Raw genomic sequence first — 288,358 nt, forward strand, 5'->3', positions numbered from 1 at the left:
TGAACTAAGAAACGTTTCAAGATTCTCTTTTCAAAACACTGAAGTCATGATTTTTTAAAAGTTGAATTATGGACACAGAGTCAATACAGTTTTGCATGTAGATTCAGAAACTCTTTGAGCCCATATAAAATACCTAGATGAACACAATGCTTTGTGCGTAATAGGTATTCACTCAGCATTAATCAATTAAACACATCTATTGCTCCATTCCCTCTTATTCTGCTGTGTGTTTCTGAAGTCAAATGCGACCATTACCAAGAACTGTTACAGCCTCAGCTTTCCCAGAGACACAGTCCCCACAAGAATCAACTCAAACTAAAGAAGAACAGAAAAGAGTATGTAAACCTCTAGTATTTTTGGGTTTTGATCTCTATTCTGACCCCTGCCTGACTTCCTTTGTGACCAAGTCTGATTTATTCAAGGGCTTGGAACTATGTCCACTTTTTAAAGAAATGGGGATGAAATGAAATCAATTAACTCTGTCTAAAAAGACTAAAATTCCTGAAGCACTTACTTGTTCTAAAGACAAAACTAAGTTTCAAATAACTTTTTGAAGAATCAAGATGCTTTGAAGAGTAAATCTGACACTGAGCCCCACTCAAGTTAACAAAGAAAATGTCTTCTCCCTCTGCCTTCCCTGGAAACACAGCTCTGTCCCCTGCCTTGATCCAGTATTGCAAGGAAAAGGCTGACACCAGGATAAGAGACTAGAGGGAAAAAAGAAAAGAGAAAGTGGATGGACTAGTACATAACATTGCATACCTGAACATCATGGGGCCATATGTAACTTTCTATTTCTGGGAATTTGATCTCAGAACTCACTGGGGACCCCTATCCTCAACACCCTCATCTCGGGATTGGGAGGGAAGTTGCTTCACTTCCAAGTAGATCCCTAACAACTTGTCCTGATAAGTTTGGCAAAGCACAACTCCTTTCTTGACTATAAAGAACTGGTTGTAAATGTTAATATCTTGGTACAAAGCAGAGCTGTTTAAACCAAGTTTTGATAAAGGTAAAGTAGGATTCCATCCCCATTTAGGCCAGGAGTCACCAAACTTGTTCTGGAAAGGACCAGTCCATCTCCACTAATAAACTCTGCCTTTGTAGTGTGAAAACAGCCATAGACAATACATAAATAAGTGGGTATGGCCATGTCCCAGTAAAACTCTATTTACAAAGATTATAAAGATGGAAGGCCTAGGTTTGGCCTACAGGTCATATTTTGCTGACCCTTGATTTAGGCTATAATAATAATGATAAATATAATAATAATAAATATAATAAGGATGAGTGCTTACCTAATTTCCTTATCACAATGACTCCCATAAGGTAAATAATTTTATCTAAGGATGATATTGAAAATAATTAACAACTGATATGGCCAACCAATCAGAACAGACAGAGCATTGGTGTATAGTAGATGAAAACCCACCTGCTATGATCACCCTTACGTTAGAGATTTGGGAACTGGGGCTTAGAATAGGGTAGTAAATTGTCCTAGATTATACAAACAGTACACATAGTAGAGCTAGGGTTTTCTTACATGTGATCTGACTCCAGAAGCCACACTTGATATATGCTTCTAGAGGCCAGAGGGACTTCCAGTGAAACTGAAAGTTGCAATCTTGTTCCAATTTCTTAGTCACAGCATGTCTGGCAAGGGCAATCCATTCATACCGTTTCCAAAAATATTCAAAACACAGGTGAGCATAGTTCTTTAGAAATATTTCAGTATGTTACTTGTTACATTGAAAATAACTTAAATCAAAAGGAAATGTGAATTCCTTTGGCTTCCCTGTAACTTGAAACTTTCCCTTTTTCTATCCCTATGGCTTATTCCCACACTTCCTTCTCCCTTCAGGTCTCTGCGCAATTGTTGCTTTATTGTGAAGCCTTCCTGACCACCAATAGATTAATGAAATAGCAATACCTGCCCAGCATTTCCTATGTCTCTTGCCTTGCTTTATTTTTCTCCACTGCATTTAACACCATCTTACATACTGTATGTTGAATGTATTTATTTTTTATCTCCCCCAGTTAGAATGTAAGTGCCACAAAGTTAGGTGCTTTGTTGTGTTCGGTATTCTATCCTCAGCACCTAGAAAAGCACTTGTTGAATGGCTGAATGAATACTGTTGGCAGTAGAAAGGCCACATGGTACAATAGTAAGAACATTAGATTTAGAGCCAGAGGTGGGTTGGAATCCCAGCTCAGCTACTTACTAGCTGTGTGACCTTGGACAAGCTAACCACTTGAAGACTCAGGGGCTGCAGGAAGAGCAAAGGTCCTGAGATTGGAGCATGCTAGTCAAGGCAGGGTGGCCAGGGTAGTGCAGCACAGAGAGAAGGCAGAACATGGTAAGGAATGAGACAGATAAAAGTTGACGGGCAGATTGTGTAGGCTTGGTGAGATATTTTAAGGACTGAGTTTTGTTCTGAATGAGAAGTCAATCAGAGGGTATGATATAAAGGAATAACATCTGTTTTAAGTTTTACAAAGACTGCTTAAGGGCAAAGACAGAGGCAGAGAGACCAGTTAGGAGGCTGCTGAAGTAATCCAGGTGGGAGATGATGGTGGCTTAGACCAGATTAGTAATAACAGAGGTGGTAAAAGGTTGTCAGATTCTGAATATGTTTTGAAGACACAGCCAACAAGATTTGCTGATGTTTGGGTGGGGAATGTGAGGGGAAGAGAAGAGTCAATGATGACTCCAAGGATTGGGAGGAGGACTGTGGGAGGAGCAGGTATAGGATGCGGGAATCACAAATTTGCTTTTGGTCCAGTTAAATTTGAGAAGCCTATTTGACATCCAAGGAGAGATGTCAAGCTGTAAGTGGGATAGACAATTCTAGCATTCATGGGAGAGGTACAGGCTAGAGATATAAATTTGAATATTGTCAACAGATAAGTCAGAAGTTTCTGTCCAGGCTGCTAATAAGAATCACCCAAGGATAGCTAGTGGGAAGCAGCCACATAGCGCAGGGAGATCAGCTCGGTGCTTTGTGACCACCTAGAGGGGTGGGATAGGGAGGATGGGAGGGAGATGCAAAAGGGAGGGGATATAGGGATATATGTATACGTATAGCTGATTCACTTTGTTATACAGCAGAAACTAACACAACATTGTAAAGCAATTATACTCCAATAAAGATGTTAAAAAAAAATCACCCAAGGAGCTTTTTTTTTTAAATTGTTTTAATTGTGGTAAAATGCATGTAACATAAAATTCATCATATTAACCATCTTTCAAAAAAAATACCTAGACTCCAACCCAGATCAATGGAATGAGAATTTCTTGGGGAAAGGGCTGGATACCATAGTTTTAACAAGTATACCAAGTGTTTAGACTTGGGAAAATAAGAAGAAACCATAAAGGAAATGGAAAAGGAACAACCTATGAAATAGGAGGAAACCAGGCAAGTGGATATGTCCTCAAAGTCAAGTACAAAACGTATTTCAAGAAGATGGTAATGAGGAACTTCCCTGGTTGTGCAGTGGTTAAGAATCCGCCTGCCAATGCAGGAGACACGGGTTCGAGCCCTAGTCTAGGAAGATCCCACGTGCCACGGAGCAACTAAGCCCGTGCACCACAACTACTGAGGCTGCGCTCTAGAGCCCACAAGCCACAACTACTGAGCCCACGTGCCACAACTACTGAAGCCTACACGCCTATAGAGCTCGTGCTCCGCAGCAAGAAAAGCCACCGCAATGAGAAGCCCACACACCGCAACGAAGAGTAGACCCCTCTCACCGCAACTAGAGAAAGCCCGCGCACAGCAATGAAGATCCAACGCAGCCAAAAATTAATTAATTAATTGATTTTTTTAAAAAAGAAGAAGATGGTAATGATAAACTGTGCCAGGCACTACTGATAGGTCAAATAATATGAGGACTGAAGAAAAATCTTTAAACTTAGCAAAATGTAGATAACCATTTTCCTTGACGACTCCTCTTGGGGTGAGTTAAAGAGAGATTTTATATTGATAGGCACCATCATATCATATTTATTTATATTAAAAATAATGTCTGGTAGTTGAAAATAGCACCTTTTGACATTAGAAGTTTTCGACCCTGATATGTCTTGCTCATGCTTCACCCATGACTTAATAGTCAGGACAGGTCAGTTGGTAATTTGGTCCCAGTCTGAGTCTCCTGCAGATGATATGGACCAGCATATTCTTCTCCGAGCTAGAATGAAAAGAGAATCCTTCAACTTGATTACCAAAGAGATGGGATAATAAACTCACCCAGCCACTCCTAGGAGCCAAGCCAAAATAAGGCAAAAGGGGACTAAATATAAATAGGACAAACCAAAACAGCCACTAAGAAAACAGAGCACTTCCTCTTTTTTTATTTGAGAAAATTCCCTCATCTCTTCTCTCAACAACACCAAACAAATGCTTAACTTACATAATGCTTTAAAAGTTAACTAATTTGAGCTATGCCAAACTCTCAAACAAAAAGAATTCAAAGACTTGAGCTGTCCATTGAGAAATATCTGCTGCTCAAGCTCAAGTCCATGTCTTCCAGATGTTTCCTCCTGTCCTCCAGAGTCACTTCCTTCTTGCTGACCCTGAATCTGCCCTCAATTTATTCATGAATCTGGTTGGAGGCATCCACCAATTATCAAGAGCCTTTCTCCAACCCATGCTAAGGAGCTAATGCTTTTTCCCACCTTACTTCCATTCCCAAGGGACAGAAGCTCTGATGAGGAACAGGGATGAAATCAAGGATACATGTAGAACATAATGTGGGGACCATAGAAGGAGGTGATGTCAAAATTCTTATCCTCTGTGTTATTCACTCACTTCTTCCTCTTTACCTCATCTGCATGCTGTATATCAAACAGGCACCTAGGGGTGCTTCCCGCTTCTGGAATAGGATTCAGGAGGAGACATATAGACTTCTCTATAGGGCCAAGAGTCTTCAACAGTGATTCTGTCCCACCCAGTTCATCAGAACAGGAGATAAGATTGGGACCTGGGGGACTTCCCTGGTGGTGCAGTGGTTAAGAATCTGCCTGCCAATGCAGCGGACATGGGTTCGATCCCTGGTCCAGGAAGATCCCACATGCCACGGAGTAACTAAGCCCGTGCACTACAACTACTGAGCCTGCACTCTAGAGTCTGCGAGCCACAACTACTAAGCCCGTGTGCCACAAATACTGAAGCCCGCGCACCTAGAGTCCATGCTCCGCAACAAGAGAAGCAACTGCAATAAGAAGCCTGCGCACCACAACGAAGAGTAGCCCCTGCTCGACGCAACTAGAGAAAGTTCATACACAGCAACAAAGACCCAATGCAACCAAAAATAAATAAATACAATAAATAAAAATAAAAAAGATTTGGACCTGGGGCTGAAACTCTAGTGGGTAATAAAGAGGGGGATTTTCCTAGAGCAGATATTCTCAATCTGGGGACTATCTCTGTGGTATGGACTAAATGTTTGTGTCCTTCCAAAATTCATATGTTGCAGCTTTAATCCCTAGTGGGATGGTATTTGGAGATGGAGACTTTGGGAGGTGCAGTAGTTAGAATTAGATTATGTCATGGTAGTGGAGCCCTCATGATTGGATTAGTGACCTTATAAGAAGAGACACAAGAGTGCTTTCTCCTCCCAATATGCAGACATAGAAAGACGGTGGCCACCTGCAAAATAGGAAGAAGGCCTTTATCAGACACCAAATCTGCTGCACCTTGACCTTGGACTTTCCAGCCTCCAGAACAATGAGAAATAAATATTTGTTGTTTAAGCCACCCAGTCTGAGGTATTTTGTGATAGTATCCTGAGCTGACCAAGACACTGAATACCTTGGATGGTTCAAGGGACTCACACACCTTTAGAAATTATAAGTAACAGTTTTCAGAAAAGGGTCTACCCCATTTCTCCAAAGAAGACATACAGATGGCCAAGAAGCACATGAAAAGCTGCTTAACATCACTAATTATTAGAGAAATGCAAATCAAAACTACAATGAGGTATCACCTCACACCAGTTAGAATGGGCATCATCAGAAAATCTACAAACAACAAATGCTGGAGAGGGTGTGGAGAAAAGGGAACACTCTTGCACTGTTGGTGTGAATGTAAATTGATACAGCCTCAGTATGGAGGTTCCTTAAAAAACTAAAAATAGAATTACCATACAACCCAGCAATCCCACTACTGGGCATATACCCAGAGAAAAACATAATTCATAAAGACACAGGCGGGCTTCCCTGGTGGTGCAGTGGTTGAGAGTCCGCCTGCCGATGCAGGGGACACAGGTTCATGCCCCGGTCTGGGAAGATCCCACATGCCACGGAGCAGCTAGGCCTGTGAGCCATGGCCAATGAGCCTGCGTGTCCGGAGCCTGTGCTCCGCAACGGGAGAGGCCACAACAGTGAGAGGCCCGCGTACCACAAAAACAAAAAAAAAGAAAAAGACACAGTCACCCCAATGTTCACTGCAGCACTATTTACAATAGCTGGGACATGGAAGCAACCTAAATGCCCATCGACAGACGAATGGATAAAGAAGATGTGGTACATATATACAATGGAATATTACTCAGCCATAAAAGGAAAGAAATTGGGTCATTTGTTGAGACTTGGATGGATCTAGAGACTGTCATACAGAGTGAAGTAAGTCAGAAGTTAAGTCAGAAAGAGAAAAACAAATATCATATATTAACGCATATATGTGGAACCTAGAAAAATGGTACAGTGAACCGGTTTGCAGGGAAGAAATAGAGACACAGTTGTAGAGAAACAAACGTATGGACACCAAGGGGGGAAAGTGGTGGGGGGGTGGGTGGAGGTGGTGGTGGGATGAATTGGGAGATTGGGATTGACATATATACACTAATATGTATAAAATAGATAACTAATAACCTGCTGTATGAAAAATAAATAAAAGAAAATTCAAAAAGAAAAAAAAAAGAACAAGGTCTACCTTTTACCAGAGATTCAAAGGACTAAATCTGTGAGCCCCAAAAGATTAAAGTCTACTGACTTAGAGTGTCCCTTGTTTTGATCCTGTACAATTTTGGGAAACTTCAGGATTGGGTTCTCAGTCTTGGCCTTCATTCCAACTTGAAGGCATGACCAGTACTCAGGAGTACTAACAAATATGGTAAAATGAGAAAGCTCAAGGGAATGCACAGACACACACACACACACACACACACACACACACACTTTCTTTATCCAATGTTGTTAATGTCCACCTGAGAAAGTTTATTATTCCCAATAAAACATAGAGTCAAATCTGTTTGCAATCATTAACATATACTTGGGCTACTTTTTCTTTTTATTAATAAATTTATTTATGTATTTATGGCTGTGTTGGGTCTTCTTTGCTGCACGTGGGCTTTCTTTAGTTGTGGCAAGAGGGGGCTACTCTTCATTGCCATGCGCAGGCTTCTCATTGCGGTGGCTTCTCTTGTTGCGGAGCACAGGCTCTAGGCACACGGGCTTCAGTAGTTGTGGCACACGGGCTCAGTAGTTGTGGCTCACGGGCTTAGTTGCTCCACGGCATGTGGGATCTTCCTGGACCAGGGTTTGAACCCCCGTCCTCTGCATTGGCAGGCAGATTCTTAACCACTGAGCCACCAGGGAAGGCCCTGGGCTACTTTTTCTATAAGCTTTTAATAATATTACCTTAGATTCCAAGGAAAAGTGAGCCTAACCCTATCCCTGCTTCCCCCTCCCCAACCGCCATTCCACTCCCATATTAAAATGTATTCCAAAGTCAAATATAATTTTTTGGTGGTTAACTGTGATCAATTTTTCTACACCACTGAATCTATCCATAAAGTAGGTAATGCAACTTTGGAACAAAAGGTAGTCTGACTTTTTTGCATTGTATGGACTGTACAGCAAGAGTTGAGGGACCAGTATGAGTATCATTGCAACACTGAGGGAAAAATTTTTCAGAAAAGGAGACCAAGAAAAATATGACTCAACATGGGTGAACATTGAAAACATTATGCTAAGTGAAAGAAACCAAACACAAAAGGCCACATTTTGTATGGTTCTATTTACGTGAAATGTTGAGAATAGGCAAATCCACAGAAACAGAAAATAGATCAGTGGTTTCCAGGGGCTGAGGGAAGGGGGAATGGGGAATGACTGCTAATGGGTATGGAGGTTCTTTCAGGGGTGATAAAAATGTTTTTGGAATTAGATAATTGTGATGGTTGCACAACTTTGTGAATATACTAAAACCACTAAGTTGCACACGTTAGAAGAGTGGATTTTATGGTATATAAATTATATCCCAATTTAAAAAAGAAGAAAAAAGAAAAGATGTGACTCAGTAAAGATTCATCACAATTATGACTAAATCACTTATTTGACAATTAATTTGGGGGGATAGTCTTGAGATATTTATTATATGTATAGTTCTGTGCTGTTTAACCTCTCCCCCATCCCAATGGAAATCTTTTTATTGGCTTTTCTGTTTACAAAAACAATACATATGCACTATTTAAAATTCTGAAAATACAAGAGGACATAAAGAATAAGATAACTTGAAAAACCATCACCCAGGCCTTCCCTGGTGGCACAGTGGTTGAGAGTCCGCCTGCCAGTGCCGGGGACACGGGCTCGTGCCCCGATCTGGGAAGATCCTACATGCCGCGGAGCGGCTGGGCCCGTGAGCCATGGCCGCTGAGCCTGCGCGTCCGGAGCCTGTGCTCCGCAGCGGGAGAGGCCACAACAGTGAGGCCTGCGTACCGCAAAAAAAAAAAAGAAAAAAAAAAAAGAAAAGAAAAACCACCACCCAAAGTGTGTCACTATTAACATTTTGGTGTATATTTTTCCATGCATATGTAACAGGATTTTAGAAGTATATCAATGTGTTTTTCTCTTTTACACTTCCTTGTATGTCACCACCCCTCATTCTGTGCAAAGCATCCTTTTCTCTAAATCATTAGGATTCTTACAGCAGGAATGCAAAAAGTGGAAAAAGAGTCAATGTTCAGTTTTTTTATCTGTAAAATAAGATTTCTGATCAGACATGAAGAGTTTTGTGGGGTTTTTTAATTAATTTATTTTATTTATTTTCAGTTTTGGCTGCGTTCGGTCTTCGTTGCTGCACGCGGGCTTTCTCTAGTTGCGGCAAGAGGAGGCTACTCTTTGTTGCGGTGCGCAGGCTTCTCACTGCGGTGCCTTCTCTTGTTGCCCAGCACGGGCTCTAGGTGCGCGGGCTTCAGTACTTGTGGCGCGTGGGCTTCAGTAGCTGTGGCTCGCGGGCTCAGTAGTTGTGGCTCGCGGGTTCTAGAGCGCAGGCTCAGTAGTTGTGGCACATGGGCTTAGCTGCTCCGCGGCATGTGGGATCTTCCCGGACCAGGGCTGGAACCCGTGTCCCCTGCATCGGCAGGCGGATTCTTAACCACTGCACCACCAGGGAAGCCCCAACATTAAGAGTTTTGAAAGCTGAACTTTGACAACAGAGAAAAAGATTTTTAAAATGATTGTATTTCTCACTAACACAAGAAGAGACAGAGCCAATCAACTAAATCATAGAGTTTTACTAAAAGCCAGGAATAGAGAAATCTCAGAATGAGGGAAGTGTACCTATGGGGGCAGGGGGAGGGAAGTGGGAGGGGAACTTTAGCTCAGAGGATTACAGAGGAAAAAAGAGAAACTAGGGGAAGGGGAAGTAGGCAGTGAGACAGGTGTATTCTGACTGCTACTTTCTGGACTGAATCCCTGGAGGGGAAAGCTTGTTGGACAGATTGAGTGGTAAGTGAAAGGCAAAGGAGACTTTGCCCTGCCCCCAGCAAAAAAACCTAGGAGGAGATTGCAGCTCAGGGATACCCCACACTAGTATTGGTCAGGGGGTAAGCAATAGCAGAACAACAGTGACTAGCTGCAGAATGGCAAACTCAAACGATCTTGGCTCCACTGTGATGCGGAAGGGACCTCCCCCAGGGGGAATCCAAAAATTAGCAGGACATTAGTTGAGGAGCAGGTAGTGTACAACGACCAGACCAGCTGTCCTGAAGTGGAAACCAAACCCCATCCAATGCCATAAGGATGGGTGAGTATCCCCATGCATAGATGCCGTCTTGGCCAGGGGGAGGGTAGGAGAGAAACAACCAGCCTTGTTAGGGAATTGAACTTTGAATTAATGAATATTTACCTGATAGAGAGCATTTTACATCAAAATAGACTGTTAAACCACTAGAGACTATTTAATCTGGAGGAGGCTGAGATAACTTTAATTGGAAGGGTGGGAGTGTGTGAGATTAGATTTGTTAAGAAAAGTAAAGAAGCCACATGCCTCTGAGTAGAGCAGTGTTCCCACTCTAGATCTTATGTTAGGCAAAATGGAATGATTGAAAATGAATAAAAGTCTATAAGTATGTTTAGCATACATGCTTTTGTAACCTGATGTTTTTCACTTTACAATATTAGGGGTTTTTGTTGTTTATTACATTTTCTTTCCCCCAGGTAGCTATAAATAGCTTGAGGACAGAATGTTGTTTTTTACTTCTTTGTATCTACCTCAGTGCTGAGCACAAAGCAGACACTCCATGTCACTGCCAACCTAAAACACTTCTAGTTCTGTCCCTACAGGCATGCAATTTAAAAAAAAAAATCTTGAAGCAAGAGATAGTTTAGAAGAAAGGGCCAGTAGGAAGAGCGTTGAACGACTATCTGAGATCCTGTCCTGATCAGTCACTGACTAGGCAAGTCACTTTACTTCTTGCCCTCATTTTCTCCACCTTTAAACCCTAAATGGGAGATAATGCCTTCACTACTTTACATGCATGTATGAGACTCAAATAAAGAAATGTACACTTAACATCTAGGAAGAGAAGGCAAAATGATAAAATACAATGTTTAATCCAAATCTAATTTTACTAGTGACCACGGACTAGAATACCAAAGTGCCTGAGATAAGGCTTTCTTTGCTGGCTTCTCTCCTCCCACTACCTGCCTCCAAATCCATTACTGCGGTGGCGTTCCCCCCTCCCCGCACCCCCCCCCCCATGGATGTTCTCTGACTGCAGGAGCCAGACTGGAGTCAATGATCTCCCGGTAAATACCTGTTTTTAAAGAACAACTGAAAGATTTTTACTTAGCTGACTTGTGAGTGTTTCCTGGACACAGATGGAAAAAGTTATTTAGAGACAGGAAAGTGATAAGGGCATTTTTTATTCTAACAGTGATTAAAGATCATTAATCCTTTCCACTTCACCAATTAGCAGGTCCTACAGGTCTTGACTGAAAACAAACAAATAAGAGTAAGGATTTTCTCCACACACCAATAGTCTTTTTTTCTTTTAATACCATGCATTTTCTTTTTCTAAATTTATTTTATTTTATTTATTTTTGGCTGCGTTGGATCTTCGTTGCTGTGGCTTTCTTTAGTTGTGGCGAGCGGGGGCTACTCTTCATTGTGGTACGCAGGCTTCTCATTGAGGTGGCTTCTCTTGTTGCAGAGCACAGGCTCTAGGCATGTGGGCTTCAGTAGTTGCAGCACGCAGGCTCAGTAGTTGTAGCACACAGGCTTTGTTGCTCCATGGCATGTGGGATCTTCCCGGACCAGGGCTCGAACCCATGTCCCCTGCATTGGCAGGCAGATTCTTAACCACTGCACCATCAGGGAAGCCGACCAATAGTCTTAACTAATAACCTAAGTAGGCTGTGTAGCCAGGACTTCACCAGGCAAGCCACTGCACCTTGATTCCTGACCAGGAGGCCTCTGGTGTCATGCCCTGTGTTATGTGGTATATGGCTCTGGATCCTCAAGAAACCCCCAGCTTCGCCTGCCTCCAGTGGTTTTAGAATCTAAAGCAAGCATGATCCTGAATAATTCTTTGTTGTTGTTTTTTTAAATCAAATTCCCATTTAAGTACCATTCACTATTTAAACAGATCTCTAAGAAGTATCTTCTTGAAAAGTAAGGAATATTTTTAAATGTTGAACAATTATCCTTTCAGTTAGGAAACATTAATGAGTATTTGTTATGTGCCAGGAGCTGTGCTAGGTCCTGGGATACAAAAATGAATCAAGCTCAGTTTAGTAGGGGAAACAGATGTGTCAAACAATTGTTCTACACTGTAAGTAAGTAAATCATAGATCCTCACTGGCCAATGGGAAGGAGGACCTAGAGCACTCAAGATGGGTGCTGCAGGTAAGATTTCATGGAAGCGGCCCTTGAGCTGGAAGTTTTCATTCATGCACTCATGTCACAGATACTTACTGCACTCTCTATGTGTCAGGCATTGTTCTAGGTACTGGGAATACAGTACTGAACAAAACAGATGAAAATCCCTACCCTCATGAACTTACATTCTTGTGTAGACAATAATGAAGACAAGTAAATACATGACTCCTTTATCTAACTAGTGAAAAGTGCTAAGGAAGAAAAATTAAACCACAAATGCAAATTTGAAATTGTAGATGAGAGCGCCATGGAAGGTCTCACTGAGAAGGCAACTCTTCCTATCTAAAAAAGGGGAAGAACAAGCCCTAGGGATACCATGGGATGATAAGGCAGAGGGAACAGTAAGCACAAAGGCCCTGAAGTAGCCAAGTCTCTGGATCATTTGAGGAAGAGCAAGGCCAGTGTCTCTAGAGTAGAGTGAGTGAGTGGAAGAGCAGTGGGAAATGAGATTTGAGAGACAACCGGTGAGAAAGAGGGCCAACTTTGAACAGGAAGTGATTGGAAAGTTCTGAACAAGGAACTGAGAAGGTGACACTGCATGACAATGATCACAGGGGCAAGAGCAGACAAGATCAACTGGAGGTCATTCCAGTAGTCCAGATGAAAGATGGTAGTTTGGACCAGCATGGTGACAAGGAGGGAGGCGAGAAATAGTCAAATTCTGGATATATTTTGAAGGTAGAGCCAACATGATTTGTTGATACATTGGATGTGAAATGCGAGACAAACAAAGAAATCAGAAAAGCACCAAAGTTTTTGGCCTGACCAACTCCAAAGATGGAGTTGCCATCAACTGAAATGGGGCAGACTAGAAGGAGTTGGTTTAGGAGAATAGATCTAGAATTCAACTTTGAACATGTTTGGTTTGAGACGTTTATGCTATCTAACTAGAGATATCAAACAGTTGTATATTTGGGTCTGGAGTTCAGGACAGAGGTTGGGTATGGAGACATAAATTTGGGCACTGTCAACATATAGATCGAATTTAACACCATGGGTTTGGATAAAATCACCCAGAGAGAATGAGGATATAAAAGGGACTAAAGAGGAATAAAGAAATAAAAGAAAACATTCCAGATGGAGGGAAAAACATACATGAGGACAAGAAGGTAAGGACAGAAAGTAGTTTGGTTAAGTTAGACAGGAGTTGACAAACTTTTCTGTAAAGAGCCAGATAAATATTTTAAACATTTAGACATATATTTAGATAAATATTTTGTGGGTCATATGGTCTCTGTCACAGCTACTCAACTCTGCCATCATAGCACAAAAGCAGCCATAGACAACACCTAAATGAATGAGAGTGGCTGGGTTCAAGTGAAAATTTATTTATGGACACTAGAAGTTGAATTTAACATAATTTTCATGCGTCACAAAGTATTACTCATCTTTTGATTCTTTTCACCCATTTAAATACGTAAAAAAACATTCTTAGCTCACAGGCCATACAAAAACAGGTAGCAGGCCAGATTTAGTCCTCGGACTATAGTTTATCGACTTCTGAGTTACAATATAGGGTGCAATCAGGGAACAGTTGACAATGAAATTGCAGAAGTAGTCAGAATTTATGTCATGGATGAGAAATATTAGGTATAAAGTGACTGGTACATGGTATGAACTCAATAAAGGGTAGATATCGTTATTGATCTGATGTGTCATGTAAAGGGAACTAGCAGCCAACTTTAAGGAAGTGAGAGTTACAATCAAAACTAAGACCTACAATCACAGGATTTAGCAATAACTAAACCAAGAGAAGGAAGAGGCTAAATGAGGCCATAACTGAAATGCGATTGGAGATGAGTGGAGGGGTCCCAAATGTACCAGTAAGACATCCTTGGTGATAGGTACTGTGAAAACACACACGTAGGTGATAAGATGTAATGATACTTTAATTTTACAAAATGCGTGTGGAAACTCATTGTGGTTGCAGCCATGATTCATTTGCAGTCCATGAATTAAGACCTTAAATCATTAATCCAAAAGATGCTTCAGAGTCAATGAACTGTATGTCTGTGATATAGGAGTTTCTTTAATTACAAGCAAGCTTATCAAACCATAGATAAATACAGTGTACCAGTATATCAGAATCACCAGGCAGAATGTAGGCTGTGTAGAACTACCAATCCTCTCCACTAAACCACCTCCTTACTAGCAGGGCAGTTCAGGTTTACTTGTTGTTCTGTTCCTGGCCAGTTGGGTGAACTTAAACCCAAGCCCTTAACTCTATTGGGCCTCACTCTTCTCTTCTAATATTATATTTTTCCCTTTGAAAGCCAGGGAACACATTGTTTAACTTTTGATTCCTTTCAGTTAATTTTAATCAAAAAGACAACTGCCCAGTGACCTGGCCTGCAAGATTACCATTATTTTAAAATAAATTTTATTTTACTCCACTATAGATATAAGACATGTTCATAGTAGACAATATGGAAAATACTGAAAAGGAGTAGTATGGTCACATGGGAATGGAGAATCACCCCTATATTCCATGGAAATCACTATTAAAATTTTGAATTTTTGGGGGGGGTGTCTTTCTGTAATTATTATTATATTTTAAATTTCCAAACTTTTTTGCCACCACAAAATTTCAGCTGTCATCCTGCCATAAAAACAACCTGAAAACACTAGAATATATTAATATTATGAGACATTTTTCTTCTCCAGTACACAAAACAAAACTTCATAGTCCACCAACAATATATGATTAAGATTCTTTTTTTCTTTAAATAATTTTTAAGTGTACAGTTCAGTGGCATTAAGAACATTCACATTGTTTTGTTTTGTTTTATTTATTTTAATTAATTTAATTTTTGGCTGCAGTTGGGTCTTCATTGCTGTGCGCGGGCTTTCTCTAGTTGCAGCGAGCGGGGGCTACTCTTCATTGCGTTGCACGAGCTTCTCATTGTGCTGGCTTCTCTTCTTGTGGAGCACGGGCTCTAGGTGCCTGGGCTTCAGTAGTTGTGGCACACGGGCTCAGTAGTTGTGGCTCGCAGGCTCTAAAGTGCAGGCTCAGTAGTTGTGGCGCATGGGCTTAGTTGCTCCGCGGTATGTGGGATCTACCCAGACCAGGGCTTGAACCCTTGTCCCCAGCATTGGCAGGTGGATTCTTAATCATTGCACCACCAGGAAAGTCCCTATGATTAAGATTCTTGAGGATGTGCTTCAGGACTGTTTGTTGAATACTTAAAAATAAAAGTCAGCATTCCATTTTTAAAGAACAGCTGGCTGTGACTCCTCTGCAGTTTTTGCTTTTTCGGTCCCTTCTGATTCTTAGCAGTAATTAATTTACTGGAAAGATTGAATGGGACTGAATTAACAATGCAAACACACAGTTGTTTAATAAAAGTCTGTTATTCTTCACGTCTGTATTTTTTTTAATCATTACTATTTTTCAAAGAGGCTATCAGATACAGGTCAAATTATATTACGTGGCAACTATAAAACTCCTTTTAACCACACTAAAAACATTCTCAAGCATTATCTTACAGCCTACAAATGAACTTTAAAGAATATTTGACAAAATAAAAATCCCAGTCTAACAAGGCATTGCCCCTTAAGAATTGTTTAGGGGGCTTCCCTGGTGGCGCAGTGGTTGAGAGTCCGCCTGCCGATGCAGGGGACACGGGTTCGTGCCCCTGTCCGGGAAGATCCCACATGACACGGAGCGGCTGGGCCCGTGAGCCATGGCTGCTGAGCCTGCGCGTCCGGGGCCTGTGCTCCGCAACGGGAGAGGCCACAACAGTGAGAGGCCCGCATACCGCAAAAAAAAAAAAAAAAAAGAATTGTTTAGAAAGAAACCAGAGCTGTGATAACAAATTAACAATTGAGCATTTCCTGACTGTTGCTTCAGTTCTCATATTTCTGTCTTTCCCTTCACAATATTATTGTTGTGATGGGGGAAAGGTACATGTTGTTAATGATTTCTGTGCCTGTTGTTTTGCCCACATTCTCCAGAAAGCCCTTTCAAGACTGTTCTTTGGAATCAGGCTTTATATGTGCATTCCAAGTGAAAGTTGGGCCTTTGCCAGTGAATTCAATGTCAGTGTCAATTATCAGGGTTCAAGAACACTTCTGTGAAAGGCAGTTTGGTATAGAAGAAAGAGCAAGGGACTGGGGTTCCGGGTCCTAATTCTGACTCTGACACCTATTAGTTTTGTGTCCCTTAGCTATTTACTTAAACCAAATAAGGTTTACTTCCTTATCTGTAAAATGAGAATAATAACTGCCCTGCCTATCAAGGTTGTTGTGAGGTTACTGCAAGTGAAAGTGCTTTTTAAAAAATGCTAAGTAAATGTCAAGTTTTTTTGTGTGTTGTTATATATATAAATATATATTATGCATAAAAATATATAATAATTTACCATTTCAACCAATTTAGGTATACAGTTCAGTGGCATTAAGTACATTCACAATGTTGTGCAGCCATCAACATAATCCTTCTCCAGAATTTTTTCATCTTCTCAAAATTTAAACTCTACCCATTAAACAATAACTCCCCATACCTCCCTCTTCTCCACCCCTGGCAACCACCAGTCTATTTTCTGTCTCTATGAATTTGTCTACTTTAAATAGTGATACAAGTGAATCACACAATATTTGTCCTTTTGTGTCTGGCTTATTTTACTTAGCATGACATTTTCAAGGTTCATCCATGTTGTAGCATGTATTGGAATCTCCTTCCTTTTTAAGACTGAATAATATTTCATTGTATATATAAACCATATTTTGTTTATCCATTCATCTGTTAGTGGACATTTGGGTTGTTTCCCCCTTTGGGCTATTGTAAATAATGCTGCTATGAACATTGGTGTACAAAAATCTGTTCAAGTCCCCCCCTTTCAATTCTTCTGTGTATACACCAAGTAGTGGAATTCTTGGATCATATGATAATTCCATGTTTAATTTTTTGAGGGATTTCCATACTTTTTTCCACAGAGGCTGCACCATTTTACATTCCTACCAACAGTGCAAAAACGTTCTAATTTCTCTTACATCCTCACCAACACTTGTTATTTTCTTATATACTATACGTATATAAGAACCATTCTAATGGTTGTAAAGTGGTATCTCATTGTGGTTTTGATTCGTATTTTCCTGCTATTAGTGATATTGAGCATTTTTTATGTACCTATTGGCCATCTGTTTTATCCTCTTGAGAAAAATGTCTATTCAAGTCCTTTGCCCATTTTTTAATTGGATTGTCTGAGTTTTTGATAGTATTGAGCTGTATGTGTTCTTTATATATTCTGGAAGTAAATCCCTTGTCAAAGATATGATTTGCATGTTTTCTCCCACTGCATGAGTTGCCAAATATTTTTATTTTTATTCATGTACCAAATTTTATTAAAAAAAAAGCTCAGTCCTTCATTACTGAGCTTTAGGAACTGAGAACATTCTCCGAAATAGACTTCCTCCATATAAACATGATACCATAATTTAGAAACCAGATGAGAAATTTTCATTGGTAAATTTTTTTCTTCTGATTTAAGTAATAAGAAAAAATATTTTAAACTTCCCCTACTCACAACCTGTCTCAGTAAGATATTTAATTTAGTATCAAGTTGGAAAGTAATTTTCTTTACCTGCTTACACAAGAATTAGGTAGATTAACAAATTTGATAACAGAAAGCTAAAGCTGTATATGCCTGAGGAGAGAATACAGAGACACTTTTAAAAAACAACACTTCCTGCATTCACCAGCCACAAAGGAAAAAAGAACAAGTCATATCCTAGCAGAGAATCATTACCATCTCCAGAGGTAAACTGTTAAATTGTGTAGGTGGAAATAACACTCAAAAAAAATATTGAGTACGTACAGGTCTTTCATTCAATCATTTGTTTTACTAACTTGATAGTCTCGGCTCTGTGTTAGGCGCTAGAGACACAAAAATGAATGGACACTGTTCTTGCCCTCAAGGAGCTCTCACCCGGGTGGAAAAAATGACCAAGAAACAGACAATTACAATACAATATGGTGGGCTTCCCTGGTGGCGCAGTGGTTGAGAGTCTGCTTGCCGATGTAGGGGACGTGGGTTCGTGCCCCGGTCTGGGAGGATCCCACATGCCGCGGAGCGGCTGGGCCCGTGAGCCATGGCCGCTGAGCCTGCACGTCCGGAGCCTGTGCTCCGCAACGGGAGAGGCCACAACAGTGAGAGGCCCGCGTACCATAAAAAAAAAAAAAAAAACAATACAACATGGTGAGTACCAGGGAGCTCTAAGAAGTGTTTCCATCGTGGATAATTCACAGTTGACTGCTGTGAGGAATATCTCAGACGTATCAAGCCTACTGCTCACATGTAAGGGCTTACAAAATCCATTATGAATATAAAACCTTAGAAATGTTAATTACTGTTATTACATCCTTGGTATTCTTCAAGTATTAGAGATAGGGTGTATAAACCACATAGGATTTGGGGTCTAAAATTTTTTTAAATTTGTTTTCATTATAAAAATTATACATTCTTATTGTAGAGAGTGCAAGCAATACAGAACTCACCAGAGGTAACCATCATTAACAGCTCACTATGTTCTATTTCATCAAAGATGCTATTGACCGTAAGATGCATCCTAAATTCAAAAGTGCTAAGAATTGGAGAGAAAAAAAGGATTTCAAGGACTTCCCTGGTGGCACAGTGGTTAAGAATTCGCCTGCCAATGCAGGGAACACAGGTTTGAGCCCTGGTCCGGGAAGATCCCACATGCTACGGAACAACTAAACCAGTGCACCACAACTACTGAGTCTGTGCTCTAGTGTCTGCGAGCCACAACTACTGAGCCCACGTGCTGCAACTACTGAAGCCTGCGCGCCTAGAGCCCGTGCTCCGCAACAAGAGAAGCCACCACAATGAGAAGCCCAGGCACCGCCACAAAGAATAGCCCCCGCCTGCCACAACTAGAGAAAGCCCACACACAGCAATGAAAACCCAAAGCAGCCAAAATTAAATAAATAAATAAATTTATTTTTTTTTTTTAAGTATTTCATCAAGCACTTGAAGTCTTGGGTCTATATGAGCAGAGGGCAGAGGCACCAAGGCAGTCCTGAGCAAACTGTACAGGAAAATCAGCAGGAAATCTGGCTTGCATGATTAAAAGAGGATTACATTCACTTTTGTACTAATGTTTTGTACCTCTAGGTGCTGTATATTGCATTAAGAAGTAGCATTCCAAAAATCCCTGGCTCTTAGAAGATGTTCCCAAAGTTTATGTTCTCAGAGCTGTCCTTAGTACCTTATGTGTAGGTTAAGGAATATGATCCTCACCCTTCCAAAGATTTAGTCTGTATTACTCAAGTGAACCTTTGCCTGGAAGGAGAGAAATCTCTAGTTTCTGAAACATTGGTCAATAAATATATATTGATCCCACATGGACTTATCAGATATGAAAGAGCACATGGCTTTTTTTTCATTTATCGTCCTATATTTGTTTTCTCTTCTAAAATCCAAAGGGTTTTAAGGAATGAAAAGTGTTGCAATGTAACTTGTCCAACTGCCAGGTCTCTTTGTTTTAGAAACATTAAGGAGGCAACATGGTATAACATAGTGCAACAGAAAGACCTGTGCATGGAGACCTAGGTGCTACTCTTAGCTCTACCACTAATTAGATGTGTAATTTTAGGTAAATCACTTAACCTCTCTAGACTTCTGTTTCTCATCTCTAATTGCTCTATCTAGTCCACAGGTTATTGTGCAGGTCAAAAGACATCATAAATGTGAAAGCACTTCAAAAAATCTAGCACATTCATATTATAACGTATTAATACATACATTTATTATTAGTCTGCAATGCCAATATTAGACTCAAGCAAGAGGAGCCCTTGCTTCAGAGGGCCCTGCATATCATAAACACAAACGCATACAAGTTTATTAAATATCTATCAACATGTTCCTAGAAGATATGGCCGCATCTCTGACAATAGCAACAACATTGTTTGGAGTGATTCAGAGATTATATACAATATTTTCTGGATCTGAGCCAAAATGGATCATCCTGATTAAACACATCAAATTTGACCTTACAGCCGCTCTGAGTTAAAAATGGAGATGCCATTTAAATACTGTTAGAGCAGTTAGATTTAATTTAGACAAGAGAGTGAGCTGTACTAGGATAGCTAAGTGAAACAACAGAAGATCCTCTCAGATAAATAAGGAATTATGGTCTATGGCGGAAAATATTTTTTATTTTGTGCTAACCACAGTTATTTGGTATTGACTGTTGCTTGCTATTAATGATGTTAGCAAACATTTACAAAAGATACAAACAGATCTAAGTTTGCCTACTTCACTTTTTGAATAATTTAAAATACTTAAAAACTTTTTAGGGAAAATGATTTTCCTAAATAGAAAGATACTAAATGTGACACATACAACAAAAGTGATAATCCAGTAAAATAAAAGAAAATTGCAACACGGAAATAAAAATGTTTGCATGATTATGAAGACATTCAAATTCAAATATATATCTATATAATAATCACATGTATAAATATATATAAATTTATATGTGTGTGTATATACACGCATATATATACTACTTCCTAAACATTCTAAGTGAGGTATAGTCTCCTATGAAGAGAGATTTGAACAAATTGAACCACATATTTTTCTTTCTGTTTTTTTAATTATATCCCAACATTTAAAAATTTGGAAGAGGAACTTAGCACTTTATGGATATAGATATTGCTTAAAGGCTGGTGAAAAAAATCATGTGATAGGATTTATATGATAAAATTAAAAATTTCTATTATCTTCTGTAATAATGATTATCATTGCAACCGCATTGAAATGTTTGAACGTAATATGTAAAATTCATGGTTCATTTCCAAATATAAATATTGATTTAGAAATTTTATTGACAACTTCAGTTGCTACTGCCTCAGCAGAATAAAATTTCTCCAATTCTACTGAACCAAATATTAAAAACATCTATTAAGGAACTATTTTTCACATGAAAATAGTATTAAGGTTAATTTTTAAGATGTCTTCTTTTCTTTTTTTTTTTTTTTTTGCGGTACGCGGGCCTCTCACTGCAGTGGCTTCTCCCGTTGCGGAGCTCCGGACGCGCAGGCCCAGCAGCCATGGCTCACGGGCCCAGCCGCTTCGCGGCATGTGGGATCCTCGCGGACCGGGGCACGAACCCGTGTCCCCTGCATCGGCAGGCGGACTCCCAACCACTGCGCCACCAGGGAAGCCCAAGATGTCCTCTTTTCTAAAGATACATATTGATGCATTCATGAATAAAGTGATATGTCTAGGATTTGCTTCAATATAATTGGATAGAGTTGGGGAGTATAGATAAACCAACAGTGACCAAGAGTTAATACTTGTTGAAGCTGGATGATAGGTACATGGAATTCTTTATATTTGCATTTGTAAACATTTGGGTTTTTCCATGATAAAAATTTAAACAAAAAACTAAATACATTGATTCAAGAGAAGTTGTCTATTTTGCTATTAGTGTCAACAGAATACAAATTAAATATATTATAACATTATAATTAATGATTTTCCTGAAAAAAAATAAAATATATAGAATAAGTGTATGATAATTTATACTTATGTACATCTTTATCTTATACCTCATCCAAACATCACCAGTCCATCAATAGAACATGCAAATACACAATATTAAGTCCAGTCATTTTTGCTGTTTAACTTTCAGTCATATAAAACGCATTGCTTTATACATTAAAAAAAATTTTTGTCAAGGAAAGTGGATAGAACACATTTATTAAATTATTTAATTAATTTATTTTTAGCTTGATTTATAATTTTTAATGATTTAGACCTATTGTATGTAGCCCTCTACTTGTACTCCTGGGTACTAGAAATGTTAGGGACAAGAATGTTCTCAAAATTTCCATTTTATTCTTAATTTTAACAACTAAGTGTTTAGATGGGGATAACTGGAATACTGCTTTGATTCAACTTGTAATTGTCTTTCCCCATATATTTTAGGAAAACATTGTATAATTATGCTGGACATCACAAATGGAGCTCAAATATCTCAGAACATTTTACCCAAATCAGGAACCACGTGCATTCATGATTGTATTGACACTCTTCCCCTCTCCACAGACCAGTGACCAAAACAGCCATCATCTCTTTAGCAAGAATAGACGAGATCAAGTTACAATCTTTTCAGGGAAAACCTTAGGGGTGGTTGGAGATAACTGGTCATCCATATCAAGTTTATTCTGTATAGAGTTCTGTTTATAATCCTAGTTATTTGTTCAATACAAATATTAGGCTTTAGGACAACTTGTGTAGAAAGAAAGTTTAAGATCCTCTATCTTTTATATGATGGAGACATTTAGCTTCCTATTTCCTTTACATCCAATCCCCAAACTAGAAAATATAAAAAGGTGAGGGGATAACTATCTGGTCGAGAGTTAGTCCATATAACCAACTAACAATTAGTTTGTTTTGTCTAAACTATTCATATATTCCTACCCCAAAGCCCTTCGTCTGTTTGAATTAACTGTGTGATAGCTCAAATCTCCACATGTAGCAATATTTTCAGACTCTTGAAAAAACTTCTTTCCAGTAAGGTACATTCATACTACATCTCTCCAATTCTAAGACATTTTTGATTTAGGATCGACCAAAAATGTAGTAAGCACTTTTTTAGGAGAAAAAGAAAAAAGACTGTAAAATTAATTCAAATTTCAGAAACATTGAAATGGGTGTGTGGGGGGGGTTGGTGAGGAGTATGTCTTGGAATTGAGAAAACACTTAACTAGGATTTTCTGAAAGAGCACTTTAGAATTAAGCAAGTTATTACAATTCTCATGGGAGGCTGTGGGGGGTGACAGGAGCCAGAGAAAGGTGTACATGTAGGTCATTATGTAGAAACAGCATGGTGGCCCCAGCTCCGGTCATAAAGGCATAGCATGAGAGGATGAGGACCTAACAGGAAGGACACCAAGAGTGGGGAGAAAGGGGCTTGAGAGCAGTCATCAAGGGTCAGGCAGGGGTTGGCCTTAAAGACACATTACATCAGGAAATTTACGGCTGGCTCTGCTTCCAAATAATCATAAAAAAACAGAAAACTATAGAAAGTGATTAAGGTGAGTGATTTTAAAGTGATTAAAGTCACTTCTGTAACTTCCTTCCCTTAGCTTATTATCAAAACCTAACCACCAGGTAATGCAGGGCCTTTCAGTTAGCCTTCTTGAGAAACAGTGCTGAGCATTCTATCTCCTAGAACATTAAAATTATATTTAATCTCATTTTAGTGGAATATTAAAATATTGTTAATTCTATGTGCTAAGAAATGCAAAATGTTTTGAGACTAAATACCAGCGGGTATAGTCATTAGGTGTTATTGCATTTACCCAGTAATTGGCTCCTTTCCTATAATAGATGAATCTCTGTTTCAGAATGAAAAAATAAACAGAAAACAAATTCCCTACATAAAGGTCATATGAGCTCTTTGTAACCAGGAATGAGGTATTACAGTACATTTACTGAGCACCTGGTATTTAGTCCAGGTGGATTGCTTCACTCTGTAAATGCCAATAACTAGTGTTTGTAAGTCTGAACTAATATAATGGTCACTTTCATGTAATAATCGCATCCTGATTCTCTAACTGGAAAAACCAACATAAAAATCATGAATGCTCTGTGACTAAATAGGGAAAATAAATATTCTTTAACAGTTTGGGAATAGGAACAGTGTTTGAAAATGGAGACTAGAAAAGGAAAAGAGGCATTCTGGACCTTCTTGGCAGTTTTGAATCTGTCTTCAGCACTTCCAAAATCTAAGAGGGACAGACTGCTACAAAACATCTTTAACGTCTGTCTTCCTCATTCCCACCTCCTTTCTAGGTAGAGAACATTTTGGTTTTTATGTGTTGTTCTATTTCTTAAGCCCTGGGTAGGAGGATGTCAGATGGTAAACAAAGGAATTGCCCCCTTCATTCATTGAGCTCCTACTATGTGTCAGGCACTGTTCTGGGTGTCATGGAACCAAAGGGAACTAAGGTAAAGTTCCTGCTCTTCAGAAGCTTTCATGTGATGGGGAGACAGCAATTAGGGATTGAGACCAGACAAGGAAACAAATCAGTAGGCTACTTGGTATTGATTATGGGTATTGTTGGATACCAAACAGGATTATTTAAATCAGCCTGTGGTGTGTGTCTTGGGGGTGGGAGGTAGGACAGCAGTGGTGTACTAGAATGTAAAGTCTCGACCAAAGAGCAGGAATTAGCCAGATGAAGTGCAGCAAAGGAATACGGAAGAACCTTCTTGGCAGAAGGCACAGAAATAAAATTGGCAGAAATTGGCAAGTCATTAGATGGGGACTGGATCAAAAAGAGAAAGAAGAATCTCATAGATGGGCAGGTAGAAGCCGCAAAGGTGTAGGCAGAGCAGTCAAAATCAAGTTTCCATCAGATTTTTCTTCTGTCAACTCTGCTTTGGGTAATGCCCCCCCCCTTGTTAATTGGTCCCCTTTGTCCTGACCCAGGTCATGGCTTCTAACCTGGTTCCAATAATTAACCTCGCCCTTCTGGGTTTGACACTTTGGCAAGTCACCATCTTTTTAGCTCCCTCCTGCTTTCTTTCCCTGACGTTCATTCCTGTTAAACCCTTTCATTCAGTGCATTTTGCTGCTTGTTTGCTAGTGTTCCAGATGCCTAACACCCAGTTAAATTAAACTTAGTTTTATATGTATTGATTTTCCTTTGCTAGAAAGAATACACTTACTCAAAATAAGAGCTCTCTTAGTTTTTGTTTTTGTAATGATTTTTAAAGAAATAGCCAAGAGCCAAGGGCTATGAGCCAAGAAAGCCAATAATAATAATAGCTACGAAAGTGGACTTTTGTTGGTTGCCTGCTCAGTGTCTTACCCCTGCTTTTTTTCCTCCACAGTACCTTGATCTTCATTTGAGGAATCCACCCCTCCTCATGCAGCCCAGGTGCTTCCAGAGAAGCTGACCTACTTCCTGGTTAGTTCAAGCCAACCACCACATTCCATCTTCCCACGCACATCTTTCAGATTTAAACAAGTGAATATCAGGATACTTGCTGGACTGATGGAAATCATTCTCTCTAGATGTGGATGAGGGAACATGTACGTTGGGGGTCTGTTTGCAGCCATCTTGTGATCATGAGAGTTGCTGGCTTTAGGATAAAGCTGTCACTATGGAAGACAGAGAAAGATGGAAAGATGGAAAGAATCTGAGCCCTTAGTGATACAGCTGAGCCTGTAGTGACTGAAGACCTAGAGAAATGGTCCTGAATGACAAACTAACCCAAAAGCCTGCCTTACCTCTGGACTTTCAATTTCATGAATCAGTACATTCCTTTATTGTTTAAAACAGTTTGAGTTGTGCTTTTTTGTTACTTGCAACGTAAAATATCCTATGCTGTACAGCTGTTACTGGTTGAGAGCCCACTATGTGCCAGGCATTGTAATGGAGGTTCCACAGAGACTAATACTCACAACCATGTTTTTTTCTTTTTTAAAAATTGTGGTAAAATATACATAACATGAAATATCACATTTTAACCATTTTTAACTGCGCAATTCAGTGACATAATGTTGTGCAACCATCTCCACTATCTACTTCCAATCACAACCATAGTTTAAGGTGGGCATTGATATCCTCATTTTACCAAAAAGGAAACTGATCCTCAGAGAGGTGCATTACCCAAAGCAGACCACCAGTTACTGGTATAGTCAGGATTTAAATCCACGTCTGCTGGACTGCAAAGTTCATGTTTTTTTCTACTTCATTACAGTGCCAAAATAAATTATCAAGCAAGGAAACAGGAAATCTTGGTCAAATTTCCGGCCCAGGGTCCACAACATAGAGATTAGGACCTTGGGAGAAGCAGATCCAGCAAACAGGAAACAAGGTAAGGAACAAAAAGAGATCAGAATCCAAGTCATCAAAGGTATGACACTAGAGGTTGGAGTCAAAGGGAATAGGGGAAAACATTTAGGTTCAAGAAGTAGCATTTGAAAAGGGGCTTATCAGTGGAGACTTCAAGAATATCTGGTTGTATTTGTTCACCCTAACCTGGTTTGTAGGTGAGCAATCGTTGCCCTGCCTACTTCCCAAAAGGATTCTGACCTTTAATGAATATAACGAGCTATATTTTAAAACAGAAATACCCTCAATTTTATGTTAAGCATTCGTTAAAATAAGTCACATAATAAAGATGATCTGTGTCACAAGCCTGGCCCTTTAAATGAGTTCTGAAATGACTGGAGAGCTCTATTACCTTCTTGTTAGGACAAGATGGATTGCAAGTAGTGTTCCCCAGCCCCCCACACCCCCAAATTACAAACTTCTATGCTAAAAGCTATCCACCTTTGATGAGTATCTCTTAATTGTTCACTTTTTAACTAAGGGTTTTTAACTAGGGCTATTAGAACTCTAGAGGGTGTTTAATCTGTTGATCTGTTTGTTTTCAAGTCTGACTCCTTTCATTTGTGATCCTAGGTAAGTAGTAGCTTGGAGGGTTTTACTTATACAAAAAGATCAGTTCACTAATTTTCAATTTCCGTAAGTGTAAATTTCTAGTGTCAGAGGCTGTCTTGAAATGGGGGAGGGGAAGTTATGAGAATGGATTGGGTTAAGACTCCCCAGTGTTTTCATATCCCCAAACCTTGACCTCCACACCAACGCCCCTTCTCCAGCTGTGTAGTAAACAAAAACACTAACATTTTCTCAACAGTTATTTTATAAATAAATCTAAGTGCTGACCTTAATTATTCACTAAATAGAAATGACAGTGGCAGGAGCCCCATAGAGCCAATGTCATTTGACATTGTTGACACATGTATGAGGCTTATCACCCTTTTCTCTCTAGAGCAAAATTTGGAGAGTGAATGTCCATCATCTGTGTGGATAATCTGTTTGGCAATATAGCTTTTTTGGAAAATAAAACAGAAAACTGAATTCTTTTTTCTCCTTTAGAAGAAAAGTTTGCTTTTTGCGTTTTTTTCTAGTACTTTACTTCTTTAGAGCACTTTTGGATTCACAGCAAAATTGAACAAAAAGTATAGATAGTTCCCATTACCCCCTGTCACCACACGTGCATAGCCTCCCCCATTATTAACATTCCCCATCAGAGTGATACATTTGTTACAAGTGATGAACCTACATTGACACATCATTATCACCCAAAGTCCATAGTTTACATTAGGGTTCACTCTTGGTATTGCACATTCTATGTGTTTGGACAAATATATAATGACGTGAATCCACCATCATAGTATCATACAGAGTAGTTTCACTGCCCTAAAAATCATGTGTGCTCTGCCCATTCATCCCTCCCTCCACCCTAACTCCTGGCAACCATTAATCTTCTTGCCATCTCCATAGTTTTAACTTTTTCAGAATGTCATAAAGTTGGAATCACACAGTATGTAGTCTTTTCATATTGGCTTTTTTTTTTCTTTTTGGCTGCACCGCACAGCATGTGGGATCTTAGTTCTCTGACGAGGGATTGAACCCATGCCCCCTGCATTGGAAGCACGGAGTCTTAACCACTGGACCACCAGGGAAGTCCCCATATTGCTTCTTTCACTTACTAATGTACATTTAAAGTTCTTCTATGTCTTTTCACAGCTTGATAGATCATTTCTTTTTAGTGCTGAATCATATTCCATTACCTGGATATACCACGTATTTATGCATTCACCTACCGAAGGATATCTTGATTGCTTCCAAGTTTTGTCAATTATGGGTAAAGCTGCTATAAACATCTGTGTGCAGGTTTTTGTGTGGACATAAGTTTTAAATTCCCTTGGGTTAATACCAAGGAGTGTGATTGCTGGATCATATATATGGTAAGAGTATAGTTAGTTTCGTAAAAAACTGCGAAACTGTCTTTCAAAGAAGCTGTACCATTTTGCGTTCCCACCAGCAATGAATAAAAATTCCTTTTGCTCCACATCCTCACCAGCATTTGGTGCTGACAGTGTTCTGCATTTTGGCCATTCTCATAGGTATGTAGTGGGTCTACTTACCTTTGCAGTTTTTACCCTTGTCCACCTCTCCACCCTCATCATTCCTTACAATAGCTTATCTTTTTCAGAAAGACCCATGGAATTTGAGAGCTGGGCTGTAGGTGGCACAAACTAAGCAACACTAGACACATGATAGAGGGAAAGACTGAGAAAGGACTGGCTCAAGTCATGTGGGAGACCTGGGAAAAGGAACAAGCTGGCACCCCCTCAAGCTAATATTCTTTAAATAGCTGAGGGCAGAAAAAAATTCATTTTCTATTAATATAAAATGTATAGCTCGTTATGGTTAAAATAAAGAATTTATTACATGCATTGAATATAACAATATTTCCACTTATTTGGAATTGTCTTTCATTTTACATCACCTGGAACTTGAATAGCAATATTACTACTCATCAAGCATAGAGGTAAATTACAGCCACAAAGTCTTACTCAAAATTTACTGAATATTACAAGTTCTTTTGTTTTTGTTTTTCCTAGTTCATATATCACAAAAACAGTTCTAACTTTTCTGAAGTTCTTATTCTTTCTTCATTTTTCTTTTGGGAATTTCTGAGCTAGACAACCTCTTGTAAGACACGTCCATGGCTTTAAAATGTAGAAAATAACCATCTGTCCCCAAAAATTGTGTTCGAAATTTGGAGTAGAATACCAAACTCAAATCCTACCCCCACCTCTTCTTCTGGCTGGCTTACCTGAGGGAGTATGCACACCTGTACTATGTCCCAATGAGAACCCCAGAACCATTTTATTAGTAAGCAGGAAGTATACAACTCAAAGTGAAGCTTGAGTCAAGGCTGGGTGGAGGCCAAGACATCTAAGTGAGGCCTCTTGCTTTTCCAATCCCAAATCTAAGTCCTGTGACCTCCTCAAGTGTGCCAGAAGAGTAAGAGTAAGGATAAGAATAAGACTCAGGTTCTTAGGTATTAATAGCTGAGCTTAAGTCCACCTACCCGACCGGGTGCCAGGATGAGATTGGACTGCCAGACCCATGAACTTAGGAATCAAGAGGGAAAAGGAGGAAGTTTAAGCCTCCTTAGCAGAGTAGTCCACCCTCACTCCTTTACCCCCACCCTGCCTCTTGATTTGCTTACTACATGGAGAAAATATATGCAAAACAGCCTGCTGCTCCTGGAGTAGGAAATGAAATAGCAGGCATTAGGATCCATACGAAAGGAAAGTGTCTTTCAGTGTCACGATCCCTCCCTCTAGGGAAGTGTCCCCAGAGTCTCTGACCAGACTAGTCACTTCTTCCATATGGAACATCTAATAAGAGGGTAGATAGAGGCAGAAGCTTAGATGGAAGTTTCCTCCTTCATGAGCTCTGGCAGAAATGCAATGAGAGATGCTACACAACACCCCGCATAACCCATTATTTATTCTCTCCTTAACAAAGGGCCTTAATAATCAAACCGCAGTTCAGCCAGGATTGTCCAACTAGGAGAGATTAGCAGCTCCTTCATTTACTACCACTGCTCCTCACTGTAACTTCCTGGGACCAATGAGATGCACAGCTAAGTTAGTTCTCCAAAGAGTTTCTGTAATGGGTCATAACAGGTCATTAATCAATTTAGCTTCAGGGCTGTCCTGTACCCTAGGCTAAATATTCACTCCCAGCCTTTCTCACCTTCTGAGATGGCCCACACTCTCTGTAGAGTGTTTCTCTCTAAATAAATCCACTTCTTACCTATCAAAAAAAAATTCACTCCCTAGTTTATTTCCCATCTGAAATTATGCCTAATAATATTGTCCAAAACTGCTCAACAGAGAAGATACTTTTAAACGTCCAAATAAAACAACAAAGAATGGTTGAAAATGGAATAATGTGAAGCCCTCCCCATTATTAAATTACCACAGAAAGTCAAGCCCAAAATGAATTCTTCTTCCTAGTGTAAATTAAACTCCAAAGACCGTAAAGTGCAATTACTCTTCTCCCTAGTTTCCTGATCTTTTCAGTCTCTGTCAGAAGATTCTCCCTCAAATGCCTTGGGGTTTGGACTCCCTCAGCAGCCACTGCGCTCTGAGCCTTCTTCCATTACCATGGGTGTAGCACCTTCAGTACCATCAAAATTGAAGTAATCCACCCGAATATCTTGTGTCCCATAAATGTAAACGCAAATGTGACTCCTGCAGTAACAGCATTTTGCAAACAAAATGATATTCCTAGAACCCAGTGTACGGACCCTCGTTGCTGTTGCTTGTTAGAGATTGCAGCAGACTTAGTGTTATCTGGGAGAAGGGGAGTAACACACAGGGAACAAAAAATGGAGAACATCATTTTGGTTTTCGCCACGCCAAGATGCCTATTAGAACACGTCAGTTTTCCAACTACTATATGTGAATTTAAATTCAGATGGGATAAATTTCCCATCAAGAGGTTAACTGTGACATAGGACATAGCTGCTTTTAATAAGGACAGGGTTGACTTTCTACATAACATCTTCCTCCTTCTCCCAAAAAGGGACCCACATCTCCTCTGTCCAGCTGACCACATCTGAAGCTTCAGGGGCAATTCTTATTGGCCTAAGAGTAATCCCCTCATGCTTGCCAGAGATTAACTCAAGAATGGGCATAAGGGCCCAACTGGGTACAGAGACATGGGGAGGTTTACAGTGGTAGCATCTTCAGTGTCTACTAGATCACACCCAAATCTTCTTTCTTTCTCTTGATATCCTTCCCATGTTTTGAACACTTTTGTTTCCATTTCCCTTTTGAATCTGGTGTTTCTGGCCTGGAAGCCCAGTGTTAAATTGAGCCTGGTCTCTGTTGAGTGACACCACTTCCTTTTCCATAGTGAATGCAGCATGGCACATTTGATAATAGGCATCCCTGCAGTCCATGCTTATCTGATCTTCTCAGGGTATTTGTCCATCTCCAGTAGGACCCCAAGTCTTTTTAAACTTTATGACACAGCTGCTGCCACTGTATCCTGTTCTAGAACCCCTTAGGTGTATTAACCTTGCTTCCAAGATCCTCTTTCCTGAAATGTATCTTAGCTGGATTATCATTCAACAAATTCCTGAATCTGAAGCTTCTATTGATGCCTGCATAGGCCATAATCTCAGGATCATAGAGGGTCTAATATATCCTCTGACATGTGCTCCTCTAAAGCCCTCTTCCTTTACCTTTCAAATTCTCTAGTCCTTGAGTGACTTGTGCCATTTCATGTATTACTTTCTGCCATTTCTTTTTCCACTTCTGTTCCATTTCTTTCTATAATTCCTACTCCTTTCATGGAGGCCTGAGTTGCTGGGTTTGTTCTTTTTTTTTTAATATTTATTTGTTTATTTGGCTGCGTTGGGTCTTAGTTGCGGCACTTAGTTGCGGCACTTAGTTGCGGATCTTCATTGCAGCACGCGGGATCTTTCATTGCCTCGTGCAGGCTTCTCTCTAGTTGTGGCGTGGGGGCTCCAGGGATCGAACCCGTGTCCCCTGTATTGGAAGATGGATTCTTAACCACTGCACCACCAGAGAAGTCCTGAGGCCTGAGTTTTTAAATTTTAACATACTACTTAAATGGGCCCAGTTCTTTCAATAACACAGATAAACCTCCAGCTGCATTCTTTTATCTTCGCTTCCTTCCCTCCTCCCTCCCTCCCTCCCTTCCTTCCTTTCTTTCTCTTTCTAGGCCCATGCATTTGCTTCCTGACATACTCCATAGACTCTCTCTTGAGAGGCTCCCATAGTGAAAAAATGTCAGAATATTCTGCATCTACCACAAGATCCTCAGTTCAAATATTGCTTGAGTGGAGACAATCCTGCATAGGTCTTCTCCCATCAGTTTCCACCCATGCCTGATCTCTACCTATTGTTGCTCTGCCTGACTCTTTCTTTTTGGTGTTGTCTTCCCTGTACCTTTAAAATATTTTTCTAATATCATTCATTTTCTAGACATACTTCCTTATAACAAGAGCCATACCTACTTCCCTACATATAATGTCTGTGTAATCTTGAAAATCATCAAGTAGGGCCTGAAATAACATCAATACCAACAGCAATGACAATAACAGCTAATAGTTTACTGAGCTCCTACTACACACCAAGCACTGTTCTAAGCATCTTATAATCCTCACAATTCCATGAAATGACGACTATTACCACACCCATTTTACAGATGTAGAAACTGAAGCACAGAGAGGTTAAGTAATTTGCCCAAGATCACACAGCCAGTAAGTGGCAGAGCCCCGTCACGGTCTTTCACTCATATCTGCCCACCCTTCAGTCACTTACCAGTCCTTTCATAATACAACACCCTTTTATTGTTTGGCCTAGTCATCTCTCAATGCTTCGAAATTGGGTTCTCCTTTTAAAAAGCAAAAATAAAGATTTACAACAGTCTATCACAGCCCATCCTAAATCTTGAACATAATTAATTTCTTTTAATAGGGCTACGTCTCTATTATTCCACAGGGAAAGGTATTAAAGTTAGATTCTATAATTTTTTTTAAAGATAACCTCTATAATGAGGATCATTTGATTGCATGCTTACCAGGTTTTCCCACATATACATTACATTTAAATCCTTAGTTCCAAGTTAATTTTCACTTCCTGATAAAATATTATCTGAGCATGTACTAAAGAATGAATTTTTGCAGCTTAGTGAGATAAGTCATTCATACTCTAACAAGGATATTTTAAACAGCTGGTTATTCCTCCAGGAAAACGGTATTCAGATCAGACTAATTTCCTAAATGACATAAAAGGAGTGAGCAGTTTTCAGGTGTCTTATGTAACTGAGTGCTGATGGCTTAGGACTAGATGACGGAATGATAGAGAAAGAGGAAGCTGAATCTTTGAAATGGTAAAAATTATCATTTAAAAATCACAGTAAATATCACCTGCCAGGTATTAAAATGATGAAAGGGCTTATTTTTTCCACACTCCTATTGTGATAGGTTTTATAAACAAATAATTTTAAGTACACTAACCTGTTAGGCAACAGTAATTAGTTGAGAAAAAACAAACACAAATATTCTTGAAGAGAGAGCAAACCCTGAGGGAGTTTAGTCCTCTGAAATTATGCTAAGTGTATATTGAAATCATTCTGGAAGCCTCCTACCCCAAATAAAAATCCCCTTTTTCTCTCTCACACATAACTTCTGTGGCAGCTGACTGACAGGATTATCTGCTAACACAGGTGGACCTGGCGATGGCTAAAACCATCCGGAATATTTTAGGTTTTCACTGGAAGAATTAAGAGTCTATAATATCTGTGAATGGAAAGGGCACTAAGTCTAGTGCAGATATTAACTTTGCCACCAAGTAGTTATGGGATTTTGTTCTGTCACCTCATTTCTTTGAATTTGTTTCCCAATCTATCAAATACAAAAATGAGAATTAAATGATCTCCAAGGCCCGTTCTAACAACTCCCAAGTTCCACAATTTTAAGATGGTTTTGAACACTTCTTCACAAAGAAGTCTCTAACATTTAATCCTGTAAGATAAACTAAAAATATGCAGGAACCAGTGATATGGGGATAGGATATTTAATATCTCCCAATAGATACTCCACTATTGTTAAACTACCTTCTCTGTTGCACTCCATCAGCTATCACAGCTCTGAAAAAGGGAGCAGAGCAGATGCCATCACAAGAATGAAGAGGATATGGTACATAAGGAAAGCTCTTGTCATACAAGAAGAATAAAAATCCACCTCTTTTTTAAAACGTTTTTATTGAAATATAGTTGATTTACAATGTTGGGTTAGAAAAATCCATCTCTTGCAGCCCTAAAAAATGATGGAAAAAAGGACAGAAAAAGGTAATCAGATCCGGTGTGCTTACTTCCTGTCCCTTCTCAGCATGAAAACTAGAATTGGAGGTATATAGTTGAAGTATTCACATATTATAGACATAGGGTAATTCAAGAAAAATGGGGATAGTGGTTTGCTTCTCTGGGCATGCCTGTGAGAGGCTGAGTCTTCCAGGAACTCTGCTTTCAGCTTATGGGATGTTCAACATGACATAGGGAGAATAATGCAACATTGGTGGAGGGAGGTGGCTCAACAGATGAGCCTGAAGCAAAGCTCCTGGCTCACCAAGGCCTACGTGGGATATTCTGGGAATTCAGAAGTTCCCATATGTCTCAGTGAGAAGATGGAATACCATCATGAGGATCAATGGACCTGCAGAGGCCTGGGGTCAGTACAGAGGTTGCAGTGTATAAGGCAGTGTGGACTTCAGTAAAGAAAGCAGCACAACTTCTCAAAAGGACAAAATGAGCAGTTTTATCTCTGAGGCTAACAGTTCTGCTTTCAGAGTATACCAGACACTCCATACCAAAGGAAAACACAAGGACTGGCATGCATGGCCCAGGGCCTTTCCCTGAGGTCATGTCAGCTTTCCCATCGCTCAGGCTTCTACCAGCCCACTAGTTACTGTGTGAATTAGAAAAAGGCACTCCCTTTATCCTGACACTTTACTTCCACCTATCAGAAAATTATCATAATATACTGGTTTTGTTAAAATAAGGCATCCTACTGCCACATGCCTGAGAACTGTCGTAATAAACTTAGAAATCCAGGATGCCGAAGACGTGAAAGACACTCCATCTATGTATACCTTATACAGCATCCCTCGACTCCCATATATATCTTGGAATGGGAGGGAGGTGGGGAAATAAAATCTGTAAGATTCAGCATCTACCTATAAAAGAAAACAGATAATGTGGGGACTCAAGACGGATAAAAATTACAGAAAATAAGCTATGTTTTCTTTGTACATCTGAATTAACTAAATCAACTCTGCCATACCAAAATACAAACAAGCCCCAAATTTTGCATTTTATTTTACTTTTTGCTATCTCCCATAGCACCTTACATAGCAATGGATACACATAAGGAACTACTAAATTCTTTCTGGAAAAAAAGTAAATTTTTAGAAAAAATCAGAATTATGGATCCACTTATAATATGTATGATAGCATGTAATTTTCCTTTCCTCCCCTACAGTTATTTGAAACAAATCTAAATTTTACCCATTTGCACCTTGCTAACAACCATAAAAATCTGCAGTTCTTCAGTTGTTTTCTAAGTCTCCCTCCTCAAACTTTTTCTTGAGAAGGAAACTTAGATCTAAGTTTCTCCATTTTCAGGACCAAAGAGAGCTCATCTCAAAATTACAGAATTAAAAAAAATTGAAAACAGGATTGCGTAATCCAGAGTAAATTCTTATTAAAAGGTGAGGGGACCCTGATACCTAGAAAGGTAAAGTATTTTGCCTAGAGGCACATATCAAACCCGGAACTCAAATACCCTACACAATAATACTGGCTCTCCCTGCCCCTCTCCCCACTCCCAAAATACACACTTTCCCCCCTCACCCTTACTTCCCTTATTGTACTTTGTAACCACTTAGCCATCCATCTCAAACCTAAGACAGCAACTGATCAAACTCAAACGAGAAAGAAATCACCCAAAGGTCGAAAATCAGAGAATCATTAAACTGCCGGTTTTATCATTTCCATAAAGTGATAAACAAAAGAGAGCGGAGAGAATTAAGAAAGGATACTTTTTCAGTCATCTCAACAGCAGCTAGGGAATAAAAGCACGTTTTCCTTGGGGAGAGATTATGCTGAGGGGACCAGATACAGATACAAAAGGTAATTCCCCTTGGGGTTTCTTCTTTTTCTGAGTTTGTGAGATCAAAAAAAAAAAAGAAAAAAGAAAACTAAACACAACCTCAACACATTTACTTCTCTCCTTTTCTCACATATTATTTCCCCAAACATTATACAGACCACGTCTCCAAAGTAAATTGACCAAAGGTCTATTGCCTATTGACCAAAACGTTTTCAAGATTTAGGTGACTCCTCTTAGACTACGATTAGGAACCGACTCCAAACTTCGGTTACCAAGCTCCAAGCTCGGTAAAGTGGATCTCCAAGGTTTGCAAATACCCTCAGCTTGACTAAAGGGCACAGAATCTCTAGCGCTCCCTACAGCTCAGACTTTGGACCTACCTACCACAAAAAACCCAAGTTACAAAGATTGGCTACCTCGCTCTACTTTTTTCCGCTTTAAAAAATCGAGCGGGGGGCGGGGGGGGCCGAGGTTGAAACGGCGAACCGAAGGATTAATCACTTCTCCCCATTACATCAGCAGCCCCCGCCCTTTCCTCCGAGCACCTCCTCTCCCAGAATCGTCGCTACGCACTAGCGCTCTCTTCACCCAACCCCCGCTCTATTATATGCCCTGATACCTCCCCATTATCACCCGCCCCACCACACTCCCCCTCTCCTCCTTCCCCCCTCCTTGGCTGGGGAGGGAGGAAACCCGAGAGAGGAAACAGGGCGTTGAAGGAAGGGACTTGGCGATAAGAGCAGAGGCCCCATTGGCCCGAAGGTTGTATAAGCGCCTTCCATTGGCTGCTTTGCCGGAATCCCCGCCCCTCGACTTCCCCGCCCATTCGCCCCTCCCCCGACGCCCCGCGGCCCTCCCCCGCGCCCCTAGCCAGCCCCGCGGCGGGGAGGGACCGACTGGGCGAGTGGCGGCTCCGGCGGTGTCAATGGCTCCTCCTGCCACGGAGCAGCAGCAGAAGCAGCGGCGACGGGGCTGAGGAGGAGAAGGAAAGGCTCCTTTAAGGAGGAGTTACGACGACGCCTCTTTTTCCCCCTATCTCCTCCCTTCACACTCATTTCCCCTTCGCCGAGGAGAGAAGGGGGGGAGGAGAGAGAAGAGGCCGAAGAAAGAGAGAAAAAATTCCTCTCAGAAATCTCTTTCAGGGGGTGTGGGGGGGAGGAAGAGAAAAAAAAAAAAAGAGCCGGGCGCCCCCTGCTCCCTCCCTCCCTTCTCTCCCTCTCTTCTCCTCCTTCTCCCTTCCTCACCCGCCCGCCCACTCCCCCCGCCGCCGGAGACGCCGCTCGGGAGTCGGCGGGACCGGGGTCTGTCTCCTCAGCCGCCGACGCCGCGCTTCGCCTCGGGATCCCCAGGCGGGCGGACGCCCTTTCTTTCTTTCTCTCGCTCTGCCCGTCTTTCTGTCTCCGTCCCTCGCCGCCGCCCCGCCCGGCGGCCTCGGCCTTCCCCGTGCGTCAGGCCCGCCCGCCGGGCCTCGCTCGGTCTCTGTTTGTCTCCGCGGGCCTTTCTCTTGACTCGGGGTCTCGCTCGCTCCTCCACCCTTACCATCTCCCCTTCCTCTCACCCCTTTTCCTTCCTCCCCCCTCTCCCCACCCCCTTCTCCTGCCCCGGAGCTCGCGGTGCGTGTGCGTGTGTGTGTCCCTCCGCCGACGCCGCCACCTCAGCCCGGCAAATGAACTCCGTCCGAGCCGCCAACCGGAGACCCAGGCGAGTGTCGCGGCCGCGCCCGGTGCAGCAACAGCAGCAGCAGCAGCAACCCCCGCAGCAGCCGCCGCCGCAGCCGCCCCAGCAGCAGCCGCCGCAGCAGCAGCCTCCGCCGCCGCCGCAGCAACAGCAGCAGCAGCAGCAGCCTCCGCCGCCGCCACCGCCGCCTCCGCCGCTGCCCCAGGAGCGGAACAACGCCGGCGAGCGGGGTAAGGCCGCGCTCCCTCCTCGCCGCCCGCCGGGTCGGACGCCCGGCTGACCGGGACCCGCGGGAAGGGAAGCCGGGGCGGGGGCGGCCTGTGCACCCGGGGGTGGGAGACGGAGGTTGAGCGGAGGCGGGTCCCCCGGTGCCGCAGTGTCAGCCCGGCTTGGGCCCCGGCCGGCAGGAAAAGCCGCGGCTTCCCGACTCGCCCGGGCTCTAGCTCAGGCCGCGCTTTGTTTGGTTTCGGGGGCTTGGCACCCTCTCCCCCCACCCATCCTTCTGGCTTCTCGGCTCGCTCACGGACCCCGCAGGAGTCTGTTGGTGGGTGGGGGAAGAGCGAAGGGTGGGATTTCCCCCTTCTCGGCAGTCTTCCACGGTTTGGTCTCCCGTTTCTAATAGGAGGTGGGGGGAGCGGCTGGGAGTGATCGGGTGGTTGGGGCTGGCTGGGGAACTTGTTTTTCCCCCTTTTCTCTGTTAGCCTCCCCCTTCCTGTGGAGGAGGGGAGAGGGGGACTCGGAGTGGTCGGTGGTGTTGGCCGGGGAACTTGTTTCCCCCCGCCCCCCTCCCTAAGTCACGGGGTAGGGGGAGCAGCTTCTCTTCTCCCAACCCCACGATGTTTGCTGCGCAGTTTGGCTTTAGTTACAGAACCCCGGGGAAGGACCCGTTAAAGCAAGACCTTTAAGTAAATGTAGAATCCATCGGCCATTTCCAGCCCCCTCCCTCGTGTGCAGTGCAGTTACCCTTCCGCTCTATCTACACCCCTCTCGCCTGTACCCCCGCCCCGGCGTACCCCCAGGCCACTGTGTTACTCCTCCATCTCCCAGTGGGATTTGAACGCCCCTTCCTTAGAACTGGCCCCTCGGGAGAGTGTGTGTGCATATCTGTGTGTGTATGTGTGTGTGTGCGTGTGTGTGTTGTGTCCAAGGCCTAGTGAAATGTGTCATTTGGACTCAACTGTGCAGCTCTGTCTGGTAACCACCATTGTCTAAGGGCTGAGGCTCCGGAGGGTTGGATTCTTGCTTTAGCAAAAATAATGTTCAGTTCTACTTTGAAGATGTGGTTATTTGGGGAGGTTCAGGAGGTGGGGTGTTGCACCTTGGTCTCCAAATGCAACTATTCTCTTTATTAGCTGCTCTCAGTGGGGGTGGAGGTCAGTACCGTATTTATGTATACGGTTGTTTTAAGAAGGAGGAGAATTGTTAGGAGACATTTTGCGTGTTTTCGTTGGCGGATTAAGGTTAATTTTATGTGCGTTGATTGTCACACCTCCTTTGATTAAGGGAATTAAGATTAAATGCTTTTTTAAAATTATACATTCTTTCCTTAAAAATTGTTTTATTGTTCTTGATCAAAATACTTAACAAATGAAAGAGGGAGATGATAATCTGAAAAAATAGTTTAAAGGGTTTTCACTAGTCACTGCTACAGATAGTCCTTGTGAAAGCAGTTTTCTATATGTTGCTTGAAAGAATGTGATGTTTCAAGCCAGTTAGAGGTCTTGTGCAACATTATTGGTAATGTGTTTTAATGATTCTTGGATACATTTATAATTTTTTTGTAAATTAAAAATATTTGTAGTTTCAGCATTTCCTTTTACATTTGCATATCAGGGTTCTCCTGTGTTCCATTCAAATAATATTCAAGTCTCCTTCCAGAATTGGTACTATATGTAATAGAGTTGACTATTTTTTGAGAAAACAGTGACACTGGATTGAAATCATAATGCGGATTCTATTGCTAGAAGTAAGCTTTTCCAAGATGTACTGATTTGTTAATTTACGTTAACAGTGGATCAGATCCTTTCAGCCAAACTTAGTCTCATTGTGTAGTTTTAAATGTTAATTCTGAATCTCCTTTTCACGATTTGTGTGTATTTTCAAACCTAGTTGAGGTCCTTATATCTTGGTCACTTTTCTTCATTTGTTTGAAATTATTAGCTTCTAAAGTCTATTTCCTTTTGAAGTAAAGTGACTTGGTAGTTGGCAGTCACATGCTGGAGTGTCATTTTTCTTTTCTTTGATATCCATAAACTGACTAAGATGTTCATGAATCAGAATTTCAGTATGTGCCCAACCAAATGGTAAATCATATTCACTGTAGGGTTGTTACTTTGCTGCTGCTGGTAGGAACTGTTCTGGAGATTCTATGTTGGCACAGAGGGGGAAAGAACTTGCTGATTAGCCTTCAGGGAAAATGCTGTGGGTCTTTTGGAGGGCAAATAAATGGCCTCAAAATGAATGAAACATTAAGATGAATTAAAAGAGTAAAATAAAAAAGATTTTGCTAGTTTTATGTAAAACACATGTCATTCTTTGAAAATTGGCATTTTGATTATATTTTAAAGGTACAGTTCTCATAATGATCAGAAGCTAGTAGCCAAGAAGAATGCTTTTCATTTTAACAGTTTTATGGAGTATGCAAAGTGTCACTATTTCTGGTTTAAATAGGAAAGGTTTTTTGTTTGTTTGAAAATATGCTGGGTTTCATAATTTTGACAAGGTAATGAAGGAACTACAGCTAATGTTGTGCGTGTGCATGTTTTACTTTTTACTAACTTTTAATGGATATGTAACTCTTGCATTAGAGTCTTAGATAGAGTTACATAATAGTGCATCAGACAGCTTTCCAAGTAGGGAATTGAAGTGAGACTGTTTCAAGGCAACTTAAGTTATTTCAGTCTATATAAAAGAATCACTTATTTCATGTAAAGGGTGGACTTAAGGCTTTTATAGTAATAAAAGTTATAGGATAGTGTATTTTTTCAAGCAAAAATTCTGTCAGAACTGGTTTTTAGTTGCTTCTTTGCCCTCATGTTAATTAGTCTAAAAACTTCCTTGACACCTCCTTTGTATTTGAATGTTTGTAAATGGCCAATGTTTAAAGAAGAAAGAAACAGCTTTATGGAGCGAAATCTTATGAGGACTTTTCAAAGCCTTGCTTGGGGGAGATTTTCTTACACCCCACATTGAGAAATAATCAGCCTCCGTGTTTCATGGAATGCTTTCTTCATTCATTTTACCCGAAATGGTCCACTGTCTAAAGAAGGAATACAAATCATGAGCATTTTTAGGCTGTTAATTTAAAATCCTGAGTTTAGGATTTCACATACCACTTTAAGCTGGTAGAAAATAATTTGTGTTCCACATAGGGACCCTTTGATAATATATTGCAGATTCAGTGAAACTGAAAGTAGTGTGGGGTTGGATTTTATATATTCGTTTTCTTTTAAAATCCTAAAAGGATTTAGTTTTTGTAACTTGTTCTGCTGAATTTATCTTGCAATCTATTTGGTAGTCTTTTTTTAGAAGTATGTATGAGGAAAGCTTACAAGTCTGCAGAAGTGCTATGTATTCTGAGCATTTTCAGTTTCTAGTTGTTAAAATTGATTACTTTGAATAGGTATTAAATGCACGTGATTTAAAATTCAAAAGTCCCTTTCCTAAACCTGCCTTCAGCTACCAAATTCTCCTACCTGGCATCAGTCTATTGATTGATTATTATGTCTGCTATTAATTTCTCATTTATTATGTTTTAATAAAAGATGGAATTTGACTTCTGAAAATCTTGATATGGAAGTTTTGGAAAATAAGTGTAATTTTCTAGTTATTGGGAAATTCATAAGATTGAAGTGCTGAAATTTTAACTGTGATCATTTATAGTTCAAGAAATGCAATGAATACAATATATTAATGGATTTTGCTATTAACTTCTAGTCTGAAATAATTATATAGAGTAAAAATGTAATCAGTCTCTTTAATCCCATATTTGTGGGATTAAAATCTCACCTGTTATCCTGGAATTATAGTCTTTTTTTTTTTTTTAAGTGAACTTTTGAAGTAGTTCAGTATGTATAGTATTACATAAAATATTTCTGATGTAGCTACATATTTATTATATGCAACAGTCAGGAAACTCCTTAGTGTTCTATTCATGCGTGCTAATTATACTTTTCTGTGGGGTTTTAGCCCATTATTTTACCTTCGGGTTCTTCCTACTGCATACAGAATGAGGAACTTCTGCAAACTTTATAGATAGAAGAGTTCTGGACAAGGAACCTGATTTTTCCTCTTTTAGGAATTATGTACTGTGGGTCACTGCTCTCCCATCTTGTGACTAAACCTTCAAAATATTTACATGGCCTTAGAAGAGAGATGCCTCTCAACTGTGTCTGTATGTGTGTGTGCATGTGTGTGTGTGGCCTGTTTCTCAACACTTAGAAATTATTTGAGGAATAGAAATGGGATAGTGACAATACTGTTGTTAGAGTTCTGCTGATAAGGCCTAAGGGTTGTCCCTATACTGTTTGTCTCTTTCATTACTGGAAATTCTGGCAAACCTGAGGAAAGGCCAACCAGCTTGGAGACCTACCGGGTAAGGCAACAAAGACCCAGTTAGTGAGGACCCTTGAACTTAAGTTTGGCAGAATTCAAGGCTAGTGAGTATTTTATCAGTCTTTTTCTTCTATTTGTTTTAATTTTGAAAATAAACAGTCTATAGTAATGAGTTATTTCAACTTGAGGTCTCTTATTGTTCCCTCTTTTATTCCTAACAAGTTACCCTTATTTTGTATCTATCTTGTCCCATTGGTCTCTGAAGGGTACTCTGTTTTAGGCCTTCCATTTCTCAAAATTTATCAGTCATTTAAATTACATTCTTGTCTTCCAGAGAACTCTGTTTAATATGTGAGGTTGTAAGCAAGGTACCCCCAAGGTGGCAGTTGTTACCCTCTGAAAATAAAATTATAAAGAAGCAAAATATAAGGGATGAGACAGTTGGGGGTAGTATGATGGCTAGAGCGCAGAGTTAGAGCTAGCTAGATGTGGGTTCTAATCCTAGCTATACCAGTAGTGAGCTATTTGACATGGGGCAAACAATGTAACCTCTCTGAGCCTTGCTTTATTATCTTTAAAATAGGGACAGTAACACTTGTCTTAGCAGTAATTGTAAAGATAAGAGATAGTAAAGTACCTAGCATATGGTAGATGCTCAATAAATGGCAGCTCTTTTAAATATCAAAAATAATAGTAAGGAATTGAAGCAGCCATTTATAAAACTAAATCTAAGAGATAAAATGCGTATGAGTCGCTAAAGAGTTTCCGTCATATCCCAAAATGCAGTCTGGGTGATGTGGTATAATCTCAGAGAAACTGATTTGCAATTATAAATCACTAATCTTATATCTAATGAATTGAAATATTCTTTGAAAAAAGAATAAGAAAATGGAAGAAATGGGTATTTGGAATAATAATAAACAGTGACTCTGTTTCTTCTTACATACTAGAGTCTGTGCCAGACACTTTTCTTATATACTGTCCCTCTTAGCAATTCTCTACGATGGCTGTTAACGTAGCAGTGAATATGCTTGGTAAGTAGCAGAGAAGAATTTCGAAATTGATTTATATCACCTGGTCTTTCCATAAACAGGGGAAGATACTGAAATACATTTGGCAGAATATCTCCATCACTTTTACAGAAAGGAATAACCTAGCCCTTGCAGCACATCAGTCCCCTGTCTTATCCCATCTTTTCTGTCGGAGGCAGATACAGTAGTCCGATGCCAATGATTGTTAAGTCATTTGGTTTCATGTTTTCTGAGTAGCTTTCTGATCATAATTTTACCTCATGTAGATTTGTCTCCAGATGAGATTGCACTGATTGGCTCACATGTTTTTCCAGTTTGTTGATGAGATCACTAAGCACTCATTGTGCAAAGAAGGGTAGATTTCCCTTGAATTACTCATAAGTTATGAATAAAGGGTGTTAAGTCATTTTTTAATTCATAGTTATAGACTGGACTGTTTCAGGAAGGAAAAAAATGTGAGTTAAATTAGACTTCAGTATGAATTTTGACAGGTTTGTAGACTAAATATCCTTTTCTTACCATAGCTTGGTGTCTTTACATGCATAGCTTTGGGTTTTTATATAAGTTTGGTTAACACAAAAAATGTGCTTAAACTTAATCCTTAGAAAATAGAAAAATGAAACTAAGTGACTTCCTTTACATAATTTATTGTAATTGAAGGCAAATATTGAAAATATTTACTTTACTTTGAAAATGAATGCGCTGTGTATTTTTTTATTTTAAAACACCCCAAATAAGATAGCGTAGTTAAAAGCAAATGCAAATCATTTAAGTTAGTTGTTTATTCTCCCAATTTTTAAAAATCTAGTTGTCAAGTGTTCTGCCCTTCTAACAGATGGAAAATTGTATGACTGTGTTCAAAAAAGGAGAAAACATTCCCTCAACTGGTGGCTAAACCTTAAAAAGCATTAATGGGACTTCCCTGGTGGTCCAGTGGTTAAGACTCTGTGCTTCCAGGGCAGGGGGCACGGGTTCGATCCCTGGTCCGGGAAATTCCGCATACTGTGTGGTGTGGCCAAAAAATCCCAAAAAAAATCCAAAAAACATTAATGTATACTTTCACATATCATTAGAGATGAGGTGCCATTCATCTTTTTTGTGAAGAGAGCCTACTTTTCGCTTTTCTCAAAGCTTAGAAATATTTCTACTGATAGAAATGGAGTAAGAAACTGTGCTTTAAAATTATTTTTCTGGTAACAGTGATAATCTTAGTTTCACAGTTTTCCCGTAGTGTACACTCAGCACTCATATGGTTGAGTTGGGTTGTGTCAGAATCTTTGATTGCTGCAAGTTTGTGTGGAATTAACTGGCTACTATGTGGATTCACCCTTTGGCATTGGTTTCTTTAGTACCATGTGTTGATAACTGACTTGCATGAGTTTAGCCTTTACTGGTTTGCTGACTCTACTTGGATTTAGATATGAGAATTCTTTTTGCACTCAAGTATTGATTTTGTATCTTGCATCCATAGTATATAAATATATATATAATGTGTGTATATATGTGTATACATATATACATGTGTATGCGTAAGAACACATGGCTTTATGAGACTCCTAACGCTTAGGAGGAAGGGAGTGGGGAAAAGGAAAGGCATAGTCACCTGCTATAGTTTTGAGGGTTGGTGTGTATATATATGTCATTAGTAATTGATCTACTTTTTTGAAAAAAGAAAAAAATAACAGGCTTTAAGGATAATTAGAAGTGAGTAGAATTCAACAATGGTAAGTAGGAGTCACTCAAGTTTGTATCATGGCAGAGAAGATCAAACAAGACTTGTTTAAAATAAATGGAGATGGGTGAAGACACTATATTTTGAAATCTAGTATTTTTGGCAAACCAATTGTATTATAAAAGAAATTGTGGAATTGCTCATTTTCCTTCTTTATATAGAAGAAATTTCTTATTTACAGTTATTTGTTAAAAGTAGACACAGAACTTTGAATCACTGTTGTACACCTGAAACTTATATAATACTGTACATCAACTATGCCTCAATTTAAAAACGTAGACACAGCTATTCACAGTTGTGTGCGAATGACTGATATCTTTGTAATCCTTTGAAATATATTTGCATTTTAAGAAACTGATTATTTGGTCAAATTTTCATATTTTAAGCTCAGTAAAAGTAGGAGAAATAAGCAATTTGGAGAAAGACTTTTTGGGTAGGAGTGCTCCCTCAGAGGCAAAATGAGCTCATCAGAGGAGGGGGAGAGTGGAAGATTTTTGTGAGAATCACTTACCTTACATATTTATTTTTCCTAATCGACTACTTCTGAACCTAAAATTTGTCTAAAGTTTCACTTTTTCTTCCCCCCAAAAGAGTAATTTTGAGTTGATGGTTTGGAGAAAAGAGAAAGAATTTGAGCAGGTACAAGTGACAGTATGTATGGGTCATTTACATTAACAATGGTCATTTGATTAGAAACCGTCTATATGTAACTTTATATATCTATATGTGTATGTACTATATATATAACTACATATAGTTATTTAAATTGTAGAAATAACTTTTATTAGTTTATTTTAAGATTTATTTATTTATTTATTTTTGGCTACATTGGGTCTTAGTCGCGGCATGGGGGATCTTCTTTGAGGCACATGAGACCTTTAGTTGCAGAACGCGGGCTTCTCTCTCTAGTTGTGGCATGTGGGTTTTCTCTCTCTAGTTGTTGCGCCCGGGCTTCAGGGTGCACGGGCTCTGTAGTTTTCGGCATGCAGGCTCTCTAGTTGAGGCGTGTAAGCTCAGTAGTTGTGGTGCGCAGGCTTAGTTGCCCCAGGGCACGTGGGCTCTTAGTTCCCTGACCAGGGATCGAACCCACATCCCCTGCATTGTATGGCGGATTCTTTACCACTGGACCACCAGGGAAGACCCTATTGGTTTTTTCCAACTTAAGGTTTTGGTGAATGTATACAAGTGCACACAAATCACTGATGTACAGCTTGATGACTTTTCACAAAGTGAACATATCTGTGTAATCAGTAATACCTAGATCAAGAAATAAACTACCAGCATCCCAGAAGTATCCCCCACCCCCACCAGTGCCTTCCCACTCACTACCCCCAACCTTATCTTTCTAACTGCTTGAATTAGTTTTACCTGTTTTTGAACTTTAAATGTAATCATCTAATATATGTGTATGTATAGCTGATTCATTTTGTTATAAAGCAGAAACTAACACACCACTGTAAAGCAGTTATACTCCAATAAAGATGTTTAAAAAAATAATAATAAGGGCTTCCCTGGTGGCACAGTGGTTGAGAGTCCGCCTGCTGATGCAGGGAACACGGGTTCGTGCTCTGGTCTGGGAAGATCCCACATGCCACGGAGCGGCTGGGCCCGTGAGCCATGGCCGCTGGGCCTGCGTGTCCGGAGCCTGTGCTCCGCAACGGGAGAGGCCACAACAGTGAGAGGCCCGTGTACCGCAAAATAATAATAATAAACAAAATATAACATACAAAAAAAATAAATATAATCATCTAGTATGTATTCCTGATTGTTTGACTTATTTTGCTTAATATTTGTATGTCAGTTTCATCCATGTTGTTGCTTGTAGCAATAGTTCATTCTTGTTGCTGAATAAGATTACATTGTATGAATAAACTGCAATTTATCCATTCTACAACTGATGGATATAGAGTTGTTTCTGTATTTGGCTGTCAGGAATAGTGCTGCTATGAGCATTTTATATTTATCTTCATGAGCACATATACACGTTCCCTTTAAGTTTTATACCTCAACATATGCCATATTTATCTTTTCCAAGGGCAAAACTTCCATTTACTTCGCAAGAAATGGAAGATAAAACAGCTTTAAGACAGATATGAATATGGCCTCTTATAATTATGTTGTTGAAACTATTTTATTTCAAATATTAGTGTTTTTCTTAAATTTTTTGATAATTCCACTTATGTATCCTTTAACAGTCCGGTATTAGGCAGTTTACCCATCAACTTAATATGCTTTAATTTTCCCCAGAGATCATAGGTTGGGTTATTTTGAGGAGAGGGGAAATCTTTTTTATATTCAGGGATTTTTAAAACTACTGTGGACCTTAATATGTAATTCTGAGTCTTAAGTCCAAAAACTGTTGTTTCTTTTTGCTACTGCCATAATTTTGTTTGTCCTTTTTTGTTTGGAACCCTGTTTCTTACTACTTTTTTAAACTTATCCTTTTAACTCCTGTGAAAATATTTTGCTATTGTTCGGTCAGTTTCATTTTATTTCTTGTTTTTCTGCATATATTGATTATCCTTTGTTATCTTACATTCAGCTTATTTATAAATTATAAAACTTTCACAGAAAAATTGGGGCACATTTTGCTCTCAGAGTTGTTTTTTTAGTCCTTGTCTACATCTCTTCGTTCCTTTCATATAGGAAGGTGTAAAAGTGCCTCTGCCAGCATCATCGATAAGTTCTTCCTGAAGTGAAAGATTGTGCTGAAGTGCTAGTGATTTATAAGCTTGTATACCCTATGATACAAGTATTCCCTGAGATTGACAGATGGGCTCTGTTCTTAAAGAACTACTTGCTTGAAACTGATGATACAGTAGCCTCAGATACCAAAGGAGTAAGATTTCATTATTTCATGTCTGCTCTTTCAGCACTTAACAGTCCAGTGTTAGTACTAACAGTTGTTCTTTCTTGTCTACAACAAGCAGTGTGGAGAAGACTGTCACCTTCCTTTACATTTTTTTAATTATTATTTTTAACCATAGCCATAGTCAGTAAATGTTGCTTGTTAAGTTTGGGAGGGATAAGGAGCCTGAGCTTTTTCAAAGTGGCTTATTCTTTTTTCTGCAGTTGTTTCTTAATCTCATTTCTAAATTAGAAGATTTTAAATAAGCTGACTTTTGAGATGGTCTGAAACTCTTTCTGTATCATTTGAGTTACCAGTATAAATAAGTGAGGTCTGAATTTGGGTATTACTATACAGATATATTTCTTGCTTTGATGGAACTTAAAGTTGAGCTAGAGACTGAATATAAATAACATCTGAGATCAAGATGACTTGAAATAAGCGTGTTGGTATTATTTTCATTGTCTTCTGGTACATATTTTTTTAAGAATGAATATGTGTGTGTGTGTGTAGGTGTATGTATCTGGAGTTTCATTTGTAACCTTATCTTTAGACTGTTTGCTGAGACCATACTCTCTTAGAGAGTTTTCAGTTAAATGCTATTAAGATGAAGTTTTGTTATGACTCCCTACTCTTCGGTTTATGTTTTACCCTTTAATCATTGGTTGAATTACCTTTGTGCCACACTTAGAAAGTTGTTGCAGCTTACACATTAAGCCAAGTTATAGCGTTTCTACGTAACTGAGAAAGAAGCACGTGCCTAGTGAAGGAAATTACCCACAGAGTTGGGGTCATTCATCTTGTTTTCATAGTATTTGCCCTTCTTCATTACATTCATTGTTTCGTCCGTATATGCAGAAACTGAGAGTAGGTTAAAGTTACATTATGTTGCTAGAATTTAAGCTCAACTGCAGAAATAATACAACACTTTCGGGTTCTTTATAGCATCTGTAATCCCACATACCTAGTAGTCGTAACTCTCAGGATGCCTTCATAGATTTTTCTGATTCTGTCTTAGTATCTCTATTGCCACATCTCATGGGGAACCTGTTCTCTACTTCTGAATTACTTGGTTTGAGAACCTCTTAGCTGAAATCTTTAAAGCTGAAAAACTGAGCTGGGAGATCTGGATGTAGTGAGCTTGTCCAGGGTTTGTAAAGTTTACATACCAATCATAGACGTACTTTGATAACACACACATACACACAGTGAAACTGGGAATAGGCACTCTTGATATTGTGAAGTGTCTAAAATTTTTTGGTAAAATGTTAACAGTAGTGTCTTAGGATGGTGGAGGTGAGATGACTTTTTTAATTCTTTCTATAATTCTTTGTTTTTCGAAGACTGTATATGGAATCTGGAAGGAGGGAGGTTTGTATTTATTTTAAAGAATTTAATAGTTCTGATTGTGATGTGAACTCATTCTGCTTGGTTTGATGACATAGTCCCCACGTGGGTCATTTTAGATATGAATAAAAACTTAAAACTCTACATTTTTCAATGCTGTAAGTGTGTTTTAAGTACTTATTAATTTATGGACATTTTGGGGTTTTGTATTTATTATAACTTTAGGATAGTAATTGGCTAATATCATATATAGGAAATGAGGATAACTGATGATCAGGAATTCAGAATTAAAAACAAAATTTGATATTTGGAACTTTGAGCCAGTGATACTGTCTTCCCAGGATAAGTTTCTGACTGTAGATTATGGTAGTAAATACATACAAATAATATTTTAATTACATGCCTGGCTGAATGATGGAAGATGGAAATTAAGTGTGCAAATGAACTGCATAGTTAGGGGAAAAAAGATTTATTATTGTTCACAACAGATGGCTACTTCCTCTGTACCCTGGTGGTGTGGATTCATGTCTATTTGATAATTTTATACAGGGGGACAATTTTTTTTTCATAAAACTGGTGTTAGCTCTGAAGAAATTAATGGCTATCAGTTTATTAAGTTCCAACAGGGATTGCTAAGGGAAATTGTTTCATCGTTATCAGTTTTTTAAAAAGCCACATTCCTCCCCTTCTAAGATACTATATTCTAAGAAGTTTTGGACTGTGGGATCTAATGTGTTTGGGAATAAATAAGAACCTGGCAATGTCTTTCAAAAAATAGGGGCCTTTGAAGTTAACTTTAGTAATTAGATTGGGAATTAACTTATCTCACACTCACCTGACTAGTCTTCTGATTATCTTTATAAACCCAAACCAGGAGAAAACAAGCATTTTCCTCTTACAAAATACACTAAAACTTTCATTGAATGAGGTGAACTGTTTGGCTTTTTTTTTTTTTTAAGTAGGGGCTATTAATATGGTTTAGGGCAAATCAGTCATTAAATGTAGATTCTAGATAGTGATCAACATAGTTTTATGAAGAGCTGATTACAGATATATTTAAAGTGTTTTTCTGAAGTAGTGACTTGGTAGCTGAAGAGGGAACAGGAACAACAGAGCCAGGTTTAAATAAAACACTTTATTTTATGAAGCAGTCATACTGATGTTGTGACAGTTGGGGGAACTTTAAGTTGTATTATATGGAAGCTACAACTTGTAAAAATAGTGCTAGACAGTTGCAAATAGATATTTACTAAATGGTTGTTTTTTCCCTTCACCTTCCTTTCCTGGACTCAAATTTGTTCACATAATCACTGATTTAAACGACCAAGCATATTAACTTCATTGATAATTGTTTTAAATGTGATGAGGTTGAGTACTTGAAAAACCAAAAATAGAAATCAAATTACTTTGAATAGTCTGTTAAGAAAAAATGAACAAACATGCTTTAATCTTTGTAGAAATAACCAAAAAATGAGCAGTAGCTTAGAAATGTTGAGCCAGAAGTAGCTATAGCAGAAAGTGATTTGGTCTGTAGTTGAATGAATCATCCTAAAGTGTGTGTGTGCATGTAAACACAGGAAGTTGTGTCGTAGTGATGTTGGAATGGTTGAAAAAACGATATGTCTATTAGAAAAACTTAAGTGTTATTCTAAAGAGTAATAAGCTAAAGGGCAAATTAAGAACTTTCAGGGAAAGTAAAAAAACAGTCACTTTTAAAATTGCATCAAAAAAAAATTAGGAATAAACCTGATCAAGGAGGTGAAAAACTATGCTGAGAACTATGTAACATTGATAAAGGAATTGAAAATGATTCAAAGAAATGGAAAGATATCTCATACTCTCCATTTGGAAGAATCAATTTTGTTAAAATGGCCCTACTTCCCAAAGCAGTCTACAGATTTAATGTGATCCTTATCAAATTACCCATGACCTTTTTCACAGAACTAGAACAAATAATCCTAAAATTTATAGGGAACTGTAAAGGGACCCAGAATTGCCAAAGCAATCCTGAGGAAAAAGAACAAAGCTGGAGGCATAACTCTCCCAGACATCAGACAATACTACAAAGTTACAGTAATCAAAACAGAGTGGTATTGGCACAAAAACAGACATATGGATCAGTGGAACAGAAACGAGAGCCCAGAAATAAATCCACATACCTACAGTCAATCTTAAACAAAGGGGGCAAGAATATACAATGGAGAAAAGACAGTCTGTTCAGAAAGTGATGTTGGGAAAACTGGACAGCTGCATGTAAATCAGTGAAGTTAGAACACTCCCTCATATCATGCACAAAAATAAACTCAAAATGGCTTAAAGACTTAAATATAAGGCATGATGCCATAAAACGCCTAGAAGAGGACATAGGCAAACATTCTCTGACATAAATTGTACCAGTGTTTTCTTAGGTCAGTCTCCCAAGGTGATAGAAATAAAAGCAAAAATAAATAAATGGGACCTAATCAAACTTAGAAGCTTTTGCACAGCCAAAGAAACCATAAAACGAAAAGACAGCCTACAGACTGGGAGAAAATATTTGCAAATGACCCACAGGGCTTAATTTCCAAAATACACAAACAGCTCATAAAACTCAATAACAAAAAAAAAACAAGCCAGTCAGAAAAAGGGGAGAAGACCTAAATAGGCATTTCTCCAAAGAAGACATACAGATGGCCAACAAGCACTTGAAAAGGTGCTCAACATCACTAATTATTAGAGAAATACAAATCAGAACTACAATGAAGTACCACTTCACACCGGTCAGAATGGCCATCATTTAAAACACTACAAATAACAAAAGCTGGAGAGGATGTGGAGAAAAGGGAACCTTCCTACACTGTTGGTGGGAATGTAAATTGGTGCAGCCACTATGGAAAACAGTACGGAAGTTCCTTAAAAAACTAAAAATAGAGTTGCCATATGATTCAGTAATCCCACTTATGGGCATATATCCAGAGAAAACTCTAATTGGAAAAGATACATGCACCCCAATGTTCATAGCAGCACTATTCTCAATAGCTAAGACTTGGAAGCCACCTAAATGCCCATCAGCAGATGAACAAATAAAGAAGATGTGGCATGTATACACAATGGAATACTATTCAGACAAAAAAGAATGAAATAATGTCATTTGCAGCAACATGGATGGACCTAGAGATTATCATACTAAGTGAAGTAAGAGAGAAAGATAAATATCCTATATTATCACTTATATGTGGAATCTGAAGTATGACACAAATGAGCTTATTTACAAAACAGAAACAGACTCACAGACATAGAAAACAATTTTATGGGTACCAAAGGGGAAAGACGGTGGGGAGGGATAAATAAGGAGTTTAGGTTTAGCAGATACAAACTACTATATATAAAATACACAAACAGCAAGGTCCTACTGTAGAGCACAGGGAACTATATTCAATATCCTGTTATAAACCATAATAGAAAAGAATATGAAAAAGAATATATATATGTATAACTGAATCACTTTGCTGTACACCAGAAACGAGCACAACATTGTAAATCAACTATACTTCAGTTAAAAAAAAAAAGAATTACTTTCACATGGTTGAAAATAAGTCTTAAAAGAAAAATGTTCCTCAGTTATTTTTCTATATTTTCAGAAGATGGCTAGAGAAAATGAATTTAAATTAGATTGATGATCTATACTGGTGGAAATAACATCTCACTAAAGACTATGTACTTTTCTTTGGTGGTAGCTATTATTATTAGATATTTAAATTATCTTAGAGATAGTAAATTAGAAATTATAGAATGTTGGAAATAGAACCATAGTGCCAATTCTTGAGGTTTATTCACTTGCTCAGGTTAGAATTAGAACACAGGTTTCCTTACTCCCAATCAATGATGATGGTGTTATCTGTTTTTTTAATATAGATTTATTATTTATATATGTTTTGGCTGCGTTGGGTCTTTGATGCTGCGTGTGGGCTTTCTCTAGTTGTGGTGAGCAGGGGCTACTCTTTTTTTGTGGTGGGCAGGCTTCTCATTGTGGTGGCTTTTCTTCTTGTGGAGCACAGACTCTAGGGTGCAGGCTTCAGCAGTTGTGGCACATGGGCTCAGTAGTTGTGGCACACGGGCTCAGTAGTTGTGGCACACGGGCTCAGTAGTTGTGGCGCATGGGCTTAGTTGCTCTGCGGCATGTGGGACCTTCCAATACCAGGGCTCGAACCTGTGTCCACTGCATTGGCAGGTGGATTCTTAACCGCTGCACCACCAGGGAAGTCCCGGTGTTATCTGTTCTTTTTCTGGAGTTTCATTATCATTTTGTTCATTTTTCAGTTTAGTGATTTGTTAAACCTGTTGATCTGATAAACTTCTCTGTAATTCCTTAGTTGAACTAAACAAAATTAATTTTTTTTAGAATACTTCTCTTAGTAACTTAAAAAGAATATGCAAGTAAGATTTTAGCTTGTTTTTTATTGGTTGACTTAATTTTTTTGTTGTTGTTTTGTTTTGGCTGTGACTGGTTGGAATAAATATTGATATTATTCAGTGTAAGGTAAACCATATTTGACAATAGATTAATATGTTGATTCCCAGTGTAACTGATTTCAGATGTGTAAAAACTGGTTAATGCTTTTGAAGAGGTAAAGCTTTTTTTTTTTTTTTTCACTACGAATTCAAGTGTCCATTTATGATACTGGTGGTATTTCAATCAATAAGGAAATGATTTACTATTCACTAAATTGTATTGAGACCATTGATTATTCATTTGGAAAAACATTCAGTTAATTTCCTACTTTGTACAATAACAAGAAATACATTCCAAATGATTAAGGAGCTGAAAATTTTTGATTAAAAAAATTTTTTGGTAGTAAAAACATGTAGCGTGAGATCTACTCTTCTAACAAATTTTTAAGCGTACAATACAGTATTGTTAACTATAGGCAAGATGTTGTACATCAGATCTCGAGAACTTATTTATCTTTCATAACTGAAACTCTATACGCATTGAATAGCAACTCTTCATTTCCCCTTCCCCCTAGCCCTTGGCAGCCACAATTCTACTCTCTGCTTCTGTGAGTTTGACTATTTTAGGTACTTCATATAAGTGGAATCATATAGTATTTGTCCTTCTGTAACAGGCTTATTTCACTTAGGATAATGTTCTCCTAGTAAGAGCTCAGTGTTTTTTAAAAATCTGAGAAGAAAGTACTCTTTTTCCTAAGCAAGGCCAAAAAAAATCCAAAAGTCATTAAAGAAACATCAGGAAATTGACTATGCAAAATAAATTGAAAGATCTATGCAAGAAAGGTGAAAAAACAAAGTTAAGGCAAATGAAAGACTGGAAGAAAAAAATTTACACCTATCCAACATACAAACAATTAATATATATGAGTCTTTATGAAAAAAAATTTAGAGATAAAATATAACTTACTAAGCTGAATCCTCTTTTAAAAACTATCTGCCATCCCATTCCCCTCCGCACTCTGACCCTTCTCAGAAATAACCACTGTCATGAATTTGACAACCTGTTCATTTCTTTTTAAAAATATTTTTACATGTATGTGTGCATCTCTAAACATTCATGGTTATGGTTGTTGCTGTGGGAAAGTAAGAGCTTGCCTTCAAGATGTTTATGGCTCAGTGGATAAACGGAAATATGAAATATTCTCTCAAAAGACATTTAATGTGTGCCAAGTGAGTGGTATAAATCATGAGTGCCTGGCACTCTAGAAATTTTTAAACGGTTGCTAAATGAATTAATGAATACAGAAGTATATGAAACTTAAAGAAGTCAGTTCTTTTCTCTTCCTCTATCCTACTCACCAGAGGTAACTGTTAATTGTGTTTGTGTGTGTTTGTGTTTACTTTTGAGTTTGTTTAATGCATGTGTATATAAATACACATACTTTTTTTAAAAAATAGATTTATTTATTTATTTGGCTGCGTTGGGCCTTTGTTACTGTGTGCAGGTTTTCTCTGCGGCAAGCGGGGGCTACTCTTTGTTGCGTTACGCGGGCTTCTCATTGCAGTGGTTTCTCTTGTTGCGGAGCATGGGCTCTAGGCGCGGGCTTCAGTAGTTGTGGCACGTGGGCTCAGTAGTTGTGGTTCACGGGCTCTAGAGCACAGGCTCAGTAGTTGTGGCGCACAGGCTTACTTGCTCCACGGCATGTGGGATCTTCCCGGACCAGGGCTGGAACCCGGAACCCCTGCATTGGCAGGCAGATTCTCAACCACTGTGCCACCAGGGGAGCCCCACATACTTTTTTCATTAAAAAGAAACCACACTGTATGTGTTAATTTGTAAATTTTTCTTTTTACTTAAATATATCTTGAGCTTTTTTTTTTTTAATAACAATATAAAAAGTTACCTCATTCTTTTTTAGTTGAATAGTCCGTTATGTGAATGTACCACAATTTATATTAAATGTACCTCTATTGATTAACATTTAGGTACTTTTTTTTGCTATTATAGGATTTCAGTGTTGTACAAATGTCTTTATATGTTTATGTCACAATTTCAGTAGTTTCATAAAAGTGAGTTACTGAGTCAAAAGAATATTTGCATTTTTCTTCCAGTTTTATTGAGATATAATTGACATGCAGCACTATATACATTTAAGGTGTATAGCATAATGATTTGACTTATATACACCATGGAATGATTACCACGGTAAGTTCAGTGAACATCTGTCATCTCATATAGTTACAAAATTAAAGAAATAGAAAAAAAAGTTTTTCCTTGTGATGAGAACCCTTAGGATTTACTTTGTTAACTTTGATATATAACATACAGCAGTGTTAATTATATTTATCATGTTGAATGTTACATCGCTGGTACCTATAAGTTTGTATCTTTTGACCACCTTCATCCAGTTCCCCCTTCCCGACCCCCCCCCACCTCTAATAACCACAAATCTGATCTCTTTTTCTATGAGTTTGTTTGTTTGTTGAAATATAATAGACCTGCAACACTTTGCTAGTTCCTGGTACCGAATTTGTTTTAAAAAAGTAATCCCACCGTAAAGGAAACTAGTCTGACGGTTAAAATGGTTTGGAAAGACTTCTCAGAGAAAGTGGATACTTTAACTAGATCATGAAGAACAAGTATGTCACAGAGGAAAGGGAAAAAATAACATTCTTAGTAAGAGGAAATGGGCTGGACAAAGGGCTTGGAAGAGTTACCGGGACAGAGATTTTTTTACTCTGTCCTCATACTCTGTTCATCTCTCAGTTTACTTTATGTTGGTGTTTCTTTTCCAATAAGGAAATTAAAGTGGAGTTAGTCACTCTACTGTCTTCAAGGCTTTACTCTACCACCTGTGGGTTAATCTAAATCCTATAGCCCAGAATTCAGTCTTTAACACTTTGGCTGCCTATTTTTCTATGATCTCTTGACAGACTCATCTACATACTGTTCTTGAATGAACCATACACATTGCTAACCTGTATGTATACATACACGTACACACACACTGTTAGAAAATTTTGAACTCAGTGGTTGTTTGACTTATGTATTTGATCACTTCCTTTTTACCCCCATGCCTTCTTGGTAGTTACTTATATCCCAATGTCAGGTGCTTGCTGTCATTTACAATTGTTGGTAGGGCCATTTATGCTTAATGTGTGAAGGATTATTGGTAAAGATTTGATAATATTTTATGTAGTAAGCTCATTTTATCTTGTTCCATGCCCTGAATGTTTTGTTTGTAATACTGTTTGGCAACAAAGTTTCTGAAAACTCACCAGAATGTATTTTCCTTATTAATAGATATCTAATATCAGTGAAAGGACTTGTAATACACAATAGAAATTATGTAGAATTTATATATTAAGCATAACAAGAAGAAAATGTTTTTGAAAGCACTTAAGTAGCAGTTAGCTATCTTGATATCCATGGGAAAACAACATAAGGAATTTTTATAATAATAATCATTATAATTACTATTTAGTAGTTATAATATTAATAGCCATCAGTTATTGATCACTTTATTCCAAGTAGAATCCATGACTTTCTGATTTAACAGCCTGAATAAAGTTTGAATTACTATATTATGCTATTATCAGTAATCATTATCTCCCATGTATCACTTTTTTTAATATATAAATTTACTTATTTTATTTTTGGCTGTGTTGGGTCTTTCTTGCTGCAAGCAGGCTTTCTCCAGTTGCAGAGAGCAGGCTTCTCACTGCGGTGGCTTCTCTTGTTGCAGAGCACGGGCTCTAGGTGTGCAGGCTTCAGTAGTTGTGGCTCGCAGGCTCTAGAGCGCAGGCTCAGTAGTTGTAGCTCACAGGCTTAGTTGCTCCGCAGCATGTGGGATCTTCCCAGACTGGGCTCGAACCCGTGTCCCCTGAATCGGCAGGCGGATTCTTAACTACTGTGCCACCAGGGAAGCCCCTCCCATGTATCACTTTTTAAAAACACATATTTCTAGGAAATATTTGTTACCTGAAAATGATCACTAATTGCACTGCAGTTACCTGCTTTTAGAAAGCAGGGAGTAATGACTAATCAATTATGCATTTCCCAAGAAAACTTTGAAAATTCAGACAAGCATAATGAGAAATTGAAAATTAGCAACAATGAAACAGACTAGAGAAAAAACTTACACATTTCTTTTCATTTGCTATAAATATAATACATAGAAATACATGTAGCATTATATATTTTCATTGGAATAATACTGTATATAATTTTGTATTTTCCCTTATTATTCAGCGTATCATTTTCCCGCTATAAATATGTATGCATGTATGTATATATTCTTTAATGGCTGCATGCTGTATTTTATGTATACTTGAATTTATTTGATCATTCCTCTACTGTTAGACAGGCAGGTTCCTTCTAATTTTTTTCCATTATAAGTTACACTGTAAGGAGAAATCATCAGGATCGGTCCTATGAGTTCCAGCATTGAGATTCCCCACCTTTCCAAAGACAACAGTGATAGATTAAACATGCACACATAGTTAATAGTCAGACTTCTGGCATGATTATAGCTGCATAATTCTACATCTTTCCCCTCTAGAAGTCATAAAAATTAAGAATAAGAAGGAGAGGGCTTCCCTGGTGGCGCAGTGGTTGAGAGTCCACCTGCTGATTCAGGGGACGTGGGTTCGTGCCCCGGTCCGGGAAGATTCCACATGCCGTGGAGTGGCTGGGCCCGTGAGCCATGGCCGCTGAGCCTGCGCGTCTGGAGCCTGTGCTCCACAACGGGAGAGGCCACAACAGTGAGAGGCTGGCGTACTGCCAAAAAAAAAAGAATAAGAAGGAGAAAATAAGAAAAATACTTCGACTTTCATTTTCAGTGAACTGAAAGATATAAAATGTAGACTCCAAATTATGTTTAAAGGCTATCAAAAGTATCTTGAGAAGGAGCAGAAGGTGCGAGCTTAAATATATTTATTGAAGTTAAGGGTTCACCTTGAAGTTCAAAAGCTAAATCTCTTGTTTGTGATGACAGGGTTGGTGACAGAAATACCTGGTTTGATTCAGAAAAGAAGAAAAGGTAGAGCTACATTTACACAGAGCAGTATGTACAGGAACCAACTTTTCTCCCTATTCTCTCTAGCATCAAAGGAGGAGAGAGTCTTTGGACTGTGACGTCTGTCCTTCACTCCACACCCCCTCTCCCCACCCTTATTCCGGGAAGCTATGTAAACAGCTGGTTAAGGAAAAATCCAATTTATTTTTTGATGACAAATACAAAAGAGGCTGACATGGCAGCAGAACTTCCAAAGAACAAAGGACCCTGATTAGAAAAATATTGCTACAAAAATATTGCCACATGAAAATTGTGGCCCACCATTTAACCATACTTTTCTAGAGTTGGAAAAACGTTTAAAAGTTCTTCTACAATAAAAAGAACACAAATAAGAAATGCAGGAACTCAGGGAAGAAAGACAAGGAAGGCAACAGGAGGTGATTAAATGTGAGATAAATTTTCAGAAAATGACAGAAAAGACAATAGATCCAACACACTTAAAATTAAAACTCCTATGTAAGAAAACCAAAACAGTGCAATAGAACAAATTTTTATACGTACAGTTAAAACCTAGCTGAACTGAAATGTACCTATTGAAAGGGCACCTGTGCCAGGGAAAACTGACCAGAATGGTCATAAAGATAAACAAAGATTCCTTTGGACAGCCAACTACCCTCCTCATCCCCCCTACAAAGTTCTTTACAAGGGTTTGATGTTAGGCTGGCCTCAGATTTCTGTACAACATTCAATACCAGAAGATGGTAGAGCAACGTTTACAAGATAAGGAAGCAGAGTGAGAGCCAAAGATTTCATATCCAGTTATGCCATTCATCAAGTGTGAAAGGTATAAACAGAACTCAGCGAATACTGTATATACATGAGCCCTTCTTGAGGAAACTGTTAAAGTATAAACTTCAGCCAGCTGAGAGACATCTGAGGAAAGGATTGGTTGTAACCATTGGGGAAAAAAAAAAAATATATATATATATATATATAAAATAACCCTAAAGCCTAAAACAAGTGTGGAGATTATGATGACAGATCATAATGTTATATACCTTGATGATGTAGAAATGATAAAAACTAATAAAATTTGAGAGAAGGAAGTTTATAGATTACCTCATTGTAATTAGTGGTAGTCAAAACAGTATTTAAAGAACATAAATCAAGTAGAAGTATAAACATGTTTAACACTTCAAAGGAAATGCTAAAGATAATACTATAGATTGAATTAGGTAAGGGGAGGAAGAGGAAACATGTTTAACATTGTTCTTATTAAGGGACTAATAGGTATTACCTTAAAAATATAAAAATCTAGTGGAATTCTAAGTCATAATATGAAAGTTAACCCTTAGAACAAAAATAAAACCTTACTAAATATTGAAAGAACTACAAACCTATCAAAAAGAAAACATCTTCTGTTGAAAGGATATTCATATACAGCCACACATGTAACAAAACATGGCAGTACTAAAACCAAGCGTATCTTTTATATAAAAAAAATATAAATAGGCTTAACTCACCTTAAAAAGAAGATTTTCCGATTGGATTTGAGGCAAAATGAATTCTGTAGCTTATACAAAGTATATACTTACAAGAAAATGATTGTGAAGGTTAACATTTTAAAAGATGGAGGTTCCTTAAAAAACTAAAAATAGAACTACTGTATGACCCAGCAATCCCACTACTGGGCATATACCCAGAGAAAACCATAATTCAAAAAGATACATGCAGGGACTTCCCTGGTGGCACAGTGGTTGAGACTCTGCCTGCCAGTGTAGGGGACACGGGTTCGAGCCCTGGTCTGTGAAGATCCCACATGCCGCGGAGCAACTAGGCCCGTGAACCACAACTACTGAGCCTGCGCGTCTGGAGCCTGTGCTCCACAACAAGAGAGGCCACGATAGTGAGAGGCCTGTGCACCGCCATGAAGAGTGGCCCCCACTTGCCGCAACTAGAGAAAGCCCTCGCACAGAAACGAAGACCCAACACAGCCAAAAATAAATAAATAAACAATTAAAAGAAAAAAAGATACATGCAGGGACTTCCCTGGTGGCACAGTGGTTAAGAATCCGCCTGCCAGTGCAGGGGACGCGGGTTTGAGCCCTGGTCCAGGAAGATCTCACATGCTGCAGGGCAACTAAGCCCATGTGCCACAACTACTGAGCCTGTGCTGTAAAGCCCACAAACTTCAACTACTGAGCCCGTGTACCACAACTACTGAAGCCCACACACCTAGAGCCCGTGCTCCGCAACAAGAGAAGCCACCACAGTGAGAAGCCCAAGCACTGCAACAAAGAGTAGCCCCCGCTCGCTGCAACTAGAGGAAGCCTGTGCGGTAACAAAGACCCAGTGCAGCCAAAAATAAAATTCGTTAGTTAATTTTTTAAAATTCCCTTTATTTAAAAAAAAAAAGTTACATGCACCCCAGTGTTCATAGCCGCACCATTTACAATAGACAGGATGTGGAAGCAACATAAATGTCCATCAACAGAGGAATGGGTAAAGAAGATGTGGTACATATATACAATGGCATATTACTCAGCCATAAAAAGGAATGAAATTGGGTCATTTGTAGGGGTGTGGTTGGACCTAGAGACTGTCATACAGAGTGAAGTAAGTCAGAAAGAGAAAAACAAATACTGTATATTAACGCATGTATGTGAAATCTAGAAAAATGGTATAGATGATCCTATTTGCAAAGCAGAAATAGAGACACAGACGTAGAGAAGAAATGTATGGATACCAAGGGGGATGGGGTGTGGGAGGAATTGGGAGATTGGGATTGACACAGATACACTATTGAGTATAAAATGGATAACTAATGAGAACATACTGTATAGCACAGGAAATTCTACTTAATGCACTGTCGTGACCTGAATGGGAAGGAAGTCCAAAAGGGAGGGGATATACATATATGTATGGCTGATTCATTTTGCTGTACAGTAGAAACTAACACAACATTGTAAAGCAACTATACTCCGATAAAAATTAATTTAAAAAATAAAAGATGACAAAGTGAAAGGAATTTAGGGGCGTCATGATCTTAATATACAAGGTGGAGTTCATACTAAAAAGCAATAGGTAAAGAGTATGAATTCTTAAACAGTGCAGTGAAAGTTTAATAGTTGTAAATATCTGTATATCAACTAAAATAGCAACCTAGGTTAAGCAGAAATTATAGAAAATATGAGGAAAAGTGGAAACATGTCAGTAGTAGGAAATATTTAATTGAAAGACACAAAACAAACCTTGAACAAATAAAAAGACATGTTTTCTGGATAGGAAGAATAACATAGTAACAATTCCCACTGAGGTAATTTATAAATTAATTTTTTAAACTAGACGTGCTGATTCCAAAGTTAGCAAGGAAAAATAAGCAAGAATAGCCAGGAGAGCTGAAAAAGAGAACTGAGGGAGAACTCACCTTTCCAGAAATTAAGATATAAAGGTAAAATACACAAAACAGGCACAGTACCAGCCAACAAACACACATGGATCAGTGGAACAGAATAGGAAGTCCAGGTAAGAATATCATAAAGGTGACATCTCAAATCTGTGGGAAAGATAAACTGTTCAGTTAACTGGGGACAGCTGGATAGTCATATGAAAGAACTTGGATCTGTATTTCACACATACACCAAATGGATCAATGAAAAATAAAGCCATGAAAGTAATAGAAGAAAAGATTAAAGAAGTCTTTTTATAATTTTGGTGTGGGGAAGACTTTAAATTGAATCCAGAATTCATAAAATAATGGATAATTTTTACTGCATTAAAAAAGCAGTCTCTGAATGGATAAAGAAAAATGTGATATATACATACAATGAAATACTGTTCAGCCTTAAAAAAAAAAAAAAGGAAATCCTGTCATATGCTACAACATGGATAAACCTTGAGGAGATTATGCTAGATGAAATAAACCAGTCACAAATACTGCATAAGTCTACTTATATGAGGTATCTTAATCTAGTCAAATTCAGAATGGTGGTTGCCAGAATGGGGGCTAAGGGGAGCGGGAAGGGAGGAGTTGTTCAGTGGTTATAGAGTTTCAGTATTGCAAGATGAAAAAGTTCTAGAGATCCGTTGCACAACAAGATCCATATGGTTAACACAATTATACTGCACACTTAAAAAATGATTAAGATGTTAAGTTTTAAGTTGTGTCTTCTTTACCACAATTTTAAAAACACTCTGAATGCCAAAAAACATAATACGACAATCAGAATACAGATTAATAACTAGCAAAACTTATCTGCAATTCATATCACAAAGGGTGGTCTTCCTTATATATAAACCCTGCAATCTCAATTTTTTTTAATTAATTAATTTATTTTTGGCTGTGTTGGGTCTTAGTTGCTGCGTGGGCTTTCTCTAGTTGTGTCGAGCAGGGGCTACTCTTCATTGCGGTGTGCGGGCTTCTCATTGCGGTGGCTTCCCTTGTTGCTGAGAACGGGCTGTAGGCACACGGGCTTCAGTAGTTGTGGTTCGCGGGCTCTAGAGCACAGACTCAGTAGTTGTGGTGCACGGGCTTAGTTGCTCCGTGGCATGTGGGATCTTCCTGGACAAGGGCTCGAACCCGTGTCCCCTGCATTGGCAGGTGGATTCTTAACCACTGGACCACCAGGGAAGCCTGCAAACTCAATTTTAAAAGCTCCTGCAACCTCATAAAAAGTGGGCAAAGATGTGAATAGATAATTGACAGAAAATTAAATGCAAATAGCTTGTAAGCATATGAGAAGTTGTTAACCTCAAAGTAAGAGAAATCCAAATCAAAGGAAAATGACATTGTTCACCTATTAGGCAAAAACCTAAAAGTTGGATAATATATTCATGGTGCTTTCTCATACATGGCTATTGAGGATACAATTGAGATACCCCCTGTGGAATTCAGTTAGGCACTGCCTCTCAGAATGAAAATATATTGGTGCTTAATAACAAAATAAAAATTAACCTCTTTGGACTTAAAAGAATTTTAAAAATGTGTTAAGTAGGGACTAAATATGTGGGTCTACCTGAATCTGATTTAGAAGCAGGCTGATGCTCTGAAAGTTCATTTTTTTCAGGATAGAGACCAAAACTATACTGGTGGACAGATTGGATAAGGGAGGTACAGTACTTGTTTGTTCACTACTCAAGAAACTAGGGGGCTGAGTCAAGAAAGAGTTGAAAAGGGCTGTGTGAACACTGCTGAGGGATAGGGCTTATGTAAATTGCACATCCACAGTGGTGGAAGGAAACAATGAAACCTCCTAGATAAGATCTGAGCTAGCCTGCCCATGATGTAGTGACTGCATCTCCAGGAAGAGCCATCTGTAGCAGTTACAAACCTCATTCTGGGGTGGGAAGCTTGAGTGAGAGGTGGCGGCAAATGAAAAGCTGTTAAGGTGAGGTAAGCACATAAACATATCCCACACCCCCCCACCACTACTACACACACGTGCAACTTTGACTTGTGATAAACCTGCAAACAAAAATTCAAAAACACACAAGAAAAGCTAACCCTAAAAAAAACAAAACAGGTCAACATCTTTACTAAAAAGAAAAGAAAGTACTCTTTGTATACTGATAGAGAATTATCTTCAAGATTTGTTTGCTTAGTGGGAAAAAAGAAAATCATAGTACAGTGTTTATAGTATGTTTCCTTTTGTGCTGGAGTAGGGGAATAGTTGATTTTGTCTTTCAAGTAAATCCTTAGTCTGTGAAGAACAGTCTTAAAATAACTAAATATATTTAAGGTCATCAGGGAGATAAAGGAATGAGTAATACCCATAAAAGAAAACCAAAATTAAATACATACCAATTAACAGATATAAAAAGAGAACGCTATAGAAATCATTTAACTAAACTCAGTAGATGAGATGTATTATACTGAATACAATCAATAAAGTGATTAGTGCTTTGGAACATAATCACATAATCTTGGAACGTAAGAATTCACCCAGAAGGTAGCAAAATGAAAAATTTTTTTAAATTAAGAGGAGTGGGCTTCCCTGGTGGTGCAGTGGTTGAGAGTCCGCCTGCCAACGCAGGGGACGCGGGTTCGTGCCCTGGTCCGGGAGGATCCACGTGCCGCGGAGCAGCTGGGCCCGTGAGCCATGGCCGCTGAGCCTGCGTGTCCGGAGCCTGTGCTCCACAACGGGAGAGGCCACAACAGTGAGAGCCCCGCGTACTGCAAAAAAAAAAAAAATTAAGAGGATTGATAGAAATATTTAAACATCTGTCCAAAAGAAATTTTAGGAGAGATTAGATAAAGTCGTAGAGAAACAATATTTAATGAGACAGTTTTTAGAATTGAAGTAAAACCTAAGTTTCCATATTGAAAGTGTACATTAATTAACAATGGCTTAGCAGGATAAATACTCTAAAAAATTTACTTCTAAATGCTCAATAGTGAAATTGCAGAACATAAAAAATAAGGAGTTCTTTAAAATGATGAAAAAAGCCAGAGTACCTGTACCAAAATATCAGTCATACTAATGGTATATTTATCAGAACAGTAATTTCCAGAAGAAAATGATACTTTTGGGATACTTTTTCCTCAAAATGTACAGGGAATATAACTGTTAATCTTGACTTCTGTACCCATCTAAAGTATCAGCGAGAATGAGACCCCTAAGAGTTCATCACTTATGAAAACTTGATGCAAGAACTGAAGGATGTAGTTGAGCAGGAAGAATAGTACACTAGAGGGAGGAATTGAATAAAAGAATATGTGTGAGCAAAGAATTGGTAAAATATGTTAATCAAGTTGAGTATTGATTGTAAATATGTATAATATTTTAAAAAGTAGGACCAAAATACTAGACAATAACAAGAAAGTTGGAAGAAAGGGGATTACATTGAGTCAAGAATGCTACTATTCTTATCTTGTTCACAAGAAGTGAGTACAGAGATACCGACAAACTTTAGGGCATCTTACAAAAATAAATAGCTATTTTTGTGACTCTGCAGCCAGACTACCCGGATGAAATTCTAGCTTATCCTTCACTGGCTGTATGATATTAAGGTTACTTCATGTTCCTGTGCCTAAATTTTCTCATCTGTAAGTGAAAATGACAGTTATACTTCCTCATAATGTTGCAGGGAGGGTTAAGTGAAATACATATAAAGCCATTAGAACACTACTTAGTACATATAAGCACTTAATACATGTTTGCTGCTGCTGCTCCTTTTATTTCTTTTTTAACTTAGGAGTACCCATGAAAAGAAAAGAAATAAAATCCATGGCTTCCAGGCCAGCGGAACTAAAATAAGAGAATGAAGAAACCTTAACCTTCAGTATACCATCAGGATTAGGTGGCCTAATTTTAGTTTTTTATTTTCTTTTTTGAGCAGTTCTAACTACTTATCATGGTTGGTATTTTATGACTTTTATTCTTTCTTCAAGATCTTCCAAAGAACAGAGAAGTTTTACTTGTTTTTTAAAATATCATTCTGTCTTGCAGTTACCATATGGGTCCATCAGACCCTTTGTATAAATCTAAGGTACATTATGGGATGTCAGGTTATCTTACTGTTCCTGTATCTTGAAATATTTTGCTACTTAATTCTAGGATTTCATCATTACCATTAATTATTTCCTACTGTGCTAAAATAGACTAAAACAATAATAAAGCAAGGATGGTGGAATGTCCTGAATAGAAGATGCAATAGTGAAATAGTCACTTTTCAGGGTTTTTTAAATTACATTGCTCAAGAATTGCATCCTCCTTCAGAAAGGTATAAAAGAAGATGGGAGACATACAGATCAAAAGATAAGTGCAGGGAATTTCCTGGCAGTCCAGTGGTTAGGACTCCGTGCTCTCAATGCTAAGGGTCCAGGTTCAGTCCCTGGTCGGGGAACTAAGATCGCACAAGCATGCTTCCCCCACCCCCCTCCCCCCAAAAAAAGATCAGTGCAGAAAGAGAAATAGCACTCTAGACCTGAGTTGTCCAATATGGTAGCCACTTGCCACATGGCTACCATATTTATACTAAAATTAATAGAATTTAAAATTTAGTTTCTCAGTTACACTAATCATGAAGTGGTTATGTAGAGAGAATGTAACTGTTAGCCTCATTTCACTATGGCTACCATATTGGACTGCAGAGATATAAAACGTTTTCATCATTGCAGAAAGTTCTGTTGGATATCACTTCTCTGAACTCTACTACGATAGTGAAGTTGATCATATGTGTTAGTGAAATTGATCATGTACATGAAATCTCAGATTATGAGACTTGAGATGATCATATCCTATATGAAAATATATTTCAAATTATTTCAAACTCAAGAATTGATGAAAACACAATATAGTTCTTTTTTTTTGGCCACGGCATGCAGCTTGCAGGATCTCAGTTCCCTCACCAGGGATTGAACCTGGGCCACGGCAGTGAAAGCCCATAATCCTAAGCACGAGGCCACCAGGGAACCCGACACACAATATATATTTCTGATGAATGCACGGTGTATGTCTAAGGACAAAACGAAATAGGGTATTCTCTTCCAGTTAGTCATTCAATAGGAATATTTTGCAGCACAAACATGAACCATTCCCTTTTGCTAAAAAAAAAGGTCCTGTGGTAGTGTTCTTTCATCTCTTATGTTTGTGTGTAAAAAATTACTTAGAGCAAAGAGTCTTGTGATGTTTAAATTCTTATTAAAATTTCTAATAAAGTTACTTTTCATTATCCATTAATTCTCCTGTGAATTAGTTGTGAAATGGCCTTAAAAAATTTTTTTTAAAGGAGTCCATTGTACCCAGGTTGAAATGGTATACTGAAGGTTAAAGTGTGAGAAAAGGCGGAAAGGGGAAGGTGCGAAGTAAAGAAAAAGAATAAATATGATAACCAGAAAAAGTAGAAATATAGTTAATTACAGTTAATGGATGGAATGTATCTGTTTAAGTGTTAATATGTGTTTAAAAACCAATCAAGTAAACTGCTACATACAAGAGATAGATTCAAAGCCAAGGAACATAGATTACAGGTAGGGTGGAAATGTGGTGAATTGAACCCATGGATTATCTTTGTTTCCTCTCAGAGCACCGTGATGTTACAGCAAAATAATTTTTAAAAGACATAAACCTTCAAAAACAGAAAAGGGGAAAAGAGACAAAAGAAATTAACATTTTGGAAACTGAAAAATAAATGAATGGGTTTGTAACCAACTAGTATACCCACTGAAGTTGAAAGTAAGTCTGCAGGAATGGAAGCTATAAGAGACAAGCCAAATCATGCCAACACCCACCCCTTCCCAAAGACTCAGGAATTAGCAGCAATGGTATCTGTGAAGGCTGAGTATAGGACAAGACTTGAAACCCAGAGTACTCAGTGCTTAAAAAGTGCAGTTAGACTTCACCTCCCTTCATGCATCCTGTACAATTAGATATTTGCCTCTTTATCATCAAGGCAAAAAGCTGTTAATGGGAGAAAATATACCAGATACAGGTGAAAGTGAGGCCATCAAACCTAAAATGGTGATTAAGTGGTAAGTCTGCGTATGCAAAGTTGAAAATCTCAGTGCTGTAACGCTCTTTGACTCCTTGATTTGTAGATTTATGCCCTTCAGGGAAGAGATTAGAAGGGTACTCTCTTGGAAAACTATCCTGTCTAAAATTATAGACTTGACCAGTACTGACACTGAAACTTATGTTCCTACTTTATTACTCTGAAGCAGTGGTTCTCAAATATTTTGGTTTGAGGGCTCCCTAAGAACTTTTTAAAATGTGGGTTATAGCTATTTACTATATTATAAATTTAAACAAAATTTTTAGATATTCCTTTAAAAAATGATAAACCCATTATATGTTAATATCATATACGTGTATGAAAAATAACTATTTTCCAAAACAAAAATCATAATGTAGCATTGTTTCACTTTTTTGCAAGTCTGATGTCCAGCTTAATAAAAAATCGGCTGGATTTTAATATTGGCTTCTGCATTTGACCAGATGTGATATTCCATGTCATGTATGTAGCCTCTGCAAAACACTGTGTACTTGTGAGAAAATAAGAGTGGAAAAGGCATATAATGTCTCAGTATTAATAATGAAGATAGTTTTGACCTTAAGACTCCTTGAAAGTCATTGTTTGATGACTCCCAAGAATTCCTAGACCACACTCTGAGAACAACTGCTCTACACTAAACTCACCAGTCATAACCCCACACAGAATTTCTAAACAGCATTTAATGCCTTAGCTCTAATATATGAATGGACAGCTGGAGATTTACCAGACAGTTGAGGAGAACCTGTAACATGAAAGATGGAAGCCAAAGCAGAAAGATGGAAACAAGTGACTTGGAAGAAGCAGCAGTGGTACTGGGAGGAAGAAAACTTGAAAGACAGTTACAGCTTCAGAAGGCTAAAAGAAGCTATTCTTTTTGTGAAACCAGAACTAGAGGTTATAAATAAGGAGCATCATAGAGCAAACATGAGCTCTAAATTTAAAATATGAGCAGATATGAAATGTGAAAGATATAACTCTAAAGTAATAGAAGGAAATGATGACAGGTTTTGTTTGTAACATAGGAATGGGGAAGGACTTTGTATACAAAACTTAAAAGCGCATTCCCGCCCCCCGTCCCCCAGTTTATAAATCAAAAAGTGGAATGAATTTGTTTACATCAGGATTAAAGAGTTCTGTATATTGAAGAGACATCATGATAGGATGAGAGAAGATATTTGTAAAATGTAAAACTAACAAGGGATCTAACATCTAGAAAATGCAAGGAACTCCTAAAAATCAGAAGGAAAAAGACAACCACCCTAATATAAAAATACATACAGTTTCTAAAGAGGCAATTTATAGGAGGAACCCCAAAGCTAATAAGACTATAAAGAGGTGCTCAAAGTTACTTGTCAGAAAGTGTAAATTAAAACAAATGAGCTGTCACTTTATACCTATTAATTTGGACAAAACTAGAAAACTGAATGCATTAGTTATCTATTTCCTCATAACAGTTTATCCCCCAAATTTAGCATCTTAAAACAATAAACATTATCTCACAGATGCTAAGGATCAGGAATCTGGTAGCATTGTAGCTGGATGGTTCTAGCTCAGCATCTCTCATGAGGTTGCAGTCAAGCTGTCAGCCCAGGGCACAGTCATTTGAAGGCTTGACTGGGGCTGGAATATTTGCTTCCAGGATGGTTCATTCACACAGCTGTTGGCAGAAAGACTCAGTTTCTTGCTGGTTGTTGGCAGAAGGTCTTAGTTCTCTACTGCATGGGCCTAGCCACAGGGCTGCTTGAGTGGATCCATAAGACTGCTTGCTCCTAATGACATGGTGTTATGGACTGAGTGTTGTGTTCCCGCCCCCCCATCCCCCAGTTTATATGTTGGAAGCTTATATGTTGAAATCTAATCCCCAATGTGATGGTATTTGGTGGTGGGGCCTTTGGGAGATGATTAGCTCACAAGAGTGGAGCCCTCATGATTGGGATTAGAAGAAGAGGCCAGAGAGTTTGCTCACTCTTTTTTCCACCATGTAAGAATACAAAGAGAAGTCAGCCATCTGCAACCCAGAAGAAGGTCCTCACTGGAACACAACTATGCTGACATTATGATCTTGGACTTCCAGCCTACAGAACTGTAAGAAATAAATTTCTTTTGTTGATAAGCCACTCAGTTTATAGTATTTTGTTATATAAGCCTGAGCTAAGATATATGGCATCTGGCTTCCCCCAGAGCAAGTGATCTAAGAGGGAGCAGACAGGAAGCCACTATACCTTTTATGATCTCTTCTCCCAAATTGCATACTATCACTTTTCTATTCATTAGAGGCAAGTCACTAAGTCCAGCCAATACTTAGGGGGAGAGCAATAAGGCTCCACTTACGAAGGGAGACATTTGTGGACTTTCTAAAATTACTACACTGGATAATGCCAAGTGTGTTAATAGGAGTGTAGACTTTTGTAAGAGTTTCCTAGGGGATATGTACACGGATGTTCATTGCAGTATTATTTGTAGCAGCAGGAAGTTAGAGGCAATCTAGGTATCCCATTTACCATCTGAATGTAGATAGGTGAAATTTGTGAATGCACATTGTATTAGTTTCCTTGGACTGCCATAACCAAGTACCAAGTACTACAAACCAGGTGGCTTAAAATAAATTTATTTTCTTACAGTTCTGGAGGTTAGAATTCCCAAATCAAGATGTGAGCAGGATTATGCTCTCTCCATGACTCTGGGTAGAATCCTCCTTACCCATTGCTAGATTATGGTAGTGGCTGTTTATCCTTGGCACCCTTTGTCTTACAGGTATGTCACTCCAATCTTTGCCTCCATTGTCACATGGCATTCTCCCTGTATGTCGGGTTTTGTATGTGTGTGTATTGGAGTATAGTTAATTTACAATGTTATGTTAGTTCCAGGTGTATAGCAAAGTGATTCAGTTATACACATATTCTTTCTTTTTAGATTCTTTTCTAATATAGGTTATCACAAAATATTGAGTAGAATTCCTTGTGCTATACAGTAGGTCCTTGTTGGTTATCTGTCTTACATATAGTAGTGTGTGTGTGTGAGTGTGTGTGTCTGTGTGTCTGTGTGTTCGTCGCAAGCTTCTGATTTATCTCTCACTCCACCCCCATGTTTCCCTTTGGTAACCTTAAGTTTGTTTTCAATATCTGTAAGTCTGTTTCTGTTTTGTAAATAAGTTCATTTGTATCTTTTTAAAGTTAGAATCCACATGAGAGTAATATCATATGATATTTGTTTTTCTCTGACTTACTTCACTTAGTATGATAATCTCTAGGTCTATCCATGTTGCTGCAAATGGCATTATTTCACTATTTTTTATGTCTGAGTAATATTCCATTGTATGTACCACATCTTTATCCATTTCTCTGTCGTTGGACACTTAGGTTGCTTCCATGTCTTGGCTATCATAAATAGTGCTGCAGTGAACATTGGGGGTGCATGTATCTTTTCGGATTATGGTTTTCTCTGGATATTTGCCCAGGAGTGGGATTGCTGGACCATATGGTAGTTCTATTTTTAGTTTTTTAAGGAACTTCCATACTGTTCTCCATAGTGGTTATACCAATTTACGTTCTCACAAACAGTGTAGGAGGGTTCCCTTTTCTCCACACCATCTCCAGAATTTATTGTTTGTAGACTTTTTGATGATAGCCGTTCTGACCAGTGTGAGGTGATACCTCATTGTAGTTTTGCTTTGCATTTCTCTGGTAATTAGTGATGTTGAGCATCTTTTCATGTGCTTTTAGACCATGTCTATTTATATCTTCTGCCCACTTTTTGATGGGGTTGTTTATTTTTTTGACATAGAGCTTCATGAGCTGTTTGTATATTTTGGAGAATTAATGCCTTCTCAGTTGCTTCGTTTGCAAATATTTTCTCCCATTCTGTGGGTTTTTTCCTTTTGTTTATGGTTTCCTTTGCTGTGCAGAAGCTTTTAAGTTTAATAGATCCCATTTGTTTATTTTTGTTTTTATTTTCATTACTATAGGAGATGGATCCAAAAAGATGTGATTTATGTCAAAGAGTGTTCTTCCTGTGTTTTCCTCTAAGAGTTTTGTAGTGTCTGGCCTTACATTTAGGTCTTTGATCCATTTTGAGTTTTTGAGTATCTCCCTATACGTTTTTACATGGTGTTTTCCTCTTCTTATAAGGACATCGGTCATATTGGAGTTGGGCCCACCCTGTTGACCTCATCTTGACTTGATTACATCTACAAAGACTCTATTTCCAAATCAGGTCACATTTACAGGTACCAGAGGTTTGAACTTTAGCATATCTTTAAGGGACACAGGTCAACCCATACACACATTTTATACAGCAATCAGAAGCAATTGATTAGTTGTACACATGCACATAATACATAGTTGGAGGAACTTCCCTGCTGTTCCAGTGGCTAAAACATTGCACTCCCAGTGGAGGGGGCCCTGGTTCCATCCCTGGTCAGGGAACTAGATTCCACATACTGCAACTAAGAGTTTGTATGCCGCAACTAAAAATTCTGCATGCCACAACTAAAGATCCTGCATGGATCAACTAAAGATCCCCCATGCCACAACAAAGATCTCATGTGCCTCAACTGAGACCCGACGCAGCAAAATAGATAGATAGATAGATAGATAGATAAGTTTAAAGGAGAAAAAAAATAGTTTTTTCTTTAAAAAAAAGTACAGGGACTTCCCTGGTGGTGCAGTGGTAAAGAATCTGCCTGCCAATGCAGGAGACATGGGTTCTATCCCTGGTCCGGGAAGATCCTGCATGCTATGGAGCAACTAAGCCCTTGTGCCACAACTACTGAGCCTGCGCCCTAGAGCCCATGAGCCACAACTACTGAAGCCCGTGCACCATAATGAAGAGTATCCCCCACTTGCCACAACTAGAAAAAGCCCATGTGCAGCAACGAAGACCCAACACAGCCAAAAATAAATAAATTAAATTAAAAAAAAAAATAGTGGAAAATGTAAGAAACAGAACGAGGAGGTAGTAACAAAAACATTTATGTAAATGAAAAATCTGTGTGTATTCATGAGGGTTCTGCAGAGAAAACCAGTGGAGATACACACACACACACACACACACACACACACACTGGAAGAGAGATTCAGAGATTTTAGAGGCTTGGCCTACATGATTATGGAGTCTGGGAAGTCAAAGTCTGCAGTGTCGTCTGGCAGGGTGGAGATCAAGGAGAGCTGATGGTACAGTTTCAGTATGAAGGCCAGCAGCCAGACTCAGGGGACCAGATGGTGTAGATGAAGTCCAAAGATAGTATGCTGGAGAATTCCCTCTTGCTTGGTGAGGCTGTTCTTTTTGTTCTAATCAAACGTTCAGTTGATTGGAAGAGTCCCACCAACATTATGGAGGGCATTCTGCTTACACAGTTAGCTGATTTAATGTTGATCTTGTCCAAAACACCCTCCAAGTTAATACTTAGAATTAACCATCGCAAGTCCCCCTCTTGTCAAACTGACACCTGTAGACATCTCCTTAAACCATACTGAGTCTCCAAATAAAGACAATTACGAGGTCATACTACTACCTGACATGATACAACTATCCTGCGTGCAACGAAAAACACACTAATCCTTTCCCCAGAGGAGTATACAAATTTTTTGGATGACGTTTACTCTTCTCCCTGATTTCTCATAATTTAAATACTATGATGTTATTTGTATATATACTTTATATACTGTAACATAAAGTCAGTATATTTTTTGTTGAATGATGAAGGGATAAGAGAGGGAAGAAAAACAAAGGTGTTTACTTTATACACACACAAAATATTCATAACAAAATAAGGAAGAAATACTCAGGACAGTTAGAGTCCTCATTTCTGTAACTGCTCATATGGTCAAAAGTGCACTACTTTTGGGCTTCCCTGGTGGCACAGTGGTTGAGAGTCTGCCTGCCAATGCAGGGGACACGGGTTCGTGCCCCGGTCGGGAAAGATCCCACATGCCGCGGAGCGGCTGGGCCCGTGAGCCATGGCCGCTGAGCCTGGCGTCCAGAGCCTGTGCTCCACAACGGGAGAGGCCATAACAGTGAGAGGCCCGCGTACCACAAAAAAAAAAAAAGTGCACTACTTTTGTGCACTACCCATTTCGTATTACATTTGCCTTCAGCAAGAAACTCAGCTGGTCGTTGTTCTTTACCTGGTGTGGTAACCCAAAACCTGCATTCCTGAAGGGTCTGGGCTATTTGTAATCCTGCCTGAATTGGGTTATTGTTGTTTTCTATTGATGTTAATGACAGGGCATAGTAATACTAAGTGATGCTCCTGGGATCTCTAGTATTCCAGACATACTCTTCTTTACCTCCATTGTGGAGTAGCAGTCCAGTTTCTCCTTGGTCTAATCATTTCAGCAGCATAGTAACTCCCTTCTTGGCTTGTTGGTTCAGAAGTGTGAAGAGTACAAAATGTCTAGGTGGCAGTTTTAACTTCCAGTTCAGTGGAATCATTGTTATGTCTCCCTGGGGAAGCATTCCTTCCTTTGGAACTAAGACCTCTAGGTCAGTAAGGAGCATAATAAGGTCATGGGGACAGGAAGCAAAAATTTTCCTAGTGGGTCACTGGGGGTAATAGTGACGCTGCTTCCATTTCCACCCCGTGATTCCTAGATCTGTTGAGTCCTGGTTACAGAAGAAATTGCACCATATATTGGATGCTTACTTATGCCTTCAGGACCTGCTTGGCACCATCTCCTATGTACAGCTTCCATTTGATGATGGAGTGCTGCCATGCATGCCCAACTTTATGGCTTTGTGGGTCAGATAATGCCCAGTTCATGATGAGCAGCTCCTCAGGTTGCATGGTAACCTGATGGCCCATGGTTAAGCATTTAGTCTCTACTGAGGCCCAGTAGTGGGCCAAGAGCTGTTTCTTAAAGGAGAATACTTAGGTGCAGAGGATGGTGGGGCTTCACTCCAAATGCCTAAGGGCCTGTGCTGCAGTTCTTACATAGGGGCCTGCCAAAAGTTCCAAACAGCATCCTTGCCTGCCACTGGCATTTCAAGCACCATTGCATCTGCTGGTTCATATGGTTTGCATCAGGGCAGCTTACCCGGCATCTTGGATCTATTGCAGAGCCATCTATTTTCTGGACCCCACTCAAAATTAGCAGGTTTGGGGGTCACTCAGTAAATGGACCAGAGTAACACACCCAAATGAGGAATGTTACTGCCAGAATCCAAAGGTGGTGTGTTACTAGGCATTGGGCTTTTTTGTTTTTCTTTTTTTTTAATTGTGGGATGGGCCAGATGCAACAACTTATCTTTCACCTTGGGCATATCTCAACATGCCCCACATCACTGGACCTATAGAAATTTCACTGAAAAAGTTCCCTGAATTTTTGTTGGATTAGTTCCCACTTCCTGGTACGTAAATGTCTTATCAGTAAGTTTAGAGTAGTTGCTACTTCTTACTCACCAGGGGCAATCAGTGTAATATCACCAATGTAATGGGCCAGTGTGATATCTTGTGAAAGAGAAAAGTGGTCAGGATCCCTTGTCACCTTCAGCAAGTGGTGTTGGGAAAGCTGGACAACTGCATGTAAGTCAGTGAAGTTAGAACACTCCCTCACATCATACATGAAAATAAACTCAAAATGGCTTAAAGACTTAAATATAAGACATGACACCATAGGGACTTCCCAGGTGGCACAGTGGTTAAGAATCCATCTGCCAGTGCAGGGAACACGGGTTTGATCCCTGGTCCAGGAGGATCCCGCACGCCGCAGAGCAACTAAGCCCGTGCGCCACAACTACTGAGCCTGCACTCTGGAGCCCACAACCCATAACTATTGAGCCCGCGTGCCACAGCTACTGAAGCCCACACGCCTAGAGCCTGTACTCCACAACAAGAGAAGCCTGAGCACCGCGACGAAGAGTAGCCCGTGCTCGCCACAACTAGAGAAATGCCTGTGTGCAGCAGTGAAGACCCAACGCAGCCATAAATTAATTAATTTATTTTTAAAAAAGACATGACACCATAAAACTCCTAGAAGAGATCATAGGCAAAACATTCTCCAACATAAATTGTACCAATGTTTTCTTAGGTCAGTCTCCCAAGGCAATAAAAATAAAAGCAAAAATAAACGGGACCTAATCAAACTAAGAAGCTTTTGCACAGCAGAGGAAACCATAAACGAAATGAAAAGACATCCTACAGACTGGGAGAAAATGCTTGCAAACATTGCAGCCAGCAAGGGCTTAATTTCCAAAATATACAAACAGCTCATACAATTCAATAACAAAAAAACAAACAACCCAATCAAAAAATGGTCAGAAGACCTAAACAGACATTTCTCCAAAGAAGATGTACAGATGGCCAACAGGCACGTGAAAAGATGCTCAACATCGCTAATTATTAGAGAAATGCAAATCAAAACTACAATGAGGTATTATCTCACACCAGTCAAAATGGCCATCATTAAAAAGTCTACAAATAACAAAAAGCTGGAGAGGGTGTGGAGAAAAGGGAACCCTCCTACACTATTGGTGGGAATGTAAATTGGTGCAGCCACTATGGAGAACAGTATGGAGGGTCCCTAAAAAACTAAAAATAGAAACTACCATATGATCCAGCAATCCTACTCCTGGGCCTGTATCTGGAGAACACTCCAATTCTAAAAGATATATGTGCCCCAGTGTTCATAGAAGCACTGTTTACAGTAACCAAGACTTGGAAACAACCTGCATGTGCATCAACAGATGAATGGGTAAAGAAGATGTGGCATATATACACAGTGGAATACTACTCAGCCATAAAAAAGGAATGAAATAATGTCATTTGCAACATGGATACACCTAGAGGTTATCATACTAAGTGAAGTAAGTCAGAGAAGGACAAATACTATATGTTATCACTTATATGTGAAATCTATGACACAAATGAACTTAATATTGACAAAACTGAAACAGACTTACAGACATAAAAAACAAATTTATGGTTTCCCAAAGGGGAAAGGCGATGGGGGTGGATAAATTAGGAGTTTGGGATTAACAGATACAAACTACTATATATAAAGTAGGTAAACAACAAGGTCCTACTGTATAGCACAGGGAACTATATTCAGTATCCTGTAATAAACCATAATGGAAAAGAACATGTACGTATGTATGTATGTATAACTGAATCACTTTTCTGTACACCAGAAATTAACACAGCATTGTAAGTCAACTATACTTCAATTCAGAAATTTTAAAAAAATAATTTAAAAAATTAAAAAGAGGAAAAAATGGTCTCTTATCACACCATGTAATCCGTGTTTGGCAATAGTCATATTAAACATTTTAGAATAGTTGCGTTAGTATAAGGAGGGGAATGAAAATGGAAAATGAGGGTAAAATAAATACAAATAGAACTTAAGATATACAAATAAAATTGTTAAAGTCGAAGTCTCCCAGAAACTAGAATCAGAAGATCAATAATTTGGAAGATGGGTAAGAAAAGAAGAGAATTATCAGTCTGGGAGGCTCAACTCTCAAATACTAGAAGTTTCAGAAACATAAAATTGAGAGGAGGTAATTCAAACATATTTCAAGAAATTTTCTCGAAAATAAAGAACATGAATTTGCAGATTGGAAGGGTTCATCAAGCATTCATGACAGTGAGTGATAAAAGGCCCACATTGTGGAATATCATGATGAAATTACAGGACATCCAAAGATAAAGAGAAAAACCTAAAAGCTTCTGGAGAGGGGAGGAGACTCACATACCAATGATCTTCAGTCAGAATATCACTGAACTTCTCAAAAACAAACCTGAAAGACATCTGAGCATCATGTCTTCACATTTATGAGGAAAAATGATTTCTACCTTAGAATTCATTACTTAGGCACACTGTCAATCAGATACGGAGTAGAATAAAGTAATACCCTTGAAATGTATGAAGAAAAATATAAAGCCTAAAAGTACAGAAAATGGACAAGTCTACAGTTATAACCATACCTCACAAACTTAGGATATAGAAGATTAAACAATACAATTGACAAGCTTGATTTAAAAGTTACAGAACCCTGTATACATATATAAACATAGACACACTAGTAGAGCATATGAATTATTTTTCAGTACACAAATTTCAAGTTACAAAAGTAAAATTTGTATAAGTCACAATGGAAATTTCATCAGATTTCATGAAGTCAGTGTTATAGGGCATATTCTTGGACCTCAGTTTAATTGAGAAATTAACAAGAATAATGAGTTTAAAAATTATATTTAAACAACTTTTGAACAGCAACAGTGAGTTTTAAAAATTACATTTGAAAACAATATAGATAGCTTATGAGATAAGAGAATATCACATATGAAATTACAAAATATTTGAAACTGACACAGAAACACCACATCAGAACTTGTAGGTTGCAGCTAGTGTGGTGAATGGATGTTCATTAGCTTAAAAATACTGATTTTTTAAAGACTGAATATAAAGTAGAAATTAATGAAAAGGCAAATAATGAGATCAATATATGGACCAATAAACAAATTTCTAACAAGAGGAATTAAGGGAAAAAGGTACAAATAAGCAATATTAAGACAGAAAGGAATATAATCACAGATAAGATAAGAATTTTAAGGATCCTTAGTCAATAATAATATCTTTCTATGGTGACAGATGGTAACTAGAGTAATCGTCGTGATCATTTTGTTATGTACAGAAATATCAAATCACTATGCTGTGTAGCAGAAGCTAACATAGTGTTGTAGGTCAGTGATACTTAAAACAAGCAAACTTCAAGAAAAAGATGAGATTTATGGTTATAAGAGGCAGGGATTGGGGGAATGGGGAATTGTATGAATGTGGTCAAAAGGTACAAACTTCCAGTTACAAGGCAAATAAGTATTAGGGATGCAATGTATAACATGATTAATTTGATGAATATTGCTGTACCTTATATATGAAAGTTGTTAAGAGAGTAAATCCTGAGAGTTTTCAACACAAGGAAAACATTTTTTTAATTTTATTTTTGTACCTACATGAGATGATGGGTGTTCACTAAACTTATTAGGGTGATCATTTCATGAGCATCTATCTGTACTATGTACATTAGTTAAATAATATAAAACTATTTTGATACCTAAAGCAACTTATGACAGTACAAGGAAAGATGTAACTTAATCTTATGAGCAGGGATGCAAAAATCTTAAGACATTAGCAAGTTAAACTCAATTTACATTAACAAAAGAATATATCACAGTCAAGTGGGGTTAATCCCAGAAATGCAAACTTTGTTTATTTACAGAAAACCTCTTAGTGTAACCTGTCACTTCTAACAAATTAAAGGAGAAAAAAATATTTAATATATTCATTGAGCAGATATTGAGCATCTGCCAGAAACTAGGCGCATTGTCAATGGTTTGTAGCAATGTACAAACCAAGAGTCCTGTTTCAGTGGAACTTAAAGTCTAGTGTAAGACAAATGATATTAGATGATATGGTAAATGCTATGAAGAAACAAGATATCAGGTAAAGGGGGCAGAGAGTGATAATTTTTAATAATATTCATCCACACATTAAATATAAACCCTCAGTCTCTTTCTTTTCATCTCTGTTCTGCTTTAATACATTTCCCTCAGCACAATTTGAAGACCTCTACTCTAAAATAATCAAAAAAAAATAGTAAAAATAAAATAATCAGATAAGTAAATACTCCTGTACAGAAGATATTGTGACAACTGCTGAAAATGACTTATTGGCCAGCAGATAAAGCAGATAACTCTGTCTTTATCAGTTGAAGTTTCAGAGTTTGAAATTCCTGTCTAGGGAATGATATAAAGACATGGGAGTTGTGTTTCTTAGTTAAAAACTTGGCATTCAAAGACTGCCCATATATGTAATTTCTTTTTTGCATAGAACAATTTTACTTATTTCTCATGGAAGGATTAAAGGGGAAAAAAAGCTGTTTCCCTAGTTTATTAATTAAATACTGTAGCACAGTGTTTTCAGCATAGTTTTAAAGTTGTCATAAGCATACACCTGGGAGTTAAGTTTAATTTGAACACAGTGCTAAATAAAGCAAAAGCCATATAAATTAATTTCACAAAAAGACCTATTTTTAGTCCCAGATAATCTCACAGATGCATCCCTATAAGTCATTAGGTGAATATCTGTAGCTTTATTAAAATTTTTTATATACTCCCAAAACAACCGTAAGGCGTATTAGGGTTCCATAGTATAGCACTTTGTTTTTGGGGTTTTTTTTTTTTAACATCTTTATTGGAGTATAATTGCTTTACAATGGTGTGTTAGTTTCTGCTTTATAACAAAGTGAATCAGCTATACATATACATATATCCCCATATCCCCTCCCTCTTGAGTCTCCCTCCCACCCTCCCTATCCCACCCTTTTAGGTGGACACAAAGCACCGAGCTGATCTTCCTGTGCTATGCGGCTGCTTCCCACTAGCTATCTATTTTACATTTGGTAGTCCATGCCACTCTCTGTTTGTCCCAGCTTACCCTTCCCCCTCCCCGTGTCCCCAAGTCCATTCTCTGTGTCTGTGTCTTTATTCCTGTCCTTCCCCTAGATTCTTCAGAAACATTTTATGTTTTTTTTTTTAGATTCCATATATATGTGTTAGCATATGGTATTTGTTTTTCTCTTTTTGACTTACTTCACTCTGTATGACAGTCTCTAGGTCCATCCACCTCACTACAAATAACTCAATTTCGTTTCTTTTTATGGCTGAGTAATATTCCATTGTATATATGTGCCACATCTTCTTTATCCATTCATCTATCAGTGGACACTTAGGTTGCTTCTATGTCCTGGCTATTGTAAATAGAGCTGCAGTGAACATTGTGGTGCATGACTCTTTTTGAATTATGGTTTTCTCAGGGTATATGCCCAATAGTGGGATTGCTGGATTATATAGTAGTTCTATTTTTAGTTTTTTGAGGAACCTCCATATTGTTCTCCATAGTGGCTGTATCAATTTACATGCCCACCAACAGTGCAAGAGGGTTCCCTTTCTCCACACCCTCTCCAGCATTTATTGTTTGCAGATCTTTTGATGATGGCCATTCTGACCAGTGTGAGGTGATACCTCATTGTAGTTTTGATTTGCATTTCTCTATTGATTAGTGATGTTGAGCATTCTTTCATGTGTTTGTTGGCAATCTGTATATCTTTTCCAGAGAAGTGTCTATTTAGGTTTTCTGCCCATTTTGGGATTGGGTTCTTTGTTTTTTTGATATTGAGCTGCATGAGATGCTTGTATATTTTGGAGATTGATCCTTTGTCAGTTGCTTCATTTGCAAATATTTTCTCCCATTCTGAGGGTTGTCTTTTCATCTTGTTTATGGATAACACTGTATATGAAGAACAACAGTTATTTCAGAAAAATCTTAACTATTTAAGTGGATTTTGGGAGATCTTCTTGGATATGCCTTTTGGATCCCTTTGTTTAAGCCCTAAAAAAGGACTAAACTCTCCTGCCTTGACTTCATTAAAATACTGCTTTAACTAGGAACTTCTGCTAAAAGTGCTTCCTAAGGTAATTTTTATATTTATATATTTTAAATAACTTAAAAAGCAGAATTGTAAAATGTGTTTTAGGCCTGTTCTGTCAGACTCCTAGTTTACCTGAAGATTCTTTCCTCAACCCCATAAAATAAGGATTTTTTTTTTTTTTTTTAAGATGCCTAAGACAACACTCAGGAATTGGGCAACTTCCAGAAAGATGTGTGCACAAAAAAATTTTCACTTCACCCTACCCTAGAGGTTTCAGATTTGCAGCCAGCAGACTTATCTGGTCAATGGAATGTCTTATTTGTTCTAAACAGTGTTCCTAAAAAATAAATTCAGTTGGTTTCCAACATTTTAAATGTGAAATTCCACATAATCTTGATTCTCTGGTTCCTTCAACGTTTCAGATCACCTGATATCACTGGCTTGAATTCCAATATGGCAACAGTTGGCCAGGGTTTTAACACTTGGTAAGGATTGCATGAGCCATAAACTCTCCACAGTTCTCTGTATGCCCCACCATTTCTTAGTGTTTCATTTCACTCCCTTCTTTACTTCCAACCTTTATAGGCATTTAAATATATAACCCTTGCAGAGGGCAGACAGCAGAAGCAAGAAGAACTACAGTCCTGCAGTCTGTGGAACACATACAGAGAAAGATAAGATGAAAAGGCAGAGGGCTATGTACCAGATGAAGGAACAAGATAAAACCTCAGAAAAACAGCTAAATGAAGTGGAGATAGGCAAATTTCCAGGAAAAGAATTCAGAATGATGATAGTGAAGATGATCCAGGACCTTGGAAGGCAAAGATCGAGAAGATGCAAGAAATGTTTCACAAAGACCTAGAAGAATTAAAGAACGAACACCTAGAGGAATTAAAGAAGAAACAAACAGAGATGAACAATACAATAACTGAAATGAAAAATACACTAGAAGAAATCAATAGTAGAATAACTGAGACAGAAGAACGGATAAGGAACCTGGATGACAGAATGGTGGAATTCATTGCCTCAGAACAATAAAGAAAAAAGAATGAAAAGAAATGAAGACAGCCTAAGAGACCTATGGGACAACATTAAATGCAACTATATTCACATTACAGGGGTCCCAGAAAGAGAAGAGAGAGAAAAAGGACCCGAGAAAATATTTGAAGAGATTATAGTAGAAAACTTCCTTAACATGGGAAAGGAAATAGCCTCCCAAGTCCAGGAAGTGCAGAGAGTCCCATACAGGATAAACCCAAGGGGAAACACACCGAGACACGTAGTAATCAAATTGACAAAAATTAAAGACAAAGAAAAATTACTGAAAGCAACAAGGGAAAGACATCAAATAACATACAAGGGAACGCCCATAAGGTTAACAGCTGATTTCTCAGCAGAGACTCTACAAGCCAGAAGGGAGTGACACGATATATCTAAAGTGATGAAAGGGAAGAACCTATCCCCAAGACTACTCTACCCAGCAAGGATCTCATTCAGATTCCACAGAGAAATCAAAAGCTTTACAGACAAGCAAAAGCGAAGAGAATTCAGCACCACCATACCAGCTCTACACCAAATGCTAAAGGAACTTCTCTAAGTGGGAAACACAAGAGAAGAAAAGGACCTACAAAAACAAACCCATAACAATTAAGAAAATGATAATAGGAACATATATATCGATAATTACCTTAAACGTGAATGGATTAAATGCTCCAACCAAAAGACACAGGCTCACTGAATGGATACAAAAACAAGACCCATATATATGCTGTCTACAAGAGATCCACTTCAGACCTACGGACACAAACAGACTGAAAGTGAGGGGATGGAAAAAGATATTCCATGCAAATGGAAATCAAAAGAAAGCTGGAGTAGCCACACTCATATCAGATAAAATAGACTTTAAAATAAAGAATGTTACAAGAGACAAGGAAGGACACTACATAATGATCAAGGGATCAATCCAAGGAGAAGATATAACAATTACAAATACATATGCACCCAACATAGCACCTCAATACATAAGGCAACTGCTAACAGCTATAAAAGAGGAAATTGACAGTAACACAATAATAGTGGGGGACTTTAACACCTCACTTACACCAATGGACAGATCATCCAAACAGTAAATTAATAAGGACAAACAAGCTTTAAATGACACAGTAGACGAGATAGACTTAATTGTTATTTATAGGATATCCCATACAACAACAGCAGATTACACTTTCTTCTCAAGTGCACATGGAACATTCTCCAGGATAGATCACATCTTGAGTCACAAATCAAGCCTCAATAAATTTAAGAAAACTGAAATCATATCACACATCTTTTCTGGTCACAATGCTATGAGATTAGAAATCAGTTACAGGGAAAAAAACGTAAAAAACGCAAACACATGGAGGCTAAACAATACATTACTGAATAACCAAGAGATCACTGAAGAAATCAAAGAGAACATCAGAAGATACCTAGACACAAATTACAATGAAAACAACATGATCCAAAACCTATGAAATGCAGCAAAAACCGTTCTAAGAGGGAAGTTTATAGCAATACAAGCCTACCTCAAGAAAAAAGAAAAATCTCAAATAAACAATCTAACCTTAAACCTAAAGGAACTAGGTAAAGAAGAACAAACAAAACCCAAAATTAGTAGAAGGAAAGAAATCATAAAGATCAGAGCAGAAATAAATGAAATTGAAACAAAGAAAACAATAGCAAAGATCAGTAAAACTAAAAGCTAGTTCTCTGAGAAGATAAACAAAATTGATAAACCATTAGCCAGACTCATCAAGAAAAAGAGGGAGAGTACTCAAATCAATAAAATTAGAAATGAAAAAGAAGTTACAACAGACACCGCAGAAATACAGAGCATCCTAAGAGACAACTACAAGCAACTCTATGCCAATAAAATTGACAACCTGGAAGAAATGGACAAATTCTTAGAAAGGTATAACCTTCCAAGACTGAACCAGAAAGAATACAAAATATGAACAGACCAATCAAAAGTAATGAAATAGAAACTCTGATGAAAAATCTTCCAGCAAACAGAACTCCAGGACCAGATGGCTTCACAGGTGAATTGTATCAAACATTTAGAGAAGAGCTAACACCTATCCTCCTCAAACTCTTGCAATATATTGCAGAGGAAGGAATACTCCCAAACTCACTCTATGAGGCCACCATCACCCTGATACCAAAACCAGACAAAGATACTACAAAAAAAGAACATTACAGACCAGTATCACTGATGAATATAGATGCAAAAATCCTCAACAAAATACTAGCAATCAGAATCCAACAACACATTAAAAGGATCATATACCATCATCAGGTGGGATTTATCCCAGGGATGCAAGGATTCTTCAGTATACACAGATCAATCAATGTGATACACCATAATAAGAAATTGAAGAAGAAAAACCATATGATCATCTCAATAGATGCAGAAAAAGCTTTTGACAAAATTCAACACCCATTTATGATAAAAACTCTCCAGAAAGTGGGCATAGAGGGAAACTACCTCAACGTAATAAAGGCCATATACAACAAACCCACAGCAAACATCATTCTCAGTGGTGAAAAACTGAAAGCATTTCCTCTAAGATCAGGAACAAGACAAGGATGTTCTCTCACCACTGTTATTCAGCATAGTTTTGGAATTCCTAGCCACGGCAATCAGAGAAGAAAAAGAAATAAAAGGAATCCAGATTGGAAAAGAAGAAGTAAAACTGTCACTGTTTGCAGATGACATGATAGTATACATCGAGAATCCTAAAGATGCCATCAGAAAACTACTAGAGCTAATCAATGAATTTGGTAAAGTTGCAGGATACAAAATTAATGCCCAGAAACCTCTTGCATTCCTATACCCTAATGATGAAAAATCTGAAAGAGAAATTACGGAAACACTCCCACTTACCGTTGCAACAAAAAGAATAAGAGACCTAGGAATAAACCTACCTAAGGAGACAAAAGACCTGTATGCAGAAAACTATAAGACACTGATGAAAGAAATTAAAGATGATACCAACAGATGGAGAGAGATACCATGTTCTTGGATCGGAAGAATCAATATTGTGAAAATGACTATACTACCCAAAGCAATCTACAGATTCAGTGCAATCCCTATCAAATTACCACTGGCATTTTTTTACAGAACTAGAACAAAAAATCTTAAAATTTGTATGGAGACACAAAAGACCCCGAATAGCCAAAGCAGTCTTGAGGGAAAGAAACGGAGCTGGAGGAATCAGACTCCCTGACTTCAGACTATACTACAAAGCTACAGTAATCAAGACAATATGGTACTGGCACAAAAACAGAAATATAGATCAATGCGACAGGTTAGAAAGCCCAGAGATAAACCCACGCACCTATGGTCAACTAATCTATGACAAAGGAGGCAAGGAGAAGGAGGTAAAGGAAACAATGGAGAAAAAACATTCTCTTCAATAAGTGGTGCTGGCAAAACTGGACCCAGCATGTAAAAGAATGAAATTAGAACACTCCCTAACACCATACACAAAAATAAACTCAAAATGGATTAGAGACCTAAATGTAAGACTGGACACTATAAAACTCTTAGAGGAAAACATAGGAAGAACACTCTTTGACATAAATCACAGCAAGATCTCTTTTGATTCACCTCTTAGAGTAATGGAAGTAAAAACAAAAATAAACAAATGGGACCTAATGAAACTTAAAAGCTTTTGCACAGCAAAGGAAACAATAAGACGAAAAGACATCCCTCAGAATGGGAGAAAATATTTGCAAACGAATCAATGGACAAAGGATTAATCTCCAAAACAGCTCATGCAGCTCAATATTATAAAAACAAACGGGCAGAAGACCTAAATAGACATTTCTCCAAAGAAGACATACAGATGGCCACGAGGTACATGGAAAGCTGCTCAACATCACTAATTATTAGAGAAATGCAAATCAAAAGTACAAGGAAGTATCACCTCACACCAGTTAGAATGGGCATCATCAGAAAATCTACAAACAAGGAATGCTGGAGAGGGTGTGGAGAAAAGGGAACCCTCTTGCACTGTTGGTGGGAACGTAAATTGATACAGCCACTGTGGAGAACAGTATGAGGTTCCTTAAAAACTAAAAATAGATTTACCATACGACCCAGCAGTCCCACTACTGGGCATATTCCCAGAGAAAACCATAATTCAAAAAGACACATGCACGCCAATGTTCATTGCAGCACTATTTATAATAGCCAGGTTATGGAAGCAACCTAAATGCCCATCGACAGACAAATGGGTAAAGAAGATGTGGTACATATATACAATGGAATACTACTCAGCCATAAAAAGGAACGAAATTGGGTCATTTGTAGAGATGTTGATGGATCTAGAGACTGTCATACGGTGTAAAGTAAGTCAGAAAGAGAAAAACAAATATTGTGTGTTAATGTGTATATGTGGAGCCTAGAAAAATGGTACAGATGAACCAGTTTGCAGGGCAGAAATAGAGACACAGATACAGAGAACAAACGTATGGACACCCAGGGGGTAATGTGGCGGGGGGCGGGTGGTGGTGTGATGAATTGGGAGATTGGGATTGACATATATACACTAATGTGTATAAAATGGGTAACTAATAAGAACCTGCTGTATATAAAAAATTAAATATATAACCGTTGGTAACTTAGTGACTCATATGGGCAGTCTTTTTAAAAATTTTGTTTTTTCTAAGTGGCATGGGAAACTAACACTAATTGGGATAAATTAAATGGCCTTTTTAAAAGCCTTGAATTTGGGCAAGCATTGATGTCTCTCTTTCCCTGAACTGTACTGTCTTCAGGAGAATATGTGTTTGTATATATCTATAACTGCCTGTATAGGTACAGATGTGTAGATATGTAATGTACCTCCATTCTTTATTGACTTACTCAAAGCATTTGATGTTGATTCCCCTGGAGTCTGGTAGTTTCTATAGGAAGAATGTTGGTGAATTCTCTGGGGTTCATTAAGGTTTTAGTTTTGTTAAGTGATTATATGACTATTAAAATTAATAATTTTTCAAATCTGTATCACTAGAAAACATTTGTTTAACCTCTTTCTGTGTCATTAGCCTGGGCATTTGGGGTAGTCATTTATACTCCTTACTAAATATTTTTGGCTCTGCGCCATCTGGCACTTTCTGACCCCTCTGTCATTGGGCCGTGTGAACAGTTCTAGCCAAAGAGTTGTGAATGGAAATGAGTGTGTCACTTCCAGGCCAATCATTTAATTGCCAGTATGAGACCTTCCAGAGCTCTTTCCTTCTGCTGCTGCTCCTGCTACTAGCAATGTTTCAGGGAGTGGGTGCTCCATAAGTCTAGAGGAGAACAGTTATACAGAGCAGAGTTCTTCACCAACCAGTGATAGACATGTAAAGTGAGTGAGAAATAAATCTTTGTTGTTTTAAGCTAGAGATTTTTGGAGTTCATTACTGCAGCTTTTAAGCAAGCCTGTCTGATACAACACTGTACCAATAAAGTGAAGAAAGAATGATGTAATTAATCAGTTAAAGCAGTTAATTAAAGGCAGCTATGTTAAGCAAAATCTGTAAGCTGCACCTATTAGAAGATTGTTTTTAGTCTCTAGGGTGATTTTTATTTGTAAGTTGTGTCATCAAAGGCTTGAATTCTTAGAAATTGCAACTCAGAGTACACACAAGAGATATGTCAGAGATCATGGAACATTTTGCAGAGTCAGCACAGTGTTATGTACATAAAAATAATCAGAAGATGATCATCAAGGTTTATCATAGAGAATCCTGCTTGCCATCAATGGGTGTGTGTTGTGTGTGTGTGTGTGTGTGTGTGTGTGTGTGTGTGTGTTATCTCAACAGTAGCATGGAGGGGCTTCCCTGGTGGCGCAGTGGTTGAGAGTCCGCCTGCTAATGCAGGGGACACGTGTTTGTGCCCCGGTCCAGGAAGATCCCACATGCTAGGCCTGTGAGCCATGGCCGCTGAGCCTGCGCGTCCGGAGCCTGTGCTCCACAGCGGGAGAGGCCACAGCAGTGACAGGCCCGTGTACCGCAAAAAAAAAAAAACAAACAAACAAAAAAGTAGCATGGAGCTGAAAGTTTTTAAACAACCTTGCTAGATAATTACAGATATTTGTGACATAACACATAATTTTGTGATATAATTTTAGAGCTGGAAGAACCCTTAGATATAATGTAATACAACACCCTTATTTTATAGATGTATGTTATAAAAGATGGAATAAAGAACATGTTTGAATAACCCACTTTGTACATTATTTTTAAGTTTTAAAATACCCTTTTGAGTTCCCTTTCCCAGCTTATATTTTTCTTAGCTCTCTTTGCTGACATTTGTTTTCCTCTTGCTTCCTCATTTTCCCCCTTCTTCATTATATTTAATCCTCACAATAATTCTAAGAAGTAGATATTTTTCTGTCATTTTACAGTTGTGGAGACAGGCTTAGTGGAGCGAAGTAATCTGCCCAAGATCGTATCGCTAAATTGCAGAGCTGGGATTTGAACAAGTTCTTTTGATTCTAATAGGCCATGTTGTTTCCACCTATGTCTTAAATGTATTTAAAATTCTTGTACAAATGTAGAGAATGTTTTTACTTTGTGTGATTATTAATTAAAATTAGATTTGTCAGAATGACAGGAAGCCCAAAGCAATAGTTGTTTAAAAAGATAGAAGTTTATTCTTCTCTGATGTGGTAAAAGTCTAGATAAGCATGTAAGGTCAGTATGAAGGCTCCACCATGACATTAGGCTCCTATTTTATTATTCCATTATCCATAAACATGTTACTTCATAGTTCAAAATATCTGCTCATGTTCCAACAGTCTGCCTAGCAGGAAGCAGAAAGGGTAAAGAAGGGCCCTCTTTCTTTCCTTTAGAATCTGTCCCAGAAGTCATACAAGCTACTTATGCTTATATCCCATTGGCCAAAACCTAGTCAGATGGTCAGCTCAACAGTAAGGGTGGCTGAGAAATGTGGGCTGTATTCTAGATGGTCATCTGCTCAACTAAAAATCTAGGGTCTGTCACAGAAGAGGTGAACAGATTTGGAGTAACAGAAATTTCTGTGACAATTGTAATCAGTTTTGTGTCATTGTTTACTCATAGGTATTTACTGAACATTTATTATGTACCGTACACTGTGGTTTATTAATTTATACAATAGAAAACTGTATTAATTCTTGTGTTCATTTACAGGTTAGAAAAACTGTACTCTGAATAGGTTAAAATAAACAGTACGCAGTGTTTTGTTTGTACATATAGAAGAAAAGTCTGAAAGTGTTAGCTTAATATTTTACTTTAAAATGTTGACAAAATAAGTGAGAAAAGAGCATTCTTGTCTCATGTAGCAAATAGAGTATGATTAATAATATATGTAGATTCATTTGGGGATCTAAAAAGTAGAATTAAATTTTGAGGCTTTGCCTCTTTTACTTTTCACTTCCACTACTTGTGGGTCAAAACACCTAATTGATATGCATGTCATTTCCCTAGTGAATATGAGTGATTCACCTAACCTTTTATAAGATTTTTTTTAATCTTGACAGAAGACCCTATTGCTTATATATTACATAAACGATTTATTAAAATCCAGGTACTTATTTAATATATATGCTGTCACTGTCTTTGATTATGAGGAGTTCAAAGGTACTTTCTATCTCCGTCTAACTATCTTTATGTCGTTTCTCATGAGGTAGTACTAGTACGTAAGAAATATTTTTGAATTTAGTGAATAGGAACATTTATTTAAGATGGATTTTGTTTAGCCATCTTAGTTGTGGTAGTGGTCTTATAAACTGAAGATCAGCACAGTCACATGCCTTTGTAAACATGACCAAATTACCAACTTCTAAATTTAAATAAATGAAAAATTCCAACAAATATGCTAGTGTATAAATTGGTTACCATTTGTTCAAAACAGCAAGCAAAATCATAAATCCAGCTTTAGGTTTATCTTTATGTTCTCGTAGAAGATGCTATATTTCTCAAAGTCAGCCAATACCTTTGAACATTTTTGTACCACAATCCCAAAATACTAGATATAAAGAAAATTGTGTGAAACTTTGGAAATAAAGTTATAACTTTTACTTAGGTACTTCATAAAGTAGGAGCTGTTCATAGACCCTTAGTTTTGAACAATTTTATTAAACTAATACCCATAAGATTTGATTATAGGCTTCACTTAAGTTTTCTGTAACTGGATTATTTCAGAGCCATGCAAATGAGCTATTTAAGAACATTTGTGGAAATTAAAGTATATTTTCTTTAATTTTGTTCTCTATTAGCCTTAGAGCAGAACACTGTCTATAAAATCAACTATGTAGTGATTGTTCTTGACAAAAATGTGTGAATAAAATTATCATTTAATAATTAGCTCATTGGCTTTCCTATGGTGTCAACAGATCTACAGCATTTTAAACTTGAGACATTTTAAATGTTTCATATTGCTCAAGTTTCATATTGAGCTAATTTAACAGTGGTGTTTTGGTTTTATTTTCTATATTGAAACATGTTTGAAGGCAAAGGGGATAACATTGTAAAGCTAATGTAAATGCTGAACTAATTATTTTATATTTGTTACAGTTATTGAACAGCATTGGTATGCTTGGTGCTATGATAATCACTGTTAAAGGATGATCCAAAGAAAAAATCATACATATGTGCATATTTTGAGATTTGCACATACATTTTTACTATGAAGAAGTTGCCCCATATATTGGGTTTTGATTCTCATTTTCCCCTTTTCTTCCCAGTTCTTCAAATCAGTCTGGTTTGTTAAATTCCTTTTGAATTTCAGATTATTACTTTTCTAGTCCGGTGGCTTTCAACCCTCGTTGTTTATCATGAACAGTGGAGCTTATTCAAAATACAAGATGCTTTTAGATGTGAGTAACTTAAATCTGACTCAAACTGGCTTACATGAAAACTTACAAGAAAACTTACCCTACATGACAAGATGTTTTGTCTCAAGTTAGTTCCCCTCAAGGACGTAGGATGGCTGCCTACAATAATAATGCAACATTTATCCTTCTTAGTATCTACTAGGAGAAAAGAGAGAAGGACCTCTCTTACCCAGAAGTCAAAACAGCAAGCTGCGGGACTTCCCTGGCGGCGCAGTGGTTAAGAATCCGCCTGCCAATGCAGGGGACATGGGTTCGATCCCTGGTCCGGGAAGATCCCACATGCCACGGAGCAACTAAGCCCGTGTGCCACAACTACTGAGCCTGCACTGTAGAGCCCGCGAGCCACAACTACTGAGCCCGTGTGCTACAACTACTGAAGCCCCTGTACCTAGAGCCCGTGCTCCGCAACAAGAGCAGCCACCGCAGTGAGAAACCCACGCACCGCAACAAAGAGTAGCCCCTGCTCGCCACTACTAGAGAAAGCCCATGAGCAGCAACCAAGACCCAGCACAGCCAAAAATTAATTAATTAATTAATTTTAAAAAAAGCAAGCTGCTTCTTATGTCTCACTAGGCCATATTAGCTCAGGCCTGCTCACCCTTGAGGAGTATGGAATTACCATAAATAGCCATGTTCATATGTGGTGGAGTGGATATTATAAAGTCAGTTACAATGTCCACTTCATAAGAAGTAAAAACATATATGTTTTTACAAGGTTTGCGGATGACTCAGTGCACAACTAAGTTTGAGCACTGCTGTACTTCCCAGTTCAAAAAATAATAGGGAGGGCTTCCCTGGTGGCGCAGTGGTTGAGAGTCCGCCTGCCGATGCAGGGGACACGGGTTCATGCCCCGATCCGGGATCCCACAGGCCGCACGCCGGAGCGGCTGGGCCTGTGAGCCATGGCCGCTGAGCCTGCGCGTCCAGAGCCTGTGCTCCGCAACGGGAGAGGCCACAACAGTGAGTGGCCCGCGTACCGCAAAGAAAAGGGGGGGGGGAGAGGAAAAAAGATACTTTTCCTTTTTCCAATGGAACAAAAGGACAGTTTGGTTTAACTTATCTTCTTGATTTCTGCTGAAGAGCCTAAAGTTTTGGTTAGCCTTGGTTAAGGCTCCAGGGTAAAATAATTGTTAAGGATAAGGGTTGAAAGCTATATATTCATGTAGCTTGTGAAAATGTACTGTTTTTCTCTGGGTAAGTCATCCAGCACCTATTAAAGTCTTGCCAAGTTTTCCTCCCTCTCTCCCCACCCCAATCAGGGCAAACTAGTTTTGTCTTAACATAACCCATGCATCATAAAAGTGAACCACTGATGTTGACACAATTGTTCCCCAAATCCCCCATTTATTTATTTATATTTATTTTTTGGTTGCATCGGGTCTTCGTTGCTGCGTGTAGGCTTTCTCTAGTTGCAGCGAGGGGGGGCTACTCTTCATTGCAGTGCGCGGTCTTCTCATTGCGGTGGCTTCTCTTGTTGCAGAGCACGGGCTCTAGGCGCAGGGGCTTCAGTAGTTGTGGCACATGGGCTCAGTAGTTGTGGCTCGCAGGCTCTAGAGCGCAGACTCAGTAGTTGTGGCACACAGGCTTAGTTGCTCCGAGGCATGTGGAATCTTCCTGGACCAGGGATCAAACCCATGTTCCCTGCATTGGCAGGTGGATTCTTCATCACTATGCCACCAGGGGAGTCCCACCTACCCATTTATTTTTTTGTCTACATTTTAATACTTTGAACTCCGGGTGATCTTGAGATCGGTGGGTATATTTTATTGTGGTAATGTTCCCCCTTACACATCTTAGAATCAGAAAGGAAATACATTTCTGTGAAGGGTAGCTTTAAATTACCCATATTGCTGATCAGTTCCGTTAGTGCCATTAATTAAAGGTTTATTATGAAAATGTTGCTCTGAATCCCTTTGGTTTTGTAGATATCAGTACTTTTTCTGGACTAGTAACTCCTTTGTAAGAAGTATAGTTAAATTTTTAGTAAAAGCAAGTGTTTACAACTGATGAAGTTTTTTGCATTTGGTGCAACCTTGTTTTTCTGTATGTATTCACACTCCAGGATATTGTTATTATCAATCTGTTAGTATAGCACATGAAAACCTGGATAATTTGTCTTTTTTTTTTTTGTAACTCTTCAGTTCTGGTATGAAGAGTTTTTAATTTCAGTTAATCGTTTATGTGACCCAGGGAAGGCAGTTGTGGAAAAAATAATATTTTGGCGCCATCTGCTGTTCATTAGTGTGATATTTCATCTACTTCAGTAAAACTTGTAGGTGGATTCGAATATGTTTTTTCTATATTTATCCATATAAAGCACAAAAATAATGGAGTGGGTTTTTTTAATCTGCTAGAGCTGCCTTATGATTCCTATATTTCCAGCTCGTAATTTTGGTGGTAAGAAATAGGCTTGTCTTAAAAATATTTCCATCCTCTTACCTCTGCCACTTGCATTTTTATTCAATGCCTCTGCATTCCTCAAGATTTCCTTCTCTCAGCTCCCTGTCTTGCCGTGAAAGCTCCTGAGTAACACAGGTTCACTGGACTCCTATCTTTGCTTGTGTTTTTAGTATCCTTTTTCCTTTCTGAACACCTTGTTTTTTATGTTTCATTGCCTGCCCGTATCTTATCCTCAAGCCTAACCTCTGTTCATTCTGTGAAATCTTCCCCTATGATTTTGAACTACATTTATTTTTATTTTTATTGCTTTTCTTTTATGTAAATTATTTGCTCTACAGAGGTAACATTTTTTTCCCCCGCCGCGCGGCTTGCGGGATCTTCGTTCCCCAACCAGGGCTTGTACCCTGGACCCCTGCAGTGGAAGCACGGAGTCCTAACCACTGAACTGCCAGGGAATTCCCCAGAGATAACATCTTATTTTATATTCATAGTCTCTAATTGTCTCGTGTGATATGGTGGTGCTCTGGTACAGCGACACACACACACACACACTGTTTTGCTCATTAATTGCCATGTATGTCTTTTCTCTCCAAACAAGTGGCATGTTCATTGTTGACTGGGACAATTTATATACTGATTTTGTAGTCTTTAAATAACAGTTCGGCCTGCACAATTAGGTATGAAGACTTGGAAATCTGATGCCTTAATTAAGAGAATTGTGTGCAGAGTAAAAATAGATGGATCCTGAGCAGTGAACTTTGAGTAATTGGATGAATTTCTGTGCGTAAATAACATGAGGTTTATTTTGGCTGCTCAAAGCTTATCCTGCTTTGTCTCTATCAAATTTAAACATTGCTTGTTGATTTCTGCTATGATGGTTTACTTACAGCATTCCCTCCACCCACCTCATCCCAATATAACTTTAAACAACATACTTAAAGTTTAATTTTATTTTTCCTTAACTATGGACAGTATCTGTAGACTCCTTTGTAAGATGAGAATATTAATGGCTCTACATTTTCATTATCAAGGTTGATAACATCATATTGTGAATGGAATATTATTGATTTGTATGTAGGTTGATTCTAGAAGTTGAAAAATAACAAGTGTTCATCTTATTATACTTACGGGGATATTTTCTCTGTCGAGCCAAGCATATGCTAGATTCTGTTTCTTTCTCTACTACCTGATATATTCTTGGGCCACCAAAAGAAATCACGCCTAACTGTTCTGATGGATTCTTTTCTATATTTCACCTATTGCCTTTATCACGTCCTCAATTTTTTCTAAGCTCCCTACTATCTAACCTATTAATTTCCCCCTTTTCCAGGAAATTTCATTCCTATAGCTCTTTTGAGCCCTGGACCAATCTATACTTAGTTTCTTTGGGCCTCCTTCACACCCTTTACCTTAGACTATCTTCCCTTTGCTGCTTTTCTGTGATGACCTCATTAATTACTACATCCCAAGTCTTCCCCTTTCTGGGTTTACTCCCTGCTTCAGTTGAAATATGTCCTCAAGTAAGTTCCTGTACAGGAGAAAAACTTTGTAAGTCTCTGCATGTCTGGAAATTTCTTTATTCTACCTTCACTCTTATTTGGTAGTTTGATGAGACTTTGACTTTTACTGATCTGCAGTGAATGCCATTGTTTTTCAGATCCACATATCACTGTTGTCCTTTGTTTTGTACTTGAATTTTCAGAGTTCAAAGCTTCTCTGAGGTTTTGAGAGAACTTGACAGTTCCCTCCTTGTAGCCTCTAACATGCTTTACTAGGCAGTAGCTTCCTCTACTTTGCTTCACTAGTCAACATTCCTTTATTTTTGTGTCTTCTAGAAATCCATTGAAATCTCGTGTATTGATGGCTTTATCCTGTTCTCTTTGTTGTAACGGTTTATATCTTTTTATTTCCCTACTCATAATGTTAAGGAGTCTTGGAGATAAAATGAGTCTACCTATACTGTCATTTTCCCCTAGGTTTTTATTTTTTAAAGTTTGGAATTGAAATGTACTTAGAAAGTAACTTGAACATTAGATCCCTAACAATTACATTATAGTGACTTTGCTATGCCAGAAAGTGATTCCTGATTTCATGTTGTGTTTTATAGATAATAGTAGTATGTATACATGTAGCTTTCCAGTGGATAATGGCAAAAACATTAGCAGGGAAGAGCGACTGAGCCATATGTTTTGAGGCTTTTTTGGGTTTTTTTTTTCCTATTCTTACCACCACCACCCTAATCCGGGGCTTTCTGATTTGTTGCCATTGTTGAAGGAGTCTTTATTGTGCCCTATTGCTGCTTTAGCCACCTCTTAACAAAAGTTTTTATAAATGCTACAACACATTTAAAATTTTCCATGTTTTCTTAACAGAATAAAGACTGAACCCTTTACCTTGGCATTCAAGGACTTGACTTTGTTTGGTCCCAGTAGTTCTCAAAGTGTCATCCCTTTCCCAGAAGTAGTATCCCTGGGAACTTGTTAGCAGTGTAAATTCTAAATCCCCCTCCCCTCTGTCTGATTCAGAAACACTGGGGGCACAGCTCAACAAGAGCTTGTTTTAACAAGACCACCACATGATTCTGATGCTGAAGTTTGAGGACTGCTGGTCTAGTCCATCCCTTTTCATTTTGCAGGCAAAGAATTGAGGTATATAGAGAGAGGTTAATTGGCTTGTCCAAACTCATACAACTAAGTAGAGTTTTCTTTCTAATACTCTATACTTGAGTGACTTTTTATTAGTTGCAATCAGAAAGCAGTCTGAGATGGGAAAGTTGGAAAGGCTTTATAGAGAATGAGGGACTTGACAGAACACTGAACTATAACCTTATGTAAGTAGAAACAAAAGAGATGGATATTGTAAGCAAGAAGACCACGTGAATAAAGGCATGAAGATAAAAACATACAGTTGACCCTTAAACAGGTTTGAACTGCATGTGTACATTTATACGTGGTTTTTTTTTAATAGTAAATACTACAGTACTACATGATTTGTGGTTGGTTGAATCCACAGATCAGGAACTGCCAATGTGGAGGGCCGACTGTAAGTTACAGGTAGATTTTCAACCTTGCAAGGAGGATCAGTGCCCCTAACTCCATGTGTTCCAGGGTCAACTGGGTATACAAACATATTCTGAGGACAAAATAGACAAGTTGGACTCATAATCAGTAGGTCTCTTTTATAGGAATATAGAGAATAATGTATGTAAAACAGTGATCACAGTGCCTGGCATGTTGATAAAATGTTAGCTGCACTTTGTTGTTGTTGGGCTGGTATTGTTGGTTGTATTATTGATTTTGTTGTTGTTGTTAGGAAGGTAGTATGGAACAGAAGTTAAGACTGGGTTCCTGAATCAAATCCCAGCCCTAACACTGACTTTTTGACTGCTAGAAAGTTACTCTCTCTAAACCTCAGTTTCCACATTTCTAAAATGGGAATAGTAGTATCAACCTTATAGGATAGTAGTAATGATGAAATAATGTTTGTTGATGACGTGCCTGCTTCATAATAGGTACTTTAGTAAAAGTCTATTTATTTATTATTTAACTAATAGCTATTATTACTTCCTAGCTTGGTAAGTCATCTTGTTTGACTCTGAATGACATAAAGCTTTGTCAAAAATCATCAGTCCTGAAAGGGTAAATTGTTGTCATGATTAAAGCAGTTCACAAATATGACCAAGAAAAAAAAAGGAAACTTTAAATAAGAGGGGACTGGTTAAATAAATTTAACAAGGGGCTGATTACATAAATTATGGAACATTTTTATTCCGTAGCCGTTGGAAAACATGTTTCAGAAAGAAATTTTGTGACCTGTATCATGAACTATATGTTCATGATATATGCTCATGATATAATGAAAATAAAAAAGCAAAATACAAACAGTGCATACAGTGTTTCAGTTATGTAATTTGTATAGAGAAAAATAACTTGAATATTCTGAAATATTAATGGTAATAAACTCTGGGTGATGAGATTTTAGTAACTTTTTCCTTTTGTGTTTTTCTTTATTCACATTTTCTAAGTGAACTTTTTAAAAATTAGGATATAGTTGATGTACAATGTTACATAAGTTTCAGGTGTACAACATAGTGATTCACAATTTTTAAAGGTTATATTCCATTTATAGTTATTATAAAATATTGGCTATATTCCCTGTGTTGTACTGTATATCCTTGTAGCTTATTTTATACATAGTAGTTTATACCTCTTAAACCCTCACCCTTATCTTGCCCCTCCCCCCTTCCCTCTCCCCACTGGTAACCATTACTTCTCTGTATCTAAGTCTGTTTCTTTTTTATTATATTCACTAGTTTGTTTTATTTTTTAGATTCCACATATATGTGATATCATACAGTATTTTTCTTCCTCTGTCTGACTCATTTCACTTAGCATAATACCCTCAAAGTCCATCCATGTTGTTACAAATGGCAAGATTTCATTCTTTTTTATGGCTGAGTAGTATTCCATTTGTGTGTGTGTGTGTGTGTACAATATCTTCTTTATCCATTTATCTGTCAGACACTTAGGTTGCTTCCATATCTTGGCAATTGTGAACATTTTTATAATTAGGGAAAAAATTGTGACACATACTTTAAATTTGTGGCAGAATCATTGGAATAATATTATAGCCTCCTAAAATGAAATGATCAGTATTCATTTTTATCAGTGGTCAGCCTTGGCATTTGTGGATTTCACCTTGTGTTTTCAGCTAGTCAAGAACTATTCTAATCACTCATCGTGAGAAATACTTTGTGTTAAGAATCATTATTTCTACATTTTAAAGGTTTTTTTGAAGATTGAGTTGGATAATATAATAAAGGCCTCTAGCTAGAATTTGAAATATATATATATATATATATATTCTTTTTTTTTTTTTTTTTTTTTTTGTGGTACACGGGCCTCTCACTGCTGTAGCCTCTCCTGTTGCGGAGCACAGGCTCCGGACGCACAACCTCAGCGGCCATGTCTCATGGGCCCAGCCCCTCCGCGGCATGTGGGATCTTCCCGGACCGGGGCACGAACCCGTGTCCCCTGCATCGGCAGGCGGATTCTCAACCACTGCGCCACCAGGGGAGCCCTGAAATATATTTGGAGTGCATCTTGCTAACTTTCAGCATCCCATCTCAATTATTTTAATAGCTAACATTGGAATGTTATCTCTGCCAGGGACTGTGTTAAGTATTAATCTTCACAAAAATTTTATGAGGTACGCACCATTATCTCCATTTTATAGATGCACTGAAAATCAAACAGGTTAAGGAACTTGTCCAAGATTGCACAACCACTAAGCCAGTATTCTAACAAAGAGCTAAACAGTCTTTCCAGAGCCTGTATTCGTAAACATTGTGCTATGCCGTCTAACATGTAAAATAAAATATCAAAATGTTATTGATATTTACAATACAAAAAGATCTAAGGAGATACTCATTATGAAAATAAAGGGTCTGATGTATATGTTGTGGTATTTTTATATAAAGTCAACTCATTAACACTTCAAATAAAATAAGACATGAAAAATTATGATTTCATTTTTTAAAATTCTTTAATATTTCCAAAAGTATATGTTCCATTTATAGTATTCTTTTATATGCTAATGCACTCCTAGTGATAAGTGTATCCAATAGTATTTATCATGTGTATTTAGATAGCACAGTGGTAAAGAGTATGGGGCTCTGGAGCTAGGCTGAGTTCACATTCTGCCTCTGCTTCTTAATATTTTGTGGCCTTGGGCAAGATGTTTAACCTCTCTGTGCCTAGTTTTTTCATCTGTAAAATAGGAATTATATGTTCCTCAAAGAGTTGATATAAGGATTCAGTTAGTTAATTCATATAGAAAACTTGAAATAATAGTGCCTGCACATGGAAGTTTTCAGTGTTGGGTACACTAGTTTGTAATAGTACTATTATTATTCCATTTACTATCATTATCATCATCACCTGTATTGATTATATAATAAGCTTTTTTGAGACATCCAAGTTACATTTTGTGAAAACAAGTAAAAACATTGTACTTGGAGTCCACTGAGCTAAAAATTATTTTGCTACCACTTACTAGCTTTCTAACCTTCAGCATTTCACTGAACCTTGTGGACCTCAGATGACCACTAATAATATCTTCCCTGTCATCTGATCTTTTGATCTGTAAAATATTGCTAGAAATCATGCAGTCTCAGAATTGTGGTCTAACTATGGAACTGTGAAAGAAAGAGAACTGATGATGCTTAGTCTCTCGGTCCATTTTCCTTCTTTCATTTAAGTAGTTGTGTGAATTTACAACAAAGGTTAAGCATTTAATGCTTGTAAGAATATAATAGCCTTATTCTCATTTTGACCTTCATACTTTACTCTCCTGGCTTTCACTACTACTTTCTATAAAACTAAACTAATACAAGGCATTTCTAAAATTGTCTAAATTTCATGTGAAAATAAAACTAGGGACAGGCTAAATTGTTTCCTTTTAAGCTGTGTGCATGCATGTGGTGATTTGTGTGTCCTATTTTATACTTTACTAACACCTTGAGTGCTTTTAGTATGGCACTTATTATATTGCTTCAGTTATTTGTTTACATGTCTAGCTTCCCTACTAGATCAAGTCCCTCAATGGCAGATTTTTATATTCATAGTGACTAGCAAATAGATGAAAATTAATAGCTTTTAATTAATGACTTATATGAATCTTATGTTAGCCTTAATTAGGTTTGTCTTAATTATTGATTTGGGACCATGGTCATTCTGATCTTGAATTAATGATGCACTTGATATTCTTGTCATATCAGCTTCTACTTTGGATGTAATGATACTTTTGAATTACGTTGCTTCAGTTATTTGTTTACATGTCTAGCTTCCCTACTAGATCAAGTCCCTCAATGGCAGATTTTCAATTTTCCATTGAACTTTAAAAATACTTAAAATTTATGAAAGTTACTTTAAAATAGTTTTTATTGTTTGATAAAATAGAAAAGAATGATTGTGTTTTATGAATTTTGTCACTTTAGGAAATATTGAAAATGCAAAACTGGAGGTAAGATACGAGAATAGAAGAAAGAGTTTTAAAATGTTCCATTTGCGAGGGAGGCTATTCAATACTCCTTTCCCTGAAAGCAGTGGGAGAAAATGTCTTAGGAGAACAGAATGTGATATGTAACAGGAAAGAATGAAAATAAAGCTAAGCTACTCCCAAAGGATATTAATCCTTGAATTAGTAGTTGTCAGTTGATATTCTTTTATTTTTTATCAAGCTAGAGTATGAATTCTTGTCAATTCAGGACCCACAGATACATTTTTATATATACAGTAATGATAATTTTGACATTGCTAACTATCCACTTACATCATATGGCTAATTCTCAAGAGTTGGATGACACATCTGCCATGAAACACCAGTATTGTACCATATATAAATAACAACAGCTAATCTACACTTTCTGAGTCTCACTCCTACCAGAGTATATTTTCAGAGTGGCAAAATTCTCTAATTTTTTATCTCCAACCCAAATCACTCACTGGAGCCTGAGATCAATATATTTAGTTTTGTTGAGAGTCTCCACGTGAATGTCCCACAGCTTCCTCAAAACTCAAAGTCCAAACCTGGGGACTTCCCTGGTGGCACAGTGGTTAAGAATCTGCCTGCCAATGCAGGGGACACGGGTTCAAGCCCTGGTCCGGGAAGATCCCGCATGCGGCAGAGCAACTAAGCCCATGCACCACAACTACTGAGCCTGCGCTCTAGAGCCCATGAGCCACAACTGCTGAGCCCACGTGCTGCACCTACTGAAGCCCACACACCTAGAGCCCCTGCTCTGCAACAAGAGAAGCCGCTGCAAAGAGAAACCCACACACAGGAACGAAGAATAGCCCGTGCTCGCCACAACTAGAGAAAGCCTGCGCGCAGCAACAAAGACCCAACGCAGCAAAACAAAACAAAAGAGAAAACTTTCTCATTAAAAAGAAAAATCCAAACCTTTTTTTTTCCCTCCACATCCCTGTCTTACCTACAAACGTTCCTTCCTTATTAGTACATGGCACCACCATCCATTGGATTGCCCAAATCAATATTATTCTTGGCACCATCCTCTCCTCCACCCCACCCATATCCATTCATTCACCAAGTTTTGCAAATTTACCTTGTGAATATATCACAGATCTATTCAGTTCTTTCATTTTTATTACCATAGTTCAAGCTATGTTCGTCTCTCCATTGTATTACTCCATAGTATCCTAATTGGCCTCTTGCCACCAGTGTCATCCAATTATCTATCTATACATTGTTCCGGTAATCTCCCTAAAACACAAATCAGAACATGTCACTGTTCTATATTTAAAGCCCTTTAGTGGCTATCCTTGGCCTTCAAGATAAAATCTAAATTCTTTAAAGTGTTAGTAGCACCCTTCGTGATCTGGACCCTGCTATGTGATACAGCTGTATGGACCAACGTGCAGTTCTTTGAGACTTCTGGAGGTGAGCACCTTCAGGTCTTCACTATTCCTTCTGCTTAACTAACTCCCAGTAGTTATCATCTCACCTTGGACCTTCTTCAAGAAACCTTCACTAATATCCCAGCATCATACCCTAACAAAGATTGGATTAGATATTCTTGTGTGTTCCCATAGTACCTTCTGCTTATCCTTTTTACAGTGTATGACATACTGTATTATTATTGCCTGCTTAGTTATTTATGTCTCGTCTAAGCTCTTGGAGGGAAAGTACAATATTCTGTTTGGTTGCTCCGTTTTACCAGTACCTCACGTAGTGCACGGCACATTCATTCATTTATTCTTTTTTTTTTTTGGCTGCGTTGGGTCTTCGTTGCATGCAGGCTTTCTCTACTTGTGGCGAACAGGGGCTGCTCTGTTGCAGAGCATGGGCTTCAGTAGTTGCGGCATGTGGGCTCAGTTGCTTAGTTGCTCTGTGGCATGTGGATCTTCCCAGATCAGGGATTGAACCCGTGTTCCCTGCATTGGCAGCCAGATTCTTAACCACTGTGCCACCAGCAAATATTTGTTGAACATCCTTTATGTCAGCTTGGAATGAAGAGTGGTCTAAATTTTTTCTGTTGAAATGAAGCCTTGTTTGAGTTTTCAGTAGTTCTTTATAATATCAAAGATGGCTTCTAAAGACTATTATTCAGTGGTCAAATATATTTTCTTTGACCAGTCTTAGATAATCCCTATAGTTCATGTTGTGGTGAAAATTCAGTAGAATTATGTGCGTGTGTATGTATGTATGTGTATAAATAATAACTGAATATGTTAATGGAAGTATAGAGCAGTATCCTGAATAGTTAAATTTTTTAGAGTTTTTAACAGTATATAAAATACAATTATAAATATCTGATTATCTCAAGTCAGACTTTTAAAAAGCAGTTTTTTATAATAGCTTTACTTCTGGGCTCCCTCCCTTAAAATATTTAAGTTTTTAAAGTAAAATATTTAAGTTTTAAGTAAAATATTTAAATTAAAATGCATTTAAGATAAATTTTTTTCTTGATTTCAGTTTATTCATGGATTTTTTTAGTAGTTGGAAAAAAGCTGTGGTAGTTCCCAACTGTGTTAGAAACAGTTGTCAAGTGTGGTTCTTTACACTGTGAGACTGGGAGCTGTTTCTAAACACACAGTTACTAGCACAGATTTGCCTAAGTTTCCAATCTGATCTGTGGCTATGGGTAAGTAATGTGGAACTCATATAGATTTGTGGGGGGAAAAACTTCTAGACATTAAATTCCATAAACTACCCTTTATCTTTAGGTTAGTCTTTAAACCTAAAGTGTATAGACTTTAAACCCCAGCCAATCAATAGTATAATTTTTTGTACATCTTTGAGATAGTTAAAAGGCTATGTAAAAATTAAGGTATTCTGCTTAAGGTGTATAGACTTAAGTCTCATCTTTTGTTGAAGTGCATCTTAATATAAATTTTCAGTACTATTTAATATCAAAGATTTCAAAGATTATTTTTTAGTTAAATAAGCATGCTTATTCTCCAGAAGCCTTTATCCCTGTGGTTCCTATTGATAGTGAAGACTCTAGTATATTTATATAGGATTTGTAGTAGAATCTAAAAATTATAAAATAAATTTTGACATTATGTATATATGTGGGTATAACATCCCTTTAAACTGCATGATACTATTTATCCTTTAAGAGAACTGATAAGAATTTAATAAAACTGTGTATGTATGTGTGTGTACTATCCAATTAGGGTACCCACTAGCCACATGGGGCTATTGAGCACTTGAAGTATGGCTTATCTGAATTTGAGGCATACTGTAAGTATTAAAAATACAGAGCTTTAGTATGAAAAAAGAGAATGTAAAATATCTCATAATTTTATATTGATTACATGTTGAGATAATAAATTTTAGATAAGTGGGTTAAATTTATATTAAAATTAATTTCACTGATTTTTTTTTTAATATAGCTACTAGAAAATTGGATCACATGCTGTTTCTATTGGGCATCTCTGGTTAAGAACTTTTTTTCTAATTGTTTTTCTAATTGAAAACTACATTTTCTGTTAGTTATGGTTGAAATTGAACATTTTTGGTATTGAGAGTTATTTTTTATTAGTCTTAGATTACAATTTGACATTTGAATACTGGTATTCCAATGTTAGATGTAAAAGTAAAGGCTATAAAGTTAAAAAATTTTTAACAAAATATTATTTTGAGGTCTTGTTTTTAGACTTTGTTGTTAGAACAATACCATAACCAGTCCTTCATGATTTCTTGGTTCCCGATTGGACACAGTTTGGCAGCTATCATAGATCTTTACTTTAGTTATTGTATAATTTATTTAACATTTTTTTGTTCGCTTCATATGTGCCAAATCTATCATAATTTCAGGAGGGAACAAAAAATAATGGATATGCATGTAAATGAGTTTGCAGAGTTGGAGGTAGGAAGAAGTGAGCAGTTCCTGTCTGGCTTTTTATTTTCTGTAAAGTAGTATGTAAGGTCATCTTAGTCTACCACTAGTGATGGTTTCTGGGAAAAACTCCTTGAATTGAGTAAAATTAAAGAGTTCTTGATGGATAAGAATCAACATCTATTCAGCCGTTATTGGGCACTAAGCTGAACATGGAGGAAAAATATAAAATAGGGACCTTGCCCTCAGAGCTTAAATTTTGTTAGGAAAATAACGGGGTATGCCAAAAAAGTAAAAAACAGATAAGGCAGCTGTAATAAGGTAAAGAATATATGGTGTATATACAGTACTATAGGAATTCAAAAGATGAAGAGAGGGCTTCCCTGGTGGCGCAGTGGTTGAGAGTCCGCCTGCCAATGCAGGGGACATGAGTTTGTGCCCCGGTCCGGGAAGATCCCACATGCCGCGGAGCGGCTAGGCCCGTGAGCCATGGCCGCTGAGCCTGCGCGTCCGGATCCTGTGCTCCGCAACAGGAGAGGCCACAACAGTGAGAGGCCCGCATACCGCAAAAAAAAAAAAAAAAAAAAAGATGAAGAGAACACTAGTGCCTAGAGATTGTTTTTTGTGTGTGTTTTGGGTTTTTGTTTCTTCTAAGCTTTCTCCTTTTGCTTCTTATTTAAAATAGTAGCCAGATGATCTTTTCAGAATGACCCCTTTGTAAAAATACCTTCTGGCACTGTATGTAATTTTCAGAACAGTCAGTGGTAATTTATTATGAGAGCTGTATAGAATTTAGCACAGATTCTTTATCTCAGCACAAGAGTTTAATACAGTTACTTTAGAACTGAGCTTTGAGTGCTTTAGAACAGGACAGTGTTCTGAATAAGAAGTTGAGGTTACTGTGGCATTACATGATTCAAATCATGTAGCTTCATGTATTTATTTGGTGTGAACTTCAGCTTGCACCTGAATTAACAAGCACCTTCTCTTTCCTGTTATTACCTCTGCATTCCTTACTTTTCAGTCCTTACTATTTGCTGTGTTGATGGTGAAAAGGAAAGATGGTGGTGTCTGGGTGGGTATCTGTAATAGTGAGATGTATAGGTTTTAAACAGGAGTGGGATTAGAGAGAGGGCTGTATAGGATGAAAAGTTTGAGCATGTTCTTTTGAGTGTTGTAGAAACTGACTGACTACTAGCTGCATGATAAACCAAGATGATAGAAGTATCACCCGCACGTGCATACACACTGCAAACATATAGAAATGTAACGCAAAACTGTAAATGCATAGCTAAACTCTGAGGAAGAAAAGAAGGAAATTCCCAGGTGCCAGGTATGAAAGAAATCAAATCAAAACCTTAAGTGGGAACTGGTGCTGCTGTATAAAATAGTACAGGCCCCTTTTGGTCCTGGATATATGTCCTAAGAAGTCTGGGGTGGAATTTTAGTGGAGAATGGAGATTGGGCCTTTTCAAAATAGAGCTAGCTCTGAGACCCAGTCATGCAGCCTAGAACCTGAAAGAGCTTTCCTAATTGTACATAGATTTTTTTAAAGTGACCAATGATAGAACAATCTAAATGAGAATATAAAATAAGTGTGTATGAAATGATTAAAAGGATAAAAAAAGGAAATGAAGCATGATGAAGTAACAGGCCAATATGAAAAAGAAACAGACTCGAAAAAGAAAATCAAATTACATTCAGAAATTAAAAATATAATCTTGGAATTTGGCTTTAGATGGATTAAATAGCATATTAGATATTCTTGCTTGGCTGAAAAGGAAAGAAATATAGCAATAAATGGTTAAGAAGAACTAAATCTAAAATATAATGACCCAAAATTAAAAAGTTGAAAATACAAGATTGGCAAAATGCTAGGCTGATACAAAACAAAACAAAAAGCTCTTAGAAAAATATTATCAGGCAAAAACAGATTTTAAAGGCAAAAGTATTATTAAGGATAAAGAGAGCCATTGCATAATGATGGAAAGGAATAATTCACTAGGAAGATATAATAATCTTGAACCTTTATGTCCAAGTAATATTATGTCAAAGTATATAAAGCAAAATTTTACATACTAAAAATGGATTACTTACAGGTAGTGGGAAATTTTAGCACATTTCCTTCAGAAGCTGACAGATAAATCAGACCACTGCTACCACCACCCTCCAACAAAAGTAAAGGCATAGAATATTTGATCAGTACAGTTAACAAACTTGATATTTTAGATGTGTTTAAACTTTACTCTCAAAAAATAGAATGTAGATGTTCCTTTCAATCACACATGAAACGTAGAAATTAACCACATATTAAACTACAGTGGGATGACTCACAAATACCCAAGCATGTAACACCGGCTATATTTTCTGACTACAGCATAGTACATAGAAAACTTACTAGGTTTTCCAGGTTTCATTTGAATAATATTTAAATGGAATAATAATAGTTAAAACATTTATTGAACACAGTGTGAGCCAGGCATACTGCTGAGTGTTTTGCACATGTTATTCTATTTAAACACTTTCAGCATCCCAGTGAATTGTAAGATAGCATTACCATCTTTACTAGTGAGAGTATTTAGGTGTAAAAATGTTTATCTGCCTAGGACTTCCCTGGCAGTCCAGTGGTTAAGACTCCAAGCTTCCACTGCAGGGAGCGTGGGTTCTATCCCTGGTTGGGAACTAAGATCTGGCATGATGCAGGGTATGGCCAAAAAATTGATTTATTGATTGATTTTTAAAAGTTTATCTGTCCAAGGTCTGGGGTTGGGACAAAACCTCTGTTTTTAAATACACTGTTAAAACCTCCCATCTTTTAAAAACACCTTTATTATCAGAAAATATAGCCAGATAGAGAAGCTCACATAAATATATAGTTTATTGAATTATTGTTAAGGTTGGTATTGTAATACCAATAGATCAAGAAGTAGAACTTTACCAGCCACTGCAGAAGCCTTTTATGTGCCCCATTCCTTCCCCACAAAAAGCATTTTTATGATAATCATTTTCTGGCTTTTTTCTTTGTAATTTTAATACTGTAGTGTACATTTTTAAACAGTATGCTTTAGTCTTGCTTATTTTTCCCCCATTTTTTCCCACATAATTTGTCAAAGAAACTGGTATAGTTTAATCTTCTAGAATTTTTAACAGGTTTGATCAATTTGAGATTTGATGGTTTTGGCAAAATTTTGTAGGTGGTGGTGTGTTCTTTCATCATATATAATATCTGGTGGTTTTTCTTTTTGTGATATTAGAACTATTGATACTCAGTGGTTATATCCATTAACTCTTTAGAGATTGCAGATTTTAATTTTTTCTTATTTTATTATTTCTTCTTCATTTATTGCTGGAATGTTTCTGTAAAGAAGCTTCCCCTCATCTAATAGTTACCTGGTAGTTTAGTTTATATAAGAGAGGAAGAGTAAATGTTTTGTTATTTCCTGTTGTATAGCAGTTTTCAAAACGATGAGTTGCTTTTCACTAGCATCTTTCAAAGTAACCTTTTTCCCCCTTTTTTTTAAGTGTCATAAACTCACAGATTTAAATATATTGCTTTTGGTTCTTTTCAGTTATCCTTACTGATGCTCAAATTGTCCCATCTTTGGCTAGTGGGAGCTTCTTCAAGTTGGCTCTCTTCCATCATGGAGTTTATATTTTAGTAAATATATACATGTATAAGCATATGTATATGTATTGCCTTGAAACACACACATATACTAAACACATTGTTCTGTATATTTTGGGTTTTATACTTCCTGTATATTGGAAATAGTTCCTTATCTGTTCTGTATAGAACTGCTTTATATTTTGTAATGGCCACATCAATAGTATAGCTATACCATAGTTTTTTTAACAAACACTTACTGATGAACATTTTGATTGTTACCCAGCAGTATTATAAACAGTACTGCAGTGAATATCCTGGTACTTACTACTTTGCCCATGTGTGTGAATATAGCTGCAGAATCAATTCCCAGAAATGGAATTGTTAAGTAATAATAGCTATTGTCAAATTGCTCTCCTTAAAGCAATTAAGAACTGTTTTTTTGCCTCATACTATCCTTTGATATATAATACTAGTATGTGATCAAACTTTTTTATGTATATAAATTTGTTTCTTTATTTTTGGCTGCATTGGGTCTTTGTTGCTACATGCGGGCTCTCTCTAGTTGGAGCGAGCGGGGCTGCTCTTCGTTATGGTGTGCGGGCTTCTCATTGCAGTGGCTTCTCTTGTTGTGGGAGCATGGGCTCTAGGTGCGCGGGCTTCAGTAGTTGTGGCACGCAGGCTCAGTAGTTGTGGCGCACGGGCTTAATTGCTCCAAGGCATGTGGGATCTTTCCGGACCAGGGCCCGAACCCATGTCCCCTGCATTGGCAGGCAGATTCTTAACCACTGCACCACCAGGGAAGTCCTGTGATCAGACTTTTTGATCTTTGATAATCTGCTTTGATAAAAAAATCTCATTATAGTTTTTATTAGTATTTCATTTGTATTTCCTAAATTATGAATTGTCTGTTCGTGTTCTTGGTCCAATTTTCTATTGAATTGTTAGCCTTTTCCATATTGATTTGTAGCACTCATATATAATAAGGAAATTACCCTTTCGTGACATGTGTTGCAAATATTTTTTCCTAATTGTGTTGCTGCTTTTGACTATGTTTATGGTTTTCATTTTCCAAGCAGAATTTTTAAATGTTAAAATACTACTCAAATTTATTAGTTCATTTTTAACAATCCAAACTTAAGAAAGAGTTGAGAAGTACAGTACAAAGAAGTGTGTGTTTTTTTTTCTCCCTGAACCCTTCAAGAATAAGTTCCCGGCCTTTGTCCTGTCACCTCCTAATACTTCAGTGGGCATTTCCTACAAACAAAGATATTCCCTTAAATGACCATACTACACCTATTAAAATCAGAGAGTTAACATTGACACGTTACTGTCTTTAGACCCCCATTCAAGTTTCACTAATTGAATGAATTATTTCACTGTTGTCTTAATAACCTTTTTAGCAAAAGGATCCAGTTCAGAACCACATGTTGCGTTGAGTTGACATTTCTTTTCAGTATCCTTCAATCTGGAACAGTTCCTCAGGCTTTCCTTGACTTTCATAACTGACAGTTTGAAGATTATTCAAAACAAATTAGAACAAGAATTTGTTCTGATGTTTCCTCATAATTAGATTTAGGTTATGCATCTTTGTCAGGAATATCATAGAAGTGATTCTGTGATCTTGTATGCTATCAGGTGACACACGGTTTCAGTTTGTCCTATGAATGATGATGTTCACTTTGATCCCTTAATTAAGACAGCATCTGATTGGCATCTCTACTGTTAATGGTTTTTCCCTTTCTATTTAATCAGTATTTTGTGGGGGAGGTACTTTAAACATCTCCTTATCAAACTTTCCATTTATTCATTTATAGTAGGATGAATTTATAGGTTGCTGTCCATTCAGTGGGTTATAATCCCTTTACTGTCATGAGTTTTGGTACTTCAGCATAATTTTGCTAGTGGGTGGCCATTCAGGCTGACTTCAGTGTTCTTTTGACATGTCCTCATTACTGAGCACTTTCTTGTTTCTGCCACAAGATTCTCCAGGCTCATTCTGTATTTCCCTCAGCCTAGAATCAGCCATTTCTCCAAGGAGCCCTTACTCCTTTTATAGAGAAGTATTCAGAAGCAAAGATCCAAATGCTAGTCATGCTCATTGCTGTTGGAGTGGCATTGCTTCCAGGCTTTGTCAGTGAACAGAGCTAGGGAATATACGCGTGTATAATCCACACATTTTCAAACATCTGTAACTATACCTATTTCTATATCTATCTATCTTTTAAAAACAATGAGTTCACATTGATAATTCCAGTCTAACACTGTAAGATTTACTCTAGCTTTCTCTTTGTTAATATTTTAACTCTCTTCTCTTTCAGAAGCCTGGCTTCCATTTGATCAGTCCCTCTGTTGTTTGTTACCAAGCTTCCGGTTCCACCATCCCCTCTCCTGTGCAATGCCCTTCTCTCCCTTCTCTGGCTCTGACTCTCCATTCCAGGCCACCTTCCCCCACATGGACTTCCTTCTTAACCCCTCTTGAGCTCCAACACTGTATGCCAGACCACTCTCTGCATGGATGCCCTTTTTATCCTACTTGGTATCTGATACCCTATACTGAACTATCCCTCTCTTTTGACACCTTTCTCACCCCACTTGGACTCTAACCATGCACTCACTCATCAAGTGAACATCCTCCTCACCTTTTCTTTAAATGCCTTCCAATTTTGTGTCATACCTTGAAAGAGTTTTTCCACTTTAACATTATAAAAAATAATTTTGTTTTCTCCTAGTGATTTTTATTTATTTATATTGTATTTAAGCATATGGTCAATTGTGGAATTTATTTTGAAGTAAGAAATAAAGTAGAAATCCAGCACTTCTCAGATGGTTATCCAGTTGCCTGGAATTTTGTATAAAAACTGTATCTCCCCCCAAAAAAATGTATAAAGTTTTTAAAAAGTTACTGAATTCATAGAGCTTTTTCTTAAAAATGGGTATCATTTTTCATATTGTTTTTGTTTATAACAGATGATGATGTACCTGCAGATATGGTTGCAGAAGAATCGGGTCCTGGTGCACAAAATAGTCCATACCAACTTCGTAGGAAAACTCTTTTGCCAAAAAGAACAGCGTGTCCTACAAAGAGCAGTATGGAGGTAAATTCAGTGTAACTGCTTTTTTTGTGTGTGTAATGAAGGAATTGTTAGGAAACAAACAGAAAGGGGACCGTCAGTCATTTTTTAGATGTAATGATTATGGTAAAAATATTTGCTTAGTTTTCATTTTGTTTTTAAAGGGTGCTTCAACTTCAACCACAGAAAACTTCTTTGGTCATCGTGCAAAACGTGCCAGAGTCTCTGGAAAATCTCAAGATCTATCAGGTATTTCCTATGGAAAGCTAAGAAATAGGGTCAAATAATTTTTATTTTTTGATACCAAAAAATTAATATCAACTTAAATGTAGTTTATTTGTACATTTGAGATTGAGAAAGTGATTATTACAGAATAAACATGAGAACCGTCACCTTCTCCATCTCTGATTGTAATTGTATAAAAATCCTTTTTGTATATTTAGTGTAGCCAGTTTTTGAAATGGTGCATACTAGCTAGCTAAAAGAAAGAATACTGTCAAGATAAAAGAAAATAAATGTGTGTCGTCTATGAAAGCAAATGCTTATAAAATGATTGTCAAAAAATAAAAGCTGTTCATTAGACAAAATGGAAATTGTGCTCTTTAAATAATGAGAAAGTCTTTGCTAGCATGATAGATTGTTTATATTCTGTTTGTTAATCTCTTTATAGCAGCACCTGCTGAACAGTATCTTCAGGAGAAACTGCCAGATGAAGTGGTTCTAAAAATCTTCTCTTACTTGCTGGAACAGGATCTTTGTAGAGCAGCTTGTGTGTGTAAACGCTTCAGTGAGCTTGCTAATGATCCAATTTTGTGGTAAGTGAAAATTTGTTTCTTATTATCTTGAGATATATTACTTGTTGCCCAAAATGCTGTAGATGGTAGGAAATTTGGAGTGTGAGTTGATGGTTACAATTAAAGTCAGAAGAAAATTAGAATGCTTATAAATTCCAAGTTAACTATTTATCACAAATGTTGGCTGTCAGTCCAGGCAGTGTTTTTTGTAATATATTTTTTATAAATTTATTTATTTATTTTGGCTGCGTTGGGTCTTCGTTGCTGCGTGCAGGCTTTCTCTAGTTGCAGCGAGCAGGGGCTGCTCTTTGTTGTGATGTGCAGGCTTCTCATTGTGGTGGCTTCTCTTATTGCGGAACACGGGCTCTAGGTTCACCAGCTTCAGTAGTTGTGGCTCGCGGGCTCTAGAGTGCAGGCCCAGTAGTTGTGGCACACGGGCTTAGTTGCTCCGCAGCATGTGGGATCTCCCCGGACGAGGGCTCAAACCCGTGTCCCCTGCATTGGCAGGCGGATTCTTAACCACTGCACCACCAGGGAAGCCCAGCAGTGTTTTTAAAACAATAAAATAAGTACTTTTTCTGCTACTTGTCAGTTAAAAGCAACAGTGATTATGGGAAAAGTTTTTCATTCCATTGCTTTTTAGAAAGAGTATGAAGTCTGATTTAAAACAGCTAATTAATTAAATCTGATAGTTAGGTAAGACTGTAGATTTTGTATATCACTTTTGGAAAATAGTTTGGACATTTGTATTTTTGAACCATAAAATAGGCATACCCTGGTACTTGCCTAGTGGCGCAGTGGTTAAGAATCCGCCTGCCAATTCAGAAGACACAGGTTCGATCCCTGGTCCAGCAAGATCCCACATGCCGCAGAGCAGCTAAGCCCGTGTGCCACAATTACTGAGCCTGTGCTCTAGAGCCGCGAGCCACAACTACTGAAGCCCACGTGCCTAGAGCCGGTGCTCTGCAGCAAGAGAAGCCACTGCAATGAGAAACCCGTGCACCGCAACAAAGAGTAGCCCCCACTCACTGCAACTAGAGAAAGCTCGCACACAGCAACAAAGACCCAATGCAGCCAAAAAAAAAGAGAAAAGCATGCCCTTTGACCCAGCAATTCCACTTCTGAAAATTTGTTTACCCTATTTACAAATTTTTCATAATAGCATAGTTAACAGTGGGGGGAAATTAGAAATAATGGAAAAGTCTAGCAATAAGGGATGGGACTAAAAGTAAACAATGTAATGTCTACTTAGAGGGTTGTGATATAGTCATTAACAGTGATTTTTACAGTTTTTAATAACATAGGAATATGCTATGTTATAAAAAGTAAAAAGCAGAATACAGAATTTTATGTGTTACAGTCACAACTGTTATAAGTGAAAAAGACTAAGGAAATACAGTAAACTGTTTAGGTTATCATTATACTTTTCTGTATTTTACAACAGCTTATATGTATTACTTCTATGATGCTAAAAATAAGGTACACCTTAAATTTAAGAAAAAATTATGTTTGTGTTAGAAAGGGAAAAGAACGAAGAGCAGAAGAAGAAACATTTTGCTTTGTACAAGAAGTTATAATAGTTATTATCACTCCATTTCTAAGATTTGATGGTTCTTGATAGGACATAAATGAAGCAGCATCATTATTTTTCATCATTATTTAAAATAATCCTTTTAAATTGAAACTGGGGCTTCCCTGGTGGCACAGTGGTTGAGAGTCCGCCTGCTGATGCAGGGGACACTGGTTTGTGCCCCGGTCCGGGAGGATCGCACATGCCGCGGAGCAGCTGGGCCCGTGAGCCATGGCCGCTGAGCCTGCGCGTCCGGAGCTTGTGCTGCACAACGGGAGAGGCCACAACAGTGAGAGGCCCGCGTACCGCAAAAAAAAAAAAAAAAAGAAGAAAATTGAAACTGTATGTGGCTTTTACAGTAAGAGTGGCTTTTATTTTCGCCTGACTAAACAGTCAGATTTTAAAGAATTGACACTTATTCTTTTGGATGGACTGTGTTTTATATGCAGTTACATTGTTTTAGACAAAAATTTTATTTTTACATTTAAAATTCTGCTTTTTCATATTCCTAGAAGTTTTTGAGGCCTCAAATAATTTTTATAGTTGTTTAAAGGACATTTTATGAAGAAATCTTCATTCCTTTCCCCCTTCAGGAAACGATTATACATGGAAGTATTTGAATATACCCGCCCTATGATGCATCCTGAACCTGGCAAATTCTACCAGATTAATCCAGAAGAATATGAACATCCAAATCCTTGGAAAGAGAGTTTCCAGCAGTTGGTATGAAGTATAAATGGAAAACACTAATTTATATTATATATTTTAAATAAAAGTTCCTTTTTAAAAATTTAAACTCAAGAATAGGTTTCAAGGGAATTCCCTGGCAGTCCAGTGGTTAGGACTCCACGCTTTCACTACTGAGGGCCTGGGTTCAGTCCCTGGTCAGGGAACTAAGATCCCAGAAGACTCATGGCACCGCAAAAAAAAAAAAAACAGAATAGGTTTCAAGTCAGTGGACATTTATCAACCAACAAAAAAGTCAACAATTCTTTTCACTACTGACATATTTATTAATCATTTAAACAGTAGCAGTAAGTATCAGTAGCCTGAGAGCAGTTATACTTTCTCTGGATCTGTTTGAACTTACATTTAAATTATTACCGTTGAGTAGTTATTTAAAGTTTCACATTTAGCTTAATTTTCACATGGTCCTTTACGAATGGTTCCCAGCTAAGGGTGATTTTGCTCCACAGGGGATGTTTGGCATTGTCTGGAGACATTTTTGGTTGTCACAGCTGGAGAAGAGACTGCTACTGATACATGGTGGTTAGAGTCCAGGGATGCTACTAAACATCCTACAGAGGATAGCCCTCACAACAAAGAATTATCTGTTCCAAAATATCAGTAGTGCTGAGGTTGAAAAACCATGTCCTATTTACTGGATATTACTGAGTCATAAACTGTTCTAGATTTTACATTGCAGTATGCAACAGAAAATTTGTTGGACTGATAATTGTTTTTGATAATTAATGAGAAATTCATATAGTACTAAATTAATTTAGACTGTAGTGTTTATGTTAGTAGTCAGTATTTGTTTTTTTGTTTTTTTTGATGTTTTAGTATAAAGGTGCGCATGTAAAGCCAGGATTTGCTGAACATTTCTACAGTAACCCTGCAAGATACAAAGGAAGAGAAAATATGTTGGTATGTTTGATTTGTCTTTTTCTAATATTTAAAATGATGATCTTACAGTTCTATACTGACTTTTTTCTTTTTTTTTTTTTAGTATTACGATACAATTGAAGATGCTCTTGGTGGAGTACAAGAAGCTCATTTTGATGGACTTATCTTCGTTCATTCTGGAATATATACTGATGAATGGATATATATTGAATCTCCAATCACTATGATTGGTGCAGGTACGTGTAAATGCATTGTCATTAGAATTTTAATATTTTATTTACATGATGGGTTTTTAAAATGCTAGTTACTTAAAATCCAGATGAACCATGATAATATCTTAATTGTAGAAAAAAATAGGAAATATCATGTATATTTTATATGATGGAAATGAAAACTTTAGAGTTCAGAAATTATAAATGTACCTATTTCTTTTTGGGGAGATGTGTATATTTCTTGATGTCCAGCTGCTTTAGTTGATCATTAGAGAAAAATATTGGTTAATTTTATCTTTTATTTGAAAATACAGAGGATAATGTTTTTATTGCTGTATTTTTAATGAAACAAATGTACTTTTAAAATACTTTCTGTACTGTTTCAAAGCTGTTTTTATGGTCAGGTTTCTAAGAATAAATGTAGTAGTTGTTGAGCACTGATCAGTTATTTGAAGATTTATGGTATATCTGATTTTTTTAAGGATACTGTAGTACGAGACCATTTTAAGATAACTAGTTAATTGTTACTAGTTAATGAAATTTGCATTTACTGCTCTTTCTTCCCTCCCCCATTTCCACCTCAAAGAAAAGTAGGAGAAAGTATAGAAAAATTTTGCCTACTGATTTCCATTACTTTCCAAATCGAGGCCAGTATTGGAAATAAGTTTAAATAAAGAAGTTTCTCTCTTTCTCTCCCTGCTCATCATCCCTTTCTTTCTTCTCCCTGAGCCTCGTTTTCTGGTGCTGCTGGTTGTGATTTGGTTTCCACAAGAAACCCACTTTTTAATATGCCATTGCATTTGATATTAAATACTATTTGTAGTTGAATCTTAATAGAAGTATTACTATACATGGATTTGTGTATAATGGTACTCAGATAATGTCCATGTTAAGTATGACTGCCTTATGAAGGCCAATGAAACATAGTTATCTATCTGATAAAATGAATATTAGTCCTATCTACTCAATATTAATGTTCTTTAAAAGTTCCCTCTCCAAAAAATGTACCCAATTTAAAAGCCGTAAAAAGGGCAGTACTGAATTATTAGTTTTATGGCAGAGTATCTTTACTGATTAAAAAAGTAATTTTTAAATGTCCATTCTATCTGTCTGATAAAGGTAATATACTTTAAAATATTTTCTTCGTAGCACCTGGAAAAGTAGCAGACAAAGTTATAATTGAAAACACTAGAGATTCAACCTTCGTTTTTATGGAAGGTTCCGAGGATGCTTATGTTGGATATATGACAATAAGGGTAAGGCATTTTTAAATTTTTAAGTATATATGTGGAAATCATTAAGGCAGTGGTTGTTTATTTCAAACAAAATTTCTACTTTTCAGTTTAACCCTGATGACAAATCTGCTCAACACCACAATGCACACCACTGCTTAGAGATTACAGTAAATTGTAGCCCTATTATTGATCACTGTATCATCCGAAGTACATGTACAGGTTAGTGTTCCCGTTACGTCTTATTATAAAATGAGTCACTGTGTTGCCCAGTAGGTTTTTAAATAAATTATTTGTCTTACAGTTGGCTCTGCAGTATGTGTTAGTGGTCAAGGAGCATGTCCCACTATCAAGCACTGTAACATCAGTGACTGTGAAAATGTTGGACTTTATATAACAGACCATGCACAGGTATTTTTTAATTTTGTGGGGTTTTTTCTTTTTTCTTTTTTTAGCTCTACTGATGTTTATTTCTGGTTAATTGTTGTAGGGAATATACGAAGATAATGAAATCTCCAATAATGCTTTAGCTGGGATTTGGGTTAAAAATCATGGAAACCCAATTATTAGACGGAATCATATTCATCATGGACGTGACGTTGGTGTGTTCACATTTGATCATGGCATGGTAAGAACATTTATTCTTAATAGAAAAATTGACGTCATATCAGTTAAAATTTCAAATAGGTGTCAGCATTTTATCATCACCAAAATGCTGAATTGAAAAGTGTAGGCTTAAAAGATTTCAGCATTATGTTCTAAAGTCAGTATGCAGTATGAATTCTATAAATTCTTGAATCTAACATTATATATATGTACGGAAGATGGAGTCCTTAGGGAATTGATGTGATCTTTGAGGGGAGTAAGGTCTAATCCAGTAGTTCTCAAATGTAACTGTGCATAAAAATCACCCAGATACAATAAATCAGAATTTTTAAGGACGGGGCCCAGGATATGCGTTTTTTAATAAGCACCATAAGTGAGTTTAATGCAGGTTGTAGACTACACTTGGAGAGACAATAGTTTCATCATTAGTTTGACTTCATTTCATTCCTCTTAAATTTTTTTTAACTGGTAGAACTTTAATAAGAAATACAGTATGATAATACATCAGTTCTAAAATTCTTATGCAGTTAGGCATCTTTATATGGATGATATTATGTTTTAGTTACTACTATGTCATTTTACACAATTTTATAGAGACATGACTTTTTGAGCTCTCTTAGGCCAAAAGTAATGTTCTTGGGTGCCTATTCAGGTATTCTTTTCATTTAATTATAATTTTTATTTTTTTGCCGCTCTGCACAGCTTGTGGGATCTCAGTTACCCCACTAAGGACTGAACCCGGGCCCTCGGCAGTGAGAGCACAGTGTGCTAACCACTGGACCGCCAGGGAATTCCCTGATGTCTAATTTTTGTTGAAGTAATTTTCAAGTCCTAGTATAGCATTGGCAACTTTTTTTATTACGAAGTCAGAGCTAGGAGAGGAGGTTTGACGTGGTGACAAACAAGGGTATGGTGAAGTTTTATTGCTATTATATGATATTAATCACGCAACTTTGGAACGTTGAATTGACATCTACAAATTGTCAGCGAAGGAAATTTTGTATTTCCATTTTTTGTGTCTAAAACCCTAATGCAGAGCTCTTTTTTTTAAAACTGAACTAGACCATGAGGAGTACCCTTTTATCAAGTTCTGATTAGTTGTAAATAATTTCAGACCGTCCAGCTTATTATATTCCTGGGGTAACCGTAACCTGAGAAAAACAGTTCACTTAAAACTCAGGCTATAGTTTGGGCCTGTAGATAAGAAAACACAGTGGAGATGACCACTTGCCCTTCTCCAGTTAGAATTTAAAAATTGACATTTTTTTTGCAAATTGTAGCTCTTTTTTCCAAGGAATGGGGAAGAGGGGAGTTTGGGAATTGGGGAGTCTGGGCAAAGGTATGGAGGTTATCAAAACATAGGAGTCTTGAGAATTTGCCTCCCCGCCCCTTTGAGTGCCGCCCACATTGGCAGTAATTCTTTTTAAAAATTTTTTTTTTAATTTATTTATTTTTTGGTCACGTTGTGCGGCATGCAGGATCTTAGTTCCCCAACCAGGAATTGAACCTGTGCCCCCTGCGTTGGGAGCACAGAGTCTTAACCACTGGACCACCAGAGAAGTTCTGGCAATAATTCTTAAGTGGGGGCTTCCCTGGTGGCACAATGGTTAAGAATCCGCCTGCTAATGAAGGGGACACGGGTTCGAGCCCTGGTTGGGAAGATCCCACATGCTGCAAAGCAACTAAGCCTGTGCGCCACAACTACTGAGCCTGCACTCTAGAGCCTGTGTGCCACAATTACTGAAGCGCATGTGCCTAGAGCCCGTGCTCTGAAACAAGAGAAGCCACTGCAATGAGAAGCCCGCGCACCGCAAAGAAGAGTAGCCCCTGCTCACCACAACTAGAGAAAGCCCGCGCACAGCAATGAAGACCCAATGCAGCCAAAAATAAAATAAATAAATTTATTAAAAAATAATAATTAAGTGGAATTCTAAATGGAGCTCGTATTTTTGTAATGGAACTATACTATGCTAATATTTCTTTGCCTGTGTTGCCTTCAGACTTTGTCCCAGAGTTACCTACAATTCAAGTATCATATTTATGCATGCCTCTGGTCTCATTCACAAATGATTTGAGGTACCAAAATAACTTTAACCTGAGTAAATTTCCACATTTTTAAAAGACCTAATGCTGATGGTCAGTTACTAAAATTCATTATAATAATTTACTCTTCACCCCCCCAATACAGTTTACTTTTTATAGATTTAGGTTTATAAATTTTATAACTTTTTTAAAAAGCAAATCTTAGCCAGTCCTGTAGATAGATAGATAGATAGATATTAAGGATTGATGAAGAGATTTGTAAGGTATTATAGATTTATAAAGGAAGGATGGAAAAAAAGTATATCTTGGGCCTCTCTCATCTGTTTTAGTATTGTGATACAATCCTTTAAAATCCTTTGGTAGAATGTTCTTTCATTCCAAGTATTCTTTGTGTCAGCTGCCCATGATTGGTAGGATGACATCACTAAGGGTAACCTTTTAAAGTTTGACTTTGTTTTCTATAGAATTTCAGAGGACATCAGAATAAACATTTAAACTAGTTTCTGTACTGTTCTCTATCTTTATATATATTTATATTTATTGTTCTCTGAAATTGTCTTTCCTTTTCCTTGTCTATGACCTACTTAGAATTTAAACTCCTGTATTGGCAAGAATGAATCATGAAAGAATTTTTACTTTTTTATTTTAAAGAAATTAATGTTTTTGTTAAAATATTACATGCCCAGTATAAAAGACAAACCTAGAATTTTAAAGGGTATGACTAGACTTTGTCATTGTTAACTGCATGTTTAAACTTTGAATACAGTATGAACTCCCCCTTTGAAAACTGATGAAAATACTTTATATTTCAACCCATTTCTACTCCATCATTTTTATTCTTATTTTTCTTTTGTAAAGCTTTATAACATTTACATTCCTACAGTTATTGGTCTATATTTATATTTATTTACCTTCAGTCCTTTTATCACAGTTTTTCCATTCCTGAATTTTAAAATTTTGGCTCATTCTTGGTATGGCCATTTTGTCATCTAGCTGTTTTGATTTTATTTTTAAAAGAAAGCCTTATGGGTATTGTAGCTTGAATTCTTGCCCCTTGAGAATGCCTACCGTTTACCTTTTAACTTGGCTGAGTATACAGTTTTTTATTATACTTTCTTGCCCTCAGAATTGTGTAGTCATTTTTATATTTCTAGAATTGAGTGTGACAGAAGTCTGAGATCATTCTGGGTTTTTTTTTTTCTTTCTGGTGGGATTTGCTTTTCTACTTCAGTATCCATATGTTGTTGTTAATGTTGTGTTGTTTTAATTTTTACTGTTTTTCTGTCCATATGTTCCTTTCTTTAGAAACTTGGCTATTTTCTCTATTACTTACATTGCTCTGTATTGCTTTGTTCTTTTCCTTTAAATTTTGTGTGATTTCCTCAAATCTGTGTCTCTTACTATGTCTACATAGTTTTGTGTCTTTTCTGTTTTGTTTCCAATGTGGTTTTCATCTCTGATTTCTTTAATGTATTTTTGTTTTATGGAATCCTTCTAGCATATATAAAATTAGAGACAATAGTGTAATGAATTCCCATGTATATCCGTCCTCCACGTTCAAAAACTTTCAGCTCATGGTCAGTTTTGTTTCATCTGTACCTCCTCATACATTGCTTATTTTCTTCTTTACTCTGAATTATCTTGAAGCAAATCCCAGACATCATCATTTCATCTGTAAATATTTCAGCATATATGTCTTTCTTTAAAAGATGGGATTCCTTCTTTTTCTTTTACATAACAATGCCAGTCTCACTGCTAAAAGTAATTTTTCTATCAGTGTTTACAGTTCCCCAATTCTTTGTTTTTTGTTGTTTAATGTTCAATCTATTACAGAGTGTTATTTTCATAAAGTAAAATTAAAATATCATAGCAGTGCCAAATTGCTATAAAATTTTTGAGACATTTATTCTAAGTTTATGAGTTTAACTCATGATAGATTGACAGTTGACAGACTGTAGAAATATGGTTTTCCTCTCCTTTCATTTCACTTCGGATAGTCCCCCTTAGATAGGAAATACAAGTTTTAGGTGATAGAAATTGCACATTAGTGTGTTTCTTCTTCAGATTTACTTCGTGTGCCTAAATTATTTTTATGAAAATATTACTATGAGAGTATTTCCTTCCTCTCCTGTGTTCTGTTCGGAACACTAGATCTCACTACTTTAGTAAAAGATCATTGGCTAGGCTTGCTTATTAGAACAGTTACTTGCGGGCTTCCCTGGTGGCGCAGTCGTTAAGAATCTGCCTGCCAAGGAGGGAGGGAGACGTAAGAGGGAAGAGATATGGGGACATATGTATATGTATAACTGATTCACTTTGTTATAAAGCAGAAACTAACACACCATTGTAAAGCAATTATACTCCAATAAAGATGTTAAAAAAAAAAAGGAATCTGCCTGCCAATGCAAGGGACACGGGTTCGAGTCCTGGTCTAGGAAGATCCCACATGCCGCAGAGCAACTAAGCCCGTGTGCCACAACTACTGAGCCTGCGCTCTAGAGCCCACGAGCCACAACTACTGAAGCGCGTGCGCCTAGAGCTTGTGCACCGCAACGAAGAGTAGCCCCTGCTCTCCACAGCTAGAGAAAAGCCCATGCGTAGCAACGAAGATCCAATGCAGCCAAAAATAAATAAATAAAATAAATTTATTTAAAAAAGAAAAAAGAACAGTTACTTGGGGAAACACCCTGCTTAAAGGTGTACGGTAACATTTGCTCTCAGCACCTTATTCTTCCTTATCCAGATATCACAGTATTTGGCAAGTGTTTGATTGATTATAGTTTGGAGTTGTAGACATTTATTTCAATGAAGGTAGCATATTTTTTTCTCTTTACTTTTCATTCTTTTTTTTGTTTTATTTGGAGAGTTTTAAGAGAAACTCTTGAATGCCTTTCACCCTATTTATATTTAATAAATATTTTTAATATTTATTTAATAAAGATTATTTCTCTTCAAAAAATTTTAATGAAAAAATACTTAATCTCACCTTTTATTTTTATATCAGTGTTAAGTTTGTAACTTGAGAGAATGATAATTTTCAAGGACTTATTGTAATGTATATGGCAGAGATTTAGAAATGCTTGGGCTGAAAAGTTAACAACCTCTTATTTTAAAATATAGAAGAAGCTCTTAGCAATCTGGTATCTTCTGGTAGGGAAATAAATCATTTTATAATATGGGGTAGTCCGGTAGAATGTCTGTGCCTTTGGAGTTCTATATTTGTGTTGGACCTTTTGTGGTTTGCATCTTAAGAGGCAAAGTAGAGTTCTGTTTTCTGCTTAACAGTCCTGTATTATTAGACCATTTTGCACTAAAGGCATTTCTTAACAAAACAGGTGCACTTCATTAAATGTGCTTTAAAGCAAAATTACATTAACTGAATCCTTTAATCCATAATAGATAGGTTTTCTTCTGATATTATAAAACTATAAGTCAATCAGTTGTTCCCTTTCTGAATGTAATAAAATCACCATTGTAGCAATGTAAGAGGCTTCTGGATTTAAGAGCATGAAGGAAAAAATTTTTTGTCTTTTCAAAAAAATTTGGCTACTTTCTTTTCTTGAAAATTACCTTAAAACAAAAACTACAGATTAAAACTCCCATCTCTGATGGAACTAGGGGATATTTTTAACCTCTAATCTAAATTACAGTATGGTAAAATGACCATGTGACTATGACCATAGCAACCAGTTCAGATTAGAGCAGATTTTATAATGGGGGCCTCTGGACAAGGGAAAATGAAGAGAGGGGGACTGCTGTTTGCCTTAGTAAACTTGTGGATCTATTTGACTCTCCTAGGTGTGCAAAATTGAAACCTAAAGAAAACAGAGAGGGCATTCCCTGGTGGTCCAGTGGTAAGGACTCTGCGCTTTCACTGCTGAGGGCGAGGGTTCAGTCCCTGGTCAGGGAACTAAGATCCTGCAAGCCGTGCAGTGTGGCCAAAAAAGAAAAAAAAGAAAGAAAACAGAGAAAGAGCATCCATGCACTTGAAAATTTTTTAGTAGGTATACTGTAGCAAAGTATACTTGCAGTACTATATGTTGAACTAGTATAGCCAGGACATGACACTACCTGTTACTGCAGTCTTCATGGAAGCTCAGTAAATAGCATACCTTTTCCTGCCGCATTCTGAACAAATTAAGAAATCAAAGGGACTTCCCTGTGGCGCAGTGGTTAAGAATCGGCCTGCCAATGCAGGGGACACGGGTTCGAGCCCTGGGCCAGGAAGATCCCACACGCCGTGGAGCAACTAAGCCTGTGTGCCACAACTACTGAGCCTGTGCTCTAGAGCCCACGAGCCACAACTACTGAGCCTGTGTACCGCAACTGCTGAAGCCCATGAGCCTAGAGCCTGTGCTCTGCAACAAGAGAAGCCATGACAGTGAGAAGCCTGCGCACCGCAATGAAGAGTAGCCCCTGCTCGCCACAACTAGAGAAAGCCCGCGTGTAGCAGTGAAGATCGAACACAGCCAAAAATAAATAAATAAAATAAATTAATTTAAAAAGAAAATCCCAACTGGATTTCTTAAAAAAAAATCAAAGCCATGAAGTAGCATGAAGAGGCTGAAATATCAACTTCATTACTCTTAGAGGTTAAATCGGAAGATACAACATAGAATGAGAACCAAATAAGCCTGTTTAACTGAATCCCAAAATGAAATAGGCTTATTTCACAGGTGGTATTCATGGGGTAGTAACAGAAGGCATGTTCCCTAAGGGCAGCTCATTTCCATGAGGAAAAGGGTGAAGCTGAATTGAGCATACTCAGTTTATTCTTTCCCAAGTTTACCATTCAGACATGTCATGCAACTCCTGGCAGAGAGAGACAAGTTGCACTCTCTTCTCAATGATGAAAATACCAGAAATGTTGAATTGTTCCAGTCTGACGTTAAGCTCTTTCAACCTAGCCTCTTTTAGAATTTGTTTTTCTTTCTTTGATGCTCAGTTTTGCCGTAGTAGTCTATATACATACACGTGGTGTCCATCCATTTTTATGTGGTATAAAATCAAAGAAGAAAAAACTTTTTTTATATTTTAAGAAGCCATTTTTGATGCAATCCCCCAATTTTTTTTAAAAGAATAAGATTATAACCTATATGTTAACAGGTAAGTTATAAGTGATTTGTACTTTATTTGTGGAAAATGAAACCTGAAAACTACTTCTAAATGTTATTCTCAGAGGACCATTTTCTTAAAGAGTTAATTATGTAGTGTATTGGAATACTCAGAATTACATCCTGTTTTAATACTGAATTTGGCAAAAAGCCCTACTTTGAGTGCTTACAATGTGTAAAGTTTTATATAGATGCTCCAGAAGTTAGTGTAGTCCTTTCTCTTCAGGAGCTTATGATCAGGTAAAAATGGATATGGCAAATACAGTATAAGGCAGTACCTGGAAGTAGCATAAGAAAATACTTACTGCTAAAGGGAATTTAAAGAGAGAACACATTCACTTTTTGAAGGGAGATAGACGAGGAGGATGAAATGGCTTTTAGAAGTGCCGTCTTATAACTATCTCATTTTTTCCTCTAACCTTCAGTCTGATTGAGTCTTAGAATTTAGGATATCAGTATTACAGTAACGTTTATCCTCACTAGAAAATAAGTAAATTTATCTGTTATAGAAAATTTAAGAAGTTTAGAGAAGTATAAAGGATACCATAAGCATCCATAATACCACTACTCATTTAATCACGCTCATATTCTTGTTTCATCCTTCAAGTTGTTTTTCTTCAAATACAATTGACATCATACTGAATGTAGTCTATCTTGAAGTATATACTGTTCTTTTCATTTAACATGATAGTATGTGTAACATGAACATAAGCCTTCACAACATTTTATTGAGCTAGTTCCCTATTGGGCTAAGATGAACATTATTTTGTGTGTCTTTTTCTGTAGTCTCTGATTATGTCCTTGGGTCAACTTTTTAGAAGTTGATTTCTTGGGGCATTTTTAAGGCTATGAGAGTTTATTTTCTTTAGTACTTAAATAAACTTTTTGTTGAAGGATATATATTCTTACTGGTAATGGTATTTACGTCCATTTATCGAATAAATCTTCCCCTATTTTTCTTTCCTGGGTTTGAATATACTCACATTAATTAGAGAATTTATAGTTCTCTGTTTTACTAACACATTTAAAATATGTATCATTTGAAATTTAGTATATATCTATCTGTTTCATTCTTAACTCTTGAACATTTCTGATAATTTTGAGGTATACATTAAAAAGACTTTTTAATGTCATTTCTTTTTGGAAAGTAGCTTTACCTACAGGTTTAATTTCTCTATTTTCCAGGGTTACTTTGAAAGTTGCAACATACACAGAAACAGGATAGCAGGCTTTGAAGTAAAAGCTTATGCTAACCCCACAGTGGTTCGATGTGAAATTCATCATGGGCAGACTGGAGGAATATATGTTCATGAAAAAGGAAGAGGACAGTTCATTGAAAATAAAATCTATGCAAACAACTTTGCAGGTGTATGGATTACCTCAAATAGTGACCCAACAATAAGGTATTTATATATAATTATGGATGGAAATTATGTTTTCACTTTATGTTTCATGCTATAAGAAAAGTTAAGGTACTTAGCTTTAACTCTGTTTTTCCTAGACACCTGACTACTATAAAATAGATTTTCCTAGTAAAAGTCTGTGCATCTGAATGAGCATAACTATTGCATTTATTTTGAGGTGTTCTGTTTGTTTTTTATTCATGATGTAAGCCATGTAAGATACTGCTTATGAAAAATTGAAAATGCTGTGATTTTTATTTTAAATTCATCAGACTGCATTATAGATGAGTAAATAGGGCTGTGATCTTCCCTTGAAATCTGAATGACCTTTTTTTTTTCCCCCTGAGAGTCAGCAGATAGAATAACCCAGGAAATTAATTATCTCAAAGATACTTAGACCAAGAATAACAGAGAGTCAAAACTTCAAGCTGTCACCTTTCTTTAATAGTTCCTACCACTTCCTCTGGCCACAGTAAGGAAACAAACAGATCCAGTCTTGAAGGCATTGGCTAAGACTGTAGAACAGAGCTATTATAATTTAATCAAAGACCATGAATTATTTTTGTCACATTTTTTTCCACTAGCTTTATAAAAGTTGATTATGTGATTGCCATCTTAATTACTATTCAGCAAATGTTTATAGATGAGCTAAGAAAAGTTCTTTTAAATGGATTAGCTTTTTTTTTTAATCTTAATAGATTTTGGGTTTTTTGTTGTTGTTTTTGTTTTGTTTTTTTGACCGCGCAGCTTGTGGGATCCTAGTTCCCTGACCAGGGATCGGATCCAGACCCCCTGCAGTGGAAGCGTGGAGTCCTAACCACTGGACCACCAGGGAACTCCCTGGATTAGCTCTTTTGAGTTGATTTTTTTTTTTTTTTTTTTTTTTTGCCAATGTTGGGGGAAGATGTGGAATCTTTTTTTAAATTTATTTTTATTTTTGGCTGTATTGGGTCTTCGTTTCTGTGCGAGGGCTTTCTCTAGTTGCAGCAAGCCGGGGCCACTCTTCATCGCGGTGCGCGGGCCTCTCACTATCGCGGCCTCTCTTGTTGCGGAGCACAGGCTCCAGACGTGCAGGCTCAGTAGTTGTGGCTCACAGGCCTAGTTGCTCCGCGGCATGTGGGATCTTCCCAGACCAGGGCTCAAACCTGTGTCCCCTGCATTGGCAGGCAGATTCTCAACCACTGCACCATCAGGGAAGCCCGAGGTGAATTTTTAAGAATGCTATTTCGTCTCAAATACTAGGTGGCTTTTCCAAAGATTTAAGTCTTAGAAAGAACTGGAAGGGAAATCACCTACTCCCTCATTTCATAGATTAAGAAACTGAGGCCCATAGAAGTTAAATAATTTTCTAAGGTCACATAAACATCAGTGGCCTTACAATTATTGTATAAAACAAGCAAGTTTTCTGAATAGATGCTTTTTTGTGTTTTGGGTTTTTTCCCACATAATTATAGGGGCAATTCTATATTTAATGGAAATCAAGGTGGAGTTTACATCTTTGGTGATGGACGAGGCCTTATTGAAGGAAATGACATTTATGGTAAGCATGTCGTTTTCTATAAAATTTTAGAGCTTGGCCTGTGTTCCTGACATTAGCAAAAGGACCGCTTGGAAACGTTCTGAGTAGGAGAACTGATCTGGTTTCTTTAAATTCTCAATAAAGATTATTCTGTGACATTTATTCACTTAACAAACATTTACTGAGTAACTTCTAAGTACTAAGCAGTATTCTACATAACAGGGATAAAAATAAAACTTAAGACCCTAGTCTCACAGAGTATCTATAATTCTCTTACATTCACTCCATTGTTTAACAGTTAATAAATTATTTCTGTGACAGTTTAATACACTTCGGTACTAATTAGAAAGGGAAAACCCTTATTCCTCATTAAAACTTCTGAGGTATTAATTCAGGAAACAATTATTAGGTATCTATGTGCTAGACACTGAAATGTTCCTGGGCTTCCTCTTTTGCTAACACTTACTGGATAATACTTACATAAAGCTTACTCAGTGCCAGGCACTTTTTTGAGCACCTTTCCTGAATTAAGTCATGTAATATTTACATCAACCCTGTGAAGTAGACACTATTAAATATCCCCACTTACTGATCAGGAAAACAAAGGCACCAAGAGGTTAAGCAGCTTATTCAAAGTTACTTAACAGCCTGGCTCTAGAGTCTTTGGTCTTAACCACTATACCTATACTGCCTACAGTCCTTCTGCATCTTCTTTACACTCCTAGTTCCTTTAGTTTTGTCTTGGAATGCTCATGGATCATAAGTATCTTTCTGAATATGACATATTTCACAGAACTGTGCTCTTACTGTGTTCCATTAGGCTCCATATGTTGATATTGTAACTTTTATTTTTAAATAGGCAATGCATTAGCAGGAATTCAGATTAGGACAAACAGTTGTCCAATTGTTCGACATAACAAAATTCATGATGGCCAGCATGGTGGAATTTATGTGGTAAGTTAATGAATACAGTTCTAGAATCTCATTCATCAAAATCAGGGTAGAAAAGGGGGTGAGGGCAGAATTATGTCTACCTTTAGGTAGGCCATATTCAACTTTTTCTGTCTGCCAGTGTGTGAATGACTTAAAAGCTTCTAATTATAATTGGCAATATGGGCTGAACTCGTAACAACAACTGCTTGGCAGTCTGAGTTATATTTGTTACACTGGGATTTTGCCAATGTGACTACCATAAGAGTCTCTGAAATTTTCCAGAAGTATTAAGTAAAATCATAATATCACTGAGTATTAATAATACTAGACTTGAATGTTTTTATCTTCTGAAAAAGCCAAACATTTGAATTTATATTGAAACATAATGTAAGCATCTTGCAAAGTTTAAAAACCTATGTATTAGTCCTATGTCTCCTGTCATCATGGTATCTGAAACTGTCACTCAAGTAAGAAAACGTAAAGGAGTTTCAGAAAGGTCCTTGTGTAATGCCAGGTGTGACTAATTTTTATTCACAGTTCTAGAAATATTCATGTCTTAAATCTTCTAAAAAAATTTTTAGTAACTTGAACCTTGTTTTGGAGTGATTTCGCCAGTGATAAGTTAAAATAACTATTAACTTCCTAGTGAGGGATCTTCAGTTTGTTATATATCTTAGAATAAAATAAGTTCTTTTGTTAAACAAAATTGAATGCTACTACTCTAAGATTTAAAAGTGCAAAACCACATAAAGAACAGTATAAAAACTCTGAGAGCTTAAACTTAGGTAGAGGCTATGTGAAAGAATGTTATCCATTTATCTCCTTATTCAGATTAAAAAACAAAAATTGAGATTTTTTTGGTCACAACCGTCTTAGAAGAGGGAATACACTATAAACTACTTGGTTTACACAAGATACATATTGTAAATCAATGTAACTTTTATTTAGCATGAGAAAGGACAAGGCGTAATAGAAGAGAATGAAGTCTACAGTAATACTCTGGCTGGGGTCTGGGTGACAACTGGCAGCACTCCAGTACTGAGAAGAAACAGGATACACAGTGGCAAGCAGGTAAGATTATGTTAGACTCTCGGGAAATATATTGTTTTGTAAACACTTTTTTTAATTTGAAAAATTATTTTTTTAATTTTAGGTTGGTGTTTATTTTTATGACAATGGACATGGAGTACTAGAGGACAATGATATCTATAATCATATGTATTCAGGGGTTCAGATAAGGTAAATGTTTTCATATTTGGCTTTCTTTGGGGAGGGAGTTGTATGTGAGGTAGGCATGGCGTACCCCAGTATAGTAGTCAGGTGTCTAGGAAAAACAGTAAGAGTTAAAGCTAAGCAATTAAGCATGGCTTAAATTGTCAGAATATAACTTTTCTTAGACTGGCTGAGGACAGCAGCCAATGGCGCCTGACATGCTGTACCTGGCTTATTAAATGGGAGCTTCTGTTTTTATGCTATTTCCACAAAAGTAATAGTTCTTACACCCCTCTTTCTTGTATATTAACAGTTTTTGGTTTGGAACTGTCGTACTCTTGATCATATAATTCAGTCCTTTATTTTATATATGAGGGGAGCATATAATAATAAAAGTTACTTAATCTAACCTCCTCAGTTTAGTTTACATATTAGGAGACTCTGTAGTAATAACATAATCTATAGCTAAGTGTGTTCTGTGGTAAATAGAATTAAGCAAAATTAAACCAGTTTCTTTACTGACAGACTTCTCAGAGCATCTTGAAGGTGATGCTTAATTATTTAGCTAATTCTTACTATGTTTAATGTGGGTTTTCCTACTGTTATCTAACATGGTATGTGGGAGTAGAAGCAATTGAAATGGCATTATTTTCTATTCTATCCATAGGACTGGAAGCAACCCCAAAATTAGACGCAACAAAATCTGGGGAGGACAAAATGGTGGAATTCTAGTTTATAATTCTGGTATGTTTAATCTTTTAATGTTTTTTTCTTGGTGCTATTAGTCTTTAGAAATATACTTTCTAAATAACAAAACCTAAATTTTTGCATTTATAGGTCTAGGTTGTATAGAAGACAATGAAATATTTGACAATGCAATGGCTGGAGTCTGGATTAAGACAGATAGTAATCCTACACTAAGAAGAAATAAAATCCATGATGGAAGAGATGGTGGCATCTGTATATTTAATGGGGGTCGAGGTATTGTTGTTAATTTTGCATTAGTAAAAAACCCAGTTTTCCATTATTCTTCCATATCTTTAATGATCAATGACATTGCCATTTAATGTGTTATAAATGAGGGAATCACAGTCTTTTTCCTTATCAAGTCTCAAGATGGTTTAGGGGGTTAGTGCCTAGAGTTAAAGGAGAGAGATGTTTACAGAATTTTCCTTTTCCTTCAAGCCACCTTGAGTGTGCCACTTGTTAGCGAGGCTTTTTTAAGGTAGCAGAATTTGTTTACACCCTCTCTCTGGACCTTTTATTATTCAGAATAGTGATATGATTATAATAAACTTCAAAGTCAAGTTATAGAACTAGGTGTGGAAAATTAATTGGTCTGCGAATATATATAAATGTCTGTAGTAAATAAGGATTGCTTTGTACCTGTTCACAACTGTCTTCGTTGGAGAATGGAATTAAGCCAATATGTGCTCAGTTTGGTATCCATAAAGGTCAAATCACTTTACATTGAGGCAAAAGTTCACAGTCCCTGCCCCTTGCAAAGGCATAATTTGTTCATAAAGAGAGACTGGGAGAGACTGTCAAATGCAAATTATCACCATTCCTGAAACATCAGTAACCTAGCATTATACATATCTTGTATAGAAGGTTAGCTAGTCATTACTCTAATATACCAAGATTTAATCAACAGAATTTACTACTACCACCAAACAATGATGATTCCATTAATGACATAGACTCTCAAGGAGTTTATAATCTAGCAATTCAGTAAGTGACATTATCTCTGATAGGATTCTTTGTAAGATATAATGAGGAAACACAGTACAGAATGGTTGGTTTTATTTGTAAGGTGTTGGGAAGGGTTCTGGAGTAAAATCTTGAGCTGTGTCTTGAAAAATGAGTATTTACTGGTAAGTTGGGGGGTAGGGGGTTGAAGACCATTCCAAGTGTAGAAAGTATAGTTACTTCATGTTTTCATTTGTTATGTACATACTTACTAATTGAACATCACTGTAGCAAACACTGTGATACAGATGCTAAAAATAAAATGGTGAATAAAACAGTACTACATCCAGAAAGTTTATAGTCTAATAGAGTGGCACATTGTAAGCAAAAGTCTAAAGGAAACAAAGTGGTTTAGTAAGGCAAGAGATACTGAAAGTCGAGGCCGGAAAAGGGGGCAACGCCCAAATCGTAAAAAGCTTTGTTTATGTATACAGTATAATGAAAAGGCTTTGTATATATGCGGTACAGTTTGGACTACATCTTGGCAATAGCATTTGAGGAGGTTATAGTGGACATATGCAAGATTAGAGGCAGGGGGACTTCCCTGGTGGCGCAGTGGTTAAGACTCTGTGCTCCCAATGCAGGGGGCCTGGGTTCGCTCCCTGGTCAGGGAACTAGATCCCACATGCATGACGCAACTAAGAGTTCACATGCCATAACTAAGGACCCTGCCTGCCGCAACCAAGACCTGGTGCAGCCAAATAAGTAAATAAATATTAAAAAAAAAAAAAAAGATTAGAGGCAGGGTCTTGGAATAGTGTTTTCTAGGGGAAAGGGAATTTAGAGGTCAATACTGTGAACTACTACAGATGGATCAAGTATGTACAGAAATAAAAACATATTTCATGTCTTCAGGGAGCAGAGAAACACTGGAACACAACTAAATATGATTCACTATACATAAGTAGATTTTATAGGAGTAATATTAACTAATACTTATTTAGTACTGTGTACTTTTACATGTGTTAACTAATTTAACCCTCAACATCCCTATGTGGTAGGTGCTATTATGCCCATTTTACAGATAAGGAAATTGAGACAAAGAGAAGGTAAGTAATTTTCCCATTCAGAGTTTGGAAGTGGTGAAGTCAGTATTTGAAGGCATGAATTCTCATTCCTCAGCCCTCTTAATCATTATGTTATCCTGCCAGCAGAGAATTAATAATTAATTTGATGGAGGAAAACTGAAAACCTCCCAGAGGAAGTGTCATTAAGAAGAAAGAGTACAGGACATTGCAGAAAGAGGAAATAATATAAACCAAAGGCATTAGGGATAAAAATGTATAGCATATTCAGAGTGTAGGTAATATAGTGAGACAGAGGAGCAGGTTGGGGGAATATTTTTTTTTCTTTTTTATAAATTTATTTATGCATGCATACATGCATGCAGGCTGTGTTGGGTCTTCCATTGCTGCGCGCGGGCTTTCTCTGGTTGCGGCGAGCGGGGGCTACTCTTTGTTGCGGTGCATGGGCTTCTTATCGCAGTGGCTTCTCTCGTTGTGGAGCGCCGGCTTTAGGCGTGCGGGCTTCAGTAGTGGCAGCACACGGGCTCAGTAGTTGTGGCGCGCAGGCTCTAGAGCGCAGGCTCTGTAGTTGTGGCCCTCTGGCTTAGTTGCTCTGTGGCATGTGGGATCTTCCTGGACCAGGGATGGAACCTGTGTCCCCTGCATTGGCAGGCAGATTCTTAACCACTGTGCCACAGGGAAGTCCCCGAGTTTTTTGTAAATAGCAAATTAATTTTAAACTTTATTCTGATAGTTTATACAGATAAGGGATATGATAGAGTGGTGGGAAACACAACAGCAGAAGAGAGGTTGGAGTGAAAGAAATGGATCAAGGAATGCTGATAGGGGCCAGAAAGAATCAGGGCTTGAACTAAAACATGCAGAGTGCAAAGGTTCTAAAATTTTTCAAAGGAATTAATTTTAATTCAGCAGTGTTCAGTAAGAATCAGCTTTGTGCCAGGGCACTAGGGATTGATTCATAAGCTAGAAATGGTCCTTGCAACCATGGAACTTCAGTTTCTTGGTTAGAATGGTTACCAGCCAATTTTAGCAATTTTTGGTTAAATTCTACTTTAAATATCTATGAATTACTAATAAAATTTCTTTTCAGTTGAAAAATTAGTCCTATGAATGTCACAATCCAGTTAATAAGAAACTAAAAGAAAACCTAAATACCACCAAAAAGGCTAGTAAAATCTGCTATACGCATTAGCCTTAATCTGGGGAAATATTTTATTATAGGTCTCCTTGAAGAAAATGATATTTTCAGGAATGCTCAAGCAGGTGTTCTCATCAGCACTAATAGTCATCCAGTCTTGAGGAAAAACAGAATATTTGATGGATTTGCTGCAGGTTTGTATTTTCCTTTGTTACCTGTAGCTTGTTTTCTGTACATAAAATTGATTCTTGGTATATTATCTCTTTTGCTTAATAACTAAGGTGTGCAAAAGTATGCTGCAGAAGTTGGCTGAATGCCTGTTAACAATTGCTTATAAGAGCACCTAATCCAAGTTTTGGATTCTTCCACTCTAAGCCAACTTTATAATATTGCTCTTGTAGTTCAGTAGTAGTTATGAATCATCAATTGCATAGAGTAAATAACAGGCTAGTACTACCATTAGAAATAAATTCAGATAAATGCAAGCCCTCTGGCCTCACAAATGGCCAAACAGAATGTTTTTTTAAAGATCTTGGTAAGTGAAGTCCAAGTATCATGCATATATTTCAACTTTTTGCCACTGAAGAGGATTTCTCTTAATAATTCCAAATAACCATCTAGCTCCTACCTACACATATTTCTGGGCCCTATCTTCTTCTTAGTTTGCAAAGAAATTTTAAAATGTCATTATTAATAAAAGTAAATTACAAACCATCTCTATCATTCCTTTAGCAGGGACAGAGGATTATCAACAGTGGAAAGTGAATTGAATGTTACTATAAACAATTCAAATAAACATTTGCATTTATTTCTTTCGATGTTAACAGTTAATATACTTTTTATGTAAAAGAAGTAGTTCACTATATTTGCTATATTTCAGGTTTCTTTTAAGAAACTATATATAAAGTGATGCATATGCTGTTTGTAAATTTTGCTTCAGGTATTGAAATTACAAATCATGCAACTGCAACACTAGAAGGCAATCAGATTTTTAACAACCGGTTTGGAGGCTTATTTTTAGCATCTGGTGTTAATGTGACAATGAAAGGTATGTTGGAGTCTGTGTTCTGCCTATAATGCACTAAATATGCCATGAAAAGATGATAGAAGCCATTGTTATTCAGTAACTTAATACCTTCTGTCACTGTATAGTAGTTAACCAGCAATTCAAGAGAACTATTTTGAAAGAGTTTTGTTTCACCTTGTCCTAAATAGTTGGAGTATCTTGTACAAGGAAAATTCATTTCTATTCTTAGCCGACTTTTTTACTTCATTGGTTAGCCTCTTTTAAAGTTCTTAAAAACTATTAAAATAATCCTGTAATTTGTTATCTTAAGCCTTTATACTCTAGAATTTCTTATTTTTTTTATTACAGATAACAAAATAATGAACAATCAAGACGCCATAGAAAAGGCTGTTAGTAGAGGCCAATGTTTATATAAAATATCAAGTTACACCAGCTACCCCATGCATGATTTCTACAGGTATATTTCTAAATTATTTGTGAGTCTTGAAATGGGAGAGTAAGATGTACTTTTCTAAACTGACAAGAACTCACATATTTAGCTTTCCCTTAAATGTATGAGCTAAGAAAGTAAATTGGGTTTTTGCTAATGGAAAAATATAACTGAAAATTTTATTAATTGTCCACATTGAGTTATGTGATCAATCTACTTTGAGGATCCTGTTTGAGACCGTAAAATATGGGAAAATGTAATACTGCAGTAACTACTGATACCACTGAAAATGTGAAACATACTGCTTTCCTAGGAGTTTCAAGGTAAAGCTGTCATTGAGTGTTCCTTATATCCCAGCCACCATGAGTGGGTTTTGACTTCCCCTCCCCCATACTGATTCAGTGAAGACTTGATAGGAACTTAATTGTTTTCCTCAGAAGACACAAAATAGGAAGTTCACTTATTCCATTAAAGTCCCTAGATAAGAGCCACAAAAATTGGGGGCCTCTTTTATAAGCCAAAGGCCATAGGGTAATAGATAAACAAATTGCAGTATTTTGAATAACATGATCAAGGAAAATAATGTAAGCTTTTGCTTTTTAGATGTCACACTTGTAACACCACAGATCGAAATGCCATATGTGTGAACTGCATTAAGAAGTGCCATCAGGGACATGATGTAGAATTTATTAGACATGATAGGTATGTATGTAGCACACTTGCTTGCTGTATTACCCGATTATTTTCCTCCCCTCACTTTCCTAATCTTTGGGTTTTCATTTTGCTTTAGGTTTTTCTGTGACTGTGGTGCTGGAACACTGTCTAATCCTTGTACATTAGCTGGTGAGCCTACACATGATACAGATACACTATATGACTCTGCTCCACCTATAGAATCTAATACATTGCAGCACAACTGAATTCCTTCCCTAAAGAAAAAGTCCTGCCATTCTAACATCATAACTTAAAACATTTTTTTTTTGGAAGAAGATTTAAAATATTTGCCCATGCTACAGGAAGAGACTGTATTAAAAATGGATACACAAGGTCAGTTGACACTATGAAGCTCAAGCTACCAAAAAGAAAGTGGCAATATATTGACTCAGGATCTCAAAGCTGGGTGTTTTAGCATTACTGTGTAAAGACTTTTGAAGGGACAGAAGTGAAGAAAATAAGCTGCAATTTTGTACAGATACCAACTTCTGAAAAAAGCTGGTGTTTTTACAACTAGCATTGAATGCAGTCCAATTTGCAGTAGTACTCTTCAATAGACAAGCAGCTTTGTTGCTGCCTTTATGGACGTGGGTACCAATTGCTTTTGTAATATGGTAAAAATGTGAGCTAGCACTTCTGCATTTCTTTTGATTTTTTTTAACATGTATTCAGATTGAGAAATATGATTTTAATGCTTTAATCTCATGTAGTTTGTTTTTAATTTCAAGCAAAATCTTATTGTACTTGAATGTGCCCTGTTTTGTTAGCACACCTAGACTTGCTGTAACTGTACTCATGTCCCAGTATGTACGTTCTTTCTATGAAAGAGAAAACACTAATCTTAAATTATATCCAGCAATGTTTCTGGTATCCTTTAAGAAAAGTTAAGACTATATTTCCTTCCCTTCCCTGTGCAGCATTCAAAATCACCCCTAGACAAAGTGAGTGTTTTAATGAGACTTCCTAGGAAGGGATGCACTGTAAAACAAAAGTATTCTTGTAACTCAGTTTTGTGAAAGGTAAAAACTACTATGTTTTAAAAGTACACTTTAGAAAGTCTCTTCAAAACAGTCCTGTATTTGAACTCTGTTCATAGTTTTTTTTTGAACAGTTTAGACAAATTGCTGGAAATTAAAAGAATTTCCCGCATTAAGCTGAGACAAGTATATATACAGCCCTATACAGTTTCATAGCTCCCCCCCACCCCATTTATGTGTATTGGTGACAGTGGGTATAAACAGCCTGAAAGTGTATGCATGTACCATAACATCTAGACTTAATATATTGTGGAGTATTCAATAACCATTATGTAGAAGGTAGGTAAGAATTAAAAGGGTTTAATTTCCTAGAAAGAAAATGGAAAAATGGTCATTTTTAAAAAATAAAGTTTATTAGATCATAATGTTGTCTGAATTTACCACCTTTGTCAAAAGTGAACTCAAAGCTTCCAATGTAGTCTATAATTCCTCAATCAAAGTCAGCAACTTACGGACAGCTTCAGCATCTACAGTCGAGCTTTCACTAGCCAGACAAACTTCCCTTAAAATAAATTTAAAAAAAAGTTTTAGTTTACATTTTTTCACAGTGCATCATCCATTCCTTTTACTGTTTTGTTAATCAACTACATGGTAAAATTAATTATACCCAGTTATAATTACCGAAATAATCGCAGTGACTGAGTCATCTTCTCAAATTCTCTTGCTTTTCTATGTCCCTTTTGAATAACCTCCTCTGGAAGATTAGCAAGCCTTGCTGCATTAAAGCCATAGCTTTTAGGACAGGCTCCTTTAATGAATTTATACAGGAAGGTAATAGTCTCCTGGCTGGGATCTTCACATTCATTTTCTACCATGCATGCCTAAAAAAGAAAAATTACATGCTGGCAATGGAAGTACCCATTCAAAAACATAACTTTTGAATAAACAACTTGTACATACCATGTGTCCTAGGCGCACTGCAACATTTTGAGAATAGTCTTCAACCAGTGAATGGTAGTGGGTAGAAAACAATGTACGACACTTTATATTCTCAGCAAGTTCTTTAACAACTGCATTTGCTATTGCTGTCCCATCAAATGTTGCAGTACCTCTTCCTATGAAAATAAAATATACATGAACTATGTGTTACACAATCTGCCATATTATATTCGAAGGGACAGGCCTCACAAAGGAATGGAAAAAAATGTACTAAAGATCAGTTTAGTATATCCAAAAGCATTCTGTAAACAGGCCCTCTCTAGCTAAGTAGGTCTGCTTGGAGTTCAGGAATACTACTCGAGTACCACTGCGCTTCAGAAACTTCCTTTTAGTTCTCTTTAAATAGCCTCATTATCCAATAAATATTCTCATTATCCCTGTAAAATTGCCACCTTAGGGCCAACTGTGGGGTCTGTGGACGAAGGTGAGTGTATTCATAGTCTTTAAGAGATGTGTCCTTCAGACCATTTTCCAGAAAAATAATTCTTTGTACTAATGTTTTGGAAATTTTAGTATCTTACCTAATTCATCCACAAGCACCAGAGAATGTGCTGTTGCATGTTTAAGTATACTGGCAGTTTCACTCAATTCAACAAAAAATGTACTTTCACCTAAAAAAAAATCACAAATAGGTGATCATTTTAAGAATCCTGTTGTAACAGTAGATTCATCTTTTAGGTTCATATCCTTTGAATCTATTATGAACTACCATGATACTAAGAGATTACTTCTAGTATGTTAAAAATTGCATAATGCTTTCAAATGTCTGAAAGCATTCTGCCTTGCGTAACACCAGAAAAAAACTAAATAAAGCATCCTATTTAAAGGTAGATGTGTTTAACACCTAAAATATAGAAATGAACTGTCAAATAACAGAGCCTTAGGTAGGGGAAAAAACTCACCTGACATTATTCTGTCTGAGGCACCAAGTCTAGTAAACACTCTATCGATTGGTGTGAGCCTACACACTTCAGCTGGTACATAACAACCCATCTGGGCCATTACAACCAGTAGGCCGGCCTGTGAATGAGGGAGAAAAAGGTCTTTTATGACTGGTGTTAGAGAACAGATAGAGATATCTCTATGTATATCCAGAAGACAGAGATAATAAGCCCTAATAAATCTTTATTAACTAGGAGTAGTCAGGCACTCTAAAAAAATTCTTCACAAACCTAAGTAGGAAAAGTGAGGCTTAGGAAGGCATGAGGCTTAGGGTCTAACTGGCTTTATTTGAAACCTCAGCACCTATATGCTAACCAACTACACTGGTGATTCTCAACCTAAAACTACTGATGCCCAGAACCAATTCCAGACCAAACAATCAGTTTCAGAGGATGAACACACCCCAACTCCCAGGTACTTTTTTGTTGTGCTCTCTAGATGATTTTTGATTTAAAACTGAAAAGGAGGTTGAAAACCACCTTACTACACTATTGCTCCTCTCTAGTTAGCAAATTTGTACAGAAATATAATACAGTGCAGTAGAGTTAGGGGGTCAGCAAACATTTTCTGTCAAGGGCCCAATGTCTGTTACACATCGTTCTTTTTCTACAACCCTTTAAAATCTAAATCATATTTAGCTCAGTAGCTAGCTAACCCCTGGCAGAAGGTCAGAAAAATATATTTATTGTTTTCCCTAAAAGCAGTTCCCAACAGTTAACTAGAGGTCATGAATCACTTTCCTGTATGAACAAGTGCAATGGTTCTTGTATAAGGGTTCCTAGAAATGAACCTAATTTAAGAACAAACATAAAACATTTGTATAATTTTCATTCATTATGAATACCTCTGCCTTCACAGGAAATGGATTCAATCAAAGTCAGAGTTCATAAAAAAACTCATGGCCTGAAACCACCTTCACCTTCTTAATATACTTCCCTTAACATCAGGCAAATATTTGACCAATAAGAATACAGTTCTTAGTTTCATGACTCAAGGAGTTTCCCTTTGCTTCCTGATAAGTCAATGACTGAATTCTATCATATGCTCCTTGGGAAACGGTGGCCTAAATATGTACCATATTCACTCTTTAAGTGTTACAAATAATTTGGTGTAACAAAACTTCAAGTTTACCTGTCTCATGAGCGTAGACTTGCCCCCCATATTCGGTCCAGTAACAAGCACACAGTAAGCTTTGCCATTTTCTTCCTCTTCCTCACAGCCTATTAGAATGTCATTTGGAATAAAGTCATCACCAAAAAAAGTCTTCGTAATGCAGGGGTGGCGTGATCCTTTAAGGTCTAGAAAGGGAGGAGTATCTTCTCCTGGCAACAGAATTACTGGACGACACATAGGACCATCACCCCCTCGACTGTAGTTAGCCAGGCACAGTAAGACATCTGTTAAAGAGAGGTCAAAAGTGAAGCGTCATTATTTTTGAGGTTTCTTGATAAGCACAAAGGCCCAACTTCTATAAGTCTTCCAGAAATGTGTTTTTAGTGAAGGTGGCATGCTCTACTTGCCCTTTAGACATGGCAGCTTTTTTTCTAAAAGTAAGCACTCTAGTGACATTGTTTTAACTGCACAAAAATAAGTCATCAGCCTAAATGTTTTACATGTCTTATAGCACTTGTACTGAAATGAGAATTAACTTCCAATTTCAAGCCCAAGAAAATATCCCCTCAAAGTAGATTTTAAGTCCTCTAATATCTAAACCAGAGGTATGCCAAAGGAAAGCTAAGATACAACAGAGAGATGCTGTAGTGGTCTCTCCTTGATATAACCATGGAGCTATAACACTTCTTAGAAGCAGAATATTCTGACAATAAGCAAAATCTTAAGAGGAAAATATATTGACCAATTTTGAACACCTGAGCTGAGGGATGATTTTACACTACCTACCAAATTGTTTAAAACTGTATTGGCTTAAGTAATGTGGCACAGTCAAAAACCATGATAGATATACACACTCAAAAACAGAATAGGATGCCATTTTATTCTGGACAGTTGTGTTCAGACTAAAATAGTTTTGTACAAATTTGGGTAAACTATGGTTGCTGCATTTTTACAACAGAAAAAAACCCAAAACTGTAAAACAAGCAAAGGCTCCAAATGACTTGGCCATGAAATTTAAAGAAAAAGGAAATTACTTATGAAGCTGAAAAGGTTACCAAATTACAAATACATAAATCAGGGCTCTTAGAAATCAACTGTAGAAAAGCAAGTGTGACAACTTGGGCTAAAAGAAAAAGGGAGGATTAAAATCTTTTGAAACGTTCATGTAAAGAGATTCACTGAAATACAAAAAAGAATGCAAGGGTGTGTATATATATATATCTATATCTGTATATATAGATACAGATATAGATATATATAAACAAAAACTGAGTGATAGGTCAAGGGATAGCTTTAAATTAGTGTGACAAAAAATAGCTTAAAAAACAGCATTTATCGAATACTACAAATTCAACTGAAATTTGATTAAAATATATACTGTGTCCCTTGAGTTTAGGGATACGAGTCAATGAGGACTTTGCAATGGACTTTCCAATCTTAATATACAGTTGGAACACAGGACGTTACTAACCAAAGCTTTAGGAACAAGCCTCTTGAAAACCTTACCCAACACTGCGATGCACTCCACAGCAGCCTGCCAGTCCTTGTAATTTTTATCAAAGTTATAGAACAGTCGCCGCATGCAGTCCTTCAATGATACATCTCTCCGTTCTTCAGCATTTATCAGATTAGCCAACTTTTTCTCAATTGTTTTGGTCCAGTATCGTTTACAGCCCTTCTTGGTAGATTTCAACTCATATTCTTCTGGCAAATTACGGGTGATGAAATTCTCGGGAATTTCCAACTGGTAACGATTCCTACCAATTCCCCAGTAGACTATGGTCCTACAGCCAATTCTACTACGCTGTTTCTCCAAGTATTCCAGGAGGCTCTGTTCATTTTCTCTTATGTCAGCAAGAGCTTGATCATAATCAGAGTCAAATCCTGCCTTGGGAGTAATCAGTCCAGTCTTTCGAGCCTTTTCATGGTCAAAGGCTGTATCCCATCGGTTTAGTTCTAAAGTCAAATCAGGAAAGCGGCCTTCAGGATTTTTTGCCTGCAGAGTAAGGACCTGCTTAAGGATTTTAGACTTAAAGTCATCAATGACTTCCTCCATAACCCCTATAATTTTACATAGTACTTTGAATCCTTCCAGAGCAGAAAGAAAATCAATAATCTTTTTTTTGCTGTATGTGGTTTCTTCATACATTATAGCCCTGCTATCTGGGTGGTTCTGGCTCTTCAGGGGAGAGCCAACATTATGAATTTTACTCAGTAGCCTCTCAAGGTCTGGAAGCTTCTTTAGAAGGTCTACAACCTCAGAGATTTTGTCAGGCACAACCATTAGGTCTTCTATGGCATCTAGACGATCACTGATAACATAAGGGTTACAGAGTGGGGCACAAAGCCATTGCTTTAGGAGCCGCTTACCGAAGGGAGTATAGCAAGTATCAATCTTGTCTAACAGGGTCCCTTCAGTAGAACCATTTGTTCCATTCAGAAAAATCTCCAAGTTGCTTAATGTCACAGCATCTAGCACCATTCGTTGACTGGCTTTAGCAAAGACAGCACCAGGTCCTGTAGCACGGACCGTGTCAGAATCCAAGGGAATATATTCTTCAAAATTAGCCATTGATAGAAGCTCCTGATCAATAAGGCATTTTTTGAGGTAGAAGACACAACCACCAAGAGCAGAGAGGGCCAATTCACTCTTCTCTCCCGGTGTCAACCCAACAGAATCAGACTCTGAGGTCATACCTTTAAGCACCTGGGGTAACATCACCCCACTGTCCTCATTTAACTTGTCCGTAAAATATCCTTCTTCAAGGAGAGTTCTCAAAGTTTTGGCTGCATCCCAAAACTGGGAACCTGGTATCAGACCTTCCTGAAGAGAAGAGGACAGTGAACCCTTGAGAATCATCTTAGTTTCCACTGAGAGATTTCCTTTCTCAAACAAGACTTGTACTGGAGGATAGTGTGCCACTAACGTCCTAAACCTGGAACAATGGCGATCATCTGAAAACTGACCTATGAAGAACTTCCCTAGCGAGGTATCAACAAAACATACTCCATACACTCGAGCGTGGCCAGAAGATTCTTCTTCTTTTTCTTTGAGGCTAAGAAGGTATTTACTGTAGTTCTCTGAGGGGTCACCTTCCAGCACACTGTAGGTCTGTGTACCCTTGGTAATGACCCTACAGATCTCCCTCCTCACCACTCTGTCATACTTAGATATATGTGCCATCTTTCGGCATCGTGCCTCCATCATTTCCGGGGTCTCGGTCTGTTCCACCCGTGCTACTTTATAGCCCTTCTGGACCAGGGAATCTGAATATCGGCCAAATGCAATTTCAGGGAAACCAGAATGGGCCCAGTTGCCTTTCATGAATACCAGCCCTAGTTCACTGACTCCAGTAAGAGCATCCATGTGGTATAGCTCATAAAACTTCCCCACCTTATAAAATATGACAAGATCAAAGTTCTGAGACTTAATCTGCCACCACTTTCTCATCCCAGGAGTACAGGAATTAAGGAAATCCTCAGGCACATAGAGTGTGGATGCATCAAAATCAGGGTGATCAGGTCGCCTCCTGTGCTTATCTCTTCTCTTCTCCTCCTTAAGCCACTCTAAAGTTTCATGATACCAGATGGTAGGGCGACTACTGTCATCACATCCTCCACTAACGTGGGCTTGGGATTCAGAATTTTGAGGGGCAGAGAAAGCACTCAAAGTATTCTTGGTTTCTGATGAAATGCCAGTTGCTCGTTTGGTGGCCGAGGGCATTTCCTTCCTTGAACTTTTCCTTTTGAGGGAGCCATTACCAGTTATCATTCTCTTCCTCTTTGGAGCAACTTTAACAGGGCTGTCCAGGCCTTCACTGTCACTATCCCCTACTCCACTGCTTATTTCATCACTGCTTCCTTCCTCCTTAGCATCTGGCTTAAATTCCACATCAGAGCCACCAATGTCACTCTCAGAGTCTGATATGACCCTTCGCTTTTTTATCTGGCGGCTACTTCGCCTAGATCCTTGCACCTTTGGCCTCACTTCCTCTTCACTCTCAATTTCATTTTCTTCTTCACTCTTATCTGATGCGTAAGTGGCACCTGCCTGGAAGGCAAAGAAGAGTATTTTAAAACAAAGTAAAATTTGGAAAATGACAATATTGCTGTGGAATCTCTCAATATGCTGCAACTTCATCTATCAAGAGAACCCACCTCCAGAAATAAACTATTTTCTTTCTCAAGGGATATCAATTTCAGTTTCACCTAACATTAAAACAAGTATCACAATACAGGATTAAGTGATTCTGTCATGAGAGTTCTATCCTATTCAATACTGATGAAGTCCTTAGGATGACCACACAGCACAAATACCCATAGACGATGTCCTCATTAACAGTCATAGCTGTGGAAAAAACTTTCAGGCTTCTTCTGTTATCTTTCTTCCAGGGTCACCTCTCCTCTTATGTTTGGACATGTTATGAAGTTTACCATTTTATAAATTCTTTAGTATAAAAAAGCAGTAAATCAACCTAGTTCTAGTCCTTGCTTTCCACAAACCAGCTGTACCTTCTTGGGCAAGGCACATTCACATATTATCATGGGCCTCCCTCATACGTAAAGCAGTATGAGGCTAAATGATTTCTGTAGTCACCATCCAGGTCTAAACATCTGAGTAACGTTATGATCTCTGGTTTCAACCTCAAAAATAAGATTAGAAACTCTTCTTTCATTTCTCTTAAAATACTCATTATATTAACTTACTTATTGCCTATCTCATCTAGAATAGAATAAAACAAAATCAAACTTATAGATGAATCTTTTTAAGCACACAGCATTAATTTACTAAATTAGAGAATGATGACTGTGTTTGTTTTAAATATACCAATTATTTGTTCATTTCCTTAACAAGATTTAATTCACTCAAATAGTGACCATTAATATTTGAAACCAAGGTTGTATTTCAAGGTTACTCAACCTCTATTCTTACCAATCCAAAATACAACAAAAAGTATTAGAGCATAAAACTGGATATTAATTTCCACACCCTCATACAGCAGCTTATTACCAGACACCAGGACCAATTTTATCACCATGTCCTTACTGTCCCTAAGTTTTCTATACTGGTTACCAAAATGGTCCTGCCTTTTACAGCATGTGTCTTTCTAGCAGGCTTGAGAACTTAAGTAAAAAGAGGTGCTAGGCTGCTGAGATTCTAAATAATATAACATGACCTACAGTCCAGGAATGTATAGAAGTATGCATGTTTGAGTACTAAATAGATACATGGAAAATACCACTCTAATATGCCCCTGACCCTTTTTCATCACTCTCCTAACAGAAGTAACAACCGCCTGTTAGCACTGTCCCACCTCCGTCTCTTCTTCCTCCTCTGGTTCTGAGGGCTCATCACACACTGCCAATTCAAGCCTCTTAATCTTGTCTTTATTCAAGGCTTCATCTGCACGTTGCATTGCTCTGAGAATTTCAGGCTTTGAACTGTAGAAATGACCCCCTTTCTGGGCTTCCTTTGACTTCGAACCTAAAAAACATATATATATTTATTTACAAATAGGAACTGTTGGCTGGATATTTGGCTCAATGTATAGCACTTGCCCTAAGGAACAAGAGTGACAACAATCAAGTATAATTTTTAATCTCCCATTATTTCTGATTGATACAGATAGATCAATAAAGCCTACAAGGAAGGAATTTTCAGGGAAAAACTACCAGTGAAACTGAAATTACCTATTTTACCTCATTTAAGCTGCCTTAACTGTTGGTCACCCAGGACCACTTAGTCTCTCTTCTATAATGACCTGGGACTGTGACCCGAAACACCTAGGCACACCTCCTCTTCAGGTGAGGCATGAGATCTAAAGGGGGTTTGAGACCCTTTTTAAAAAAACATTACTTAAGGAAGGCAAAAACTACACTGTCACTTAAATGAAGCAATGATATTAAAAATAAGTTTGTTCCCAAGGCAGTTAGATAAGATGTTAAAAAAAAAAAAAATCCTACATTTTGGGACAGTAACCCAGTTCAGACTTGTAATGTTAAATTTTTTCAAAACAGTAGCATCAAAATGTCTTGCTCTACTTTAAAGTAAAACTTTTCCTTTATTCATTTCATTTCAAAGAGCTATAGTATTAAATGACATTTCCATCCACTGAGCAAAATTTCTATCCACAAGACCAATAATACAGAATTGTTTTAGTTCTTTTCCAAGAGGCATAACTAGGAATGTCTTTTTCTCTTCTTCTACCTGAATATACCTATAGTTGGAAAATGAACCTGAATTTGTCTAACAGATCCAAACGTTATATTACACCCTTCTTTCTATATACTAAAACTGATGGGACATCCTAAATTTCCATGGAATTAGCGACGTTCATAAGCTGACTAAAACAAAGCTGCAATTTCTCAATTCTCTAAAGAGCTGCACCAAAACTACAAACTCCAACAATCAAAATCATTAAGAGCAGCTCTGAACTTTTCCCAAAGTACCTGCTGCAGCTGTACTTACCCCACCCACACACCTATCTGGTGTCATCGTCATTCCCCGAAACCTCTGATGCAAACTACAGCTCTAAGACCATGCCCCCCAAAGAAGGCCTACTTTTTTTCATGCATGCCTCTTTGCTGATTTATTGACATACATGTATTGCAATGATCTGGATATTTAAAGGGCAGAGGGCAGTATGCACATGGGTTGTTTTATAAAATAATTACAACATAAATGTAAACTTTTTTGATCTCTTTTTAAAGTCCTTTTTTGCCAAAGCTTTGTTTAGAATCTCAAAATTAGTCCTGGAAAAAGACCTCACTTATCATCTGGTCCAACTCTCTCTCATTTTATATATATGCAAACAGAATCAGAAAATAAGATTATACAGCAAATTAGTGGAGAAGACTGAACCAAATTCCCTTATTTTCTTTCCATCCTGCATGTCAGATTTCTGTGTGGACTTAACTTTCTTCAGTGTGCCGTCTCTGCCCTGCAGGATGAAGAGTACTATGACCAAAAGGCATGATTCCCAGAGGTTTCTGGGAAAATGAACATTGTTCTGATTCCAAAACACTGAGTTCAACAATGTCCTAGCCAGGAGAGTCTGAAGATAGTGGAGAAAAACCTGTACATGCTGGACTGTTCAGGCACTGCATCCTGCAGTCATACTGTACATGCACTGTACAATCCCAAGAGACTGATAGGGTGCACCCAGCCCAAGTGAAGCTATAAATGCAGGACTGCTGATGTCTGTGATAAATAAGGCCGGGCCTAGGAAGAGAAAGTTAAGGTTCCAGAAATCTGATTTCTGATGTGAACCTCAATGCAGATGTGCTCATAAGGTGAGGATTTTGAAGGCCAGGTAGCATGCATCTCCATCTGTCCTACAGAATGTCACTGATCTATATTCTGTGCATCTTGGCTGCACTTATTTTCTTTTGGAACCTTTAAGATGGGAACACTTTAATTTACTCTTTTCATGTCTGAGTATGGCATTTTGGTCCAAATCACGAGATCCAATCATGAAATCATTTTTCCTTTAATGATATGATATTGCTATAACTCACTCAGAAGGACGGAAATGCAGCTTAAGACCAGCTGCATCTTATCCTTTTCCCATGCTAGAAGCTTTCACCACACCACTCCTGCAATTTATTCGAGTAAAATATGCTTAATTCCACTGTATGGGAGACACTAACACTCAGACTCATGTGTGCGTGCATGCTCTCTCTCTCACAAGCATACACAATCTGCAGAGTGAATCTTTTACCTGTATATGGCTTTAATAGCCTTCTGCTAACCCAGCCCCTCGTTGGGCTGTCATCAAAAAACTGTACATGAACTCGGGCAGACTTTCCTTTCTCACGGATGAATGTTCCATCAAAAGGGTGGTTGTAAACCAGGCAAGGCCACCAAGGGTAACCCTCCATCTTGGCCCAAACCAAATCACCTGGTGAGAAGTCACAAGAACTGTTGCCAAAAGAAAATACATAATTTGGTTAATATTTTGTTAAGCTACATTAAAGGCAATTACCTACAAAGAAGCAATTTTAAGGAAGGTATCTTTAAGACTCCTTTGAAATTTTCTGGCATTAATATACAGGAACAGAAATTCTAGAATTAATGATTTTTTAAAAAACATTTTCAAGTTATTTTTAAAAACATAAGCAAATATCACAATGTTTATTAAGAGAAACAAGGTTAGAGACTATCTCAGAATTATTCAAGGTTTAAAAACTGTGGCAGAATTCTGATAGACTACTGATAGCAGGAAAAAGACATAAACTCATTGTACTTGTGATCCAAATTATAATGAGTAACACCTGTACTACAAATATGGTCTACATAGGAACAGGATCTGACCCAAAGTATTAATACCAAACATACCGACTGTGTAAATTTGCTGCTTATATTCAATATTATCGACTTTGCTCCAATGTATTCCAAATACTCCAAAAGCTGCCTATAGCACACTACTACCCCCACCCTCACCCTAAAAATCTAGCTTTATGGAAAAACTTAAGTCAAGAGATAAGTGCCTAATGTACCCAAAATAGTTGAGTACATAATGCCTACAGAATCAACAGGAGATTCAATCTTCACAAAAGCTGATTTAGCCCTAAAGGTTTCCTGAGAAAGGGAGAGGAGGGGAAGGGAGAGGGAGAAGGGTAGCAGTGTCCAGTGACAGACTACAAGAATCCCTCAGTGATGGAGAGGGACAACAACTGATAAACCCTGCTCAAGTACTATATACCAAGATTTTCTAAGCCCGCTTACAGGTTTTTGCTGAATAACTACAAATGTAAAATAAGCACATTACAAAAAGAATATTTTAGACATTTTTGAATCATCAATTGAGGCCACCTTATAAAATCAGGCCCAATCATAAAATTAAAGTATTTCTTTCTTCAAAAAAATGTGAATATGGAAATCCCTATGCTGGACAGTTAGAAAAGAAACCAGAACAGGAGCGTGGCTTCAGCTGGTGCTTATATCAAGGGCCTTTAAGGTACATTCTTCTTTCAACTTAGAAATCTATAGCAACCAGCACAACTTTATAATTATTGCTGTCAAACACCACAAGGCTCATCTTCAAACAGGGAGCTGTGTCTGCACCATTCAGACTTCTTACCTTAAGTGCTTCATCCTTCCTAACATATCCATTAATTAACAGGATACAAAGACCCTTATCTCCGTGTGGAACTGTCAAGCAGGCTTTCCCTTAACTTAGGCAGGTAGCCACTTAACCACAAAGTCTATCACACACTGGTATCAGAAAACCACAAGCTGGGACTTCCCTGGCGGCGCAGCGGTTTAAGAATCCGCCTGTCAATGCACGGGACACGGGTTCAAGCCCTGGTCCAGGAAGATCCCACCTGCGGCGGAGCAATTAAGCCCGTGCACCACAACTACTGAGCCGCACACCTAGAGCCTGTGCTCCACAACAAGAGAAGCCACCGCTCTCTGGAACTAGAGAAAGCCTGCATGCAGCAACAAAGACCCAACGCAGCCAAAAATAAAGTTATTAAAAATAAATTTAAAAATTAAAATGACAATATATCTCAAATGTTTGATATTCTTGGGAGTTTAAAGACAGTTTTAAAAAGGTAAGAGGAGGGCTTCCCTGGTGGTGCAGTGGTTGAGCGTCTGCCTGCCGATGCAGGGGATGTGGGTTCGTGCCCCGGTCTGGGAAGACCCCACAGGCCGCGGAGCGGCTGGGCCCGTGAGCCATGGCCGCTGGGCCTGCGCGTCCGGAGCCTGTGCCCCGCAACGGGAGAGGCCACAGCAGTAAGAGGTCCGCATACCGCAAAAAAACCAAAAAAAAGTAAGAGGAAAAGGTGACAGCTCAGAAAAACAAGTGTAAAAGCCTTCATACAATTAAAAATAAGAAATGACTTAAGCTAAATATACAGTGAACAGATCTTTAAGCTTTTGCTTTAAAAATCACATTATTTTTGCTCCCTCTTCAGCCCATTACCTTGGTGTTGATTACTAGTTGTGCCCCAAATTTGTAGGCAAGATTTTTGGCTATCTACTTTTTAAAAAAGAATCAGTAGATAGCAATGTACTGCTAGAATTTGCTCCTATAAACAATAAAAGATAGACTGGGTATGTCTAACAAAAACTTGTGTAAGTAAATACAAGTTTCACAAACGTGAAACATGCTCTCAAGCCAACTTTAGAAATCAAACGATCAGTGTCCGTATCTACCTCTTAAGGTGGACCATTAGAGCAGAATTCCCCTACCCTCAAACAGCTAATGAGAAAAGAGAAGTAATCAGAGCAATTAATAACAAAGGCTCCCATCATACCTGCCCACCTGTACCTCTGCCCACATACCTGGCTTGCTTTCTTTCAGCTTGCATAACTATGGCACCCGTCACTTACGCATTAGGTCTACAGTGACCATATAAATTATCATCCAAACTGGCCTCTAAAACTATTTCCTAAATAAATTATCATCCAAACTGGCCTCTAAAACTATTTCCTAAATAAATTAGCATCCAAACTGGCCTCGGAAACTGTTTCCTAAATATTATTAGAAAGGAAGTCTACATAAAATACTAAAAGAAACCAGAGTTCTTCGGAGAGCAGCTTAAGAAGCAGGGACATTGACCATCCTCATCAGAATGAAAAGATGTTTTCAAAAGTTCTGAGGGCAGGGACTTCTCTGGTGGCGCAGTGGTTAAGAATCCGCCTGCCGATGCTGGGGACACGGGTTTGAGCCCTGGTCCGGGAGGAATCCCACATGCCACGGAGCACCTAAGCCCATGCGCCGCAACTACTGAGCCTGCACTCTAGAGCCCATGAGACACAACCACTGAGCCCGTGCGCCACAACTACTGAAGCCCACCCGCCTAGAGCCCGTGCTCTGCAACAAGAGAAGCCACCGCAATAAGAAGCCCGCGCAACACAACAAAGAGTAGCCCCTGCTCTCCGCAACTAGAGAAAGCCCGCGTGCAGCAACAAGACCCAACACAACCAAAAAATTTTTAAAAGTTCTGAGGGCAATGTTAAAAAGTCATAAAAGGGCTTCCCTGGTGGCACAGTGGTTGAGAGTCTGCCTGCCAATGCAGGGGACACGGGTTCGTGCCCCGGTCGGGGAAGATCCCACATACCGCGGAGCGGCTGGGCCCGTGAGCCATGGCCGCTGAGCCTGCGCGTCCGGAGCCTGTGCTCCGCAACGGGAGGGGCCGCAACAGTGAGAGGCCCGCATACCGCAAAAAAAATAATAATAATAAAATAATAATAATTTAAAAAATCATAAAAGCCAGCTTAAAAGAGGCTCCCACTGACCAAAGTATAAGTTCAGCATCTTTTTAAATACCAGTTTTAATAGTATCGATTAAATCAAATTAGGTCTGTGAAACTGAGTCCACAATGATACTTTTTTAAAAGCTTGAATACTTTTCTTACAATAATATTATATTAGGTGTGATATTATTTGGAAAATGTATTACTATAGATTTAATTGTATGAAAATTCTCAGGAAAGGCACCTACAACTAGGGCAGATAGTTACCTTTAACTAAAGGCTCTTAGGAAAAAAAAACTTGTCAATGTCTGACACACCACTCCTATAAATGAGTACAAGGCATACACTTAAAATTTTTTACTGCCCTCATTTCTCATAATCAACAGATAATTATCACTGAAATGAGACTGTGAAAAATAAACTAGCTAAGACTTGCTTAAAAAACCCAGATTTAGTTGTCAGAAGCCTTGCTCACAGCTCTTTCAATTATGGTCTTAATAAACTACAGAAGAAATAAAAGTATTGAGAAGCAGGCCTAGAGTGCATAAACATACATCCTGTAGCCATTTATTGAAACTGATGTCACCTCGACTCCTTCATTTCTCTCATCAACAAAAGTGGAAAAATACTTTTGCATCACACCTGACTGACAAAGTAACTAAGGGGAAAAAAAACCCAGGCAAAACACTTTAACACTGGAGCACAAGAGAAAACTAAATGACAAATAACCATTAAAAGATGCTCAACTTCTTTTAAAGAGTTCAACGACCCTCATAAAAAGTCCAAACGTCTTTGTAGCCCATTAGCCTGTTGGTGACTGGATCTCTGCATACCTAAGGCTCCTGCCTCCTCTTCATTCTCAATTTGCAGGACCTTCCTCTTCCTGCACCAGCTTCTAAAACTCCCTCACCTCCACAGTAGCCTGGCTAACTTCTTCTTGTCCTCTAGTCTCAGCCTAGAGAGCTGAAAGCCTACCCGGACCCACACATACCCCATCCTCCCCCCAAAGCACACGGAGCTCACCAACTCTGCTCCTGCTCTAGAATTGCCTTTTTGCTTGTCCCATTCACTGTTATATCCAGGATCTACAATGCCCAATACTGTGCCTGCCAGAGCAGATACGTTAACATTTGTTGAATAAAAGCCAAATCTATGTATACAAAAATAAGGTAAAATTCAAAAATTAAGAAAAAAAAGAAAGCCAAATCTATATACTGAATGGAGTTTCTTTAGAAGCCTAGTATCAAATGCCCATCTTTCCTGAATACTTTGGAAGTAGTCCCCATAGTAGGTGGTCAAGTGTAAACAATGTTATGCTTTTACCAGTCTCCTAAATTCAGACCTCAAAAAAACAAAGAGCATACGCTATACAACACATAAAGCACAACCATACAATAAATACTTCCATCCGTTTAGAATGGATGCAGGAAGAATCAAATTCATGTTTAAGTAAACATTATTAACACATTGTGCATCTCTCACCATGAAAAATAGTCTGTTACAGAGGATGCACATGTAGGGAAGGAAAAATATTTTCCCCTTTACCCTTCTGAGTTCTTGGCTAAGAGCCCCTGTAATAAAAGATTAACAAGAGGCTTCCCTGGTGGCGCACTGGTTAAGAGTCCGCCTGCCGATGCAGGGGACGCGGGTTCGTGCCCCGGTCCGGGAGGATCCCACATGCCGCTGAGCGGCTGGGCCCGTGCAACGCGAGAGGCCGCGGTGGTGAGAGGCCCAAAATACCGCAAAAAAAAAAAAAAAAAAAAAAAAAGATTAACAAGAAAAAGACAGACAAAAGTTTATTAACATGTATACCTCCCCATAAACGTGGGAGATACTAAGGAAAACTAACTCCTAGAGATGGCCCGAGTCACCATCTTAAAACATCATCTGCAGCTTTATAAAGACAAAAGAAAGGTGGGGTGGCGGGGACAGATAAGGGAGGTTACCAGGAAAAGAACAAAAAACAAGGGTATGGTTGTTATGCAGATTTCAGTCAGTGCCTTCTCCATTTAATAAGTTTCGGATGATTTAGAGTCACTCTTCTCTTCCTAGTACAGAGAGGGAGACATCCTTACAAATGGAGATTTCCTTTTTAAATGTAAATTTCCCTTACAGAAGAGTAACTTCTATAGCTCTCAGAGCTTCTCCAGTGTCCCCCAGTTTCTCAAAAATTATCAGTTCAAAATAACCTCTATGCCAGAGGCACATTATGGGGTGGCATATCCTGCTACTCTTCACACAACTACATAAACTTGAGAGGGTCGCTTAAAGGAGAATAACACTGTAATTCCACGTAGACTTTGAAAAATCTGTATAACACCTAAAACGCAGGACATTGTAAATCAACTACTCAAGTTTCTTATCCTGAATGCGTTCTTTATTTTTCTGTACCACTATTTCTTCATCCTTTCAAATGGCTACCATTACACACTATGCCTAATACAATACCTGGGATACAGTAAATGTGAGCTTTTCAAAATGTCGCCCGCTCCTCCAACAAAGGCCAGCCAAGCCCTGGAACAGCGCTGAACTGCCGAGAAGGCGAGGAAGACACCTCTGGGCAGGCTTCCCTATAATCGCGTCCCTACGTCCCCGCCCAGAGTCAGAGCAAGGCCTTTGGAGGCTCACTCTCAATTCCGGAAAAATTACACAGCCCCAACCTGCCCTGAAATCGCCAGCAAAAGATGCACTATATCAGGGAGTTCCCTGGTGGTCTAGTGGTTAGGATTCCTGGCTGTCACTGCTGGGGCCGGGGTTCAATCCCTGGTCGGGGACTGAGATCCCAAAAGCCTGGGGGAGGGGGCGGCCAAAAAAAAGATGCACTGTTCCTTAAACTAACATTATTTTCAACTGGCACAATACTTCCAGGTGTCAAAATCAACACTGTTCCTAAACTTTGATCTGTTTGGGGGCATATGCTGTCTACCTACAGGATGAGCCAACTGGATCCCTGCACTTGCTGCTCCCCCGCCCCTGCAATCCTTACTATCACCAATCAGACGCCTCCGTCTACGAGTGGACACACCTCTCGCGCTCTAAACTCGTCGTCCACCCCCAACCCCCATACCCAGGCCGAGGGCCCGCCCACCCACCCCGCCAGAGGCTTCGAGTCCGAGGCGCTCAGCCAAACATCGAGCGTATTCCTCCAACGACTACTGGACCGGTAATTCACCGTCCCAGCTGTGAAGGAGAAACGTCCTCCGGGAGTCCCACTCGCAGTACGCCGCGCCCCACAACCTGCAGGTGGCCGGCGGGCATTCCTCCTTCCCGCCACCCCTCCCCCGCCCCGGGTAGGCACCAGCCCCTCCCTCGCCCAAGGAGCGCACCCCACGCCGAGCAGGCAAGCTCTTTTCTCTTCCCGCCGCACCCTTAGCGCTCCCGTCTCTCATTTCTCCTCCCTGCCCCGAGCACCTTCCACTCCTCCTCCCCCACCTGACGGACCGCCTCTACCCCCGAACTAAGCGCGTCCTCCCTTCCCCTCCAACCCTTCGTACACAGCCGATTTCCTCCTGCCCTGTTTACAAGCTACACCCCCAAGGCTCCCTGCGCTCTTTCAAGCCAAATATGCAACCCCACCTCCTCCGAGCCCAGGCGCTGGCCGAGCACTCCAGCGCCACCCCCCCGAGGCGAGCCTCCCTTCCCTGGGCTCCCTGCGCCTCCCCCCACTGCACCACCTCCTCCGAGCCCAGGGCCTGGCCGCGCACCCCCCAGGCCCCTGAGGCGACCTCCCTGCGTCCCGACACCCCGCTACCTGGCGGGGACCGCAGGGGCTGCCGACTTCCGCAGGCCTCCGTTGAGGTTCCTCGCCTCGGCCCGCGAAGTGGAGCCCGCCAGGGGCCCCGGCCCAGGCCCGGCCTCGCTCCAGGCCGCATCCCCGCCTGGGGAAGGGGGAGAGGCCCCGGTGGCAGCGGCGGCGGCGCTTTCACTTGAGGCCCTGACCGGGTCTTTGCTGGCATTATTCAGGGCTGGAGACTTGGGGAAGAAGCTGTACAGCGTGCTTTGTCGCGACATGGCCACGGTCGCCGAGGCCCAGCCGCTGTGTCGGACCGAGCCACTAGAGGCACGGCAAGTACCGCGAGGGGCCTGCTGGCGGGAAATCGGGGGGGAGGCGCGCTCTGCCGGAGGAACACTGGCCCCATCGGCCAATCGGCAGGCCGTTCGCGGGCGGAGTCCCGGGCGGCGCGCGTCCGGCCCCGCCCCCTCGGGCGCCAGGAGACGTGGGGAGGGGAGGGGCCAGCACGCCGCGCGGGGTAGCTGCCCTTGGCGCCTCCAGCCTCCTCTCCCCGCGGCATGAATGGCCCGGGGCTGGTTACGACTGGAACACCTCGGCCCGAGCGAAGCTGGGCGCTGCTGCGGGGCTGACCCCCTCGGGAAGGCGTTCCTCTTTGGAAGGGAATCTGGCGGTCGCGGGCGTGCGATCACGCAGGGGCAGGTGTGTGACGAGTGCGTGCACCGCGTAAGCATGAGTGGCCGCAGTGCAAGGGGTAAACCGAACGGCCACAGAAAGAAGCCCTGGCGGAGAAACGCCTTCCAGAGCCTGCATGAACAATCCCGCTGTTAGAACGCTTACCCCAAGGAACCGGAAAAGAAAAAAAGGATCCAGACTTAAATCAGCAGAAGATCAAGTCTTCTGTTCGCTTTGTATTCTCAAAGCGTTGCACATAGGAGGCACTTGATAAATACTTTACAACTGAACGCTAAGTTTTTGGCCCAGTATGAGTTTATGATTTAAAAAAAAATTGCCAGCCACACAGCTTTCCTCTGCCGGGAAGCAATCCAGTCATTTCACATAGATTAACTCATTAAATCCTCGCAATCACCTGTGAGGTAAGTATCAGTACTTCAGGTCCACTGTTCCTTATCTGAACTTCTTGGGCCAGGTGTGTCTCAGAATGCAGGATTTTTTATATTTTAGAAAAGTCACAAGGTGTGAATAAAAAGTTCCTATTCTCCAAATTGAAGAAAGACGTTGGAAGACTGACAGCTCTTTGGCCCTAATCCCAAACTGTGAATAAGTAAGTATGGAATCCAGAATCCCAGAAACCAGCCCCAATCAGCAACAGCTGTGCTTTGGTGCGAACATATAAAGATCAGCTCTTTGCTTTGTTCAGGAGGCTGTGTTCTGCCACACCGTTCTCCTGTGCTAGGCATGTAATAAAATCAGCTTTGTTTCAGAAGCAGTATTTGAAATAATACCCTTCCCTACATGAGTATAATACATGACACCCTCAGAGAGTCTGGGGCAACACCCTAAAATCAAACGTAATATTCCTTCAGCAGAACATATGCTTTTTCGCACTAAGTGGGATAAATATAGACTATAAATAGCCTCGGGTCAGCTCAGGTCAAAATTTGCTACCAAATGAGTTTGCACAAAACTTGTTTTTCAAAGCTTTTTGGATTTCAGAATTGCAAGTAAGGCATTGTTGACCTGTCTTATATCTCCTTTTTATGGCTGAAGAAACTGAGGCACAGATGGGTCAGATGGCCCATGACCGAACAGCCAGAAAAGGGTGGAGTAGGAATTTAAATCCTGGGAAGTGTTTCTGGAGTCCTGTGTTACTAATAGAAATGTTATATTGCCTTCAGTTTAACATCGTTTTATTTCATCCTCACAACATTATATTAGGTTGAACTGTATAAAATTGCCGATATTCAACCTCTTTTTTTTTTTTTTTTGGTCATGCCACACGGCTTGTGGGATCTTAGTTCCCCCACCAGGGATTGAACCAGAGCCCTCAACAGTAAGAGCGTGGAGTCCTAACCACTGGACCACCAGGGAATTCCGTATTCAAACTTTTTCAAAGTACAAAAATTCTGTTTCATTTGATTCAACTTAATATGATGTTATTATTCTTGTTTTACAGAGAGGAAATGTAGGCTCAGGGGGAATGAGCCAGTTATAAGACAGAGGTTAAGAGCCAGTGCTTGGGGTAACTCAAGACCTGGCCTCTGACCTAACTCACCAGGCAGGTAACAGCAATTTTACTTCTCTCAACTTGTTTCCTCATCATTAATGAGAACAATAATAACTTTGGGCCAAATTTTGGAGGCCCGTTAGATGCTTCCCACAAACAGGTAAAACGAGTAAGAAGTCACACATCTGAGAATCATCAAACACACAATCCCTCGGTAGGTAAAGTCACCCAACCTTCTCCATGCAGAAGGCACATACTGTGTGTGAAGAACACCCAACTCGGAACAAACAGAACAAGATACTTGTTCAGAGTTTGCTACCACCACTTGTGTCTGGCAGAGACTTAAAGGCAGACAGGAGTAAGAAAGCTTCAAAGTGAAAAAGCAGAGGCATCAGGTGTGCTGTGATTGGCCGTGGGGTAGCTGGAGGTGGGCTAACTAGAAGTAGAGCATCCTCTGTGATTGGTTTGGGGAAGCATACTTAGCTTCCTCTGATTGGTCCTGAGTTGGAAGTGGGGATTAAAAAAAGAGAGAAGCTGGGGACTTCCCTGATGGCACAGTAGTTAAGAATCTGCCTGCCAATGCAGGGGACACAGGTTCGAGCCCTTGTCCAGGAAGATCCCACATGCCACGGAGCAACTAAGCCCGGGTGCCACAACTACTGAGTCCATATGCCACAACTACTGAAGCCCGCACGCCTAGAGCCCGTGCTCCACAACAAGAGAAGCCACCGCAGTGAGAAGCCCATGCACCACAACAGAGTAGCCCCCGCTCGCCACAACTAGCGAAAGCCCGCACACAGCAACGAAGAGCAACACAGCCAAAAAATTTAAAAAAAAGAGAGAGAGAAGCTGACCAGCTATCAACCAAGTCCTGACAGTTCTGGGGCAGTTGCTGCAGAGGTCTTTGTCTTCTGGACTGGTTGCTGCAGAAGTTGTGATTTGGCTTCAATCTGCAGCAACGAGCTCAGGAAGTCAACTGTAGCTGTAGCAACCAGTCCAGGGAGCCAAACAACAGCCCTTGTAGCAATGCCTGTCAACTCACTGCCAAATGCAAATAATGATGGCTAATTCCCTTGCTGTAGCAAGCTCTGAGTAAACAGCCTTTGCTTGTTCTCATTTGGGTGGTCTTAACTATTTCCACATGTCTGAGAGCAGAGCCTTCCAGGCAGAGGTCAACAGCCTCTAAGTGAAAAGCAAACACCTTGAGTTTGGGAATAGCAAGGTGGCCCGAATGGTTGGAGGAGGATGAACTGGGGTGGGGTGGGAGAGCGGTAGGACGTGTGGTCAGGGAAGAAAGGCAAGGGCAGATGATCCAAGGCCTTATGGGACTTTTGGCTTTGAGTGAGCTGGGGAGCCACTGCAGGTCTTGAGTAGACGAATGACCTGATCTGACACGGACTGCTAGATTGAGAATAAACTATTTAATAAACAGCAACCTAACTGAGCTATATTGTTCTCTACAGAAGCAAGAGTGTGGAAATAGGAAGCATAAAGTCTAGGGGGAAAAAGAACCAGAAGAGCAGGAATCCGTGGTATTTATATCCAAAATTCTGGACACATTCACCCTGCGATGACTCATGAATAGGGGAGGGTGAAATACCCCTCAAGAGTTAACCATGTGTGCTCTGCACCTGTGCTCCCCACTCATGTGACACTTCCTTCAACTGCATTTTTACTTTGTGCCAGGCACTGATGTTGGTACAATAGATATAGCTGTGGACCAGACCGATACATCCAGAGATGTATGGAGATTGCTGTAGGGGAGCTAAATTTCCACCCCAAAATGTGTCTCTTTGACATGAGGATTAATTTAGCCTGATTACTTTTAAGAAACAGAAGACTTGGAAATTTTTCCTTGTTACCTCCCCCTTAACTGCCTAAAAGAATTTAGATAAAGGGCCTATTCCTGGAATAGAGCTATTACCATAGATGTCTGCAAAGAATATAGGCTAGGTGTAGTGGGGGAAACTCAGCAGGGCCTAGAGATCAGAGTCCACTCTGTCCCACCCTCTGCATGGACTAGCAAACATTTATTTACCAAACATTTGCTTTTCCATCTCCACTTGCATTGCCTTCCTCCCCTTTGAGGTCCCAAAACACTACCCCCAACAACCTCTTTTGTCTTTAGCTGAACATGGTATTTAAGGTGAGAATTTCTGCCATTTTGATGAGTTACTCAGTTTTCCTGGGCCTCTTCCATGTATACATGTTACTTTTATTGGATTATCTCCTGTTAATCTTACTCACATCAACTTAATTCTTAGACCAGCCAGAATTTAGAAGGGTAGAGGAAAATATCTTCCTCCCTGACACTGCTGAAAACACAAGCAGTTACTATATGCCAGTCCCAGTGGGCTCATAGATTATGTTAGATCACTTTGATAGGAATTTAGACTAGTACCATGGTTCCCAAACTGGACACCAAGGCACCCCAGGGAATGAGAGCAAATTCACAGGGGCACCATGAGGTATTTTTAAGTTTCAAGGGAAATTCAACAACACCTGTCAGGCATTGTACTGCTAACTGCAGTTATTTCGCAGTTTCAACACGAACTCATGCTACATTTCTTTTAATGATATCGTTGGGGAAGAAAAAAACAGCATTTCCTCTACCCTCTTAGGTTCAGTTTTGGGTGTCTGCAAATTAAGCTGACAAAAGAGATTAGCAAAAGAAAGAGTTTACTTTTGCATGCAATGCGAATACATGCAGACATGCTCCATGAGTAACTCAAAGGGGTGGGTTAGAACTGGGAGCTTATACATCTAACTTACTGGGGGAAAGAGTGGGGGAAGAAACGACTTCTATAGTGAGGACAAATCGGTTTATTTAGGAAAGACAAATGGGTTTTTAGAAGACAAGAAAGTTTGTGGTAATAGATTATGCAGGTACCAGTTCTTTTTCTATCTTCTTCACGGCCGTGAAACTCCCCTGGAGAGAGGATTTTCTCTCCCGTCCCACCCCCCCACCCCACCCCCGCCCCGTCCCGCCCCACCCCACCCCACAGCATGTGGGATCGACCAGGAATCAAACCTATGCCCCCTGCAGTGGAAGCAGAGTCCTAACCACTGTACCACCAGGGAATTCCCCCTGGAGAGAGGATTAATGGCAGACTCATTTCTCAGAAGTTGCTTCTTTTAGTCAAAGTAAACTCCAAGAAGTCTTCTTTCTGCATCTGGTGAATCTCAAATGTCTTCAGCTTAAAATAATCTTTATACAAACTCTGGTATTCTGAGTAGGTCCCCACAACAACATATCTTTGTGACACTGAGTTTTTGGTGTTTTCTGTGGTAAAAAGCGAGTACCATGTAGAATGAGTGTGGTGGTATCCAAATCTGATTTTAAAGTTTGAGAAGTTGTACAGTGCCCAACCAGCACACACATTTCAATACTATGTATAGGTTATTTAAGAATGAAATAGGGGGCTTCCCTGGTGGCGCAGTGGTTGAGAGTCCGCCTGCCGACGCAGGGGACACGGGTTCGTGCCCCGGGCCGGGAAGATCCCACATGTCCCGGAGCCGCTGGGCCCGTGAGCCATGGCCGCTGAGCCTGCGCGTCCGGAGCCTGTGCTCCGCAACGGGAGAGGCCACAACAGTGAGAGGATCGCGCACCGCAAAAAAAAAAAAAAATATATATATATATATATATATAATTTTTCCTTTTAATTTATCTGTATTTTTTCCCCAAACAGCTACTAAACTATTAGGACATAAATGCTTATTAATTTGTATAGGCATACACTGCATTGAGGAACCTGCACACCGCAACGAAGAGCAGCCCCCGCTCACCGCAACTAGAGAAAGCTGCGCGCAGCAACGAAGACCCAATGCAGCCAAAAATAAAGAAAGAAAGAAAAAAAGTTGTATGGGCATAAAACTTAATACATGGAACTGTTAAGTATTTCCTTTGGCCTAGGAGGCTTGGTTCAGAAGGTAATGAGATATTAAAAGCACCAGGGTTTAGTTTTATGAACCTCCAGCCTAGTGGTTAAGGGTTCTGCATTCAAACTTCCTGTGTTCAAATCCCAGCTGAACTGCTTACTGACTGTATGACTTTGTTGGGCAATTTACTTAACTTCTCTCCTTGCTTCAGTTTCTTCACCTGTAAATTGGGAATGATGATAACAGGACCTACTTCATCGGGTTGTGGTGAGGATTGAGTGGAATGGCTTTGTAAAGCCCTCAGTCCAGTGCCTGCACACCAATTAATGGGACACAGTTACATAAAGAAAGCTCTGAACATTTTCCAGAAGAATGCAGTGCTCTGTGTTCCCGCTCCGCCCATCTCAGGATCAGGCTGACCAAACAGCCCTTGCCTTTGTCTTAGGCCTTGGGAGATAAAGTCAAATCTGGAAAAGGAAGGGAGTGTTTTGTGAGGTCCTGTCCTAGCCCAATCAGCCCTTGATCACCAGGGACAAGCCTATAGTCTGACAAAGTCAGGTTTTTTTGGCCAGCTGCACAGAAGGAGACTCCATAGCATAGGAGGGACCAAACAAAGGAAACAAAAGAAAACCTACAATTATGTGCTTTGGGGGAGGGTGGAGTTTAGGAGAAATTTACCTGAAGCCATGTTTGGATAGGCTCAAAGCAAAGCAGGGTGTAAAGTCAAACCTAGACTAAAAGGTGGAAACTACAAAGTTAAGACAGATGTGGCATGGTGTGTCCAAAAAAAAAAAATCCCTTATCTAATGCGGTGCACCTGGGTTGTAAATAGAAGCCGCTTTTCTGTGTCAGAGTGAGTTAGAACGTGCAGGCGAGAATGGGGTGTTTCATTCCTGCTGACAAAATTTCAAACAGCAAAGTTTCTGACGGTCTCTGATTTTAGAGGACAAAGACTTCTCAGTGAGTAAGAAAGCAGGAGTCCTTCTGCCACTGCAGCTTGTCCTTGAGAGAAATAGTGTTTCCTGTTCAACTTTGCAACTGGCTTTATCTTTGTTATCCCAGCTGGATGAATGGCAGGGCACATTTTTAACTTCTCATTCCTTCTCATTGCTAATTTTTGCTTTCTCAGTCTTGGAAATGAGGAGGAGGGGAACTTGGTGGTGGCCAGGTAGAAGGAGACAATAGCTGCATCCTGCCTTTCGGGCAGCAAGGGGACTGAAATCAAAGGTGTCAGTGCATTGCCTACGGCCCTGAGGTATGGTGGAGGCTGAGTGACTGGCTTGGGGAGGATGGGGCCTAGACCACCTGGAGAGAGGGGGAGACAGGCCAGAGGCCTTGCACACAGCCTGGAGCACTCTCCCCGCCCCCATCCCACCATTCCTCTTTCTTGGAAGCTTCCCTGTTATCTCAGACCACCAAGGGGGAGGACTAGCCCAGGCATTTCTCTTGATTCCCAGAGCCGTCCTAGGTAGAATTGCCAGATACTTTTCTAATGACCAGAGCAACCCTTTTGCACTGAATGTGGTTTCAGCTTCTGATCTCTCAAGTCTGGCCCCAGCCTCCCTTCCCAGCTGACTGCCATTCCTACCCTCTGCCTTCTCTGTGCTGGCCTCATCTTCTCCCCTGAAGCCATACAGACCTGCTCTCAATCCCAGAGACCTCACACACAAACGGTGGCAGCCTGGGTAAATTATTTGCACTGGAGCCTTGATCTCCCAATCGGATAAATGGGGTGGACTAATATCTACCTCACAGGGGTATTGGGAGGATGGAATGAGATGAAGACAGTTACCAAGAATGTAATCTGTGCCCTATAAGTCCCTTCCTTTTCACATGCTGTCTCTGCCCCCTGCAAAGCTCTTGCTCACTTTTCCTTCGCTAATCCCAACACAAACGGAGCTGAGCAGAGCCCTGTGCCCCCTGCCCCGCCACGTACAAAGCCCTTCCGTGTCCCCTGCCTCTTGTTCGTAGAGAAGCTGAAGTCTCCCAGGCCTCCCTGAGTCACCAAGGAGCAGGCTCAAGCAGCTAATGATCAGGACATTAAAGTCACAGCATCGTTCAGTGTCTGATGCACATTCCTGAGTTGTTTTACAAATACTGTAACTGCCACCAGAGGGAAAAGCTAACTGCATGATGACCAGACTATAGCCATGACATAAGCTGCTCCGTCTGGAGCAGTACTGAATCTATGGCACGCACAATTCCAAGAACTGGCCTTAAGAGAATGGAATTAACACTATTGCTCATAATAATCTATATCTTTGTGGTGGACATCAAAATAATTATAGCTTGCTCTGCCCGTATATGTAAGCGGGCAACTGAAATTGTCAGCAAAGAGACGCTACCGTCCCAAGTTGACATCTTCCATCCTAAGAATACAGTACCCTACGTCAGCATGAAGAAATTATGGAAGATGGATCTTCACCCCTAATCCCATAGAAGTGGAATGATGTTCTGACAAGTGGGGATTTGTAAGCAGCTCTTGGCAGGAGAGAGCTCTTTACAGGAGGCCTCTGTTGTCCTGTCACTTTAGCAGAGCTGTATTATAACTAACCTTAAACCAGGCATCCCCGTGCTCTACTCACCTCTGGCCCAAGCACACCTTTCAAATCTTTTGATCACACAATACCTTGCCTAAACTGTTGGTTCTTTCCATAGATCGAAGAAATAGAAATGAGGAATAAGTAATTAACCAATGACCAGATCTCTTCCTTAAGTTCCCCTTCAGTAATCTCACAAACTGTGTAAACGAGATAGCATCTAAAGAAAGATGACTAGGAGTCGACAAGCCTGCTTGCAGTGGAAGATGGAAATGAGTCTGAGCCCCTATTTCCCTGATTAACTGAGATTACTTCCCCTTTTCCCTTTAAAAACTTTCAGGGCTGAGCAGAATCTTTGGAGCTGGATTTGGGATGCAAGTCCACCTTTTCTCCAGAATGTCAGCTTTGTGATTAAAAGCAACACTTTCAGTTTCTACCAATACTTGCCTCTTGAGTGTTGATTTTCAGGTGGTGAGCAGGTGGACCTGAGTTCGGTAACACAAAAAGCCTTTGCCAGCTCAGTTGAAGTACCTGCCCAGCCAAGTCCCTCCTCTGAACACACCATCCCCTAATCAGGTAGCTTTAGTTTCAAAGAATGGCCTCTTAAGTTCCCAGATATAAAGCTGTGATTTGAGAGCTGTGGCCCTGAAACAGGAGGGAAGGGGGCAGGGCACAACCTTTGAAAGGATTACATAGCCCGAGGTCATGACCTAAACGGATTAGAACCAAATAGGTCCAAAATGGTGGACAAGTCGACTTCCACTAGAATTTAGAGCCTCAGTATACACTAATTGTATCACATCAGCAAGCTAAATGACACACCCACAGGCTCCATGACAATTCTAAGGCGAGTAAGGGTCAGAAAGCAGGTAGTAGCCCAATTCCTGGAGATCCCCGCCCCTTCTTTCGAAATAGCTGGAACACCCCTCCCTCTCATTAGCCTATGAAATTACCCACCACTATAAAAACTGACAACCCCAGACCCTGGTGCCTTTCTCACCTTCTGAGATGGCCCTACACTCAGTCTGTGGAGTGTGTTTCTCTCTAAATAAATCCACTTCTTACCTATCACTTGGTCTCTCACTGAATTCTTTCTTTGATGAGACATTAAGAACCTGAGCTTCATTAAGTCCTAAAATCAGGTGTGTGATCTCAGTTGGAGGACTGGGTTTTGGCTGGGTTTGAGTCCCGGCCACCTGGGTTCAAGTCCCAACCTGAGATACACGGTCTTGGCCCCAACAGCTGTGGCATGTATTTGGTCCTGTGACACATCTCAGGTTGTCATTTGCCATTTCATGGTGAGCCAAACAATGATTGAACTGGCTAAGCCCTGTTGGGACCCACCCAGACCCCGAAACGTGGTATAAAGATTATTTTAAGCTGAAGACATTTGAGATTCAATAAATGCAGACAAAAGCCATCTCAGAGTGTCTCTCATCTACTAAAAGCAGGAACTTCTGAGAAACGACGACTACCATAAATTCCCTCTTTGGGGTGAGTCTGCTCCCAGGAGAAAAACCAAGAGGAAATGTACCATAAATCCCCTCTCCTGGGAAATTTTATGGCCCTGAAGACAGACCAGGAGTATCTACATAAACAAACATTATCACAGACTTTCTTATCTCTCTTTTGCTCTCCTAAAAACCCATTTGTCTTTCCAAAAGAAATCTGGTTTTCTCATAGGAGCCTTTCCTATCCCTGCCTTTTCCCTATGTAGGGGTGGGTTTCCCTTCTACTCTTCTACGTTCTTTGGCTGGTCTAGTAACTAAATTGATATAAAACAGATTAAGAAGAGAAAAACAAAAGTTTAATAACATGTATACTTCCTTTATACTTTATATCTTTATATATAAAGTATAAAGTATATATACTATATACTTTATATAAAGTATACTTTATACCATATATCCTGTATACTTCCTTTAATAACATGTATACTTCGTTTAAACTAAGTCTCTGAAAGGGACAAAGCCATCACCTTAAATACATCTTCGGCTAAATACAAAAGAAGATGGTGGCGGGCAGGGAGATCAATTATGGAAGGTTATCAGGCAAAGCACAGTAAACAGGGTAAGGTTGTTATGCAGGTTTAAGTATATGCCTTCTTCACTGTTAACAGTTTCTAGAGGTTTGGTCATCCTCCTCTTCATGGTAGAGGGAGGGAGACACCATCACAAATATAGATTTCCCTTATAAATGTAAATGTTTCTTACAAAAGGATAACTTCTACTCAGTTTTCAGAGCTTTTCCTCTGTCTGCTGTTTCTTATAAATAATCAGCCTAAAATAATCAATATGCCAGAGAGATACATTTTAGGGTGGTATACTTTTCGTCCCTTCACCTACTAAGTTAGATATTGTTAAAAAAGAAACAACCAGCTCAAAATGGAGTCACAGGAATTCCCTGGTACTTCAGTGGTTGGGACTCATTGCTTTCACTGCCGAAGGTCCGTGTTCAATCCCTGGTTGGGGAACTAGGATCCCACAAGCCATGAGGTGTGGCCAAAAAAAAAAAAAAAAAAAAATGGAGTCACTTGTGCTAAGCCCCACATCAGTGTAGGGGACAAAACTTACCACCCCCAAATGTCTCTTTGGCATGTGGATTATTTCAAGCTGAAAACAATCAAGGTCCAAAAGACTCAGGAAGAAAATTTGACCTTCCCCCTAACTGCCTAAAAATTTTTTAGATAGAGGGTCTGTCCCTGGAATAGAGCTGTCACCAGAGATATCTGCAAAGACTATGGGCTAGGTTTGGTCGGGGAAAATCCGCAGGGCCTAGAGATTAGAGTCCACTCTGTCCTGTTTTCTCTGCAGGGCCCAGCAAACATTTATTTACCAAACATTTGCCTTTCCATCTCCATGTGAATTGCCTTCCTCCCCTCTGAAGTCCCAAACCACTACCCCAACATCCTCTTTTGGCATTAGCTGAACATGGTGGTTTCAGCCATTGTAAGTTACTCAGTTTTCCTGGGTCTGTCCCATGCATACATGTTATTAAACTTGTTTGATTTTCTCCTGTTAATCTGTCTCATGTCAGTTGAGTTCTTAGACAGCCAGAGAACCTAGAAGGAAAAATTCTTCCTCCCTGACGTCAGCAAACCAAGACTTAATACTGTAAAGAAAAAGATGTTTCCTGCCATTCCAGTTCTACAAGGATGAAGCCATTAGCCACTGCCGTTGCCCACCAACCATGTGCCTGAGGGAATCCAGGATGGAGAAAACAAGAAGCATTCTGTGCTTTAGATATACAAGCCCCTAGATAGTTAACATACATATCTAAGGGAAAATGTCAGTTACCCCAGATTCTTGCATCTTCCCATACATAGGAAAGCACTAAAACCATTAACTTGAGATGTCTGTTCTTTGTGATTAGCAGTAATCTTTTTATGCTTGACTACACTTTTTCCCAGCCCCCAAAAAAGAAAAAAAGGTTTATATATGTCCTGGCTCCACCCTTACCTCTTCAGAACAGTTTCTCAGAGCTATCTGAGAGGCTTTCTCCTGGGCTATAGTCCTTAGTAAGATGCTGGATAAACTCAACTCAGAGCCCTTAATGTTGTATGCTTTTTTCAAGTTGACAGTGTTGGCAACAATTCAGGGACCCAGAGCAGACTTCTCTCCTTTGCCTCAACTTTGGAGCCTTGGTACCAGCAGGACCCCTTGGGCCTGTTCACCTCCTCAGTGAGTCCAGATTAATTTGGGTGAATCTCCCCTGATACCTGATCTCCCACTCCTGGTTGAAGATCCTGAGTTTATTCAGAGGTTGTTAAACTCCTCACTATGAGGAGTAGGTCATTCTTGAACTTAGGTTCAAGAGGTACCTATACGTAAATTGTACCAATGTTTTCTTAGGTCAGTCTCCCAAGGCGATAGAAATGAAAACAAAAATAAACAAATGGGACCTAATCAAACTTATAAGCTTTTGCACAGCAAAGGAAACCATAAACAAAACTAAAAGACAACCTACAGAATGGGAGAACATGTTTGCAAACGAGGCAACCCACAAAGGCTTCATTTCCAAAATATACAAACAGCTCATACAACTCAACAACAAAAATCAAACAACCCAATCGAAAAATGGGCAGAAGACCTAAATAGACATTCCTCCAAAGAAGAAATACAAATGGCCATTAGGCACACAAAAAGATGCTCAACATCACTAATTATTAGAGAAATGCAAATCAAAACTACAATGAGGTACTACCTCACACCAGTCAGAATGGCCATCATTAAAAAGTCTACAAATAACAAAGGCTGGAGAGGATGTGGAGAAAAGGGAATCCTTCTACACTGTTGTTGGGAATGTAAGTTGGTGCAGCCACTGTGGAAAACAGTATGGAAGCTCCTCGGAAAACTAAAAATAGAATTACCATATGATCCAGCAATCCCACTCCAGACAAAACTCTAATCCGAAAAGATATATGTACCCCTGTGTTCATAGCAGCACTATTCACCATAACCAAGACATGGAAACAATCTAAACGTCCATCAACAGATGAATGGATAAAGAAGATGTGGTACATATATACAGTGGAATACTACTCAGTCATAAAAAGGATGGAATAATGCCACTTGCAGCAACATGGATGCAACTAGAGATTATCATACCAAGTGAAGTAAGTCAGAAAGAGAAACAAATACCATATGATATCACTTATATGTGGAATCTAAAATATGACACAAATGAACCTACCTACGGAAGAGAAACAGACTCAGAAACAAAGACAGTAGACTTGTGGTTGCCAGAGTTGGGGGGATTGGGGGGAGGGATGGAATGGGAGTTTGGGGTTAGCAGTTGTAAGCTATTATATATTATATATGGAATGGATCAACAACAAGGTCCTACTGTATAACACAGAGAACTATATTCAGTATCCTATGAGAAACCATAATGAAAAAGAATATATATATATAATCTGAATCACTTTGCTGTATAGCTGAAATTAACACAAGATTGTAAATCAACTATACTTCAATTAAAAATGTTTAAAAAATTTTTTTTAAATAGAAGAGTTACCTATTATTTGCTTAGTTGAAAGACACTGCAGTTACCCCCAGCTGTAAAACACTGGAATGATTTTGCTCAGCTGAAAGATACTGAGGAGGCTTGGACTGGCTGATTAGGTAAGAGGCTGACCTGATGTCTTTCCTTAATTCAGCACCTTCACAGAATTTGTCAGGATAAAGTGAAGCTACCACATGACAGCTTTGTTGTGAAGAAAAGAGACAAGGCTCCTCTTAGCTGGTTATGGCTTTCTTAAGCAGCTCAGAAACTTATGGGAGTGGTGGAGACAGATTCTGCACACGGTGCAGCAGTCCCATTGGGAAACCCACTCATTAATTTAAAACTTGCAGGGCTTCCCTGGTGGTGCAGTGGATAAGAATCCGCCTCCAATGCAGGGGACACGGGTTCAAGCCTTGGTCCGGGAAAATCCCACATGCCGCGGAGCAACTAAGCCCGTGTGCCACAACTGAGCCTGGGCTCTAGAACTCACGAGCCACAACTACTGAAGCCCACACGCCCAGAGCCTGTGCTCCACAACAAGAGAAGCCACTCCGATGAAAAGCCCACACACCGCAACGAAGAGTAGCCCCCACTCGCCGCAACTAGAGAAAGCCCACGCACAGCAACAAAGACCCAACACAGCCAAAAACAAACAAACATCTCACAATACAATAAAACTAGAATTAAAAAACAAAAAAAAAATGGTACAGAAGAACCGGTTTGCAGGGCAGAAATAGAGACACAGATGTAGAGAACAAACGTATGGACACCAAGGGGGAAAAGTGGTGGAGGGGTGGAGGTGGTGGTGGGACGAACTGGGAGATTGGGATTGACATATGTACACTAATATGTATAAAATGGATAACTAATGAGAACCTGCTGTATAAAAAAATAAAATAAAATTCAAAAGAAAAATGGGATAAATAAAATGGATGTTGATAGGATTTAAAAAAATTTTGATACAAAACTACCTAAGGTTGGTAGGGCCAAAGGGACCCTCTACTCTCCCCCCAGCGTTAAAGGGTCCCAAATGAGTCTGCTCTATTTACCCCAGTTTGGAAAAATAAGTTAAAGGCTGAAAGAAAATTACAGTGAGATACCTAGCAAGCAAGTGCTTGGGGCTACAGTTAGGTTAATTAATCGAGTTAAAGATTGAGAAAAGGAAAAAAAAAAAAAAAAAAGATTGAGAAAAGGACCCGAGTCCCTTGGTTCTACCCCTCACTAGGGACCCCAAAGCCTTTAATACAAAAATAGATAAAGTGGTCGGGGGATAAAAGGAAAGTTTCTGGGACTCTTTGTAAGACCAAGATTTGGTGATGGGATCCTAATGGAAGCTAAACTTAAAGGTATCATAGTTGATAGAATTGAGACAAAAGTTTATTTAAAAAAATTAGTGTATTTGAATGGGCTTTGTGTAAGACGGTTACATCTCTTTTGCTTGATTATATTGTGAGACAGACATTATGTCTCACTAGGGAGTGCTTCCCCTGCCTGGTATTATAAGACAGGGCATAGAAATCTGCCCCTAAGGCCATATTAATTAAATTAATATTAAAGGAAACCAATAAGTTTACCTGAGCCTCTACACAATATGAAATAAAAACTGGGGGCTAATACTCAGGGGCTAATAAAAGCAATAATGGAGGGGTTTTTCTGCCCCTAGGGTGGGCTAGGTTTGACTTGTGCATTCAGAAAGAAGACTTTTGTTGAATGCCTTGCACAAATTTTGAAGGCACGATAAATTGAACTCTAAAGTTCTAGAACATACAGCTCGATTTCCAGTTTATTTGGAAATCTTCTCACTGATATAAGAAAGAAAATTAAAGAAAATGTAGTTGGGTAAATCAAAATTTGATATCTCTTAGGTGGCAGACCAGTTATTTGGATAATTAAAAGCAACTGTCTTTGTTTTATGGGCCCAAAATAGCATCAATTATGCTAACAGACATACACAGGCTTCTTGGCCCTAAATTCCCTATCTCTGGTGATCAGGATGTCTCTCTACCTCCTGGTACAGGGAGGGTACCTTTCACATGGGAGATTTATTTCCTGTTTTCAGGGAGACAGAGGGGCAAGTCAGAGTGTCCTTCTTGTACAGGCTATTTTTAAAGTAACTGTAATTCAAAATAATCACTTTGGCATATTTGAGGGCAGCATGCTCTGAGTCCCCACGATGGGGTGCTGCCCGATTCATGAATCATTGAGTAAAGCCAATAAGATCTTTCAATTTATTCAGTTGAATTTTGTTTTTCAACAATATATAAGCCTCAAATCCTAACCACCCCTTTTACTCACTGAACACTCCCATGGTGTATGGGAGTGCATGCATAAATAAACTCTGTTTTTCTCTTGCTACTCAGTCTTCAGGCAGTTTAATTTTCAGGCCCCATTTACTTAATGTAAGATGGTAGAGGACAAGTGTTTCCTTCTGATTCTCTGCTTGACCAAACCCTGAAGTCAGGTTCCTCTGAACTCTCTTCTCAACTAGGCCCTGATTTTTGGGCTTCGTGTTCATCTCTGCATTGTCCAGTTTTAGCAAGATTCCTGCTGAGTCAGTTTACTGAAAATCCCTCACTGTTGGTCTGACCTTTGATATCTTTTCACCCTGGCCTGCCTTCAGTAAAAATGCTGTTAGGTCAGTTTAGCAAAGAATTACCCTACCTCTTAGTATTTTTCTATCACCTGACCTGCTGTCTTGCTCCTTGGCTATAAATTGTCACTTTTCCTTATTATACTCTGAGCTGAACACTATCTCTCTTCCCTACTACAAAACCCCATTGTAAAGGTCCCTCTTGAGTGAAGTCTGCCTTATCATCTTTTCTTTTTTTAATTCATTTATTTTGTCTGCACTGGGTCTTAGCTGCGGCACGCAGGCTCTTCCATTGTGGCATGTGGGATCTTTCAGTTGAGGCATGCTGACTTCTTAGTTGCAGCATGCGTGTGGAATCTAGTGCCCCAACCAGGGATCGAACCCAGGCCGCCTGCATGGGGAGCAGGGAGTCTTACCCACTGGACCACCAGGGAAGTCCCTGCCTTATCATCTTTAACAAGTGTCGTGAATGATTCTTCTTTTAACATCTCCCCACCCCTCCCCACCGAGCTCTTATCTAGGCTGACCTCTCACTGTTTATACGGAGAAACTGAAGTTAATCAGCCAAACCAGGGAAGGATTAAGAGTTTGGACCCTGGGATCCAGATTTACCACTTATCAGCCATGTGACATCAGACAGGTTAATAAACCTTTGTTTAAAATAGGCACATCTATAACATGGGGCAAATAACAGTACTCTTACTGTGTTGTTGTCAGAATTAAATGAATTAATATCCATAAAGTGCTCAGAACTCGCCAGCAGAGTAAGCACTGTATAGTAGTTATTATTATTATTTTAATTAATTAATTTTTATTTTTGGCTGTGTTGGGTCTTCGTTGCTACGCGCGGGCTTTCTCTAGCTGCGGCGAGCGGGGGGGCTACTCTTCATTGTGGCGCGCGGTCTTCTCATTGCGGTGGCTTCTCTTGTTGTGGAGCACGGGCTCTAGGCATGGGGGCTTCAGTAGTTGTGGCATGCGGGCTCAGCAGTTGTGTCTCATGGGCTCTAGAGTGCAGGCTCAGTAGTTGTGGCGCACGGGCTTAGTTGCTCCATGGCATGTGGGATCTTCCCAAACCAGGGCTCAAACCCGTGTCCCCTGCATTGGCAGGAGGATTCTTAACCACTGCGCCACCAGGGAAGTCCCAGTAGTTATTATTATTATTATTTTTTTTATTTTAAGGCACTTGCCTGAGGACAATTTTCTGATTAAAACTGAAATGAACATATTTTCCTGTCCCTGTGTTAAACAATACTAGGACCAAGCAAAAATAATTTTGCTGCTTGTTCCAGGAAATATCTGCTCCTGAAAGATAAGATTGTAAACAAAGCAGATGACTTATGGAGACTAACAGCTGGCTCATTAAGACTCTTTCAGCACCCCTGCGTCTAGGACCCACCAATCCATTAAGTCGTGAATTCTGCCCAACCAATCAGTTTCCTCCTTTGCAGGACCCAACCTCAAAAGACTTCCTTCTGGAGATCTAGCCCCATATATCCAACTGCCTGGTTGTCTCACGGGCATCTCATAATTAACATATTGAAAGCTGAACTCCTGATCCCTCCTTCCAACCTGTTCTCTGCCTATTCTCCATCTTAGCAAGTGGCGCCTCTCTGTTCACTCAGTTGCTCAAGTCGGAAACCCTGATAGGGGCTTCCCTGGTGGCACAGTGGTTAAGAATCCACCTGCCAATGTAGGGGACACGGGTTCAAGCCCTGGTCCGGGAAGATCCCACATGCCACGGAGCAACTAAGCCGGTGCACCACAACTACTGAGCCTGCGCTCTAGAGCCCACGAGCCACAACTACTGAGCCCGCGTGCCTCAACTACTGAAGCCTGCGCTCCTAGAGCCCATGCTCCGCACAAGAGGAGCTACCGCAATGAGAAGCCCGCACACCTCAACAAAGAGTAGCCCCCGCTCGCCACGACTAGAGAAAACCCGCGTGCAGCAACAAAGACCCAACGCAGCCAAAAATAAATTAATTAAAAAAAAGAAACCCTGATACCTCCTCCTCTCCACATCCAAAAGCCTCAGCAACTTCTGCCAGCTCTACGCCAAACACAGCACAAACCGTCCCCTCCCATCTCTCTACTACTCTTAGTATCCTCTGTCAAGAACGAAGAAAACTTTCCCCTACCCTTCTAGGTTCTTCTGGCTTGTCTAAGAATTAAATCGACATGAGACAGATTAAAAGGAAAAAATCAGACTTAATTTTATATGTACGGGAACCCCACATACAAGAAACGTAAAATGAGGTCTGTATTCCATCCTGAGCTAAGGAATGGGATACGGGCTTCCAAGGACAGAAGGGTCATTCACAGGATGATAAACAGAGTAAGTGTTTGGTAATTAGACGTTTGTCTTGCCATATAGATGGGGCCACTTAGATAAAATTTATCTCTGGGAATAACTCATTTTCTGGGAAAAATCCCAAATTTAAATGCTTCTAGGTGGTTAAGGGAGGGGCAGTATTTTCTCTTGAACCCGCAGGGTCTCAATTGCCTTTAGCTCAAAATAATCCTCATGCAAAACTGACACATGTTGGGGGTGGCGGGGTTCATTCTGAACCCCTACACCTCCTGCTAACTTGTCTTCCTGCTTTTGCTCTTATCTCCCTAACATTCGTTCATTCTCCATGCAATAGCCAGAGAGACCTTTTAAAAACACAAGTCAGGACTTCCCTGGCGGTCCAGTGGTTAAGACTCTGCACTTCCACCTCAGTGGGTGAGGGTTCGATCCCTAGTTGGAAACTAAGATTCCGCATGCTGGGACTTCGCTGGTGGCCCAGTGGCTAAGACTCCACGCTCCCAATGCAGGGGGCCCAGGTTCGATCCCTGGTCAAGGAGCTAGATCCCACATACCTCAAGTAAGAGTTTTCATGCTGCAACTAAAGATCCTGCATGCCACAACTGAGATCCGCCGCAGCCAAATAAACAAATAAATAAATAGTAAAAAAAAAAAAAAAAAAAAAAAAAATTCCGCATGCTGCGCGGTGTGGCCAGAAAAAAAAAAAGCACAAATCACATCATGTCACCTTCCCCCATTAGAACTTTCCAGTGAGTTCCCATCACCCTTAGATTACAATCCAAACTCCATATCCCTGGTCCTGTCACTTCTCCAATCTTTTTTTTAATTAATTAATTAATTTATGGCTGTGTTGGGTCCTCATTGCCGCACGCGGGCTTTTTCTAGTTGCTGCAAGCAGGGGCTACTCTTCGTTGTGGTGCGCGGGCTTCTTATTGTGATGGCTTCTCTTATTGCGGAGCACGGGCTCTAGGCGGGTGGGCTTCAGTAGTTGTGGCACACGGGCTCATTAATTGTGGCTTGCAGGCTCCAGAGTGCAGGCTCAGTAGTTGTGGTGCACAGGCTTAGTTGCTCCGCGGCATGTGGGATCTTCCCGGACCAAGGCTCGAACCCGTGTCCCCTGCATTGGCAGGTGGATTCTTAACCACTGTGCCACCAGGGAACTCCCTCCGATCTTATTCTACGCCATCACTTTCCTTGCTCGCTATACTTCAGCCACCCATCTCGGAGCTTCTACATTGGCTGGCCTTTCCATCGCTGGCTCCTTCTCACCCTTCAGGTCTTCAGTAATATAAAGTAGGTCCTACTGACTATTCTCATCCAAAGCACAAGTCACACTTTCTATTTATTTATTGCTTTTCTTCTCCACTGTACCCCAAGCTCTAAAAGCTTGTTCACCACCGTACAGTGAACACCCAGAACAATGTGTGTTTATATTTGGCCCTTGTGGCAAGCTGATTGCATTAACGTCCTTCTTTCTTCCTGTATTTTTGTAGGCCCCTCCCACTTTGTCTCTGGGCTCACTGTGTGGCTTTGGCCAATGAGATGTTAGCAAACGTGACTGTAAGCAGAGGCTTGAAAAGCACACGTGCAGTTCCACTTGCCCTCCTGCACAATTGGGCTTGTTCTTTTTTGGGTCCTGCCATTGCCAAGAGAACATTCCCTGCTCTTCTGCTGAAGGGATGTGAGAAGAAGTAGAGGAGATCTGCGTCAGCCTAGCTGAGGCCATTCATAGCCAGCTGACCCTCAGATGTGCCACGGAGCCAGCTGAGATCAGCAGAGCCACCCACCTGACCCACAGCTGACTGTAGACTCTTAATCAAGCCACCTGAGACCACAAGAACCAAAAAGCCAACCTATAGACTCATGAGCAACAATGATTATTTTAGCTCACTATGTTTTTGTGTAATACAGCATTATTGGGACAATGTAACTGATATAGCACTCAAATATTTGTTGGCTAGATGCGTATTAGTGAATTTTAGACACTAGAGCAGGGCAGGAGATACGGCAGATTTCTTTGGACTTAAGGTGATAGGGACAGAGTGAAGGAACAAAGTAGGTGATTAAATAGTTAATCCTACTAGGGGATCATAATAGTAAAAAAAGGTATGGGAGACCCCTGTAAGTTAATGATCACTCAAGAAAGCAGGCTTGCTTAACAACAAAACCAAGCTGGCTTGCTTAGCAACAAAACTGTGCAGCGGAAGCATGAGACACGCTCCAAAACAATAAAGTGATGGTGGAATGAGACCTGCATCCTGCCCAGTGAGGTCTGTAAGTTAATGATTCCTAGGACATGCTCCTCTGTGCACACTAAAAATAAAAACATAGGGAAAGGTGACGTTATACTGAAACCTGAGATGATTTACCATACGTTAGTATATGTTCCTGCTTTTTGCCCACTTCCATAGCGCTATGAAAGTCCCAGTTTGACCATGTAGGGACAAAAAACCTCTCCCGCCTGATGTGGAGGAGGAACTGATGATGGAAGTTTGATGTCTACCACCACCAGGGAAGCCCATGATGGAAGTTTGATGTCTACTCAAGAATGAGGAAGAAGGTGGTCTTCTCCCCTCCCCACTTTTCCTTTGACTATAAAATTGTGGCCTACCTAGCTTTCAGGGCAGCACTCCCTTGCCTGCCCACCTGTATCTCTCACAAGCGTCCTATACTAATAAATCACTTCTTGCCCGACGCTCTGCCTCTCACTGAATTCTTTCTGCACCAAGACAAAAGAACCTGAGCTTCACTAAGTTCTGAGATGAGTTCTATGGTTTCAGACCAGGTGAGTGATTTTAATTAACAAGACGATGGGGGCTTCCCTGGGGGCGCAGTGGTTAAGAATCCGCCTGCCAGTGCAGGGGACACGGGTTCGAGCCCTGGTCTGGGAAGATCCCACATGCCACAGAGCAACTAAGCCTGGGCTCCACAGCTACTGAGCCTGTGCCCTAGAGCCCGCAGGCCACAACTACAGAAGCCTATGCACCTAGAGCCCGTGCTCCGCAACGAGAAGCCACTGCAAGGAGAAGCCTGTGCACCACAACGAAGAGTAGCACACGCTCGCCGCAACTAGAGAAAGCCCGCGCGCAGCAACGAAGACCCAACACAGCCAAAAATAAAATGATAAATAAATTGATTAAAAAAAGGACAATGGGTTCACATCCCATCCCGTGGGTTCAAGTCCCTATCTGCGGTGTGGCTGGGTTCAAGTTCCATCCGAGGAGAAGTGCAGTTTCAAAGGGACCTCCCTTTCAGCACATCCAATGTGGGGGCCTTTCTGTGGGTTCAGTTAGCTGTGCTTCCCGGTTATGAAGGAAGCTGGGGGTTAGTGGGAATGTTCCAGAATGGAGGCACCCAGGGCTAGGATGAAGCCTGTAGATACTGCGTATATTAGTTTCCTGTTGCTGCGTAACATTACCGCACCCTTAGCAGTTCAAAATAATACCAATGTATTATCTCACGGTTTTTGTGAGGAGTCTGGGTACAGGAAAGCTGTGTCCCCTGGGCAGGATCTCACCCGTCGGAAGTCAAGGTGTCAACCAGGGCTGCAATCTCACCTGTGCCCTTCTGAGTCCTCTTCCAAACTCAGTGAGGCCTCGGTGTAAGCAACTCTTTACAGGAAACTGCCCTCAGTAGGAAGCCCCTTTTCCTGTCACTTTAGCAAAGCTATATTGTAACTAACTTTTAACCCAGGCATCCCCATGCTCTACTCATCTCTGGCCCAACCACGTCTTTCAGATCTTTTAATCACACAATACCTTGCCTAATTTGTCAGTTCTTTCCGTAGATCACAGAAGTAGAAATGAAGAATAAGTAATTAACAGATGACCAGATCTGTTCCCTAGCTTCTTGTTCAGTAATCTTCCGAACAAACTGTGTGACCAAACTATGAACAAGATCACATCCGGAGGGTGTCACGAGGAGTCGACAAGCCTGCACACAGTGGTGGACGCCGCCAACTCTGACCCTCTGTCTCAGTGATCGACTGAGATGACTTCTATGCTTCCTTTTAAAACTTTCACGGCCGAGCAGAATCTTTGGAGGTGGTTTTTAGGGGACGCTGAGTCCACTGTCTCCCCAGGTTGCCGGCATTCTGATTAAAGACACATTTTCTTCTACCGTTTGTGAGTTTGTAATTGATTTTGTAAGGGGCGAGCAGCGGGACCGAATCACCCTATTCATTGGGTAACACTAGGGGCCAAAGACACAAAAAAAAGAGTGTGAAAGGTCAGTTGGGTCTATACGGAGGAGGGGCCCTGGGGAGACATCCCCTCCACCTCCCCAAGGATTCTCAGAGGAAAGGGCAGCAGGGGGATTTCCTTAGGGCCTCGGGCAGGTGGCGCTCTCTGAGCTATGTGACTGAGTCCAGGCCTGTTGCCTCAACAGCCGGAGAAAGCAGGGCCCCACGTGGATCATGTTTTTAACCTTCAGCCCTTGATATATCCTGGCACAGGTTAGGGCACAGCAAACATCTGGGGAAGGAAAGAGTCCCCAGGCGGCCACGTGGAGCCTTTAAACAACAAAGGCTTCTACTCACGAGCAGATTTACACAAAGGTAATTTGTGGGACTCCACTCTCGAAATGGACTCCTGAAGTTAGTTTAAATAATGACCTCCCTTCCAGTGCCGCCCTCAGTTTGCATGTGACCCCCCAGACGCTGGAGTGGGCAGAGGGTCCAGGAGGCCCTGTGGGCAGCAGTGGGTAGGGGGACACAAATCTCAGCAGTCCGGAAGCTGAGCAGGACCCTAGGGGGCCTTCCCGGGACAGACCCCTCCCCCCATTCTCTGCTTTAGCTCCTCTCGGAAGTGCCTAGTTAATTGTATCTGATGCCCATTTCCTGAGTTGTTTTATAATGTGAAAACCCTCATCAAATGGAAGACGGCAACTACCTGATGACCATGAGCACATAGTCCCCAGGCCTACTGGAGCTGAAGGATTGATAACACAGGATTAACCCCTACGACACCGCCCAGTCACCTCACCATCAACCAATCAGAGAATCGTGCAGGAGCTGCACACACCCTGAGAGCCCCGCCTCCCTCACCTGGCCTTTAAAAATGCTTTCCTGAAACCCTTCGGGGAGTTCAGGCTTTTTGAGCGCTAGCTGTCCCGCACTATCGTATAGCTTTACAATAAGTGCTGCACTTTTCTTCCCCGCAGCCCGCTGTCAGGAGCTTGGCTTTGCTGCGCGTCGGGAAGCAGACCCAACTTTGGTTCGGTACCACTTCCTTTGGTCCTTGAAGTTTCAGGTGCTTAAGGACCTGCTTTTTGCAGATCAGCCACCTGGGGGCGACAGAGTGGTTGACCCAGCGTGGGAATGAACTTCCAGTCCAGCTGAATGGTTTGGAAAAGCTCCTAGGTGGCTCTGGGCCTGGCTTCCTTCCCCACAGTCCCTGGGTGGATGTTAACTCTCGGGGGAGGTCAGAACTAAGAACAGATGTCTGCCCCTGAAGCCCTATACTCCGCGCAGGGGCCGGACTGCCTGTGGCTGCAGGGCGCCGCGTGGCCACCAGGGGTCACTCCTCACTAGGCTCTCAAAGCAGAGACCGGTGGGCCGGGCTTTACACCCCACCTCCTCTCTCGCCAATGCTCCCAGGGTTCCTGGGTCTGTCCCCCCTGTGACAGTTTAGTGGTCAGCACCCAACACCCCCTGCATTGGTCCCATGAGGTCAGAGAAGCGTTATTGAAGTAGAGTTACTGATAAAATACAGGATGCGTAATTAAATTTGAATTTCAGATAAACAACGAATACTTTTTGAGTAAAAATATGTCCCACACAATAGTATTGCTAGATTTGGCATCCTAGCATGGAGACAGACCCTTGCATTCAGATTCCAACCTCATCGTTCACTGAGTGATAGGAGCAATTCTCTGCTTTTCTGAGCCTCGATTTCCTTATCTATAAAATGGGTAATGATACTTCATGGGGTTACATGAAGTCTATCGTGTTCAGGTAAGAGCTCAATAAACCTTAGCAGGTTTTCTTTTCATTCCTCAGAAGCTACTGATTTTTTACTTCAGAGATGTCATATCTTCTAGCTAAAAGTTGACTATCAACAGGAGACTGCAAGAGGCAGGAGAGGCGAGGCTGGAGGCTAAGGGTGAGAATGGAGACCATCTACCCTCCCACCCCTTACAGTCTACTACATTAACTCCATGAGCTCTTCCACTGTCTTTATCAACCCTACAACACCACTATAGGAAACTTGCCAAAGATATACAAGTTACAAATAACTTTGTTGTTCATTCCAGGAACTTCCTGAAAGACCTGTTTACATTTAAACGCCCCCCATACATTTGGCAATGCATGGAGACATTTTTGGTTTTCACAACTGTGTAGGGAAGGCTACTGGCATCTAGTGGGTAGAGGCAGGGATACTGTTAAATATCCTGCAACGCACAGGACAACCACAAAGAATGATTCAGCCCCAAATGTCCAAAGTTCCGAGGTTGAGAATCTTTGACTTAAATGAACATCAAACTGTTCAGTTCTTCAATACTGTTAAATTAATTAGACAAGGAGACCCTTAGGCTGAAGTGGCTCTAATGCTGGGGGTGTTCTACACAAGCAAACCAAAATCTAAGCCTGCAAATGCCTCACGGTTACAAACCGAAACCTGAGGACAACCAATCACAGCTAACTAGGCTTTAAGCCAATAAGTAAACTCCTTACTTTGCTTCTTTTTCTTTTCTCTGTAAAAGTTCACCTCCTGGACAGGTACATGTAAAAGTATGAGATTAGATCACTCCCTAACACCATACACAAAAATAAGCTCAAAATGGATTAAAGACCTAAATGTAAGGCCAGAAACTATCAAACTCTTAGAGGAAAACATAGGCAGGACACTCTATGACATAAATCACAGCAAGATCCTTTCTGACCCACCTCCTAGAGAAATGGAAATAAAAACAAAAATAAACAAATGGGACCTAATGGAACTTAAAAACTTCTGCACAGCAAAGGAAACCATAAACAAGACAAAAAGACAATCCTCAGAATGGGAGAAGATATTTGCAAATGAAGCAACTGACAAAGGATTAATCTCCAAAATATACAAGCAGGTCATGCAGCTGAATAACAAAAAAACAAACAACCCAATCCAAAAATGGGCAGAAGACCTAAATAGACATTTCTCCAAAGAAGATATACAGACTGCCAACAAACACATGAAAGAATGCTCAACATCACTAATCATTAGAGAAATGCAAATCAAAACTACAATGAGGGCTTCCCTGGTGGTGCAGTGGTTGAGAGTCCGCCTGCTGATGCAGGGGACACGGGTTCGTGCCCCGGTCCGGGAAGATCCCACGTGCCGCGGAGCGGCTGGGCCCGTGAGCCATGGCTGCTGAGCCTGCGCGTCCGGAGCCTGTGCTCCGCAGCGGGAGAGGCCACAACAGTGAGAGGCCCGTGTACCGCAAAAAAAAAAAAAAAAAAAAAAAAAAAAACTACAATGAGATATCATCTCACACCAGTCAGAATGGCCATCATCAAAAAATCTAGAAACAATAAATGCTGGAGAGGGTGTGGAGAAAAGGGAACACTCTTGCACTGCTGGTGGGAATGTGAATTGGTACAGCCACTATGGAGAACAGTATGGAGGTTCCTTAAAAAACTACAAATAGAACTACCATATGACCCAGCAATCCCACTACTGGGCATATACCCTGAGAAAACCAAAATTCAAAAAGAGTCATGTACCACAATGTTCACTGCAGCTCTATTTACAATAGCCCAGAGATGGAAACAACCTAAGTGTCCATCATCGGATGAATGGATAAAGAAGATGTGGCACATATATACAATGGAATATTACTCAGCCATAAAAAGAAACGAAACTGAGTTATTTGTAGTGAGGTGGATAGACCTAGAGTCTGTCATACAGAGTGAAGTAAGTCAGAAAGAGAGAGACAAATACCGTATGCTAACACATATATATGGAATTTAAGGGAAAAAAATGTCATGAAGAACCTAGGGGTAAGACAGGAGTAAAGACACAGACCTACTAGAGAATGGACTTGAGGATATGGGGAGGGGGAAGGGTAAGCTGTGACAAAACGAGAGAGAGGCATGGACATGTATACACTACCAAACGTAAGGTAGATAGCTAGTGGGAAGCAGCCGCATAGCACAGGGAGATCAGCTCGGTGCTTTGTGACCGCCTGGAGGGGTGGGATAGGGAGGGTGGGAGGGAGGGAGACGCCAGAGGGAAGAGATATGGGAACATATGTATATGTATAACTGATTCACTTTGTTATAAAGCAGAAACTAACACACCATTGTAAAGCAATTATACTCCAATAAAGATGTTAAAAAATTAAAAAAAAAAAGTTCACCTCCAGCTCCCATCCATGGAGCGCTTGCTTCTAACCATTCTGGCTTGGTGCTGCATAATTGGAATCAATTTTGCTCAAATAAGTTCTTAAATTTTTAATAGGCCTTATTTTATCTTTTAACAGTTCAAAAACATCAAAAGACAGTTTACTCGCCAAGAGTCTTAAAAATCTTTGTCTCCAAACCTTTGCCTTGCTGCGTCCATTGTTGGGCTGCACCCCACAGGCCTGCAAGCTCTGTACTTGCGCAGCCTGGAGACTGAAGAAAGAGCCTGGAGTCAGTGACCCCGATTCAGTGGTTTCATGGATGGGGGAGCTTACACGTCCGAAGCAAGGTCCTAGAGCCACACCCCACCGTGTAGGCGGGCAGGACATGGTGGCAGTCTCTGCTCCCCGGGGGGAGAGGGAGGTTACCAGTTATAGGGGGAATTGATGACATCAGGTTAGCTCATCGGTTGCCAGGGAAACCAGAAGAGGGCCCTGCCACTCAAGGCTCCTTTGATACACTATCATAGTGGAGAGAGTTCTGAGCTAAAGATTAGAACAATCACTAGCTGGGGCCAGGGACCAGTACATGGGCATTTACTGATTAGGCTCTGTGATTAAGAGGGAAGGTCTGTCAGGTGAGTAGGATGTAGTTGAAGCAGGCACTGGTCGAACAAGGGATGTGCAGAGAGCAAGAGAACAGCCATCTTGGGTGGCCTGGTCATACATCCGTCAATCCTAAACTATTATAGTACAATCCTCACTCAATTCTTTTTTTTTTAATTTATTAAATTTATTTATTTTTGGCTGTGTTGGGTTTTCGTTGCTGCACGCAGGCTTTCTCTAGTTGCGGCGAGCGGGGGCTGCTCTTCATTGCGGTGCACGGGCTTCTCATTGCAGTGGCTTCTGTTGTTGCGGAGCACAGGCTCTAGGCGGGTGGGCTTCAGTAGTTATGGTGCATGGGCTTCAGTAGTTGTGGCTCACGGGCTCTAGAGCGCAGGCTCAGTAGTTGCGGCGCACGGGCTTGGTTGCTCCACGGCATGTGGGATCTTCCCAGACCAGGGCTCGAACCCGTGTCCCCTGCACTGGCAGGCAGATCCTTAACCACTGGGCCACCAGGGAAGTCCCCTCACTCAATTCTAATCAAGTCTCGGCATTAAAATACCCACCTTCAACCAGCCTTTGCTGTTCCTCCTCCAAGATGCTCCTAGGACTGGTTTGCCTCACCATGATGAGAACAACTGGTCTGAAGGACCGTTTTGTTGATCATTCCAAGGAGCCAGTGTCCCACAGGTGCCTTTCCTGCATGATCTGGTTGTAGGGTCTGCTGCCCACAGGCCTTCGTTCCTGTGTGGGAGAGTGAGGGGAATGGGGAGCGAGCCCCAGGAAACTCCAGGAACAGGCCCATCCCCTCAGAATGGGCACTCCCTTCGTCACAGCCTCTCTTCTACCCCTCAGGCCTGCCCACGTGTTCAGACTGTGCAGTTCCACCAAGGTCCAGACTACAGAGCAGGAGACTTGGATTCTATCTCTGACTTTCCAGTTAGCCCACTGGGAGACCCCTGGCAGGTCTCTCTGAGCCCATGCCCACAGATGAGGATCCCTGCATGGATGAGATACAAACTGCAGGGCACTCTGAAGATTACAGAGGCAAGGAATGGCCCCTACCATTCACCCAGTGAGTTCCAACTCCCTGGTCCAGCTCATTTAAAAATAATTGAAAAATAGGGCTTCCCTGGTGGCTCAGTGGGTAAGAATCTGCCTGCCAGTGCAGGGGACACAGGTTCGATCCCTGGTCCGGGAAGATCCCACATGCCGCGGAGCAACTAAGCCCGTGCGCCACAACTACTGAGCCTGCACTCTAGAGCCCATGAGCCGCAACAACCAAAGCCCGCACGCCTAGAGCCCGTGCTCCGCAACAAGAAAAGCCAATGCAATGAGAAGCCGCGTACCGCAACGAAGAGTAGCCCCCCCCCCCGCTCGCCGCAGCTAGAGAAAGCCCGCATGCAGCAACGAAGACCCAACGCAGCCCAAAATAAATACATTTAAAAATAATAATAATTGAAAAAATAGAGAAAAGAAAGGAAGAAGTGAAAAAGAGGAAGCACCCTGTTACCAGCACCTGTTAACTTTTGGTGCATTTCCTCTTAGCCTTTCACTTATGCATATAACCTATAATCATAGGCATATAGCCTACGTATGAGGTTATATCTTATTTTTTCCACTTATAATGAGGACACTTCCTTGCGATCTTAAAGTCTCCTTGGAAAACTGAGCTTAAAGGCATCAAAATATTGCACCAGGTAGATATAACCTAGTGTTTACTTAAGAATTCTCCTATGACTGGACACCTGTTTTTACTATTGTAAATAATAGTGCAATGAATATCTTTGAGCACAATGCCCACTCTCCCCTTCCTTCAGTTATTGGAGGAAATCCATCAGAAAATAGATTGCTCCTTGAGAGCACTGTGAGTGATTCATTTTTATACCCTTTTACCCCAGTACTTGGTCCAGAGTTTGGCACACAGCAGGTTCAAAACTGGGTGACTGAATTGCTCATGGTGGCAATGCTCTCCTGCAATCCTCTATCCTCCTTGTCCTTGGGTGACCTTTGCCTCCATTTAGCACCCACAAGCCATATGATCCCATTCCTGTGAGACTTCGGTTTGACTCACATCACCTCCCCACGTTGTCTTTTCCTTGTGTACAGACTGTTGGACCAAATCATTGTTGCTTGATTCTGGCTGGACGCTGAAGTCACCTTGGGAGTTTTAAGAGACGGCGGCGCTGGCCCTGCCTCCGGAGAGTCTGATATAATAGATCTGGGGGTGAGGCCCAGGCTCAGTACTTTTTAAAAAGTTCAGTGATTATAAGAGCAGCCACAGTTGAGAACCCCTGAATTAAAAAGTCCTTGAGGTCCCTTTCAGTTCTCACGATCTGTGAGCCTTGATTGGGTCAAGTTAATGAGGTAGAGACGCCATTATATTGCTTTGAGAAAACGGAGTATATAATAATTATTTCCAGGAGTATACAGTTAAACTCTCGGACCTCAAAGAAAAATAATTATAAAGAGTTTTTCTCCGCCTTCCGGAAATATCCTGGCTCCCATTACCCCCTCCAATTAATGGTCCTAAAAGGACTACAGGCTAGTCCATGATTATCCCATTTCACAGATGAGAGGAGGAAAAGTCCTGAAGACAGTCAAGTCTGGCTGTTGGCAGAATCTGTAGCAGGGAGCCTAGCGTTTTTAACAATGCTGTTCAGTAAATGTTTTCTGTGTAGAAGAAATTTCTGGAAGGTGGAGATTGGGTGGGAAACCTGCAAGTTTAAAAGAAGTGTTCGGTAGCCTTGTGTATCCAGGAAGTTAACGGTGAGCTCATCAGGATTGGAAGCAGAGAAAAGAAACCAAAGAGAGAGAGACAGAGAGAGAAAGACTGCCCCAATGTCTGGAGCAGTGTCCCCTGCTACAGAATGTCAGCCCCACTGCCAGTAATCCTGACGCGGTTCAGGTCAAGCTACTCCAAAATGTGGCGCGTTGGCCTATTGACTATTTAAGCTGAAGGAATTTGAGAAAGAGCAATTGTGGGAAGGACTCTCTGACCTTCCCCTGAAGCAGGTCATAAAACCCTCATGTGAGAGGTGCCCTCCCTGTACTGGGAGGAAAGGAGCATCCTTATCTCCAGAGATGGGGGGATGAGTGGGAGGAATCTGAACAGGCCTTGCTAAGTTTCTCCCAGCTTAACACATTAGCTCATACCCTATCACATATATCCACGATTTCCCACTCCTCATGAAACCTAGCAACAAAATGCTCTCTGCTTTTTTGGGTCATTTCCTTATGAGGGCTCCAGGGCTCCCGCACCGTGTAAAACTTATATTAAATAAATGTGTATGCCTTTCTCCTGTTAATCTGTCTTTTGTTACAAGAGCTCCAGCAGAGAACCAAGAAGGGTAGAAAGTAAAAGATATTTTTTTCCCCTACGATCCCAACACTATAACTTTCTTTTTTCTTTTTTTAAATAAACTTGTGTATTTTATTTTATTTTTGGCTGCGTTAGGTCTTCATTGCTGCACGTGGGCTTTCTCTAGTTGTGGCGAGCAGGGGCTACTCTTCGTTGTGGTGCACAGGCTTCTCATTGTGGTGGCTTCTCTTGTTGGGAGCACGGGCTCTGGGCACGTGGACTTCAGTAGTTGGGGCACGTGGGCTCAGTAGTTGTGGTACATGGGCTCTAGAGCGCAGGCTCAGTAGTTGTGGCGCACGGGCATAGTTGCTCCGCAGCATGTGGGATCTTCCCGGATGAGGGCTCGAACCCACATCCCCTGCATTGGCAGGCAGGTTCTTAATCACTGAGCCACCAAGGAAGCCCCAGTAACTTTGATTCTTGAAGGTTTTTCTTGTGTCTTTAGTTGCAGAACCTCCTGAAAGGGGTCTCCGGCTCCTACTGTGGTCTTTCAGAGCCTTAGGCAGTCAGCAGTTGAGACAGTAGGGGGGGCTAGGGGTCAGCCAGTGGAGAGCAAAAGTGGGGAATGCAGCTGTTGAGAAGGCAGCCAGAGGGGAACAGCCTGTGGCAGGAGGCCGTTCAGCGGAGGGCCACCTCTGGAGAGAGGGCCATCTGCGTGAAATACCAAATGAGTTTTTCTAACAGCTCATTCCCTGATTCAGTCATGAAATATTGCCTGGATGTACTTGAATCACCTTCAGGGGCTTGTAAGCCACCCCCAAAGAGATTAAAGTGATTTCCCCAGAGAATTCCACAACTTAATGACGGCTCAATAAGGAATGAAAAAGAAAACACTGTCAGGTTGGAGAAAACAATTATTTCCTCCTGCTCGTAGGCAGATACGGGGCACTCTAGAGGCACAGCGGCTAGGAATACAGTCTGCAGGCGAATGGAAAATTACCCTTCGCTTCTGGTCTGGGGCTTCTTCCTGATCCACTGAGTTCCTTAGAACGTAAGAGAAGGAGAAGGGGGGCAGTGCCCCCTGCCGTGGGTCCTGACTCGCTCCCGTCTCCAACTTGAGATGAAACGCCAGCTTCCCTTCTGATTAAATTAGGGCCCTACATTCTTTCTTAACCCTGGGAGCAGAAGACTGAAATGAAGCACATTATCTGGACTATGTATTCTCTTTTCTCACATTTAAAACATTAGCCCAGATTTCAAACTTTTAACTGCGATGGACCGAATAGCCTCACATTACTACTCAGATGCATTTTAATATGCTACCACCTTCCAAAAGACTGAGACGTTTCCTGTTTCATAAAGGAAATGAAATGGTTTAGATGAGAAATGCTTTCCCAACGGAAATAAAAAGCTACTTGCTCATTGCAAAGATCATTTTTATATCTTCTAAATAGTGGGGAATGCTCACTGAAACTAAACCCACAGACGTCTCGACAGCTTTATTTGTTCACTCTATTTTGGGCTCCATTATTGAAGCAATCTCTGTTGGCAAACATTGTTCTACCAATAATTTTTTGAGCGGTTAAATTTTTTTCTTCTCTTTAATTCAATAGAACTGAGAACGTCCCTCTCAGGATAGTCAGGAGTGGGGCAGGGGTGGGTGGGCAAGAGGGGGGACATCACTTTCCTAATTGGATTTTTGCGTTGGTCCAAAATGTATAACAGATTCATGGATAACTCTTCACCCACATTTGAAGCATAACCAGGTTTCTACAAAGGTTTGGGATCTGAGGGACACACAAAACTTCCCAACGGCCCTACTGTCCTTCCTTAATTCCACTAGGAGCCTCCTCTTTGAATTAAGGACTTATTAAGGATTTGGGCTTGTGAAAGGTGATTTTGAGGAGAGTTCAAAGAAGGAGGGCGTTGCTCTGAATTGAGCAGTATCACAAAGTGGAGGTGATTCTGTCGCTGGGAATCTTAATATTTCTTCTCTAGAAGACAGGGGAATGAAGTGAGGTTAAAGCTGTAATTGGTAGGAAAGCAGCCGTCACTCCTATTAGACAAATAAATAAGAGGGATGTTTGGTCGCTTTTGCGGTTTGGACAATGTTCTCGTTTGTTCTGTGTTCAGGCATGATGACGGGTGAGTAGTCCATGATGTTGTCAGGGAGGGGGAAATTTCCCCCTTCTCCCCATCTTGAGTTCTAGACTAATAATAAAATTGATGCAAGACAGACTAACAGGAGGAAAAGAAACAAATTTTAATTCACATGCATGGAGGTCTCATAGAAATGAGACCTAAGGGCTTCCCTGGTGACACAGTGGTTAAGAATCTGCCTGCCAATGCAGAGGACACAGGTTTGAGCCCTAGTCCAGGAAGAGCCCACATGCTGCAGAGCAACGAAGCCCATGTACCACAACTACAGAGCCTGTGCTCTAGAGCCTGCGAGCTACAACTACTGAGCCTGTGTGCCACAACTACTGAAGCCCGGGCGCCTAGAGCCCGTGCTCCGCAACAAGAGAAGCCACTGCAATGAGAAGCCCGCTCGCCGCAACTAGAGAAAGCCTGCTCACAGCAATGAAGACCCAATGCAGCCAAAAATAAATTAAATAAATAAATAAATTTATTAAAAGAAAAAAAAAGAAATGAGACATAAGAAGTGGCAGAAGAAGGCAGCTTTTATACTTTTTAGACAAAAAATAAATTTGTGAGGAATTGACAGGACAAAGAAACTTGGGCTTCATTAGTGAAGAACTAAACAGAATTTGGACTTGGGGTAGTGAGCTGAAGAAGTAACAAGGTGTTTACATAAGGCTTCTCGTAATCCCCGTTTCTGGCGATAAGGGTGTCCTCCTACCTCCAGATGCAGGGAGTGCACCTTTCACATGAAAGGTTTATGTCCTGCTTCCAGGGAGACACAGAGGAGGGTCAGGGTGTCTCTGTTGCATTAGCTGTTTCTTAGGTAACTTTAATTCAAAATAATCACTATGCCATTGAGGCACATTTTGGGGCAGCCTGCCCTGGGCCCCAACATCGTCTTGTTCTGACTCGGCTCCCGCAGTGGTCTTGTTGGGTGTTGATGCCACGTGGGGGCCGTCACATTCAACAGCAGGACACTACAGCCCAGCTCCGGGTGCCCCGCTAGCTCCCAGCTCCCAGCGGCTGCTTTTCTCTTTCTCATTGTTTTTGTCATTACTAATGGAACATTGCTACTGTTCAGGTTCATTTCTCAGTTTAGACAACCAAAGGGATGGGCCCTGAAACAGGCAAGAACCATCCGAGGCGGAAGCCCATGCACTTAATCTGTGGGAAGGTCTGAGAGACATTAGAACAGGGTGGAAACAGCCTATGCGCCTCAAATGGCCTAAGTCATGACATCCTGAAACTGAGCAGGACCCTGTGGGGCTCCCGGGCACAAAAGCCTTTCCTTCCTTCCTTCCTTCACTTTTGGCTGCATTGGGTCTTCGTTGCTGTGCGCGGGCTTTTTCTAGTTGTGGTGAGAGGGGCCTACTCTTCGTTGCGGTGCGCGGGTTTCTCATTGCAGTGGCTTCTTTTGTTGTGGAGCACGGGCTCCAGGTGCACGGGCTTCAGTAGTTGTGGCGCACGGGCTTAGTTGCTCTGCATCATGTGGGATCTTCCTGGACCAGGGCTTGAACCCGCATCCCCTGCATTGGCAGGTGGATTCTTAACCACTGCGTCACCAGGGAAGCCCACAAAACCTTTCTGTGTCCCCTCCCTCCCCTTTCTTGTTTGTAGGAAATGTGCTACATTCAGCCTCTATGACCTTCTGAGCTCCAAAGGGCAGGTTCGAACAGTTTGCTAATCAGGGAAGGGAGGCGATGCAGAGACAAGGGAGGAGCGGTCAAGAAACAACAGGGCAGCCTCGGGGCAGGGTGCTGGTTCCCCCTCAAAGGATATACACAACTGTATCTTTGAGCTGTTTTGCAGATACTGAAACCCCCACCAGGTGGAAGAAGTTAACTGCACGCTTCTCACAAGCACTAGACCCCAGACGGTTGAACCAGAAGGTTGATGATGCTGACTCCCAATTACCTCACCACCAACCAATCAAAAGAATGTCCACGAGCTGATCATACCCTCCTGTTTGAATCATTACTATAAAACTTCTCACTACCCCTTCAAGTGAGTTTTGAGGGCATTAGCCTGCTGTGACCCCTTTGGCTGGCAAAGCAATAAAGCTATTCTTTTCCGCTTCACCCATAACTCTGTCTCTGAAATTCAATTCCATACCAGCGTACAGAGGCCGAATTTTGGCTACAGTTCCAGTGTAGCCATTGATGTATGTGATTATGGCCTTGAATTATCAAGGAAAAGTTAACTGATACTCAGTGACTTCCTTTAAAGAGACAGTGAAAAAGCAATCCATTTTAGAACTATAACTGTAAAAATTATTAGAATATTTAGAAAAAAGTTATTCAGCACTGGAGTAGATATAGCCCCCAGCCTTTCCACTGGGAAAGGTAAGCTTACTTCTGGGGATCCCTGGTAGATCAGAGACCCTGGGACTTTACTCTTGCACAGCTCCCGGTCCTACAGGGGAATTAGATTCCACTGCTGAGGAGAGCCTGCTAGAACCAGAGAGATCAAGTCCCTGCCCCGGGATATGCCAGGCTGATGGAGGAAGAATGGACCAGTTCAGTAGGAGAGGCACAGGCCTTGCTTGCTGGCAGGTGTGGGAGTCATAACTGTGCTTGGCCTTCAGCCTTAGGGACACAGGAGGCAGAGCTCAGCCTGGCCTTTCACTACCAGCCAAATCATGTGGTCCACAAAGCGGATTTTCTATAAATGCCGTAATGAGAAGGAACAGCTAAGGTGAAACAGCAAACATTGATATATTGAACTTCTCGGAGGGCAATGGCAATGTGATAAGCTGACTATTAAGTGGTTTAAAAGCCTGAGAAACGTCCTTGAAAGAAAAATCAGTAGTTCAGCAGCTGTGGGAAGTTAGCGGGAGTGTGGAGAGAAGGGGAAAGACTGAGAGGAGTACAGATAAGATAAATAATAGCTAACACTTATCAGGGGGTTACTAAGTGCCAGGCATTGTTTTGTTTCCCACCTGTTATTGCCATCCTCACAAAAATCCCATAACATAAAGTATGGCCATTTTCTTCATTCTACAGAAGAGGAGATTGAACCACAGGAATATCAAGTACCTTCCCCAAGTTCCAGAAAGAATTGGAGTTAGGATTTGTGTCCGGGCAGTCTGGTCCCACTAACCATCATCCTGTCCTAGAACCATCTCGTGATAAATCATGAACAGTGGTATCGATTCTGACCAGGCAGCCCCTGTGAGCCTACGGACCCCTCAGAGAAACGTGGAGCCAGCAAGCTGATTCTAAAATCTTATGGACAGGCAAAAGCGCTAGATTAGCCAAAACAATTCTGAAAAAGAACAGTGTTGGAGAACTCACACTACCTGATTTCCAGATTTACCATAAGCTGCAGTAGTCAAGACAGTGTGGTGGAGAAGGAAGGAGAGACTTCAGTGGAAAAGAATAGAGTCCAGAGATAGATCCTCACATATTTGGTCAGTTGATTTTTGGCAAAGATGCAGAGATAATTCAATGGAGAAGGGTTTTTCAAGGAACGGTGTTGGAATAATTGAATATGCAAAAAAAAGAACCTCAATCCATACTCCATACCTTATAAAAAATGAACTCCAAATGGATCATAGACATAAATGTAAAACTTAAATCGTAAAACTTCTAGGAGAAAACATTATGGCTTTCGGTTAGGCTGAGATTTCTTAGATATGACACTAAAAGCATAACCTATAAAAGAAAAAAGGAATAACTGGCGTTTCTTCAAAATTAAGAACTGCTATTCAAAAGACACTTGAAAAAATGAAAAGACAAGCCACAAACTGGGAGAGAATGTTTGCAAAACGTGTATCTCATAAAGGACCTGAATCTACAATATATAAAGAACTCACAAAACTCAATAATAATAAAAATAGTCAACTCAACTAAATGGGTGAAATATTTGAACAGACACTTTCCCCAAGATGATACATAGATTGCAAAAAAGCACATACAAAAATGTTCAAACTAATTAGTGATCAGGGAAATGCATACTTAAACCACAATGAGATACAGAATACATCTATTAGAACGGCTAAAATTAAAAACCCAACCAACCCAAGTTCCGGTGAAAATGCAAAGCAACTGGAGTGCTCATATACTGCTAGCAGGAGTGCAAAATGATACAGTCTCTTTGGAAAACAATTTGGCAGTTTTGTACAAAATTAAACATTTACCATTCAACCCAGAAAACCCACTCCTAGGTGTTTACCCAAGAGAAATGAAAATCTGTTTATAGCAGCTTTATTCATAATTGCCCCAAACTGGAAACAACCCAAACAGCCCTCAAGTAGAGCATAGGTAAATAAAATGTGATGCATTCGTACAATGAAATTCAGCAATAAAAAGGAATGAACTATTGATATACAGAACAGCACGGATGAATATCAATTGCCTTATGCTAAGTGAAGGAAGCCAGATTCAAGGCTACATACTCCATGCTTTCGTTTATATGACATTTGGGGAAAGGCAAAACTATAGGGACAGAAAAACAGATCAATGATTGCCAGGGACTGGGATGGGGGAAAGGTTGACTACAAAGTGGACCCAGGGACTTTTTTGTGGCTGATGGAACTATTCCATATCTTGATTGTGGTAGATGACTGTAGTCAAAACCCACAATACTATACACTACAAAGGCTGAATTTTACTGTATGTAAATTATCCCTTAATATCTTTAATGGGGAAAAAAAAGGAAGGTTTCAGCAGCTTGTGGGGCACTGACCAGAGCTGGCGAATTCTACAAAGGGATCTTCCCAGAATATGGCCAGTGCCCTTAGAAGCTCCATCAACTATGTATTTCCAGGCCAGAGAAACCTAAACTCAAGACCCTTTGCTGGCTGCTACTAGGTGGCTTGAAACCTGAGCGTGGCTGGACTCCCCTAAGGCTCTGGTCTACATGGGGAAAGTGCAAAAGGAAGCAGAAAGCAAGTGGGAGTCCAGCTCCCAGGGTGAGCGGCCCCGCAATCTGACCCTCCTGTCTCCCAGCATTTCTCAACCCCACTCTTCTGGCTCCTTTGGGTGACTTCCTCCTTTTCCAAGTGGCCTAGGGAGCTGTCAATCATGATGACCTTGTATCCCATCCCACCCCTACCCTAGGACAAACACATGAGTCAGGGTGATATAGTCAGGCAACTACTCCAGGCCACTGTGATTCATTCAGGGAAGACACACGACCCAAGCAAGGCAGCATCTTACTGGAGACCACTAGATAGATGTTGGGAGACAGAATTTCTTTCTTCCTGGAGATTACAAAATTGGGAATATTTAGAACCAAGGTGGTCATCTTGCCTAGAGAGGGTAATCAACAGAGCTGAGAGCTGGGAAGGGGGCCAGGGCTCTGATAACATGCTCTGAGCCCCTGGATCCGGTCATGTGGGGAGTAAGAACTGCCCCTAAACTTCCCAATTACTGAACCATTAAGTCTCCTTTCCTCTTGACTAACTTCCTTCTACCTGAGGGTCTTCACTGACACACAGCTGAATCCTGTCCTGTGGTCACGCACTGCTGAGAGTTCTGTTCATACGAGTTCAGCCAAAAGTAACGGACACCTGCTTCATGCCGGACACTGGGGACACTGGGCCCATGAAGACACGCTTTTTGCCCTGGAGGAACTCACAGTTTCGTGGAGGAGACAGATGTGTCAGCAAATGGTAAGTGGTCAGATAAGCATTAGCTAACATGAAGAACTCAGAAGCCCAGCACTCACCCTAGCTTAGGGCTTCAAATAAGGCTTCTTGGAAATGACCCTGAACAGAGCCTTGAAGAATCACCCAGGTGGAAAGGGGGGAGGGTGGGTGTTTGGGCAGAGGCGTGAGCAAAGACCCGGCAGGGTGAAACCTCATGATGTGTGCAGAGGAACACAGATCCTTTTTCTAGAGGAATCCAGTAAAACTTTCTGTGTTGATGGAAATGTTCTATCTCTATGTTGTCCATTTCGCAGCCTCCAGTGATTAAACGCTTGAAATGTGGCTAGTGCAACTAAGAAGCTCAATTTTTAATTTGATTCCATTTTAATTAAAATTTAAAGAGCTGCATGAAGCTGGTGACTACCACCTTGGACAGCTCGGCGGCTCTAGGCAGTTAAGTGCAAGGCAGAAGTGGTAGGAGACAAGGCAGGCCAGGAGAGCACAGGGAAGAGCCATGGATGCCATTTGAAGGGTATTGACTTTAACCTGTAGGTGATGGGAAGTCTTTGGAGGGCTGCAAACTGAAATGTGACCTGGGTCATCTCACTAGACGAGGGGCTGGGATGGAGCAGAGGAAGACTGGAGTCAGAAGGACACTGCTGTAGCTCAAGGGAGGAGTTATGAGAGTCGGAAGCATGGCAAATACAGAAGGGCTGGTGGGGAGGGGACTGATTCCAGAGGCTTTAGGAGGATAGATCAGCAGGACCAAAGTGGTCTCTTGGTTTTGGAGGGTGGAGTTGCATCTCTTTCTTGGAAACGTTTACAAGAAAGATGAATTCTTGGGTGGTGGAGCTTGGACAGGGTGCTCCTCCCAGGCAGAGGGACTGGAGGTTGGGAGAGGATCCTGCAGCAGCTGCTGGATTCCAAGGCCCCACTTCCTTGCAAGGCAGGCTCTGTCAAGGTTAGAGATGTAGGGGGAAGAGATACCTTGCTTGGCTGTTGTTTCTTAGTAAATTGAAGGATCAGGGCAGCCTTGAAAACTACTGAGTCAGACTGTAAATACTGATACCACTTCCACAGTACCAACTGCAGGAGTGGGAAGGCTCCCCAAAAGACAGAGAGGCAGTTTAAAGCCTTTGGTAATTCAGAAAACACCTGAATTATTTAGTAAAGTCAAAGTACCATTGAGAGTTAGAGACTGCCCCCTCACTGGGCCTCCCTGGGTAGAGTGGGTAGAGGGCAGGTTTCCCTTAGCTTCAGGGTGGGAATGGGGGTCCCCAAGCTTAGACCTTTTTAAATATAAAGTAATCAAAGAGATTATCCTCTCTCTGAGACAGGTGGCCAAGATTCCCTCCATCCCTGGTTTCTTATGATTCACTCATTTACTTATCATATATTTATCGAATAACTACTATGTGTCAAACCCTCTGATAGAAGCTGGGACTATTGGGACAAAAGGCACAGACCTTGCCTTAAAGGAGTTTCGTGGGATGATTATAATACAGTGAATAATATTCATTGAGATGCATTGTGTATCGGGCACTCTGCTGGATGTATTTTATGCGGACTTAATTTTTCCAAAACCCTGTGAGGCAGGAACTGTCATGATCCCCAATTTATAGATGAGGAAACTGAGGCACAGAGACCTAAAGTAACTTACCCAAGTATCTAGGACCCACTCATTTAAAACACTTCACCTTAGGAGACTTCCGGGAAGATGGCGGAAGAGTAAGACGCGGAGATCACCTTCCTCCCCACAGATACACCAGAAATACATCTACACGTGGAACAACTCCTACAGAACACCTACTGAACGCTGGCAGAAGACCTCAGTCCTCCCAAAAGGCAAGAAACCTCCCACGTACCTGGTTAGGGCAAAAGAAAAAAATAAACAGAGACAAAAGGATAGGGACGGGTCCAGCACCAGCGGGAGGGAGCTGTGATGGGGGAAAAGTGTCCACACACTAGAAGCCCCTTCGCGGATGGAGACGGCGGGTGGCGGAGGTGGGGGGGAGCTTCGAAGCCGCGGAGGAGAGCGCAGCCACCGGGGTGCGGAGGGCAAAGCGGAGAGATTCCAGCACAGAGGATCAGGGCCGACCGGCACGCACGCACCAGCCCGAGAGGCTTGTCTGCTCACCCGCCGGGGCGGGCGGGGCTGGGAGCTGAATCTCGGGCTTCCGTGGGAGCGCCGGAAGAGGACTGGGGTTGCCGGCGTGAACACAGCCTGAAGGGGGTTAGTGCGCCACGCCTAGCCGGGAGGGAGTCCGGGGAAAAGTCTGGACCTGCCGAAGAGGCAAGAGACTTTTTCTTCCCTCTTTGTTCCTGGTGCGCGAGGAGAGGGGATTAAGAGCGCTGCTTAAAGGAGCTCCAGAGACGGGCGCGAACCGCGGCTAACAGCGCGGACCCCAGAGACGGGCCTGAGACGCTAAGGCCGCTGCCGCCGCCACCAAGAAGCCTGTGTGCGAGCACAGGTCACTATCCACACCCCCCTTCCGGGGAGCCTGTGCAGCCTGTCACTGCCAGGGTCCCGGGAACCAGGGACAACTTCCCCGGGAGAACGCACGGTGCGCCTCAGGCTGGCAACGTCACGACGGCCTCTGCCGCCACAGGCTCGCCCCGCACTCCGTGCCCTTCCCTACCCCCACGGCCTGAGTGAGCCAGAGCTTCCGAATCAGCGGCTCCTTTAACCCCGTCCTGTCTGAGCAAAGAACAGACGCCCTGCAGCGACCTACACGCACAGGCGGGGCCAAATCCAAAGCTGAGCCCCTGGGAGCTGTGAGAACAAAGAAGAGAAAGAGAAATCTCTCCCAGCAGCCTCAGAAGCAGCGGATTAAAGCTCCACAATCAACTTGATGTACCCTGCATCTGTGGAATACATGAATAGACAACGAATCATCCCAAATTAAGGAGCCGTGTGGATGAAAGGCTCTTGGTGCTGCAGCCAGGAGTTAGTGCTGTGCCTCTGAGGTGGGAGAGCCAACTTCAGGACACTGGTCCACAAGAGGCCTCCCAGCTGCACATAATATCAAACGGCAAAAATCTCCGAGAGATCTCCATCTCAACGCCAGCACCCAGCTTCACTCAACGACCAGCAAGCTACAGTGCTGGACATCCTATGCCAAACAACTAGCAAGAGAGGAACACAACCCCACCCATTAGCAGAGAGGCTGCCCAAAATCATAATAAGTCTACAGACACCCCAAAACACACCACCAGACGTGGACCTGCCCACCAGAAAGACAGGATCCAGCCTCATCCACCAGAACACAGGCACTAGTACCCTCCACCAGGAAGCCTACACAACCCACTGAACCAACCTTAGCCACTGGGGACAGACACTAAAAACAACAGGAACTACGAGCCTTCAGCCTGCAAAAAGGAGACCCCAAACACAGTAGGCTAAGCAAAATGAGAAGACAGAAAAACACACAGCAGATGAAGGAGCAAGATAAAAACCCACCAGACCTAACAAATGAAGAGGAAATAGGCAGTCTACCTGAAAAAGAATTCAGAATAATGATAGTAAAGATGATCCAAAATCTTGGAAATAGAATAGACAAAATGCAAGAAACATTTAACAAGGACCTAGAAGAACTAAAGATGAAACAAACAATGATGAACAACACAATAAATGAAATGAAAAATACTCTAGATGGGATCAATAGCAGAATAACTGAGGCAGAAGAATGGATAGGTGACCTGGAAGATAAAATAGTGGAAATAACTAATGCAGAGCAGAATAAAGAAAAAAGAATGAAAAGAACTGAGGACAGTCTCAGAGACCTCTGGGACAACATTAAATGCACCAACATTCGAATTATAGGGGTTCCAGAAGAAGAAGAGAAAAAAAAAGGGACTGAGAAAATATTTGAAGAGATTATAGTTGAAAACTTCCCTAATATGGGAAAGGAAATAGTTAATCAAGTCCAGGAAGCACAGAGAGTCCCATACAGGATAAATCCAAGGAGAAATACGCCAAGACACATATTAATCAAACTGTCAAAAATTAAATACAAAGAAAGCATATTAAAAGCAGCAAGGGAGAAACAACAAATAACACACAAGGGAATCTCCATAAGGTTACCAGCTGATCTTTCAGCAGAAACTCTGCAAGCCAGAAGGGAGTGGCAGGACATATTGAAAGTGATGAAGGAGAAAAACCTGCAACCAAGATTACTCTACCCAGCAAGGATCTCATTCAGATTTGATGGAGAAATTAAAACCTTTACAGACAAGCAAAAGCTGAGAGAGTTCAGCACCACCAAACCAGCTCTACAACAACTGCTAAAGGAACTTCTCTAGGCAAGAAACACAAAAGAAGGAAAAGACCTACAATAACGAACCCAAAACAATTAAGAAAGTGGGAATGGGAACATACATATCGATAATTACCTTAAATGTAAATGTAAATGGACTAAATGCTCCCACCAAAAGACACAGATTGGCTGAATGGATACAAAAACAAGACCCATATATTTGCTGTCTACAAGAGACCCACTTCAGACCTAGAGACACATACAGACTGAAAGTAAGGGGATGGAAAAAGGTATTTCATGCAAATGGAAACCAAAAGAAAGCTGGAGTAGCAATTCTCATATCAGACAAAATAGACTTTAAAATAAAGACTATTAGAAGAGACAAAGAAGGACACTACATAATGATCAAGGGATCGATCCAAGAAGAAGATATAACAATTGTAAATATTTATGCACCCAACATAGAAGCACCTCAACACATAAGGCAAATACTAACAGCCATAAAAAGGGAAATCGACAGTAACACATTGATAATAGGGGACTTTAACACCCCACTTTCACCAATGGACAGATCATCCAAAATGAAAATAAATAAGGAAACACAAGCTTTAAATGATACATTAAACAAGATGGACTTAATTGATATTTATAGGACACTCCATCCAAAAACAACAGAATACATATTTTTCTCAAGTGCTCATGGAACATTCTCAAAGATAGATCATATCTTGGGTCACAAATCAAGGCTTGGTAAATTTAAGAAAACTGAAATTGTATCAATATCTTTTCCGATCACAACGCTATGAGACTAGATATCAATTACAGAAAAAGATCTGTAAAAAATACAAACACATGGAGGCTAAACAGTACACTACTTATAACGAAGTGATCACTGAAGAAATCAAAGAGGAAATCAAAAAATACCTACAAACAAATGACAATGGAGACGCGACGACCCAAAACCTATGGAATGCAGCAAAGCGAGACAAAGGGCAGCAAAAGCGAGAGAGAGGCATGGACGTATATACACTACCAAACATAAGGTAGATAGCTAGTGGGAAGCAGCCGCATAGCACAGGGAGATCAGCTAGGTGCTTTGTGACCGCCTGGAGGGGTGGGATAGGGAGGGTGGGAGGGAGGGAGACGCAAGCAGGAAGAGATATGGGAACATATGTATATATATAACTGATTCATTTTGTTGTGAAGCTGAAACTAACATACCATTGTAAAGCAATTATACGCCAATAAAGATGTTAAAATGAAAAAATAATAAAATAAAATAAAAACACTTCACCGTAAATAGTGGAATAGGCAAACTTTAAGATATATAAATATATATTTATTTTTATTGAAGCATAATTGACTTACAAAATTATATTAGTTTCAGGTATACAACATAGTGATTTGATATCTTTGTACATTACAAAATGATCACCACTGGAATAAGCAAACTTCTGTTGAGAGACTGAATATACAAATGGCAAATGGACAGACCCTGTATAAAAATAGGACCCAGACACATAATCTACAGCATTCAGTCCAGGAAACCAATCCATTATCTACAGTAACCAGCCCTGGAAGCCAGCTTGCTATCTTTAAGCCTTGCAGGACGTCAGACCATCATCTGTCATAGCCACCAGCTCAGGGAGCCAAAAAATAACCCTGGCAACAACTGGCCCCAAACAACTAGGATTTGATTAATAACTGACAGTTTCCCTAATTTTTGTCCCTGCTTCCAACTTAGGACCAAGCAGAGGAAGCCAATATGGGCCTCTAAGTAGTCACATAGGTCCCCCGGCTTCTAGCCTCTCATCTTCAGCTTCCCCAGGCCAGCAGCCTCCAGTCAGGACACACCTGAAGCCTGTACCTTTTCCGCCATAAACTTTTCCCATCCTGCCTTTATGTCTCTGCCAACCACAGGTGATAGTGGCTAACTCTTGTTTATTTCCACACTGTAAAGGGCCAGAGAGAAAATGGTTTTGGCTCTTTGCGCCATACAGTCTCTTACCAACTACTCAGTCCTGCTGTTAAAAGTGTGAAGCAGCCACAGACAATATGAATGGGCATAGCTGTGTTCCACTAAGACCTTATCCATAGGAACAACTTGTGAGCAGGACACCAGTTTTGCCAGGGGGCTGATTCCGGAGGCTTTAAGAGGATAGATCAGCAGGACCAAGTGGTCTCTTGGTTTGGAGGGTGGACGTTCATCTCTTCCTTGGAAAGGTTTACAAGAAAGATGGATTCTTGGGTGGTGGAGCTTGGACAGGGTGCTGCCCCCAGGCCTCTGTTTGCTAAACTTGGTTTTATGCTATGCTGCTCCTTTACTAAGAGTGTCACCACAAACTCCAAGCTTCCAGAAAAAGTATTGACACTTCTCTTTTGTGAACGAGGGTTTCCTTTCTGAAGCACTTTCCTATGTAAATTATGTTCCGGGACCCAATTTTCTATGTGTGGAGAGGGGTGTCTTTCCACACCAACAAGCAGTTCTTGAGACACCACCTGCATGTCCTACAATTCAACTTCAATTCTGACACTATCTACCTAGAGATGGCATCAGATCCCATAGGCCCACAAGACTGCCCCCCCTCACTACCCACCCCCATGCCCAGATTATCACCAGTGTTACTGACCGACTGGCTATAGAGTGGAGGTTCCAATGACCACCTCCTTGGACTTCGGACATCAGTTGTTACCTGTACATCTGACTGACTGGCTATAAATCAGAGGTTCCACGACCCTCTCCTTGGGTTTAATAATTTTCTAGAGAGGCTTACAGAACTCAGAGAAGCATTTTACTTACTAGATTACTGGTTTATTATGAAAGAATATAACTCAGGAACAGACACATGGAAGAGACGAATAATGCAAGATACAGGGAAAAGATGTGGAGCTTCCATGCCCTCTCCAGGTTCATCTCTCTTCCCCAATCTGCGTGGGTTCACCAACCCGGAAGTGATCCAAATACCATACAGTTGGGATCTTTATGGAGGTTTCATCACACCCGAATGATCCACCAATAACTCCATTTTCAGCCCTTCCCCCTTCTCAAGAGAATGGGAGGCAGGGCTGAAAATTCCAAGCTTCTGATAATGGTTTGGTCCTTCCATCCAGGAGCCATGTAGGAGTCCACCCAGCAGGGTCTCCTCATTAGAACACAACTGCTCACTCAACTGTTCACTGCTATCACTCAGGAAATTACAAGAGTTTCGGGAGCTCTGTGTCAAAAATGGGGAACAGAGACCAACATATATTTTCTGTTATCTCACACCATATGTTAGTTAATTTGGACCTGCCAGATCACAAGCTCTTTGAAGTTAAAGACTATGTTTTATTCATTTTTCTGTTCCCTACAGGGCTTACCTAGCAGCAGCCAGAGCCTGTAGTAGATTCTCAACAGATGCTTGTTGAAATGCGTTGAGTTGAATTAAATCATCACAATGATTTGGTAATACTGGGAGCTTAGAGATTGTTATTCCCATTGTACAGAAGATAAAACAGAGGCTCAGAGAGTTAAGTGACTGTGTTTATCTAGAGGTTTTTGCAGAGCAAGAATTTGGATCCTGTTTTTGAGCCCCTCTGCCTCTTGGGCAGGACAGACTCCTCCCCTAATGAGCTCATTCAAGAGCCCCACGGAGACAAGCTGCTGCTGCTTTTCCTTTGTCTATTTGAATTCTGTGATTTTATAATCTTCTAAACATTGAACACACCTTCCCCCTGCCCCTCCCATTGCTCTGAAGTGAAACCTTGGGGGAATGAGTCGTTCTGTAAAAGCCAAGATGTCTAGGTGATGGAGTCTATCCCTTTAACCCTCAGAGTTTTAAAAGGTTTATATAGAAATCTTCCTGACATGCACTGCTCTTGTCTGTCTTCTCCATCGGAGAACCCCAACAAGAATTTATCTCTTTGTGCTAAAACAAAGGCCTTGATTACAGACACCAGTGGCTGAGCTGTGGGATAACTCCAGATGCCCTCATGACATCCAGTCATGTGAAGTGGCAAATGACCTGCACTTCTTTGAGGAGATATATATATACACACAGATGTTTCTGCCTTCCCCTCAGCCAACTCTGGGGCGGCTGAGTGAGTCCCTACAAAGGGAAATGGGCTCTAAGTGAGGATCAACAAAATGTATGAGCTTTAGTGACATCTATGGTGACACTTCAGAGACATTTAAAAAAATGTTCTGTTTCTTAGCTGTGCTCTGGGCAGGTGAGGTTGCCAGGTAGCTTAGTAATGGAGAGGTGTCTGTACAGAGGTAAGCGGTGGATCCCAGTTCCGGAGGCCGGCCCTCTGAAGTGCAGTCGTTTGGAGCTGGGGGGGTGCTTGAAAGGTTGGCAGCACAGTGACTACTGAGGGGCCCTGGGCCGTCAAATCCTAAAAGTCCATCATTACGGCTTCATTTTTATGTTGAGCTTTCCCTCTGTCCTCCAGACACTAACAAGTAATTCATTCATATTCTCATTTCTCTCCCTGTCCCCACTCTCTCTCCCTCTCTCTCTCTCTCCATTTCTCAATCTCTCTTTCTCTCTTATGCTCAAAATTCTAAAGGTAAAATACCACAAAATCATAAAGGAACAAAGGGTGTACGGTAAAAAGTAAGTCCTCCTCCCATCCTTAAGCTGCAGAATTGTTCCAGGAGTGACTTGTGTCCAGTTTCTAGATGTACATGTGCTTTTATTTTTACACAAATGATAAAACATCATACGCACTGTTCAGTACCTTATTTTCATTTTCACTTTAAACAATACATATTTGAAACCAGTTCATATTGATACTGAAAGAACTTTCTTTTTCTTGTATGGATGCAATGGTATTTCATTACATGGAAGTACTCTTGTTCATCTAACCAGCCTCCTGGTGACCTTATTCCTCCTACAGTTGCAAATGGCTTTACAAATGGCATTAAAACAAACAGCCTGTGCGTGTACAGGCACACCAGTAAGAATAAATTCTTAGAAGTGAAATTGCTAGCTAAAGGGTATGAGAAATTTACTGTTGGATAGATATTTACGCTCTCCATTTAAAAATACAGTGTGCAGCATGCTGTCGAGGTGGGCAGACAGAGCTCTGTAGGAACACAGCCTCAGGAGAATGTGTCTTCTACTAGGTGGAGACAACCTACACACACCTTCCTTTTCATGACAGTTTGGACTACTATACAATAGGTTTTCAATAAAAGTGCAGAATTCACTGAAATGATGAGTGCCAAAGAAATCCTAAGTGTTTTTTCTGTAGGAAAGGAGCAGACCAGAAATCGTCAGCTCCAGTCCCAGCCTGACCCTGACCTACTGCCTCTAGCCCTCTTACCTGTTCCACCTGCCCCTCAAGTCTTCAATTTTCTCCAACTGCTCCCCTCCTGGCTTCACTTCCTTCCCCTCCCAGCTTAGCCCCTGGGTATCATTTCAACTACTTAATGCCTCCAACTCTTATCATTTTCCCCTTCCATGCCACGTGCTTTTAAACACCCCCAAATTTGTACCGTCTCCCTGCCCCTTCCACTAGGTTACCCAGCAATGCTGGAGAAATCCTACCCTTGGGGAGATCAGAGATTTGAGATTCCCAGGCTCAGCTGGGACAATGGCATGGCCTCACAGTCCTTCCACTTGTTTCTCACCAGTTCTTCCTTCCATTGTCCTCCTTCTTGTGTCTCAGTGTCCACCATGCTGACCACAGCCAGCTGGGCTCTAAGTTTCCCTCTTTCTCCTTAAGGACCCTCTCTGTTATTCCTTTTCTTGTATATCTTCAACTACTTCCCCTTTGTTCATTCTTTTTTTTTTTCTATAAAACTTATTTTATGTTCACTCTTTCTCCACAGTTCACAAACCTGGCATCTAGTAGATGCTCAATAAATCTCTTTATAAAATCAAATTTATTCTGGTATAATTTACAAATGAAATGGGCATTTAAAGTATATAACTCATTGAATTTTGATAAATGCATAGTCCCATGTCATCACTACCCCAATCAAGGTAGAGAACTTTATCACCCTGGAAAGTTATTCCCTGCTTCTTTGTGGTCAATCTATGACCACTCCCTCCAGGTAATTACTGATATGATTTCAATCATCTGGCTTAGTTTTGCCTCTTTTAGACTTTCATAGAAATGGAATCGTGCAATATGTCCTCTTTTGTCTCTAACTTCTTTTACTCAACATAATATTTCTGAGATTTATCCATGTTGTCGCTTGAATTAACATTTTGTTCCTTTTTAATGTTAAATAATATTCCATTTTATGGACATGCCACAGTTTTTTTTTTTTTTTTTTAATGTTTGTCTGTTGGAGGACAGCTGGTTGTTTCCAGATTTTAGCTCATAGGAATAAAGTAGCTATGAACATTTGGTCACAAATCTGGATAAATAAGGACTTCCCTGGTGGTTCAGTAGTTAAGACTCCGTGCTCCCAAAGCAGGGGGCCTGGGTTCAATCCCTGGTCAGGGAACTAGATCCTGTATGCTGCAACTAAGAGCCCACATGCTGCAACTAAAGATCCCGCATGTCACAATGAAGATCCCACATGCGGCAATGAAGACCCCACGTGCCGCAACTAAGACCTGGCGCAGCTAAATAAATAAATAAACAAATAAATACATTTCATTTATCTTGGGTAAATCCCTAGGAGTGGAATTGTTGGATCATAGAGTAGGTATATGTTTAACTGTATGAGAAACTTCCAAGCTGTTTTCCAAAGTGGTTATACCATTTTACATTCCCATGAGCAGTTTTGAGAATTCCAGTTGCTCTACATCTTTGCTAACAAGGGTTACTGTCAGTCTTTTAAGTTTTAGTCATTCTAGTGGTGAAATGATAGACATCATTTGGTTTTAATTTGCATTTCTCCGATGATTAATGACGCAACGTAGCTTTTCATGTGCTTATGGCCATTTGTATATCTCTCTTTGTGAAGTGTTAGTTCAAGTTCTTTCACTATTTATTGTTTCTTAATTGATGTGTACATTTTTATATAATCTGGATACAAATCCTTTGCGGAATATGAGTTACAAACATAGAGTAGGATCTAGACATATCCTAGCCCATGGCTTGCCTTTTCATTTTCTTTTCTTTTTTTGTTTTCTGGCTGTGCTGTGTGGCACGCGGAGTCCTAATTCCTCGACCATTAATTGAACCCACACTCCCTGCATTGGGAGCTCTGAGTACTAACCACTGGACCACCAGGGAAGTTCCGCCTTTTTATTTTCTTAATGGTGTCTTCTGATAAACAGGTGTTTTAAATTTTGATGAAGTCCAATTTATCAATCTTTATGGTTACTGCTTTCTGAGTCCAGTCTAAAAAATCTTTGCCTAGCTCAAGATCATGAAGAGTTTCTCCTGTGCTTTCTTCTTTCTTTTATAAATTTATTTGTTTATTTATTTATTTGTTTATTGGCTGCATTGGGTCTTTGTTGCTGCGCGCGGGCTTTCTCTAGTTGGGGCGAGCGGGGGTTACTCTTCGCTGCAGTGCGCAGGCTTCCCATTGCAGTGGCTTCTCTTGTTGCAGAGCATGGGCTCTAGGGCGTGGGCTTCAGTAGTTGTGGCATGCGGGCTCAGTAGTTGTGGCGCACGGGCTTAGTTGCCCCGCGGCATGTGGGATCTTCCCGGACCAGGGCTCGAAGCTGTGTTCTCTGCATTGGCAGGTGGATTCTTAACCACTGCTCCACCAGGGAAGTCCTCCTATGCTTTCTTCTTGAAGCTTTGTATTTTAACCTTTTCTTTTTAGGACCATAAACCAGCTCAAATTAATTTTTGTGTGTGGTGGTAAATTTATTCTCCCCCATATATTTATCCAGTTGTTTCAGTACAATATGTTGAAAAAGTTTCCTTTCCTTATTGAATTTCTTTGGCTCTTTGGCAAAAATCAATTCCTCCAGTAGAGGAAGCTGGAGGGACTTTGCAGGAGGAGGGAGTTTTCTCCTGGTTCCAGTGCTTCTGTTTTTGTTTGTTTGCTCTTGTTGCATGTCTGCCAACCTCATGTCCAAAGCACACAGTTCCTCGGCAAGCTTGCAGGACTGGCCCCAGCCAAGTAACTCCTCACTAGAGTCTTCCTGATGTGGACAACATGAATCCCAGGCCTGAGGCCACCCTACCAGCAACTGGCTCCCAGCACCCCAACTCCCTTGTGCACCCAACCTACTAGCCTCAGCCCTGTACCCCAGGTGGTTGCTTCCCATGGCCCTCTTGACATGGACACCATACAACCCAGGCCTCACACTGCCCTGCTGCTAAGTTGGCTCCTGATGCCTTGACTCCCTCTGCATCCCCACCCATCAAACTTTGGCCCACTTCTACCCTGGAAGCAAGTGTTTTCTACTTTCCCACCAACTGTAGACCAGCTCTGACCTGGGCAACCCAGAGAACTTTTCTACCGTTGAGTGGGTTGAAATTAGGTCTGGATCTCTCTCTTGGGAAGAGATCTCCCTCCTAAGTTGGTCCTTCTCCCTCGGCCTTAGGGTATTCTTTAGAGTGCTACCCAACGTTTTTTCCTTTATAGTTACTCTCCTGTTATAGTTAATAATTCTTTACATGAAACATTTTCTGTTCAAATGACTCTGTGCTTTCTGTCTCCTGATTGGCCCCTTGGTTTGTACATTTAATCATTCCATCATCTCTGTCACCTCGAGGTTTATTTCTATTGACTGATTTTTCTCTGAATTATGGTTCATATTTTCCTTCTTTGAATGTCTAATAATATTTTGTTGTATGTTGAACACTGTGTACGAGAGACCAGGATGATGAAGCATTTGAAAATTAAAATAATATATAATATATAAAATAATTATCAAAATTTTAAAGAAGCAGAGATATTTTTCTGGAGAAGATACAGGCAGGTTACAATGGGTATCTTTCATACTGAAGGGCAGCTGCTTCAGAAGGTAGAACTAAGGCAAGAAAGGAAAGGACAGCAGCACAGGTGTCAGAAGAGATATTAGGAAGAATTCTCTGTGCATCAGAACTTCTGCCTGAACATGTAGTGCTGGTGGTGAAGCAGAGGCTAGGTCACTGTTTATTGGGGATTTGTGCATATACATGGTCAGAGGAAGGGTTCCAATGCATCTCTGTAGAGCTTTTTGGGAAAAGCACGTGTTTTGAAGTCATATTTGAGTGGGGTACTCAGTTTCACCACCCACCAGCAAATTACTTATCTGTGCCTCAGTTTTCTCATCTGTTAAAAAAAAAAAAAAAAAGTGCTCCCTATCTCTAAGGGCTGTTGTAAGGATTAAAGGGAAAAGCCCTAGCATTCCAGGTCCTTACCTATGACTCTAACTGTAACCCAGCATATTGATGCTTCTACAAATATCTGCTACCCTCATTCAGTTGTAGCTTTAGGGGCCTTCAAGAATTCTTTTACTTGATGGGGTTGGTTACCTATTCCATCTCCCCTCCCCTGACTTCTTAAAACTTCATTGCCTGCCCGACCTCTTCAACATCATAGAAAAACCCCCACAAAACTTCTTCACCTTAAGCTCTCACCCAACCCCTTCAATTTCATAGAAAAATTCTTCTAAAGCTTCGTACTTCCTCTACATCCCACTTCTGCACCCCCAAAATGTGCTCTCTGTATATTTCTGTGATTGTATTTACATTCCTTTAACTTTTTAAACTATTTTTAAATTATTAAAGTAATACATGTGTTATAGACTGAATGTGTCCCCTCAAAATTCCCATGTAGAAATCCTAACCTCCAGTGTGATGGCATTAGGAGGTGAGGTCTTTAGGAGGTAATTATGTCATGAGGGTGGAGCCTTCATGAATGGGATTAGTGCCCTTAATAAAAGAGATCACAGGGGGCCGCCTTCCCCCTTCTGCCATGTGAAGGCACACCGAGAAGACAGTCATTTATGAACCAGGAAGCAGGCTTTCAGCAGACGCCAAATCTGCTGGTGCCTTCATCTTGGACTTCCGGCCTCCAGAATGGTGGGAAATAAATTTCTGTTGTTTATAAGCCATCCAGTCTAGGGTGTTCTCTTATCGCAGCTCAAACAGACTAAGATAAGATGTATACAATTAAAATATCCAAGCAATGAAAAAGGGTACAAGTGAAAAGTAATACTCCTCCTCTTCCCTCACCAGCCTAATGCCATCCCAGAGATAGACATTTGAATTTTCTTGAGTATTTTTCCAAGAAATATTGTATGCATTGGCAAGTATGTGCATGCGCGCGCGCGCACACACACACACACACACCACATGCATATTTTTTTGGTTTTACATGATGGGACTCTGCTCTACAAACTGTTGTGTCCAGTGCTTTTTCCACTTCATGGTCCTTGTACATCTCTGCAGATGAGTAAATGAGGGAGTGCCTCGTTTTCCAACAGTTGCTTGGCGTTCCTCCACGTGGATGTTCCTCCCTAGCTGGATGTTTTAGTTTGGTGTGGTTTGTCTTTCACCACTGAGCTAATCTGTATTTCAATAGTCTGGGTCCATGTTTTCAACGGAGGAAAGGGCAGGGGCTGCATTTTCGTTTGCGTTTTATATCCAGCACCTGGCCCTGTCCTTGGCGTGTTGTAAAAGTCATGAACTAGATTCCATTCCACAGGGTTGCTCCTAGGAAGGCCTGGCCCAAGACCCGTCCCCAGAGGGGTCACCAGCAAAGAAAGCTGGTGAGCCCCGACCCTTAATCCTCGCCTCCTCCTCGTTCAGCTGGCAGGTTAATCCCTTCAGAGGCAGCCGAGACCTCCCTCTCATCTCCTGGATCCTCGGGGTCAGCATGGATATGTGGGCTCAGAAGACCCCTCTCCCAGGGGCCACAGCCTCTCTCTGTGACCCTCCGCCGGGTTTCCCCAAGCCCCTCCTTTGGAGAACCACCGATCACTGCCCTCTGGAGGCATCAAGTCCTCTGAGAGCCGTGTCCTGCTCCTCCCAGCATCGCTCCCAGGAGGGAGAGGCAGTTCATTTTCTCCCTGAATTCCAGCCCCTGGCACAGATAAACCTTGGGAAGCATTTCCTGAAGCTTCCCAGGCCTTTCTCAGCATGAATATTTTATACTTCTGCAGTAAACTAGAGTGTTAGATCAAGAAGAAGTGGTCGGTGCCACACTGCTGCATGCTGGCAAGGAGTTTGGGGTGGGCAGGTGATGGGAGAGGAGGCGGTTTCTCATTTCTTCCAATCCAAGCAGAAATTAGGTCCCTCACCTGAGCACCCAACCTTCCCCTGCAGTGTGAATGGGTGGCTGCCCCCAGGCCAGCAGTATTCCTGCTCACTGGTCCACCTTTCAGGTGCTCCAAGAGATCACCCTGGATGTCTGCTTTGTCATTTTAGTCCATGTCTCTGCTACTGTCCCACTCGCTGAATGCGAGGGCCGCACCTCTGAGACCTCCACATCCAGCCGTCACACTTTACAGAAGGGGAAACGAGACCAGGGAGATAGAGGGACGGCTCAAGGTCATCCTGCACAGTGGGTGGGAATACATTTAGGGATCCTGACTCACAGCAGGGGGCTTCATCCTAACCACTGATTTCAGCCAGAGAAGATCTGTCAACCTGTCACTGCTGCTGGCTTACTTTCCCTTCCCTGAGCCCAGGATAACGCGAGTGGCTAAAACTTACACAAAGTGTCCTGTACTCCTGGTCCCGTTTGAAGTGCTTTACAAACATTCATTTTTAAAAATAACTTAACACCCTATGAAGTATACTTTCTACTTTATAAGTGAAGAAACTGAGGACCAGAGAGGTTAAGTAATATACCCAAGATCACACAGTGACAGAGCTGAGATTCAAGGCCAGGCAACATGGCTCCAAAGTCTATGCTCTTACCTTCTGCACCATCCTTCCCCTCAGAATAACAAACTATGTTAGGCTCTGTTCTAAGAGTTTATGTGCACAGGCTCGGGGGCTGCCACGGGAGACAGGCTGTGGTTGATGCCGAGGGTGAGAGGTGAAGACACCCCACACAATTGTTTTCCAACCAGGCCCAGACATGCCTGTCCTTGAAAGGTAAAAACTTCAGTGTGAGCCTTCCTCCCTAAAGAGGCAAACAGTACAGCACTCTGAACAGACACTAAAAACAGCTCTCATCTCAAAGAACCCAGCACTTGTGTCACAGTAGTAGAAGTTAGATGCTGGTGTAACAGCATTTGATGCAAGAAGACTTCTCGCCAGACAGTGATCTCTTTGGACCCATTACTTTGCATTTGCAATCAGATTGGATCACCTCCCATCCTGAGGCTCCCCAAGACTTTCAAGAGTTTTTCCAGTGACCCTTACAGAAAGATACCATCTCCTGAGAAATGCAGTATTTATTTACAGTGCATTGGATCTCTAGGAAACACCGGAATTATCAGTGAAGAATATATTAAATAGCTCAAGGGCTACTGTAAAGCATTTTTCTTTTTTTTTTTTTTTTTTGCGGTACGCGGGCCTCTCACTGCCGTGGCCTCTCCCGCTGAGGAGCACAGGCTCCGGACGCACAGGCTCAGCGGCCATGGCTCACGGGCCCAGCCACTCTGCGGCATGTGGGATCTTCCCTGACCGGGGCACGAACCCGTGTCCCCTGCGTCGGCAGGCGGACTCTCAACCACTGCGCCACCAGCGAAGCCCAGTAAAGCATTTTTCTACGGCTTGACAGTAAAGCTCCTAGAACCAGTTCCTATCTCTGAAATGAGGTGTTCCTTTAGAGTCAATAAGAACACACAAAACCTACAAGTCATGCAGGACACATCCTGAAGTTCTTAAAAGAGAAGGGACCTGAAGATGCCTTCTGTGCTGTGGAGGTAACAATTGATTGATTTTTACCCAAGAGACTCCTGGAATTTTGTCTTTGGACAGGCTGCTTTTTTTTCTTTTAAATGTATTTATTTTATTTTATTTTTGGTTGTGTTGGGTCTTTGTTGCTGTGCATGGGCTTTCTCTAGTTGTGGCCAGCGGGGGCTACTCTTCATTGCGGTGCGCGGGTTTCTCATTGCGGTGGCTTCTCTTGTTGTGAAGCATGGGCTCTAGGCATGCGGGCTTCAGTAGTTGTGGTGCGTGGGCTCAGTAGTTGTGGCTCGCAGGCCTAGCTGCTTCGCAGCATGTGGGAACTTTCCAGACCAGGGCTCGGACTCGTGTCTCCTGCCTTGGCAGGCGGATTCTTAACCACTGCGCCACCAGGGAAGCCCCTGGACAGGCCTCTTTGACAGATGGTGTGGGGATATTCAGCTTTGCCAGGTATGGCAGTGATTTTATATCTCACTCTGCGAAGGCAAAGTGAAGAAGCGCTACAGAAAATATCTTCCAAGTGGCTTTTCGGTTTTTGATAACTATTACACTTCTGAAGTGGCATTTTGTGGCTTCAGTCCTATAAGACTTTAACCCATGAGACTGGACACATATTTGGACTTTGACCGGCCTAATGCAAGGCTCCAACCACTTGGAAGAAGCTGGCCAGAGCCTCCTCAACCTTTGCCCTGTTTATGCAAGTTGCAGAGTGCTATTTGCTTCAATAACACAGAAAGATACAAAGTGGATTGATGATGAATCTGCTGACACACCAGGAATTACTCTGAAACTTAGTCATGAGGATAATGGGAATTTGCTGGGAATTCCCTGGCGGTCCAGTGGTTAGGACTCCACAGCTGAGGGCCCAGGGTTCAGTCCCTCGTCAGGGAACTAAGATCCTCCAAGCCGAGCAATGCAGCCAAAAAAAAATGTGAATTTGCCAAAACCAGTGGAAGCCTTTAAAGAATGGAAAGAGTGCTCTTGTGATAAGCTATAATGGAAAAGAATCTGAAAAAGAATATATATATATATACACACACACACACACACACACACACATAACTGAATACTTTGCTGTATACTTCATAAAAAAGGAAAAAAAAAAGAATGGAAAAAGTGAATAAAATGCCTTGCTATTCTCCCAAAATAAGAACCTTCAATTAGGACTACTTAAAATAAATACTTGCACATTAAAAAAAGAGTTTATGTGCTATATTCCATTTAATCCTCATCACAGCTCTGTGAAGAAGAAAATACTCTCTTATTGAACACATTTTATAAGCCTCTTCGAGGCTTCAAGAGGCTGGGTAAACTGATGAAGGTCACTTAGCTGGTGGAGTCAGCAATGAAGGGGACCAGAATACGCCACCCAAAACATGCCACTTTGGCATAAGGATCATTTTGTGCTGGAGGCAATTACAAAGCAGCAGATGCAGAAAAAAAAGCCATCTGCCTTCCCCCACCGGGCTAAAAGCAGGATATTAATTTTCATTTGTAAAGTTGTCTCCCTCTTCCATGCCAGGAAGAGGAGGACCCATATTGGACTCAATCACCAGAGACAACTCTAGACTCAGGCCAGACACGGCATCAAGAGGAATCTACGAAACCAAACCTTACTAAATAAAATACACTCGTCTTCTGTTAGTTTCCTCTGATATATTTACCTTCCCACAGTTTGCCACCCTGAAAAGCCTAAACGCCTTTTCTTTCGTCTTATCCCTTCTCTAAAGATTTGTTGTTCTTTGTTAAGATGCCAGATAAGCTCCAAGTTCTTTTTTGTTTTTTCCTTTCTTTTCGGTCCTGCCATGGAGCTTGTAGGATCTTAGTTCCCTGACCAGGGATTGAACCCAGGCCCTAGCAGTGAAAGCACTGAGTCCTAACCACTGGACCGCCAGGGAATTCAAAGTTCTAACCAAGTTCTAACCATCCCTTTGAGTTACTCATCACTGAGTTTCTCCCATGTATATTCATGCTGCATGCATTACTAAACTCTGTTTTTCTCTTGTTAAATTGTCTTTTGTCAGTTTGATTTCCAGGGCTTTAGCTATAGAACCTAGGAGGGTAGAGAAAAAGTTATTTTCCTCCCCTACAGGACTTAACCCAGACCCTCCCTTATACTTCAAATCATCTCTTGATTACTTAGAATACCTAATACAATATAAATGTTAAGTGAATAGCTGCTGGCACACAGCAAATTCAAGTTTTGCTTTTTGGAGCTTTCTGGAATTTTTTTTCCTTGAATATTTTTGGTCCCCAGTTGGTTGGCTCCATGGATGTGGAACCCACAAATACTGAGGACCCACTGTACGTAATAGGTGCTTTTCCCTTCTCTTAAGCAAAGGAAATAATAATGATAATATAACAAGGAAACTGAAGGTCAATCTATGGTCATTGAGAATGACTGTCAGGTCATTTCCTTTGCCATCATGGGAAACCACCGAGGGGGGTGGGGACCACCAACCTGTTTCTGTGAATATTGATGGTTTTGTGGTTTCTGGACATATTGAGGCCTTGGCAGCCGGCACAGAAAATGGAATAATCGTGGACTAATAACGTCTGAGTGATTATGGTAGTTGCACCCCACCTGTCTTACACTTTCAACATCAGCAGATCTGTCCACAGCTCCACTTTTCCAAGCAGTGGAACATGTCTCAGGCCTGAGACAGTCACCTGCCAGATTCTGTGAGGATCCTGCCCAAATCCTGCCGGAATTCAATGTCTGAGCTCTTTGCGCCCAGGAGGGCTTCAGAGAGGTTGAGATTCTCTGAAGGAGCTGTATTGCTAAAACTAGACTATGATTATAGAATCATAATTTCCTTTCTACTTTTACCTAAAATTATACATGGGTCCTACTGGGGGAGAAAGTGGGCTACAAAAGGCAGTCAAAAACACTTGCACGGTAACCAATCTTTTAAGGCACATATATTTTAAAAAGGTAATTCCTGCAAAAATACTAATTATTTGGAACATTTCACTGCAGAGCAGCTGGGGTTTGCTAGAATAACTTACAAGTCCAAAGGAAGCAACGGTGAATGGAGCTACCAGAACAGCATGGTTGCCCCCTGCTCCAAATCTCAAAGCAGGGGACTGTTCCCAGCCACTCAGAACTCATTTCCTGGCTCATTTTGGAAGCGGCCAGCATTCCAGAACCTACAGGTGAATCACCCCTGATGACATTAGGGGGGTATGGGTGGGATTTGGCAGGAGGACAGAAGCTGGAGTCCAAAAGAGGCTCCAAAGAGGAATTAGCACCTTTCCTAAACCAGGAAAACGGAAGGGAGGAAGCCAAGAAAATGAAGAGGAAAGGGACCTAGATGCCCTAAGGAATTCTTAGTGCAGCCCTGGGGTGCAGCCTCCCACCCACCTCTCCAGCTTCCTCTCCCACTACTGAGTTTTAAGCTCCAACGACTAGCCGATTTGTAATTCCATCCCACGCCAAGCTGCGCCTTGCTTCTCTGTGTTTGCTCAAGCTGTTACCACCGCCTGGAATGCCTTCTTTCTCCCACATCGCTTCAGCTGGCAGATTCCCACCTACCCCACAAGACCCAGCACAGGCGGTCCTTCCTCCAGGAAACTTTCCCACCCCCGAGCCCATGCTTTGTTTCTCTGCCCTATTACCCAAGCGCAGATCACTCACTAAATTATCCACTTTGGATTACAGTTGTCTGTGGATGAATGGGTCACATCCCATGGAAAGATGAGTGCTCAAGCAGACCCGAGTGTCCTCATCTTTGTGTCCCAGTACCTGGCACATAGGAGGCACTCAATATAAGCTGGGTGAATTAATGTTGATAGAGAAGGAATAATGTAGACAAAGACATGGTGGCAGGAACTATCAATACTTCTCCTGGATGAAATGCAGCAAGGTTAGAAGTCACAATTCTGGACCAGGGCGAGAGGGTCAGGCCTGGCGCACCTGCTGTGGTTGCTTTTCTAAACAAAAGCTACAAGGTCACCAAATAACAATAACAATATAATAAAAGCCCCTTTATCTTCCTACATCCTCAAGCAGATAGAGCTGGAAGGGATTTTTTTTTTTTTTCTTTCTATTTTTGCGGTACGCGGGCCTCTCACTGCTGCGGCCTCTCCCGTTGCGGAGCACAGGCTCCGGACGCCCAGGCTCAGCGGCCACGGCTCACGGGCCCAGCCGCTCCGCGGCACGTGGGATCTTCCCGGACCGGGGCACGAACCCGCGTCCCCTCCGTCGGCAGGCGGACTCTCAACCACTGCGCCACCAGGGAAGCCCTGGAAGGGATTTTTGTGTTGATCTCACTCAGGCTGTGTCATTCAGAAAGTGAGGAAGGGAGGGTCCAGGGAGGTTAAGGGAGTTGCCCTGGTCCCACAGGAAGTCAGTGATGTCAGGGAGGAAATATTCTCCTCTTCCTCTACCCATCTTAGTAGGTTCATTGGCTGCGGCTTTGTAAATTAGACTGACAAAAGATAGATTCACAAGAGGAAATGAGCAGTTTATTAACACATCACTCGAGAGAAACCTCAGTGATGAGTAACTCAAAGGGGTGGCTAGAACCGGGCTTATGTTGCATCTTAACCAAAGAATAATAAATTTACAGAGGCGTGACAAGACAGAGAAAAAAAGACTTTTTGAATTTCTAGGCATGGCAAATTTGGGGAAGGTAAATATATGTGGGAACTAATAGAAGATAAGGGCTAGTTAGTGAAATTTATCATGTCAGTTCCTCTGGTGCCACCTCTGGGATGATAAAGGTCTAGAGTCATCCCCCGTGATTAACTTCCATTCTTCCTAGTAGAGAAGGGAGGAGGACATCTCTACAGATTTATGTCCTGGTTTTAGGCAAACAGTGGGAGGGCAGAGTTTTTCTTGTATCTGCTTCTTCTCAATTGCCTTGAGCTCAAACAATCTTTATGCCGAAGTAGCATATTTTGGGGTGGCATACTCTTCTACCCAACAGTGGCAACACTGGGACTAAATTGCAAGTCTCCTAATTCCCCAGTCCTGTACGGTGGCCCCGCTTCATTGATTTCAGGGACCGTGAATAGAGTAACTACTACCTGGGGATAAGAGACATCTATCCCATGAATGAGCACCAGAAGAAAGGAGTTGCCATTCAAAAGCAAACTCCTGTCAAGAGAGGTGGGAGTGATGACAGCCTAGGGAGTTGCCGCCTCTCTGGAATTGTGTGGGAAGGCGAATGACAGAGTAGGTCAGCACTGTCCAGTAGACATGTGACACAAGCCACAGGTATATTTTTAAATTTCCTGGTAGACACTTTTTAAAAAGTAAAAAGAAACAAGGGAGTTTATTCTTAATAACATTTTAAACTCAATATATCTAAAATATCATTTCAACATGTGATCAATATAAAAACATTGATGAGCTATTTAACAAGCTTTTTTTTCTCAGTAAGTCTTTAAAATCTGATGTGTATTTTACATGTAGGGCACAACCCATTCTGGACTAGCCGCTAGCACTAGCCGTGCTCAGTAGACACGTGGTGAGCGGCTGAAATATTGGACAGCGTAAAAATAGCGGTAGGCTATTCGCTGTCCTATCCAGTAATATCAGTACCACTGGCCTGATGTAGTGTCTGAAATCCCACTGTGAGCCACTCTTATGGATGGAAGCATTATCTTCAGAAGGCCCCAGGTACCTGCAGCTGTGCCATCTGAGAGGGATGAAATATTGATCCAGGAGACTACACCATTAGTACCACCCACCTGGATCCGTAAAATCTTGAAGGCAGAGGAAGGGCTGCTATGACTTTTTATTCCCTAGCCTCAGTTATCTAGGAAGGACAAATGAAATGCTTTACTTTTAAATTCCCTAAGCCCAACTGGTTGCTTTGAAAGCTCCATGCTTCTGCTTCAGTAAAACATTTCCCCTGACCTCCTAAGGATCTTGATTAAGCAGTCTTGGACTTTTAGTCTGGACCTCTACAGAATTACAATGCCCCAAATCCCACCTTCCTTTCTGGACCCTTTTCCCCACTAACTCCCAAAATCTTATCCCATCCCCAGCCTCTGGGATCCCATTTCTCTAGAATTTTGCCAGTAAATCCCTTAAACTGGGGTCCAAGCCAGTATGAGCTTAGAACGATAAAGTCGGGCTGGAGATTTCAGCTCAAGATGAAGACTAGAAAGCAGCTTCTTGGAAACACTCAGCTGGGGCTTTCCTGGTGGCGCAGTGGTTGAGTCCGCCTGCCGATGCAGGGGACGTGGGTTCGTGCCCCGGTCCGGGAAGATCCCACATGCCGCGGAGCGGCTGGGCCCGTGAGCCATGGCCGCTGAGCCTGCGCGTCCGGAGCCTGTGCTCCGCAACGGGAGAGGCCGCAACAGTGAGAGGCCCGCGTATCGCAAAAAAAAAAAAAAATAATAATAATAATAAAAGAATCTGCCTGCCAATGCAGGGGACACGGGTTCGATCCCTGGTCTGGGAAGATCCCACATGCCGCGGAGCAACTAAGCCCGTGTGCCACAACTACTGAGCCTGTGCTCTAGAGCCCATAAGCCACAACTACTGAGCCCGAGCGCCACAACTACTGAAGCCCGCACACTTAGAGCCTGTGCTCCGCAACAAGAGAAGCCACCGCAATGAGAAGCCTGCGCACCGCAACAAGCCTGCGTGCAGCAACAAAGACCCAATGCAGCCAAAAATATATAAATGAATTTATTTTTAAAAAAAAGAAAATTATACTTTCTCAGTAAATTTGGCAAATTTTATTATGTCAAATAAAAATGGAAAGAGAAAATGTATACCGTCTACTATATTCATAAAAGTAAAAATATTTAACACAAAAGGTAAGAAAGCTATAATGGGGGTTGAGGAACAATATTTAAAAGGGTATAATCAAAGTGGTTGGCTCCTGTGAGGGTGGCTAATGAACACAACCTGCCCGCCCTTTTGTTTTGGCTGTGCCCACGCAGCATGCAGGATCTTAGCTCCCCTGGAAGCACAGAGTCCTAACGACTGGACTGCCAGGGAATTCCCCCACAAACACCCTTCTTTTTATAAAAAAAAAGCAACAAACCTCCCTTTTTTACCTGAGCTCTGCTCAGGTAAAACTGACATACAATAATCTGCATCTGTTTAAAGTGTTCAAATTGATAAGTTTCATATGTGTCCCCCTCTGAACCTATCCCCAAGCCTGCCCAGAAAGCTCAGAAGGCTAAATTAATACTATCCCCAAACCTGCTGTCCCAGCCTTAATCAGTGGTGGAAGAAAGGTCTCAAAAGTGTTTGTCTCAATTGCCATTAAAGTTTAATAGTAAAAGACTGGTTATGATAACAGTGTTTTCTAGAAACTTCAGAAGGAAAGGAGAATGTTTTGTGGGTCATTTTTCTGGGGGGGTGTGTGTTGCAGTTTTAAGTTATTAGTTTTAATATCAGTACTTTTTAATGGAAATAACTTGACCAAAAATCTGTCACAGAATTTTGAGTCCATCAAAACAAAGTTTAATGAGAAAACAAAAACAGAACAGGACATGCTATCCTAAAATATGACACCCTGGCACGTTGGATATTTTAAGCTGAAGGAGTTGAAGGAAATAGCGCAAGCACCCTTCTGCCCTGAAACAGATCATAAACACTCAGGTGAGGGTGCACTCCCTGTACTGCAGTAAAGGAGCATCCTTATCACCAAAGACAAAGCGTTGCTGAGAAGAATCCTAACACACAGGGCTCGCTAAGTTTCCCGCAGTTACTATACTTAGTTCATACCATGTGACCTATCATATTCCCCCCCGCCCAACTGTCCACTTTTCCTTCCCTTGAGCCCTCTCCTCCTTCCAAAGTCTAGGGGAGTCAGATGTGGGGTAACTGGGACCTTTTGGGTATCAGTGGTGCTGGAGGAAGAAAGCCTTTCCTGGAATCACCCTTTTTCCAATAAAAAGGCAGTTTTAATCTCAGAAACAAGATGGAGACGGTATGCTTATTCAGAAAAGCTGTCCACAGGGACAGCGTCCTCACTCCTGATTAAGAGTGTTCTAATGAAAATAGAGGCAGTGGTTACTGCACACATTGTATCTCTAACAGATTCTCTTCGATTTCAAGACTAGCCCTTTGTTGCTCTGCCCCAGAGGCTAAGGTGCCGGCATGGACATGGATGTCTGGTAGAGTCAACCGTGCATGGGCAAGTCTGGGAAGAAGGGAAGAGGATGCCAGGGTCCTGTGGGGCAAGACAGAGAGCTCATCGGGTTTTCCTGAAAACATCGTGGAGGGGGGAGGGTGGGAGGGAGGGGGCAGAATGAGGGAATGATTTTTGTGTAGATGATCTTCCCTGTGGAAGCTGAGCAATGCATGATATCTTGCTGGCTTGGTGTTACCTTCTTTTTGAGAGACAAAGTGAAGATGAAAATGTTTGTTTTTCTTTCTTGAGCACCCAAGGTGTCTTTGGTGAGAAGGACTACTGGTCTCCAGCCCCCCCCAGATAAACCTCAGATGAGGAGCGTTACCTGTGAGTGAAGATAATAGGGTGAGAACCCAGGGGTTGGGTGAATGAGGTGGGAGGGGAGTGTTGGACATCTTGGTGGCCATGGGTAGCCCTATAATAACTAGGCAAAGAGAGGAGGTGGGCAGTCCTGGAGGCTGGAATTACAGGGAATCCAAGTGTGTGTGTATATACTGGGTGTAGATACAGTCGTCCCTCTGTATTGGTGGGAGACTGGTTCCAGGACCCCCAAGGATACCAAAATCCTCAGATGCTCAATTTCTTTATATAAAATGGTGTAGTATTTGCATATAACTTATGCATATCCTCCCATATTCTTTAAATCATCTCCAGATTACTTATAATACCTAGTACAATGTAAATGCTATGGAAATAGCTGCCAGTGAGTGGCAAATTCGAGTCTTGCCTTTTGGAACTTTCTGGAATTTTTTTTCCAAATATTTTGGTCTGTGGTTTGTTGAATCTGTGGATGTGGAACACTCAGATACAGAGGGCTGACTATATTTAACTGTAAACAGGTTCAAGAGGATGTCTGTGAAGGGATCCAGAAAATATCACTGTGAAGAGGTTTTTTTTCCCTCTGAACTCCCCTTATTTGCCTAAAAGCCGAGTCCCTCAAAAGAATTCAATGGTCATAAATCCCCTCCTCTGTAAGTTTTATGACCAGGGAAGATTGGTTCCTATCACCAGATATCACCAGGATAAGAAATCACCTAAACACACATTGTCACAAAACTATCATATCTCCCATCTCTTCTCTTGAGGGCCTATTTATCTTTCCTAAAAGTCATTTATTTTCCCATCACTACCCTTTCTCCCCATACTCTTGCCTATTAAGATGGTACATAAGCCCCAAATTCTAACTGCCACTTTGAGTCACATTTTTCTGTGAACTCCCACATACATACATGAATAAACATGTCTTTTTTCTTCCTAATCTGTCGTTTGTGAGTTTAACTCACAGGCCCCAAGGATTGAACCTAAGAGGGAGAGAGGAAAAATTTTCTCTCTTCTTCTTGCAAAACTATAGTACCCTGTCACAAATCAGGATACTGATGCTGACATGGTCAAGATGCAGAACGATTCCATCACCATAAGAATCCCTCACCTTGCCCTTTTACACCTATTTCCCTCTCCTCTCTCTAACTCACTCACCCAGACCCCTACAATGTTCTTTTAATCAGCCTTACCATCTTACTTCTTCCCTCATTAATTAAAGAATAAAATCTTTAGTACATGTCCATTTTATATTTGAATGTATCTTGTTTTTAATTCTTTAAATCTTATTTTGAGTCCCTGGGAAGACTCGAAGTTTTGAAGCTGGGTCTTAAACACCTTTGGGGGGCTTCCCTGGTGGCGCAGTGGTTGAGAGTCCGCCTGCCAATGCAGAGGACATGGGTTTGTGCCCTGGTCTGGGAAAACCCCACATGCTGCGGAGCGGCTGGGCCCATGAGCCATGGCCGCTGAGCCTGCGCGTCCGGAGCCTGTGCTCCGCAACGGGAGGGGCCACAGCAGTGGGAGGCCCGTGTACCGCAAAAACAAAAACAAACACCTTTGGGATTATTTCCCCTCTTCGTGGCCCCCTTTCTTCCTAAGCATACTCAAGTCTGCCCCATCATGGACCTGTGAGCTCTAGTTCAACTTCTTCCAGGAACTCGACTTATCTGACCTTCCCAGCCCAGTGGTCACAGCTCTTAGACTACAGTTCAGATGGCGCTCACCCCAGCCTGAACATCTGTCAACTCACCTCCCTACACAAACACATTTGTAGCGTGAGATTCTCTTCTGTGACTTATCACAAACTGCCTTTTATTACAGTTCTTCAGGGAATAGGTACCTAGGGAGCTGGGCCTGAGTCCTGTCTTCTATCCCTGCTCCTCCCCAGCACCGAGGCCTTGCCTGGAGACGGCTTAACACAAGAGAGGCTCTGATAGTAGTATTTCTGGAGCAGGGAGGTGGAAAATCTGTGAGTTTCCCAATGCCCTCAAAATACACATCAGAGATGGCCAGCCTGGAGCAGGCATAGGACCTGATCCAGATTACCTGCCCTAGACAGAGAATCTGCCTGTGGATAAAGGGCTCCCACTGCAGAAGGAAGAGTTCGAGGTGATCACCCAGCACATGCCTCTTCCTTGGAATTTTCCCCTTCACAGTCTATGGTTAAGTCAAAGTCACGTACAATGTGAGGTCACTGAGGGGCCGAGAAACCATGGGGAAGCTGAGAGCAGGAGGATGGTGCAGGCTCTTCCAGTCCCCGTGGCTCCCTGGGAGATGACAGGGAAAGCTTTGGTTCTGTTGGGGCCCAGGGCAGGCCACCCCAAAATATGCCTCAGTGGCATATTGATTATTCTGCATTAAAGTTGTTTAAGAAACAGCCAATACAAGAAGAACAGGGACTTCCCTGGTGGCGCAGTGGTTAAGAATCCGCCTGCCAATGCAGGGAACACGGGTTCGAGCCCTGGTCCGGGAAGATCCCACATGCCACAGAGCAACTAAGTCCGTGTGCTACAACTACTGAGCCTGCGCTCTAGAGCCCACAAGCCACAACTACTGAGCCCACGTGCCACAACTACTGAAGCCCGCGCACCTAGAGCCTGTGCTCCGCAACAAAAAGAAGCCACTGCAATGAGAAGCCTGCGCACCGCAGTGAGGAGTAGCCCCTGCTGGCCACAACTAGGGAAAGCCCATACACAGCAATGAAGACCCAACACAGCCAAAAAAAGAAGGAAAAACAAAAAGCACTAACCCTCCTCTCTGTCTCCCTGGAAGTAGGAAATAACTCTCTCATATGAAAGGTGCAGTCCCTGCACCTGAAGGTAGAAGGACATATTGGGCCAAGAAGCCCTTGTGTGTCTGTTAGCAAAACTGACGCTATCTGGGGCCTGGATGGCTCGTCCTGTCCTTTTGCTGACTCTGCTCAGGACTGTACAGTAAATCACTTCTCTGTGCCAAGGGCTTTGTAGTTAATAGATATTGTTTAACGATTAGGACCATGTGGCCTCTATGCTCTTTTTGTCCCCAAACAATAATGAAGACCTTTGCTGATGTATTGCCGGTACTCATGAGGTTGGTTACCCATTCATAAATCTTGACTTAGGAATGCACGTCCTGTTTCCAAGCCTGTACCCCCATACCCTAACTTAACTATAAAATTGTCCCCACGGCCCCTCGGCAGTGCGGAGTGCAGCTGCGAATGCGTCTGTACTGTCATCCACCCGACCCCACCCTCTAAGTGACCCTATAATAAATTGATCCACTGAGGATGTGGTGCTGCCTGCCTCGTTTTTTCGGTCTCAAGATGCCTTCTTATTTCGGTGGGCACCTTTCATTTCCTCTGTCTCCCAACAACGTGGATAAACAAACCTTGTAACTTTAATTTACTACCCCAAGCCCCAACTGTTTAGATTCTTCACCAATTAAGCACCAAAACCTACGTGTCTTTGTCCTGTCAACTCCTTACAAAGTTATTGTCTTTTTTGTCTAAAAAGTATAAAAGCTGCCTGCTTCGGCCACTTCTTAGGTCCTATTTCTATGAGACCTCTGTGCGCATGAATTAAAATGTGTTTCTTTTCCTCCTGTTAATCTGGCTTGTGTTGATTTTATTATTAGTCCAGCCACAGGAACTCATGAGGGGCAGAGGGGGATATTTCCCCCTCCCTGACGGTTCCTACCTTCCCTGTTCCGGGCCCCATGAGGATTTCCTGGCTGCATGCTTTCTAGTCCCATGATGCCTGTGAGATTGACAGCTCTCTCCTTATAGGGAACCACCATGCACTTACCATTCGGAGTAGGCTTCTGTCTCCTAAAGAGTAAACATGTCTGATATGCCTCGCTCATCTAGAACACAGCTGTCTGGTGTCTATGAGAGCTTCCCTAACTGTCCCAAACTCACAGACCTAAGGTAACTAGATCCTAATGAACAAGCCCTGTTGAGTTTCCCCCAGTTACTACCCTGAGCTTATACCTGCTTTGTCCTGTGAGGGAGGAGCAGTAATTTTCCCTCTACCTTCCTAAGCTCTCGGCTGAGACCCTCTTATAACAAAAAGACAGATTAACAGGAGAAAAACAAAGTTAATTAGGTGTGTACGTAGGAGAGCCCCACAAAGATACGAGACTCAAAGAAGTGACCAGAGCAGACAGCGTTCATACCTTTTAGACAGGAAACAATACATTTGTAAAGAATTGACCAAAGGGCTTGGATTGGAGGCAGTTAATGGTGAAGAAGAAACAAGGTTCATTTATATCGCCTTCTAAGCCCTAAATTCCCTGACTCTGGTGATAAGGATGCCTCCCTTCCTGCTGGTACGGGGAGGGTACCTTTCACATGTACCTTTTGCTGTTCTCAGGGAAGAAGGGCGAAGGGGTGGGTGTCAGAGTGACCTTCTTGCTTCTGCTATTTCTCAAACTCCTTGAGGTTAAGATATGTAATATGCCAAAGGTGCCGCATTTCGGGGGAGTGTGTCCTAAACCCCATCAGTCCCACGACGTTTTCTCACGACTTTGTACTCTTCACCAAACCCAGCATTAAAACACTCAGGCTTAACTGCTTCTTCAGTTTCTCATTTCCTTAAGAAGGGCTCCTGAGTCATGCAGAACTTACATTAGATAAATGTGTATGCTTCTCTCAATCTGTCTTTTATTACAGGGGCTCCAGCCAAAAACTTCAAAGGATAGAGGAAAAACATATTTTTCCTCCCTGACAGTATAAAAAGGAGCATTTCATTACCTTCCTGCCTTCCTCTCCGACTGCTTACAAGGCCCGCCCCGCCCCGCCCCGCCCCGCATCCCCCGTCTCCAGCTACACTGTGACCGGAGAAGCCTGTCCTGCCCCTGCACTGCTGCGCCTTCTGCCTGGAACTCTCCCAGCAGCTTCCCTTCCCTTAGGCCTCCCCTGACCACTTAATGTAAAATAACTGCCCGCCCCCCTTTACTCTGACTCGTTTTCCTCGATCACACTTAATACCGTATGACACAGTATTTTACTTGCTCCTTTAAAAAATGTCCTACGACTCTCACTAGAAAACAGTCTCCAATAAGGTAAGGTATTTATTTTTCATTGCTGTGTCCCTCAGCGGGATCAGAGCCTGGCACAGGACAGGTGCAGTAAACATGCCTGAACGAATGAACGAATGAGTGGAAGCACGTAGGGTGGACACACAGGCACACAGAGCCAGTGGGGCTGGGGTACTGGGAGAGGTTTGCAGCCCCAGGGCCACGTAATACCCAGACTGGTCCGCTCCACGCCGGCGTTGGACCTGCATGCAGCCTTCCCATTCCCTTCCAAGGAGTTCCCTGGGGTCCCCCGTGTCATCTTCCTTTTTTAAAATATTTATTTATCTATCTATCTATCTATCTATCTATCTATCTATCTATTTATATATTTTTGGCTGTGTTGGGTCTTCGTTGCTGTGCCCAGGCTTTCTCTAGTTGTGGCGAGCGGGGGCTACTCTTTGTTGAGGTGTGCAGGCTTCTCATTTCAGTGGCTTCTCTTGTTGTGGAGCACAGGCTCTAGGTGCACAGGCTTCAGCAGTTGTGGCACATGGGCTCAGTAGTTGTGGCTGTCAGGCTCTAGGACACAGCCTCCGTAGTTGTGGCGCACGGGCTTAGTTGCCCCGCAGCATGTGGGATCTTCCCAGACTAGGACTCGAACCTGTGTCCCCTGCATTGGCAGGCGGATTCTTAACCACTGCGCCACCAGGGAAGCCCCCCCCCCACCTCCCGTGTCATCTTATGATCTCATTCAGGGTACCCCAGGCCACAGAACTTTTTAAGGAAAACTTATCCTCAAAAAGAAAGGGGTCAGAATATTGATCCTTTGCTTCCCAAGAGGCTCCTGCAATGGTGTCCTTATAATTTGTTGTCCAAACTGGCAAATGAGTCGGAAGGGGGCGCTGTTATGTATCATCAGTATACTGGGCACACACGGAATTGTCCAACCCAAACCCAGACATACAGCTACCCTCCCCAGACTCTCTATGCAAATATGCTCTCGCTCCATCCTCACCAGCAGTCAGATTTAGAGCTCTAAGCACAGGGCAGCACAAACTCTTGTCTTGCAAAACAAAAATGACAAAACCCAAAACACACCGGCATACACCTTTCACCGAGAACAAAGGGCACCAACCACACTACGTCTGCTTGAGCACAGGGCGCAGTGGGGGTCTGCAGGAGGTGACCGACAGAGGAGCACAGGGCAGCTTTACAATGGCAGCCTTTCTAGCTAAAAGGATAAAAAAAAATTGAATGTCTTCACCAGATATAGCTAAATCAAATTGACCTCTGAAGCTAAACTATAAAATATTTATCAGAACAGTTATACAAAGTATTATAGAGATCAAATAGCTCCCTGTTTCCCCCAAATGCCCTAATTGAAAGAATTAACGTATCAAAAGAAGGAATCCACAGGTCGGAAGGGCTGTGTGTAAAGAGTGAACTGCAAAAGCAATCACTGGCTGCATGTTTCCTGCAAGTGTGTCCCTGCAGCTGAGGTCCTTAGACTTCCCTGAGCCTTACAAGAATCACCTGGGGACTTAATTAAACCTGTAGATAACCTGGGCCCAATGCCAGAGATGGTCAATTCTTAGATCTGAATTGGTGCCCAGAAATTCACAATTGTAACAGACACATCTCCTAGACTGGTCCAGGAATGGAGGCATTGCACAACTTGGGAGGAGGAGGGCTCCCTTTGCGTACTCTATGGGAATGGCGTCCCCTGGGGCTGTGTAATGTCATGGCCTTTTATTGGGCTATCAGCTGATCCCAGCCATTAGGATCATCAAACATGGTCCAACACTAACCAAGGAACCTCTGGGGACCACTGGGTTTTCCCTGTGCTCCTCTTATCCATTGATCTTTGTGGGCTTGGCTACTGTGAAACTTCTGTGGAAACTGATCACTTCTGGGTGAACAAGCAATGAATTTCTGAGTCTAGGAAATCAAGCACCGAATGGGAAAGTGATGCCCTCACTAAGGTCTTGCCACCCATTGCCCTGTCCCTGGGGGACTTCTCTCAGTTGGAACTGCATTGGCCTTCCTCAACTCGCCAACGGTCTTAAGATTCCTAGAGGAAAACCTCACAGCTACAATGCCCTTTAGATAAGATACTGGGCAGTAGGTCAGTCAGTGAGTCCTCATGGTTAGAGAGGAAAAAATCTTCCTCTACCCTCTTAAGTTCAGTATTGGGGTCCTGTAAGTTAAATGGACAAAAGATAGATTAGCAAAAGGAAACAGAGTTTTACTCACCGGTCTAAGGGAGTTCATAGAAAAGTGTGACTCAAGAAGTAGGTAGAATCTGGAGCTTAACACACCATCTTAATAGGGGATGGGGAGGGGCATAGGGGCACTTCTGGGAGAGCAAATGAACTTCTACGAAAAGCAAATGGGCCCTCAGGAGAATAGATGGGAGATATGATAGTTTTATGACAACGTCTATTTACGTGACTTCTTATCTAGGTGCTGACCTGTGCTGACTTCTTGAGTCATAAGTCGGTCTTCCCTATTGGGAAACTCCTGGGGAGGGAATTTAGGATGGTGGGATTCTTTGGGGAGACTATACTTTTAGGGAGATAAAGGAAGTTCAGAAAAAAGCTTCTTCCAGAAGCAGTTAATTCTCAAATGTCTTCAGCTCAAAATAATCCTTATGACACTGTGGTGAAGGGTAGCAGAATGTGCTACCTTAAACATGCTGTTTTGGTGTATTGGTTATTTCGAGCTGTAGGCACTTGAAGACCAGCAAAGGCAGGGAGAGGTTTTCTCTGAACTCCCCTTATCTACCTAAAGACAGATCCTCCAGAAAGAACTCAATTGTCATAAATCCCCGTCCAGGGAATTTCATCAACCATCCCAGGAGAGGAAACTAGACGTTAAGAACACACCCAGACAAACTTTGTCGCAGATTATCATACCTCCCATTTACTCTTCCGGGGGCCCATTCATCTTCCCTAAAAATTTACTCTCCTCTAAGAGGCCTACATCCCCTCTCCCCTTTCCCTAGTAAGGTGGTATTTAATCCTGAATACCAAGCCATCTTGGGGGGCCTGGGTACCGTCCATGTACACACGAGGCATACATGTTCATAAACTTCTGTTTGTTTCTCTCTGGTTAATCTGTCTTTTATTACAAGGGTCTTAGCCAAGAACTCAGAAGGGTAAAGAGACAAATTTTCTTTCTTCTCTAATGGTGGCATCTCCTGGACCTTTCATCATCAAGCTGAGACTGGCACCGGGCCTGGAGTGGGAGGAAGGGGGATGGGTGGCCCAGAGGAAGGAGAGGACATCCCCGTGGCCCTCCAGGAGCCCCCGCTCCAGTGGGGAAGGTGCTGTCTCCACGTTGAGGAAGTTCCTGGCCAGACCCAGGAGTCACAAGTCAACGTCTCAGGAGGAGATGCGGGTGGGAGGATGCAATAAAGGCAAAGAATATTATGTGTAATGAACAAGGCAGCAACAGCCGCCGTGGCTTGAGCATCTACTATATGTCAGAGACATTAAACGCATGGCGTGAATTTTTCGTTTGATTTTCACAACAACACTGTTTTTCAGGTAAGGAAATGAGGCTCTGAGAGGTTGAGTAATGTGCCCAAGGTCACACAGTAAGTAAGGGAGAGGCAGGGACTTGAAACCCAAGCATCCTTAGTCCCTCTCACTGGAGGAGAAAATCTTGAGATGCCTGTCTTGCTCCTCCTCCTATAAAAACAGCCCTTTAGGGGCTTCCCTGGTGGCGCAGTGGTTGAGAGTCCGCCTGCCGATGCAGGGGACATGGGATTGTGCCCCGGTCCGGGAGGATCCCACATGCCGCGGAGCAGCTGGGCCCGTGAGCCATGGCCGCTGAGCCTGCGCGTCCGGAGCCTGTGCTCCGCAACAGGAGAGGCCACAGCAGTGAGCGGCCCGCGTACCGCAAAAAAAAAAACCTGCCCTTTGGGTAAACTGAAGGTGTGAAGAGCATCGTGAGGAGTGTTGCAAATCAGTGCTAGGATTCTCCACATCGTCTCAGATTTAATTAGTCATAAAATTAGCTTCCTCAAAAAACCCAAGCTCCTCCCCCCACCCTCCGCTGCACATACACATACTTTTCCCGCAATCAGCATCTCTGGGCATACGAAGAACTTCGCTGGAATTTCTAGGAATGGGAAGCCCCAGATCAGGACTCACCCTGATGCAACTGCAGATGGTTGGGGGACCCTAGGATACCCCCAAGTGAGGCCCTGAAACACGTGCTCGAAGAGCTGCCGTCCCAGAGGCATTTCTTGGACTTGGCGACGGTTCTCAAGCTGGGCCCTGAGCACGAGTCAGGGAGGGAATGGGGGTAGGGGGTGTGATGGGTTACTGACAGTATTTCACAAAGCCCAAGCAAAAGCTTCAAAGTCTCTGAGACGAGGCTGTACTGCTACCTAAAGCCCCAGTTTCTTCATTTTCAGCTGGACTCGTATCATCTGTGTAACTCTCTCGCTCATCTCATACTCACCAGAAGCTTGGAGAGGAGGCTAGACTGACTTCTGAGTAATCAAACTTTGATTATTAGAAAAGAATCCAATTTGCCTTCTAGAGGCATCCTTGGTGGAAGAAAGGAACCACACTCATCACAGGAACCCACGGATCCCGGGCGGAGGGCAGTGCCTCTTGTTTCCGCCTCCTTCCTTCCTCCCTGTCTGCCTCCCACTGTCTCCACAGTGAACAGAACCAGCACCCAGGCGTCCTTGACCAGGGTCCAAGGCACCTCGATCGACCTCGAGAGAAAAGCTGTCCCGCTCTTCCCGGTGCAATGCCGGCACAGCTCTCTGATGGAGTCCACACGCAAATAAGAACACTTTTTTGTTTTGCACGTCTGGGTGCAGAAAACCCTCAGCATCTGGCCTCAGGAGCTGGGTGTCTGAGAAACAAAGATGTTCTCTGGGCTCTGGGATTGGGCGTTCTGGTGGTGGGTGGTCCTGCATCTCAGATAATTGACATCAGGGAGGCTTCTGGGAGGCAGGAACGAGAAGACAGGAGGCCCCCGCCGGGCAGCTCTGCCACACATTCAGCCTGGCTCAGCTGCCAGAGGGTCCCGTGCTTGGTGCCCGGCTCCTCTGGTGCAGATTGACAGGGAGAGTCTGGGAGGTGGCCTGGAGAAGGACAGAGCTATTCTACCACGAGAGCCCAGCAGGCCAGGCCCGGGAGGATGCTGAGGGAGGAGATGGGCTTCCTGCCCTGGCCAGCTCACTCTGTCTGGTCTGGGAGCTGGACTTTGGGGATGAAAATAACGTATTAGAGAACCAAATGGTTAGGACTGAGGAAGGTTAGGACTGAGCTCAGCCTGGCTGGCTGGCTGTGTGGAGAGGTAGGGTGGCATTTAATCACGTCTAAGGGTACACAGAGGCTCAGCTTTCCAACAGTGAAGCCAGGCTTATTCCCTGTGAATAAGGGAAGGGGGTTTAAACTGCAACGTGATACATTTAAGTTAAACACAGGGGTAGCCTTTCTGCAGGGGCCATTTAACACAGTGCAGATTCTCCTCTGTAGTCTCACCCCCAAGCCAGGCTCACTTCTCATCCTGCCTCAGGCTAGAGTGCTCACCACCTTGGCCACTGATTCTCTAAATCCTACCCATCTGGAGGCTAAGTGTATGTACCCCTTCCTCCAAGAAGCTCTTGACAACAGGCACTGTTGGTTGCCTGTCATATTAGTTTAGATTAGGTTCTCTGAGAGCATCACCAACAATAAAATAAAGATGGTTGAAACCAACTAGAAATGTATTTTTCCCTCTCTCTCATTCAAGAAGTCAGTAGGTGGTGGTCTAGGGCTGCCAGAGCACTCCATGGTGCCCGGGGCTCAGGGTCCTTTTAGTTCTGGAATCTACCATCTTGAAGGTAGAGCCTATAGTGTTTTTCATGTTCAAGGCAAAAGGCCGGAGGGAGAGGACATTAAGGGAAGAGTACGTGCCAGCTGTCCTTTAAAGAAGGCTCTGGAAGCTGCCCTCAACTCCTTTGTTCACATCTTATTGACCAAAACTTAGTCACCTGGCCTCTCCTAGCTGCAAGGGAGGCTGGGAAGTACATTCTGGATAGCCATGTGCCCAGCCAAAATCAGGGCTCTGTCACTTCAGAAGAAGGGGAAGAGGGATATTGGGGACAAAAATTCTAGCAGAGATATAATTTGTCTGGATGTGGTTCCTTCTCCTACAGGACTCAGGAAGGATGCCAGCTCTAGAGCCGCTTGGCTCTCCCATCTGAAGTACATCACCCCACTCCTCTTTCCAGATCTCTTGTATCCAGACTCAGACCCTTCTCGTCATCCCTGCAGCCACCACCCTGCTCCAAACCCCCAGCAACTCTCTACTGCAAACACATGAAAAGATGCTCAACGTCATTAGTCATCCAGGAAAAATAATTAAAATCACGAGATAACTACTATACACACACTCAAATGGCTAAAACTAAAGACTGATAACACCAAGTGTTGACAAGTGAACTCTCATACGTTGCTGGTGGGAATGCAAAATACACAACCACTTTGGAAACTAGAAACATTACGCATCTACTTATCAACTCTATGTATCAATACTAACTTCTCCCCCTGCTTCTACCCTTAGGATAGTCCAGACTATTCTTAATACAGAGTAATCCCTTTAGAACCAACATGTGATCACATTTCTCCCCTGCGCCTAACCTTTCACTGGTGTCCCTTGAAGAGCAAAACGGCTGCTAAGACCCCCAGGTGATTTGCCCCTCCTCCTCACCTCTGTGACCTACCACCTCCCACGCTCCTCCCCCAGCAAACTTCCAGCCTCACTGGAACGGAACAGAGAACTGAAATGGAGGCTCAGAGAGGCTTACCTATACTGCTGCCTAGAGTAACTCCTTTTAAAAAGGGCCCTTCCCGTCTCACAACCCCTGGCCAAGAAAGTGCCCACTTTCTAAACTTGCTGTTTCTCAGAAATTCCACACCTGCCCTTGGCTCAGATCCTTCCATTCCTCCGTTCCCTTTTCCCAGAACATCTTCCCCAGGTATCTTCAGGGCTTGCTCCCTCACCTCCCTTTGACCTTGACTCAAGCATCCCCTTTAAAATTACAACCCTTCCTTACCCTGCCCACTGCTTGATCTGCCCCCTAGCCCCCTCACAATGACGCTCACTGCCTTCTAACTGACTCTATAGTTTACTTATGTCTCTCTTCCGTCCAGGATGCAGGAATTTTTATCTGTCCATTTACTGCTATTTCCCTGGGGCCTGACACATGGAGCGCACTGGAGGCCCAGACATTTGCTTTTCTTGTATTTCTTCTTGTGTGTTCGCTCCCCCTTCTTCCCCAGGCCTGTGAGTTCCTCGAGGGCAGGGACCTTGTCTTGGCTTCCCTGGGCATCAAGATAGGCTTGAAGCATGCCGTGGGTACCCAGGAAGTGCTCAATTCAGGTTTTGTGGGAAGGTACGGCATGCCTTGTGATAGACGGAAAGTTGCTCTTCGCTCTACGCCTTGGATACTTGAGCTGAGAAAGCCCCTGGATGCAGGACAGTGACATCAGTCATTTCAGAAGAAGAGGTTATTAAATGAAAGAGAAATTGAAAAGGAAAAGTCAATTGGGATCGGGAGACCACTGCTCTGTGACATCCATTTCTCCCTTAGCCGAAGTGGTTTTTGATTGGACTGGCCTCTCTCCGAGCTGGGGCAGAAGCTAATCAAAGGCCGTTTTTCTTTCTTTGCAAGGAGCAGTGTTCATCAGAATAGTGAGAGCTGGGCCTTCAGGCTCTGCATTTATATAAAAGTGGCCTTGGTGATGAATGTGCACCAATTATCCTTACCAGAGTCCTTTTCAGGAAGGACGAGCTCAAGATTAGTGGTTACTGCGAATCCTGAATCCCAGGAACCCACCCTGAAGCCTGAGGAAATCATCCCAATACATCATTCTGATACTGTGCTATTTCCAGCTCAAGGTTGTCCGCAAATGGGGCCTGCGCTTTCAAAATGGGAAGAAAATTAGAGAGTGGGCTCTTTTTGGAAGGGGTGGTGATACTGTTTTTAAAAGCTTTTAACCCGATGAGGGAGCACAGTGGGATAGAAAGAAAAAAATCTCATGTTCCAGTGCAGAATCCTGCCCCTTATGGGCTGTGTGACCCACGCAAGCCACGTGGCTTCTGTGAATCTCAATTTCCTTGTCTCTAAATGGTGGCAATGATGTCTGCCTACCTTCTGGGACAATGGTGTCAATCAAATTAGACTGGAGACTTCCCTGGTGGCACAGTGGTTTAGAATCCACCTGCCAATGCAGGGGACACGGGTTCGAGCCCTGGTCCGGGAAGATCTCACATGCCACAGAGCAGCTAAGCCCGTGTGCCACAACTACCGAGCCTGCACTCTAGAGCCTGCGAGCCACAACTACTGAATTCCGCGTGCCTAGAGCCCATGCCCTGCAACAAGAGAAGCCACCGCAATGAGAAGCCCGCGCACCGCAACGAAGAGTAGCCCCCGCTCGCCGCAACTAGAGAAAGCCCAGGCACGGCAATCAAGACCCAATGCAACCAAAAAAAAAAAAAAATTAGATTGTACCTGGGAAAGTACACAGAGAAAGTAGCGTCCTCTACAAATGTGGGGTATAGTATTATTTAGCAAAGCATATATTGCGCCACTCCACACTCCAGGAGTCCCAGCCTGGTTGGGGAGAGGTCTCAGGACACAGAAAGGACGGTGTGAGCCCAAGTGTGAACTGGGGTCACCCTGCCCAGGCTTTCTCTGCATTCTTGGGGGAGGGGCAGAGTTTACAATCGCGAGGCAGTGGCGGAGGTGGGTTAGCCTCTTACAGTCCTGGAGGCTGAAAGTCCAAGATGATCCTTTTAGGGCTAAAATGAAGGTGTCAGCAGGTTTGGTTCCTTCCGGAGGCTCAAGGGGAGAATCTGTTTCCTGGCATCTTCCAGCTTCTGGAAGCTACTTGTACTCCTTGGCTCATGACCCCTTCCTTGCATTACTCTGACCTCTTGGTTCTGTCATCACATCTCTTCCACCTCTTCCATCATCATATCCCCCTCTGCCTTCCTCTTACACGCACACTTGTGATTGTATTCAGGGCATACTCAGATAATCCAGGATAATCTCCCCATCTCAAAATCTTTAAATCACACCTGCAAAGTCCCTCTGCCATTTAACGTCATACATTCACAGATTTCAGGAATGAGGACATCTTTGGATATCTTTGGGGGCCATTTATCAGCTGACCACAGATCCCCTTCCTAGAAACAACCCATTTCTGGCCCTTCAAAACCTCAACAACTAGTTTAGGGGTCAGTGTATGTACAGACTCCACTTTGCAGCTGTGGGGCTGGGAGATGCTAGGCAGCTTATTTGAATGGGCTGAACTATCAAACTGGAGGGAAAGCTTCCCTCCAAACCCTGACAACTGGTTGGGAGGAATGGGTTGAGGCATGGCCCAAAGGAGGGTGTATCCCAGCTGCTGATGCAGGTGCCGGGAGGTAACTTGCAAGGTCAGAGGTCACATCTCCTCCTGAAGTGTCTTCCCCACTCTCACCACTCACCCCTGCTCTATGGAGGACCCGTTTTGCTGTGTGACCTTGGACAAGTCACTAAACCTCACGAGTCTGTTGCCAATTCTGAAAAATGGAGCCTGGACCACATCACCTCTCAAGAGCCCTTTTAGCTCCAGGGCTTTAGGATCACCACACATGGTCCAGTCCTGGGATTATGGCAAATGAGGAGAGGACCCTGCCACAGTGTGACCGATCCTGATCTCAAGAGCAGAAGCCACCAGTCTGGCTTGGGCTGGCTCTGATTTCAGAGCTGGAAGCAGACATCAGCCTTAGAAGTCGCAGGAATCAGGAAACCCAGACTCTAGACTCGGGTCCACTCCTGTTTTGTGATCTTGTGAAAGTTGCTTTTAACATCCTAGAGTGTCTTTTTTTCCCCCAAGCATAAAATAGGAATAAAGAATAGTTTTCTCACCTATCCCCTAGAAGACACTTCTAGGGGATAGGAAGTTGGAAAAAGCAAGCGTATCATGGTGTCAAAGACAAAAACTGGACCTGTAAGGAGATTAGCTTATCCAGGATATTGCAATAAGTTAGCGCTCCCCAGATGCGAAGATCAGAGTGTCTCAGTGGTTTGCCTTAGACTTTGATAGGGAGGCGTTACAAGTGAGGTGATTACAAGTTGTAACTATGAGTTAAAGGTGGGGTGATTTACAGTTAGATTTGTGTTTGTAAACAGTAGAAGTATCAATTAGCTGAACAGGTAATGCTCATCTGTGTCTAGCTAGTTTCAGGGGGACAGTTTTAATCTTAGCTGATTATTCGGAGATAAAGAGCTTGGAAGTTGGTGAGGGGCAAAAGGGAAAAGGTCTGTCTGTGTTTAACCTTTACCAGGGCTCTAAGGTAAGGGTAGAGTCCTTTGTGGGGCATTCAAGGCCCTTTACCATCTGGTCATGCACTGTATTTCTAGGCTCACCTCCCCCCTCCTCTTCCCCACATACACACACATACTCCAGAGTTCCAACCCCAAACAATGACCATTCCCCACATCAGATGTGTTTTCTGTTCCTTTCTTTGCCTGGAATAATGACTCATTCTTTAAGACTCAGTTCAAGTGACCCCAGCTCTGAGAAGCCAGGCTGAGTTTGGGGATCCCTCCTCTGTGCTCCCAGGCAACTTGTTCTGTGCACCCACTACACCACATTAAAGGATGTTTCTTGTCTATTGGTCTCCCCAGCCAGAGGCGAGCTCCTAGAAGGTGGGGCTGGATCTCACTGTGATTCCTGCAACCTCCGTCAAGACTGATTTCCCACAGGTGTTCCTGACAGGGACAGGGTAAAGAGACGAAGTAGGTGATTAAATAGTTAATCCCACTAAGGGACTGTAAGTAGAGAAAAAAGTATGGGAGTCCCCTGGAAGTTAACGATCACTCCAGAAAGCGGGCTTGCTCAACAGCTAAACCGAGCGGGCTTGTTTAGCAACAAAACCGCCAATAGAAGCGTGAGACATGCCCCAAAACAAAACAATGGTGGAATGAGACCCACATCCTGCCCAATGAGGTCAGTAAGTTAATGATTCCTAGGACATGCTTCTCTGCATGCACTAAAAACAAAAATATAAGGAAAAGATAACATTATACTGAAACCTGAGATGATTTACCATATTTTAATATATGTTACCACCTTTTTGTTCATTTCCATAGTACCATGACAGGGCCATATAGGGTCAAAAACTCCCCCTCCCGATGTGTAGGAGGAGTTAATGATGGAAGAGTAAAAGAACGAGGAAGAAGGTGGTCTTCTCCCCCTCCCCACGTTCCTTTGATTATGAAACTGTAGCCCACTAAGTTCTCAGGGTGGCACTCCCTTGCCTGCCCACTTGGATCTCTCAAAAGCATCCTGTACTAATAAGTCACGTCTTGCCTGTGGCTTTGCCTCTCGCTGAATACCTTCTGTGCTGAGACAAAAGAACCCGAGCTTTATTAAGTGCTGAGATGAGTTCTGCAGTTTCCGACCAGGTGAGCGGTTTTAATTAAAAAGACAGTGGGTTTGGGTCCCATCCCCTGGGTTCAAGTCCCATCTGAGGAGAAGGGCGGTTTCATTCTCGGTGGAAAGAAGCAATGAAAGGAGGGAGGGAAGGAGGCACACAGACCTGAAGAACCTTCTGCCACACTGATGACATCATGTGCCTCCACGTGCAGTGTCGCCTCATGCTTAAAAGCTAAGTAGACATCCCTTAGCCTGGCACTGAAACAGCTCCAGAAGGTAACCTCCACCCTCCCCTCCCCCTCCTCACCACCACAAACTGGCACCTTGGGCCACATTGCTCTTTCGCAGCCCTGAACACAAAGTGCTTGCCCACCGCTTTGCCTTTACTCCACAGTTCCCCACCTGCCCCCCCGCCACATTGCCGTGTACGCAGGCTCCACCCACCTGCAACCTCCGGGATCAGCTGGCTTCTGCTCACCTTGACATCAGTCTCAGCACTGAAGGAATCCTCAGTCTGGCATCCAATGTAACTGAAAGACAGTATAAATCTTTACTACAGTCATCTGATAAGATACCAAAGGCAGATTATAATAATACCAGAGAGGACGGCTTGATGACACTGTCCACCGTGGCTCAGCCCTGCTCCTTCACGCTCTCAACCAGCTTACTTCCTGCCCTTTCCAATATAAACCACATCCAGCCACTCTTCAAGTGTCCACTTCTTCTTTATTCCAATTTATACCGTAAAAGCCCAGACACCTAGGTAGGAGGTGGAGCTAAGTCTGTCTTCCCTTAGGTACCATTTCCCCACCCTCTGGGAGGTCTGTCTCCTGTCCTCCAGTGCCCTGCTCCCCAGGAGAGGTACTCCACCCTGGCTGCACGCTGGGACCCCCCCGGGCTCTACTCCAGGGTCCCTAGTGATTTGTCTGGGGTCTAGGCTGCTGATCTAGGCTGGGGTCTAGGCTGCACAGCCGATGCTGGAGAGGGTCCCTATTCTCCCTGTCATCTTGTGAGGACGTCTTTTACTGCCGAGTGTCTGTCTGTCTTTCCTCACTAGACTGCACGTACTTCCAGGCAGGTCTGATTTTCATTTACCTTTGAAACCGTTGGGGAGGAAGACAGTTTCCTCTACCCTTAGAAGTTCTGGCTAGTCTAAGAATTAACTTGATACGAGACAGATTAACAGGAGAAAAATCAAACAAAAGTTTAATAACACGCATACATGGGAGAGACCCAGGAAAACTAAGTAACTTGCTGAAAACCTCACCTCAAATACCATCTTCAGCTAAAGACAAAAGAGGATGTTGGGGGTAGTGATTTGAAACCTCAAAGGGGAGGAAGGCAACTGACATAAAGAGGAAAAGCAAGTGTTTGGTAAACAAATGTTTGCTGGGCCCTGCAGAGACAACAGGACACAGAGAGGAATTCTAACAGACAGATTTGCTGGGTTCCTCCCTGTCTACACACCTCGTTCATACCCTAGTCATCCATGGGGACAGCTCCCTTCCTGCAACAGGTGCATTCTTTAGGCAGTTAGGGGGAAGGTCGAAGGTTCTTCCTGGGTCTTTTGGGCCTTGAAGTAATCAGCCTAAATCGATCCTCATGCCAAAGAGAAACATTTTGGGGTGACAAATTTTGTTCCCCTACAAACACCATCCCCCCCCAAAGCCCAGCACCTGGTTTGGTCTTACAGACCTTTGGTGCCAGAAGAGAACTTAGGGGTGACCAAAGGCAAAGCTCTCATTTTGCAGGGCTCAACTGAGGCATAGAAAAGTTCGGCGATGCGCTAGTGGTCACACAGGTGTCCTGGCTCCTGGAGCCCCAGGATTCATTCAGAGCCTCCTTCTCTAACCAACCCCCAAGCACCACATCCAGGCAGACCCCCTGGGGCACCGCAGCCTGCAGAAGTCCAGTAGCCAGCGGATGGAGGAGATCCCTGCCCCATAGCCTGTGAAGGCCATTTCTAGGCTAGGCTTGCAGGTTCTTCGATTTTTTCCATAGCTCGTAGAAGCCACAGCAGTGCCCCAGGAGTCACAAAGGGCCCTTTTCTCCAAGATCTATGCTCTCCACCAGCAGTGCCAGCCACAGACATCGCTCTTAGCATGGGTGCTAGGGACCCAGGGGCCCAGAGGGAAAGGAAGGGACCCAGGTGGTCTCGCCTGGACCAGCTGCTGGCCCCCCTACCTGAGGTGGCAGCTTAGTGAGGAGATTCTGCTGGGAGAGGGGAAGTCTGGGCCTCCCAACCAGGAGGGGGCCCCTGAGAGGGCTGCATGATCCAGGCCCTTGAGGGCAGAGGTATCATAAGTGGCGGCGGGATGGGGGCACGCTATGAGCCCAGATAGGCGGTGGCCAGGAAACCTTTTAGGGTGACCAAATAACCGTCATCTAGATTCCTAAGGCTGTCAACAAATCACTACAAACACAGCTTAAAACAACAGAAATATACCTCACAGTTCTGAAAGCTGGAAGTCCAAACTCAAGGTGATGGTTGGGCCATGATCCCTCTGAATTCTCTAGTGGAGGAAGGTTCTAGAAGGGCTCTCTGGATCGCATCCCTAACGGGATGTTGATTGTGAGCAGTAAGCTACGATGTCAGGACAGATCTGCAGAGATTTTGACATAAAGATCCCAGTAGCCCCGATTCAGGTAAAGACCCCGCCCCCAGCATCCCTCTATAAATAAGATATGCATAGAGTAACCCAAACCCCAAGATTTTTGTGCAAATAGTCATAAACACTTGCCCTTCTGCTGCCCTACATCTGACCCACCCCTCTTAGGACTGAGGATCCCCCTCTGTAACTCTTTATGGGACCGTCTGGCTTTCCACTGGAGAAGTTGCAAACGCCACCCACTTCCACCTCCAGGGTAGTCGGGGTGTAGGCTCTGCTCCGGGGTTCACTCAACAGGCATCCAGGGCAGAAGGGGCGCTCATCCTGCAGTGACTTGAAAGGGCAGCACAGAGGTCACTCCCAGTGGGCCCACGACACTGTCTGAGCTGGGCAACAGGGGTGACAATGTGTGCTAACAGGTCACCTCAGCCTCTGGTGGCCTGTGTCCAGCCTGGGTGACATCTAGTGTCTGAGGCCATGGGGGCCTCACCTCCTCTTTCCTGGTTCCCACCTGACTTCTGAGCTGCATACTCCAAATTGAAGGCAATTCTGTGAGCTCCCACCCAAAATATTCACTAGATTCTTTTTCTGCTTAAATCCGCTGTTACTAAGAATTTGGCTGAATCACACATTAACTGAGAAAGCATATGAGAAAGCACTTTGTAAAGTGTAAAGTACCAGGAAGATGTTAGCTGTCAGTATTCAAGGCCTCCAGGCAGAAAGGCCTCCCAGACACCCACCCCTCACCTGGCCATAGCAACTCCCACACGACACTCCTCTGCCCTTGGGGTCTGCGGGGCCAGACCCCCCAGATCCGCCTGTCTGTGGTCCGCACTGCCCCGGCAGGCCAGGTAATTCAAAAATGGAAGATGTTCCCTGAACTTTATCCTTCTTTCCAGAGAGCCAAGGACGTAAGATTGGAAAGAAATATACGAGCAGGAGGGGTGAAATGGGGTTCGCTCTATTTCACAGCCACTGTTATTAGTAATAGGATGTGATTGCTGTTGGAGCAGCTCGCTGTGAGCCCTGGAACACATGTGCCCATCTCATCCTCAAAACTGGGAAAGAAGGAGCGACAGGGATTAAGGTACCCACTGTCCCAGAGAGGGTGAATGATTCGCCAAAGTCACACAGAGCAGCACTGGAGCCGGGACCAGGCCTGCCGTCTCCAGTCCACCCTGGGTCCATGGACCTCGACACAGACTGTGCCTGGAGGCGAAGCTTCAGCTCACGGCACATTTCCACCTGCAGAGCACTTGCCGTCTTAAAATAAACCAGCCAGGCCCTCGGGAGGCTGTGCCGTTCAACCGAGGGCCTGCGAGTCCAGAAGGTTTGTGATAGAGGGAGGGGGAGCCTGGCAACTCCTAGCGCTTTACCCTAGAGATTTATTCTCACCCGTGTAGGACACGAAGCACATGCAAAGTTATTCACGGCAGCTGTTTGTAGCAGCAGGAAACATAGGCAACAGCCCCTGTGTCCATCAGTAGGGCACTGGGTAGCGTCCTGCGGTATTTCCACACAGTGGCTACTTCTGCCACTTAAAAAAAAATATGACTCTGTATGACTGCTATGGAGAGATCCCCAGAATGTACTGCAAGGTGAAAAGAGCAAGTTACAAAAGTGGGTGTAGTAGCTACCACTTATGCAGTAAAGGGAAAAAGAAAATCTCTATTTATGCATCTCTGGAGAATACATGAGACTGAAATATCAGTGGTTTCTGGAGAGGTGAACCGGGTGGTTGGGAGACAGGAGTGGGAGGGAGAATCTTCACAGAATATCCTTTTGTTCCTTTGGAAGCTAAAACTAGGAGAACGCATTACCTATTAAAAAAAAAGTGCACGTGATAGTTTTTTGTTGTTGCATGTGTTTTTTTAAAAAGGAAAAGAACTAAAAGGATGGATTTCAGAGGGACAGTTTTCAGCCATCAGTTTCAATATCAGAGGGGGATATTTGGGGAACTGGAGGACAGGGCAGGTGTGCCTCTCCCGTGTGCACAGCTGAACAGGCATGGCTGCTGCCCTGTGCTGAGCAGGGTCACCAGGAAGACACCTTCTCGGAAAGCATTTCCCTGGGGGAATCACTACACCTGTTATGTCACCAAGAGGGCTACATCCTCTTTGGTTTAGGTGTTGCCTTGTCCCAAGCTCCATTTTCAAAATATACACCCCTTCGCTGTGGGATCAAGGGGCATCCGACACACTGTTCTAACAGTAGTTTATCAAACTTTTTCACCTGGACAGGAGGAGCCCAGGTGACCTGACAGTTTCTGCAGTGGGTTGAATAGTGGTTCCCCCCAAAAGATATGCCCACCTGGAGCCTTAGATCTTCTGAGGTGATCGTATTTCAAAAGAGGGTCTCTGCAGATGTAATTAAGGTAAAAATAGAAAGATGTGGTCATCCTGGATTAGGATGGGCCCTAAACCCAATGGTAAGTGTCCTTATAAGAGACAGAGAGAGGACACAGAAAGACAGAGGGGGAAAGCCACGTGAGGAGAGTGATGAATCTACAAGCCAAGAAATGTCATGGCTTGCGGAAGCCACTGGAACCTAGAGGCAGGCATGGAAGCCTCTGGAAGGGACCAACCCTAACCACACCTTCATTTTGGACTTCTGACCTCCAGAACGTTGAGGAAGTAAATTTCTGTTGTTGTAAGCCACCCAATTTGTGGTATTTTGTTACGGCAGCCCTTGGAAATGAAGACAGCCTTAGAGCTTTGCTGAGGACGACGAGGGGGCTCAGGGCACCAAGGGTCCCTCAAGGACTTTGCAAATTAAGGGCTGGCCCTGCTGCTGTGTGACCCTGGGAAAGAAGAACAGGGTGGCCTGTTTGAAGACAAACGTCCAGGGAAGGCTGGGCCCCCTTCTGGTCTGGGGCACCTCTTTCCCAGTTCCCTGGGGCAGAAGCATTCCTTGCAGTGGGTGTTTTTCTCTAATGGGGAAGGTGTGCCTGCCTGTCGCTAGGAAACAGGGAGCCGGGCCTGTGGGCTCCCAGCCTGGAGCGCAGGCAGATGGTGACAAGATTAAATAGTGCCTTTCATTTCAACATAGGAAATGTTTTCAATTCTCCTCTCTTCATGTCTCTAAAAAAAGGCAAGTGGCGGAAACGTCCCGCTGGAAATTTATTAACAAAAGCCCAGGCAGCCCAAAAAAAGCAGACTTTTTTTTCCCCACATGTCTCTCCAACCAGCCTGCAGGCACCCTGTGAGGTTTCTGCCCTATCACCACGACCTGCCAGCCACCGCGCTGAGCCTCATTCAATCCTCCCAGTCACTGGAGGAGATAGGTTCTATTGCTATCCCATTTAACAGATGAGAAGACTGAGGCCTACGGAATGAAAGTAACCAGGTGGTAATTTGTGAGGCTGGATACTTAATACACAATAGCTCTATCTTTCGTTATATGCCCCTTAGTGATGATGTTTGTGAAAGTACTTGGAAATGGTAATACAAATCTAGAAACTCATTATTACTAATACAACGAGGATCAGTAACTACAGGGCTGTGTGTACAATAAGCACAGCAAAGAGGAAACAGCTTTGTTTTCTCCACAAATTGCTTTGGGGGCAAGGAACTAAGTGGACCAGGAGAGATTAGACACAGAGGTTAGGACACTGCAGGTCAGAGTCCGCTGGCTGGGTCAGCGTCTCCTCTGATCTGACCACTTTGGGTATAGCTTCCAGCTCCAGAAGACCCAGTCTCTCACGTTGCTCAGCCACTAGCAGTGGCTACTCCCCTGGCAGGCGCCTCACTACTGTGTGCTTGTAGTGCGGCAGAGGAAAAGGGGAAGATTGCAGGTTCCCCAGGACCCATGGAGTCAAGTGCTCAGACTACAGATGGGTAACTGGGAGAACAGTGGGGCACAAAGACAGGAGAAGAGAGATGTGTTGGGTTTTAGATCCATCAGGCTGGAAAGGATAGAGGGATGGCTTGCTGGACAGACATGGCCCCAAATAGTCCCTATTCTTTTCCCAACATTACCTCCCTCTGACCTAAAATAAACACTGCTCACCATGCAAATTGTTCCTACAATCGTAATCCCTTCAGTGTCTACAACCTCTCTCCTATCAACGTAGTTTCATATCCATCATATCACATGATGCTCATCTCAGCCCTGGCAGATGGGTGGAGCAAGTGCTAACACACACCCCCAGCCCCATTGTGTACAAGGAGAAATTGAGGTCCAGACCCATCTCCTTACCTCATCCTCCATTTCCTGGGCTTTCTGGGTAGCGTTGATTCTTTCTTTGTAATAATACTTAAAATTCTGCCTCCTTTTTTTCTCCTAATGCCAATAACTTAATTCAGGTTCTCACCGGGCCAAGGCTGTGTCTGCTTTAGTCTCTCCCCAGACCAAGCTGTCCTACATGCTGACCTTCAGTGATGCTTCCTAAAGCTCTGGGTCAGCACAGTCAGTCATCACAGCACTCCACAGTGTTCCCTATTTACAACCATCCAAAGGCTCTTTAATTCAATGTCACCCAGCTACTTTGTCTTATTACCTCTACTTCACTACACACACACTCTGCTCCAGCCAGACCACTCTCTAACAATGATGCCCATTCCCTGCCTCAGTGCCTTTGCTCGTGCTGTGCTCCCACCTGGCCTGCCTTCCCTCCACTCATGGAGGGCTCTCCAGTGGCTAGTCATTCTTCAGGATACAGAGTGAATCAACCTCTTTCATCAAACCAAACCTAATTATCACAGAGATTGTTCCCTTCTCTGAATTCACACTTATATGCAGGGGACCACACTTCAGCACTTGGTAGCTGGCCTCTCCAATGGCCCCCAGTGATCCTCAACTCCTGTGCAGTCTTCTCCTTCCATGAGTAGAGCTGACCTGTGGAGCCAATAGGATGTGGCAGAAATGACAGTGTTCTGGCTTGTGCTCTCTTAGATCACCTACTCTGGAGGAATTCAACCGCCATGTCAAGGTCAGGAGGATGCTTAAGCAGCCCTGTGAAAAGGTTCATGTGGTGATGAGCTGAGGTTACTAGGCGACAACCAGTACTAATGGCAGGCATGTGAGTGAGCCACCTTGGAAGTGGATCTTCCTGTCCCAGTCAAGCCTTCAGATGACTGTGGCCTTGGCCGACACGTTGACTGAAACCTCATGAGAGACCCAGAGCCAGAACCACCCAAGTGAACTGCTTCCAAATACCTGACCTACTGAAACAGTGTGAGATTATAAATGTTTATTGTTTTAAGTTGGTAAGTTTTAGGGTAATTTGTTATTCAGTAACTGATAATGAATATAAACGTCTTGTTCATGAAATATCTTCTCAAATCTCTTAAAATGCAGGGACTGTGATTTGTTCCTCCTCCTTGCATTTCCCATGACTCTTGCCACAAAGATGGACACTTTGGAACAAGCACAGCATGAGGATGTACTTGTTCATTCATTCACTCATTCAACAAATATTTATTGAGTACCAATGTGCTAGGTACTGTGTGTACCAAAAGGGGCAAAATAGATCAGCTTTCTACCTAGAGGAGCTTATGACTCAGTCATTAAATAATCACAAGAAAATATGTAATTACTATGAACACAAAATAAAGGTAAAATGGACAGGGGGACCACATTTACACTGAGGGTGGGGAGTAGTCAAGGAAGGCTTCTCTGTGGAAGTGATGTTTAAGTAGAAGCCTAAAGGATGAATAGCAATCACTCCGGCCACAAGAGAGGAAGCAGGGAAAGGCATTCCAGGTGTATGAGTGTCCTCGGAGCCGAAAGACTTTGGTGGGAAGCAGAGACAGCCAGGGGGACATCGGCATGTGACAGGGCTGATGAGGAAGCCTGGGGCCAGCCATCGGGAGTTCTACGAATCATGTTAGGTAGCCTGGATTTTATTCTAAGTGCACTGGGCAGTCACCGGAGGGCCTGCAAGCAGGGGATCCACATCACTGGGAGGAAGTTATGAGGATAATGTTTTGGAAATGGTTAAGAGTAGTGTAATGACGGGGCTTCCCTGGTGGCGCAGTGGTTAAGAATCCGCCTGCCAATGCAGGGGACACAGCTTGATCCCTGGTCAGGGAAGAGCCCACATGCTGCAGAGCAACTAAGCCCGTGCGCCACAACTACTGAGCCTGCGCTCTAGAGCCCGCGAGCCACAGCTACTGAGCCTGCGTGCTGCAACTAATGAAGCCCGTGCACTGTGCTCCGCAACAAGAGAAGCTACAGCAATAAGAAGCCCATGCACTGCAGCGAAGTGTAGCCCCCGCTCTCCGCGACTAGAGAAAGCCCGCACACAGCAACAAAGACCCAATGCAGTCAAAAATCAATCAATCAAAAAATAAAATTAAAAAAAAAAGAATAGAGTAATGACAATGGTCAGTGGCTCCTGCCATCACCCTGGAGGGAGAGGACAGTGGCTTGGGGTGGGACAGTGGCAGAGGGAATGAAGAGAAGTGGACAGTTGCAGGAGATATTTTGAAAGTAGAATGGATAGGAACTGGAGGTGGATGGAAGAAAGGGAAAGGCAGGTGTTAAGACTTACAGGTTGAGTGGTTAATATCCCTCAGCTGACATTCCACAGAGGCTGCCTTGGCTGGAGCCCTTTCCTACCTGGAATAAAATGGGACACCTTCCTCTGGCACATGATCTCATTTTCACTTCCCAGCAGCTCTTGCCAGGCCCAAGTAGCCCTGTTAGATCTGCCCAGCAGCTGGGCCAGATCTGTGTGCCCCACAAGGCGGATAACAATATCCAGTTTTGTTCATTGCTGTATGGCCAGGGCCTAGTCCAGTGTCTGGTACAGAACAGGCGCTCAATTAATATTGGATGAATGAATGTACACTGAATAAATGAGTACATGTCGGTCCTCCTCCCACCTTTCCCTTTGATCCAGCCCCAAAGAGCTCCTGCCAGGGCCTGAGCTCTGAGCCCTGAGCCTTGCAGGCTGGCTTGGGGCAAGTGGGAGAATTCAGGAGCCAGAAGGGGCACAAGTCCCAGTCTATTGGTCTTACCTGAAGTCCCTTCCAGTCCTAGACCTCTTCCCTGGGTCCTGGCTCTGGCCCCAGTTGTCTGCCATGAACCTCAGAGAGTCCTGGCTCATAACCCTGAGACCTGCTTCTCACCAGCTCTGCTCAGCTCTTCGTCAAACAGGAAGCAGGCCTTATCGAGCTCTGGTTCTTATAGTTTACCATATATCAGAATCACCTGGGAGCTGGTTCAAAGTACAGCTTCCTGGGGCCCTTGCTCAGATAATCTGATCCAATAGGTCCTGAGGCCCAGGAAACTGCAATTTTAACAAGTGCCCCAAATGTTGCAGGTGGTTCCTGGATGACACCATGAGAAACTCGCTGTAGAGTGTTGGGGCCTGGGTGATGCCCAGATCAAACTGGGCCAAGCTAAGCAACCTCAGAAACATGGCAACAGGCGGGCTGGGAATCCAGCTTTGCCCAAATGTCAGGGTCCTCTTGGTCATTAGAGGACACACCTGGGCCAGGCCCTGGGCCCGCTGACCTTAGGGGACCTCCCACATCATAGCAAACATTAAAAGGCACCCATACCCCATTCTAAATATCTCTTTGCTCTAGAAAATTTGGAAGGACTTTTATACTTTTCAGCTTTTTAAAATAAATTATCCTTATTGTTCTTATTATCAAATATAAATACATTATACAATAATATAGCTACTTATTTATTAGCCATTTATATGACAGTAGTGTTGAACTGTAGGTAACCATTGACATTTCCTGGGTGTTTAATTAACATTTACTGATTTCAAATTAGAAACTTCTGTGTCTTGGAACCAATGCATTTTAAACTCAGGTTTCAAATATTTTCTAGGGGCCCTTAAAAAGCCAGCAGGCCTGGGACTTCCCTGGTGGCTCAGTGGCTAAGAATCCACCTGCCAATGCAGGGGACACAGGTTCGTAGTCCTGGTCCTCGAAGATCCCACATGCCGTGGAGCAACTAAGCCCGTGCTCCGCAACGAGAAGCCACCGCACCGCAACAAAGAGTAGCCCCCGCTCGCTGCAACTAGAGAAAGCCCGTGCGCAGCAACAAAGACCCAACGCAGCCAAAAAAAAAAAAAAAAAAAAAGCCAGCAGGTCCAGGGCATGGTGCCCATAAAGAGGTACTGCGCCACCTAAGTCAGCTTTTCTGAAGCCATTCGGGGCTGGGCGGGAGGCCTGGGTTAACACAGGCATGGGGAGCCTCTGTGTTGCCACACAAGCCCCGGGAGCCATCCTGACGCTGCTGGGCTCAGCGTGGCAGATGTCCATCTGCCACCTGGGCACTAAATATAGCCCATACACAGAGCCCTCTCTGCCTGGGACCTGCAGAGTAGGCTTAATTGGCTGGAATTGCCACAGAGAGAAGCTCTGTTAAAAGGAGTTGAAAAAAGGCTTCGCCCCACAATTCTGGGATGTGGAGGTTCGTAATTAGACAATGGATTTTTTCCTGCCGGCAACACAGTATTGCTGGATTTAGTCACTGATAAATCCTTCAGCCTGATGATCTCAGGTGTTGAGGTCAGGCCTGTGTAGGTGTCGGGGGCATACTCGCTTTCCGTGGAGAGCCGACAAAGTAGGACGTTTCCCCCTGACTGTTCTGATCCTTAGTGCTATGGACCCAGTGAGTGTGTCCCCCTAAAATTCACATGCTGAAGCCCTAATCCTCAGGCTTTCTTTGAAGGTGGGACCTCTAAGGAAGTGATTAAGGTTAAACGAGGACAGGGACTTCCCTGGTGGTCCAGTGGTTAAGACTCTGCACTTCCACTGCAGGGGGCGTGGGTTCGAACCCTGGTCGGGGAACTAAGATCTAGCATACCAAGCGCAGTGAGGCCAAAAAAGAAAGGTTAAATGAGGACATAAGGGTGGAGCCTGATTCAGTAGGACTATTGTCCTTACCAGAAGGGACACCAGAGCGCTGCCTCTCTGCGCTCACAGGAAGGGGTCATGTGAGCACACCACGGCGAGATGGTGGCAGCATACAAGCACAGAGAAGGGGCCTCAGAATGAAACCTACCCTGCTGGCACCTTGAACTTGGACTCCTCAGCCCCCAGAACCGTAAGAAATAAATTTCTGTTGTTTGAGCCGCTCAGTCTGTGGTGTTCTGTTACGGCAGCCTGAGCTAACCAGCACCTCCCAGCCCAACCCCAGGCCCAGCCAGCCAGAGCCTGTATTGTAGCAGGATGCCCAGGTGATTCAAAAACACAACTTAGACCAAGGTGTTGGTCCCCGGGGGCTAGCAGTGATTGACTCCTGAGTATGAATTAGGGATCCTAGGTGGAAACTGCCCAATACCTGAGGGTGGGAAAAGGGAACCCTTCAAAACTAAACATAGCTGCTGGCCTGTCAGATTTGCCCAAGGCAGTCTTATAAAACTCCATTCATGGGTGGTCCGATCTGGGGCTCTGAACTCAGCTGGCCTGGAGGTGCAATGCGGAAGTCTTTAAATAGCCTGCAACTCATCCAGGGACACAATTTTTTCCCAAAGGAGAGGTAGTGGTATTTAGAATGCATATCTTGTCTTGTTGAAGAAATGATAACAGATTTAGACTTTTTTGCCCTTTCACCTCCACATGCCCTGGGTGACTGTTGGCTTGACAGGAACTTCATCTATGTACAGACTCTAATCTACTGCTAACGGCTGCCTGGAATGCTTTGTTGAAAAGGACTTTAAGGCCTCCTCTGGGATCCGTGAAAAATAGAACCTTGATGAATTGGCGTGTCTGCCAAGAACATGGGGTGGGAGTGACTACCCAGTATGTGTTGATTCCACTCTAATACAAACGGCCCTTACAACCAATGCATAAAATAATTAACCAAGTTATTAGATCTGGTTCTATTTGTGCTATTATCATTTATTTGTCATATATTGTCATTTATTTGTATAAATAAGATTTCCTAACTTTACTCATCAAGAAAAAATGAGAATACTTAGAAAAAAAGTTGGACAAGAAGAGGAAGTGGGGGAATTTGTCCTACTAGATAAGTACCATAATTCATTGATTCTGCTCTCTGTTTGTCGTTGTTTTTGTAATTTAACATCTCTGAAATTGAGGTGTCTCATTGAGGTACAGTCAGGAGGTAACTGTCAGCACCTGTCCATACACAAAAACACTGGCCAAGATTGTCAGCGACTTGGAAGAAAATCCTGGAGACGGTAGTGGGGTATTCTTTTAAGAAATGCTGCATCATCAAAGTGGGACTCTTGGAGGCACAGAGGACAATATTGGTTGGAAAAACAAGGACATCAATGGTCAGAATCAAAATATGAATGTGAAGACCTTTTAGAACCACTTTAGTCAGTTTATTTCGCTCATACGAACTTTCTTTCTTATATATGTCCAAGTGTGATATATGATAAACTTCTGTGTCCACGTAAGTCTAAAAGTGCTCTTTCCATAAGTATAAATTAAAGTTTTAAGTGGTAAGAAAGCATTGTGTTATGGTTTGACAGCAGTACGTAAATTAGTGGTGGACTTTACAATCAATGGCATCTTGGATTAAATGAAAAATAGGTATTATAAAGCAACAGTAAATAAAATGTGCTACTAGAGCATAACAGATTCATTCATTCATTCTTTTAGTCAACAAGTATCTATGGAGTACTTAGTATATGCCCCTTCTAGATGCAAAAGAGTGTCAGAAAAGAAAATAATAAGTTTCTGCCCTTGCGGGGGCTTTCGTGTTAGCAAGAGTAGATAGACAATAAATGGACGCACAAACAAGTATATAATATTTCAAGGTTGGTAAGTACAGGGTAAGAGAATAGAAAGTCAGGGTACAGGGTAGGATTTCTGTTTTATATAAAGATGTCAGGGAAGACCTTCCAAGAAGGTGGCATTTGAGTACAGACATGGAGGAGGTGAAGGAGAGAGCCTCAGGTGTAGCTGGAGAAAGAGCATTGTAAGTAGAGGAAACAGCATGTGGTAAGGCCCTGAGGCAGGAGTCCTCTTGGTTTAGTCAAGGAACAGAAGGGGGACCAGTGTGGCTGGAGTTCAGCAAGCAGGTGGGTGCACAGAAGAGAATAAAGTTCTGAGAGGTAGCTGGGGGCCAGATTAGGTGGATCTCGGAGACTTCTGTGGGACTTTGGGAGCCACTGGAAAGTTATGAGCAGAGAACAGGATATGACTACATTTTAAAAGCATCACTCTGGCTGCTGAAGGGAGAATAGTCTTGGAGAGCAGGGTGGAATCAGGGCTGTCATAGAAAGATTGGTGAGGAAGCCATTGCCATAACTCAGGTGAGGGATGATGGGCAGTGCTGGAGGTGGTGGGAGCTGATGGGATTCTGGAGCTGACAGGTCTTGATAGAGTGGATGTAGAGAAGAGAGAAGTCAAGACTTGAAGATTTTTGACTTGAGTTATAGAAAAAATGGAGCTGCTGTTTCTTGAGTGGGAAACGTTGTGGGAGAAGCAGGTTCTGGGAAAGATAAGGACCTTGAATTCAGAAATGTTAAGTTTGAAATTCAGATGAAGCCTCCAAGTGGAGACTGAGGAGACAGCTGGCTACATGGGTCTGGAGTTTAGAGGAGAGATCCGGGCCAGAGAAATAACGCCATATACCATCAATGCACAGCTGATACTTAAAGCTGTGAAGCTAGATGAGTTCTGTTTGGCAGAGAGAAGGGAAAATGTACTAGGATAGCACAGGATGGGTGCCATGAAACAGAGGAGGGGAGAGAAGGAAGAGCCAGAAAAGCAGGCAGAGAAGGAGGGGCCAGAGACACAGGTGAGAAACAAGAGAGGGCTCTCTCCAGCTGTGTCTCCAGAGAGTGCTTGCAGCAGACCCATGGGCCAGAACAGAAACCCCACACATAGACACCAGTACTTGGAGAAATTCAGTGTACAGTAAAGGCAGCATTTCAAACCAGTGGGGGAAAAGGAATTATTCAATAAATGAAGTTGGGGAAAAAAATGAAGTTGGATCAGGATAAGTTTCAAATGTGTCTAATATAGAAATGTACAAATAACTAAAAGTTAAAAACATACTAGAAGAAACCACAGGGAAAGAGTTTTGAATAATCCTTTGTCGGTGTAAGGCAAAACCAAAAAAGCTCTAAAAAAGACTCATAAATGTGCCTACATAATAATAAAAACTATACGAAAACCATCTTTAAAAAGTCAAGTGACAAGTTGGAAAAAATATTTACTACTCATTTAGGGCTAATTTCCATCATTGTAGAGGTCCTAAATAAAAATTAATAACAATAATAAAAGAACAGTAACCAATAAAAACATGCGTAAAGATTGTGCACCAACCACCCAAGGAAAGGACAATACAGCTGGCTTCTGAGTCTCTCTGAAAGATGTTCAGACTCACTCACGATAACAGAAATGCAAATTAAAACTACATAAGAGGCGGTTTCCCTGGTGGCGCAGTGGTTGGAAGTCTGTCTGCCGATGCAGGGGACACGGGTTTGTGCCCCGGTCCGGGAAGATCCCACATGCCGCGGAGCGGCTGGGCCCATGAGCCATGGCTGCTGGGCCTGCGCATCCAGAGCCTGTGCTCCACAACGGGAGAGGCCACAGCAGTGAGAGGCCCGTGTACCGCAAAACAAACAAACAAACAAAATGAAAACAAAAAAAACTACATAAGAGGGACTTCCCTGGTGGCGCAATGGTTAAGAATCTGCCTACCGATGCAGGGGACACAGGGTAGAGCCCTGGTCTGGAAAGATCCCACATGCCGTGGAGCAACTAAGCCTGTGCGCCACAACTACTGAGCCTGTGCTCTAGAGCTCACGAGCCACAACTACTGAGCCCACATGCCACAACTACTGAAGCCTGCGCGCCTAGAGCCCATGCTCCACAACAAGAGAAGCCACCCCAATGAAAAGCCCGTGCGCCGCAACAAAGAGTAGCCCCTGTTCGCTGCAACCAGAGAAAGCCTGTTCGCAGCAATGAGGACCCAATGTAGCCAAAAATAAATAAATAAATGTATTTAAAAAAAAAAAAAAAACTACATAAGAGAACAGTTTTCATCAAATGAATTATTAAAAAAAAAAAAAAGTTTGATAAAACACTGACTTAGGGACACCATTCCCTGTGGTGGGAGTGTCTATAATCGGTAAGGGCAACGTGGAGCAGGATACGGGCGATATTCATTACAATTAGGAATGCATAGGCTCTGTTTAAAAAAATATCTACTTTATTTTATTTTATTATTTATTTTCTTTCTTTCTTTTTTTTGGCTGCATAGGGTCTTAGTTGTGCCATGTGGGATCTTCGTTGCGGCATGCAGGATCTTTCACGGTGGTACTCTTCGTTATGGCGTGCGGACTTCTCTCGAGTTGTGGCGCACTGGCTTTCGAGCGCACGGGCTCAGTAGTTGTGGTGTGGGCTTAGTTGTCCCGCGGTATGTGGGATCTTAGTTCCCCAACCAGGGATCGAACCTGCGCCCCCTGCATTGGAAGGCGGATTCTTAACCACTGGACCACCAGGGAAGTCCCTGTTTTGTTTTGTTTTAATTTTTTTCTTTTTCTTTTCTTTTCTTTTTTTTTATGATCCCCAGCATGTGGGATCATAGTTCCCTGACCAGAGGTTGAACCCGCAACCCCTGCATTGGGAGCACAGAGTCTTAATAAACTGGACTGCCAAGGAAGTTCCTGGACATTGTTTTGAGAAGCAGATTACCCTACCTTGTTTGTGAGGAAAACCGAGGCTTCCCAGAAACTTGACCGAGCATCACTGACCCCTCTTAGGGTCCCCAACTGCCTCCCACTGATTTCCTTCTCTGGCCATGCACCCCATTCTCAGGGGGCCCCAGCAGCCTTGTCTGTACCATGTGACTGTCCTCTGGCCCTAGATGATTGATTGACCAGGAATGTGATACTGAAACCACAGTGGGTCAAACAGAATCTTGAGAGACATGAGACTTGAAATTAAAGAATGAGAGACACAAAGATAAGGAATCACTGAGGTCGAGACAGGTTAGTAGCTGCACTCTGGAGAAAGGCCACTGACTTCTACAGCTGAGTCGTGGTTGTCAGCCCTGCCGTGTGATCCTTCCAACAAATTCCCCTTTTGGCTTAAGCTAGCCACAATCCGTGTCTACTGCTGCAACAAAAAGAGCCTTAATTAATACGCAAGAATCAGAGGTGGGATTTGAATTTTAGCCTCCAAAGTCCTGCTCTTTTCTACTATATGACACCATGATTCCTGGGAACCATTTAGTCACACTAACAAATATACATATCCACCACTCTCTATTCTATAAAGGCTTTTAGGGGGATCATTCCAGGCCCAAATTACCCTGGCCGTTCCCCTGGAAAGACCATATGGAGAGCGCAAACCCCTGGGATGATACAGAAAGGCCCAGCCATCCCAGTGTGCCCACTGAGATGTTCCTGCCAAGGCGCCAGACATGTGAATGAAACCATGTTGAATGTTTCAGCCCCAGCTGCTGTGTGACCGTGGCCTCTTTAAAACAAAAAAACAGTCTTTTCCCACTTAGTCTTATTCTGAATTAACATATGTGAACAACCTAGAGTGTGTCATCTGTATTTTTCTCCACTTACACGTAATCATATACAAGCATGTATAAATGCATATATATGTATATATGCATACACACTGGCACATAAATGTGTTATGACTTCACCAAACAAACAAACAAACAAAAAAAAACGAGATTGCATCATGCAAAAAAAAAATAAAAAGAGAGAGAGAGAGAAAGAGAGAGAGAGCCCCAAGCAAGACCAGCACAGGGATTACCCCACCAAGCCTGAGACCCCTCACCACACAGTGAGAAATAAGAAGACGGTTGTTTCAAGCTACTAGGTTTGAGGACGATTTGTTACGCAGCGATGGATAACTAAAATAGATGGCTTCTTTGGAAAGGTGGTGTGTAAGATGAGAACTGAAAGATTGAGGGGAGTGGAGCGGGAGACCCTGGGGGAAGGCCAGCCAAAGCAGAGGGATCAGGAAAGAGCCTGGTGCATTCGAGGAGCTATAAGAGGTCAGCGTGGCTCAAATGCCTGGTGATGGAGAGGGTAGCACCAGATGAGGTGAACGGGGAGGTGGGGCCCGATCACGCAGGGCCCTGCAGGTCTTAGAAGGAGCCTGGGCTTTATTCTAACTGCCTCGGATGCCACACAAGTGTTTTAAGCTGGGGGACGCCATGATCTGATGTGGAGTTTTCAGATGTCTCCCTGGGTGTTGTGTGGGAGGGTGGATTGATTAGAGGCAGGCGATGGGAAAGCAGGAAAGACCAGTTGGAACGCCTGTAGCAGTCCCAATGAGTCGGTGATGGATTGGATGTGGCGTATGAATGAGAAGGAAGTGCCAAAAATGACTCCCAGATCCCTGACTTGACAACTAGGTGGAGGCTGGTACCATTTACCGAGACGGGGAGAACTGTGGGAGGACGAGATTTGGGTTAGGGGTGCCGATCAAGGGTTCGCTTTTGCACACTTTACGTTGGAAATGTCAGGGAGATATCAAGTGGAGATGTGTGTCAGCTGTTGAATATATAAGTTTACATTTTCGAAAAGTGATCTGGGCCAGGGATATACTTTGGGGAGTCATCAGCCTACAGATGACATTTAAAGCTCTAAGAAGAAGTGAGATTTCCTAGAGAGGGAGGGGGAGAGAGAGAAAAGCTCCAAGGGACAGGAAACCCCAGCAAAGAGCCTGACTGACAACTTGGGACTTCCCTTTGGAGTGCAGGAAGCAAGATCAAGATGTTTCTGCCTTGTAGCTGCTTGGATATTTGAAGACGGGGTGATGTCCCCCGAGGACCCTCCTCTAGATGACATCCTCCAAGTTCCCTGTGTCCTTCCTGGGAAGGCATGCATGTAAGGCCTCCTCTCAAAGTTCCTTCAACTGGGTGTAAATGTCCAGGTGAGACTGAGCAGCCCAGAGGGGAAAGAGACTAGCTGATCAATGTGAGAGACACTAAACAAAGAGCGACTAGGGGACAGCTGAGGACAGATGGGTCACTCAGGGCTGTTGCTGAGGGATTTTCCATTGATTTTCCCATCTGTGGGAAAGGGCTGGAGATTCAGAGAAAACCCCATAAACAACGGAGTGAGCTCAGGCACTCCGTCACTGCCTGACAGCCTCAGTGGCAGAGAACTAGCTTGTTTCCCTGGGCAAAAAGTAAATAGTGGAAAACTTCTAACAAGACCATCAGCGGGCTGCTTGCCTGCTTGATAGCGAGACCTCAAGATGGATTGTTCGGGAAAAGCCAAAACCTATAAACACAGAGCAGAAAAGTTCTCCATCTTTTCCTCATTTACTCCACAAACTTTTTCACTGCTGAGATGCCAAGGCCCAAATAAATACGCAAGCAGAGCAATTGTTCCAAGTCCTGGCTGGAACAGGAGGCCTGTATTCTCCACCAGTGCCGTTTAGATTCACCATGTGAGTTTTCTGCTGTGGTTACGACAACTTATAGATAAGGAACAATAAACGTGTGTGCACACATGTGTACACACATGCACGCGTGCACTCACGCGCGCGCGCACACACACACACACACACACACACACCCCATACCACACACACCCCAGACTCCTGGATGTGGTGTTTGGAAACCTGTGCTCAGTATAACTTTGGCAAGAAAGTGTTCTTCATTCCTCACTTCCTTTCCTTTCTTCACAGCTACCCCATGCGGATGGAGTCTTTGCAGGGACAGAGACTTGGTCTAATAACACTGCAAAGACTCCCCGGGAAAGGCCATCAGTGTTATTGAGACCAGGGTTGATCTGTCTTTTAGACACTCCAATCTGAAGACGGAGGGAGACCAGAGAAAGACCAGACCATATGATGATCTTAGTGTTTTAAAGAAAGGCTTGGCCTTTCCTTGGGCTCAAGGGAGGGAGTATGAGGACAGTCTTTCTAGAGCGGCGCTTCTCAAAGTGTGGTTCCACCACCCAGCAGCAGTATCACCTGGAAGCTTGTTAGCAATGCAAATTCTTGGGCACCACCCCAGACCTCCTGAATCGAGCCTCTGGGGGCAGGGCCTGGCGATGTGTTTAACAAGCCCCACAGGGATTCTGGAGCATGCTCATGCTAGAGCAACTGCTCTAGCGGTGTGACTTTCTTACCAGTAATGAGCTATATCTTCATGCTGTTAGGTGTTATGTACATACAATTTTACGTTTGGGAAGCAAGGGGGAAACCTTATTTTTATAACACAAACTACAGGATATTTTGGAGGGACAAGAAGAGGGGACACAATGGCCCATTAGAATCCCAGAGAGAGTTTTATGTTCACCAAAGTGGGGCAGGGCTAAGGTCATGAAACCCTGATTTAGAGAAAAGAAAGAAGGTCTCTCCAAGGCAGGCCCTGAAGGCTCAGTTCCTGGGGGTCCAACGCAGTAGGGCCTGTGAGAGAAGGCCCAGAACTCCTTCCTGCCTCACAGGCAGGGCCTGGAACAGGATTTTCTTAAGGTCTGTTAGTTACCCAGCAGACCTTATGGGCGAGTAGTGTGCCTGTGCATGTGCATACTCACCTGTGTGTGTGCACCTGTGTGTGTGCATGGGGGATGGGCAGGGGGAGAAACAAGAGGGTGTGGGAAACATTGGTCATCCCACTACCACCAGCAGCTCCCACCACCCAGCTTTCAGCCCCTGGGGTGGTGTGGTCTGCAATGTACCAGAGACCCCAGAATACAAAGGGGGTTGATTTCTAGTTTCCAGGGACTCCAAGGATGGTTCCTGAGCTACTTCCTCACTGGCAGTGGTTCCCAGGTTCAGTACCCACGCCCCCTCCCTGCAGAGACCCTGATTCCACTGGCTTGGTGCAGGGCCAAGAAATCTGCATTTTAAACAAGCCCCTCCCACCAAGTAATTCTAATACAGGAGTTTGGCAGGCTGTACCTAGGATAGTAACAGACATTTTTATTTGGGGAGATGGCAATGCTTGGGGGAAGGGAGGGGTGACATTGAGGAACCAGGAATAATATCCTCGGACGTAGGAGTGTCTGATGGGTTTCGTCATCCATTCAGTTACTAACTAGCAGTGAGACAGAAGGACAGCCTAGTGAGAACTGTCACTGCCAGACACAGAGTGGTATTCATTTGGGCCGTACACGTCAGGTCGTTAGTTGATCCTGGGAATGCCTGGGGGTTGCCTCACCAGCCTGTATCAGAGGCATGCTACCTGCTCTTTCTAGAACGGAGGCCTCACAAGGCCAGGGCAGCCAGGTCTCTGGATTGAGAGAGAAGCTTAGGGGAGTCAACAGTGGGAATGAAGCCTCTGGAGGTCCACCAAAAGGTCAAAGAAGCATGGATGCAACGTCGACGGAATGGACAGGTCCATGTAAAAGGGATTTGATCAATTCTGTCAAGCATCTCTCCCAGACACCTGCAGTGCTCTCCAAGAGAACGTTCCGTGATGACGGACATGTTCTGTATCTGTGCTGTGCAATGAGGTAGCCACTAGCTACATGTGGCTATGGAGAACTTGAAACGTGGCTAGTGCAACAGGAACTGATTTTTAGACTTTGATTTATGTAAATGTAGGTTTAAATAACTTCACATGGCTATGACTGCCATATTGCATAGCGAGAATCTCCAACCAACCCTAGCGAAAATCTCAAATTATCAATTATCATCTCAAGGCTGGAATGGAGGCAGCTCACCAAGGGGCCCACCCTCAGTGAAACGGCGGCTGTTTCCTATCCCAGGGGAGATCTGGGTGTTTAGTACACCAGAAGCTGTGGATGTGAAGCATCCTGTCTCCTTCCAGCTCTCCTCTGCTCTGAGAAGGAGGGTGGTCTCTGCTCTGAGATGTCTCCGTGTTAGTTCACAGTAGCCGCACCTGTCACAGGGCTGTCAGCCTTGCCTGGTTCAAGGTCAAGGGGTCCATCTGTGGCTGGAATACGAGCTCTGCTCTGGAGCTGTGGAAGGAACGTGCAGGGGCAAACTGGGGGAAGGGATCTCGTGTCCCTTGTTTGGAGCAAGCCCCTCAATTGCTCCCTCACATGCTCTCCATTTCCCACTTAAAAGATAAAAAGGAAGACCGGACATAAAATAAAATAAATCTCATCTAGATGATGACATTTTTAAAAGGCAAGTACATAGACACGGTAAACATCCAGTTGTGAAAAAAAAGATCAACTTTCAGCTCGCCTAACAAGGCCACCCTAGTGGTCCAGCAGGACCCCTGGGAATAAAAATCCCTCACACGGGCAGAATATTGGCCTTCAGCTACTTCAGATTCAGCCCTTCTCTGCCGAGGTTGCCAGGAGACTCCCAACTTCAGCTCCCACCCGGGCTGCCCCCAGCAAGGCTAAAGCCTGTGACACTGGCCCTAAGCTCTAGACCCACCTGAGGCCAGGCATAGAGCAGGCGGTAGGCACAGACCTACGTGAGGGAGAGGGGGCGGGGCTGGGCGGGGGTAAGGTTGTGACCTAGGAGGCCGCAGAACACAGAGTGGAGATAAAAAGGGGCACTAACTCTAGTACTCAGTACCGGGAAGATGGGGAAGGGCAGGAGGAGACTCTGATTCTGGCCTCCGGCTCCTTGAAAGTGGGTCCCAGAGGGAAGTGTCTGTCCTCAGCTGGAGCGGTCCTGGCCCTTCTTTCAGGACATGGTGTCTGGAAATGCCAGCCAGCAACGAGCAGCTTTTCAGGTGCTACCTTTCCAGGGTGAGGGCCTGGATGTTATTCTCAGAACATTAGAAAAGACCACCTCTCTGGCCAGAAGACCTCCTGTACGGGCTAAGGGTCACACAGGGGAAGGGAATGAGAGCAGACTGAAACCTTGGGGAAGAGCAGGCTGCTGTGAAGACAGTAACACAAGTCATTCCTCCCTCCCATCTTCACAAACCAGCCCCCACCGTCGCAAAGAGAGAATAGTCCCAAGGGGCAGCTCCAAAGGTACGAATGCTCTGTTTATGACCAGAACAATGACTGAGTGGCTCTAGCTCTGACGGTCAGAAGTAGAGCTTCTGATGGTTTAAGGATAAAGAGCGGCAGAGGAACTGTGAACAGAGGCCAGTCAGTCACGTAGCTTTGCAAAGGCTGCTGATGAGGGATGACAAAGATCTCAAGCCCAAGGCTACGGCAAGAGGCCAAGCCTGGCATCTGGAATCACCAGCACCTGCCTCCCCCCTCCTCCTCCTAGAGAGGCCGGGTGCTGGCAGGTCAGCGTCTCAGGGTGTGATTCATGTCTCCCTGCTTGGGAGGCTGGCAGCCACCCTCAACCGACAGCCCGCCCTTGCAGGCCTGTTGGAGACAAGACTGCTCACCGCTTTTATTTATTCCCTGTTCCTCAACCGCCTCTCCTCACCCAACCCGTGACTAATGTGCTCCCACTGCCCCAGGGCATGCTGGGAGGGCATCACCATCGCTGCAATTATCTGGATCATTCAATCCCAAAAAAGTCTCCCCCCTCCCCAGCATCAGTTTTGTTTTGAACCCCAGGGATTCAGATGAGTGGTCTACACAGTGAGAATGAAGCTTCAGTCACTGGTTTCCTCTGGTTGTGCAAGTTAGCTCCGACTGGCCAGGAATTCCTGCATGTTACCCCTTTCACCATGGGGAGTAACTCAGAACCCCAGAATTGGTATAACGATTATTTTCAGCTGTAGACAGTTGAGATTCAACAGATGCAGAAAGAAGCCTTCCCAGAGCTTCCCCTATCTGACTAAAAGCAGAAATTTTGAGAAATCAGGACCGCCATGAATTCCCTCTTTGGGATGGGTCTGCTTCTAAGAGAGAGACCAAGAGCAAATTCACCATAATTTGCCAATCTATTAACTCTCTCTGGGGCACTTCTGGCCCTGAAGAAGAGGTAAAGTCCACTGGTACCTGTACAGACAAACATTATCACAGATTCTCTCATCTCCCATTTATTCTCCTAAAAAGCCCATTTGTCTTTCCTAAAGAAACCCATTTGTTCTCCCCATGAGAGCCTTTTCTCTCCCTTCCATTCTTCTACTAAATTAGGTATATAAACCCCCAATTCTAACCACCTTTTTTTTTTTTTAAATTAATTAATTTATTTTTGGCTGTGTTGGGTCTTCGTTTCTGTGCGAGGGCTTTCTCTAGTTGTGGCAAGCGGGGGCCACTCTTCATCGCGGCGCGCGGGCCTCTCACTATGGTGGCCTCTCTTTTTGCGGAGCACAGGCTCCAGACGCCCAGGCTCAGTAGTTGTGGCTCACGGACCTAGTTGCCCCGCGGCATGTGGGATCCTCCCAGACCAGGGCTCGAACCCGTGTCCCCTGCATTAGCAGGCAGATTCTCAACCACTGTGCCACCAGGGAAGCCCCTAACCGCCCTTTTGAGTTACTCAGCACTGAGCACTTCCACATGCACGCATGATGCACATAAATTAAACATTTTCTTCCTGTTAATGTCTGTTGTCATTTTAATGAACAGGCTCTGGAAACTGAACCTATAAGGGTAGAGGAAGAGTTTTTCCTTCACTACATCACCATCCTCTCCTACCTCAGAAACATGGTTATTTTACAGCTAATGGGATTTTAGAAATGAGTTCATCCAGTGAGACACATAAGAAGCATCAACATCTTTTAAAACTCAGACGGGTCCAGGCTGCAGAAACACCCACCGGGAAGACTAGCACTAGCTGTAAGTGCCCACTCACATGCCTCACTTCCTCTCCTGCACACAGAAGGGCCTAACTCTCTGGACAGACATTCAAGGCTCTCTGAGTCTGTCCAACAGCCTCCAGACCTGCCACCTATGTCCCTGAGCTCTCCTTTCAGCTTTCTGGTCAGACCATTACTCCAGCCTGACATGCCCTCACCACTCTTCATGTCTCCTCCTCTTGGAAGCATCTCCATTTCCCACCCCGGTTCCCAGCCTAGTTTACAGTGAGCCCTTCCTCCACGAAACCTTCTCTGCCTGCGCCCAGGGCCGGTCGCGCCTGCCCGAGAGCTCGCACGGCACCGTGACATTGACTTCGGGATTTAACAGGCTGTGATTTGTCTATTTATTTTGGAATCTCCAGGAGGGCAGGGGCTCTTGCCCACAGAGGATGCTGAATAAATGTGAGGCTGTGAGTTGACACAACAGCTTCTCCCCGTGGACCACCCTCAGGGGAAACACACTGCACCTTCGGATGTTTGCTTTGGGAACTTTCCCACCTGAGCTTCTTTACAGATTAAACTGACATTTTCCATTTGTGTAAACATTCACAACAAGACAGAAAGGCCAGCCTGCTCTCCAAACAGACCAGAGAGGAACAGGGACTGGGTACGTGCTGGGGGTCAGGGGAGGGGACCGTCCTGTACCCAGGATGACCAAGAGTATGTAGGAAGCATATAAGAGGTAGTAAAAAAGGACTACTGGCGTCAGCCAACAGAACAGGAAACATCAAAGTTGTGGTTTAAAAAAAAACTCAGGGATCCAGTTCGGAGCCCAGCTTCTTCCTTCTGCCAGTTTCATCTGTAAGGACACGGTTGGCTGGAGACAGGTGGGGTTGCCAAGTGTGGACACCGGGAGGGCGGACATTGGCCTGCCGGCCTCTGCCATCTCCTGCACACTAGAAAGGGCACTGCCAGCCCAGCGAGGCTGCCCAGCTGGGAGGGCAGTCCTTGCCATCTGCCCACTCCCTAGGGGCACACGTACCTCCTTGCTGGTGGAGGGTTCAGCCCACCAGTCCTGCCGAGGTCTCTCTCACCAGGAGAGTAGGTGATCGGGATCTGTAGCAGCTGCTGGCAACTCGGGGGTATGGGACAGGCAGCTCCCTGTAGGGACCTACAATCCAAAGTAAAGCAGCCATGACCAGGAGTTCATGGCAGCCCCAGGTGAACAATGGGGAGCAGCTGCGTGTTCACAACTACCTGTCTTCCACTCTCCTCACTGCTACAGTTAGCACAACTTACCTCTCTTTAAAACCCTGCCCTTTGCCTCAGTGCAGGCCCCTTTCCTTCTCCCCTGCTCCATCTCCCTGCCTCCCCTGACATGCTTGTTTCCCCCTCACCCCTTGCACTGAATTTCTTTCAGTCCCCTATACAATCATTTCTGGGGCTCAGTGACTTTGCCCTTATTATTCCCTCTATCAGCAGTACTCTTTCCCCTGATGTCTGGCAAACTCCTGTGCATGCCTCAAGACCCAGCTTAAATGTTACTTCTTTGGTGAAGCACTTCCCGACTCCACTATGCACTGTCTTGTCACTATTATGGTACTTATTGCATTGTTTGGTAACTATTTACATCTGTCTTGTTCCCTCTCACATCTAAATAATGAGGTCCTTGAAGCTAGGGGTTATTTCTTTAAATCCACTATGTACCACAATGTCTAGTACATAGAGGTTGTCAAGAAATACTTGTTGAATGAATGAACAAATGTAAATTCTGCTTTCATCCTTCTATTCCCTGCTTCATGACCTTCAACGGTGCCCTCTTATCTGGAGACTAAATTCCTAGCGATTGAACTCACACACTTTCCATACACATCATGAAGTAATTACTCCCATGTTTGGCATTGTAGAGAAATACAAAAATGCAAAAGTGTCTCCACCCTGACTTCCAAGGAGTAAGACAAGAGCCCAGATGAAACAACGAGGAAGGCAGTGGATGCCACTGGGACATTCCAGACGAAGTGAGCATTGCATCCAGCAGGGACGGATCCAAGACGGTCTCCTGGGGCATCAGGACACATGTGAGTCAGCCCCAAAGGGTAGGTAGATTTGATTTTATTTTTAAAATATTTATGTATTTTTGTCACACCAGGTCTTAGTTGTGGCATGCAGACTCTTAGTTGCGGCATGCAGACTCTTAGTTGCGGCATGCATGCAGGATCTAGTTCCCTGACCAGGGATCAAACCCAGGGCCCCTGCATTGGGAGCACGAAGTCTTACCCACTGGACAACCAGGGAAGTCCCGGGTAGGTAGAGTTTAACAGTTAGACATGGGCTGGGGGGCATGAGGGCCTGGGAAAAGGGCATTCCTGGTCCCAAAGGCAAAAGTATTCAGGATACATTTGGGGGCTGTCTGGCTAAAGCAAAGGCCACATGGAGGGAACAGGGCTTGTCCAGGGCTGCCCTCGGGGCTTCTGAGGAGGCATCTGGGGGACAGGTATTATCAGCACTCCAGCTGTCGTAGCCCAAGCAGGGGGCGAGGGAAAGGAGCAAGGTGGGAATGTTTGAAGAGTTTCCTCACCTCTCCAATGTTTCCTAAATTCCATACCTAGTAGGAGCTTGGACCAAAGGGGCATCTCAATCCACCAGCCTCCAGCAAGGTAACCCACAGAACCTCTCCCACCCTCTCTCTCCTCAGTAGATGGGGACCTGTGGATCTCTCAACCACAAGACACAGCTGGTAGCAGAGGAGACCCAGAGGCAGAATGGCCCCCCAGGCAGAGTGCAGCACGAACAAAGGCTTGGAGGGCGGCAGCATGGAGCTAAGGTATTTCTTAGGCACCGTCTACTCGAAACGTAGCCTGTGAAACACGGTGGGAAATAACCAAGGATAGAGGACACAGACCTCTAGTAATTAATCACATACAGGAGAGAGCACCCACAGAGCCAGGCCAAGCCGGGGAGTGGTGAGTATCAGGTGAAGACAGGAAGCAACCAGTCTCAACATTTCAGGGAGACCATATAAATTACTGTCCAGGCCAGGCGAGGAAAAGGGGGAGCTATTAATAAATACACTCCAGCATAGACACGAGCAGGGACCGTCCCAGGCCAACCATGATGCTGGTCATCCTACACATTTGATTCTTAGGATTCCAAAATTTCCATCTCCAGACCTGTCCTTGGTGCTGAGCTCAAGACCTAGCGTCAGTTGCCTGCTGGGCAATTCCAGCTGGATATCCCACAGGCTACTCAACCACAATGTACCCAAACTGAAGTCAGCAGTTCCCCTCCTCCCCTACCCCTTACCACTGGCTTTTCCCCCTTCTGCGCTCCCCACCTAGAGAGACAGTACTGGTCTCTACTCACACGTTCCAAACCAGACCCTGGAGTTGTCCTGGATTGCTCCCTGCCTCACCAAACCCAGGCAGTCACCTCAAGAGCTATTGGTTCTCCCTCTGCCTGTACCTCTCAAGTCCATGTTCATCACGGCAGCAGAGAGATCTCTTCTTTCTTTTTTTTAATATTTGGCCACACTGCACAGCACGCGGGATCTTAATTTCCTGACCAGGGATTGAACCCGTGCACCTGCAGTGGAAGCACAGAGTCTTAACCACTGGACCACCAGAGAAGTTCCCAGAGAAATCTTTCAAATACACAAAACCTCAGTGGCTCCCCTTACACTTTTTTTTTTTTTTTTTTTTCCCCGGTACGTGGGCCTCTCACTGCTGCGGCCTCTCCCGTAGCGGAGCACAGGCTCGGGACGCGCAGGCTCAGCAGCCATGGCTCACGGGCCCAGCCGCTCCAGGGCACGTGGGATCCTCCCGGACGAGGGCACGAACCCGCGTCCACCGCATCGGCAGGTGGACTCTCAACCCCTGCGCCACCAGGGAAGCCTTCCCCTTACACGTTGATACTTTTGGGTGGTAGCTGAGACCTTTTGGGACCTCCCCCACCAGTGTTCATGTGTTCAGCTTCACCTCCACTTGCCATTCCACTCCCTGTCGGTCAGCTCTGCAGAAGCTCCATGCTGCCGCCCTCCAAGGCTTTGTTCATGCTGCTCTCTGCCTGGGGGGCCACTCTGCCTCTGGTTCTCCTCTGCCACCAGCTGCACTTCAGGTAGCACCTGCTGCACAAGCCACCTTGCTCATTGAGGACTGACCTTCCTGCTACTGCAGCCATTCATTCATTCACAGAAAAACAGTGTCAGATGTTGGGGCATTAGAAATGCATGTAACAACATACAGAGATAAAGCAAATGTGGCGAAAATGCAATCAATCAGTCCATCAGGTGAAGGACTTGGGGTGCTGACTGTACCATTCTTGCAACTTTTCTGTGGGCTTTAAGTTTTTCAAAATAGAAAACTAGGTTAAAAAATGAATGGAATATGGGCCTGAATAGAAATTCATTCAAACCTAAGTTTACTGTGACCTGATTTGAGAGGCACCATTATCCACTGAAATTCAGGCACAAGGTTTGCTGTTAAAGTTCCACATATATCAGTACATTTGTTGTGTTTACATTTAAACATATACATGTTTAACTGGGGTGGGGCGAGATTAGAAGAAAAAACAGATAAGTGGACAAAAGAAAAGAAAATTATCCATAATCTCAGCACCCAGAAATAACAATTATAACTATTTCAGAATATGCCTTCCTGGTAATTTTTGGGTGTAGATATATTTTTAGATACAAAATGGGTTATGCTACACACAGTTTTGTAACTCCTTCTTTTTACTCTGCAATGTATTACAAATGACTTTTCATATTGATAAATACATTGGCATTTTAATAGCTGCACTGCTTTCCATGGAATAGATGCCATATAATTTATGTAACCCCATGATCTTTCCCCTACACACATGAGCACAAGCCCCAGCTTCCTGATTCTCGCACCTCCCATGACTCTAACCCAAAGAAGGGCTCAAAGTCAATGCTGGCCCTTGTTTAGGGAGGTGATACGTTGCTATTTGGGCTTCAAAGGAAAAAATGAATACTGACAGATTAGAATTAACTGGGAAAAGCTCCTCGTCTCAAATGCCACGAACATTTTAATAAGTAGAGTTCAATCTTCCTGGCAGCTCTGCTCAGGGCGGCCAATAGAACTTCAGGCCATGCCTGGCAAGGGTGAAAGGAGCTAAAAATAGACCCAGGACTAAGCGTCGAGACTTTTCTGAATTCATAGGCATAAAGGCTGCCCCAGAAGGACTTGCTGCACCAACATTTTCCAACTGCTGCGTGTCACGGTGCCTGAAATTCCTAAGGGTTATGGTTTTCTAAAAGGCTCCTGTTGGAAAGTAGGCAGCTGTTCTGTGAGGAGGGTGGAGTGAGTCCCCATCAGGACCCAGTGGAGAAAGTCAGGGCTTTGGAGTCAAACAGAGTGGGGCTCAAGTTCCAGTTTGGCCCATCACCAGCTGTGTGACCTTGGGTCAAGTCCTCAACCTCTCTGAGTCTCTGTGTCCTCATCTACAACAAGGGGATAAAAGGCCACATCTGCCTGTTGTGAAGGTGGAATGGGATGGTACCTGGAACAGAGTTTAGGAGGTAAACAAATGCAGCTTATTGTTATTACTGAAGACTTGAATTTTTTCTCAGATTGGCCAGGTGCCATTTTAGGAGAGCTGAGTTTTCTCAGAGTTGGTGGTGAGCGTGAGAGAAGCGCAGCAGAGTCCCCACGCATGGTACACGGCCCAGGAGACAGGGCTGCACACCCAGGGCCACTGGACACGTGCTGGAATGGCACGGGGACCCCTCACTCTTTGCCACACCTACAGCACTCACAAATTTAACATTCAGGACATCGAGTATCCTCCAGTTGATTCTGAAGATTCGTGACGTGTGATAATTTCTGTTTGGCTGAGGCATTCATTTGGACCACACTGGACTCAGGGAGAAAACGTGTCTTGTAGATTTCCCAGGAGTGGCCCCTCAGGAGGCTTTGCAGCAGACGTGACCCCAGCCCCTGACCCCAGCCCTGACCTCTGCCCGAGATCCCAGTGGGGCTTGTCACACAGGACCCACTCACCCTGATTGTGATCACACCACATCTAGGGCCTCTGGGAGTGGAGCAATGAGTGGGACAGATTTGGGGAGGATGACTGATGGATGGGTCATACCGGCACGATAGACTGGCAGGGCACAGACGATGTCACTGCTCTTTAAATGTGTGCTCTGGACTGAGGTGGCTTTCACCGCTGTCTTTGTTTCCTAGGGCTGCTGTAACAAACTGGGCGGCAGAGAACAACCAGGGTGCACTGTCTCACAGCTGTGGAGTCCAGAAGTCTGAAACCAAGGTACTGCCTGGGTCCTGCTCTCTCGGAAACCTGTCGGGGAGAATCCTTCCTTCCTCTTCTAGCTCCTGGGGTTTGCGGGCAGCCCTCGGCATTCCTTGGCTTGCAGGTGCATCACTCCAGTCTCTGCCTCCATTGTCACGTGAGGGTCTCCTGCCCGAGTGGCTCTGTCCTCTTCTTATAAGGACACAGGTCATATTGGGTCAGGGGTCCACCCTACTCCAGTCTGACCTCATCTGAACTCATCACATCAGCAACAACCCTGTTTCCAAATAAGGTCACGTTTTGAGGTACTGGGAGTTAGGCCTTCAACGTATCATTTTGGGGGGGACACAAGTGAACCCATCATAACCTGTAAACCCATCTTGAGATGAGCGTCTCTCTTCAGTGCCTGAGCCCAGCTCAGAGCAACGTCAAACATCCTGTCCACAGCCAGGAGAAGAGTGCTCAGGACAGGCCCTAGCGAACTCTGGCTCGTGCCCTGCACCTGTGTCAGAGGCACATTGGAGGCGGGGGGTGGAAAACAGACCTGCTGAGATGGTGTAGACGGACACGTCGCCTTCCCTTCTCAGTGATCGTCATGACTCAAGTCCTCCTTGTGTCCTGTAGTGCACCCAGGGTGCCAGGGGGCCCCAAAATCCCGGGCTCTGCTTTTTGGACACTTAACAGTCCCTGTAGAACAGGGAGTGATGAAACAGAACAGCCCCTCCTGCTGAGCCCCTCCTGCTGGCTCAGCTCATTACAGCCCAGGCAGGATATGTGGCCAGAGGAATGGCTTGAAGGGGTCTCAGACCCCACTTCCTGCCCCTGGGACACCCAGCTATCCCTGGAGGCCTGCTAGGGCAAGAGGCAGGCAGGGACTTCCCGATCCAGTCGCTCACACAAATCTGAAAGGGGAAAGTGATGACAAAGCTCTTTGCACATTTCTTAATACGTTGAAAAATCCTTAACAAAACAAACCTCAGGGTCTGAATAAACTGGCTCCCAGATGCTGGCCAAGGAACAGGCTGCTTGGAAAGAGTGGGGAGTTGGAGAGGGGCTGGGTCAGTGCACAGGGTAAACAAACAGCCTGTCGCCGCACCCCACGCCAGGCAGCTCCCTCATGAGGTGCGTCTGTGGACAGCTGGGAACCCAGAGCTCCCAGATCCCCCAGGCAGGTAGCGAGGGGCCTCCCACCTCACCACTCTGGTCCCCTTCTCCAGAAGCAGCACCGGGACAAAGGCTATTGGCAAATCCCCCCGACACCCCCTGAGACGGAGCAGTACAGGGACTCAAGCCTGGCCTCCCACCTCACCCGTCCAGGAAGAGGCCGGCCCTGAAAGCCCCCCAGTGAGGTGGCTCATCTCAGAGGCCACAGGGCAGCGCTGACACAGCCTGCTGGGAGCGGAGCTGGACGAGGCCCTTGCCCAACCTCTCCAGGCTACAGGCTACCCTGCGGCGACTGACACCGGAGGGTCAGGTCGGAATCTCCCTCCTGGTGGCAACGACCTCTCAAGGCTTCTTCACCTCACTGATCTTCCCAACTCAGCAATGTCTTCTCTAACAGGCTTGCAGGGAGGGCACTGTCCTCTGTGACTGACCCCAGCAGCGGCCAGACTGGTCTGGCTTTGTGTCTCCCGCTTCAGACCCTCGTCTGCCCACTGGACACCAAGTGGAGACGCTTGACATGGACCCTGCATCTCGGGGAGAAGGCAGGGCTGAAGATAGAAACACCAGAGTTTGGGGGGTAGGATTTACAGACCAAGAAGTTCCTATCTAAGGTTTGGCCTCAGATAGGAACAGGGACGGGTCTTCCGTTGTGACAGGAGGGAGGGGCAGGTGGGCAGTGGGGGGACTGGGGACAGGTCAGTGAAGGAGTTTCCCCCTAATGCTTTGTTTTCTCCATGAAGGATGAGGTAGAGAGGGAACATGGGTGTGAGGGCAGGCAGGACAGGGCTCCCCTAGGAAGCCGTGTGACGATGGCCTGCTGGTGTCCAGTGCACACGTGAGGTTTGGGGTCATAAAGAGAAAGAGGCCACACAGCCCAGACACAAGCTCTTCTACAGCAGCTCTCAGCTTCTCCAGCACAGCGGGGAGGAACTGGGGTTTAACAGAGTAGGGGGGGAGGCAAGGAAGTTAAGGGTAATTGCAACAAAGGCTTGATAAGATGGACCAGGGACTCTAAGCTGGGTAAGGGACGGTGGGGGGAATGGCAGGGTCAGCATGATGCCACCCTGGGCTCCAGGTCTATTGACAAGACTTCTTGGGACAGCGTGCCCCATCCAGGGGCAATAAACCAGTTCCTCATCTGAGCACAGTCAAGCCCATCCTCTGTGTCCCCCACCCTGGGACGAGGAGGGGACAGGTAAAAGCAGGCAATCACCTGTGTCGTGATCAAAAGGAAGGTATTTTACAAGTTATCTGTGGCTAATAATGACAAAGTGAAGCTTGGGAATGATTGTCTTTTTATCGAGCCTATTGAAGGTTATCTCTATCAGGTCACTTTATCTCACTTACACCCGCTAAACTTTTTCAGAGAAATGCCTAGAGTTATACCTGCACTGTAGATAGTGGGCAAAATCAACAGCGTAGCTTTTTATGCTGACCCGTGGTGAGCAGCATCTCGGGTAGCCACGGGGGCTTTCCTCCTTGTGAATAGCAATGCCTTACGGATCTCTGTGCCCAGTAAATGGCTCACGTTTGCTATTCCAGCTGCAGACCTTTGTGGCACATGGAGCTGGGGCCACACAAATTCATATTCAGAGGTTGCCATGGAGACCCCTGGACATCCACCATCCTCTCTTTTCCTCTTCTTCCAGAGTAGGAGCTATAGCCTGGAGTGGTTGGCCAGCTCCCGCTGCTTGCCAGCCTCCCTGCGGGAGTGCACAGCCATGTGACTGAGTTTGAGAAACTTGTGTGCGTGATGTGTGCCACATCCATGCCAGTGTCATTGGCAAACTGGGCCTCCTCTACATTCTGTTTCCAATTTCCACAAATTGGAGCACAGAGGAACCTGCAGCCTGGCTTCAGCCAAGGGCAAAGCCAAAGGGATGGCAAAGAAATGAGATGAAGAGAACCCGGGCCTCTGAGCATGGCCAAGCTACCCACCAACCAGGAAAGCTCTCTTTACACTGTGTCTTAGGTCAGCTCACTTGGAACAGACGGTCCCAGAGGTGTACTAGGCTACACCACTCAGGAACGGCACCAGCCAGGTGCAAGAGCAGAAGTTGAATTGCAGTGAAGTTGGACGAGGGTCCTCAACTGATCCAGCGGGGAGCTCTGGGTCTAGGATGGCCCTTCAGAGTTGTCCCAGATGGAGACAAAAGGGTGGGACCTTCGTTCTCCATATCTACCAGTCTTTTTGGGACGCAGGCTGCCTGCGCAAGGGCCGTAACTTGGGTGAGGCAGCTCCTTTCGCCAAGGGCAATTCTCAGAGATGGACTCAGCTATGAGCCCTCAACAACTCCGCACCCCAGCCCCCAAGCACTGGGGAGGTGGTACCTTAGTCTTGAAGGCGGGATCTGGGTGCTGCCCTACAATATCCACTGCAGATTGTCACTAAGGGAGAAACGTCTATGTTCTTTAAGCCATAGCTTTATTGTTGCGTCTCTATCACAGCAGTCTCTCCTCACCCCCATCTAATAAAGCTCTGTGCTTGTTTACCAGTGCACATCCTGCCCTCAGCCAGAGAGGAACTCCCTGAGACACACACTAGGTCAGTGGTTTGCAAAGCGTGGTTCCCAGACCAGCATCATCACCAGCATCCAGAAATTGTTTTAGCTGCACATCTCAGGTTTCACTCCAGACCTACTGAGTCAGGAACTCTGGGGATGGGGCCCAGCCATCTGTGTCTCAACAAGCTCTCTAACGCACAGTGCAGATTGGAGAACAACTGCTCTAGGATTTCTTCCTTTAGACTCAGAGCACTAACCACCACGTAGAGCACACGGTGGCCTGGAATAGGACTTCAATTCCTTGAAGTTCTGGGGTTGTGCATTAAGGTGTCTGGGTCCCCACCCTTCCCCTCTGAGCTGGGGAAGGAGTGGGGGGCAGAGAGAGCCTCACAGCTTCGGGGCCAGACTTACCTGGTTTCCAGTGCCAGCTGTGTCGGCTACTGGCTGACTGACCTTAGACAAATGGCTTGCTGGGCCTCAATTTCCTCATCTATACAATGGGGATAAGACCCATCCTGCCTAATTATTGTGAGACCAACAAGAGAGAACCACCTCAGTGTCTAACAGTACCTGGCTTCTGGCACTCACTCCATAGCTGTTAGCTCCGGGCCTTCAGTGTCCTCCAGGGCCCACCTGCTTTGCTCCAATAAAGATTTCCAAGAGTAGGTCTAGAGCTCATTCACAGGGGAAGACAAATTACCAGTAACTAAAGTACTGTAACCTTCCCAGGGGATTTTGCATTTTAGCTGCAGTCCAAGGATCAAATTACAACTTTTTTTTTAATAATGGGTGGTGAGGAGGAGAGACTTCCTTCCCAGCTCCTGAAATCATGCTCCCTCGGGGCTCTCCTGCTATCCCTGGACTCATCCCTGGTATGTCTGGACTCCCGGTATCCCTTCTGCAAAGGCCTTTGACCTTGAGGAGGCTCCATTCTAATAAAAGTGCCTGTTTTTACAGACAGCGGAGCAAACCAGCTGGGCGGTGATGCTTGGAGTTGTCAAAGGAGCCCCAAGCGTCCCATCTAGATCAGACTGCAGACCCTCTCCAGACCTGCTTCTTTCATTTGAAAGTTGAAAATCATCCCCAAGACATCTCGTGGCCCAGATCTCAGGGTTCTCCAAGGTCAGCCTGACCCCAAGATGGAGAAAGTAAGGAATTTCAGGGACACCAGGGAGATCTCCTGCCCCTAAAAAACCTCTCCAACCTGCAAGTCAGGAGCTGATAGCCCTTAACCCGGGGCCAAGACTGCCCACTCTGCAGTAGGAGAGCAGACACCTGAAGAAGGGCCAAGCGGCTGCCATTTGTATCAAAGAGGAAGTGACTGACAGCAAGCCTTTCCTGAGAGCTCGTCATGTAGGTGGAAGCTCTGGGCAGCTGAGGAGGGAGTGTGGTCAGTTCAAACCAGCCACAGACTCCAGTTCACTGATCACACTCGACTCAGCATGAGGCCGGCATTTCATCCCAACTCTTGCTTTTCCCTGAGGTCTTCATTAATTCTGCAAGCTGACTTTCTGCGTTCTGTGTCAGTGGCCAGTTACAGGAGGAATCCATTCCCGTCACTGTATCCACCATCCGTGGATACACCACAGCCCTGCTCTGAGAGGCTGCACGTTTGAGAGGTTCAAAGGATGCATCGGGGGAGTCAGGCCTTGCAATGTCTGTCTCCAGGGCACCCCAGTGGTCAGGAGGGATCACTCAACTCTGTTGTGTCTTCCAGGTCCTGCAGAGATCTTGTGCCACGTCCCGAAACAGGGTTATGACCGTTATGACCGTTGATATTAGGACAGAGAGTTCTGGAACTCCCCAAGCTCTTCCCCACACATCTCACCTGTCCTCCACCTCACCCCTGTGAGGAAGGGAAGGCAGGCTTAGGCAAGAAGCAGGCTCAGAGAGGTTAAGGGATCTGCCCCAGGTACACAGCTAGTGAAGGGTGAGTTGGGGCTAGTTTCCATGTCTCCCATCTCCAAATCTGGTGCATTTTCCATTGCTGAAGGAAAAGTCCCAGCAGCAAAGCCTAGAGCAGCTCTGTTCATTCCCATGCCATCCACCAAAGAGCAAGAGGAAAGAGGGAGGTCTGGGCAGAACACCACCCCGGAATCCGTGGGAAGAGCCTGCTGCATTTATTTCCCCAGAGCTGATAATTATCCTTCTCCTTCAGTGCTGCCCAGACATGTGTTTTGAGATCTTACGATGGCTTTCTCTTGTGGTTGGGGATAGCACCTTACTTTTCCAAGGAGACAGAGGCCTGGGATTAGATGAGTGAAGACACTTTTCTCGGGGGCTTCCCTGGTGGCGCAGGGGTTGAGAGTCCGCCTGCCAATGCAGGGGACACGGGCTCGTGCCCCTGACCGGGAAGATCCCACATGCCGCAGAGCGGCTGGGCCCGTGAGCCATGGCCGCTGAGCCTGAGCGTCCAGAGCCTGTGCTCCGCAACGGGAGAGGCCACAACAGTGAGAGGCCCGTGTACCGCAAAACAAAACAAAACAAAAAAAACACTTTTCTCCATTAAAGACTCCAAGATGGATCAGAATGAGAGAGTCTTGATTTAGAAGAGTAGACGGAATCTAGCCTTGGACATCACAGCCACAGGCCTGGGGACTTAGAGAGCTGGGACCTCATGGTCTCTAGAGATACGACTGAATGTTTACATGAGGTCATGTGAGTGCCACTGTCCTGCTACAGTCCTTCTGGAAGGGAGTGCGGGCATGGCTCGCCTGGTGGACTGCCCAGCGCAAGCGGTGCAGCTGATCCCTAAATGTTTCTGCCAAAATTGGTGTCTCTTCAGACCAGTCTAGTCAGTCGCCTTGAGGCAACTGAGGTAGCTTGGCAGGCTCTTCTCCCCGCAATGTCAGAACTAGAGCCAGGCTGACTCCTTCAGAGACTGCTTTACGGAGCAAAGGATGTCTGCTCTGTCTGGAAATGGCATCTCACATGCCCCATGCTTCCCTAGGACCCCTGGGACCCTCAGTGAACCTTCCTCCTTTACTCTGAGCATTCTCAGAGCTACACTGTGGTGGTGAGAGGGGTCTAAGCGCCTGTGATGTTTTGACAGTAAGAGAAAAACTTCTAGGTCTGATGTAACACACAAAAAAACCCTCCTTATCTTAGAGAGGAAAAGGCTACTCCATGACACCGTCCTAACAAATACACTAGACGGTTTTCCTGGCATTAGCAGATGACAAGTATGTTCTGTAGCTATTTCATGCCCACTTTCCATGAACATGTTTGCTCATCCTTAAAGATCTTTCTTGTTGTTTTCTCGGAGAAGCTACTTCACCATACCCAAAACACTACAGTCTTAGCGGCCTGATAAAGATCTTTAAATATATTTTGGTAATGAAAAGATGCTCAACATCGCTAACCATTAGAGAAATGCAAATCAAAACTACAGTGAGGTACCACCTCACTCTGGTCAGAATGGCCATCACCAAAAAGTCCACAAATAACAAACGCTAGAGAGGGTGTGGAGAAAAGGGAGCCCTCCTACACTGTTGGTGGGAATGTAAATTGGTGCAGCCACTATGGAGAACAGTATGGAGGTTCCCTAAAAAACTAAAAATAGAAACTACCGTATGATCCAGCAATCCCACTCCTGGGCATATATCCGGACAAAACTATAATTCGAAAAGACACATGCACCCCTATGTCCACAGCAGCACTATTCACAATAGCCAAGACACTGAAACAACCTAAACGTCCATTGACAGATGAATGGATAAAGATGTGGTATACATACACAATGGAATACTACTCAACCATCAAAAAGATTGAAATAATGCCATTTGCAGCAACATGGATGGACCTAGGGATTATCATACCAAGTGAAGTAAATCAGAAAGAGAAAGATAAATACCATATGATATCACTTGTATGTGGAATCTAAAATATGACACAAATGAACTTATTTGTAAAAAGAAACAGACAGACATAGAAAACAAACTTATGGTTACCAAATGGGAAAGGGGGTGGGGCTGGGATAAATTAGGACATTGAGATTAGCAAATACAAATTACTATGTATAAAATAGATAAAACAAGATCCTGCTGTATAGCATAGGGAACTATATTCAATATCCTGTAATAAACCATAATGGAAAAGAATATGAAAAAGAATATGTACATATATATATAAAACTGAATCACTCTGCTGTACACCAGACACTAACACAACATTGTAAAACAACTATTCTTCAATAAAATAAAAAACAAGCAAACATAAATATATTTTGGTAGCTATTATCAGAACCTTATTTAAGAACATGTTCAGTGGATAAGGGCTTCTTCATTTTGCATACACACAGGACCATGTGTAAAAGCAAAACGGTTAATTTCCAGTCTCCGTCGGATCGAAACAAGTCATGGATGAGTAAGTGTGATTTAAGGAAGGGCCACTGGTCCATTCCTTGAGTGGTCAGAGATCAAAAGGATTTGAGACACGGACATGCCAGGTCAGGCCAACTCTTGCTTGTAAATGAGCCTCTAGCTGACCTTGGCTTCACATTTCTTTTTCTTTGTCACTTAATGTTTCCTGAAAAACTGAGATGCCTGTGACCGCATGAGACAAGGAATAGGAATTTAATTCACCTTGACTGCTGAGTTATCAGCATTTTATTTTCCTGGAACAGACACTGTTGATATGCTTCTCAGAGCTCCTAGACCTCCCCTTGATCGTTCCTGTGCACCTGCTCCCCAACTTCCATGGGCCTACACCAGCGGCTGCCTTAGAAGACAGCCCTTTGGTCACTACTATTCCCAGCTGAAAGCACCTGGGAGCTTGTATGCCCTGGGATAGCCCGTAGCCAAGGACAGACTCCTGCAGAAATAGGGCGGATTGTAGTTTCCCAAAACGGCCACAGCAACATCTCTGGTCCTACGTGTTCTTCCAGAACCTTATTGCTGCCCCACCAAGAGCTGGAGTCTACTCCCCCTCCCTTTGAAATCGGGTGGGCCTTTGTGACTACCTCAACACAGAATGTGGTGAAAGTGACGCTGTATGATTCATGAGGCTAGGCTATGAAAGGCAATATTGCTGCCATCTGCCTCTCCCTCTCTAGACACGTGGCCTTGGAACTCAGCCACCATGTTGTGAGGAGCCCAGGCCACGTGGGGAAGGTATGGATGGGTTTGTTGGTCTCAGCCTAACTGCAGCTGGGACTGAATCTCCAGACATTTGGGTGAGTAAGCCTCCAGAAGATGCCAGGCCCCAGCCTTGCAGCTGCTTCAGCTGAACGGAATGAAAGAGAGATGAGCTATTCCCACCAAGTCCTGCCCTAAATTGAAGAGTCATGAGAAAAATGAGTGCTGTCGTTATTTTAAGGCACCACATTTGGGGATGGTTTCCTGTGCAGCAATAGATACCTGATACAGACTGGGGGAGCTGGAAGTAGGATGCTCCCACAGTAAAGCCCCCACATGGGCCATTGGGACTGGGTGCCAGGTGGAGGCTAAAGGGACCTTGAGGAAACGACCACTGAAAACCTAAAGGGCTTCAAAGGGACTGTCCGGACAAGCTGGGTAGCTGTGGAGGTCCACAGCAATATTTCCGGTCCCACAGGCCCTTCCAGAATCATGCCACTCCCCACGAAGAAGTGGCGCTTTATCTCTCTTCCCTTTGAAATTGGGCAGCCCCCAATTCTGCCTGACTGAAGAGAGCAAAATTATGACTGTCATTGTTTTAATCCACTGTGTGGGAGGGGCAGGGAAAGATGGACTCAAGGGGCTAATCTATCAGTTACTCTAGACAAACACTTTAAAAACCAAATATACATAGATTATTCCTAAATTTAATAATAAAAAAAACTAGCAATACCAGGATTTTTATTTACTTTTTCATGTTCATACTTAATTCTAAGGCTCCTCTGGGTGAAAAACTCTAACGTACTAAGGGAACAATAATTTTATCATTTCAAGGGAATCAGGGTTACCATTCTAAGCAAACTGGGGTGACTTTCTTGCTAGGCCAGAGTTACCCATACACCACATTTTTGCTTGGGGCATGAGATCTGGAGCAATAGACACATAAGGACATTTTTCTCATGACAACAGGGATAATTTGAGCCCAATTATATTGTAGCTCTGCTTAAACTTTACGATTCCCAGTCCACTCCCTCCAAATGGGGTGGTCTCACAGCCTGCGCCCTGGATGACACCCTCCCTAATTACCAAGGTTGGTCTGAGTTTGCAAACCTCACCTCGCCTCCCTCCCACCCCCATTCCTTCTGCAACTCCATCGGAACTTGACTGCCTAACGCTATTCTGAATTCTTTTCACGCTCTTCTGGTCTGGCAGGGCCACGCCTCTTGAATGTATTTAAGTCCTGTCTTTGTCGGGCTCCCTTTGAGGCCATTTCAACAACAGACACAAAGATGATCCCTGGAGCATCATTTATGACAGCCTAACGATTGGAAACAAATGCAACGCCCGGTAAAGAAACTATTGAATCTCAGTTAGGTCACACTCGGAGTAAGACAGCAAGAGGGGAGATACGCTAGCAGCCCGTCCATCCAGGCCTAGGAAAACCTTTAGAACAGACTGGGGCACGGGAGACCTCAGCCACATACAGCGCTTGGGATCCATAACCCACACACCACCTTAAACCAAAACCAGTGCTGACTGCGTGAAGCAAAGTCTTACAGCTCCCCAAGAGAGGGGAAAAGCAGTGTGTCTGTTCACCGCATACCTGCTTCCAGGTACACGGAGGCACGTGGGACACAGGTGAAGAACTTACCTCATACCTGCACCCAGAGCCTGAGATGCAGAAACCCAGCAACTAGAACAGGCCTGCAATCTCCGTCTCCCTCCCAGGGAAAGGCCGAATAAACTCATTCATACCAAGGGTCGGAGGTGGCTCTGGAATGTCTATGGAGGAAGGGTTTAGGGAGGGCAATCTGGTTGAAGAGGAAGCTGGCAAACTTGGGCGGAAGCTGTGTCAGCCTATTAAGTACGGCGTTTTTATTTGTAACTGGAGATTACATCTCACCACTGTCGCAGCCAGCCCCTGGCAGGCACCGCCTCTATCAGAGACCAGCAGCAGTAAAGACCGAGTGTCTGGTAGAGACTTTACTCCATCCCAAAGACCCTCTACTGTGGGATTCAGGCGCCAGAGGTAGGGACAGGAAATTGGACTTGATGAGGGAGGTCCCTTGAGAGCAGAAAATCCCTTGTAACAAAATGTCATCTGGCTTAGTGAGCAGATAGATTGGTAAGAGTGGCTGGGGATTGCTTTCCAGGTAGGAAAGCTGAAAGAGAAGATCACGCCTGGGCAGGCAGAGCTCTCCAGAAGGCCCCAGGGTTTATCACCTGCTCCTCCAAGGGCTGAGTCAGCAGAAGACCTCGGCGGTCATTTACTTGGGCATCTAGCCATGTCTGTACCAGCACCAGCCCCAGACTTGGAATCAATCAGTCTTCGCCTCTGTCGTCGGTGCCTGTCGTGTGCATGCTGAGGAATCACCAGCTAGGAGGAGGAAAATCCAAGCTGCTGGCGAGGGCCGCTTTCAGCTGCACACACAGGGCACACCCCAGTCCAGGGCTGACAACCTCGGAGAAGGTACAAGGACAGGGCATGGGGAAAGGTACTCACGCTTCATGCTGATGGCTTGACCTCAGAAGACTGAGCAGAGACCACGACTGGGGTCGTGGAGGCAGTCCCTGGCCGCACCTGCTGGGCCCTTTGTGCCAGAGGAGGTCAGACGCTCTGCCAGCTGCAGGCAGCCCAGCTAGCACTGGGTGTGCTCAGGCAGCCCAGTTCTGTGGCAGGTGCTGTGTGTTTGGGGTGGGAGTGGGGTCTGGGAGAAAAGCAAGAAGGCGGGGCTTCCTGAATGAGAGGAAGTGAAAGGTTGTGGGCCAGACTCAAAGCACTAGGGCAGGCAGGGGTGCGCATCTTCCTGGCCACTCGGGATCAGAAAACCTGGGCTCCAGGCTGTGTAGCACCAGTCAGGGCTCACACCATTTTGATACAACCGTTCGACACATGATTTTAAACTACAACACAGATAATATGTCTCAAATGGCAGCATTTAAAGGAAAGGGCCCAGCAACAGGAAGCTAGATGTGAAAGGCTGCAAATCATATGATTCCACTTTTATGTAATGTTCAGAATAGGCAAATAGACAGAAAGCAGATTAGCAGTTACGAGGGGCTGGGGGCAGGAGGTAAGAGAGAGTGACTGCTCAGCAGGTACGGGATTTCCTTCGGGGTGATGAAATGTGTCGGAACTAAAGGGTGATGTGGGCTGCACGACTTTGGAAGTGTACTCAATGCCACTGAATTGCCCACTGTCAAATGGTTCAAATAGTAAATTTTATGTTATGTGTACTTTATCACAATTTTTTTAAATATGGAAGGCCCCACTGATTTCCTGCATGGCTTGAAGGGAAAAAACTCTTGGCCTTCAATCCCCTTCCTCTGTAACACGAGGCTCTCAGGCCTGCCTGTCCTCCAGGGCTACAGGAGTCTGTGCGCAAGAGTGGAAAGGACACAGGCCAGGGCTCTAATCTCTCCCACAACCCTCACTTGCTGTGGAACTTGGGCAAATTACTTAGGCTCTCTCAATCTCCATGTCGCCATCTGTAACTAGAGTTGTTGGGAGTCCAGACTTCTGATGTGTGAGTTTGAAAAAAAAAATTTTTTTTTTAATCTATTTATTTATTTTTGGCTGTGTTGGGTCTTCGCTGCTATGCTCGGGCTTTCTCTAGCTGCGGCGAGCGGGGGCTACCCTTCGTTGCGGTGCGCAGGCTTCTCAATGCGGTGGCTTCTCTTGTTGCGGGGCATGGGCTCTAGGCGCGGGGGCTTCAGTAGTTGTGGCACACGGGCTCTAGAGCACAGGCTCGGTAGTTGTGACTCACGAGCTTAGTTGCTCTGCAGCATGTGGGATCTTGCCAGACCAGGGCTCAAACCCGTGTCCCCTGCATTAGCAGGCGGATTCTTAACCACTGCGCCACCAGGGAAGCCAGAAAAAAATTTTATAAGAAAACAAACATTTATAAACCAAGCAAAAAATGTAAAAAAGTGTGTGTGATGTGTGTGTGGTATCTGGCATAGATACCAGGGCTCTCATTAAATGGAAGCTTTTATTAATTATTATTAGTTAATAATTAAGTATTCTAAATAAAACTACTCAAAGTGAAAGCAAGTTGTAAAATAAAACCCCTAATTAAACCTGGAATTGTTAGTAGCATTTCATAGAAAAATGGGATTTGAATCAATCCACTTGAGATTTGAGAGGTGAGATTTGGACAGGTAAGTGGGGAGGGGAAGGGCAGGGCATAACTGAGCAAAGGCTTACAGATGGGAGCATCTGAGGCCAGTGAGAAGACTAGTGTGACTGTAACAGAGTATCTGGGGCATGTGGAGAAAGACCAGATGTTGGGCTTCCTTGAATACTAGGCTAGGAAGTTTGGACCTTATTCTGAAGGCACTGAGGAGTCATGGATAGTTCTAGAACATCTGAGCAGTATGACGCTCAAGCAGTATGATGACTACAGTGACATAAGAGGATACATCTATCCCACCCCACGCAGAAATAACTTGGAGATGAGCAAGGAGACCAGCCTGGCTTTAACTCAGTAGGAGGTTAAATGGATGGGGCATGAGTGAGGGAACTGACCAATCTTGGAAACGCCCAGTGGAAGAAGCCACAGAAGTTCTTCTGGGCTCCAGACTCACCTGACACCACTACTTCTTGGCTTCTGGCATCAGTAGCACCAATCTGCCTATTTCTCATCTGTGGGAGTTTTCCTTGAAAAACTTAGAGAGTAGTAGTATCCAAGAAAATGATTCAAGGGACATATGCAGATCCGAGATGATGAGCCCAGGTCAGGAAGGATATGCACAAAGCTGAGGGTGAGGAGGGAGCTGGCTTTCTTCAAGAGAGGCTCAATCCTGCTTCTGTGGGTTTGGGTGCCAGGCTTGGGCTGGGCATGAAGCTCCAAGGCACTTGGGTTGGTCTTGCAGGTCTGCAGGATTGTAGCCAGAAAGTCTTGTCAATTCCCAAGTAGCAGCCATATGGCACTCCCTGGCAGGGAAAGTGGGCAGTTGCCGATACCATATGTTCATAACCACCTCCATATTCCCAGCAAGTGGCCCCAGGTCTATTGCTACAGACCTGGAGCTCACCTAGTAGGTGACCAATCCATGTTAAGATATGTGGGAACACAGTTAAACTGCAGAAAACTGGACACTGAATACTACAAAACATTGTTGAAAGCAAAGATATGAACAAATGTGGTCACAGCTCATATGACTTAGTATTGTTAAGATGTCAATTCTCCCCAAATTGTTCCCTAAAGTCAATGAAATCCCAATCAAAATCCTAAAAGGCTCTTTTGTAGAATCAACAACCTGATTCTAAAATTTACATGGAATAACCAAAACCACTTTGAAAAAGAAGAATAAAGCTGGAGGAACATAAAGATAGACAAATAGATCCATGGCACAGAATAGAAATTTCCAGAAATAGACCCAGGTATAAAGGACAAGTGTTTTTTCAGCAAAGGTGCAAAGGTAATACAGAGGAGAAAGAAAAGTCTTTTCAACAAATGGTGCTGGAACAACTGGAGAGCCAAATGCAAAGGAATGAACTTCATACCTCTCACCATATATAAAAACTAATTCAAAGTGAATCATAGACTTAAAGGTAAAGCCTCCAATTATAAAACTTGTAAAAGAAAATAGGAGAAAATCTTGGTGGCCTTGGGTTAGGCAAAGTCTTCTTCATGTAACACTAAAAGTATGAACCAAAAAAGAAAGAAATTGATGCATCAAAATTAAGAATTTCTGGGCTTCCCTGGTGGCACAGCGGTTAAAAATCTGCCTGCCAATGCAGGGGACACGGGTTCGAGCCCTGGTCCGGGAAGATCCCATGTGCCGCGGAGCAACTAAGCCCATGTGCCACAACACTGAGCCTGTGCTCTAGAGCCCGCGAGCCACAACTATTGAGCCCATGTGCCACAACTACTGAAGCCCATGGGCCCAGAGCCCGTGCTCTGCAACAAGAGAAGCTACCATAATGAGAAGCCCATGCACCACAACAAAGAGTAGCCCCCGCTCGCCACAACTAGAGAAAGCCTACACGCAGCAATGAAGACTCAAAGCAGCCAAAAATAAATAAATAAATAAATTTATTTTAAAAAATAAATTAAGAATTTCTGCTATTTGAAAGATACTGTTAAGAGAATGAAAAGATAAGCTACAGGTTGGGAGAAAATATTTGCAAATCGTATATCTGATAAAGGACTTGTATCCAGTATATATAATGAACTCTCAAAATTCAATAATAAGAGTATAAGCAACCCATTTTTTAAAATTTAGCAAAAAATTTGAACAGACACTTCTCCAAAGAGATTACAGATGGCAAATACATGAAAAGATGCCCAAACAACACTAGTCATTTTGAAATGCAAGTCAAAATCACAATGAGATACCAGTACACACCTATTGGAATGGCTAAAATTAAAAAGACTGACCCGGGCTTCCCTGGTGGCGCAGTGGTTGAGAGTCCGCCTGCCGATGCAGGGGACAGGGGTTCGTGCCCCAGTCCGGGAAGATTCCACATGCCGTGGAGCAGCTGGGCCCGTGGGCCATGGCCGCTAAGCCTGCGCGTCCGGAGCCTGTGCTCCGCCACGGGAGAGGCCACAGCAGTGAGAGGCCCGCGTACCGTCAAAAAAAAAAAAAAGACTGACCCTACCAAATGTTTGAAAAGATGTGGAGCAACTGGAACTCTCATACAGTGCTGGTGGGAATGTAAAATGCTATAGTCAACTTAGAAAACGGTTTGTTAGTTTCTTGTAAGTTAAATATTCCACTCGTAGATATTTACTCTGGAGAAACCAAAGCATATGCCCATTCAAAGATTTGTACACAAACGTTCATAGCAGCTTACTTGTAATAGCTTCAAACTGGAAACACCCCAAATGTCCATTAACTGGGGAATGGAGAAACAAATTGTTTTGTATTCATATAATGGACTACTACTCAGCAATAAAAATGAATGAACTACTAATAGAAGCAATGATATAGATAAACCTCAAAATAATTATGCCAAGTGAAAGAAGCCACACTAAAAAAGCACAAGCTGTTTCATTCCAGAAAATGCAGCTAATTTGTAGTTTGATCAGTGGTAGCCTGGGAGTAGGTGGGGAGAGAGGGGCAGGAGGGAGAAATGATAAAGAGGCACAAGGAAACTTTGGGGGATAATGTTCAGTCTTGTGTTGATAGTTTCATGGACATATACACATGTTAGACATGAAATTGTACACTTCATATGTGTGCAGTTTAGTGTTTGTAAATTATACTTCAATAAACTTTGGGGGAAAAAAACAAACCTTTAAGTTCTTTGCATTCTATTTAAAATAAAAGCCAAAGTCCTTACAGCAGTAAAGGTACATAGCTGGCTGACCTCTGTTCATACTGCTGTTTCCCCAACTTTCAGAAGAGTGCTTGGAATATGGAAAGAGCTAAATAAGTATTTGTTGAATGATTGCCTAGGGCCCCAACTAATCAACTAATTGCTTTACAATTGTTGTTAAGAGCAAGGTGGGTTTCCTCAAACGATTAAACACAGAGGTACCACATGATCTAACGATTCCACTTCTAGGTATATTCTCAAGAGAAATGAAAACATATGTCCACGCACAAAAAATGTACTTAGTAACCAAAAGGTAGAAACAATCCAAATGTCCAACAACTGATGAATTAATAAACAAAAGATAATATATCCATACAATGAAACATTATTTGGCCATAAAAAGGAACCACATACCACAACATGGATGAACCCTGAAAACATTATGCTAGGTAAAAGAAGCCAGTCACAAAAGACCATATATTATATGACTCCATTTATATGAAATGTCCAGATTAGGCAAATCTATAGACATAGGAAGGAGAGTTGCTGCTTGGGGTGTTGACAGGGTGATGGGGGGGCGATAGTTAAGGGATACAGGGTTTCTTTTTGGGGTGATGAAAATGTTCTAAAATTGTGGTGATGGCTGTATATATCTGTGAATAAACGAAAATCACTGAATTATACACTTAAATGGGTGAGTTGTATGGTGTGTAGATTATATCTCAATAAAACTGCTTAAAAATAAAGAGCAGGGGGGCTTCTGTGGTGGAGCAGTGGTTAAGAATCCGCCTGCCAAAGCAGGGGACACGGGTTCAAGCCTTGGCCCAAGAACACCCCACATGCCACAGAGCAACTAAGCCCGTGCGCCACAACTACTGAGCCTGTGCTCTAGAACCCTCAAGCCACAACTACTGAAGCCTGTGCACCTAGAACCTGTGCTCCGCAATGAAGAGCAGCCCCTGCTCGCCACAGCTAGAGAAAGCCCACGTGCAGCAATGAAGACCCAACGCAGCCAAAAATAAAATTAATTTAAAAAAAAAAAAAAGAGCACGGGAATTCCCTAGCTGTCCAATGGTCAGGACTCCGCGCTTCCGCTGCAGTGGGCACTGGTTGGGGAAATAAGATCCCACGTGCTGCGCAGTGCGGCCAAAAATATAAAAATTTAAAAATTAAATAAATTAGAGAGAATCCTGAGGATTAAAAAAAATAAGAAAAATAAAGAGCACGGTGGTGTGTGGGGAAGGGCACGATGCTTGCTCAGAGTTTGAGTGGAGAGTGGTAATCCCTTGTTATAGTCCGTTCATGGGCATGGTTAGGACCCCATCAAACGCCCCCTGAGAATGGAGGTGGCTCAATGTGCCCAGCAGAGAAGGGGCAAAGGGCTCAGAGAGGGCTCTGGATTTGCTGAGGTCACCCTGAGGGTGAGCTCCGAATGGAGGAAGGGCCCTCTCTCTATGGAGAAGCAAACGAGAGCAGATGGCTGGCAGCCCTGTGGCCCACAGCTGGGGTTCTCACAGCTGCCTTGAGCTGCACTGAGCGACATGACATCCCCCAGTTGCCTCACAATGATAATACCTCCTATTTATACCAAACACCTCTCCTCCCAGGAGAGCGCTGTGTTTTCCCGACATTGATTCAGTAAGCCAGCCAGACTGAGTTGAACTGAAATTCACAGCAGCCACTCATATCAAGCCTCCCCCTTGCCCCTGCCTGTCCGCTCCTTCGAACACTGCTGTGACGCTCACAGTAAAATAGGGAAGTTAAGACCATTGGTCTTCTACACACCCACCCGACTTGAGGGTCCTCCACCCCCAGCCTGCTCCAGACCTGGTGGGGGAGTGGGATTTGTGTCACCCCAGGGCCCTTCTCTCACAGGAGAAATACAGTGCAGAAGAGAGGGGTCTTCAAGTGTAACATTCTCCCCTTTCCATAAATAGTTAAACCATTAAAACTCAAAGGTGAGAACTGCTAATGACAGGAGATCAGGCACAGAAGAGAAATGTATTTCAGGTGGCACTGGAGGCTTTTCCACGTCTTAATTCATACCACATAGGAAGCTGTCTATTTCACCCAGGCAAAATGGCGACACAGACTCCTGGTTGGCATGATCGGAGGGCTCTCCACTGGGCAGAGACCCTGGCTCGCTGGAGAAATGAGAAGAAAGGGGCTGATGGGCTCTGCCAGCCCTTTCCCCTTAGTACAGATCCAACTGGCCCTGCCAGTCCGTATTATACATGGCCTGAGGGACAGAGAGCAGGGAGGGGCCCAGGGAGGAGCCTGCACTGATCTGATTGGATTGATGGATGGACGGATGTCCCCAAACATCCCCCCACCATCACCACACACACACAGCCTCACCCTCTCTGTGCCTCTATCCTGCTCTGATGTGTGGCAGAGGGCCATGGACCAGAGGGAAAAGGATAAGGGGTCTCCAGCTCACGTGTCCACTCCTGGCACTGCTACCCACAATCAATGAATCAATTAAGAGCGAGTCCATTTTTAAACAGTGTGCCTGTCCTGGGCTACCTGCTGTGGGGAAGAGTACATCGCCTGCCCTGCCGGGGGAGATGCAGATGGCTTGAGAGACAGGAGCCTGAGAGCACCTCCCAGAGCAGGAGGAAGCCACGTGGCACCAAATCCTCAAGGGCTGCAGTTCTACAGAGCTTTTCTCACAGAGCCTGGGATCTCAGGGTGGGGAACAGCCTAAGGTCACTTAGTCACCCCCCCACCCCCCGGCCAACCCCAGCCCTCACCCATCACCTGCATCCCATTGCCAGCATCAGTAGCACTGAGCAGAAGCCCCAGTGCTGGCCACCTCTACAAGGCCTTGCCCACCTTCCCCCTCCCTTCATTACCAAGGCCCCTTGCTGCTGCCTGTGGTCAAGGACCCTCATCCCCTCTACAGCCTCTGTAACCTCTACTCCTTGAGAGGACATCAAGGGATGGGGCAATGAAGCCTCGGGAATCACACGAAACCCATCCTTCAAGAAAACAACTTACTGGCTCTTGAAAAAAACAGGGGTTCATGATATGAACAGAACATCCCTCAGACCACACTCTGGCCCCCCTCCCATAGAGAGAGAGGGTGCCCAAGCATTGGCCTCTATCTTGTCGTATTTAAAAGACCAGTTTAAGAGCATTGGATTTCCTATACGGAAACTCAAAAATACTTAGGCGTTGAAAATAGTCTTGCAACTACAATTAGGAAGCTGTCATTCGTATCTATTGGATTTATAAGATTTAAGCAATAATAATAATATTACTATTATGATAGTAATAGAAACAAACAGTTAGGTCTATTATAGCTTTTTGGGTTTTTTTGGTGTGCCAAGTACACTTATCCATGTTGTAAAACAGAGTGAACATTTAACTAGAATAATATTAGAGAGAGGCATTCTCAAGTGGAGACTTGGTATGTGCAGGGCAGGGTCTGTGACAGCTGTTTGTCTATGTGTGAAAGAGAGACAGACAGAGAGACACCCTAGACACTGCTCAGAGAATGGGAAGGGGCACTTAAGAAGCCACTGCTGATGAGGTTGGACTTGGCTACTCTGGGCTCAGCATTTAAGAAGGGAGCTGCCTTCTCACGCAGCCCCAGGGAGTTCCGACCTCACCAGGGGCTAGTTATGAAGCACAGCTCACCAGCCACCTGCAGGGGGACTGCTGCTTGCAGAGTAACAGCCGCAGGCAAACACCGGCGCTAAGAACAAGTGTCCTCCAGGAAACCAATACGCACACATGGAGGGCAGGGACAAGGCACCAGAACAGCAGGTCTGGATTATTGCTGTGACTTCGGCCAGCTGCCTAGCAATAATCCTAGACTTCTATGAAGATTCAGAGAGAAAGAGAAAACTTGGGAGCAAGGTGGGGTGGGAGTCACCCAGACCCAAGACAGTCAGTGTGATCATTTAATTGACCCCGCGCATTTGACACTTGAGAGGCTGAGACCCAGAGAGAGAAAAGGACTCGCTTAAGGTCACATAGTGGGCGGGCAGCAGATAAGGCTCAGTGTCCAGGCTCTGTGTTGGTTCACGAACTTGGGAGCTTCCTGGGTGAAATCGAAACTGGGGGCAAGGAGAAACGAAAGAAAAAGGCGGACCACTCCAGATTGGTGGGTGGCAGGTTCAATAAGCAAGGGAACTTACATACGACGCTTGTCTTACAATAGACACAAGACGAGTAGATCTCTGCACTTGCCCAGCAAAATCTTAAAAGTTTATATAGAGGCTTTAACTGGGTTCAGTTAGTCTCAATAGCACATTGTTCTCTCAAGGCTGCATCCTTGGAAAAGTTCCCACTGTGGGAACGGTGGGCAGAATGTACATTCTAAGGACAGAGGAGGGAGTGAGGAGACTCTGACTGCCCGGGTCCAGATAGCAGTCATGTCCTCTCAATGACCTCCTCTGACACCCTGGGTTCAGCTCTCTCCACGGTCACCCAGGCCAGCATTCCCACCATGATGATGGGTGGACAGCTGTTACCTCGCCCAACTCAGCCCCAAAGGTCTGGGTCTGTGAAGAGACAGACCATCCTATAACCTTGACCCAACCTGAAATTCAGCCCAAACCAGCTTGCCACCTCTCAGCACTGCTCTGGGGGAGGCTGCCCAGGCAGAAAGCATGGACAGATGGACTGAGGGACATCGCCCAGATGTGCTTCTCCCAGCAGCGGAAGAGGAAGGCTGTTCTGAGACACGGCTCCTTAGGGACCTTAGGGGCAATGGGATGCGGCTCCTTAGCTGTGATCATTCCTGGGTGTTGGATTGCACCATTGCAGTCACCAGCCCAGGAACAATTCCAAACCAGTGAGGACCATCCTGCTGGAGGCCCTGGGGACAGTGAGGGCACAGCCTTGGCATCCAGCTGGTCTCCTTGAGTCACGCAGGACAATAAAAAAAGGAATTTGTGCTCAGCTGCTGTGGAGACAGAGTCTGGCCGTTCCTCAAAAAGTTAGACATAGAATACCCTATGACCCAGCAATTCCACTCCTAGGCATATACCCAAAAGAATTAAAAACAGGTGTTCAAACAAATACTTGTACCTGAATGTTTGTAGTGGAGCTACTCACAGCAGCCAAAAGGTGGAAACAACCCAACTGTCCCTCAACAGGTGAATGGATAAACAAAATGTGGTCCATCCAAACAACAGAACACTGTTCAGCCTCACAAAGGAAAGAAGCACTGAATCAAGCTATAATGTGGATGAACCTCAAACACACTCTTCCAAATGAAAGAAGCCAGTCACAGAAGGCCACACATAGTGTGATTCCGTTTTTTTTTTTTTTTTTTGCCATGCTGCACAGATTGCGGCTCGTGGGATCTTAGTTCCCTGACCAGGGACTGAACCCGGGGCCATGGCAGTGAAAGCGCTGTGTCCTAACCACTGGACTGCCAGGGAACTCCCAGTATGATTCCATTTAGATGAGTAGGTATATCCACAGAAACAGAAAGTAGATTGGTGTTTGCTAGGGCTGAGGGGAGGAGGAATGCGGCGTAACTGCTTAATGAGTATGGGGTTTTATTTGGGGTGTTGGAAGTGAAACTAGACAGAGGCGGTGGTCGCACACTTTGTGAGCATCCTCAACACCGCCGATGTGTTCATTTTAAAGTGGTTACATAAAGAAGTTTAAAAAAGCAATTTGTGGGCTTGAGTAATCAGAAAATCCAGGCAGGCACTCATAGAACCTCATCAGGACTTAGTCTCTCTTTCTCTCCATCTCTCAGTCGGCTTCCCCCTTGGCAGGCTTGGCCACGTGTTGGCTTCCGGACCCTCCACTCAGACGTGATCCATAGAGCTAAGGTTCCCCACTGAATGCGAGCTTTGCTTTCCCCGAAGGATCCACCAAAAGTCCCAGGTCTAAGTCTCATCTGCCTGCTCACTTGTTGTAGCAGGTGGATGGAGTGCGCTGCTTGGCCAGGCTGGGTCTCAGCCCGTCCCTGTGGCAGGGGTGGGGGTGAGCTTCACAGGACCTGCCTACGCACCACCCCCCCGACCAGAGAACTGTGAAGGGGGAGGAGGTGTTCTCCAACGGCAGTCTGGGTGGTGAAACCACTGATGTCTACTCTAGGACCACAGAGAGCACAGCTTCTCCTGTCTCTCTCATTCCTGATCCCTCTCTCCTCTTGCTGAGACATTTTTGGAGGACACGGCACAAGAGGAATAATTGCTGTGTAAGTGGACCTGACTACGGGCCTCAGGTCCCCTGGCACAGCCCTGATTTTCAGTCATCTGTCCCGACGCCACGTTTAGATCAGACCATGTGTCCTGATTCCAGATTAGAAAACATGGCCGGTATCTCTCCCAGCCACACTGACCCTGTGGACCTTTCCAGAATCATCTCTTCAACCACCTAACGATCTTAGCTACACCAGAACAAGCTAATAGGAATTCTCTATCTTCTTCCTGCCCCTTCCCTCCCTGGGGGCTGCCATTTCTCTCACACAGGATCCAAGTCCTCCTTTCACAGACCTGCTTCTGCAACCACTGTGGCCCGTGCCAGGATCTTCCTTTCCAGCACTCGTTTAGCACACACTGTTAGAACCTCCCATTGTAGACTTGGTGACGACTGACCAAGAAATATACCCAGCCGCAGGCATTCACTCCAGAAAGCTTCCATCCTCTGGAGCAGGGAATAACCCACCTCAGGGACCCCATTTCCCGTCCGCCCTCAGGTCCTGTGCTTGGATGAAGGAACGCTGTAGTTGCTGAGCTTTTCAGGAAGCAAGGAGGGGGCAAGGAGAAGGTGGGTACCAGGCCCTTTGTCTGGGCCCAAGTCAGGCAAGCATCCAACTTATATTCAGAATTTGCTGTTTCTACAGTGTTCTTTTTAAAGAATTAGTGCTGACCCCACGTCAAGGAACTAAGGAAGCGACTGTCTACTTACTTGAAAATTTAATTAACCATCTCTGCCTAAGAAACAGGGCACTTCTCTCTAGAGGACAAGGGAGGTGATTTTCAGTCTTTCTGAAATGGGAGGGAATCCAGTGTCCTGGAGGCAAGGACAGGAGGCACATGAAGAATACAGTCAGGAGAGTGTCCAGTAGGATGGAGGGGCTAGGAGCTGGATAAGGAGGCTGACCTCACCACGTTCACCGTCCAGCCCACTTAGCTTCACTCTGTTCCCCATCAGCTCCCAAGCCCTTAACCTGGCCCACCTGCCAGTTCATAAACATGAAAACAGCCTAGGCGGATTGTTCCCTCTTTGTGGAAAAAAGCAAACTGCACAACAGAAAGCATTTACGATCACAAATTAATCTCCAGTGAGATCCTATTAAATGCAGATTTACTCCTGCGTGTTGTGTCCTCCACTGAGA

General features: G+C 42.3%; 2 protein-coding genes and 1 pseudogene across 5 annotated transcripts; 2 read left to right on the top strand and 1 right to left on the bottom strand.

Moving 5' to 3' along the window:
* The first annotated feature begins 36,715 nt into the window (after window positions 1-36,715).
* On the top strand, window positions 36,716-136,879 carry FBXO11 (F-box protein 11). The gene is made up of 23 exons (XM_030857730.2): window positions 36,716-37,629; window positions 111,027-111,154; window positions 111,295-111,379; window positions 111,801-111,945; window positions 114,088-114,217; window positions 115,058-115,141; window positions 115,224-115,356; window positions 116,482-116,588; window positions 116,675-116,786; window positions 116,869-116,975; window positions 117,055-117,192; window positions 125,513-125,730; window positions 127,185-127,270; window positions 128,109-128,203; window positions 129,131-129,253; window positions 129,336-129,421; window positions 130,062-130,138; window positions 130,232-130,375; window positions 133,390-133,500; window positions 134,247-134,354; window positions 134,682-134,790; window positions 135,367-135,465; window positions 135,554-136,879. Exons 1-23 carry the CDS (start codon window positions 37,389-37,391, stop codon window positions 135,681-135,683), a joined length of 2,796 nt encoding a protein of 931 aa, XP_030713590.1. The 5' UTR covers window positions 36,716-37,388; the 3' UTR covers window positions 135,684-136,879.
* Window positions 136,846-235,209, bottom strand: MSH6 (mutS homolog 6). Of its 4 annotated transcripts, none has more exons than XM_060309594.2 (10): window positions 235,149-235,209; window positions 147,230-147,429; window positions 144,824-144,993; window positions 141,015-143,559; window positions 139,527-139,792; window positions 138,356-138,473; window positions 137,975-138,064; window positions 137,415-137,569; window positions 137,136-137,335; window positions 136,846-137,016 (listed from the first exon to the last, which is right to left on the bottom strand). In XM_060309594.2, exons 2-10 carry the CDS (start codon window positions 147,387-147,389, stop codon window positions 136,935-136,937), a joined length of 3,786 nt encoding a protein of 1,261 aa, XP_060165577.1. In that variant the 5' UTR covers window positions 147,390-147,429; window positions 235,149-235,209; the 3' UTR covers window positions 136,846-136,934. The 4 variants fall into 4 exon arrangements, with proteins under 4 accessions (XP_060165577.1, XP_060165576.1, XP_030713588.1 ...); XM_060309593.1 differs by having other exon boundaries at window positions 235,183-235,202; XM_030857728.3 differs by lacking the exon at window positions 235,149-235,209 and adding an exon at window positions 154,466-154,824.
* LOC115854317 (archaemetzincin-2-like) lies at window positions 208,318-210,695 on the top strand (annotated as a pseudogene).
* Window positions 235,210-288,358: the final 53,149 nt, after the last annotated feature.

This window comes from Globicephala melas, chromosome 12 (genome assembly GCF_963455315.2).
Source record: "Globicephala melas chromosome 12, mGloMel1.2, whole genome shotgun sequence".
NCBI classification, from domain to species: domain Eukaryota; kingdom Metazoa; phylum Chordata; class Mammalia; order Artiodactyla; family Delphinidae; genus Globicephala; species Globicephala melas.

Bases quoted from the DNA above. Each gene is read 5' to 3' on its own strand.
- FBXO11 (XM_030857730.2), top strand. From the start codon at position 37,389: ATGAACTCCGTCCGAGCCGCCAACCGGAGACCCAGGCGAGTGTCGCGG. The intron at 117,193-125,512 runs GTAAGAACATTT...TCTATTTTCCAG, and splicing joins TCACATTTGATCATGGCATG to GGTTACTTTGAAAGTTGCAA. The intron at 133,501-134,246 runs GTTTGTATTTTC...ATTTTGCTTCAG, and splicing joins ATTTGATGGATTTGCTGCAG to GTATTGAAATTACAAATCAT.
- MSH6 (XM_030857728.3), bottom strand. From the start codon at position 154,725: ATGTCGCGACAAAGCACGCTGTACAGCTTCTTCCCCAAGTCTCCAGCC. The intron at 139,793-141,014 runs GTAAGGTTTTCA...TCTCTTTAACAG, and splicing joins GGAGTGCATCGCAGTGTTGG to ATGTCTTACTGTGCCTGGCT. The intron at 138,065-138,355 runs GTGAGTTTTTTC...ATTTTTTTTTAG, and splicing joins CTCAGACAGAATAATGTCAG to GTGAAAGTACATTTTTTGTT.